The 249058-nt window shown below is 46.8% G+C and overlaps 1 protein-coding gene across 1 annotated transcript; it reads left to right on the top strand.

Moving 5' to 3' along the window:
* Nucleotides 1-19491: 19491 nt before the first annotated feature.
* casd1 (CAS1 domain containing 1) lies at nt 19492-198838 on the top strand. The gene is made up of 19 exons (XM_072509039.1): nt 19492-19620; nt 39768-39947; nt 104955-105051; nt 113892-114012; nt 128873-128917; nt 129660-129722; nt 145913-145957; nt 146051-146174; nt 146278-146492; nt 156990-157406; nt 161745-161834; nt 162022-162141; nt 163521-163677; nt 164347-164426; nt 184513-184614; nt 185419-185559; nt 187479-187556; nt 187660-187752; nt 198018-198838. Exons 1-19 carry the CDS (start codon nt 19566-19568, stop codon nt 198279-198281), a joined length of 2487 nt encoding a protein of 828 aa, XP_072365140.1. The 5' UTR covers nt 19492-19565; the 3' UTR covers nt 198282-198838.
* Nucleotides 198839-249058: the final 50220 nt, after the last annotated feature.

Below are 249058 nucleotides of genomic sequence, written 5' to 3' on the forward strand. Positions count from 1 at the left end.
TCCATGAAGGTTCAGTAAGGGCGCTCGAGAGTTACAAGTTAGCTAGGAAGGACCTAAAGAGAGAGCTAAGAAGAGCCAGGAGGGGACATGAGAAGTCTTTGGCAGGTAGGATCAAGGATAACCCTAAAGCTTTCTATCGATATGTCAGGAATAAAAGAATGATGAGGGTAGGAGTAGGGCCAGTCAAGGACAGTAGTGGGAAGTAATGCTTGGAGTCCGAGGAGATAGGAGAGGTGCTAAATGAATATTTTTCGCCAGTATTCACACAGGAAAAAGACAATGTTGTTGAGGAGAATACTGAGATTCAGGCTACTAGTCTAGAAGGGCTTGAGGTTCATAAGGAGGAGGTGCTAACAATTCTGGAAAGGGTGAAAATAGATAAGTCCCCTGGGCCGGATGGGATTTATCCTAGGATTCTTTGGGAAGCTAGGGAGGAGTTTGCTGAGCCTTTGGCTTTGATCTTTGTCAACAGGAATAGTGCCAGAAGACTGGAGGATAGCAAATGTTGTCCCCTTGTTCAAGAAGGGGAGTAGAGACAACCCCGGTAACTATAGACCAATGAGCCTTACTTCTGTTGTGGGCAAAATCTTGGAAAGGTTTATGAGATAGGGTGTATAATCATCTGGAAAGGAATAATTTGATTAGACATAGTCAACACGGTTTCGTGAAGGGTAGGTTGTGCCTCACAAACCTTATTGAGTTCTTTGAGAAGGTGACCAAACAGGTGGATGAGGGTAAAGCAGTTGATGTGGTGTATATGGATTTCAGTAAAGATTTTGATAAGGTTCCCCACGGTAGACTACTGCAGAAAATACGGAAGCATGGGATTCAGGGAGATTTAGCAGTTTGGATCAGAAATTGGCTAGCTGGAAGAAGACAAAGGGTGGTGGTTGATGGGAAGTGTTCAGACTGGAGTCCAGTTACTAGTGGTGTACCACAAGGATCTGTTTTGGGGCCACTGCTGTTTGTCATTTTTATAAATGACCTGGAGGAGGGCATAGAAGGATGGATGAGTAAATTTGCAGATGACACTAAAGTCGGTGGAGTTGTGGACAGTGCGGAAGGATGTTACAAGTTACAGAGGGACATAGATAAGCTGCAGAGCTGGGCTGAGAGGTGGCAAATGGAGTTTAATGCAGAAAAGTGTGAGTTGATTCATTTTGGAAGGAATAACAGGAAGACAGAGTACTGGGCTAATGGTAAGAGTCTTGGCAGTGTGGATGAGCAGAGAGATCTCGTTGTCCATGAGATCTCGTTGTCCATGTACATAAGAGCCCTGAAAGTTGCCACTCAGGTTGAGAGGGTTGTTAAGTAGGCGTACGGCGTGTTAGCTTTTATTGGTAGAGGGATTGAGTTTCGGAGCCATGAGGTCATGTTGCAGCTGTACAAAACTCTGGTGCGGCCGCATTTGGAGTATTGCGTGCAATTCTAGTCACCGCATTTTCAGAAGGATGTGGAAGCATTGGAAAGGGTGCAGAGGAGATTTACCAGAATGTTGCCTGGTATGGAGGGAAGATCTTATGAGGAAAGACTGAGGGACTTGAGGCTGTTTTCGTTAGAGAGAAGAAGGTTAAGAGGTGACTTAATTGAGGCATACAAGATGATCAGAGGATTGGATAGGGTGGACAGTGAGAGCCTTTTTCTTCGGATGGTGATGTCTAGCACGAGGGGACATAGCTTTAAATTGAGGGGGGATAGATATAGGACAGATGTCAGAGGTAGGTTCTTTACTCAGAGAGTAGTAAGGGTGTGGAATGCCCTGCCTGCAACAGTAGTGGACTCGCCAACACTAAGGGCATTCAAATGGTCATTGGATAGACATATGGACGATAAGGGAATAGTGTAAATGGGCTTTAGAGTGGTTTCACAGGTCGGCGCAACATCGAGGGCCGAAGGGCCTGTACTGCGCTGTAATGTTCTATGTTCTATGAGGGGGCGCATGCGGTCGGGATCGGGCCCCAGAACTCCGTTCTGCACCACATAGCCGAGGATGGCTAGGCGGTTTGTGCGGAACACACACTTCTCCGTGTTATACGTGAGGTTGAGGAGAGTGGCGATGCAGAGAAATTTAGCGAGGTTGGCATTGTGGTCCTGCTGGTCATGGCCGCAGATGGTCACATTGTCTAGGTACGTAAACGTGGCCCCCAAACCGTACCGGTCGCCCATTCGGTCCATCTCCCTTTGGAAGACTGAAACCCCGTTGGTGACGCCGAAGGGGACCCTAAGGAAGTGATATAGCTGGCCGTCTGCTTCGAAGGCGGTGTATGGACGGTCCGATTTACGGATGGGGAACTGGTGGTAAGCGGATTTCAGGTCCACCATTGAGAAGACCCGGTACTGTGCAATCTGGTTAACCATGTCAGATATACGTGGGAGGGGGTACGCGTCAAGCTGTGTGTACATGTTGATGGTCTGGCTGTAGTCCACGACCATTCGGTTTTTCTCCCCAGATTTAACCACTACCACTTGCGCTCTCCAGGGTCTGTTGCTGGCCTTGATGATGCCTTCCCGAAGCAACCGCTGGACCTCGGTTCTGACGAAGGCCTTATCCTGGGTGCTGTACTGTCTGCTCCTGGTGGCGACGGGTTTGCAATCTGGAGTTAGATTGGCAAAGAGGAAAGGAGGATCGACCTATAGGGTCGTGAGGCCGCACACAGTGAGGGGTGGTAAGGGTCCGCCGAGTTTAAGGGTGAGGCTCTGGAGGTTGCACTGGAAGTCCAGGCCGAGGATAAGTGCAGCGCAGAGGTTAGGGAGGACGTAGAGGTGAAAGCCGTGGAACTCTACGCCTTGGACCGTGAGCGTGACCGTGCAGTACCCCCAGATCACTATGCGATGGGATCCGGAGGCCAGGGAGATTTTTTGATTGGTAGGGTGTACTTAAGGGAGCAGCGCCTTACCATATTTGGGTGTACAAAGCTCTCGGTGCTACCGGAATCCAGTAGGCAGGAGGTCACATGGCCGTTGACTTTCACGCTGGTGGATGCGTTGGCCAGGTTATGTGGTCGAGACTGGTCGAGTGCCATGGCGGCGAGCCGTAGTTGATCGTCGGGTAGTGAGGCGGCCATTGAGTTGTGGTCCTGGAACGCTGTTGATGTTCATGTGCTGCGGGGTGGACAAGATGGCGGCGCCCGGAGATTCTGGGGGTTACAAAATGGCGGTGCCCATGGAACGCACGTTGCGGGGGTGGAGCAAGGTGGCGCCGCCCATGAAACACGTGTGTTGTGCGGAGGAGACGATGGCGGCGCCCATTGGTCACACATGGCCTGGGGAGGAGAGGAGGATGGCGGCGCCCATTGTCCGTGACGGGGGGTGGGGGCAACCGCGGCCGCTGAGTGGGCCTGGCACACCGCAGCGAAGTGGCCCTTCTTCCCGCAGGCCTTACAAAGGGTAGCGCGGCCCGGGCAGCGTTGGCGGGGGTGTTTATGCTGGCCGCAAAAATAGCATCGGGGCCCCCCGGGGATCGCTGGCTGGCGCATAGCACAGCCGTATTGGGTGGGTAGCGCCCCCGCTGGGGCGGCTGCGTGTGGGGCCCATGAAGCGTCGGAGGTGTGGGCCACGCGGTTGGGGGCATAGGACTGGACATTGCGCAGAGCGACCGTCATGGAGAGCGCTAGTGTTTTAGTCTCTGCGAAGTCGCGCACCCCCCCTTCTAGGAGCTGCTGCCTGATAATATCGGACCCAATCCCAGTCACAAAAGTGTCCCATATAAGGAGATCTGAGTGCTCCTTAGCTGTAACGTCCTGGTAGTCACAGTCCCGAACTAGTGGGATTAGGGCCCTCCAGAAGTCTTCGATGGACTCACCAGGTAGTTGAGCACGAGTTGTGAGTGCGTGCCTGGTGAAGAGCGTGTTTGTCTTCTGCTCGTAATTGTCCTCGAGTCGAGCCATGGCTTTGGCGTAGTTTGGCGCATCCTGGATCAGTGGGAAGACTTTGGAGCTGAGCCTGGAGTATAAAACCTGGATCTTCTGAGCCTCTGGAACGGGGGTCGGCGCCGCGTTGATATACGCTTCAAAACAAGGTAGCCAGTGCTGGAAGTCCTTTCTGGCGTCGCTTGAGTGTGGGTCCAGCTGCAGGTGATCTGGTTTAATACGGAGATCCATCTTCTGAATCTGATACGAATAAAATGAGGCACTGTCAATTTGACTGGAGACGAAGTTGAATCCAAAGTGAGGCTTTATTAGTATCAGATGTGTGGCCTCCCACAGCAGCTGGCGAAATGGCTGCGAGCTGGAGGCCACGCATATTTATACCCCGCCTCCTGGGCGGAGCTAGCATGCAGGGGCCACAGGTGAACCTGTAGTGCAGGTTCTACCGTACAGCCTCTAATATCAGAACACAGTGGTTTACCACAGGGTGGTCTACCTGAGGAAGCTTAGGGTCACACATAACTCCAGGTACTATACTTTAAGACAGCGGAGGAGGCAGAGGCGTTCGTGAAGGCTGAAGGGCTGGGACTGAATTGACTTTCGACTTTGTTGTTGGGTGCGATCCAATGCCACGCTGCGCCAGCAAAACAACCTGCCACAACACAACATGAACGATGAAAACCGGGAGAGCCTGCTCCCGGGATCTACCCAGCTTGCAACGTTGTAATGTAAATCCCACCCATTGTGGGCGGGATCACGTTTTGGCAAATCTGCATAGAAAGCTAGCCTCACTCCATCCAATGTTCAGATTACCGAGGTACCCGAGGCTTTTGGATTCAACCCCTTTGCCTCAAAGACCTCGGCAAGCTCCGTTCAGCACTGGTACCCACAAACGAGGACCAGACAGAACGGCACTCATGAGGGTGTCCCAGGGGATCAGAGGCCCCAGCTGCATGCCTTTTGGACAGTGTGGTTCCCTGGCATTGCTGGTGCCACCTGGGTACCCTGGTGGTGCCCAGGTGGCATTGCCAGCTGGCATGGGCATTGCCAGGTTGGTGGTGTCAAGCTGGCATTTTCTGCACATGTGCGATTAGGCTGGGAGTGCCCTGGGTGGGTATTAGGGGGCTACGGGGGGGGGACTGGGAACCCTCCCATTCTGTGTTCGGGCTGAGGAGGTCAGGGATCACTTCGTGGTCCTAAAAATGGCATCCCAATCTTTCGCTACAGTGGGGAGTTCCGGTGAGCAGAGATCCCCACTGTACAAAACAGGGCTATGTGTAGCCTCACCGCGTGTTCTCCGTTCAGGCCCCTTATACAATGCAAGTCTTGTTGAATAGTCATAGGTTTCTCGGCACTGTGAGCGCTGGGAAACATGCAGCTGAACGCGATCACTATGGGGCTTTGTTCCCTTTTGGGTGAATCGCGCCCGTTATCTTTTAATCTTTTTTCCTTCTTTTCGGTTGCATTTGGGAGGGGATGGTTTGGGGATTTTGGGGTAATTTCTTGTGATTTGTTTCTTCTTGGTTTGAGGGATTATTATGTTGGGGGTTTGGAAGTTCTGGGTGTGGGGGGCCTTTGTGTTGGTTTTCTTTTTGATATTGGGTGGCATATTCTGGCAGAGGTCACCTCGCTAGCAAACCTAAGGTGGCTAGAGAATGGGATCGAGGTGGGGAGTGAGGCCGCGGTGATTGGAACCTGTAGGGACAGGTTTTGATGGGCCTGGGCCTGATGAATGGTGAGGGGATGGGACGATACTGGGAGAAGTTGTTTTGAGAGGAAGTGGCTGGGCGGCTTCTGGGACGGGGTGAAAGATAGGTGACTAGGGCTAGGGCTGCATCGGGTGGGGCTGGGAGTAGTGTTATGACTGACAGGAGGGTCGGGGGAGGTGACAGACCCCTGGTCCATTTGGTAACGTGGAAGGTGCGAATGCTGGGGGGACTGGTGAAGCGAGCGAGAGTTTTCTCACATTTGAAGAGCATGAAAGCCGACGTGGTGCTGCTGCAAGAGACCCATCTGTGGATGAAGGACCAGGTGAGGCTTCAGAAGGGCTGGGTGAGCTAGGATTGCACAGACAAGTGGCAAATGAAGTTCAACGCAGAGAAGTGTGACGTTATCATTTTAGCAAGAAGAATGGAGAGGGACAGTATAAAGTAAAGGGAGAATTCCTAAGGGGGTGCAGGAACAAAGGGACCTGGGTGCATAGGTACATGAAGGTGGCAGAAAATATTGAGAGGGCAATTAATCCAGCATATAGTATCTCAGGTTTTATTAATAGACACATTTGAGTACAAGAGTAAGGAGGTTGTGTTGAACTTGTATAAAACACGAGTTAGGCCTCATCTGGAGTACTGCATCCAGTTCTAAATGCCATACTTGAGGACGGATGTGAAGGCATTAGAGAGGGTACAAAGGAGATACACAAGGATTATCCCAGGGATAAATAACTGTAGCAATGAGAATAGATTGAAGATGTTGGGACTGTTTTCTTTGAAGAACCAAGGGTGAGAGCAAATTTGATAGAGGTGTTCAAGATCCTGAGGCATATGGACAGGGTAAATAGTGAGCAACTGGTCTTTCTCAGTTATACATCAAGACCTCGAGGGCACAGATTCAAAATAATGGGCAAAAGGAGTAGAAGTGATATGAGGAAATATTTTCATCCAGAGGGTGGTTGGAGTCTGGAACGATCTCCCTGAAAAGGCGATGGAAGCAGATTTTATTGAGGTTTTTGAAAGGGAATTGGATTGCTATATTGAAAAAAAAATGTGCAAGGGATAAGGCGGGGGAGTGGGATTAGGTAAAACTCTCTTTATGAGAGATAATGCAGATTCAATGGGCTGAATGGCCACTCCTGCTCTGTAATGATTCTGTGAAAATGTATTAATTATCAATTATAAGAATCATTCATAATATCATACAATTCCACATCAGGACAGTTAAAGATTTACCATCTAGGTCTGAGATTCATAGATTTAGGTCCCCTCCCAAACAAATTAATTGCCCAGTCCAAAGTATGTTTTAAATGGCACAAATCAAACTAACCACAGGAGCAACTGTAAATTACAGCCACAGCCAACATCCATAGTTTACAATGACTGGTATTTCTGTTTGGAGCAACATTGAGGATTAATAGATGTAAGGGTGCCACGGTGGCACAATGGTTAGCACTGCTGCCTCACAGCTCCAGGGACCCGGGTTCAATTCTGGCCTCATGTGACGACCTGCTTGGAGTTTGCACTTTCTCCCCATGTCTGAGTGGGTTTCCTCCGGGCCCACAGTCCCCCAGTCCAAAGATGTGCAGGTTAGGTGGATTGGCCATGCTAAATTGCCCCATAGTGTCCAAAAAGGTGGGGCTACTGGGTTACAGGGATAGGATGGAGGCGTGGGCTTAATTAGGGTGCTCTTTCCAAAGGCCAGTGCAGACTCGATGGGCCGAATGGCCTGCTTCTGCACTGTAAATTCTATGATTTATAAATGGAAATTAATAGAAAACAAGATATTATATTCTTGTCCTTTGGGTAAGGACTATAACCTGTTGGTTGTCTTGATGTCTTAAGTTTTTATTCATAGATTTCATAGATTTTACAGTGCAGAAGGAGGCCATTCGGCCCATCGAGTCTGCACCAGCTCTTGGAAAGAGCACCCTACCCAAGCCCACACCTCCACCCAATCCCCACAACCCAGTAACCCCACCCAACACGAAGGGCAATTTTGGACACTAAGGGCAATTTGGCATGGCCAATCCACCTAACTTATACTGATATGATTGTCTGGTGGCAGTGTAAACTTATCTTCGTCACCAACCATCAATGTAATATACAACAGTATTGTGGTAAAAATAGCCTGATCAGCCCTGCTTACTTATTTTGCAATGATCCATACGTTAATCTAATCATAACCCAATCACTGAAACGTCTGTGTTTTGAGACGGTCAGAGCTCTTATTTTTTTTCTCTTATTTTTAAAATGTGTCCCCCAAAATTCTGAATTCCCCTGGGGGGGAAAACATCCTCTCAGCAACCACCCTGTCAAGCCCTGTCAGAATATTATGGCTGGGATTCTCCGACCCCGATTCTCCAAGCCCCGATAGGCCGAGTGGCCGTCAGGTTTTGCCCAGTCCCACCGGTGTGAATTACTCACCTCAGACACGGCGGGACCTGGCAGGTAAGTGTGCGGGGGCCATCTTGGCTCTACCAATCTGCTGGCGGGCTGGATCCGTTGTGGCCTTCTTTCCTCCGTGCCGGGCCCCTGTAGGGCTCTGCCATATTGCCCGAGGGCCGACGCAGAGAAGGGAACCCCACGCATGCGCGGAAATACGCCGGCCGTTCTGCGCATGAGCGGAAATACACCTGCCGGTACGTGCATGTGCGAGATCATGCCGGCCGTTCCGCGCATGCGCGAACTCGCGCCGGCCATTCCGTGCCGGCTGGGGCTACGGGAACCACTCTGGCGACAACCTAGCCCCCGAGGAAGTGGAGAATTCCTCACTTTCGGGGGCCGTTGACGCCGGAATGGTTGCCGCCGATTTGCACACCAGCGCGGGGACATAGCCCCATTTTTGCAGAATCCCGCCCTATATGTTCCAATCACTCTTGTTCTTCTGAACTCCAGTTAGTTTAAGTCCAACGTGCTCAACCTTTCCCCATAAGATAATCCATGGAGTCAGTCTAGTGTGTCACGACTCCCTGGGCGAGCGCGCGGTTAGTTCCAGCAGCCCTCGATCCCGGGTCACAAGTTGACTCTATGCAGTGCTTCCCTCCAGAGTCCCCACCCAAAGGGGATGTCTTGGCTTGGTCACGATAGGAAAACAGGTTGAGAAGGCAGAATCTGCGAATAGTTGGCCTGCCTGAAGGAGTGGAGGGTATGAGTGCCACGAGGTAAGTTTCAAGGATGCTGGCGGGGCTGGTGGCGGAGGGGATGCTGGACAAGGTCTCTGAGGCGGACAGAGCGCACAGGTCTCTGAGGCAGAAGTCAAGAGCTGGGGAGCCGCAGGCGGTAACCGTGACATTCCACAAGTTCATGGATAAAGAGAAAATTCTGCAGTGGGTCAAGGAGAAGTGGAACTGTGAATGGGAGGGGAACAAGGTCCGAATATATCAGGACATTGCAGCTGAACTGGCAAAACGGGGGCAGGGTTCAACAGGGCCAAGGTGGTGGTGTATCGATGGCAGATCAGGTTTGGGGTGCTCTGCCCAGCGAAACTATGGGTGAGTTCTGAAGGTCGGGAATACTATTTTGAGACCCCAGAAGCAGCCAATTACGTTATCAAGGAGCAAAACTGGAAGGAGAACTGAACAATTTTGGGACACGGAGATGCTGGCACTCTGGAGTAATGGAGAATACGGGGTGGAGTGTGGGTGGAAGGTAAGGGAGGCTTTTTTCTTTTCTTGCAATGTGGAGGGTTTTCTTTCTTTTTCTTGTTGGGTTGACAAAGGGCAAGACGCCGACAATGGAATAATCCATTGATCTCGGGCGGGATTCTCCAGTCGCCGGACAAACGTGAAATTAAGGGGCGTGGTGCCGAAAGGGGAGGATGACGGATGGTAGAGGGGAATGGAGGTGTAAGTCCCCGGTAAGGCTGATAACATGGAACGTGTGAGGGCACAATGGACACCTCAGGTGTTTAAAGATGAAGGTGGTCTTTCTGCAGGAGACGCACCTTCGCATGAAGGATCAGGTTGGGCTGAGAAAGGGTTGGGTGGGTCAGGTATTCCACTCTGGGTTTGATTCAAAGTTGTGGGGGATGGCCATTCTGATATTTAAGAAAATGGGGTTTGTGAGCGCGAAGGAAGTGAGGGACCCGCGTGGGAGATATGTGATGGTAAGTGGGGTATTAGACGGGACACCGGTGGTACTGGTGAATGTGTATGAACCAAATTGCGAAGATGTAGGTTTTATTGGCAGCAATCCCAGACTTGGCCACGCATCAGTTGATTATGGGAGGAGATTTTAATTGTGTCCTAGAGCCGAAGCTAGATCGATCGAGCCCCAGGTCAAAGAGTAGAATACGAATGGCAAAGGAACTGGGAGGGTTTATGGAAAAGATAGGTATGGTGGACCCGTGGCGTTTGAAGGACCCAGGGAGAAGGAAATATTCCTTTTTCTCACATGATTATAGAGTCAACTTTTTTGTGGTGAGCCGGGAGGTTTTGGTTGGGGTGGAGGGGGCAGAGTACACGGGGATAGTATGTGCCCCATTGGTTGGAGATCGGCTTAGATCGGGACAGGAACAGAGGCCGGGGTGGAGGCTCAATTCGAGGTGGTTGGCAGATAGAGGGTTTTATGATAAAGTGCGGGCTGTGATTAAAGATTATGTGGAATTTTTTTTAAATATAAATGTTTTTCTTGAGTTTTTGTCATACAAAACAAATATAGAACATACAGTGCAGAAGGAGGCTATTTGGCTCACCGACCCACTTAAGCCCTCACTTCCACCCTATCCCCGTAACCCAATAACCCCTCCTAATATTTTTGGACACTAAGGAGAAAATTTATCATGGCCAATCCACCTAACCTGCACATCTTTGGACTGTGGGAGGAAACCGGAGCACCCGGACGAAACCCACGCAGACACAGGGAGAATGTGCAGACTCCGCACAGACAGTGACCCAAGCCGAGAATTCTACCTGGGACCCTAGCGATGTGAAGCCACAGTGTTAACCTCTGTGCTACCGTGCTGCCCTAATAAATGTGAACAAACAGTGGGAGTTAAGGGAATATAAGTAAAACGAAATCTATTTACACTTAGATCGTTTTTTTTTTAAATAAATGTTTTTTATTGGATTTTTGAACGAAGTATATTTACCGTTATGTACACAGGATAAGAAACATATATATATATATATATATATATATAGAAGAGAAAGGCACACCCAAACATACCAAAGAAAAGAAAATAGTAAATAGTAAAAAAATGAAAAATAAAAATAATACAATTTTTAAAAAAATAGGATAACTGGTAGAGCATTGTGCACCAGCTCAACAGCAGCAATTCTGTACAACTGGCAAAATTATTTACAACACATAAGTAGGCGACTGTTTGCGGAGGGAGGGAGGGAGTGGGGGGGGAGACCGGGGAGGTAAATATACATTCGGGTGCCGGAGAGACAATTACAGTGGGCAATACTCGAATGGGTTTGGTGTTGTCGCTTCTCCCGGACGGATCTCGCTGCCGTCTCGTGCTCACCACCACTTCTGCCGTTCCTCCCATCTTTCGTCTTCATTCTCCTCGTTCCCCACTCCTGGACATGCCCTGTTCATTATTATATCCCGTGCCTTACCTCCGGCTCTCATTTCCCTGCCTCCCCCGATTCTCCTCTCTTGTTCCCTGTCTCTTCCCTCGCCCCTCCCCTCGCCCCCCCCCGTGATTCACCTTTCTTTCCTCGTAGGCTTAGCTGTCGCCCCCCACCCTCCCTCCCGGTCCACCATCACACACCCCCCGCCCCATGCCCTGGCTACTCCCCCCTGATTCTTGGCTACCTGGCTATTCTTCCTCTCGTTCATTGGCCACAAACAGGTCCCGGAACAATTGGGTGAATGGCTCCCATGTTCTGTGGAAGCCGTCGTCTGACCCTCGGATGGCGAATTTGGTTTTCTCCATTTGGAGAGATTCCGAGAGGTCGGACAGCCAGTCTGCAGCTCTGGGTGGTGCTGCTGACCACCAGCCGAACAGGATTCTACTGCGGGCAATCAGGGAGGCAAAGGCAAGGGCGTCCGCCCTCCTCCCCAGGAATAGATCTGGCTGGTCCGAAACCCCTAAGACCGTCACTTTCGGGCATGACCCTACCCTCATCCCCACCACTTTGGACATTGCCTCGAAGAAGGCTGTCCAGTACCCTGCAAGTCTGGGGCAAGACCAGAGCATGTGGGCGTGGTTGGCCAGGCCTCCTTGGCACCGTTCACATCTATCCTCCACCTCCGGGAAGAACCTACTCATACGGGTTCTTGTTAAGTGGACTCTATGTACCACTTTTAGTTGCAGCAGGCTGAGCCTTGCACACATGGAGGTGGAGTTGACTCTATGCAGTGCTTCCCTCCAGAGTCCCCACCCTATCTCAATCCCCAGGTCCTCCTCCCATTTCTTTCTTTTTGCGTCCAGTACGGTGTTGTCCCTTTCTATCAGTCGGTCATACATGTCACTACAGTTTCCTTTCTCTAGTATGCTTGCGTCCAGTAGTTCTTCCAGTAGTCTCTGTCGGGGCGGTTGTGGGTACGTCCTTGTCTCCTTTCGTAGCAAGATTTTGAGCTGTAGATACCTTAGCTCATTCCCCCTGGCTAGCTGGAATTTCTCTGTCAGTTCGTCCAGTGTTGCGATCCTGCCATCCGTGTATGGGTCCCTAACTGTCAGTGTCCCTCCGTCCTGCCCCCACCTTTTGAAGGTGGCGTCAGTCAGTGCTGGCGTGAACCTATGGTTATTGCAGATGGGAGCTTTGTCTGACATTTTGAGCAGGCCAAATTGCTGCCATAGTTGGTTCCAGGACTGGAGGATGGCTATCACCACCGGGCTGAAATGTTTTTTGGTTGGGGATGGGAGTGCCACCGTGGCGAGGGCCCGGAGGGAGGTCCCCATGCAGGAGGCCTCTTCCGCGCTCACTCACTCGGCTTCTGGCTCCTTGATCCATCCCCTTATTCGCTTGGCCGTCGCCGCCCAGTGGTAGAATTGTAGGTTTGGGCGGGCTAGCCCCCCACTGGATTTTGTTTTTTGGAGGACCTTCTTTGGGATCCTGGCATTTCCTCCCCCACCTCCATACGAACGCCATGATTAGTTTGTCCAGCGCTTTGAAAAAGGCCTTGGGGATGTAGATAGGAATGGATCTAAGTAGGAAGAGGTACCTGGGCAGTACCTTCATTTTGATCGTCTGGACTCTCCCCGCGAGGGAGAGTGGGAGTGTGTTCCATCTTTGCAGGTCCTTTTTTACATCCTCCGTCAGGCTGGTGAGGTTCCATTTGTGGATCCCTTTCCAGTCATGGACTATTTGGATCCCCAGGTAGCGGAATTTGTGTCGGGCTTGTTTAAACGGCAGTCCCATTAGTGCTGCCCCCCCCTTACTTGTGGGTGTACCGGGAAGATCTCGCTTGTGCTCATGTTGAGTTTGTAGCCCGAGAAGGTGCCAAACTCTTTCAGGAGCGCGATGATTCCGTCCATGCTGCTTTGTGGGTCCGAAATGTAGAGGAGCAGGTCATCTGCATAGAGTGAGACTCTGTGCTCTCTGCCTCCCCTTCGGATCCCCCTCCAGCATTTTGCTGCTCTGAGCGCGATTGCTAGTGGTTCGATCGCTAGAGCGAACAGCAGCGGGGACAGTGGGCATCCTTGTCTGGTGCCCCTGTGCAGCTGGAAGTATCGGGAGTTGGTATTGTTGGTCCGTACGCTCGCCATGGGAGCGTTGTATAGGAGCTTTACCCAGGAGGTGAACCCTGTTCCAAGCCCGAACTGCTCCAGTACCTCTATGAGGTATTTCCATTTGACTCTGTCGAAGGCTTTTTCTGTATCTAGGGAGACGATCACCTCTGGTGTTCTCTCCCCGGAGGGGGTCATTATCACATTCAGCAAGTGCCTGATGTTTGAGGTAAACTGTCCACCTTTGACAAAGCCCGTCTGGTCCTCTGCAGCCACCTCAGGTACACAGTCTTCTAGCCTTTCGGCTAGGATTTTGGCCAGTATTTTGGCATCTGCATTCAGCAGTGAGATGGGTCTGTATGACCCATATGCAGTTGGGTCTTTGTCTTTCTTAGGTATCAGTGAGATTGAGGCCTGTGCTAGCATGGATGGCAGTGTGCCCTAGCTAGCGAGTCTGTGAATATCTCCCGTAGGTGCGGGGCCAGTGCTGTCGCAAATCCTTTGTAGAAGTCAGCCGGGAACCCGTTGGGTCCCGGCGCCTTCCCCACCTGCATGGAGTTAATGCTGTCCATGATCTCTCTCAGTGCTAGTGGTGCTTCCAAGCCCCGTTTCTGCCCTTCCCCACGACTGGAATGTCCAGTCCATCAAGGAACTGTTTCACCCCGGACTCCCCCATTGGGGGCTCTGAGGTGTACAGCCCTTGTAGAAGGCCTTGAAGGTTTTGTTGATTTTTTCTGGTTCTGTTTCTAGCGTGCCTCTGGTATCCCTGATTTGTGCAATTTCTCTGGTGGCTGCCTGCTTCCTCAGCTGGTGTGCCAACAGGCGGCTGGCTTTGTCTCCGTGTTCGTATAGGGTCCCACGTGCCTGGCGGAGTTGGTGCACTGCTTTCCTGGTGGAGAGGTCAAAGTTCCTTTGTAACTCTTTCCTCTCTGCCAGGAACTCTACGGTCGGGGCCTCGGAGTGTTTACGGTCTACCTCCAGTATGGAGTCGACCAGCTGCTGCCTAGCCGCCCTTTCCTCCCTATCTCTTCGCGCTTTGAAAGCGATGATTTCCCCTCTTAGTACAGCCTTTAGCGCCTCCCAGGGCGTGGAGGGTGAGACCTCCCCGTTCTGGTTGTTCTCCATGTACTCTGCTATGACCCGCAATATCTTTTCGTTGAAGGCCTTGTCAGCTAGTAGGGCAACGTCCAACCTCCATGTGGGGCGTTGGGCCCTGCCCGTCTCCAGCCTCACGTCCATGTAGTGTGTAGCATGGTTTGATGTCACAATTGCGGAGTATTCCACTTTGTAAATCCCCGGAAGCACCGTTTTCCCCAACGCAAAGAAGTCAATTCTGGTGTATACGTTGTGTACTGGGGAGAAGAAGGAGAATTCCTTCTCCCCCGGGTGGGCGAACCTCCAGGGGTCCACCGCTCCCATCTGCTCCCATCTGCTCCATAAAGTGACTGAGTCCCCTTGCCATGCTTGAGGTTTTCCCTGTTTTGGAGTTTGATCTGTCCGTCGTTGGATCCTGTACACAGTTGAAGTCCCCCCCCCCCCATGATTAGACAATGCGTCGCTATGTCGGGGATTTCTGCCATAGTCTTCTTGATGAAGCTCGTGTCGTCCCAGTTGGGTGCGTACACATTAACTAGTACAACCGGTGCCCCATCCAGGGCACTGCTGACCATGACGTACCGTCCCCCTGGGTCCATAACCATCCTTGTCGCCCTAAACATCATCCTCTTGCCGATCAATATCACCACCTCCCTGGCCCTCGTCCCATAGCAGGGATGGTAGGTTTGTCCCACCCAGCCCTTTCTTACCCGCAGTCGGTCCTGCTCCCTCAGGTGTGTGTCTTGGAGGAAGACTATGTCGGCCCTCATATTTCTTAGGTAGGTGAGGACTCTGGATCTCTTCACTGGGTCGCTGAATCCCCTTACGTTGCAGGTGACTATCTTGGTGGGGGGCTTCTGCCCCCTCGCTCCTGTGGGATTCACATAGATCGTTTTTGATTATTGACATAGATACATCTCCTTTTTCAAGGAGAGGGTAGAGCTCTCGAGAGGAAGTGAGTTTAGGTACCTGCAGGTAAGGGATTTTGCGGGGAAGGTTTGGAAAGTGTTCCCCAGGTTACCGAGGTACACCCTGTTGGAGCAATTCCTGCTCCCGGACGTGGAAGGGGAGAGGAGGATTTGGGAGATATACGGGTGGCTGGGAGAGCAGGGAGATGAGCAGGTGGTGAAGATTAAGGAGAAGTGGGAAGGGTAGCTGGGAGGGGAGATAAACTGGGGAGTATGGACCCAGGCAAGAATGAGTGGGTTCTTCCAGGGAGTGTAAAAAGTGTGGGCAGGGATCAGCAAATCACGTGCATATGTTCTGGGGCTGTGAAAAGTTGGAGAGATTATGGGCTGGAGTGTTTGCGGTGCTAACAAGGATAGTGGGGGAGGAGGTTGAACCGGACCCATTGGAGGCGATATTTGGGATATCAGAGAAGCCGGAGCTGATGGAGGGGAGGAAGGCTGACGTTGTGGCCTTCGCCTCTCTGATTGCCCAGCTAAGAATATTATTGGAGTGGCGGGGGAAAATGTGTACAAACTATTTGGCTGTGTGTTGGGGGGGGGGGATCTGCCCCCCAAATTGTTTATGATTTGCATCTTTTTATATAAGTTTGGAATAAAATACATTAAAAAAAAAAAACTTTTTTTCAGTGGCAGAAGGGTCAGAATGCAGAGGGCACAGATTTAAGGAGATTGGTAAAAGAATTAGAAGCAAGATGGGGAAATATTTCTTTTAGACAGAATGATCTGAATGCAATGTTTCAAAGGGTGAAGGGACCAGATTCAAAAGTAGATTTCAAAAGTACGTTGGATAAATATTTCAAACAGAATAACTGCAAGGCTATGGGGAAAGATCACGTGAGTGAGACTTTTTGGCTAGCTCTGCCAAGGAGCCGGAAAAGGCCTGATGAGCAGAAAAGTCTCCTTCTGTGCTGTATCATTCTATCACTCCACTCTAACGTTTGGCCATACGTTTACTCTCCTTCACCCTTGCCGTCCCACCTGGAAGGTTATGAGGTAGGGGAGGGGGCAGTTAGCAAAGGGGCATGGTCAGGATTCCCTATGGGATCCCACCTGCCCCAATCTAGACGTGATTTTATGGTGGGCAGATAGGGCCTCAGACAGGGCCTCACCCATATCCCTACTAAGGCCCTTAAGAGGCCACATAAGGACGTTTTCCTGCCCAGCCTCAATTTGTAGGCTGACTGAGGGTGGGAAACTGAAAAAGTTCCTACTCTCGATTTTGGGTGGAAAGTGGGGGGGTGGGGAGACGCCTCAAACAGAAGACACCTTCAGACTGGGGGAACCTTCTCTTCAGGGACCTGGGAGCTCTGGCCCTCCATCCTCCCTTGGCCTACTCCTCAACACTGATATTGCCCCCCTCTCAATCACTCAGGGCATCCTCTCCCATCCCAGGGACCTCTGGTACTGGTGCGGTCCTGGGACTTAGTCTCTGGCACAGCACTGCAGTACCTCTTCAGGCCACTGTAGCGCTGTGCCTGGAGGGGGCTGGGGAGCTGTCAGTCAATCTGATTGGCCGACACCTCTCCAAGGCAGGACTTCCACCCAAGTGTGGTCCAAAGTCCAGCCTGCTGACAATCAACACTCAATGCAGTGTACAATGGCAAGTTTGTCAGAGTCAGCATTCCCCACCGACATGCAAAGGCGGGTGTGGTAAACCACGTTATTGCATGATATTTATGGTACTGTATTGTACATGCCTGGGCTTGTCCAGGCTGGCTCCGCCTGTGGCTCCTCCCCTCAGGCTTCTGTATAAAAGTGGCAAGTCTCCGCCTCCGGACCCAGGGAGATGAGCAGGTGGTGAAGATTAAGGAGAAGTGGGAAGGGTAGCTGGGAGGGGAGATAAACTGGGGAGTATGGACCCAGGCAAGAATGAGAGGCAGGAGGCTTGTTGTTTAGTGTATTAAAGCCTCAGTCATGTTCATCACTCGTCGTGTGTTATTGATGGTGTATCAGCGTGGACCGACTGCTATCCTTAAAATTCAGGCCTTTCAATTGTTATAGGTGCAAACATTAGTATCTTGCAATTTCTCAGCATTATCCATTACTACAGTAACATTTTTAGACAAGTGTCCAAGATCGTCACAGGATGAGCAAGGTTATCTTTATAGTTCAATCTAATTATTCAATGTAATATTTTAAAAATGCAATTAGTCAATTTCACTGTCTCGGTACACGTGACAATAAACAACAAATCCAAATCAATGCACAAATTTCCCATATCTATCTCAACTGTTCTTGATTTGCTAATACCTTTCAAAATTGCATGAATGCCATCATATATTGTGAACGCTAGAGGGCAGATTTTCCTATTGTGCTTGCAAACAAAGGAATGCCGAGATTCAATGCAATGAGTAAAATAATGGAATAGATCATGTTACAATCTGTATGGAGTTTGCACATTCTCCCCGTGTCTGCGTGGGTTTCACCCCCACAACCCAAAGATGTGCAGGTTAGATGGATTGACCATGCTAAATTTGCCCCTTAATTGAGAAAAAAAATAATTGGGTACTCTAAATTTATTTTTAAAAATGATGGAGCCTACCTCATAGAATACTTAAATGTGCCAACTAAGGCAATAAATATCTCCTCCAATTTAAGATGACACAATGTCATGTAAGATTCAGTTTTTTATTTTTGCTTAGCTAGGTTATCAGGAACATAGTGGGCTGGATTCTCCTGATGAGAACTGTTGAAGCTTGTCGAATTGGAAACAGAATTGCAGCTCGCATAAATATCGGGTGATGGTGTGAAACTAGAACCTTGCATCTGATAGGAATATGCCATTTGGCCAGGCTGGGGCGCAGCAAATCCTGGGCTGTAACTAAGGCATCCAGTCTGCAGTGCAGATTGCGCTTGTGGTAGTCCTCCTTCGGTCTTGATTCCATAAGTGGGCAAACCGTAGTGCTGGCCTGTTTGAGAATATGCTGCATAGACTGCTGGCTGCTGCATTCCTGAATACTGGGTTTGTCCAGCATAAGCTGTCATTGACTGCACTGCTGGTGTGGAAAGAATGTGTGGGTATGGCTTGGAAGGATACAGCTGTGGTGAATATTGGTGTATTCCTCTTGGACTGTAGCCACTACTTGTTATTACTGACCCAGTGTAATTGTTAAGTGATCCATCTCCTGTCATTTTGGCATCTGCTGTCACCCTGAGCGTGCCGTCACGGAGTTTGCGGCACTCCCTGTCTGGAGTAAAGTCCGGCTTACGTGAATCAGAGTTGGCGTTTGGTTGCTCTCCACCTGGAGTCTGGTCTGTTTCACCTGAGTCAGTGTTGGTTTGTTGGTGCTCTCCATCCGGAGTCTTAGTCGGTTCACTGGAGTCAGCTGAGATTTCTTGAAGCTGCACGTCTGGAGTCGGAACATGCAGGAATGCATTGACTTGTGGAGAGGTTCGAGCGAATGAGGTTGGAAGTAACGTGGTGTCACCAGTGGTCTCACAGTGATCGTCGAATGCCTCTGTACACACTAGCTGAGGTCTGTCATATTGCACATCTTGCATGGGAAGTCAGTCCAAGTGGAGGGTCCACAGTCCCACCGCACAGTGCTGTCCAGAAAAGAGCACAAACTGATCTGCCCCAACAAAGAGACATTCATGGCAACAGGAGTGATACAATACTATGGCAGCTTGGCTATCTATGCTGCACTCAATTTGAGGTCTCAAGCGAACTGAGGCCTGCCTTGTGCATACATTAATTTTCAAACAGGTTTGAGGCCAACTTAATTTCCTGCTGGTGTGACACAATATTGGAAGGTGTGGGGGGATTCTGGTGAGCAGCTGTTTTAACGAGCATTCATGTTTTCGCCACCAGGCAGCGGGAAGACTGATTCACCGTTAACCATCCCATGGGAGAATTGCAACAGGTTTTTACGTCCCCGGTTTTCAGACTTTTTGGATCCCACAAAGATCCCCGCTCCCAACTGCCACCAAACCTGCCACGGAGGAGATAGGAGAATTCGTCCATTTTTACAATATTTCTGACATTTTGGCCTTTACTAGGTTTCCTACCTCTTTCACAGTGACAGCTTCCATCTTTAAAATTACACTTATTTAACAGCTATTAATAACGCTTATTTTATCTACTACGAAAGATGTGATAGTGCCTCTGCCATGAAAAGCATTAAGTGACACAGTCCCTTTAAGATAACACAGGAAATATCACCGGAGTCATTAAACCCCGCCTGTCTCCGAGGAGATACAGTCATAGAGGGAGTAAAAGAACGCTTCATTCCAGGTTAGTACACCTGTGACTGCACCTGCTGCAATCTATCGCCTGTAGTCTTGTCAGAGACACCGAAAAATGGACAAAACATCCAGCCACCCAACAATAGAGTTGAAATCTCCATCATGTGAAGGTGAGAGTTACTAAATTATCCAGTTAATCTTTGTTTTGCTCACAAGAGTTGTAAAATTAGATTGTTTTGGAATGGTTAATCTTGATAGTGACGACTTGTCATATGATTTTACCTCTAAAATGTAGTAATAAATAGATTACTTATATATCATTCGAGTGTGTCAGTGTTTGGCCCTGTCCTTTTTGGCTGAGTTTGTCATGGATTCTTCTTCCTGTCTGTGGTGCTTTCCTGTGGCTCTAATGACTGGAGAAGTTTCACAGTCATAAAATGATTTACAGCATAGTAGGATATGACCTGCAAGTTCCAGGATGTAACTTTTCTTTCTCTTGTTCCTAGCTGTGTGGCCAACACCCCACCTCTCCGCTCTTTCTTATTGGTCCTGTCATCCCAATCTCTCCCCCTCCTTTGCTGAGGGTCAGACTCCTCTAACCTGTCCTCTCTCTTAATGGTGAGGCTTCTCTTTATCATTAGAAACATCTCCACCTCTACTCTTGACCACCCTGACCCCACTGGTACAGTATTGCCCTACCTCCATATTCTATAAACCCCCCCCCATTGATAGTGTGCCCCTGACTGCACACTCTACCACCCACACCCTTGGTGGTAAATTGTGCCCCTGCCTGCACCCTCTGATGTGTTGGGTGTTCTGGATCACATACAGGTCACCAACACTTGAAGTAGTGCAACACTATTATATTAAAAGGTTAACTATTTAAACATACTTGAACTGTAAGATACCAGCTTTAACTAACAACCTTTGCCTTGTCCTAACCAGTTGATGCACTCAGCACATGGTAAATGTCTGTGTTGCAGGCTGTGAGCTCTGTGCTCCTAGCTAGCTGCTACTCGAATGAGCAGGAACTCTGATGCCCCCTGTCTTTATAGTGCGTGTGCTCTCACTGGTGATTGGCTGCGGTATTGTGTATGTTGACTGGTCCCACTGTGTGTCCATCAGTGTGTGTCTGCACCATGATATGCTGGTGTATATTATGACATCCCCGCTTTTATATAAAAAAATGTGCCTGCGTGACAATAAATAGTGTGTGGTGAATGTTCCTGACGACGTGTGTGCAAAATATTTACAGGACTATGTACATAAAACTAAGCTATTTACATGGGAAGGTGCCTGGTGCAGAAAAACTGTGTGTCACACAAATAACAAGATGAACACTATATACAAACCACTTGAACGATTAAACGGAAGAACAGAACAGACCAGAGAGTCCATTCGTGCAAAGTTCACAAATCAAGTCTCTGAGGTGGGCGACGAATTCTGATTGACCGCCTCAAGGGTGGGTCAGGAGCCACCGGCTGAGGAGCAGGCTGGACTGCTGGATTGGGGGTACAGGGGACTGGATGTCACTGGATGCAGAGTAACCGGAATCTCTGCATATTCCAGGTCAGGGACAACAGGAGGGCATGGCACTGGCGGAGGATCACATAGCGAGTGCAGAACGAGACGAAGGACACGCCGATTACGGCGCAGAATGGAACCATCCGGTAGATGACCCAGGAACGAGCGGGGAGCCACCTGCTGAAGAACCACAGCAGTTGCAGACCAGCCACCATCCGGAAGATGGATTTGGACGTTGTCATCTGGAGCCAGAGCAGGGAAATCAGCTGCACGGGCGTCATGAGCCGCCTTGTGCTGTGCACGAGACAGTTGCATTCGTTGAAGGACCGGAACGTGGTCGAGGTCTGGGACGTGAATGGACGGCACCGTCGTCCTCAAGGTGCCACCCATGAGCAGCTGGGCTGGCAACAGGCCAGTGGGGCGGAGCGATAGGCCAGCAGGGCGAAGTAGAAGTCGGATCCTGCATCGGCAGCCTTGCAGAGGAGCCGTTGACTATGTGAACGCCCTTCTCCGCTTTGCCGTTGGATTGGGGGTACAGGGGACTGGATGTCACATGCACAAAATTGTACCTCCTGGCAAAGTTGGACCATTCCTGGCTTGCGAAGCAGGGGCCATTGTCCGACATCACAATGAGTGGGATGGCGTGACGAGCAAAGATGTCCTTACAGGCACGGATGACTGCAGACGATGTGATGTCGTGCAAAAGTACCACCTCCGGGTAGTTTGAAAAATAAGTCTACAATCAGAACATAGCCCCTGCCCAGCGCCTGGAACAGGTCGATGCCAACCTTGGACCAAGGGGACGTGACCAACTCATGGGGCTGTAGGGTCTCACGTGGTTGGGCCGGATGGAACCGCTGACAGGTGGGGCAGTTGAGCACTGTGTTGGTGATGTCGTCATTGATGCCGGGCCAGTACACTGCCTCTCGGGCTCATCGGCGGCACTTCTCCACGCCAAGATGGCCCTCGTGTAGCTATTCCAAGACGAGCTGGCGCATGCTGTGCGGGATAACAATGCGATCCAGCTTCAGGAGGATACCATCGACTACCGCCAGATCGTCTCGGATGTTGTAGAACTGCGGGCATTGGCCCTTGAGCCACCCATCTGTTAGGTGGCGCATGACACGCTGTAGCCGGGGGTCAGCCGCAGTCTTGCGGCGAATTTGGACAAGGCGTTCATCCGTGGCCGGTAGATTGGAGGCCACGAAGGCCACATGGGTGTCAACTTGCCAGATGAATCCCGCTGGGTCACAGAGTGTTGACTGCCCTGGACAGAGCGTCGTCTATGATCAGGTCTTTGCCCGGGGTGTATACCAGCTGGAAGTCATATCGCCGGAGTTTGAGCAGAATGCGCTGGAGGCGAGGCGTCATGTCGTTCAAGTCTTTTTGTATTATGTTGACCAGCGGGCGATGGTTGGTCTCACCGGTGAATTGGGGAAGGCCGTACACATAATCATGAAATTTGACGACACCAGTCAAAAGGCCCAGGCACTCCTTTTCTATCTGCGCATAGCGCTGTTCCGTGGGGGCCATGGCGCGTGACGCATATGCAACGGGGGCCCATGATGAGGCCTCATTGCGTTGCAGGAGCACTGCCCCAATGCCAGATTGGCTGGCATCGGTCGAAATTTTTGTCTCTTTCGCTGGATCAAAAAAGGCCAATACCGGGGCCGTGGTAAGTTTGGTTTTAAGTTCTCTCCATTCACGCTCGTGGGCAGGAAGCCATTGGAAATCTGTCGTCTTCCTGACCAGGTTCCTGGGAGCTGTGATATGAGAGGCGAGGTTAAGGATGAACTTCCCTAGGAAGTTGACCATGCCCAGAAATCGGAGGACCGCCTTCTTGTCCGCTGGCTTTTTCATGGCTGTGATGGCAGCCACCTTGTCCGCATCCGGCCGCACAGGGAGATGTGGTCCCCTAGGAACTTGAGTTGATCTGGCCGATCCCGTATGCGTTTGAACATGCGCTGGAGGCGACTGATGTGCTCCTGCGGGGTGGTGGACCAAATGATTATGTCATCAACATAGACGTGAACACCTTCAATGCCTTCCATCATTTGTTCCATGATCCTGTGGAATACTTCTGACGCCGATATGATCCCAAACGGCACCCTGTTGTAACAATATCTGCCAAAAGGGGTGTTAAAGGTACACAGTTTCCTGCTGGATCTGTCTAGTTGAATTTGCCAGAATCCTTTTGAGGCGTCAAGTTTGGTGAAGAGCTTGGCCCGAGCCATCTCGCATGTGATCTCTTCGCGCTTGGGGATTGGTTAATGCTCCCTCATTATGTTGCGATTCAGATCCTTTGGATCAATGCAGATTCTGAGCTCGCCGGAAGGCTTCTTTACGCACACCATGGAACTGACCCAGTCGGTTGGTTCCGTAACTCTGGAGATCACTCCTTGGTCTTGGAGGTCCTGCAGCTGCTGCTTGAGGCGGTCCTTGAGGGGTGCTGGGACTCTGCGAGGTGCATGCACCACAGGCGTGGCGTTCTGTTTGAGTATGATCTTGTACGTATATGGGAGCGTGCCCATGCCTTCGAAGGCATCGCGGTGCTGGTCGATGATGGCGTTGCGTTGCGTCCTGAAGTCAGCATCCTGGAAGGCAGACGTGCCATCAGGAGAGAGAGAGTGAACTCTTTGAACGAGGTTTAGCAATTTGCATGCCTGTGCGCCAAGCCGAGAGTCCTTCGAGGAGCCCACGATCTCGAAAGCAAGGATGGCTTTTTGTGACTTGTGAGTCACTTCGAGTTGGCATGAGCCGGTAGCAGGAATGATGTTGCCATTGTAGTCCAATAGCTGGCGGGCCGATGGGAGAATGGTTGGTTTGACACAAAGGCTTTGGAAAGCAGACCACGCCATGAGATTGGCGGAGGCACCAGTGTCCAGGCGGAATCGTATTTGGGACCGGTTGACCATCATGGTGGCACACCACACATCGTCTGGATCGATGCTGTATACCGACAGCGGCTGGTGTCTTTGCTTCTGGGACAGCCTGTGTTTCGTTATGACACCAACGCGAAAAGGCGCGTTCGGGTCCTCGGTGTCACTGCTGTGTGGGAGGTCGGAATCGGACTCGGTGACTGTGGGTTGAATTGCCCGAACATGCCTGCGAGGCTGGCTGAAGTGATATGAATTGGAAGGCTGAGCTGCTCGACAGCAGGCAGCATAGTGGCCAAGTCTTCCACATCGTAGGCATTGCCGAGATTTTGCGGGGCATTGCCGCTTTAAATGGGCGGAGCCACAGTTGCCGCATGTCGTGACGTCAGCACGTTTGCTGCACCACCGCGCATGCGCGGTGAGGTCCTGCGTGCCTGTGCATTACGTTCCTCCACGTCGCCGTCCCCTCGTTTGGTGCGTACAAGCGCGGGAGTCCGCGAAAAGCGCTCGAAATGGCCGCCTTCATCCAGATGAGGCCCTGGAGGTGTTCAATCACTTGGACCCGTTCCGCCTCATGGGGACCTTGCCGCGCCGTTTCAGCCGCTTGTATATGGGAGTACCGACTGGTGGCATTTTCATGTAGGACACAGGTCTCGATGGCGGTCGCTCGGGTGAGTTGCTTTACTTTGAGGAGCTGCTGACGTGGGGGGTCCGACTGAACATCGAAAACGATATGGTCGCGTATCATGGAGTCGGAGGTGGGCCCGTAGCTGCAAGGTTGCGCAAGGATGCGGAGGTGCGTTAAAAAGGATTGGAAAGGTTCATCCTTACCCTGCAAACGCTGCTGGAACACGTAGAGCATTCATAATAAAGCGGACAAACTAATCACGCAAATAGATGTAAATGGGTGTGATATAATCGGGATTCTGGAGACATGGCTGCAGGTTGACCTGTGATAGGAACTGAACAAAGAGGAGTATTCAGCATTTAAGAAGGACAGACAAAAAGGAAAAGGCAATGAAGCTGCTGATGCACGATCAATTGCACAAAGACGAGAGTTGAATACAACTGAGGCTTTATTACACTAAGATGTGTGGCCTCCTACAGCAGCTGGCGAAATGACTGCTGTATGGGGAGCACACATATTTATACTCCGCTACTGGGCGGAGTCAGCAGGCACGGACCACCCCCTTAACCTGTAGTACAGGGCCTTACCACACATCTCCGAATATATACAACAGTGGTGATTACCACATTCACCCCCTGTTAAAATTGAGTCTGGCGGGGGTGGCGGAGAACTATATACAGAACAAGTTTTAATATACAGAGTCAAAAAAAATTTTTGAGTCCCATACATGGTGCTTTAACAGTCCCAAACCAATTACAGGTTTAGCCGGTCCGTGGCCTTGATCTGACGTTGGGAGCGATGCACTAGTGGCGGCGATTCCGGTGCCAGTCTGGTCCTCGGTGACTCCGGGATCGTGCCGAAATCCTCCTCATCCTCGGGCGTGGGCAGGGGAGGATTGATGGTCCCGGGGGGGGGGTGGCTGCTGGGTGCACCGGGTGAGGGGGATGGGGGGTGGAGCCGGGCCGGAGGGGTGTGTGTGTGTGGAACCTGCTGGTTACAGGTCTCTGAGGGAGACAGTATCCTGGCGGCAGTCGGGGTACGTTACATAGGCATACTGGGGGTTAGCGTGGAGTAACTGCACCCTTTCAACCAACGGGTCCGCCTCGTGGAGTCGTACGTGCTTACGGAGGAGTACGGGTCCTGGAGCTGCGAGCCAAGTCTGGAGCGACACCTCGGATGTGGACTTCCTGGGGAAGGCGAAGAGACGTTCATGGGGTGTATCGTTAGTCGCAGTGCATAGGAGCGACCGAATGGAGTGCAGTGCATTGGGGCAGTGGGGAAGGGGGAGTTCCATGAGGGGGCGCATGCGGTCGGGGTCAGGCCCCAGAACTCCGGTCTGGACCACATAGCCAAGGATGGCTAAGCGGTTCGTGCTGAATACGCCCTTCTCCTTGTTCTAGGTGAGGTTTAGGAGAGTGGTGGTGTGGAGAAATGTGGCAAGCTTGGCGTCATGGTCCTGCTGATCGTGGCCGCAGATGGTGACATTGTCTAGGTACGAGAAAGTGGCCCGCAGCCCGTACCGGTCGACCATTCGGTCCATCTCCCTTTGGAAGACCGAGACCCCGTTGGTGACGCCGAAGGGAACCCTAAGAAAATGGTAGAGGTGGCCATCTGCCTCGAAGGCAGTGTATGGGCGGTCCGCCTTACGGATGGGGAGCTGGTAGTAGGCGGATTTTAGGTCTACAGTTGAGAAGACCCGGTACTGTGCAATCTGATTGACCATATAAGATATGCGTGGGAGGGGGTACGCGTCGAGCTGTGTGTACTGATTGATGGTCTGGCTTTAGTCCACGACCATTCGGTGTTTTTCCCCAGTTTTCACCACGACCACTTGGGCTCTCCAGGGGCTGTTGCTGGCCTCGATGATGCCTTCCCGAAGCAGCCGCTGGACCTCGGACCTGATGAAGGTCCTGTCCTGGGTGCTGTACCGTCTGCTCCTGGTGGCGACAGGTTTGCAATCCGGGGTTAGGTTTGCGAATAGGGAAGGTGGGTCGATCTTTAGGGTCGCGAGGCCGCACACAGTAAGGGGTAGTAGGGGCCCGCCGAATTTCAATGTTAGGCTCTGGAGGTTACACTGGAAGTCCAGGCGAGTAGAAGGGCAGCGCAGAGGTTGGGGAGGACGTAGAGGCGGAATTCTACGCCCTGGATCGTGAGCGTGGCTATACAGTACCCCCGGATCGCCACGGAGTGGGACACGGAGGCCAGGGAGATTCTCTGATTGGCGGGGTGTACCGCGAGGGAGCAGCGCCTTACCATATCAGGATGGATGAAGCATTCGGTGCTCCCGGAGTCCAGCAGACAGGAGATCTCGTGCCCATCGATCTTCACGCTTGTCGAGGCGGTGGCTAGATTTGTGCGGGTGTACTGATCAATCGTGACCGAGGCGAGTCGCGGCTGGTCGTAGCTGGTGTCGGACGACGATGTGCCCAGGAGGCACGGGTCCTGGTACGATGGTGGCGCCCATGTGCTGTGGGGGAGACAAGATGGCGGCGCCTGGAGATCCTGAGGTAGACAAGATGGCGGTGCCCACGGGCCACACGTGGCGGTGGTTGAAAAAGAAGGCGGCGCCCATGGGCCACACGTGGTCCGAGGAGGGGAAGATGGCGGCGCCACTGTCCGTACGTGGGGGATGTGGGGTCGGGGCGATTGAGCGGGCCTGGCACACTGCGGCGAAGTGCCCCTTCTTGCCGCAGGCCTTGCAAAGGGCGCTGCGGGCCGGGCATCGTTGGCGGGGGTGTTTTTGCTGCCCACAGAAGTAACATCTGGGGCCCCCGGGGGGGGGGGGGGGTGGCCGTCTGCGGAGTCCACGATGCGTAGAAGGAGTGGGCCGCGCGGCCAGGGGTGTAAGCCTGGATATTGCGCGAGGCGATTGTCATCTGACCCTAGATGTGACCCTCATCAGATGTGGTCTGACCCTATCCCCGTGACGAAAGCGTCGCGCATGAGGAGGTTCGAATGTTCCGTGGCCGTGACAGCCTGACAGTCACAGTCTCTGACCAGGGGAATTAAAGCACGCCATAAATCTTCTACGGGCTCACCAGGGAGCTGACTACAAGTAGAGAGTATGTGTCTGGCGAAGAGCGTGTTCGTCCGCTGGGCGTAGTTCTCTTTCAGTAGGGCCATGGCTTCATCATCGGTCGGCGCGTCCTGGATAAGCGGAAAAATGCTGGAGCTCAGCCACGAGTAGAGGATCTGGATCTTCTGAGCTTCCAGAATTGGGTCTGGTGCAGACTTGATGTAAGCTTCGAAGCTAGCCAATGTTCAAAGTCCTTTTTGGCGTTGCTTGATTGCGGATCCAGCTGCAGGCGATCCGGCTTGATGCGGAGGTCTACCTTCTGAAAACTTTTGTGTAATAAATTGATGCACGATCAATTGCACAAAGACGAGAGTTGAATACAACTGAGGCTTTATTACACTAAGATGTGTGGCCTCCTACAGCAGCTTTATATTTATACTCCGCGTACTGGGCGGAGCCAGCAGGCAGGGACGACCCCCCGTACCTGTAGTACAGGGCCTTGCCACACATCTCCTAATATATACAACAGTGGTGATTACCACAGTTGCACTGCTGGTTAAAGAGAAAATCAACACAATAGTGAGGAAGGATATTAGCTCTGACAATGTGAAATCTCTATAGGTCGAGCTGAGAAACACCAAGGGGCAAAGAACGTTAGTGGGTGTTGTACATAGACCCCCAAACTGTAGTGGGATGTTGGGAATGGTATTAAGCAGGAAATTAGAGATACATGCTGTCATGATATACAGACAGACAGCTAATGAACGCAGAGAACAGGACATGACCAATGAGCAGGCAGGACACTCGGATGGTATCTCACTATAAAAGTGACGAGGCACTCACACTCCGCCTCTTTTCACTGATGAACATCTACAGAGTGAGTCAGGGTGTATGTACAGTATCACATCTCCAGCACGTGGCTAAGAGCTAGTCTGGTTCTGTCAGACAGAGTAACCACACTTAGGTTAGCAGAGAGTCGAATTCATAGAGAACTGTGCTAACTGTGCTACTGGTTCAATAAATCAGATTGAACTAACTTCAAGGTCTGGAGTATCTTTTGGTTAAAGCTGCATCCAGTTGCAGCCTGTGTTATCCCAGAGTACATAACACATCATGGGGATAAAGGAACATCTGTAATTATGGGTGATTTTAATCTGCATATAGATTGGGCAACTCAAATTAATCACAATACAGTAGAGGAAGAATTCCTGAAGTGTATACAGGATGGTTTTCGGGGCCAACTAGAGTAGATGCCATCCTACACTGTGGAATGAGAATGGAATCATTGGCAATCTAGTTGTGCGAGACCTCCTGGGAATGAGCAACCGTAATATGATAGAAATGTTCATTAAGATGGAGAGTGACGTAGTTGATTCTGAGACTAGCGTCTCCATTTTTAAAAAAAATGTTTTTACTGGGTTTTTACATTTTGTATTTCACAGCTCATATTTTATGTGTTACACTTTGCATGACCGTGCCAACCAGAGGAAAAAATACAAACAAAACAAAATAAAAATGAGCAAGAAATAAAAGTGGATAGTCAAGACAAGGTAGTCAAGAAAGCATATAGAATGCTTGCCTTCATTGGACGGAGCATTGAGTATAAAAATTGGCAAGTCATGCTACAGTTGTATAAAACATTGGTAAGGCTACACTTGGAATATTACGCACAATTCTGGTTACCACACTACCAGAAGGATGTGGAGGCTTTGGCAAGGATGCAGAGGAGGATTACATGGATGTTGCCTGGTCTGGAGGGTGTTAGGTATGCGGAGAAGCTGAATAGACTCCGACTATTCAGAAAGAATATGGAATGCTTGCTTTCATTGGACGGGGCATCGAGTATAAAAATTGGCAAGTCATGCTACAGTTGAATAGAACCTTGGTAAGGCCACATTTGGAATATTGAGCACAATTCTGGTTGCCACACTATCAGAAGGATGCGGAGGCTTTGGAGAGGGTGCAGGGGAGGTTTAACAGCATGTTGCCTGGTCTGGAGAGTGTTAGCTATGCAGAGAGGCTGAAAGACTCCGACTGTTTTCATTAGAATGACGGAGGTTGAGGGGTTATCTGATAGAGGTCTACAAGATTATGAGGGCCATGGAGAGGGTGGATGGGCAGGCACTCCTTCCCAGGGTGGAGGGGCCAGTCACCAGGGGGCACAGGTTTAAGGTCCTTGGGACAAAGTTCAGAGGAGATGTGCGAGGCAGGCTTTTTACACACGGGTGGTGAGTGCCTGGAACGCGTTGCCAGGGGAGGTTGTGGAAGCAAGATACATTAACGGCATTCAAAAGGCATCTCGACAAATACATGGATAAGATGGGTATAGAGGGGTACGGCACGAGGAAGTGCTGAGGGCTTTGACCGGTACAGGCATGGAGGGCCAAAGGGCCTGTTTCTGGGCTGTATTGTTCTTTGTTCTAAAAAGACAGGCAGAAGTCAGTACAGATATTTACACACAATTTCCCTCCAGCTATGGCCGTGACCCCCCTTTGAACGGTGTTCCCTTTGTCGCAGTTCCCACTTTGGCCTGGCGCGTTGTCATGTGAGAGTACCTTTAAGAAATGTGTGTTTATTACTGCAGTGATGTCAGAGAGTGGGTGGAGCTGGGCTGTCTGTCAGCTTTTCACTTTCGTTTTTGAGCAGGCTGCAGTGTGTGTTTTAGTTTTGTTTTCAGTGTTGAAGCTGAAGCCAGACCAAGCAGGTGTACTGCTGTTCTCTCTGCCATCAAAAGACTATCTCTTGATTTTTTGGTGAATTCAGAATTATAAATGTTCTCAGTAGTGAACGTAAACCTAATGTGCTTCTGGTAAAAGATGTTTAAGTCGTATGGATGTTAAAAAGAAAGCTTAAAGGATTACTTAGTGTTGGATTCTTTGGGGGTTGTATTTGAATTAATGGTTGCTAAGATGTTCACTGTATGTTTCAAAAAGGTTAACTTGAGTTCATAGAATAAACATTGTTTTGCTTTTAAAAAATACTTTTCCATTTCTGCTGTACCACACCTGTAGAGTGGGCCGTGTACTCCCCATACCACAATCTATTTACAGTTGTGGGTCAGGTGAACTCCATGATACACTTTGGGGTTCTCTAAACCCTGGCCCATAACAAATTGGGGGCTCGAGAGGGATAAAAGTCTTATCTATTGGATTGGCTTAGTGAACTTAAAGACAGTGAGGGGTGAGCATATTGTGTTGCTTTTCAGGAGTGGTATTCTAGTTTAAGTAGGGAGTGTGTTGTGGACAATGGCTCTTTCAGAGGCTCAGAAGTTTTTGGGGGTGGAGATGGTCACACGCAATACCTTACAGACGGAGACTAAAAGCAGACTGTTAGATTTGGCAAAAACATTGCAGTTAACATTACCTGACAAAATGCGAAAAGATGAGATAATTATGGCGGTGGCTAAGCATTTAAAGTTGCCTGAGATTCCAGTACGTAATATTACAGCTAAAAAGATTATGCAGGAATTACTTAAATTCTTTACCAGATATGGACTACCCACAGAAATACAATCGGATCAAGGATCAAATTTTACCTCCAGGTTATTCAAAGAAGTTATGGATAGTTTAGGAATAAAACAACTTAAATCAACTGCGTACCATCCAGAATCGCAGGGAGCGTTAGAAAGGTGGCATCAGACATTAAAGACAATGTTGAGGGAAAAGACAATGTTGAGGGCTTATTGTCACGATTATCCAGAGGATTGGGATAAAGGAATTCCATTCTCACTGTTTGCAATTAGGGATGCACCTACTGAATCAACCAAATTTAGTCCTTTTGAACTAATTTTTGGTCATGAGGTAAGAGGACCACTTAAATTGATCAAGAAAAAATTGGTGAGTGAGAAAACGGAAATTACATTGTGAGAAATTGGAAGTTACATTATTGGATTACGTGTCAAATTTTAGGGAACGATTAAATAGAGCAGGTGAAATGGGTAGTGGACAAGAAATCCAAAGTTCGTAGTTTTGCCAGTGGAGATAAAGTTTTAGTGTTGTTACCAGTGGTAGGTGAACCTTTAAAAGCTAGGTTTTGTGAACCTTATCAGATTGAAAGGAAATTAAGTGAGGTGAATAATGTGGTAAAAACACCAGATAGAAGGAAGACTCACCGAGTGTGTCATGTGAATATGCTTAAAAGGTACTTTGAAAGGAGCCAGGGAGGTGGGATGGAAAGTTTTGGAAATGGGAGAAGGGGATTAAGACGCTAAAAGATTTGTTTCTTAGGGGTCGGTTTGCAGGACTGAAGGAGCTGGAAGCGAAGTATGGGCTGGAGCAGGGGGAAGTGTTTAGATACATGCAGGTTCGAGATTTTGCCAGAAAGGAGATACAGAGCTTCCCGGTGGAACCGGCCTCCACATTGCTGGAGGAGGTGCTGACGACAGGGGGATTGGAGAAGGGGGTAGTGTCAGCGGTTTACGGAGCTATTTTGGAAGAGGAGAAGGCACCACTGGAAGGGATCAAAGCAAAGTGGGAGGAAGAGTTGGGAGAGGTTATGGAGGAGGGGTTCTGGTGTGAGGTGCTCCGGAGAGTAAATGCCTCCACCTCGTGCGCGAGGTTGGGGGTGATACAGCTGAAGGAGGTATACAGAGCACACCTCACGAGGGCGAAGATGAGCCGATTCTTTGAAGCAGTAGAAGATGTGTGTGAGCGTTGCCCCGTTAATCACGTCCATATGTTTTGGTCCACTCCAAAGCTAGAGGATTACTGGAAGGGGTTCTTTAGGGTAATTTCCAAGGTGGTGCACATGAAACTGGACCCGGGTCCCCGGGAGGCCATATTCGCGGTGTCGGACCAGCCAGCGCTGGAATCGGTGCGCAGGCAGATATTGTAGCCTTCACCTCGTTGATCACCCGAAGGCGGATCCTGTTGGGATGGAGAGCAGCCTCTCCACCCTGTGACCTGGCCTGGCAGGGGGACCTGTTGAAATTCTTGACTCTTGAGAAGGTTAAGTTTGAACTGAGGTGAAGGATGGAGGGGTTCTACAATTCATGGGCATTATTCATTATGCACTTTCAAGAACTGGATAACATCGAACATTAGTTGGGGGGGGATGGGTGGGAGGGTTGGGGAGAAGGGGGCTCTGTGTATTAAGGGTGACTATGGGTGATTCCTTTTTGTCATTTGTTTATGTAATGTTTGGGGTTTGGTGGGAGGATGTTTGGCTAATGTTTGGGGTTTGGTGGGAGGATGGGATTGTTGTTAATGATATGGGGATTGACATATCTTGCTGATTATTGTTTATTGTTGGTGGGTGTAAATTTGGGGAAAAATGTCAAAAAGGAGAATAAAAAATATTTTTTTTTAAAAAAAGGTACTTTGAAAGGGAAGGAGAGAAAAAGGAGGACGTTTTAATGATTCTAACTCAAAGTGACGAACCAAATCCAGATGACTGTGAATTTGACATACCTCAAATTAAATTGGAAAATGAGGATGTTCTTAAAAATTGGGATAAATCGTTGAGTTACCTTCTAGAGGAACAACGGACTGACCTGGAAGAGTTATTGATATCACATGGGTAAGTTTGTAGAGATAAATTGGGAAGTACTAAAATGGCTGTACATGATGTAGATGTGGGAAAGGCTGTTCCGATCAAACAACAACCAGACAGACTTAACCCTTTAAAATTGGCACAGGCTAACAAAAAGATTGAGTGTATGCTTAAAAATGGCATAATTGAAATGGGTTGCAGCCAATGGAGCTCACCCATAGTGATGGTACCTAAACCCAATGGTTGTGTGTGGATTATAGAAAGGTTAATGCAGTTACAAGAATGGACTCTTATCCTATTCCACGTTTGGAGGACTGCATTGAAAAAGTGGGACAATCAGCTTTTATTTCTAAACAGGATTTACTTAATGGTTACTGGCAGGTACCTTTATCCGAAAGGGCGAACGAGATTTCAGCTTTTGTGACTCCAGGTGGTATATACCAATTCAAAGTTATGCCATTTGGCATGAAAAATGCCCCAGCCACATTTCAACGGTTAACTAACACAGTCGTTTCAGGATTACCCAATTGTGCAGTATACATCGACAATCTGGTAATTTTCAACCAGACATGGACAGAACATTTGAAACATCTGATGGAGTTATTCGGTCGACTTCAGGAGGCAGGTTTGGTGGTAAACCTAGCCAAAAGTGAATTTGGAAAAGCCCAAGTCACTTTCCTTGGCCATACAATCGGACAGGGTCGAATGGTCACACGGGATGTGAAACAAACAGTTATTGAGAAGTTTCCGATACCCTCGAGACAAAGGGAAATAATGCGATTTCTTGGCATGAGTGGATTTGTTCGAACATTTGTGCAAACGTTTTGAAGCGTGATTGCTCCACTGATGGACTTGCTGAAGAAACGTTGAAAATTTCAATAGACAGCGGACTTTCAACAGGCATTTGACGACCTGAAAGCTGTGATAACCAATGCTCTTGTGTTGGAGAATTACAAGGGACTCTGTGATCAGATTGAACAAAAGTATCTGACTTTAAAGAAAAATGCCGAGGTGTAGAGAAATGGATGGATCGTGCAGAGACCTTCTTGTTCAAAGAGACTGTCAATTGAGAAGGATTTCCAGTTGGAGGAAGCAGAACAAAAATGGACTATATTATTGTACCTGCTTGCGTGTGTTGTTTTTTTTTAAACAAAAAAGTATATTTACTGTGTGCGGATAGTGAAAAGGTGAAAAATGAAACCACCTTGAAGTGTTTTTTTTGGGGGGGGGGGGGGGTTTATAAATGGATGTGTATACAAATATCTGTAGTGAGACTACCTTTAAGAAATGGGTGTTTATTACTGCAGTGATGTCAGAGAGTGGGTGGAGCTGGGCTGTCTGTCAGCTTTTTACTTTCGTTTTTGAGCAGGCTGCAGGGTGTGTTTCAGTTTTGTTTTCAGTGTTGGAGTTGAAGCCAGACCAAGCAGGTGTACTGCTGTTCTCTCTGCCATTAAAAGACTATCTCTTGATTATTTGGTGAATTCAGAATTATAAATGTTCTCAGTAGTGAATGTAAACCTAATGTGCTTCTGGTAAAAGATGTTTTAAGCCGTATGGATGTTAAAAGGAAAGCTTAAAGGATTACTTAGTGTTGGATTCTTTGGGGGTTGTATTTGAATTAATGGTTGCTAAGGTGTTCACTGTATGTTTTTAAAAGGTTAACTTGAGTTCATAGAATAAACATTGTTTTGCTTTTAAAAAATACTTTTCCATTTCTGCTGTACCACACCTGTAGAGTGGGCCTTGTGCTCCCCATACCACAATCTAGTAAAAGTTGTGGGTCAGGTGAACTCCATGATACACTTTGGGGTTCTCTAAACCCTGGCCCATATCAGTGTATTTACTGTTGTCTGTCTACAGTTTTAGTCCCTTGCCCCCTCTCAATCCACCCCCTCCAGCCCTCCTCCTTCCCTCTTCCCCCCTCTCTCTTTGTCCCGTGACTCACTTGTGTCTCCCGCCCCCCTCAATCTCCTTACCCTATTGGCTGCTGGTTACGAACAGATCCTGGAACAAGTTGGTGAATGTCTTCAACAACCTGTGGAAGCCCTCTTCCGACCCTCGGATGGCAAATTTTAATTTCTCCAGTTTGACATTTCCGCCAGCTCAGTCAGCCAGTTTGCAGCCTTGGGTGGTGCTGCCGATTATCATAGAATTTACAGTGCAAAAGGAGGCCATTCGGCCCATCGAGTCTGCCCGTCAGCCGAGCAGGATTCTCTGGCAGGCGATCAGGGAGGAAAGGTTAGGGCGTCGGCCCCCCTCCCCATGAAGAGTTTTGGCTGGTCCGAGACCCCGAACATCCCCACTTTTGGGCATGGCTCTACCCTCACTCCCATAATTCTGGATATTGTCCCAAAGAAGGTGCCTCAGAAAAGGTTTTCCAGTATCTGGCAAATCTGAGGCACGCCCAGAACATATGGGTGTGGCTGGCCGGGCCTCCCTGGCACTGTTCACACTTGTCCTCCACCTCCGGAAAGAATGTACTCATTCGGGTTCTGGTTAGGTTTGCTCTGTGCTCCACCTTTAGCTGCGTTATTCCTTAATCTTAATAATTGAAACTCCGATAATATGAGGGTGAGTTAGCTATGATCAATAGGGAAATGTTTCTTAAATGGATGACAGAGTATATGCATTGGCAAACATTCAAGGAGCGCATGGGGAAACTGCAACAATTGTTTTTCCTGCCTGGTACCAAACTAAAACAGGAAAGGTGACCAAACCATGGCTTGTAAGAGAAATTAGAGATAGTATTAGATCCAAGAAAGAAGCATACATATTGGCTAAGGAAAAAACAGGTCTGAGGATTAGGAACAGTTTACAATTAGCAAAGGGGGACCAATGGATTGATTAAGAAGGGGGAAATTGAGTACGAAAGTAAGCTTGCACGGAACATAAAAACTGACTGTAAAAGTTTCTATAGGTACGTGAAGAAGAAAAGATTGGCGAAGACAAATGTAGGTCCCTTACAGTCAGAAACAGGGGAATTTATAATGGGGAACCAGGAAATGTCTGAGCAACTAAATACATACCTCGGCTCTGTCTTCACAAATGAGGACACAAATAAGTTACCCAACAGAAATGTTGGGGAACACAGTGTTTTGTGAGAAGGCAGAACTGACGGAGATCAATCTTCGTAGAGAAATGGTGTTGGGGAAATTGATGGGATTGAAGGCTGATAAATCCCCAAGGCCTGATAATCTACAGTACTTAGTACTTGAGGAAGTGGCCCTGGAAATAATGGACACATTGGTGATCATCATCCAAGAGTCTATATACTCTGGAACAGTTCCTGCAGATTGGAGGGTAGCTAATGTAACTCCACTATTTAAGAGAGAACGCAGGGAATTATAGACCAGTAAGACTGACATCAGTAGTGGCGAAAATGCTAGAATCCAATATCAAAGATTTTATAGCCGAGCACTTAGAAAACAATGGCAGGATCGAAAAGAGTCACCATGGATTAATGAAGGGAAATCATGCTTGACAAATCTACTGGAATTCCTGGAGTATGTGACTAGTAGAGTTGATGAGAGGGAGTCAGTGAATGTGGTTCATTTGGAAAACGTTCGACAAAGTCCCACATAAGAGATTAGTGTGACAAATTAAAGCGCATAAGATTAAGGGTAGTGATTTGAGATGGTTGGCTGACAGGAAACAAAGAGTAAGAATTAACAGGTCTTTTTCCAAATGGCAGGCAGTGACTTCAAGCACGAAGGGATGGGTCCATGAACCCCAGCTATTCACAATATACATTAATACATAAATGTAATATCTTCAAATTTGCAGATGGCACAAAGTTGGATGGGAGGGTAAGGTGCGGGGAGGATGCAGAGATCCTTCAGTATGAATTGGACAAGTTGAATGAGTGGGTGAATGAATGGCAGATGCTGTAATTATAGAGGGCCTTGTGAGGCTACAACTGGAATATTGTGTGCAGTTTTGGTCTCTTTATCTGGGGAAGGGTGTTCTTGCTCTAGAGAGAGTGGAGCAAATATTTACCAGATTGATTCCCGAGATGTCAGGACGGACATTTGAGGAGAGATTGAGTCGGTTAGCATTATATTCGCTGGAGTTTAGAAAAATGAGGAGGGGGGGTGGGGGATTCTCATACAAACCTATAAAACTCTAACTGGACTAGACAGCGTAGATGCAAGAAGGGAGTTCCTAATGGTAGGTGTTTCCAGAATCAGGGGTCACAGTCTAAGAATATGGGGTAGATCATTTAGGGCAGAGATTGGGAGAAATTTCTTCACCCAGAGAGTGGTGAGCCAGTAGAATTTGTTACCACCGAAAGTACTTGAGGCTAAAACAGTTTTCAAGAAACAGTTAGATCTAGGACTTGGGCCGAACAGGATCAAAGGATATGGGGATGGGGGAAGGCGGGATTAGTTATTGAGTTGGATGATCAGCCACGATCATAATGAGTGGCGGAGCAGGCTCAAAGGGCAGAATGGCCTACTTCTGTTCCTCTTTTCTATATTTTTATCTCACGTACAGTGTGACCTACCTCCTCTCTTTAACACCCCTATCCCCAGCCACACTGTTAGTGTGGTCCGCCCTCCCCTACCAATCCAACTTCACTAGTAAAGTATGTCCCTGTCTCCGCTCTTTAACAGCCTCCCACCCTGGTACAGTGCGGCCTAGCCTGTATCCACACTTTGCAACCTCCATCCCACTGGTGGTGTGACTGCTGCCTCCACTTTCAACCAGTCCCATTCACTTAACTCACAAATCTCTTGTACTCATCCATGCAGATCCCTGCTCTAGCATTGGAAGGTCCCGGTTTCCATTCTTCCTCGCACTGGTGCAGAATCCCTGCTCCCAGCTCCAGCCACTTCTCCTCACATTAGCCTCTTAGTCGACTGAGTAATTTGCTACCTTCTCACGTAGCATGATTGAACCCTTCGGTTATTTTTAGCTCTTGTCCACACTACCTCCAGCCAGCCTCCACTCCTATCTCTACCCATCAATCTTCTACGGCTTGGCCCCGCCTCCATTCTGAGCGCCAGCTCCGCATCTCTGACCAAGAGTGAAGAGCCCGCCCACACCTAGCCTTGCCCCAATTTCTAACTGGAGCCCCGCCTCTCTCTGGCACCGACCATTACGAACCGGAGACTCAACCCCATCCCGCGCGCTGGCCCCGCCCTCCTGTCGTCCCTCCCGACAACCCCACTCCGAATTGGCCCCCCCTCCAATCCCGACTAAGCCCCGCCCCTATCCGCACTCAGCTCCGCCTCCTCTAACCCCGCCCCTATTCGCACTCAGCCCCGCCTCTAACCCCGCCCCTATCACACTCAGCTCCGCCTCCTCTAACCCCGCCCCTATCCGCACTCAGCTCCGCCTCCTCTAACCCCGCCCCTATCCACACTCAGCCCCGCCTCCTCTAACCCCGCCCCTATCCACACTCAGCCCCGCCTCCTCTAACCCCGCCCCTATTCGCACTCAGCCCCGCCTCTAACCGCGCCCCTATCACACTCAGCCCAGCCCAACCGCACTCAGCCCCCGACTCCTCTAACCCCGACTCGTCTAACCCCGCCCCTATCCACACTCAGCTCCGCCTCCTCTAACCACGCCCCTATTCGCACTCAGCCCCGCCTCCTCTAACCCCGCCCCTATTCGCACTCAGCCCCGCCTCCTCTAACCCCGCCCCTATCCGCACTCAGCCCAACCCAACCGCACTCAGCCCCCCACTCCTCTAACCCCGACCCTATCCGCACTCAGCTCCGCCTCCTCTAACCCCGCCCCTATCCGCACTCAGCTCCGCCTCCTCTAACCCCGCCCCTATCCACACTCAGCTCCGCCTCCTCTAACCCCGCCCCTATCTGCATTAAGCCCCGCCTCCTCTAACCCCGCCCCTATCCACACTCAGCCCCGCCTCCTCTAACCCCGCCCCTATCTGCATTAAGCTCCGCCTCCTCTAACCCCGCCCCTATCCGCACTCAGCCCCGCCCCCTCTAACCCCGCCCCTATCCGCACTCAGCCCCGCCCCCTCTAACCCCGCCCCTATCCGCACTCAGCCCCGCCTCCTCTAACCCCGCCCCTACCGCGCTCAGCCCCGCCTACTCTAACCCCGCTCCTTTCTGAACTCAGCCCCGCCTCCTCTAACCCCGCCCCTATCCGCACTCAGCCCAACCCAACCGCACTCAGCCCCCGACTCCTCTAACCCCGCCCCTATCCGCACTCAGCTCCGCCTCCTCTAACCCCGCCCCTATCCACACTCAGCTCCGCCTCCTCTAACCCCGCCCCTGTTCGCACTCAGCCCCGCCTCCTCTAACCCCGCCCCTATCCGCACTCAGCTCCGCCTCCTCTAACCCCGCCCCTATCCACACTCAGCTCCGCCTCCTCTAACCCCGCCCCTATTCGCACTCAGCCCCGCCTCCTCTAACCCCGCCCCTATCCGCACTCAGCCCAGCCCAACCGCACTCAGCCCCCGACTCCTCTAACCCCGCCCCTATCCGCACTCAGCTCCGCCTCCTCTAACCCCGCCGCTATCCACACTCAGCCCCGCCTCCTCTAACCCCGCCCCTATCTGCATTAAGCTCCGCCTCCTCTAACCCCGCCTCTTTCCGCACTCAGCCCCGCCCCCTCTAACCCCGCCCCTATCCACACTTAGCCCCGCCCCCACTAACCCCGCCCCTATCCGCACTAAGCCACGCCTTCTCTAACCCCGCCCCTATCCGCAAAGCCCCGCCTCCTCTTACCCCGCCCTATCCACACGCAGCCCCTCCTCCTCTAACCCCGCCCATATCCGCACTAAGCCCCGCCTCCATATTTCTCTGCTTGCAGGTACTTTGCGCGATCGGTTCTCACTCGGTTGTCATGGGGGAGCCAAGATGGCGGCGCAGGCCTACGCGATGGGCAGACGGGAGATTAATCAACACTTCAACATCAGGAACGCCAAGCTTCTCGCCATCAGCTTCGTGCTCGTCTTAACCGCTGGCCACGGGATCCACAGGAGCTATGGAGGTAAAGCAATAGAAATAAATGGTTCGGGTTAAACGATGTCGAGCTCGGTATCGGTGAGCCGACGGGATGGTGGACAGTAAATTTATTTGACATTCAAGTACGATGTCCGCCGGTTTAGACTTGGCCGGGCCTCGGGTATGGAGAACAGCGGCGAGCGGGGCCGAGGTGGGGTTGGTGGAGGCCTGGACTGGAGCGCGCGGTGGTTTATGTTGAGGGAACCGAGCTGCGACCCAACACAAAGCGGAGTTGGCGGCTCTGCAGTGCCCGGTGAACAGAGTCCGTGCATTCAGCACAGAGCCGGCTATTGGCGTGCAGGCTACAAAATGTCAGCCGTGTTTTGAGTGGCTGCTGCCTTTGTGTTTCAGTCACTGGAAACGAGATGCTGCCTCCCGCAGCCTTTGTTTTGTGGAACAGTCAACCCCACACATCGAGAATTATAGCCGCTGAGATAAGACATAACGTAAACAGGGACTGCGGAGTCATGTTTCAGCATCTAGCACTGGCGCCACTGCGCTGAAAGGCGAAAATTGCGCGCTGCTCCTTTTGATTACCTTTGTCAGAAGCAACTTAATATTAAACAATCCTCTGAATTCAATCAATATAAAGTAATTTAAGTTTTCATGTTTAATGCTGTTTCATTTACTGCCAATGTCTTATTTATTAATTTTTTAAATTTAGAGTACCCAACTAATTTTTTTTTTCCAATAAAAGGACAATTTAGCGTGACCATTCCACCTAACCTGCACATCTGTGGGTTGTGGGGGTGAGATCCACGCAGACAGGGAGAGAATGTGCAAACTCCACACGGACAGTGAGCCTGGATTCAACCCAGGTCATCGGTGCTGTGAGGCAGCATTGCTAACCACTTTGCCACCATGCTGCCCGCTAATGTCTTATGTCATTTAATGAAATCACAAAATAAATGGGTCTGCTGTAAAGGTGAAAAGTCAAGGTCCAAAGTTGAAGAATATTACAAAAATGAAGCAAGACAAGAATCATAGAATTTACAGTGCAGATGGAGGCCATTCGGCCCACTGAGTCTGCACCGGCCCTTGGAAAGAGCACCCCACGCAAGCCCACACCTTCACCCTATCCCCGTAACGCGATAACCCCACCTAACCTTTTTGGGCACTAAGGGCAATTTAGCATGGCCAATCCACCTAACCTGCACATCTTTGGACTGTGGGAGGAAACCGGAGCACCTGGAGGAAACCCATGCAGACACGGGGAGAACTTGCAGACTGCGCACAGACAGTGACCCAAGCCAGGAATCGAACATGGGATCCAGGTGCTGTGAAGCAATGTGCTACCTAGCCACCCATAGATTCTCTGCTCCCTCTTGGTCTTCCTCATATACAGGTTGACTCTTTGCAACAGCATCTACAAACATGTGGTCAGCTCCAACATGTAAACCAATGATGCTCAGTCCTATTTCCTCCACCCTCAATATTATCGAACCGCTTATGCAACGTCTAGCCTTCAGCAGAGCTTAACCTCTGCTGCTGATCACTGAGGAACCTTCATCCTCTACCACAAAATCCACTGCTCTTCACTTGACTATTGGTTTAGGCTGAATCAGACTTTATCCATCTTGGCATCCTGCTTCATGTCAACATAAGTTATAACCCATTGGTTAATGAGAACTGCCACAACCATACTTGTAACATAGTACTGTCGACTAATTTCTGCTGTTCTTGCATTTGGTGTGTCAGTGTAGTAAGGTTCGGACGATGAGCCAAGATTAATTTCTAAGGATTTTTTTGTGGTAGAGTGTAGCATAATCTCCAGTTTTGGAATTAAGCAAACAATGAAAGCTGTGTAGTGTGATATCATCAAAACTCCTTGATTGGCCCTGCATTTTCTAACTACATATAGGATGTTTGATGATTCACACTGAAGACTTGTCAATCCATTCTGTCGAACTGAAGATTCATACTTTGGAACTGATTATTGAAGATGAATGAAATTAGCATTTTCTACAGAAAAAAATCAATCATTACTCTTGCTTACCACGACTGTTCAGACTGAATACTTGTCAGCAAAATTTAGGCCCAACTGGTGCATATACTTTGCAAGTCTCTATACATGTTTAGTGTTCTGCATCTAAAATTACAAATTTTACGTTCTTTTGAATATTGTGTGTGAGATAGGAATGGTAAATTGTTATGATTGTGAGAATGTTGCACAGTTATATGAAAATAAGTATTTCTGTTGAAGAATTGTGTCAACATCAATCCTGTCCCTATTTGTACTCTTATGGCTTCTACTTTGTGTATTTTGAGCTCTTCATTTCAGGTTTCCACATTGTGTGTTTTATGCATACAACTATATGCTAAATGAAAAACGTGACTATTTTCCCAGAAAATAGTCTGCTGTGGGAAAACCCATTGTAAGCTGAAAATTACTTACTTTGGTAACCCAGTGGCAATATCACAATATAAAAGTGCTTTTATTTACAAAATATGCGGCATACATCACTCCAACGAGTGATTATAATCGAACAAAGGATTTGGGGACAAAGGAACACATGAGCAGTGTGCATCATTCGGCCTTCGAACCTGCTGTGTCACTTTAACTAGTCGCCGATCTTCTACCTCAATGCCATCTTCCTGCTTGTATTGCTTGATGTCATTCATATTTAGAAATCTATTGACCCAGGCTTTGAACATACTGCCTGAGCCCCGATGTCCCTGGGGTATAGAATGCCTGCTACTCTACAGTTCCACGATTCTGTACATCCACTAGGTCACCTCAATTATTTTTTATTTAAAAAAAAAAAATTTAGAGTACCCAATTATTTTTTTCCAATTAAGGGACAATTTTCCAATTAAGTGGCCAATCCACCTACCATGCACATCTTTGGGTTGTGGGGGCAAAACCCACGCAAACATGTGGAGAATATGCAAACTCATTTCATTTAATAATCACATTGTCACAAGTAGGCTTCAATGAAGTTCCTGTGAAAAGTCCCTCGTCGCCACATTCCGGCGCCTGTTCGGGGAGGCTGGTACGGGAATTGAACCCGCGCAGCTGCCTTGTTCTGCATTACAAGCCAGCTATTTAGCCCAAATAGTGCCCCACCTCGGCTGTGACGCGTGCCCGGACGCCCCCCCCACAGTGCCCCCTGTTCCGAATAATGCCCCTGCCCGCAGATCGTCCCTCCCCCGACTGTGGTGGTGCTGGACTGAGTCCGCAGCTGCCACATCGAGTTTCTGATGGGTGAGACCATGACAGACCCACCCCGTCGGGAACCCAGCCAGTCGGGGGCGGAGCATCGGGGGGTTGGCCCTCAGGCAATGTCCTGAGGCCGTCGATACTTTGCGCGGTGTACTCTCCGAGTATGCTGCTTTGGAGGGGGCGGAGCTTCACGAAAGCAGCACCGCCCCCAATTTCGGTGGAAAGTTGGAATCTCCAGCCGGTCGCCGACCAGAGAATCCAGCCCAATGTTTCCATATGCACATCCTTGAAAATAATTCTCCCGTGGAAGGACCCTGCTTAGTGTCTAAATAGAAGCAGCACGGTAGGGCAGCACAGTAGCACAAGTGGATAGCACTGTGGCTTCACAACGCCAGGGCCCCAGGTTCGATTCCCCACTGGGTCACTGTCTGTGCGGAATTTGCACGTTCTCCCCGTGTCTGCGTGGGTTTCCTCCGGGTGCTCCGGTTTCCTCCCACAATCCAAAGACGTACAGGTTAGGTGGATTGGCCATGATAAATTGCTCTTGGTGACCAAAAAAGGTTAGTAGGGGTTATTGGGTTACGGAGATAGGGTGGAAGTGTGGGCTTAAATGGGTCGGTGCAGACCCGATGGGCCGAATGGCCTCCTTCTGCACTCTATGTTCTATGTTCATGTTTAGAATTTGCATTTTATCTAATTCAATTTTGAATTCTGAAGTAGAATTAAGACCTTGAGATGCTTTATGAACATGATATTTGATGACATCTAGAAAAGTTTCCTCAAGTTAGAATTAACAAAACTGGTTACCAGTATTGCAGAGTTGTACAAATGACTGGAAAAATCTGAAATTTAAGTAGAATTATTCAATGTGAGTGTCATTCTTGTGGAGTGGAATGGTACAGAAAACAAGTTGCAAATGCTGAAAACACACCACAAAGCAGTTTTAGAAATTAACAACAGGGCTCTCAAAATATGGAAAGATATGGCTAGATTGACAGTTTGTGTAGATTATCCTTTAGATTCACTAAATTTTGTATCTGATGTATTTGTTTTCTTCCTCTAGTGACAGTTCTGATGGCATTTCTTGTGAAGTATGCAAGTTTAATTATTTAGTATCACTTGTAGTGATTCTGAGCGGAGTTTCCATGGACAACCAGGCTTAAGAACATAAGAACTAGAAGCAGGATTAGGCCACATGACCCCTCGAGCCTGCTCTGCCATTCAATAAGATCAAGACTGATCTTTTTGTGGACTCAGCTCCACTTTCCCACCCGCTCACCATAACCCTTAATTCCTTTACTGTTCAAAAATCTATCTATCTTTGCCTTAAAAACATTCAACGAGGTAGCCTCGACTGCTTCACTGAGCAGGGAATTCCGCAGATTTGGGTGAAGAAATTCCTCCTCAACACAATCCTAAATCTGCTCCTCCTTATTTTGAGGCTATACCCCCTAGTTCTAGTTTCACCCGCCAGTGAAAACCCTGCTTCTATATTTCTATAAGATCCCCCCTCTTTCTTAAATCCAATGAGTATCGTCCCGTCTAGTCCGTCTCTCCTCATAAGCCAATCGTCTCAACCCCAGAATCAACCTAGTGAATCTCACCTGCATCCCCTCCAGTGCCAGTACATCCTTTTTCAAGGAGACCAAAACTGTACACAGTACCCCAGGTGTGGCCTCACTAGCACCCTATAAAACTACAAAATAAGCTCCCTGTTTTTAAACTCCATCCCTCTAGCAATGAAGGACAAAATTCCATTTGCCGCCTTAATTACCTGCAAACCAACTTTATGCGATTCATGCACAAGGACACCCAGGTCCCTCTGTACAGCAGCTTGCTGCAATGTTTTACCATTTAAATAATAGTCTATTTTGCTGTTATTCCTACCAAAAGGGATGACCTCACATTTACCAGCATTGTATTCCACCTGCCAGATCCTTTCCCCTCACTTAAACTAAGTTTATCCCTCTGCCGACTTTTCTCTACCATCCATCATAGTGTCACCTGCGAACTTTGACACATTACACTTGGTCCCAACTCCAAATCATCTGTAAATTGTAAACAGTTGCAGTCCCAACACTGATCCCTGAGGCAAACCACTGGCTTCTAATCACCAACCAAAAAAAGACTCATTTGTCCCCACTCTTTGCCTTCTGTTAGTTAACCAATCCTCTATCCATGCTGATACATTTCCTGTAACGGCATGCATCTTTATCGTATGCAGCAGACTTTTGTGCGGCACATTGTCGAATACCTTCTGGAAATCCAGATACACCTCATCTATTGTCCACCGTGCTGGTAATGTCCTCAAAGTGTTCCAGTAAATTAGTTAAACATGACCTGCCTTTCATGAACCCATGCTGCGTCTGCCCAATGGGACAATTTCTTCCTAGATGTCTCACTATTTCTTCCTTGATGATAGATTCAAGCATTTTCCCCACTATAGCAGTTAAGCTAACCAGCATATAGTTACCCACTTTTTGTCTACCTCCTTTTTAAAACCGGGTGTCACATTTGCTGCTTTCCAATCTGCTGGAACTGCCTCAGAATCCCGAGTTTGTTAAATTACCACAGACGCATTTACTGTTTCCCCCGCCATCACTTTTAGTACCCTGGGATGCATTCCATCAGGGCCAGGAGACTTGTCTATTAACCCCATTAACTTGCCCAACACTACCTCCTTAGTGATAATGATCGTTTCTAGGTCCTCACCTGCTATAACCACCTTGCCATCAATTATTGGCATGTAATTTGTGGTCTTCTACTGTGAAGACCGACGCAAAATACCTCTTCAATGCCTCGGCCATTTCCCATTATTAAATCCCCCTTCTCATCCTCTAAAGGATTAATATTTACCATAGCCACTCTTTTTCGTTTTATATATTTGTAAAAACTTGTTTTTATATTTTGAGCTTGTTTACCCTTATAATCTATCTTACTTTTCTTTCTAGCTTTTTTCATGGCTTTCTGTTGACCTAAAGATTTCCCAATCTTCTAGTTTCCCACTAATCTTTGCCACTTTGAATGCATTTTCTTTCAATTTGATACCTTCCTTTATTTCCTTAGATATCCATGGCTGATTATCCCTTTTCCTACAGTCCTTCCTTTTCACTGGTCTATACTTTTGCTGAGCACTGTGGAAAAATTGTTTTGAAAGTCCTCCACTATTCGTCAATTGTCCCACCATAAAGTCTTTGCTCCCAATCTACTCGAGCCAACTCCTCCTTCATCCCATTGTAGTCTCCCTTCATCCCATTGTAGTCTCCTTTGTTTAAGCTCAAGACACTGGTATTGGATTTTACCATCTCACCCTCTACCTGTATTTTAAATTTAACCATACTATGATCGCTCCTCCCAAGAGGATCCCTAACTATGTGATTATTACTTATTCCTGTCTCATTACACAGGACCGGATCTAGGATAGCTTGCTCCCTCGTAAGGTTCATTACATACTGTTCGTGGAAATTATCGCGGATACATTCTATGAACTTCTCAAGGCTGCCTTGACCGACCTTGTTTGACCAATTGACATGTAGATTAAAATCCCCCATGATAATTGCCCGACCATTTTTACATGCATCAGTTATGTCTTTGTTTATTGCCCGTCCCACCGTGATGTTATTATTTGGTAGCCTTTGACTACGCCTATCAGTGACCTTTTCTCCTTGGTATTTCTGTCGAGGGGGGGATAGCCTATCAGGGGAAAACAGCAGCAGCCAGAGCAGTGGCACCACGGCTGGCTCTGATGTTCAGAAGGGAGGGTCAAAGCGCAGAAGAGCAATAGTAATAGGGGACTCTATAGTCAGGGGCACAGATAGGCGCATCTGTGGACGTGAAAGAGACTCCAGGATGGTATGTTGTCTCCCTGGTGCCAGGGTCCAGGATGTCTTCGAACGGGTACAGGGCATCCTGAAGGGGGAGGGCAAACAGGCAGAGGTCGTTGTACATATTGGTACTAACGATATAGGCAGGAAGGGGCATGAGGTCCTGCAGCAGGAGTTCAGGGAGCTAGGCAGAAAGCTAAAAGACAGGACCTCTGGGTTGTAATCTCGGGATTACTCCCTGTGCCACGTACCAGTGACGCTAGAAATAGGAAGATAGAGCAGCTAAACACGTGGCTAAACAGCTGGTGTAGGAGGGAGGGTTTCCGTTATCTGGACCACTGGGAGCTCTTCTGGGGCAGGTGTCACCTATATAAGAAGGACGGGTTGCATCTAAACTGGAGGCGCAGAAATATCCTGGCCGCGAGGTATGCTAGTGTCACACGGGAGGGTTTAAACTAGTATGGCAGGGGGGTGGGCACGGGAGCGATAGGTCAGAAGGTGAGAGCATTGAGGGAGAACTAGGGAATAGGGACAGTGGGGCTCTGAGGTAGAGCAGACAGGGAGAAGTTGCTGAACACAGCGAGTCTGGTGGCCTGAAGTGCATATGTTTTAATGCAAGAAGTATTACGGGTAAGGCAGATGGACTTAGAGCTTGGATTAGTACTTGGAACTATGATGTTGTTGCCATTACAGAGACCTGGTTGAGAGAAGGGCAGGATTGGCAGCTAAACGTTCCAGGATTTAGATGTTTCAGGCGGGATAGAGGGGGATATAAAAGGGGTGGCGGAGTTGCGATACTGGTTAGGGAGAATATCGCAGCTGTACTGCAGGAGGACACCTCAGAGGGCAGTGAGGCTATATGGATAGAGATCAGGAATAAGAAGGGTGCAGTCACAATGTTGGGGGTTTACTACAGGCCTCCCAACAGCCAGCGGGAGATAGAGGAGCAGATAGGTAGACAGATTTTGGAAAAGAGTAAAAACAACAGGGTTGTGTGATGGGAGACTTCAACTTCCCCAATATTGACTGGGACTCACTTAGTGCCAGGGGCTTAGACGGGGCAGAGTTTGTAAGGAGCATCCAGGAGGGCTGCTTAAAACAATATGTAGACAGTCCAACTAGGGAAGGGGTGGTACTGGACCTGGTATTGGGGAATGAGCCCGGCCAGGTGGTAGAAGTTTCAGTAGGGGAGCATTTCGGGAACCGTGACCACAATTCAGTAAGTTTTAAAGTGCTGGTGGACAAGGATAAGAGTGGTCCTAGGATGAATGTGCTAAATTGGGGGAAGGCTAATTATAACAATATTAGGTGGGAACTGAAGAACCTAGATTGGGGGCCGGATGTTTGAGGGCAAATCAACATCTGACATGTGGGAGGCTTTCAAGTGTCAGTTGAAAGGAATTCAGGACCGGCATGTTCCTGTGAGGAAGAAGGATAAATACGTCAATTTTCGGGAACCTTGGATAACGAGAGATATTGTAGGCCTCGTCAAAAAGAAAAAGGAGGCATTTGTCAGGGCTAAAAGGCTGGGAACAGACGAAGCCGGTGTGGAATATAAGGAAAGTAGGAAAGAACTTAAGCGGGGAGTCAGGAGGGCTAGAAGGGGTCACGAAAAGTCATTGGCAAATAGGGTTAAGGAAAATTCCAAGGCTTTGTACACGTACATAAAAAGCAAGAGGGTAGCCAGGGAAAGGGTTGGCCCACTGAAGGATAGGCAAGGGAATCTATGTGTGGAGCCAGAGGAAATGGGCGAGGTACTAAATGAATACTTTGCATCAGTATTCACCAAAGAGAAGAAATTGGTAGATGTTGAGTCTGGAGAAGGGTGTGTAGATAGCCTGGGTCACATTGAGATCCAAAAAGACGAGGTGTTGGGTGTCTTAAAAAATATTAAGGTAGATAAGTCCCCAGGGCCTGATGGGATCTACCCCAGGATACTGAAGGAGGCTGGAGAGGAAATTGCTGAGGCCTTGACAGAAATCTTTGGATCCTCACTGTCTTCAGGTGATGTCCCGGAGGACTGGAGAATAGCCAATGTTGTTCCTCTGTTTAAGAAGGGTAGCAAGGATAATCCAGGGAACTACAGGCCGGTGAGCCTTACGTCAGTGGTAGGGAAATTACTGGAGAGAATTCTTCGAGACAGGATCTACTCCCATTTGGAAGCAAATGGACGTAGTAGTGAGAGGCAGCATGGTTTTGTGAAGGGGAGGTCGTGTCTCACTAACTTGACAGAGTTTTTCAAGGAGGTCACAAAGATGATTGATGCAGATAGGGCAGTGGATGTTGTCTATATGGGCTTCAGTAAGACCTTTGACAAGGTCCCTCATGGCAGACTAGTACAAAAGGTGAAGTCACACGGGATCAGGGGTGAACTGGCAAGGTGGATACAGAACTGGCTAGGTCATAGAAGGCAGAGAGTAGCAATGGAAGGATGCTTTTCTAATTGGAGGGCTGTGACCAGTGGTGTTCCACAGGGATCAGTGCTGAGACCTTTGCTGTTTGTAGTATATATAAATGATTTGGAGGAACATGTAACTGGTCTGATTAGTAAGTTTGCAGACACAAAGGTTGGTGGAATTGCGGATAGCGATGAGGACTGTTGAGGATACAGCAGGATTTAGATTGTTTGGAGACTTGGGCAGAGAGATGGCCGATGGAGTTTAATCCAGACAAATGTGAGGTAATGCATTTTGGAAGGTCTAATGGAGGTAGGGAATATACAGTGAATGGTAGAACCCTCAAGAGTATTGAAAGTCAAAGAGATCTAGGAGTACAGGTCCACAGGTCACTGAAAGGGGCAACACAGGTGGAGAAGGTAGTCAAGAAGGCATATGGCATGCTTGCCTTCATTGGCCGGGGCATTGAGTATAAGAATTGGCAAGTCATGCTGCAGCTGCATAGAGCCCTAGTTAGGCCACACTTGGGAGTATAGTGTTCAATTCTGGTCGCCACACTACCAGAAGGATGTGGAGGCTTTAGAGAGGGTGCAGAAAAGATTTACCAGAATGTTGCCTGGTATGGAGGCCATTAGCTATGTGGAACGGTTGAATAAACTCGGTTTGTTCTCAGTGGAACAAAGGAGGTTGAGGGGCGACCTGATAGAGGTCTACAAAATTATGAGGGGCATAGGCAGAGTGGATAGTCAGAGGCTTTTCCCCGGGGTAGAGGGGTCAATTACTAGAGGGCATATGTTTAAGGTGTGAGGGGCAAGGTTTAGAGTAGATGTACGAGGCAAGTTTTTTTTACACAGAGGGTAGTGGGTGCCTGGAACTCGCTACCGGAGGAGGTGGTGGAAGCAGGGACGATAGTGACATTTAAGATTGTAGTTTAGTCGGGCAGCATGGTCGGCATGGGCTTGGAGGGCCTGTTCCTGTGCTGTACATTTCTTTGTTCTTTGTACATCGTATGAGTAAAGTCGATGTATGTGAGGTTGAGAAAGAAATTTGGATAGTCAGAGGCTTTTCCCCGGGGTAAATTACTAGGGGGCATAAGTTTTCGTACATCTCCTCTAAACCTTGCCCCTCGCACCTTAAACCTATGCCCCCTAGTAATTGACCCCTCTACCCTGGGGAAAAGCCTCTGACTATCCACTCTGTCTGTGCCCCTGACTCACCTGATGAAGGAGCTGTGCTCCGAAAGCTAGTGACTCCAAACAAATCTGTTGGACGTTAACCCTTCTTACTGCTCCCACCCCAGTCCAACGCTGGCATCTCCACATCGTAAATTCTATGATTCTATGATTAAGTTTGAAAGTGATAAAGCTCTGAGTCAATGAGAGGAAGAGGCAGGATAGCCAGCATGACGAACGCTGCTGTTCAAAGATTTTTTCTGAATTTTAGGTTCAGATTATGCACCCCTTTTTTTAAAAACAAAAATAAAAAAGTTGTGCTCCTGGGGTTTAAAAAAAAAAGAGTGATGTAGCTCAATCCAAAACTAGGGTCTTTAACCTAAACAAAGGAAACTACCAAGGTATGAGGAGAACGTTAGCTGTGGTAGATTGAGAAACTACAGTAGATAGCAAATATAACATCTCTCTTTAATAAAGGAGTGAGAGGATGAATAGGGAACTATAGACCCATTAGCCCAACATCAGTAGTTGGGAAATGTAGCGAGTATTTTCACATCTGCATTGAGCAGTGAAATGGATCTGTATGATCCGCATTCCGTTGGATTTTTGTCTTTCTTGGGTTGGGTATCAGAGATATGGTGGCTTGTGTTAGCGTTGGAGGCAAGGTGCCCCTCGCTAGCAAGTTGGTGAATATCTCAAGTGCGGGGCCAGTGTTGTCGCAAATATTTTGTAGAAGTCCGCCAGGAACCCGTCGGTTCCAAGTGCCTTCCCTGCCTGCATGGAGCTGATGTTCTTCATGACCTTTCCCAGTTCTAGCAATGCTTCCAACCCCCTCCTGCTATCATTCCTAACGACTGATATGTCCAGTCCATTGAGGAACCATCTGTCTCCTTCCCTTCCTCCCCAGGGGCTCGGAGGTGTACAGCCCCCAGTAGAAGGCTTCGAACGTTTTGTTGATGTTTTTTAGTTTGCCTACTATTCCGCCTCCACTATCCTTCACCTACGCTATTTCCCTCGTGGCTGCCTGTTTTCTCAGCTGGTGAGCCAGCAGGCGGCTAGCCTTGACTCCATGTTCATAGAAGGTCCCCCATATCTGGCGGAGCTGGTGCACTCTTTTTCTGGTGGATAACATGGTAAAGTCCATTTGTAGTCTTTTTCCTCTCCGCTAGCTCAACAGCCGGGACCTTGGGTATTTTCTGTCGAACTCCAGGATGGAGTTGATCAGTTGTTCCCGAGCCATCCTCTCTTCCCTTTCCGTGCATGCCTTTTGAGGCAATAATTTCTCCTCTGATCACAGCCTTCAGCGCCTTCCAGAACGTGGAGGGTGAGACCTCCCCATTCCTGTTTGTAATGAACTTGCCTATGGTCTGTGACATATTCTGGCAGAAAGCCTTGCCGATCAAGAGGGCCGCATCCAACTTCAATGTGGGGCATTGGGCACGACTCGTCTCCAACCTAGCATCCATGTAGCGTGGAGCGTGGTCAGAGATTAGGATCGCGGAGTACGCTGCTCCCACTATTCCTGGAAGCACCGATTTCCCCACTACAAAGAAGCCGATGCGGGTACAGACCCGGTGTAAAATTGAGAACTCCTTCTCACCCGGGTGCAGGAACCTCCTTGGGTCCACTGGCCCCATTTATGTCCTTAGTTCTCTAGCCATGCCTGCCATTTCCCCCATTTTGGGGTTTGACCTGTCTGTCAGTGGGTTTTGTACCCCGTTACAAGACCCCTCCCATGATTAGTTTGTGGGTGTCTATGTCTGGGATTTCCGCCATGTTTTTCTTTACAAATGTCATCCCAGTTGGGTGTGGACACATTCACCAGGACCACTGGTGCTCTATCCAGAACACCGTTGACCATGACGAACTATCCCCCTGGATCCGTTACCGTCTTCGTTGCAGTAAACACCGTCCTCTTACTTATCAGTATGTCCACCCGCCTAGCTCTCATCCCGTAACATGAATGGTATGCCTGTCCCACCCATCCCTTCCTCACCTGCAGTTGGTCCTTCTCCCTCACGTGCATCTCTTGGAGGAAGACTATGTCAGCTTTCATATTTTCTGGTGGCCAAAGACTCGATCTTTTCAGTGGGCTGTTAAGTTCCCTGACATTTCAGATGACTATTCTGATGGGGGTGGGGGTCTCTGCCCCCCTCTCCACTCCTGTGGGAGCATCCATACTTACCTTGATGATGCACCCCTGCGCTCCTGGGTATTTCTTTGTCCAGGGGTTACGCAACATGGCAGCCAACTGTGCATGCCATGTGGGTGAGCCCCTGCACTTTGGAGTTTCCCTTTGTCCAGAGATACTCCAAAGTGGCTGCTTGTGGTGACATCGTGTTCCATGTTTCCAAGAGTGACCTGCTGAATCCGGTCTGGAGCCCTCCCCCCAGTTTAAAAATTTTTTTTTTACCCACTGTGGATTTTTACCCCTCCTCTTGCTGCCTCCCCCCCCCCCCCCATTGGTGTTGTGCCCACCCACTTTGCCAGCCACTCTCTCCCTGGCAGGAGACTGCGCCGCGTTGTCCCCCCCTTGCTCATATCTCCTGGCGCCAGCTTTCCCGCTAGTGTGGTGCCATCCTCTCCTCCACTCCCGGGGTCGGTCTGACCCCCTCCTATGTCCACCATGTTGGATTTCCCTACGTCCACCATGTTGGATTTCCCTACGTCCACCATGTTGGATTTCCCTACGTCCACCATGTTGGATTTCCCTACGTCCACCATGTTGGATTTCCCTACGTCCACCATGTTGGATTTCCCTACGTCCACCATGTTGGATTTCCCTACGTCCACCATGTTGGATTTCCCTACGTCCACCATGTTGGATTTCCCTACGTCCACCATGTTGGCTTTCCCTACGTCCACCATGTTGGCTTTCCCTACGTCCACCATGTTGGATTTCCCTACGTCCACCATGTTGGATTTCCCTACGTCCACCATGTTGGATTTCCCTACGTCCACCATGTTGGATTTCCCTACGTCCACCATGTTGGATTTCCCTACGTCCACCATGTTGGATTTCCCTACGTCCACCATGTTGGATTTCCCTACGTCCACCATGTTGGATTTCCCTACGTCCACCATGTTGGATTTCCCTACGTCCACCATGTTGGATTTTTGTCCACACTGTTTTTGCAAGGCTAAGTGCAGCAGACCTCACTCCTCCAATTTTATTTTTCATCTTCCTGGCCTGTGTTGCTCCCTCAGGTCCATCTCTCTCACCAATGGCAATCATAGAATCATACAATCCCTACAGTACAGAAGGAGGCCATTCAGCCATTGAGTCTGCAGCAACCCTCTGAAAGAGCACTCTATTCAGGTTTCCTCTCCCTATCCCTGTAACCCCACCTAACCCGCACATCCCTGGACTAAAATACACCCAGTGTTGCGGTTAGGGGATCTTCAGTAGCGGAGGAGAGAAGATTAAGGCGGAAAGGATTGAAATCGATAATAGGCTCCAAATATGAGATTTGAGAAATTGGTCTGTGTTGTAATTTTCTCAGTTTATATTGCAAGAAATTATATCTATAACCAATATGTCAGTTAACTTGGCTTTTCACAGTAACTTCATTGAAGCCTACTTGTGACAAGCGATTATTATTATTATTATTATTATTATTATTATTATTATTATTATTATCTTGAATTTATGTCGGTGGGAAATAAGCATTCAAACTGCTTCGCAAAGAACTGGTTAATCATAAAAGATTACATCAAAGTTTTGTGATGAAGCTATATTACTGTAATTAACCAAGTGACTTCTCAAACTTGCCAGACTGACTTTACTGTTTTGGATTGTGCTGCAGAGCTGCTTCACTACAAAATGTCTGGCATCCTTCTCTTTTGGTGTCCCAACATCAGCTGCTTATTAATAAATTAAATGTGCCTATTCATAAAGTGATGTGCTGAGTATCTATCAGCTGTATTGCAAAAATAGTCTTCAGTACAGTACTTGTCTGTTTTATCTTGTATCGTAGAAAATCTTAAACAAATGAAGCAGTGTTATGATTTGATGAATTGTCAATAATTATATTGTGAATAAAGCAAATGGAAGCCATTCAAACTTGGCTGCGTTCTTTCTGTGAATGACTTAAATTTAATGTAAGGTTTGAACTTGGTCTAATAGTCAGTTACCTTAATCAATGATGGTTGACTGTTGGATCAGACTATTTAAGGTATTAAATACTAAAAATCCTAACTTTTTTCTCTTGATTGGTCTGTGTATTATGTGGAGTCGATTTCTTTTGGAATAAATTTCAAAATATATTCCAATGCATCATTAAATCTGAAAATCTTGTACAAATTGGTGAATTACTTGTGCCTTTTAAGTAAATATTTATAGCAACTAAGCTTTCTTCCTGCATAGTTTGTGGTGCCTTCTAGAAACATCTGAAATAACTTCAAAAAGAACACAAACTCCGTGAAATAAAGACTAAAAATGCTGCAAATACTCAGCAGGTCTGTAGCTCTGGGGAGAAACAGTTAACTTTTCAGGCTGATTACCTTTATTCAGAACTGGGACAATGTAGAAATTAACGTGTTTACCAAATGCTGGAGGGTGAGAACAAATTGAAAAGTTGTGATAGAGTGGAAGACATAAGACAAGAGTTGTGCAGGATCGAAGGAAGTGATAATAGGGCAAAATAAAACATGTGTTGTGAAGGTGCGAAAGGCAGAATAATCAACAGCTGCCATCCGATTGCAAAAACAAGAGAAAATGAGGAAAAACCAAAACCTACAAATAAAAGGAAGCAAAATGGGGATGAGGATTTGTTTAAAAGTGTTAAAACTGAGTTTAGAAGGTTGTAAAGTGCTGAGTTGAAAGAGGGGGTGCTATTCCTCAAGCTTTGGATTTCTTGTCACGTGTACAGGGGTACAGTGAAAAGTATTGTTCTGTGTACAATCCAGACAGATTGTTCCATACATGTAAAACATAGGACACACGATAACTACAATGTAAATACATAGACATCGGGTGGCGCATACGGAGTGTAGTGATACTCAGTGGAGAAGATGCGTGGAGAGATCAGTTCAGTCCTTGAGAGGGTCATTCAGGAGTATGGTAACAGCGGGGAGAAGCAGTTTTTGAATTTGTTAGTGCATGTTCTCAGACTTTTGTATCTCTTGCTCGATGGAAAAGGTTGGAAGAGAGACTAACCTGGGTGGGAGGGGGTCTTTGATTACGTTGCCCGCTTTCCCAAGGCAGCAGGAAGTTTGGACAGAGTCAATGGATGGGAGGCAGGTTTGTGATGTATTGGGCGGCGTTCACAACTCTCTGAAGTTTCTTATGGTCTTGGGCCGAGTAGTGGACATACTAAGCTGTGAAACAGCCAGATAAGATGCTTTCTATGGTGCATGTGTAAACATTGATGAGAGTCAATATGGATATGAGTTGAGCTACATTGGGAAATTGAGAAGAGAGCGGTCAACATGACAATAAGGTGTACAATGAAAATGACAGGTGATCAATAGCTCGAGGTCAAATTGAACACCGGTTGTGATGAATGTAGCAATTTCAGATGAATATTGTATTATGTGTAGCTAGTGCAGTAATGGTTAAAAAACGTTAGTGTGGTTAGTGTATGTATGTGACTGCTGCAGTAATGTTTTTTTAATGTTGTTTAAAAGACAGGTAGGGACAATTAAAGCATTGTAAAAGTAAGATCACAATTCATGTACTGACTCTCTCTTTCACTCTCTCTCAAAACTCCTTCAAAGAGGATTTTGACCTGAGGTGGGCTTTGTTTAATTGGAGATGAAAAGGTAGCAGTTAGAAGTTAAGTGTTATATTTTATTGTTAAGCATTGTTTGACTAGTAATTGTAAGCTTTTTCTGGCATGATATTAAAGTTAGTTTTATCCTATGTTCGTAATAAAGTTTGTCTTAATATACCATGTCCCTATTTGTGTGGAGTCACTCCTGGAGCGAAGTATTCTTACCCCTCAGTCTTACAAATCAAATAAAATATTGGGGTTTCTGTCCGGTATCCTAGCAGCTGTTGGGGGTCTGGTCTGGATCATAATAAGGTGTTCAGCATAGTAATCATACATAATAATCTGCGTTTGATCGCCCCAGTGTAGAATAGATTGCATGTGAATAGCAAATACAGCATACCAAATTGAAAGAAGTACATGTAAATAGAAATTTCAGCTGGAGGAAATGTTTAGGGCCTTGCAAGATGAGGAGGGAGGACATGGAACAGCTGGTATTGCATTTCCATTACATGGAAAAGTGCCATGGGAAGGGATTGAGAAGTGGAGAAGGGTGTTGCAGAGGGAATAGTCCTTTCAGAATGCCGAAAGGGGTGGGGAAGATACCTTTAGTTACAGTGCACTGGAGGTGACAGAAATAGTTGCAAAGGGTCTTGTGACAGTGGAAGGTGAGGACAAGCAAATACCCTACCATGGTTCTGGAAGAAGGGGAAGAGGTGAGAGCAGAAGTGTGTAAAATGGAACAGACACCATTGAGAGCTCTGTCAACCATGGTAGGGGGCAGAGTGCTGTGGAGAATCCTTGATTAAGGGAAAAAGCTGATGGTCCTTCAGTAGTATATAACGAGAATTCCATAGAAAAAGAGACTGAAAATTGCATTTTAAAAAAATGTCGCTTTTGTCTTTCACACATCGGGAGATTTTCAAGAATATCAGTATAAGGGGAAAGCAACAAAATCAGAACCTCCAGTATGATCAGTTGCACCATTGGAAAGGCTGTGACTGAGATGGGAAACTGAGGAATAGAGTAGAGTCCTTATAAGAAGTGGGAATGAAAGATATGGATTGATGTCAAGCTGAAATATAGATAGCAAAGCTGTGTTTTCTCCCCAAATAAAGTACCTTCATCACACCAATTTTGCCATATCTTCACTTTCAATTAAACATTTTTTTAATTAGTACTCAATTCATTTTTTTCCAGTTAAGGGGCAATTTAGCGTGGCCAATCCATCTGACCACACCTTTGGGCTGTGGGGGTGAGACCCACGCGGACACTGGGAGAATGTGCAAACTCTATATGGACTCCGGGGCTAGGATCGACCCCCTGTCCTCGGTGCCGTGAGGCAGCAGTGCGAACCACTGCGCGCAACTGTGCCATCCTTAATTCACTAGCAATATTTATGGTCTCTGTAAATTTGCCTTGTGTAACTATCTGGGACTAGATTTAGATGAGAGACGTGGGTTTTATCCCATTCTCGGCTGGATCCAGGTTGCAGAGATTAATTACTTTAAATGACATGAATTACAATGATTTATATTTAATACCTGCATTCCTCAACTATCTAAATGTTAAGAATATTTGCAATTACCATACCTCACATTATGCAATAAAAAATGGAAATAAATATCATGATGCTGCCTCCGGCTACTAAAAATTTTGAATTCTAAATGCCATCTGCTTAGTAAAACAAAATCTGTAGATTAAAATTGAGAACTTGTGCAGAAATCAAATAAACCGACCTAAAAGTCTGGAAAATTTGTTCAACCCAAAAATGGGCACAAAGTTCATGATGCACATTCTTATGCTGTTTCCGATGCAGGCAATATGCAAACTTGGTACTGCACTAAATGATTGTGGCATGCAGCTGGTGACAAGCAAGCTGTTATATGGTGTAAGCTTGAACAGGAGTTGCAAAACGCTACCATTATTTCAAGATAACCAACATTACTTAACGCCAGCCTATAAAGTGGGACGTGCATTTTAGCAGGATTAAATGTTGGAAGTCAGTGTAAAAGTGAGTTTGACCTGTCAAAGACACCAGCGTGGCGCAACAGCAGGGCAGAGAGTGGGCTCTAAAAATTTGCTGAAACTGCACTGGAGCCTTTGATCAAGGACTTGCAAGGAAGGAGAGATGTTGTTATGATCCCTATGGAGACTAATAACTATTAAAAGAAAGGAATCCCACTATGCCAACGGAAAGAAAACTGATGGGTAAGATTTCACATTTTAAAACTTTTCTGCAATAAACCAACTAAAATAAACATAATTCAAATGTTAACAGTGAACGATATTTCAAATGAAAAAGGAAGTTTCACTTTAAATAGTGAATGCAACAAAGAAACACCTCAGGCAGTTACAAGCACTCATTACTTTCTGCACCACTGGTGCATCACGTGCAATCTCTTATTACTTTCTGCACCCTGGTGCATCACGTGCAATCTCTGTCTTTCCAACTTGCCTTCTGTTATGTAGGATCTCTCCCTTCCCGTTCAATCATTTTGGCCCTTGAGTTGCATTCACTAGCAGCTGCATTCACAGTTAACACCAACACCAGCATGTCTACGAGCCCCCCTCATTTAGGTCACGACTGTGGGCCCTGACAACACTGAAACAGTAGCAGTAGGTCTTTTCCAATTCACAAACCCCTGCTCTTCCTTTCTTCAGCTCTGACCTTTCCAATAGTTTAACATACAGTAGTACAGTCTCTGTTTTATTCTGTGCCCTGCTCCAATATTGTCAACCAGGAAACTAATCCATTCATTGATAGACTTGCTTGTTTCCACTCAACAAGTGTGTTCAACAGATGTGGGTGTGGAAATAGCAGCTTTACCACGGGCTCTGGCGCTACTCTACTTCTAATTCTTTTATGCTGCTTACATGGAAGATACTTGCCTAATCCATGAGTTAATACTCCATAGTATGTCCCTGGAAGGTTTTTGGCTGAGCGTTGGAGAAAAAATGCCTTGGACTCCTAAGAAAGTTGTTGATAAAAGGGAGCAGTCGGATGCAACGGGGGTGGAGCTGAGTTCTCAATATGGCGACTTGATCCTCAAGCAGGCTGTTTACCCAGCACACTCGAGGCCACTGCAGATGACAACTGCGAACATCATTACCTTTAGATAAGACAAACTTGGCTTGCTGCCAAACAATATTAGTGCTCATGAGACCGAGCTGCAGAATGCTAATAAAAGGCTTTTTTTTTAATAAATAGTTTATTGAAAATTTTTGGTCAACCAACACAGTACATTGTGCATTCCTTACACAATATTATAACAACACAAATAACAATGACCTATTTTATAAACAAAAAATGAATAAATAATAAATAACAAAAATGAAAACTAACCCTAATTGGCAACTGCCTTATCACAAGTAACACTCTCCAAAAATATAATTTAACAGTCCAATATATAATTATCTGTCGCAACGACCTATACATATTATACAGTATATATTAACAACCCTGAGAGTGCTTCTGGTTCCTCTGCCCCCCCCCCCCCCCCCCCGATCCTGGGCTGCTGCTGCTGCCTTCTTTTTTCCATTCCATCTATCTTTCTGCGAGGTATTCGACGAACGGTTGCCACCGCCTGGTGAACCCTTGAGCCGACCCCCTTAGAACGAACTTAATCCGCTCTAGCTTTATAAACCCTGCCATGTCATTTATCCAGGTCTCCACCCCCGGGGGCTTGGCTTCTTTCCACATTAACAATATCCTGCGCCGGGCTACGAGGGACGCAAAGGCCAAAACATCGGCCTCTCTCGCCTCCTGCACTCCCGGCTCTTGTGCAACCCCAAATATAGCCAACCCCCAGCTTGGTTCGACCCGGACCCCCACTACTTTTGAAAGCACCTTTGTCACCCCCATCCAAAACCATGTAGTGCCGGGCATGACCAAAACATATGGGTATGATTCACTGGGCTTCTCGAGCACCTCGCACACCTATCCTCCACCCCAAAAAGTTTTCTGAGCCGTGCTCCAGTCATATGTGCCCTGTGTAATACCTTAAACTGAATCAGGCTTAGCCTGGCACACGAGGACGACGAGTTTACCCTGCTTAGGGCATCTGCCCACAGCCCCTCCTCGATCTCCTCCCCCAGCTCTTCTTCCCATTTCCCTTTTAGTTCATCTACCATAGTCTCCCCTTCGTCCCTCATTTCCCTATATATATCTGACACCTTGCCATCCCCCACCCATGTCTTTGAGATCACTCTGTCCTGCACCTCTTGTGTCGGGAGCTGCGGGAATTCCCTCACCTGTTGCCTCGCAAAAGCCCTCAGTTGCATATACCTGAATGCATTCCCTTGGGGCAACCCATATTTCTCGGTCAGCGCTCCCAGACTCGCGAACTTCCCATCCACAAACAGATCTTTCAGTTGCGTTATTCCTGCTCTTTGCCACATTCCATATCCCCCATCCATTCCCCCCGGGGCAAACCTATGGTTGTTTCTTATCGGGGACCCCCCCCAAGGCTCCAGTCTTTCCCCTATGCCGTCTCCACTGTCCCCAAATCTTCAGTGTAGCCACCACCGGGCTTGTGGTGTAGTTCCTCGGTGAGAACGGCAATGGGGCTGTCACCATAGCCTGTAGGCTAGTCCCCCTACAGGATGCCCTCTCTAATCTCTTCCACGCCGCTCCCTCCTCCTCTCCCATCCACTTACTCACCATTGAAATATTAGCGGCCCAATAATACTCACTTAGGCTCGGTAGTGCCAGCCCCCCCCCCCCCTATCCCTGCTACGCTGTAAGAATCCCTTCCTCACTCTCGGGGTCTTCCCAGCCCACACAAAACCCATGATGCTCAATCCTTTTAAAAAAAGCCTTCGTGATCACCACCGGGAGGCACTGAAACACAAAGAGGAATCTCGGGAGGACCACCATCTTAACCGCCTGCACCCTCCCTGCCAGTGACAGGGATACCATATCCCATCTCTTGAAATCCTCCTCCATTTGTTCCACCAACCGCGTTAAATTTAACCTATGCAATGTGCCCCAATTCTTGGCTATCTGGATCCCCAGGTAACAAAAGTCCCTTGTTACCTTCCTCAACGATAGGTCCTCTATTTCTCTACTCTGCTCCCCTGGATGCACCACAAACAACTCACTTTTCCCCATGTTCAATTTATACCCTGAAAAATCCCCAAACTCCCCAAGTATCCGCATTATTTCTGGCATCCCCTCCGCCGGGTCTGCCACGCATAGTAACAAATCGTCCACATACAAAGATACCCGGTGTTCTTCTCCTCCTCTAAGTACTCCCCTCCACTTCTTGGAACCCCTCAACGCTATCGCCAGGGGCTCAATCGCCAGTGCAAACAATAATGGGGACAGAGGGCATCCCTGCCTTGTCCCTCTATGGAGCCGAAAATATGCAGATCCCCGTCCCGTCCGTTCGTGACCACGCTCTCCATCGGGGCCCTATACAACAGCTGCACCCATCTAACATACCCCTCTCCAAAACCAAATCTCCTCAACACCTCCCACAAATAATCCCACTCCACTCTATCAAATGCTTTCTCGGCATCCATCGCCACTACTATCTCCGTTTCCCCCTCTGGTGGGGCCATCAGCATTACCCCTAACAGCCTCCGTATATTCGTGTTCAGCTGTCTCCCCTTCACAAACACAGTTTGGTCCTCGTGGACCACCCCCGGGACACATTCCTCTATTCTCATTGCCGTTACCTTGGCCAGGATCTTGGCATCTACATTTAGGAGGGAAATAGGTCTATAGGACCCGCATTGTAGCGGGTCCTTTTCCTTCTTTAAGAGAAGCGATATCGTTGCTTCAGACATAGTCGGGGGCAGTTGTCCCCTTTCCTTTGCCTCATTAAAGGTCCTCGTCAATACCGGGGCGAGCAAGTCCACATATTTTCTATAGAATTCGACTGGGAATCCATCCGGTCCCAGGGCCTTTCCCGCCTGCATGCTCCTAATTCCTTTCACCACTTCTTCTACCTCGATCTGTGCTCCCAGTCCCACCCTTTCCTGCTCTTCCACCTTGGGAAATTCCAGCCGATCCAAGAAGCCCATCATTCTCTCCCTCCCATCCGGGGGTTGAGCTTCATATAATTTTTTATAAAATGTCTTGAACACTCCATTCACTCTCTCCGCTCCCCGCTCCATCTCTCCTTCCTCATCCCTCACTCCCCCTATTTCCCTCGCTGCTCCCCTTTTCCTCAATTGGTGTGCCAGCAACCTGCTCGCCTTCTCCCAGGCGTACTGTACACCCTGTGCCTTCCACCATTGTGCCTCTGCAGTGCCCGTAGTCAGCAAGTCAAATTCTACATGTAGCCTTTGCCTTTCCCTGTACAGTCCCTCCTCCGGTGCTTCCGCATATTGTCTGTCCACCCTCAAAAGTTCTTGCAGCAACCGCTCCCGTTCCTTACTCTCCTGCTTCCCTTTATGTGCCCTTATTGATATCAGCTCCCCTCTAACCACCGCCTTCAATGCCTCCCAGACCACTCCCACCTGGACCTCCCCATTATCATTGAGTTCTAAGTACTTTTCAATTCACCCTTAGACACACCCCCTCATCTGCCATTAGTCCCATGTCCATTCTCCAGGGTGGGCGCCCTCCTGTTTCCTCCCCTATCTCCAAGTCTACCCAGTGTGGAGCGTGATCCGAAATGGCTATAGCCGTATACTCCGTTCCCCTCACCTTCGGGATCAACGCCCTTCCCAGCACAAAAGTCTATTCGCGAGTAGACTTTATGGACATAGGAGAAAAACGAGAACTCCTTACTCCTAGGTCTGCTAAATCTCCACGGGTCTACACCTCCCATCTGCTCCATAAAATCTTTAAGTACCTTGGCTGCTGCCGGCCTCCTTCCAGTCCTGGACTTCGACCTATCCAGCCCTGGTTCCAACACCGTATTAAAATCTCCCCCCATTATCAGCTTTCCCATCTCTAGGTCCGGAATGCGTCCTAGCATCCGCCTCATAAAATTGGCATCATCCCAGTTCGGGGCATATACGTTTACCAAAACCACCGTCTCCCCCTGTAGTTTGCCACTCACCATCACGTATCTGCCCCCGTTATCCGCCACTATAGTCTTTGCCTCGAACATTACCCGCTTCCCCACTAATATAGCCACCCCCCTGTTTTTCGCATCTAGCCCCGAATGGAACACCTGCCCCACCCATCCCTTGCGTAGCCTAACCTGGTCTATCAGTTTCACATGTGTTTCCTGTAACATAACCACATCTGCCTTAAGTTTCTTAAGGTGTGCGAGTACCCGTGCCCTCTTTATCGGCCCGTTCAGCCCTCTCACGTTCCACGTGATCAGCCGGGTTGGGGGGCTTCCTACCCCCCCCCCCCCCCCCCTTGTCGATTAGCCATCCCCTTTTTCCAGCTCCTCACCCGGTTCCCACGCAGCTGTATCTCCCCCAGGCGGTGCCCCCCCCGCCCATCCCCTCCCATACCAGCTCCCCCCTCTCCCCAGCAGCAGCAACCCAGTAATTCCCCCCTCCCACCCCCCCGCTAGATCCCCCGCTAGCGTAATTACTCCCCCCATGTTGCTCCCAGAAGTCAGCAAACTCTGGCCGACCTCTGCTTCCCCCCGTGACCTTGGCTCGCACCGTGCGACGCCCCCTCCTTCCTGCTTCTCTATTCCCGCCATGATTATCATAGCGCGGGAACCAAGCCCGCGCTTCTCCCTTGGCCCGCCCCCAATGGCCAACGCCCCATCTCCTCCACCTCCCCTCCTCCCCCCATCACCACCTGTGGAAGAGAGAAAAGTTACCACATCGCAGGATTAGTACATAAAACTCCTCTTTTTCCCCCCTTTTTAACCCCCCTCTTCGCCCCCCCACATTCGCCCCACCACTTTGTTCAAACGTTCTTTTTAATAACCCGCTCATTCCAGTTTTTCTTCCACAATAAAAGTCCACGCTTCATCCGCCGTCTCAAAGTAGTGGTGCCTCCCTCGATATGTGACCCACAGTCTTGCCGGTTGTAGCATTCCAAATTTTATCTTCTTTTTATGAAACACCGCCTTGGCCCGATTAAAGCTCGCCCTCCTTCTCGCCACCTCCGCACTCCAGTCTTGATAAACGCGGATCACCGCGTTCTCTCATTTACTGCTCCGAGTTTTCTTTGCCCATCTAAGGACCATTTCTCTATCCTTAAAACGGAGGAATCTCACCACTATGGCTCTGGGAATTTCTCCTGCTCTCGGTCCTCGCGCCATCACTCTGTATGCTCCCTCCACCTCCAATGGACCCGCCGGGGCCTCCGCTCCCATTAACGAGTGCAGCATCATGCTCACATATGCCCCGACGTCCGCTCCCTCCGCACCTTCAGGAAGACCAAGAATCCTCAGGCTGTTCCTCCTTGCGTTGTTCTCCAGTGCCTCCAACCTTTCCACACATCGTTTCTGATGTGCCTCATGCGTCTCCGTCTTCACCACCAGGCCCTGTATGTCGTCCTCGTTCTCGGCTGCCTTTGCCTTCACGACCCGAAGCTCTCGCTCCTGGGTCTTTTGTTCCTCCTTTAGCCCTTCGATCGCCTGTAGTATCAGGGCCAACAGCTCTTTCTTCATTTCCTTTTTGAGCTCTTCCACACAGTTTTTCAAGAACTCTTGTTGTTCAGGGCCCCATGTTAAACTGCCACCTTCTGACTCCATCTTGGTTTTTGCTTGCCTTCCTTGCCGCTGTTCTAAAGGATCCACTGCAATCCGGCCACTTTCTCCTTTTTCCATCCGTATCCAGGGGGGATTCCCTTCTGGTTTACCGCACAGTGTTTTTAGCCGTCAAAATTGCCGTTGGGGCTCCTATCAAGAGCCCAAAAGTCCGTTTCACCGGGAGCTGCCGAAACGTGCGACTCAGCTGGTCATCGCCGCACCCGGAAGTCTCTAATAAAAGGCTTTATGAAACAGAGGAAAGAATCTTGAATGTTTAACATGTTGCTTCCTCAGCTGAGGCCTGCGTTCAATCCTTGGGAAAACCAGCTAAGTAGTACGTCAGAAATCCTGAAGGATCTGGAGAACCAAGGCCAGAGGAAAAATGTCTGGGTCATCGGTTTGCCAGAAGGAGCAGAGGATAAGATCCCTATTAAGTTTTGTTTAGAGTTAGCTACCATGTTTCCTTGAGTTGGATACGAAAGCTTGCAGTATTAAGTTGGAAAGGGTACATTGTATCCTGTCGTTGAGGCCTCGGGACAATCAGCGTCCCTGGCCTGTTATTATTCGCTTTCACAACTTCATGGATCGGCAAAAAGCTTTGGAGGCGACGAGGCATGGTGGGAACTGGCGACATGAGTGGATGAGGGTCTCATTCTTCCAAGATTTCTCAGTGATGGTGCATCAGAAGCATAGAAGCTTTGATTGTCAGAAAACAACTCCAGGCAACTCAAGTGAATTATGCCAAGCTTTATCCTGCAACACTTGAGGGTGATGCCTGACAACTCTGTGTAGATATTTGACAATCCGACTAGTGCCTTGGTTTTTGTGAAGCCCACAGAAGTCAAGAATTTGGAGTAACAGTCTGATGCAGCTCGTTGAATGGGGTGGATGGGTGGCTTTCGTTTTCTTGTTTTTTTTTTCCAGGCAACCAGAGCAGCGTGGGTCATACTGCCTGATATTATTGTTAAATGTGGGTGCCAAGCTATTGGCGAAGATGTTGGCGGTGCGAATAGAGAATTGTGTGCCGGAGTGAGGGGGAGGACCAGACGGAGTTCATGAAAGGGCGGCAGCTATCGGCCAATGTTTTCAGGTTATTGAATGTGATAATGAAGCCCTCAACAGGCCAGGAGATGGAGGTAGTTATGTCTATGAGCACTGGAAGGTGTTAGTGTATGGACCAATAGTGTCAATTTGGAGTATTTAGTTTGTATCAGGGGGACGAGGCGGGGTGCCCGCTCTCCCCTTTGCTCTTTGCCCTTGCAATTGAACCTATGGCAATGGCACTTAGGGTTTCGTGGGGGTGGCAGGGCATCAAGGCGTCAGAGTGTGGCGACTAGGGGATTTTCACGGTAACTACTTTGCAGTGTTAATGTACGCCTACTTGTGACATAGAATTTACAGTGCAGAAGAAGGCCATTCGGCCCATCGTGTCTGCACCGGCTCTTTGAAAGAGCACCCTACCCAAGCCCAAATCTCCACCCTATCCCCATAACCCTAAGGGCACTAAGGGCAATTTATCATGGCCAATCCACCTACCCTGCACATCTTTGGACTGTGGGAGGAAACCCACGCAGACACGGGGAGGACGTGCAGACTCCGCACAGACAGTGACCCAAGCCGGAATCGAACCTGGGACCCTGGAGCTGTGAAGCAATTGTGCTATCCACAATGCTACCGTGCTGCCCTTAAGAACAAATAAATCTACACTATATCATTTTACCGTAATCCATGTACCTATCCAATAGCTGCTTGAAGGTCCCTAATGTTTCCGACTCAACTACTTCCACAGGCAGTGCATTCCATGCCCCCACTACTCTCTGGGTAAAGAACCTACCTCTGATATCCCTCCTATATCTTTCACCTTAAATTTATGTCCCCTTGTAATGGTTTGTTCCACCCGGGGAAAAAGTCTCTGACTGTCTACTCTATCTATTCCCCTGATCATCTTATAAACCTCTATCAAGTCGCCCCTCATCCTTCTCCGTTCTAATGAGAAAAGGCCTAGCACCCTCAACCTTTCCTCGTAAGACCTACTCTCCATTCCAGGTAACATCCTGGTAAATCTTCTTTGCACCTTTTCCAAAGCTTCCACATCCTTCCTAAAATGAGGTGACCAGAACTGTACACAGTACTCCAAATGTGGCCTTACCAAAGTTTTGTACAGCTGCATCATCACCTCACGGCTCTTAAATTCACTCCCTCTGTTAATGAACGCGAGCACACCATAGGCCTTCTTCACAGCTCTATCCACTTGAGTGGCAACTTTGAAAGATGTATGAACGTAGACCCCAAGATCTCTCTGCTCCTCCACATTGCCAAGAACTCTACCGTTAACCCTGTATTCCGCATTCATATTTGTCCTTCCTAAATGGACAACCTCACACTTTTCAGGGTTAAACTCCATCTGCCACTTCTCAGCCCAGCTCTGCATCCTATCTATGTCTCTTTGCAGCCGACAACAGCCCTCCTTGCTATCCACAACTCCACCAATCTTTGTATCGTCTGCAAATTTACTGACCCACCCTTCAACTCCCTCATCCAAGTCATTAATGAAAATCACAAACAGCAGAGGACCCAGAACTGATCCCTGCGGTACGCCACTGGTAACGGATCCAGGCTGAATATTTGCCATCCACCACCACTCTCTGACTTCTATCGGTTAGCCAGTTCGTTATCCAACTGGCCAAATTTCCCACTATCCCATGCCTCCTTACTTTCTGCAGAAGCCTACCATGGGGAACCTTATCAAATGCCTTACTAAAATCCATGTACACTACATCCACTGCTTTACCTTCATCCACATGCTTGGTCACCTCCTCAAAGAATTCAATAAGATTTGTAAGGCAAGACCTACCCCTCACACATCCGTGCTGACTATCCCTAATCAAGCAGTGTCTTTCCAGATGCTCAGAAATCCTATCCTTCAGTACCCTTTCCATTACTTTGCCTACCACCAAAGTAAGACTAACTGGCCTGTAATTCCCAGGGTTATCCCTAGTCCCTTTTTTGAACAGGGGCACGACATTCGCCACTCTCCAATCCCCTGGTACCACCCCTGTTGACAGTGAGGACGAAAAGATCACTGCCAACGGCTCTGCAATTTCATCTCTTGCTTCCCATAGAATCCTTGGATATATCCCGTCAGGCCCGGGGGACTTGTCTATCCTCAAGGTTTTCAAAATGCCCAACACATCTTCCTTCCTAACAAGTATTTCCTCGAGCTTACCAGTCTGTTTCGCACTGTCCTCTCCAACAATATGGCCCCTCTCATTTGTAAATACAGAAGAAAAGTACTCGTTCAAGACCCCTCCTATCTCTTCAGACTCCATACACAATCTCCCGCTACTGTCCTTGATCGGACCTACCCTCGCTCTAGTCATTCTCATATTTCTCACATATGTGTAAAAGGCCTTGGGGTTTTCCTTGATCCTACCCGCCAAAGATTGTTCATGCCCTCTCTTAGCTCTCCTAATCCCTTTCTTCAGTTCCCTCCTGGCTATCTTGTATCCCTCCAATGCCCTGTCTGAACCTTGTTTCCTCAGCCTTACATAAGTCTCCTTTTTCCTCTTAACAAGACATTCAACCTCTCTTGGCAACCATGGTTCCCTCACTTGACCATCTCTTCCCTGCCTGACAGGGACATACATATCAAGGACACGTAGCACCTGTTCCTTGAACAAGTTCCACATTTCCCTGACAGCCTATGTTCCCAATTTATGCACTTCAATTCTTGTCTGACAACATCGTATTTGCCCTTCCCCCAATTGTAAACCTTGCCCTGTTGCACACACCTATCCCTCTCCATTACTAAAGTGAAAGTCACAGAATTGTGGTCACTATCTCCAAAATGCTCCCCCACTAACAAATCTATCACTTGCCCTGGTTCATTACCAAGTACTAAATCCGATATTGCCCCTCCTCTGGTCGGACAATCTACATACTGTGTTAGAAAAGCTTCCTGGACACACTGCACAAACACCACCCCATCCAAACTATTTGATCTAAAGAGTTTCCACTCAATATTTGGGAAGTTAAAGTCACCCATGACTACTACCCTGTGACTTCTGCACCTTTCCAAAATCTGTTTCCCAATCTGTTCCTCCACATCTCTGCTACTATTGGGGGGCCTATAGAAAACTCCTAACGAGGTGACTGCTCCTTTCCTATTTCTGACTTCAACCCAGACTACCTCATTAGGGTGATACTCCTCGAACTGCCTTTCTGCAGCTGTTATACTATCTCTAATTAACAATGCCACCCCCCCCCCCACCTCTTTTACCCCCCTCCCTAATCTTATTGAAACATCTATAACCAGGGACCTCCAACAACTATTTCTGCCCCTCTTCTATCCAAGTTTCCGTGATGGCCACCGCATCGTAGTCCCAAGTACCGATCCATGCCTTAAGTTCACCCACCTTATTCCTGATGCTTCTTGCGTTGAAGTATACACACTTCAAACCATCTCCGTGCCTGCAAGTACTCTCCTTTGTCAGTGTTCCCTTCCCCACTGCCTCATTACACGCTTTGGCGTCCTGAATATCGGCTACCTTAGTTGCTGGACTACAAATCCGGTTCCCATTCCCCTGCCAAATTAGTTTAAACCCTCCCGAAGAGTACTAGAAAACCTCCCTCCCAGGATATTGGTGCCCCTCTGGTTCAGATGCAACCGGTCCTGCTTGTACAGGTCCCACCTTCCCCAGAATGCGCTCCAATTATCCAAATACCTGAAGCCCTCCCTCCTACACCATTCCTGCAGCCACGTGTTCAACTGCACTCTCTCCCTATTCCTAGCCTCGCTATCACGTGGCACCGGCAACAAACCAGAGATGACAACTCTGTCTGTCCTGGCTTTTAACTTCCAGCCTAACCTCCCTAAACTTGTTTATTACTGCCACACCCCTTTTCCTACCTATGTCGTTGGTACCAATGTGCACCACGACTTCTGGCTGCTCGCCCTCCCCCTTAAGGATCCTGAAGACACGATCCGAGACATCCCTGACCCTGGCACCCGGGAGGCAACACGCCTTCCGGGTGTCTCGCCCGCGACCACAGAATCTCCTATCTATTCCCCTAACCATTGAATCTCCTACAACTATTGCTTTTCTATTTCCCCCCCCCCCCTTCCCTTCTGAGCCCCAGAGCCAGACTCAGTGCCAGAGACCTGGCCGCTAGGGCCTTCCCCCGGTAGGTCATCCCCCCCAACAGCATCCAAAACGGTATACTTGTTTTGAAGGGGAATGGCCACGAGGGATCCCTGCACTGTCTGCCTGTTTGTTTTTTTTCCCCCTGACGGCAACCCAGCTATTCTTGTCCTGTACCTTGGGTGTGGTTACCTCCCTGTAACTCTTCTCAATCACCCCCTCTGCCTCCCGGATGATCCGAAGTTCATCCATCTTCAGCTCCAGTTCCCTAACACGGTCTTTGAGGAGCTGAAGTTGGGTGCACTTCCCGCAGGTACAGTCAGCGGGGACACCGGTGGTATCCCTCACCACCCACATCCTACAGGAGGAGCATGCAACTGGCCTAGCCTCCATCCCCTCTTATCTGACAGAATATAGCTGCCCTGTGGACTAACTAGATGTCCGCCCCCCGACTCTGCTCCCAGTCAGCTACACTTTCTGTAAACTCCTGGCTCTCTTCTCACTCTTTGCGTAAATGTCGGAAACAAAATGAAAGGAGCACCTTACTCCCTCCTCACCTAACTCCCTCGGTCACCAAACTCTTACTATAGCACTCAAAATGCACCAAATTCAGCATTCGGTGTCATACTGAACAGAACGGACTACTGCAAAGAAGTGTACCGACAACTCAACAACCAGGAACACTACAGACGGTTACCCGCAGATCTGACCAAGGAACACCCCCTCCAACCCAACAGACTGATCAAGACCTTGGATCCAGATCTTCAGAGCACCCTATGCCCTCTCATCAAGTGTACTCCCCGCGTTGGAGATCTCTACTGCCTCCTGAAAATACACAATGCCAACACAGCAGGCTGTCTTATCGAATCATGCAATGGGACCCTTTTGTGAGAACCTCTCTGGCTACATCGAGGGCATCTTGACTGCTGCCAAGATACTGGTTGACCGACATGTGCACAGGGTATGGTCACATGGCAGTGTCCATTGAGTCAGTGGAATCCTGGACTTCCAGTGGCGGCCATGGTGTGAGTGCCTGCTCGAAGGCGTAGAAAAGAGCTCTTTTTACCCAAAATTGGGTGCAACTTCGACAGAAAAGTGTAGCTGAAGGTCGGAGGAGAAGGTCCCCCCCCCCCCCCCCCCCCCCAGGAGTGGTATATCTGTTGGTTACCAAACCCGGCAGAAGAAGGTGAAAGACCTGGCCAAGGAGTTGGAAGAAACCTGTGATGCAGCAGCCAGTGGAAGGATGGCGGAGATGGAAGGGCCAGTGCAAACTGGAAAGCCCCAGGTGGAACAGTTGATGGCTTTCATCAAGGAAGAGTTCCGTCAGCAGTGGAAGAAGATGCAGGAGGATCGCTCGAAGGCCATTGATGGGGCAGTGGCACCCCTGAAGGGTTGAGAGAAGCAAGAGTTAGCATTTCAGAAGTCGCAAAGTTGTGAAAGGCATTATTTAAATAGAAATCTTTTGAATTCACAGAAAAGAGAAGTATTAAACAGGAAGGCTGATGTCTTGTTCGGACATCGCTCTGGTCTCACTTGTTGGGTATCTTGGGAAATGTTTCTAAATCTCACTTCTTGACCTGAATTTACAATTTTATTTTGGCCTAAGAGTTTTTATGGCTTGTGTTAAATTAGGTGGGAGTGTGATGAATGTAAGAAATAGTCATATTTTATATATATATATATATATATATATATATATATATATATATATATTTTTTGCAGTAATGTTATTAAAACCTAGGTTAAAATGTATACGTTCAGTATATCTGCTGGAGCTGTGATTCAAAGTGAGATAATCAGTGATTTATTTTCAGGGGCAATGTTTTGCTAATGTTAAAAGCCATTTTACCTTTTTGTACATAGATAATGTAGTGTAACTGTTTGAGCCTGGTTAAACAAATCGAGTCACAGCGAGGGACAAGAGACACTAGAATGCTGTGTGCTTTGAGTAGCTAATGGGAGGGGCTACGTCTGTCTGGAAAAGGTAATCTGAGCAGAAGATTTTCAGCTTAGTCCTAAAAAAAATAGATTTCTCTCGCCAAGGACTCTGCACCAAGATAAGCAAGTAAAACCTGGTTGTTAACTTTATACATAAGTGGTATTTGAAATATATGGGTTTGCTTAATTGGAATGTCGAGGCAGGTTTCAGGAAGCAAGTTAAGATGTTTTCCTGTTAACTGTAAAGCTACCTCATTGTTGCTGATGTGCTTAATTCTGTGTTCAACTTAGTTTGTTTTAACGTAAAAGCTGTTTACTGGTCAGTGTTATCACTCGTGCAGTGCAATAACATTTCCTCACAGTTTTACCAAATGCAAATAGCTGGGTTCTAGTCCAGGATCTTAACCAAAATTGGGGATCTGGTCTAAGCCCATAAAAGGGAGTTGAAGCAATTTCGGGAGACACAGAATGGGAACCGCTTAGTAGTAAAGAATAAAGAAAGTTGATCAAATGTGTTGTCAAATGGAGGCTCCGGGGAGGTTTTTAAAGGGGCAGCAAGTGCTAACGTTGTTGGGGAAAGCATTCCAGAATCCAGAACTACTTTCATCTTCCTCTATTGGTGGAAGGGGGCAAGGTACGTATGGAGCTAAATTCTGATTTTTAAAATATTACTATTCATTCAGTGGGTGTGGCCTTTGCTGACTGGGTCAGCATTTATTGTCCATCCCTAATTACCCTTAAGAAGGTGGCTGTGACATGCCTTCTTGAACCATGGCAGTCCCTGTGGCGTAGGCACACCCACAATGTTGTTAAAGAACGATTATATATTTCCAATTCGGGGTGATGAGCTGCTTGGAAGGAAACTTCCAGGTGGTGGTGTTCCCATGAGTCTGCTGCCCTTTGCTTCTAGATGGTAACAGTAGGGGCTTTGGAAGGTGCTGTCTTGGGAACCTGGGTGAGTTCTGTGTATCTTGTAAATGGTACACACTACTGCTATGCATTGGTGGCGGACTTCCAGTGGTGCCCATGCTTTGAGGGGTCCTGCTTGAAGGAGTTTAAAAAAAAAAAGTTATTTTTTACCCGAAATCGGGTCAAACTTCGAGGGAAAAGTGTGACTGAAGGTCGGAGAGAAGGTTCCTCCCCAGGAGTGGTATATCTGCTCGGCAAAGAAGGTGAAAGATTTGGCCAAGGAGTTGGAAGAGACCTGTGGCGCAGCAGCCAGTGGAAAGATGGCAGAGAGGGAAGGTCTTGTGCAAGTCAGAAAGCCCCAGGTGGAACAGTTGATGGTCTTCATCAAGGAAGAGTTCCGCCAGCAGAGGAAGGAGATGCAGGAGAATCACTCAAAGGCACCCCTGAAAGAGTCGATGGAGAGGGTGGAGAAATGCTTGGAGGCACGGGGTCACAGATCCGAGAGATTGAGATGTCAGACCACAGCGATCGGGTGGTGGCATTGGAGGTGGGGCTCTTGGGAGAACTTTGCAAGACATGAGAGAAAAGGTGAAAAATAGGTCAAGAAAGCAGAATCCGGGGATAGTGGGCCTGCCTGAAGGAGTGGAAGGTGCGAGTGCCACGAGGTATGTTTCGAGGATGCTGGCAGGGCTGGTGGCAGAGGAGTGTTGGACAAGGCCCCTGAGGGGGACTGAGCGAACAGGTCTCTGAGGCAGAAGTCTAGAGCAGGGGAGATGCCACGGGCATTGTTCATGAGACTCCACATGTTTGTGGAGAAGGAGAAGATTCTGTGGTGGGCCAGGGAGAAGCACCACCGAATGGGAGGGGAATATACCAGGATTGGACTGAGCTGGCAAAATGGGGTGTGGGATTCAACAGGGCCAAGGCGGTGCTGTATCGACAGCGGATCAGGTTTGAGGTGCTCTAACCGCCAAAACTATGGGTGACCTATGAAGGCTGGGAATACTATTTTGAGACCCCTGAAATGAGTTTATCAAGGAGCATAAACTCGGGGAGAACTAAACTGAACAATTTTGGGAGACACAGATGCTGGCACTTTGAAGTAATTGAGAAGTGGGTGGAGTGGGGGCTGGAGGGAGTTATTTTATTCTTTTCCACCGATGTGTAGGTTTTTTTACTTTTTACTGTCAGGTCGACAAAGGGTAGCAGGGGTGAAAAGTTTGTAAGGGGACGACTGTCCCCACCCCTCTCCTGCTGCCTGTGGCTGTGTTTTTTCTTTTTGATTGTCTTTGGGGAAGGTGACCTGTGGTTCGAGATGAGTGTTTGTTTGGGTGGGGGAGGGGAGGTCAGCCTTCTTCACAGAACAGAGAGGTGAGGGGGTGGGGAGGGTTGGGGGGAACATCAGGAATAGCCTTTGGGTAGGAGTTACCAATCTGGCAGGTAATGCTGGTGAATGGAAGTGGGGTGTGGGAGAAGGCTGAGAGAGGTGGCCGTGACACGAGAAGGTGTGGGGAAGGGAGGATGATGTGATGAGGCGAGGTTGGAGAAGAAATGGGGTCAGCGGCAGAGAAAGGGGCCATCTTGGATGTGCCAGGTACAGGGTGAAATTAGCGGGGCTGGAGCTGGTAGGTGAGGATGGCAGACGGTAGAGGGAAATGGAGACGTAAGCCCCCAGTAAGGCTGATAACATGAAATGTGCAAGGGCTCAATGGACCAGTGAAGAGATCTTGGGTCTTTGCGCACCTAAGTAGTTTAAAAGCGGAGGTGGTCTTCTGCAGAAGGCGCACCTCCACGTGAAGGATCACGTTAGGCTGAGTAAGGGTCAGATTTTCCACTGGGTTTGATTTAAAGTCGCAGGGGGTGGCAATTTGTTTGAGTAAGAAAACGGTTTGTGAGCATGAAGGAAGTGAGGGACCCGGGTGGGAGGTATATGAGCATGAGTGGGGTATTAGAAGGCATGCTGGTGGTGTTGGTAAATGTGTATGCACCAAATTGAGACTATGTAGGTTTTATGAGGGGATTGCTGGCAGCAATCCCGACTTGGCCACGCATCAGATGATTATGGGAGGAGATTTTAATTGTGTACTAGAGCCAAGGATAGATAAGTCGAGTCCAGGATAATGGGTAGAATATGAATGGCAAAGGAGCTGGGTGGGCTTATGGAAAAGATGGGTATGGTAGATCAGTGGCGCTACAAGTACCCAGGGGGAAGTATTCCTTTTTCTCACGTGTATAGGGTGTATTTAAGAATCAACTTTTTTGTGGTGAGCTGGGAGATTTTGGTTGGGGTGGAGGGGGCAGAATATGCGGGGATAATAATCACGGACCATGCGCCCCATTGGCTGGAGATTCAGCTTAGATCGGGACTGGAGCAGAGGCTGGGGTAGAAGCTCGATTCGGGGCTGTTTGCAGATTGAGGGTTGTGACAAAGTGCGGGCTATGATTAAAGATTATGTAAAATTGAACCAAAACGGGGAGGTGTTGGCGGCCACATTTTGGGAAGCGCTTGTTGTAAATATCATGAAAATGTAAAAAAGGAGGAGAATAAAAATATATATATTTTTTTAAAAAGCAGTGGTCCGAGGGGAGATTATCTCATTCAAGGCTGATGCGGATAGGGAAAGGAGGGAGGAATACGAACGAGATAATGGAGGTAGATATGGAGTACTCGAGGGCACCCACCACGGAGGGATTGACGAGGAGGAAAAAACTACAGGGGCTATTTGATAAGTCGCCGACTGGGAGGACGGAAAGACAGCTGCGTACGGTAAGGACGGAAAGACAGCTACGTAGGGCAAAGGAGGTGCAGGACAAATCAGGGGAGACGGTGAATCGAATGTTAGCGCATCAGCTACGGAAGCGGGCCGTGTCCAGGGAAATATTGAAGATATGGACTGGGGCAGGGAATGTGGTGTCGTAGTCTGGGAAGATAAACAAGGTGTTTAGGGATTACTGTAAGGAGCTGTACAGGGCGAACCCGTGAGGGGGTGGGAGTGAAGAGGGGGACATGGGACGGTTCTTAGACGAACTGGAGTTTCCACAGTTGGAGGAAGAGAAGAGGCAGGTGCTAGAGGAGCCCTTCGGGCTGAGTGAGGTAATAGTTAGTATAAAGTGTATGAAGTCGGGGAAGGCCCAGGACCCCGATGGTTACTTGGCGGAATTGTATAAGGAGTTTGCGACGGACCTGGCACCACATCTCATGGGGGTGTTTAATGAGGCATTGGAGAAGGGGGAGCTGCTGGAGATGACGATGCAGGCATGATCACATTAATACCAAAAAGACCCATTGGAATGTGGGTCATATAGTCCCACATCGGTTTTAAATACGGATGTGAAAGTACTGGCTACGTTGGTGGCAGGAGGGATGGAAGGTTGGGTCTGGGGGTGGTTGCTTCATAAAGGGCAGGCAACTTTCTAGTACTATAAGGAGGCTGTTAAACGTGATCATTACCCCGTTGAGAGCCCAGGTGCCGGAAGTAGTGGTGCCAATGAACGTGGAGAAGGCATTCGACCGGGTGGAGTGGCAGTACTCGTTTGAGGTCCTGAGAAAGTTTATGTTGTGGCATGGGTGCATCTGTTTTATGTGGCAAAGATGGCGAGTGTGCAGACCAATGACATGGGTTCACGGAACTTTGAACTGCACAGGGGAGCAAGGCAGGGGTGCCCGCTGTCGCCGCTGCTGTTTGTGCTGGTTATAGGGCCTCTGGCAAGAAGGGAGTCGGCAGAGTGACAAGGGATTACGAGGGGACAAAGGGAGCATTGGTGTCTCTATACATGGACAACCTACTATTGTATGTTTCGGACCCGCTGGTGAGCATGGAGAGGATCATGGGCCTGTTGGGGAAGTTTGGGGCGTTCTCAGGATATAAGTAAATGTAGGGGAAAGCAAAGTGTTCCCAGGGAATGAGTTGGGTCGGCGAGCTAATTTAGGAGGGGGGGGGGGGGATGCCATTTCAGATGGCCAGAGACAGATTTAGATACCTGGGGATTCAGGTAGTGAGGGAATGGGCGATGCTACACAAATGGAATTTAACAAAACTGGTGGAGGAGGTTAGGGAGGCTCTGAAGAGGTGGGACATGCTGCTCTTGACTTTGGCAGGGACGGTCCAAATGGTGAAGATTAATATTCTGCCGAGGTTCCTGTTCATATTCCAGACACTCCCTATCTTTGGACCAAAGGCCTTCTTTCGAAAACTGGATATGATTATTTCAGAATTTATATGGGCAGGGAAGGCGCCACGGGTTAAGAGGACCCTGTTACAGAGGCAGAAGGGAGGGTTGGCGTTACCGATCCTGCTATATTGTTACTGGGCGGCAAATGTGGAGAAGGTGAGATGGTGGTGGGAAAGAGATGAGGTAGAATGGATTAGGATGGAGGAAGAATCCTGTAGGGGGTCCAGCTTGAGGGCTACAGTGACAGCGGCATTGCCCATGGCACGAAGGAAACACTCAGCCCTGTGGTGCAATCCATGGTGAAGGTCTGGAACCAGCTGAGGAGGCACTTGAGGATAGAGTGGATATCGGTGTTAACGCCATTGTGCGAAAACCACGGTTTTGAGCCAGGGGGGTTAGATGCCATGTGCGGCTGGTTAATGTGAGGTACCTTTGAGAAGGATTTGCCAGTATAGAGGAACTGAAGGTAGAGCTCCCGAGAGCAAGTGGGTTTGGTAAGAGACTTTGTGCAGAAGGTTTGGAAAGAGTTCCCCAGGTTGCTGAGGTACACCCTGTTGGAGCAATAGCTGCTTCCCGATGTGGAAGGGGAGGGCAGGATCAGAGATATATACGTGTGGCTGGGCGAGCAGGGAAATGAACAGGTTACAAAGATTAAGGACAAGTGGGAGCGGGAGCTGGGAGGGGAGATCCACTGGGGAATATGGAGTGAGGTGCAACAAAGGGTAAATATGACCTTGTGCACATGGCTGAGCCTGATACAGTTCAAGGTGGTACAAAGGGTGCACATGACTCGGGCAAGAATGAGTGGGTTCTTCCAGGGAATGACAGACCAGTGTGGACGAAGACCAGCGAATCCTGTTATGTTCTGGGGCTGAGAAAAGTTGGGGAAATTTTGGGAGTGCTCACGGTGTTAGCAAGGACAGTAGGGGTGGAATTTAAGCCAGACCCATTGGTGGCGATATTTGGGAGCTGTTGGAGGGGAGGAGGGCCGATGTTGTGGCCTTAGCCTCTCTGGTTGCCTGGCGAAGAATTCTGCTGGAGTGGCGGTCAGAAACAGCATCGGGGTTGGCGGCTTGGCTGGGCGACTTGTATGACCTTTCTTCGGTTGGAAAAGATTATATACGAATTAATTGATTCAGCAGAGAGCTTCGAGGCAAGATGGGGGATGTTTGTAGCCATGCTTGAGGAGTTGTTCGTCACAGGACGGGGGGGGAGGGAAGGAGGAGGGGTTAAAAAGGGGAAAATTTGTACACACTATAGTTGTGGTGTTGGGGAGTTTGTTCCCCGAATTGTTGATATTTTGTAAACTTTTATGCACGTTTGGAGTAAAATATATTAAAAAAACTAAAAATACTATGCATTGGTGGTGAAGAGAGTGAATGTTTGTGGATGGGGTGCCAATCAAATGGACTGCTTTGTCCTGGATGGTGTGGAGCTTCTTGAGTGTTCGGGTGCACTCATTCAGGCATGGGGAAAGTATTCCATCACACTCCCTTGTAGATTGTGGACAGGCTTTGCGGAGTTGGGAGGTGAGTTATTCACTGCAGAATTCGGAGCCTCTGTCCTGCTCTTGTAACCACAATACTTATATGGTTAGAGTTCTGGTCAATGACAACCTCCAGGATGTTGAATATGGGGGTTACAACAATGTAAATGCCATTGAATGTTAAGAGACAATGGTTAGATTCTCCCTAGTTGGAGGTGGACCATTGCCTGGCACTTGTGTGGCGTGAATGTTACTTGCCACTTGTCAGCCCGGGCCTGGATATTGTCCAGGTCTTGCTGCATTTGGACAGGGACTGCTTCGGTATTGGAGTCAAATGGTGCTTAACATTGTGCAATCATCAATGAACATCCCCACTTATGATCATCTGATGGAAGGACGCCATTGATAAAGCACCTGAAGATGGGTGGGCCTAGAACACTACCCTGAGAAGCTCCTGCAATGATGCCCTGGAGCTGAGATTACTAACCTCCAACAGCCAAAGCCGTCTTCCTATATGCCAGGTATGATTCCAACCAGTGCAGAGATTTCCCCTGGCTTCCGTTGACTACAGTTTTGCTAGGGCTCCTTGATGCCACACTTTGTTAAATACTGCCTGGATGCTAATGGTACAAGGAGCCAAGAAAGAAAGAGTTACCTGGACAAACAGCATCAAGGGGTTAGGGGCTAGTTTAGCACAGTGGGCTAAACAGCTGTCTCGTAATGCAGAACAATGCCAGCAGTGCGGGTTCAATTCCCGTACCGGCCTCTCCAAACAGCTAAACAGCTGTCTCGTAATGCAGAACAATGCCAGCAGTGCGGGTTCAATTCCCGTACCGGCCTCTGTGGCGACTAAGGGCTTTTCACAGTAACTTCATTGAAGCCTACTTGTGACAATAAGTTATTATTATTGTTATTATTGAATAGGCAAACACAAGTGAGCTATCAAGAAATATTGAGGACAAATTATATTAGAAGTGACTGGTGCAACATTGCATCAAATCCTTTGCAAGAATAAGGATCTTTAGTGGGGAGGGGGGGAGAAATATATTTAGGAGAGGTGAGTCGGTGGGTCATGGCCAAGGCAAGAAAATTATATTGTCAGTTATGGGGAAGTTAGATTGTCTTGTCGATTGTAGGAGACTGGTAAAGTAAACATTGAAAATGTTGATGAGGTTTTTAAAAGCGGTTGGAAGTAAAGGTAACTGGGTTGTGAGGTAGTTATTGAGATGGATTAAGCATGGGAATTTAGTGCTTGGGGAGTGGGATGGACACCCATGGGAAAGACGTATGAACACCATGGCTTTGCTCGTATGTTGGAGAAAGCTCTTGCTAATCTAGTCGGGCAGGCTGTTTGACATCAAATGGTGATTGTGGATTTCAAGGTCGGATGGAAAGTAGCCGAGTATCATTGGTGTAGATGTGGCAGTTGGCTCATTCAAATGTTAACGAGTGACTATATGTCAGCAAGAAATTCAACAGAATGAAGAATAGGCCTGTAAATAGGGCTTGGATAAGCATGGGGGACAACAGGAGAAACCATGTAAAAGTGTTGAATATATTGGACCAGGCAGGAATGGTGCCTAGCCTGATGAGGGAGGGACTTCGGTTGAGGGACAGCGAGGAGGTCAGTGGTGGGGGTGGCCGGGCCGGAGGAGGTGGGGCGCATGGGCCCAAGAAAGCGGATGGCTGATCGGCAGGGGAGGTGGGGGTGGGGCGGGGGGCACTTTGCCCCCCAACTAGGCTGATCATCTGGAATGTTCGAGGGTTAAATGGGCCGGTTAAGAGGGCACATGTGTTCGCGCACCTGAGGGGTCTGAAGGCGGACGTGGTAATATTGCAGGAGACGCACCTTAGAGTAGTGGACCAGGTTCGATTGAGGAAAGGCAGGGTCAGTCAGGTCTTCCACTCGGGGATGGACACACAGACTTAGAGGGGTTGCGATCTTGATCAATAAGCGGGTGATATTTGAGGTGGGTAGAATAGTTTCTGATGTGGGAGGTCGATATATTGTGGTTAGCGGTAAGCTGGAGGCGGTGAAGACAGTGCTGGTTAATGTGTACGCGCCAAATTGGGATGACGTGAAATTCATAAAGAGGATGTTGGAGAAGATACCGTACCTGGACTCGCACAAGCTGGTATGGAAGGGGACTTCAATACAGTTATTGAGTCCGGCCTGGATCGGTCATGCTCGAAAACGGGTAGGGTGCCAGCAATGGCAAAGGAACTGCAAGGGTTCATGGAGCAGATTGGGGGGAGGGGGGTGGATCCATGGAGATTTAGGCAGCCGAGGGTGAAGGAGTTGTCCTTCTACTCCCACGTGCATAAGGTATACTCTCGGATCGATTTCTTTATTTTAGGTAGGGCCTTGCTTGCAGGGGTGGTGGACACTGGGTACTCGGCAATTACAATCTCAGACCATGCTCCACACTGGGTTGACCTGCAGGTTAGTAAAGATAGCAATCAGCGCCCGCACTGGAGGTTAGAAGTGGGCTGTTGGCGGACGAAGCGATGTACGAGAGGCTGAGGAAATGCATACAAAATTAGCTGCGGGTAAATGATACGGGGGAAGTCTCAGTAGCAGTGGTCTGGGAAGTGCTGAAGGCAGTGGTGAGCGGGGAGCTGATCTCGATCCGAGCTCACAGGGACAGGACGGACAGGGCAGAGACGAACCTCTGGTAAAAGAGATTAGACAAGTTGACAGGAGGTACGCGGAGACTCCAGAGATGGGGCTTTTCAGGGAATGGCAGATGCTACAGGCGGTGTTCGGCTTGTTAACCACAGGGAGGGCAGTGGAACAGCTCAGAAAGGCGAGGGGGGCGATCTACGAGCATGGTGAGAAGGCTAGCAGGATGCTTGCACAGCAGCTCAGAAAGAGGGAGGCAGCTAGAGAAATGGGGAAAGTTTTTGACAGGGATGGGAACTTGTTTGGGGATTTGGCAGGGGTGAGTAAGGCGTTTAGGGATTTCTACAGCAGGCTGTACAGGTCGGAACCCCCTCCGGGACCGGTTGGGATGAGGCACTTCCTGGAGGGGCTGACTTTCCCGAAGGTGGATGGGGAGCTGGTAGAGGGACTGGGGGCCCCGATCGGGTTGGAAGAGATAGTGGAGGGCTTGAGGGCCATGCAGTCGGGTAAGGCCCCGGGACCGGACGGGTACCCAGCGGAGTTCTATGAAAAGTTCTCTGGGATATTGGGACCGGTGCTGATGAAGGTGTTCAATGAGGCAAGGGAAAGGGAAGTTCTGCCCCAGACGATGTCACAGACCACGATTTTGCTTATCCTGAAACGGGACAAGAACCCGGAGCTACGTGGGTCCTACAGGCCGATATCCCTGTTGAATGTAGACTCCAAACTGTTGGCCAAAGTTTTGTCCTCCAGGATTGAGGATTGTGTACCGAATGTTATTGTAGAGGATCAGACTGGGTTTGTTAAGGGCAGGCAGCTGGTGGCCAGTGTAAGAAGGCTGTTAAATGTGATCATGATGCCCCCAGTAGGGAGGTGGAGGTAGTGGCCGCAATGGATGCGGAAAAAACTTTTGACCGGGTTGTATGGAATTATTTATGGGAGGTTCTGGGGCGGTTCGGGTTTGGGAGGGGCTTTATTGACTGGGTCAGGTTGCTGTACCAGGCTCCTGTGGCAAGTGTGCGGACGAACAGGATGACTTCGGACTATTTTAGACATGCACCGGGGGATGAGACAGGGATGCCCCCTCTACCCACTGCTGTTGCGCTGGCGATAGAGCAGCTGGCATTTGCTCTGAGAGCTCCAAGGGGCTGGTGCGGGGGGGGGGGGGTTGGGGTTGGAGCACAGACTCTCGCTTTATGCGGATGACCTGCTCCTGTCTGTTTCAGATCCACTTGAGGGGATGGAAGAAATTATGGGAATGTTAGGGGAATTTGGCCGGTTCTCGGGGTATAAGCTGAATATGGGGCAGAGCGAGACGTTTGCGGTCCAGGTGAGGGGTCAGGGGTGGCGACTGGGGGAGCTGCCGTTTAGATTGGTAGGGGACAGTTTCAGGTACCTAGCAATTCAAGTAGCGTGGGATTGCGGCCGGCTACATAAATTGAACTTGGCCCGGTTGGTGGATCAGATAAAAGATGATTTCCGGAGGTGGGATGCACTCCCGTTGTCTCTAGCTGGGAGAGTCAAAACGATGAAAATGACGGTCCTCCTGAGATTCCTGTTTGTATTCCAATGTCTCCCCATCTTTATTCCACAGTACATTTTTAAGCGGGTCAATAAAGTCTTTGCAGGCAAGTCCCCGCGAGTGAGGAGGGTAATACTTGAGCGGAGTCGGGGAGAGGGCAGGCTGGCGCTGCCGAACTTAAGCAATTATTACTGGGCAGCTAACAGAGCCATGATTAGGAAGTGGCTGGTGGGAGTGGGGTCGGCATGGGTGCGTATGGAGGCGGCTTCATGCAAGGGCACAAGTCTGGGGGCGCTGGTAACTGCGCCTCTGCTGTTCCCGCCGGCGCAGTACTCCACCAGCCCCGTGGTGGTGTCGGCCCTTAGAGTCTGGGGGCAAAGGAGGAGATATGTGGGAGCAATGGGAGCATCGGTCTGGTCCCCAATCTGCGATAATCACCGGTTTGCCCCGGGGAGTATGGATGGAGTGTTCCGAATATGGTGGAGATTGAGAGGATGGGGGACTTGTTTATAGAGGGGAGCTTTCCGAGTATGAGGGCGCTGGAGGAGAAGTTTGCATTGGTGAGGGGAAACAAATTTAGATATCTGCAGGTGTGGGACTTTCTGCATAGACTGGTATCAACCTTCCCGCTCCTACTGCTAAGGGGGTTTCAGGACAGGGTAGTTGCCAGAGAGTGGGTAGGAGAAGGGAGCGTCTCGGACATTTACAAGGAACTTATGGGATCAGAGGAGATGCAGACCGAGGAGCTGAAGCGAAAGTGGGAGGAGGAGCTGGGGTGAGAGATAGAGGAGGGCCTTTGGGCGGACGCGTTGAGTAGAATCAACGTGACCGCAACTTGTGCCAGGCTCAGCCTGATTCAATTCAAGGTCATTCACTGGGCCCACATGACAGTGGCCCGGATGAGCAGATTCTTTGGGATGGAAGACAGGTGTGCAAAATGTGCGGGAGGACCAGCGAACCATGTCCACATGTTCTGGGAATGTCCAAAGTTTAGGGGATTTTGGCTGGGGTTTTGCTGATGTCATGTGCAAGGTATTAAAAACAAGGGTGGCATTGAGTCCAAAGGTGGCGATTTTCAGGGTGTCGCAAGATCCAGGAATCCAGGCGGAGAAAGGCAGATGTTCTGGTCTTTGCTTCCCTGGTAGCCCGGAGACGGATACTATTAGCTTGGAGGGACTCAAAGCCCCCGAAGTCGGAGACCTGGCTATCGGACATGGCCAGCTTTCTCTGTTTGGAGAAAATCAAGTTCGCCTTGAGAGGGTCACTGTTAGGGTTCATCTGGAGGTGGCAACCATTCACCGACTTCTTTGCGGAAAATTAACCGTCGGTGGGGGGGCTAGGTTAGCGTAGATTAGCGGGTTAATTAATGGTAAGACCTGTGGGGGAGGGACGTGGTATTTGCACTATGTTTATATTCTCATGTGCATTGTTTATATTGCTGCTGTTACAATGCCCAAAAAACCCTCAATAAAGTGTTTATTTAAAAAAAGGAATGGTACCTAGCTACAGTAATACCATGGAAGGAGAGAGGGTGGATGAAGCTGAAGTAGTTACCTTTGTTTGGGAGTGTTCCAAGTGTGCATGAAGAGAAACTAGCCTGTGTGTTGCGTGGTAATGACAGCAAAATGGGCAGTGTTCAGCATTATTACACCTGAAACTGACAGCATCTTCTGGATCAACACTTGCCTAGAAACCCAGAGGTTTCACTCCGATTCTACACTTTTCATAGTCCACTCCCCATAGACTGCAATGAGTGGAATTCACTGAACTGACTAAATCTTGCCTTTGTACAACTTTGTCTCACTGTAAACCCCCTTGAAAATGTTGTACCTTGTTGAATGAGACAAATTACATTAAAGTGAAATCGGCAATGTTGAACCGGTATACTTACCATACTTAATTGACATTGACGTTAAGTGAGAACTCCCAAACAAAGTTCATAGTTGCTCGTGAAAATCTTTCCTGCCTTTCCATGTTTGTGAAATGTCAAACTTCTTTAAAAACATATTCACAATTTAAATTTGAAAGGTTTGAAATGCCTGCTTTAAATCCCATACATAGGTACCAATCATTTATTTGACTCTCTGTTTCACCTTCTGTGACATTTAGTTAAAAGTGAAGGATAATGCTACATTTTACATCCTGGTTTGCTATCTGTGAGGAATGCTTCAATGCAGTTTTCTGCTTTCCTCCTGTACTCTTTGGTCTCTTGCACTTTCCTTCCCTTCTTCCCCTATTGAGGGAAGGGCAACTTAGCTTCATATTCTGCAATGCTGTCCCTAACTTTGTTGATGGACACCGTGAGATCCTACCTGGAGAGAGGAATTCCATGTCACAGAAATCACTAGGCCTTTGTGAGCAGCTTTCCAGGTCAGCAATGGGCACAATCACTGCAGCACTGACCATAAAATCTGTGCTAAAATCTCTGAAATTATAGTCACAAAGGAGTCAATCATAATTTTTTTTAAAAGTCCCTGGTAGGTATCATCTCAGAGAGCAAGATGATAACATTGATCACTTTGGCCAAGGCAATTTTTATATTGCGGGCCATGTGGTTTGGGGGTGGGGGATCTGGTGATTGAATCGAAGAGATGTGATTAAAATTATGAGAAAGCTGAATGCACGTAGGCGATGGAAACTTGTTCATGCAGTAATAGTAGCTTTACCCGTGTAATTGTTTCTATAGAATTGGTAGTATACTGTAATATTATTGGACTAGTAATTCAGAGGACTGAACTAATGGTTGGAAATGTGTTCACCATGGCAGCTGGGAGAATTTAAATACCATTACTTAAATCCGAAATAAAAAGCTAATCTCAATAATGGTGACCATGAAGCTTCCAGATTGTCAGAAATAAAACATTGAGTACATTACCTTCCCGCAAGGATTTTAATGTCCCTTCCTTACTTGATCTATTATGGAAGGAAATCTGCCTGGCTTGCCTACAAGTCCAATCCCACGGCAACATGGTTGACTCTTAACTACCCTGAGATATCTTAGCAAGCCACTTAATCAGATAAAACTGCTGCAGAATATTCGAGATGAAATTGGAGATGAGAAAGGCACACCCAGCTCAGTCGGCCTCTCAAAATCCTTGCACTAAAATTAAGAGCGCTGCTCCACAGACTAGTCAGTAACTGCCTGACATGATGGATTTATGGCTCAGTGTACGCCTTACTCTCATTACCATCAAACCAAAAGACCAACCCCAGTTCAATGAGGAATGCAGGAGGAGCAGCATCAGGCACACCTTAAAAATGAGGTGCCCATCCAGTGAAGCTAAACTTAGCACCCCGAATATGCTAAGCGGCAGTTGCAGCATGCTATAGAGACTCTTTTTTTGAAAATATTTTAATTCAGTTTTTAACATTTTATGCATAAAACAAAATAATCCAAAGCAAAAAGAATAACAGAAGAACCCCCCCCCGCCCCACTCTACCAACTAGTACATGTATGACTCAAAAAATAACCCCCCCCCCCCCTTAACAGCTGATGGTGACCAACATTTTAAAGTGAACAATAAATAGACCCCATCTCTTATGGAGCCCTCAATTTCCCCCCCCCCCCACCCCCGACCCCTCAAGGTAAACTTAACCTTCTCAAGATACAGAAACGCGACCAGGTCCCCCAGCCATACTGAGGCACAGGGCGGAGAAGCTGACTTCGCACCTGTCTGCAGCACTGACAGCTCGACACCCCAAAAATGGCTCCCAGTCGACTGAGCTCCAAGCCCAAGTGCAAGATTGCGGACATGGTGCTGAAGAACTAATGGTGCTCCAAAACGAATACAACTTTGGACAGGACCAGCACATATGTACATGGTTGGCTAGGCCCCTCCCACATTGCTCGCAAATGTCCTCCATCCCCTCAAACAACCGGCTCGTCCTTGACCTCATCAGGTGTGCCCCGTGCACCTTTAATTGTTTAACCCTCATCTCACATACGAGATTGAGGCGTTCGCCCTCCGCAGCACCACACACCACCCCCAGCTCCTTGTCCCACTTGGCCTTAAACCCTCTCCAACGACGCCATATTGTGGTGAACCACGTTCCACTGTTACTCACTGTTGTATATATATATATATATATATATATATATATATAATATATATATTCATTGTTATTGTTTGTTCCATTGTTACTTACTGTTGTTGGTGTTGCTTCTGTTGGCTCTGCCTGTGGCTCTGCCCCTCGGGCTTTGTACATAGTTGGCTGATCTGTCGCCCTGCCCCCAGTGAGGGGTCAGCAGCAGGCAGGCACACATCTCAGTGTATTAAAGCCACAATTTAGTTCTATAACTCGCTATGTCTATTATTGATGGTCCATCAATTTAATACACTGAGATATTACAATGGATGCTGCTCTTAAGCCTGACCGACTTGAACTTGACCCGCTGGCAGCCGACACCACTGCGATCTTCGAGCACTGGCTAAGCTGTTTCGAGGCTTACCCTGACTCATCGACCGACGCCATCACCAAGGTGCACAAGCTGCGTCTCCTCAACGCCCGGGTGAGCCCCAAAATTTTTCTGCTGATCGGAGATGCAGCTTCATACGCAGAGGCAATCGCACTGCTAAAAGGACAGGTCGTGAGGGCAGTGAATGAGATGTTCGCTCGACATCTCCTTGTCACGAGGCGTCAGCGCCCTGGTGAATCACTGGCCGAATTCCTGCGTGACCGAGTACTCGCCTGGAATTGTAACTGCCAGGCAGTTACGGCGGTTCAGCACTCTGAGCTCCTAATCAGGGACTCCTATGTGGCTGGGGTCCGGTCTAATTATGTCCGACAACGCTTGCTCGAAGAGGGTACCCTCGACCTCAAGGGCACTGTGCAGCTCTCTAGCTCTTTGGAAGAAGTGTTCCAGAACATGGATGCCTTCACATCCGACCAGGCGACACCCTCGTGGATGTCGGAGGCGTGGCCATCACCCGGCCCGGGCGCGTCACAAGCCTGTGCCTCGCGGCAGCCCGCCAACTCCGGGGGGGCCGTACTGCTACTTCTGCGGCCAGGGCCAGCACCCCAGACAGCATTGTCCTGCTCGGAACACGACCTGTAACGAGTGCGGTAAGAAGGGGCACTTTGCCAAGGTCTGTCAGGCCCGACCTCAAGCTCCCAGACCCACCGTCTGCCAGGCCCGACCTGAAACTCACAGGTCCCGCAGCGTGGCACCTTGCCTGCCAGGACCGCCCCCTTCTGATGCATCATTCGCCTCGTGCGGCCAGTGGGGGCCGCTATTTTGGTCGCCATCTTCGACGACGTCCGCCACGTGCGACCCATGGAGGCTGCCACCTTGGGACCACCCCGCTACCACCGCCCAGACCAGCCATCTTCCGCAGCTCAGCTCCGTCATGCTCAACCAGTCCCGGCCCCATCACCTCAAGAACTCCATGATGGCCATCTGGGCCAACGGGCACGAGACGACCTGTCTGTTCGACTCCGGTAGCACGGATAGCTTCATTCATCCGGATACGGTAAGGCGCTGCTCCCTTCGGATTTTTCCCGCATCCCAGACTATCTCCCTAGTTTCCGGATCACACTCCGTTCAGGTCCGGGGCTACTGTGTCATAAACCTTGCGGTCCAGGGCGTACAGTATGCTAACTTCAAACTCTACATCCTCCCCCATCTCTTCGCTGCCCTGTTACTAGGACTGGACTTCCAATGTAACCTCCGAAGCCTGACTTTGAAGTTCGGTGGACCCCTGCCCCCTCTCACCGTCTGTAGCCTCGCGACCCTTAAGGTCGCCCCTCCCTCGCTCTTCGCTAACCTCACCGCCGACTGTAAGCCCGTCGCCACCAGGAGCAGACGATACAGTGCCCGGGACAAGGTCTTTATCAGGTCGGAGGTCCAGCGACTCCTGCGGGAAGGGATCATTGAGGCTAGTAACTGTCCTGGAGAGCCCAAGTGGTAGTCGTCAGAACCGGGGAGAAACACCGGATGGTCGTCGACTACAGTCAGACGATCAACCGGTACACTCAGCTCGATGCGTACCCTCTTCCCCACATATTTGACATGGTCAACCAGATTGGGCAGTACCGGGCCTTCTCCACAGTAGACTTGAAGTCCGCATACCACCAGCTTCCTATCCGCCCGGAGGACTGCCTTCGAGGAAGATGGCCGCCTCTACCACTTTCTCCGGGTCCCCTTCGGCATCACCAATGGGGTCTCGGTCTTCCAGCGAGTGATGGACCGAATGGTTGACCAGTACGGGCTGCGGGCCAAGTTCCCGTATCTGGATAATGTCATCATCTACGGCCATGACCTGCTGAACCACGACGCTAACCTCCAGAAATCCCTCCACACCGCCCAGCTCCTTAATTTAACCTATAATAAGGAGAAATGTGTTTTCCGCACAATTCACCTAGCTCTCCTTGGCTACGCCATGGAAAACTGAATCCTAGAGCCCGACCACATGCGCCCCTTCTGCAACTTCCCCTCCCCCAAGGCCCTGAAGAGATGCCTGGGGTTTTTCTCCTATTATGCCCAGTGGGTCCCCAATTATGCAGACAAGGCCCGCCCACTTATCAAATCCACCATTTTCCCCCTGACGGCTGAGGCCCGCCTGGCCTTCAACCGTATCAAGGCAGATATTGCCACGGCTACGATGCACGCAGTAGACTAGTCCATCCCGTTCCAGGTGGAGAGCGATGCATCTGACTTTGCCCTGGCCGCTACCCTCAATTAGGCGGCAGGCCCGTGGCTTTCTTCTCCCCTACCCTCCATGCCTCCGAAATTCGGCACTCCTCTGTCAAAAAGGAAGCACAACCATTGTGGAAGCTGTGCGACATTGGGGGCATTACCTGGCCGGCAGGCGATTCTCTCTCCTCACTGACCAACGGCCGGTTGCCTTCATGTTCAATAACACACAGCGGGGCAAGATCAAGAACGACAAGATCTTGAGGTGGAGGATCAAACTCTACACCTATAACTACGACATCTTGTATCGGCCTGGGAAACCCAATGAGTCTCCAGATGCCCTATCCCGCGGTACATGTTCCAGTGCACAAGTAGAGACAATGACCAGGCACTGCCAAGTCTGCGCGGAGTGGAAACCGCACTTCTATCGGCCAGACAGAGCTCACCTGGTGAAGGCCTCCCACCCCTTTGAACGCCTCAGTATCGATTTCAAAGGGCCCCTCCCCTCCACTGACCGTAACGTGTACTTCCTCAACATCGTTGACGAGTACTCCCGTTTTCCCTTTGCCATCCCATGCCCTGACACGACCTCTGCCACCGTCATCAAGGCTCTGCACAGTCTCTTCACCTTGTTCGATTTCCCCACCTATGTCCATTGTGATTAGGGCTCCTCTTTTATGAGTGATGAGCTGCGTCAGTTCCTGCTTAGCAATGGCATCACCTCCAGCAGGATGACCAGCTACAACTCCCGGGGAAACGGACAGGTGGAGAGGGAGAACGTGACGGTCTGTAAGGTCATCCTTCTTGCCCTGCGGTCTAGAAGTCTCCCAGTCTCCCGCTGGCAGAAGGTCCTTCCCGATGCGCTCCACTCCATCCGGTCGCTTCTGTGTACTGCCACTAACGAAACCCCTCATGAACGTTTGTTTGTCTTCCCTAGGAAGTCTACCTCCGGGGTCTTGCTCCCGTCCTGGCTGACAGTCCCAGGGCCCATCCTCCTCCCGAAGCATGCGAAGAGCCATAAGTCCGATCCCCTGGTCGAGAGGGTTCTGTTCCTCCATGCAAACCCACAGTATGCCTACGTGGCACACCATGATGGGCGGCAGGACACAGTCTCCCTCAGGGACTTAGCAGCCGCAGGTTCCCCAGCGACTGTCACCAACACGCCCACCCCTACACAGTCTACCACCATCACCACCACTCGGCTGCCTCGGGACTTGGCACCGGCAGCCTCCCCAGTGATCATTACCCCCGCCCCTACACCGTCTCCCTCTCCGTCGGCTCAGCGGGATGAAGAAGAAGACGACACGCTCCTGGAGTCAAAGGTCTCGACACCCGAACCCACATCACAGCCGGGACTGAGGCGATCACGGTGGAAGATTAAAGCTCCTGTTAAACTCCATCTGTGAGTCCACTTCACCCCCGCTCGACTTCTTTTTAACAGGGGGTGAATGTGATGAACCACGTTCCATTGTTACTTGTTGTTGCTTCTATTGGCTCTGCCTGTGGCTCCGCCCCTCGGGCTTTGTATATAGTTGGCTGATCTGTGGCCCTGCCCCCAGTGAGGGATCAACAGCAGGCAGGCACACATCTGTGTATTAAAGCCACAATTTAGTTCTATAACTCGCTTTGTCTATTATTGATGGTCCATCACATAATCACCTCCAGAATCCTCATAAATCGCTAAGATCATCGACAACACCCCCTCAACAAGAAGGGGGCGGTGTAACCGGAAATGTCAGGAAAACCTTGTTTGCAAAATCCATACCTGCACATACCTAAAGGCCTCCCTCTGTGGAATCCCAAACGTCTCTGCTATCTCCTCCAAGCTAGCATGCTATAGAGTTAAGCAGTCTCACAACCAGATCGCTGTCTTAAGACATTTCAGCGTTGGTGAACTGAGGGGAGTGGAATTGTATAGAACCACCTCGGGCTGTATGATTTACTTGAATGTATACAGTGAATATTGCATATATCACAATTTTACTGAAGCACCTCAGAATGCAATTTGACCTATGCAGACAATTAAAATACCCTTTTCACCATTTGTAATGACCACTTTGAAATTGTTTCTTTGACTGTATTGAAGCACATCAGTGTGCAACATGATGTCTGTAGAAAACCTAAATATTATTGCACTGTGTGAGATGGCCACTTTGAAAAGCTTGTAATGTTCTTCCAGTTATTTTAAGAATGAAGTATATTTTTGAAAAAAAATCTCAGAACCAAAAGATCTGCCATATCTAGTTGTGAATCATAGAATGGAATCCTATTGAAGTTGACTGTTAAGAGTGTCATTTTGAGTACAGATTGTTCTTGTAAGCTTTCTCCTATTTTATTGTTTTACTGGTGACTGTTGAGGGTTCTGATCATGTGCATGCTTGGGTGGGGTTTTTCACTCTACAAGAGGGTGACTTGTGAGCAAGATCTGTTTTATTAGTGCTCCTGTTTTCATAGTTATTACTGTTGCAACATTCTGCTGAGTTAATGCTATTGTTAAACTTTGTTATTTATTTATGTAAAGAAGTTCCTTTTAAACAATGCGTTCGACTACCTACTTTGTGGTTAGTTATCACATCTTTTTGGCAACGAGGAGAAAGCAGCAAGAAAAGAAAATGTTTTTCATTGTTCAGCATGGCAACACGATGTTGCATTCAGTGAGGAGCTAGTTTTTATCGTGGGATTATTTGACGGAATTTCAAGTTAGCAGCACCATATCTGTGTTCGGTTGGGGGGGGTGGTGTCAATGAGTTCAGTGGGAGAAGCAAGGACTGGGCTGAATACATGGGGATTGCAGCATTTCATTTTAGCAAATGGAATAGAAGATTAAGCAAAACAGCGCTTGATTCTCCTTCATGTACGGCGAAGACTTAAGTTCTTGATGAACCTGGCCACACCACAGAAACCAGGAGAGATTTCATTTGCCGATTTAGTTGCTCTGGTCCAGAATCGCCATAACCTGCGTCTCTCGGTGATTATGCAAATTTCATAGCCATTTTTGAAAACCAGATCAATCGGTAGCAAGAATTACACCAGCTTTCAGAATGCTGATTTTGGAGCTGTTATAGAATCATAGAATTTACAGTGCCGAAGGAGGCCATTCGGCCCATCGAGTCTGCGCTGGTCCTTCGAAAGAGCACCCCACTTAAGCCCTCACCTTCACTCTATCCCCAGAAGCCCCATCTAACCTTTTTGGACACTAATGGGCCATTTATCCTGGCCAATCCACCTAACCATATCTTTGGACTGTGGGAGGTAACCGGAGCACCCGCAGGAAACCCACACCGACACAAGGAGCAAGTGCAAACTCCACACAGACGAGTCACCCGAAGCCAGATTTGAACCCAGACCCCTGGTGCTGTGAGGCAGCAGTGCTAACTACTGTGCCACCATGCCGCTTTGTGTGGTACTACTGTGAAGTTGTATGTAGATCCTCAGGCTACTTGCCTTTTCAAGCCTGGGACAGTGCCCTATGCCATGAGAAAGAAAGTGGAGGAGTCGTCAAAAAGGGTTCTAAGGCTTGGAATCATTGAGCGTATTCAGTTTTCTCATTGGGAAGCTCCAGTCATGCCTGTCCTTAAAAATGATAGTGCAGTGCGCATATGTGGTGACTACAAGCTATAGAAGATATGCTCAAGAGACTGGTCTGCAGCATTAATGAGGACATCATTTAGCTTTTAAGAAGGTTCTAGAAATTTTCAGGCCTTGGAAATGGCTGCCAGTAATGCTTAAAATATTCAGAGGGCTAATGTTGATGCCCGGGAGGGGGTGTTGCATGAAATGAAGACTGGTTGCAAGTAAAAAGTGAAAGCAGTGATGTTTTAGTTCTATGCAGATTATTGCAAATTTTTGGATGCTATTTGTCACCGGTAAAACGAGGAGCTTTTAGCAAAGAAATGCAGGGGTGCGAAGAGCAAAGTTAAGGCTGAGCTAGAAAATTTAAATTCAAAGCAGCCTCAATCAACTGTACATCATTTAGACAGCTCAGAGCAGGCAGAGGAGCAAGCTTACAGCATGTTCAAAGTGAATAAGGCATGAGCAGAGCCGATTTTACTACAGTGGTGTTCGATGGTAAGAAAATCAAGATGGACTTGGACACAGTAGCCTCTGTGTCCATAATTAGTGAAGACACTTACAAGTCGACGTGGAACTCTTAACTTTTAGAGCGCCAGCCCTTACCCTGGGAGACATTAATCTTCAGATGTACACCAAGTCCATACCTTTGCTTAGGGCGTTGGAAATACATATTGCGTATAATAGTCAAGGAGCAAAGGCAGGCCTCCTTGTAGTCAAAAGTATGGGGCCGAGTTTGCTAAGGGCGTGACTGGCTCAGCAAAATTCCATTGAACTGGGGCGAGATCAAGCACATGAGAGGGCTTAAAAATGATAGTGCAGTGTGCATATGTGGTGACTACAAGTTCACCATTAACTGGGTTTCCAAGTTAGATACTTATCCATTACTTAGGGTGGGAGATTTGTTTGCAACTCTTGCAGGAGGAAGAAGTTTTCAAAACTAGTCATGAGCCAGGCATATCAACAACTTGCTAGAGGAACATTTGAAGCAGTGTGTGACCATTAACAGACAAAGGGTTGTTCAAGTACAATTGTTTGGTTTTTGGCGTATCCTCCAGTCTAGCCAGGTTGTATGTTTTGTAACTTAATATGGATCTGGATGGGGAACAAGGTGAAATCCTCTTTGGCATGTCAGATAAAGCAGAAGATGGTGCCATCAGCACCACTTCATCCTTGGGGAACTGGCCTGATATCCATGATCCAGACTACATGTGGACTTTGCGGGACCTTTCATGAACCACATGGTTTTGGTTGTCATAGATGCGCATTCAAAATGGTTGGAAGTACATACTATGAGTAATATTACAACTCCTGTGTCAATAGAGAAGCTATGTCAAATTTTTGCAGCTCATGATCTACCAGATTAGCTTGTTTTGGACAATAGCACTACATTTACAATGAAATATTTCAAGAATTCATGCAAAAGAATGGTGTACACCCTGTGTATACTGCGCTGTTTCATCTGGCTTTGAATGGTTTGGAGGAGCGAGCTGTTCAAACTCTGAAGGAGGGATTGAAGAGAATGGCATGTGATATTTTGAATACAAGGCTCTCGAGATTTTATTCCAATCTCGCATCATGCCACAATTCACAACTGGGCTCTCTCCAGCTGAATTGTTGTGAGGTGGAAGGCCGGACGTCTCATCTGGATCTGCTTCATCCAGTTTTCAGAGGAAAAGTGAGCAGGAGATGAGAGAAACAGAGACAGGACTACCGTACCAAAGAGAGGTAGTTCAAACCGGATGATCAGGTTTGCACTAGGAACTTTGATACTAACCGGAGGTTACTGGGAATAATTTTAAACCAAAGTGATCCAGTATCTTGGGGCGTGAGACTGAAACCGAGTTGTTCGCAAATACCAAGACCATATACTTGATTGTTATTTCCACATTCCAATTTAGATACTTTGATTTTCATTTCAATTTTCTATTTACCGTCTAAAAATTGTGTTCAAAGTAACTTCCAAAATGTCGAACATTTTTACTCTATATATCTTGAGCAGTGATTGTGATCAGCAATCATAACCAAGATTAAGGAATTTAATTTACCTTTTCATATTACACTTTTGATTTGGCTCATAGCACTCATTTGATTTTAAACTCCATATTGAAACTACTTTTGCAAAATCATAATTTAGGGAACACAACATATCCACACAAATTCTTTATTAGACACACAAACCCATTCCTTCATGAAAGCTCCCCAAATTCACACATCATCTCATTCAATCTTAACAAGTAAAACTGAAGTGGACTTCCGGTGGCGGCTCTGAAGGAGTAAGTCGCACATTTGGTGGCTCCCGCTCGGGTCAGACTTTTGGACCTTTTCCCCCGATTTCGTACCGGACTTGAACTGTAAAACTGAAGACAGGCAATTGTGTACTGAATTCCCACATCGGTGCATGGAGAGAAGGACTAGAAGTGCTCGTAAAGGCAGAAATAGAAAGACAGAAGGCTTGGCTGAAGCTGCAGTAGCAGACAGCATGGCGGAGGACCGGACCTCCTGGTTTGTCGACCCAGCGGTCAACGGAGCAGCTGTTGCAAGTCATTCAGGAAGGCTTTGCGAAGTAGAAATGGGACTGCGTGGACCCGATAAAAGAGTCGATTGAGCGGCTGGAGCTTAGATTGGACACCCAAGATCGGGCGATCCAGAAGGTGGAGAAGACGCTGGCTGAGCAGGGGGAACATCAAACTGCAGTGGCGTTGGAGGTGGGGATGCTGAGAGACCAGCAGAAGAAGCTCCTGGAGAAGGTGGAGGACCTAGAGAATAGGTCCCGCTGGCAGAACTTGAGAATCGTTGGGCTCCCAGAGGGGTCCGAAGGAGCGGACGATGGGGCTTACATCGCAGATATATTTGAGAAGCTGCTGGGCGATGGGGCATTCTTCCGACTCTTGGAGGTGGGCAGGGCTCACAGAGCACTCGCGAGGAAGCCGCGAACCGGGAAGACCCCCCGAGGGCAATGGTGGTGAGATTCCACAGGTACTCCGATAAGGAGCGCATTCTACAGTGGGCCAAGCAGACACGGAGCTGTAAGTGAGACAATACCAGGACCTGAGTATAGAGGTGGCCTGGAGAAGAGCAGGCTTCAACCAGATTAGGTCGATCGAAAAAGGTGAAGTTCGGACTGTTGTATCCAGCCCGTCTCTGGGTCACGTACGAGGAGCAGCACTTTTATTTCGAGTCACCTGAGGAAGTGCTGGACTTCGTGAAAAGGAAAGGACTGGTGGTGAACTGAGAACTTTTGAACCTTTGCTGCAACGTTCATGGGTTTTTTTTTGTTTTCTTTTTGTTTCTCTGTTCTTTTTTTAAAAAAAAAAAAGTTTCTTGTTTTTTGTTTTGTGGAAGCTGTTTGTAATGCCTTCTGTATTGGTTTGGGACCAGTGGCAGAGCTGAGTGAGTTAAGGCTTCCATTTGCACTGTTGGGGGATGGAGGTGTACTTGTTTAGATTTTGGTGTTTTTCTGTCGGGCAATTGTGTGGGGATTGTTTGATGTTGGAGTATGTTTGTATGAGGGGTGGGGGAGGGAACAATAGGTGGGAGACTATCCGGCCCCAGGGATGGGGGCCACCAAGCTAGCTGGGCAGGCTAGCTCACGGAAGCGCAGTAGGGGGGGGGGGGGGGGGGGGGGTGCATGTGTTCGGTTTATCATAGGGGTTGGGTTACAGAGTGTTGTTACGAGGGGGGGGAAATGTTCTGCTGACGAGGGAGGGGACTTGGCCCAAGGGACAGCGAGGAGGTTGGAGGTGGAGGCTGCCTGGGGACGGGCGGTGGAGGTGCGGCGCATGGGTTGGAGGTGGGCCCAAAAAAGGGGATGGCTGATTGGTGAAGGAGGGGGCAATGAGCCCCCCAACTAGGCTGATCACCTGGAATGTTTGAGGGCTAAATGGGCCGGTCAAGAGGGCACTTGTGTTCGCGCATCTTAGGGGACTGAAGGCGGACGTGGTAATGTTGCAGGAGACGCACCTTCGAGTAATTGACCAGATTAGATTGAGGAAAGGCTGGGTAAGTCAGATATTTCACAAGGGACTGGATTCAAAGACTAGAGGGGTCGCGATCCTGATCAATAAGTGGGTGGTATTTGAGGCGGGTAGAATAGTTTTGGATGTGGGAGGTCGGTACATTATGGTCAGTGGGAAACTGGAGGGGGTGCAGGTGGTATTAGTAAATGTGTATGCGTCAAATTGGGATGATGTGGAGTTTATAAAGAGGATGCTGGGGAAGATACCGGACCTGGACACTCACAGGTTGATCATGGGAGGGGAAGTCAACACCGTTATTGACCCTGGCTTGGACCGGTCGAGCTCGAAAATGGACAGGGTGCCAGCAATGGCAAAGGAGCTAAAAGGGTTCATAGAGCAGATGGGGAGGGTGGATCCATGGAGATTTGGGCAGCCGAGGGTGACTCCTTCTACTCGCACGTGCCTAAGTGTACTCCCGGATCGATTTCATTATTCTGAGCAGGGCCTTACTGACGGGGGTGGTGGTCACTGGGTACTCGGCGATCACAATCTGACCATGCTCTGCACTGGGTTGACCTGCAGGTTAGTAAAGACAGTAACCAGCGCCCGCACTGGAGATTAGATGTGCGACTTTTGGCTGACGAAGGGGTGTGCGAGCGGCTGAGGAAATGTATTCAGAACTACCTGCAGGTCAACGACACGGGGGAAATTTCAGCAGCGATGGTCTGGGAAGCACTGAAGGCGGTGGTCAGAGGGGAGCTGATCTCGATACGGGCCCATAGGGAGAAGGTGGACAGGGCAGAGACGGACCGACTGGTTAAGGAGATACTACAGATCGATAGGAGGTATGCGGAGACCCCAGAGGCAGGGCTTTTAAGGGAACGGCGGAGGCTACAGGTGGAGTTCGGCTTGTTATACGCAGGGAACAGCTGAGAAAGGCGAGGGGGGGGGGGGGGGGGGGATCTATGGGTATGGAGAGAGGCCAGCAGAATGCTTGCACAGCAGCTTAGAAAGAGGGAGGCAGCCAGGAAAATTGGGAAAGTAAAGGATGGGGGCGGGAACCTGGTTGGAGACTCAGCAGGGGTGAATAAGGCGTTTAGGGATTTCTACAGTAGGCTGTATAGGTCGGAACCCTCTACGAGGCGGGAGGGGATGAGACACTTGGGGGGCCTGAATTTGCCAAAGGTGGACGGGGAGCTGGTAGAAGGGCTGGGGGCCCCGATCGGGTTGGAAGAGATAGTGGAGGATCTGAAGGCCATGGAGCGGGTCAAGCCCTGGGGCCGGACGGGTACCCGGTGGAGATTTACAAAACGTTCTCTGGGATATTGGGGCCGGTGTTGTTGAGGATGTTCAATGAGGCAAGGGAAAGAGGGGTGCTGCTCCCTGATGATGTCACAGGCCACGATTTCGCTTATTCTGAAGCGGGACAAGAACCTGGAGCTGTATGGGTCCTACAGGCCGATATCCCTGTTGAATGTGGACACCAAACTGCTGGCCAAAATTTTGTCCTCCAGGATTGAGGATTGCGTTCCGGACGTTATTGGGGAGGACCAGACAGGGTTTGTTAAGGGAAAGCAGTTGGTGGCCAACGTAAGAAGGTTGTTAAATGTGATCATGATGGCCCCGGAAGGTAGGGAGGTGGAGGTAGTGATCGCAATGGATGCAAAAAAAAGGCCTTTGATCGGGTAGAATGGGACTATCTGTGGGAGGTACTGGGACGGTTTGTATTTGGGCGGGGCTTTATTGACTGGGTCAGGTTGCTGTATCAGGCTCCTGTGGCAAGTGTGCGGATGAATAGGACAACATCGGACATTTTTAGACTGCACCGGGGGACGAGACAGGGATGCCCCCTCTCCCCACTGTTGTTCGCGCTAGCTATAGAGGTGTTGGCAATTGCTCTGAGAGCCTTAAGGGGCTGGTCCGGTGGGGGGGTGGAGCACAGAGTCTCGCTCTATGCAGACGACCTGCTTCTGTATGTATCGGACCCATTAGAGGGGATGGAGGAAATCATGAGGATTCTAGGGGAATTTGGCCGGTTTTCAGTGTATAAGCTAAATATGGGGGAAAGTGAGATGTTTGCGGTCCAGGCGAGGGGACAGGAGAGTCGATTGGGGGAGCTGCCATTTAGAATAGTAGGGGAAAGCTTCAAGTACCTCGGCATTCAAGTAGCATGGGAATGGACCAGCTGCATAAATTAAATCTGGCCCGGCTAGTAGACCAAATGAAGGACCATTTTCGGAGATGGGGCGCGCTCCCGTTGTCATTAGCTGGGAGAGTGCAGATGGTGAAGATGACGGTCCTCCCGAGATTCCTGTTCGTGTTTCAATGTCTCCCCATCTTTATTCCGCGCTCCTTTTTTAAACGGGTCAACAAAGTGATCTCTGGCTTTGTTTGGGCGGGCAAGACCCCACGGGTAAGGAAGGTAATGCTTGAGCGGAGTCGGGGAGAGGGTGGGCTGGCGCTGCCAAATTTTAGTAACTATTACTGGGCGGCGAATATAGCCATGATCAACAAGTGGGTGGTGGGGGGGGGTAGTCGGCATGGGAGCGTATGGAGGCGGCTTCATGCAAGGGCACCAGTTTGGGGGCGTTGGTAAATGCGCCTCTGCCATTCCCGCCGGCATGGTACTCCACCAGCCCCGTGGTGGTGGCGGCCCTGAGAGTCTGGGGGCAATGGAGGAGACATATGGGAGCATAGGGAGCATCGGTCTGGCCCCCAATCTGTAATAATCACCGGTTTGCCCCGGGAAGTATGGATGGGAGGTTCCGGATATGGCGGAGAGCAGGTATTGAGAGGATGAGGGATATGAATGAAAATGAAATGAAAATCGCTTATTGTCACAAGTAGGCTTCAATGAAGTTACTGTGAAAAGCCCCTAGTCGCCACATTCCGGCGCCTGTTCGGGGAGGCTGTTACGGGAATTGAACCGTGCTGCTGGCTTGCCTTGGGTCTGCTTTCAAAGCCAGCGATTTAGCCCACATGACAGTGGCCCGGATGAGCAGATTCTTTGGGGTGGAAGACAGGTGTGCAAAATGTGCGGGAGGACTAGCGAACCATGTCCACATGTTTTGGGAATGTCCTAAGCTTAGGGGATTTTGCACAGTAAGAAGTCTTACAACACCAGGTTAAAGTCCAACAGGTTTGTTTCGATGTCACTAGCTTTCGGAGCGCTGCTCCTTCCTCAGGTGAATGAAGAGGTCTGTTCCAGAAACACATATATAGACAAATTCAAAGATGCCAAACAATGCTTGGAATGCGAGCATTAGCAGGTGATTAAATCTTTACAGATCCAGAGATGGGGAAAATTTAAAGTAAATGTAAAGATTTAATCACCTGCTAATGCTCGCATTCCAAGCATTGTTTGGCATCTTTGAATTTGTCTATATATGTGTTTCTGGAACAGACCTCTTCATTCACCTGAGGAAGGAGCAGCGCTCCGAAAGCTAGTGACATCGAAACAAACCTGTTGGACTTTAACCTGGTGTTGTAAGACTTCTTACTGTGCTCACCCCAGTCCAACGCCGGCATCTCCACATTAGGGGATTTTGGCAGAGGTTTGCAGATGTCATGTCCACGGTGTTAAAAACAGGGGTGGCGCTGAGTCCAGAGGTGGCAATTTATGGGATGTCGGAAGAACCGGGAATCCAGGAGGAGAAAGAAGTAGACGTTCTGGCCTTTGCTTCCCTGGTAGCCCGGAGACTGTTACGATTAGCTTGGAGGGACTCAAAGCCCCCGAAGTCGGAGAGCTAGAATATAGAACATAGAACATAGAACAATACAGCGCAGTACAGGCCCTTCGGCCCACGATGTTGCACCGAAACAAAAGCCATCTAACCTACACTATGCCATTATCATCCATATGTTTATCCAATAAACTTTTAAATGCCCTCAATGTTGGCGAGTTCACTACTGTAGCAGGTAGGGCATTCCACGGCCTCACTACTCTTTGCGTAAAGAACCTACCTCTGACCTCTGTCCTATATCTATTACCCCTCAGTTTAAAGTTATGTCCCCTCGTGCCAGCCATATCCATCCGCGGGAGAAGGCTCTCACTGTCCACTCTATCCAAACCCCTGATCATTTTGTATGCCTCTATTAAGTCTCCTCTTAACCTTCTTCTCTCCAACGAAAAAAACCTCAAGTCCATCAGCCTTTCCTCATAAGATTTTCCCTCCATACCAGGGAACATCCTGGTAAATCTCCTCTGCACCCGCTCCAAAGCCTCCACGTCCTTCCTATAATGCGGTGACCAGAACTGTACGCAATACTCCAAATGCGGCCGTACCAGAGTTCTGTACAGCTGCAACATGACCTCCCGACTCCGGAACTCAATCCCTCTACCAATAAAGGCCAACACTCCATAGGCCTTCTTCACAACCCTATCAACCTGGGTGGCAACTTTCAGGGATCTATGTACATGGACACCTAGATCCCTCTGCTCATCCACACTTTCAAGAACTTTACCATTAGCCAAATATTCCGCATTCCTGTTATTCCTACCTATCGGACATGGCTAGCTTTCTCTGTTTGGAGAAAATCAAGTTTGCCTTGAGAGTGTCACTGTTAGGGTTCACCTGGAGGTGGCAACCGTTCGTCAACTTCTTCGCGGAAAATTAATCGTCAGCAGAAAGGCGGGGGGGGGGGAATAGTTTAGCTTGGTGTAGGGGGTTAATAAAGGTGGGACCTGGAAGGGAGGGAGACGGCTTTTGCACTATGTTGTAGTATCATGTACATTGTTTATTGTGTTGTTATACTAAAAAATACCTCTAAAATGTTTATTTAAAAAAAACAATTAAAACTGAAATAAAAATAGAATATTCAAAGGAAATGGTTTAAAACAATAGTTTTCATCTTTCTTGAAAACTGTAATTCAAACTCCAAGAAAAAGGTGCATTCTCAAGAATATATAAAAAATAAGTTTAACACTCTTTCGCAGCCACAGGGGACAGTTGAAGTTAAAACAAAGTGTAAAGCCATTGCACCCGAATCACCTCTGTCCCACCAGAACAAAGCAGTTACTTTAGTAGCTCCTCTATCATTTTATCCTTCTCAACTCCACCTATTTCAAAATACACTTGCATACACACATTCGACAAGCAACTTTAAAACAAGAGACTTGGCTCAATGACATGGACACTAGACACAAACTCACAGACAAGGTAAATGCCACAGACACTGTCACACACAGATAGCAACTTAGTCAAGTTTTCCTTTACAACTCCGCTGCCAGCAGCTCTGAATGATTTGAAGTCTACAAAGTACCTTTTAACCTTGCATTCAATAAAACCAATCATTCATTACCCCATATCGGACATTTTGATTCAAATATGCATTCAGAATACAGTAATTTGAACTTTTCTCGAAATTGTTAATTGGCTTTTCCAAACTCATCTGCCATTTCTCCCCAATCGATATCTCCGTTCTCACCGTCATCTTTATCTGTCTCTTGAACCCCAAAGGTGCACATCATACCCCTTTGGACAGAGATAGAGACCTTAACTTGTCTATCTCCCTCTGACACTTATTTCTGTTAATTCATTCTCACACTGACTTCTTGTAAAACACATTAAGACATGCATATTTCTTTTTCCAGGGTGATTCTCTGACTATTCCAATATCACTTTCTCAGTTTCAACAATCTCTCACATCTCTTACCTCCCTCCTTAACACAAACGGTCCTTCCAGGAGCTTATTGTCACTGGCCATCCTCCACAAGATGGTTTGAATAGCCTTTCCCTACTTCTAGACCTAGACAACGGCACTGGAGGCAAACTCCCATCCGGTAAAGTCATGCACAGGAGAAGCACTGAGCATGCCTCAAGGCTGACTATACAGTTGACTCCTGTCTATTGAAAGTCTTCATCTATTCTTACTTTGATGGGTCCCAGACCTCTGCTTAGGCAATCCCAGAACACCAAACTCAATGTCCAGACCGCACCACGGCTCAGCACGGTCTACGTACCACACTTGGTCAACCCTGTTGAATACAGCCCCTCCCCCTGACCAAGGGACGGCAAATGTTGTACCTCGATCAACTAATGTTTCGGACAAAGCACTCAAGCATTCGAATTATTGTACAACAAATCTTTACTATTGTACTCTACCAAGTTACCACAAAAATATCAAAACTCTATTCTACAGAAGATATCAAATCTCATGGCTTGGACCTAAAATGTACCCGTTAAGAGACAAAGTGATAAGTTTCCCTCTGGTGGTATCTAATGCCCTCTCTGGGTCCCAGACCCAGGGCACTGCTTTTTACGATAGTTATTCCTGCAGGTTATCGCTCCAGAAGCTCCTTTTGTGTCTCTTCCTTATACAGATCTTGCTCATGCTTCCAGTTACATACTCTCAGGACAAGCACTAATCAATCACTGTCCTATCGTCACAATTGCTCGGGAATCTATCTCTCTCGGGTTGTATTTCTCGCAGGAGCACTGTATAGTGGTCTGGTTCAATCACTCTCTGTCCAAGGCATACCAACAGTCACTGTCCACTCAGCTCCTGTTTTCACTCCCTGGCTTCTTTGCTGCAGATCACAGCAATTTATGCTGATGTAGAGTTAGCCTTTTTAACCATCAGGCTTTGGTGGTGCTTTCACGGATACCCTTCAGGCTACAGAACTATATCGCTCTTCTTTCACTGTCCCCAGGCTGAAATCCTGGAACTCCTTTCCTTTTTAAAGAATTAATTTAGAGTACCCAGTTCATTTTTTCTAATTAAGGGGCAATTTAGCGTGGCCAATCCACCTACCCTGCACATTTTTGGGTTGTGGGGACACAACTCTCATAAACACGGGGAGAATGTGCAAACTCCACACAGACGGGGAACTCCTTTCCTAATAGTACTGATAATTGTACCAACATTGACTGAAGCAGTTCAAGAAGGTGGAGCACCACCACCACCTCGAGAGCGAAAAGGAGTGGGCAATAAATGCTGGCCTAGCCAATGACACACTCATCCCATTAACAAAGTTAAAATAAAATGTTGATGCTATTACGTTCCCATACCAGACCCCAACAGTGATTTGGATACTGGATCAAAACCTTAATATTTTTGTCTATTTTGTATGAATGTGCGGAAAGAATACTTTGCTTCAGGACTGATTGTGCAAAGATATGGGAATTGGGTATTTTAAAACACAATTTTCACACAATATCAAACTCTTTAACATCACACCCGAAAATAGCTTCCAATTACCTCTACTACTAAATACAATACCCTTAAATACTACCTCTATTTCCAATTAAACGACAAGAAAGGAAAAACATACAGCTCTCAATCCATCCTACATCCCACTGGCACAGAGTAATATTTGCTTTCCAGAAGTGATTTGGCTCCTGTTAGAACCCCTGCAGACTCAGGCTGGATGTCTTCAAAAAGCTGTTTCAACTGGTTTGTTTCAACTTCCTCTTTGTCCTCTCATAAGTCTGCACAGCTTTAAATACTATTATTCATCTTTGTTTACTATCCTACAGTGAGGTTAAAAGACTTTACTTGTGGTCTAAAGGGTAGCCAGATCAAAACTCAACTCAAAATCGTTCCCAAAATTTCTGAATACTGTAACTCCACCCAGCAATGACCCAAGCTGAAAACAAATTAACTCCCCAGGCTGAAAACACATTAACTCTCCAGAGGCTCCTCCTAGTCAAACAACAGTGCATTAGCCCAGGGTTTTTACTCTGGTCAAATTCACCTCTGGTTCCTAAAAGCTTTCTGGTCTTGCGAAACAAAATAATTTTAAAACCATGGCTACTGCAGTTAAATACACTCTAACCCCTGGCTTTTAACCCTTAAATTGCCAAATGTTTATAATCCAATATATCTAAAATCCTGCATTCGTCACCATGCTGTTTGCATGTTTTGGTCTTTTGCAATTTCCTAATTTAATTTAACCAATATCTACTATCTATTTTTATGGCTACACTTATTTCTGTAAAATGCTACCCATTAAGTAGATGGGCAACATTCAAATGGCGTCAGTTAAGATGCCAAATGATTCTCATTCTCTCTATGGATTCAATTGTTTTGCCATTTTCAATCATGATCTAGATTCCCTTTGTTCACTTCTTGCATCTTTCTTTCTTTCCAGTTGTGGTTAGTGAATGTCTGCTTAACAGATTTCTTGTTATTCTGTGATCATCTCTCTAGGTGGAGATACCTGTGAATGGCTCCTATCTAGTGGTCGGTTCCTTGGTGAAAATGTGTGGCAACCAAATGGCTGCATGATGCATAAATACAAAATCAGGCAAGTATTTTGAAATATTTCCTAAGAGTCACTACGGCGCATAAATGTATGTATTTGTGTGTGGATTGTAGCATTACTGCAAGTAAAGATGATGTAGCATCTTAGTTGTTCAACACGTTAATAGGGTGTGAAAATGATGTGACTTGAGATTCTCCATATTGTCCATTCAATTCTTTCATTCCACTTTTCTTTTTAAAACATTTTTCCAATTAAGGGGCAATTAACGTGGCCAGTCCACCTATCCTGCACCTATTGGGTTGTGGGGGTGAGACCCAAGCAGACACTGGGAGAATATGCAAACTCCACACAGTGACCTGGGGCTGTGATCAAACTCAGGGCCATGAGGCAACGGTGCTAACCACGGAGTGGCCAACTTGCTGCCCTTCATTCCATTTTTCTAATTGCAGAATATTTTAATCACTTTAGATTTATGCAGGAGCAGATATCTTGGACAAAGAGTTAAAGTTCTTTCTGCATAGAAATACTAATTTTAACAACCCCTTTATCTGATCAGATTGAAAGTTTACCTGTTCCTCCACAAGGCTTGCTCTTTCCCTTCTGTGGATTTGTATTTAAATATGTTTTCTGTTTTTGATAGTGGTTAGTTTTAAAAGTTGGGGATATTATAGGCGTGAACATTATTTCTTCACTGCAAACGTTATTTCTTTACTACAAAACCATGGCCTTCATTTCCAAGCTCCCCAGCATCAGATTTGGGTACCCCAAAGATGCACTAGGGAATCCCTTCTGAGGTTCATGTGAGGTTTGTACAGCAATTACCCAGAAATGCAAATTTCCCCTGGGCAATTGCCCTAACTAGGAACCATCCAACACTGCATGGACGCGCTGCCTGGATCTTGCCAGGCTAGAATGAGATGGTTGGGCGAGATAGGATCAAAGAGAAATTGTAATAAGTAATTGGGCACAGAGTGGCAATCTTGACACCGATTGTCACTCCGAGGAAGTTCAGATCCTATGTGTTTTTGTTTCTTCTTTTATCATTTGTAGAACATGCTTAAAAGTAACATACAAATGCAGTGAAGTGTAGCCTGTACTATTTAATTTAGTGGTGTTTTAATGATTTTACTGGTTCATTTATGTTGCTTGTAAAATATGATTCTGCTTCAAACAAATCAAACTGAGTGGTTTTAAGTTGACTTACCTCCAGTGCCCCTTCAGTATATTTGTTTTAAGTATGGCTATACTCTAAGGAAATGCAAACCTTCCCTGTGCAGTAAATTGCACAATGGAAGATTTCTAGTTCCCATTTTGCAAATTTACAAGCAAGTCTCCCAAATGTTACAAAGTGCGATTGACTTCAATGTGATTCCATCTGTGCTGGATGCCCAGTAAGACTCTATTGGACTCACGGTGAGAGCAATATTTGTACGTTCAGGTGTTCTCTGAAAGGCTGATTGGCCTGCAAATAATCAACTTTCTAGGCTTGTGAAGAACAGTCACTTAGGTGAATTATTAAAGGGTGATTGATGCTGGCAGGGCTATAAACCAGGTAATAATTAGTTTCAGAAAAGGAATGAGATAAGTTGGAAGAAAAAAACCTATTGACAGAAAAATAAACAGCATCACCTTATTGGGTCCAAATTTTTCAAGTTAGTCAAGGAAACCTATGTCACGGCAACAAACCCATGTATCAGCAGAAATTTCAATCAGATCATTGATACGTGACCTACCCTTCACAGATTCAGGCAACCAGTCTTTTTTAAGGAAGAAATAAGAGTGAGAAAGGCAGAGATATTTAAGGAAGAAATTCCAGAATTTAAAGCCTAGGCAGCTCGAGGCCCGGCCACAAGTGGTAAGAGTATTACTGAGATATCTTGACCGTTATAAGGGAGGCAGTGGTGTAGTGGCATTATTGCTCTAATAATAATCCACATACCAGAAGCATACTTTGTGGACCAGGGTTCGAATCACACGATGGTAGAGGATGAAATTTGAATTTAATTTTTTTTAAACTTGAATTAAAAGGTGATCATGAAATAGGTTTAAAAAAAAAAAAAAGCTGATTTGCCTACGTTGACATGGTAGCACAGTGGTTAGCACTGTTGCTTCACAGCTCCAGGGTCCCAGGTTCGATTTCCGGCTTGGGTCGCTGTCTGTGCAGAGTCTACATGTTCTACCCGCCTGCGTGGGTTTCCTCCGGGTGCTCCGGTTTCCTCCCACAGTCCAAAGATGTGCATGTTAGGTGAATTGGCCAAGCTAAATTGCCCTTAGTGTCCAAAAAGGTTGGATGGGGCTACTGGGTTATGGGGATAGGGTGGAGATGTGGGCATAAGTGGGGTGCTCTTTCCGATGGCTGGTGCAGACTCGATGGGCTAAATTGCCTCCTCCTGCACTGTAAATTCTATGACACTATCCATGGTTTCATGGCTGGAGGAAAACCGAGAATGTAGGTCTGTAAACACAGGTGATGTGTGAAATGGAATTTGATGGGAGTTCGGAAGCAGGCAGCAGAGTTTTGAGTTACCCCATGTTTATGGAGGTAGAACATGCAAACCTGGTCAGATGTGTGTGGGAATAGTTAAGTCTAGACATAAAGGCATGGATGTAAATTTCAGCTGGAGGTAAGGTGTGGTAGTGGTGGAGTCAGGCTATTTTCTGGAAATGGAATAAGACCTTGCCAGCAATAGTGTGGATTTGTGCTCAGATGCTCAATTCCTTTAAATAATGAAGTGAAATTTGAACTTCTCCAATCTAAAAGCATAATTTGTGAATATGGAGAGCTTTAGAAAATTATGACGAACGTGTCCACAATTTGCTCACCTGATTTCATACCACTGAAAACAATCAAGTCTTCGTTGTCTATCTTAAATCTCATTATTTTCTCCATTACAATTTTTAAATAATATTAAAGCTACTTAGTTTTACCCTTTCAATTAGATTTGGGTTCCCTTTTACAGCTAACATTTCATCCTTTTTCTGTGAAAACAAATACTAAGTTTTCATTTAGCATGTCTGCCCATTTCCTTATTGTCCACCTACATCTGTTTTTTTCTTAGTCCATATTTCTCAGTAGTGTTCGACACCCTGGGCGAGTGCACGGTCAAGTCCAGCCCCACCAATCTCAGAGTCCCAACATAAGTGAATTAACCAATAATTCATATATTTTCCTGAGATCTTTGACCCATGGCTGCTCCAATGACTTACAGATACCAGATTTGTAATTAAAACATTTTATTTATAATGAGAAGAGATAAACATGTAATGGTAATAATAAAACAACGGTCTGCTAATCTAATTACTCACCAACCACCATCCTACCCTCCACCCACACACACAAGACAGATGCACAGTGGGGTAGGGAAGGATCAAAATAATGAGGATTAAAAGGGCGTAAGAGATGAGTATCTTTGCTGCTGAGGATGTGGTCTTTGTAGGCGGCAATCTTGTCAGAACGCAAGGTGTTGAAAACCACTGGTTGGATCATTTGGTATCTGCCTTCAATTAGACCTCATGGGCTGCAGGAATTCCTCTGGAGAGTCACCTTCACTTGTACAGGCCTCCACCAGATTGACTCTCAGTCTCACTGAAATAATATTAGATTTCTCTATCTGAGACTTTACAGCAGGCTCTCCATCCACTATGCCTTTCAAATGCTTGTCTGGTCTTTGTGCAGGGTTTCCGGCTGCGGTATGAAGAGAGAGAGAGAAGAGCCTGGTTTTCAGGACATTTTAGGGTGCTCAGGAGATAGATATCAGACTGGGCTTTTCCCAGCCTTTCAAACAGAGGATTAAACTTTCACAGGCCTGGCTGGAGAGACTGCTTGCAGCATTTCAATCAAAAGCTACTTTGACAGGCTTAGGTGGAGAATGTTTTAATTGCCAGCCTTAACTAACAGAGTGTTTTAAACCTGCTGCTGTCCAGGTCTAAGAATTAAAATGGGGTCTGCGCTTCTTTTTCCCAAAAACCTCTGAAATGCTCTACCAATCAACTGAGAACTGAACCAGTCACGGAATTTCAGAAGCGTTGATTGGCTACTAGCCAAGTCAATCAAAATTGCACCACTGGACTATTTCAAATAGCCCACTGGACTGAGGGAGGTGCTTGGGTCAGTTCAAATAGCACCAGGGGTGTTTCAGTTCAAAACCAAAGTGTGCAGAATTGAAGCAGCTAGCAGAACAGAAATTAAAACGGGAATCAAGGGTCAGACAAAGATTTAAAAGAGGTTCCTTACAGTAGCACTTATGCTAATTTTGATATCCCTTGCAAGTTTTATTTCTCAAACATTCATGACCTCTCTCATTATTTATTTAATCCATTCTATTTATAACTGCACCAGCTTTTTGCTGTCTGTTACCTAATTTGTTGACCATGAGTATTTAACTATACAAATGGAGCCTCTTATCTTTAGGGCAGCACTGAATTTTTGTCATACCAAACACCACATTGAATTGCTCTTGCAGTTTGTAGGTTTCCCCAACAGGTAAAACCAGTTAATGTGTTCAGTTAATTTCTCATTCCTTCCAGTATTGCCTTAAATTTGAAACCTGGTTTGAGACATCCCTATTTGACACCTGTTTCTTTGGCCATCCTTAAATCTAGAAGGCTGACTCACTGTCAGTTCCAAAAGATATGGGCCCAGTTTTTGCTATAGTGGAGCATCTCAGTGCGCCACATTAGTTTTTCCCTCAGCCAGTTTCTAGAAGTAATAAAGTAAGAAATTGCAAGAGCAACAGGCTATCTAATAAATCTTGAACAATGGAAACAAGATTTAAGAATTAAAAAGCAATTAAGGAATTATTGAGAAGGAAATTAGGTTAATTAGTCAAATCTGATAAAGAAAGAGAATGAGGGAAAGAATTATTAAATTGAGAGTGAGAGAAAGTGACAAAGAAAAGTTGAGAAAAACATTGGGGAAAAACGCTATTTCGAGGTATGAGATGCCACTATTTCAGTTCCTGTTTTGAGCTTGAGAGAAATGAAATGAAATGAAAATCGCTTCTTGTCACAAGTAGGCTTCAAATGAATTTACTGTGAAAAGCCCCTAGTCGCCACATTCCGACGCCTGTTCGGGGAGGCTGGTACGAGAATTGAACCCTCACTGCTGACCTTGTTCTGCTTTACAAGCCAGCTGTTTAGCCCACTGTGCTAAACCAGCCCCGGGTGACGTGACATTGTAGACACAAATTTCCTTATTTAAAAAAGGGCTTGTGCTGCCTAACTTTCTGTGCATGCTCGTTTGACAATTAATGTATAAATGCTGTGATTTCTTGAAACTCATAGGGAAATTGAGGCGAGCTGCTATTCTCATAAGGCTAACAGACAAGTGATACTAAAACATCAATCTATTGGTGACAATTCATGGGTCATCTCTTCCTCACCACAAATTGCTGAATGGTTTGCACATTAACAGGACACCAAGCTCATGAAACTTCCCCTTATTCTGGCAGCAAATCTAGGCCGTTGTGAGAGAAAAACATTCAGACTGGGATTCGCTGGCCCGCTGATTCTCGGGCGCCCGCGGGTTCGCCGCCGCACCAGTCGGGGGCCTTTGAAAGCAGCCACCCCCAACGATTCTCCGGGCGTCGACGGGTCGAGTGCCCGCCGAGTTCGACCAAGTTGCCCCCGGCGTGGTCCCACCCGGTGGGACCTCGCAGTTCTGGCAGACTAGTTCCATGGGGGGCCTATGTTCCTCCACGCTGGGCTCCTGTAGGGCTCTGCCATATTGCCCGGCCGCTGGCGTGGGGATGGGAACCCACTCGCATGCGCAGACTTGTGCCGGCCATGGTGCACTGGTTTTCGGGCGCCGGAGCAGCGGACACCACTCCGGCAATGTACTAGCCCCCTAGGAAGGGGTGAATACCTGCCACATGAGGCCCGTTGATGCCGGAGTGGCTCGCGCCGCTTTTCACGCCGGCGTCAGAATTTGGCCACAGGATTGGAGAATCCCGGCCTCAGAATTTTTCCAGAAATTATTTGTCTTTATTACTTGCGTTATTCTTCTCCCAGTCACTCATTCAAAATGTTGTTGAAAAGGTGTAACCTGTGGAGGTACTGGCCATATCTTCCAGTCCTTCTGGAAGATTATAAGAATGATACATTTTCCAAAAAAGAGAAGATACATCTGCCAATTACAATCCAATTAGCCTGACGTCAATGGTGAGAAACGTTTGAGGCATTAATCTGGGACTGAATAATTGGCAGTTGGGATAAATATGGATTGATTTGTTTGGTTAACTTAGTTGATCCACCTTCTTTATCACTTATTAGAACTCAATACTGTAGTATGGTGTGTTTGTGGAATTTAATAATAAACTTTTATTGTCACAAGGATGAAATTACTGTGAAAAGCCCCTAGATGCCACATTCCGGCGCCTGTTCGGGTAAGCTGGTACGGGAATTGAACCCGCGCTGCTGGCCTTGTTCTGCATCACAAATCAGCTATCCAGCCCACTGAGCTAAACCAGCCATAAGGTTTTAATGAAATATCACATAAAAGACTTGCTGGCAAAATTGAAGCTCATGGGATTAAAGTAGCAGTGGTTTAGTAGATACCAAATTGTCTAAGGGGCAGAAATCAAAAGATACAATTCCTGAATTGAGAGCGTTTTGGAAGATTATGGTTAAAGGACATGTAGTTTGCTCATCTTTTAAAATATGGCTGTAAACGCTCAGGCCTTTTGGGCAGGTATTTCTTTTCTAATACTATTGACCTTCAGTGAGCTCAAGTTCTTGACTTATACCTAACTTTTCAAGAAATTTAGAAATATTATCATCCTTCATTGTGAAGACTGACACACCGGCCCAGATTTTACAAAAATAAAACAGTGAGGCTATCAGTATTGATGAAGTGTAAATAATTCAACAACTTCCAGTGTCCATTGGGAAGTTGATACCGTGTTCTCCTGTTGCTCCAGATGTTGTTGTCTATTGGCATTTTGCCGAGAAGCTTCAACATTGAGAGGTTTGGAAACGTGTGAAGTTGGGTACTTATGTGGAACCTACTAAACATGCAGAAATAGTTGGAGGCTTGTTCATTTCTGTGTAAATTGTTATAAGATTTAATTACAGCTAAACAATGTCGCTGACACTGAAAATTAACTTGTATCTAATTCATTCAGATTTTAATTATCGTTTTAGAACTTAAAATTAAATAAAAGCCTTTGTGTTTTTACTTTTTAATTCATCTTTCTCTTAATCCTATCTTTCTTTTCTCCTCTATATTTCATTCTGTAAATAATTTACCATTGAATTAACTATTCTAACTTGCGCATCCTGACTTTGCATGTCTCAGTAATGATTCTTCAATCTATTTTGTCATGGAGATGTCATTTGCCCTGTTTATACAGGACAGAAACCCTGTAGAGGGTGTTGTGCTATTTTGGAATACTGATCACTGCAGGTTGCAATGCAAAAGTCCATTGGAAGTCTGGGCAAAAGAAATGTAATAATCAGTTAGTACCCTTCATTCACTGCTGACCCCAAAATCCAAGCCAAATAAATAACTCAAAAGTTTGTTATTTCCTTGTTTTCATTTGCAACAATGCCCCATCTGCTTTTAAGGGAATACTGCCCTTTTATGTAATTGTCAAAGCTTGTATCTCTGAGATCCCTCTTGCTTTTTGCACTATTACATGCTCTAACTATTTAAGTTTACATTGTGTCTCACCTGTTTGGTCAACCATGGTAGTCTTATTTGGGAAGTAGAACTCTTTCCTGTTATGGGTACATACTGGTCCTGAATTGAGCCAAATTGATTTTTCTGTCACAGTCTCTGCCTCGTTTCTTTAAAGTTAGCCATACCAAAATCTAAGATCTTCGTAACTGTGTTAAGTTTCTCCTTTCCAAATATAACCTTGAATGTGATCTTTGATTTCTGACTCTCTGTTAACTGCTGTTCACTATTATACAGATACATTGGCAGCACTCTTGGTCACCAGGTTTCAGGCTCAAGACCTGCTTCAGAAATTAATTGCAAAAATCAAAACTGACACGAGTTTTGAATTCTCCCCAATGCCTCGGCAAATATCCATCCTCCATCAACGCTACAAAAACAGATTATCTGATCATCACAATGCTATTTGTGGCAGTGTGCTGTGTTCAAACTTGCTGCCATTTCCTTTACATTAACACAGTGACTAAACGTCAAAGGCTTGTGCTTCACTGGTAAATTCTTTTTGGAAATCCATATATAGTAATTTTCCTTATTCTAGCTTCTATTTCTGTTAAGAATTGTAAGGTTAGTCAGACTTTCAGAATCTATACTAAGTAGTCCTGATTAATTGTTCATCAAAGTGTCTAGCAATTTCATACACTTTTTAAAAAAACCAGTAATTGAAGATTTACAGGTCTATAATTCCTTGTTTTATCCCATTTTTTTGAAGAGGGAAAATTTTAATTTGAGCTTCAAAGAGTTCTCCTTCCTTCTGGATCCTCAGATGTAAACCTTCAAGTCAGGGTGTCTTGTCTGTCTTCATTTAGAATAATTTATTGTATACTAATTATTTTCGAATAATAATTCTGACTCTGTTCTTCAGTACTAATCCACAACCTCTGTGGAAACAAGGGAAAATACGATACTTTGCACTGCATTCTATCAATCTCAAACCAAGTTTATCTTCATCGCTTGGCATCTCTATCCTCTCCTTGATTACCTTGCCATTAATGTGCTTATTTAGCCTTTCCAGCTAGTACAGTTTCTCTTCATCTGTGGCTGGAATGTTGGCTGTTCCAAATACTGTTTGCATGGCCATTTAAAACAGAAATGTTACAAAGTTTTAATTAGAACTGTAAATGAACAGGAGATATCGGTGTGTGTTTTTAATTCAACTGAACTAATTTTGATCATTTCCCAGTTAAACTTGTAACATTGTTTCTTTCAGTGAAGTCAAGAGCTGTCTTATGAACAAATACGTAACTTTTGTAGGAGATTCCAGAATACGGCAGTTGTTCTACTCCTTCGTTAAAATTTTAAATTCTGGCGCTAAAGAAGAAGGTAACAAGGTAAAATCTGTTTTTTTACTTTGATTTAGACTGTGTGAATATTAGAGGGCAGGTTTGTCTTAGTTTTCCAAGATGATTCAACTCCGTACAGCTCCAGCATTAAGTAAATACACCAAAACATTTTACTTTTAGAAACCGGCATCAAGATTTTGGACAGTAAGTTAAAGTTGAAATGAGTTCTTATGCTCTCTGTGCACAAAAGCATTTAATTGTATTACGTACAACAGCTAATAAAAAGTCACTTTATATTAATATAGTGCTTTTAGTATGGTAAAATGTCCCAGGGCACTTTGGAATGTTACTAAACAAAATTTGACACTGAACAACAGTGATATTAGAGCAGATGGCTAAAAATGTGGTCAAAGAGCTTTTGGAGGAAAAAGAGGTTGAGAGACAGAGGTGTAAAGAGGGAATTACACCGTTTAAGGCATGGCTGAAGGAACAGTTTCCAGTGGTGGAGTGGTTCAAATCTGCGATGCTGAAGAGACATTAATTAAAAGAGCACAGAGATCTTGGAAAGTTGTAGGGCTGAAGGCCCTGACAGAGAATATAAGGGATAGGCCATGGAGTGATTTGAAACTGAGAATGTGAATTCTAAAATCAAGGTGTTGCTTAACCAGGAGTTAATATAGATCAATGAGCATGGGTAAAGGGTGATTGGTATATGATGTTGCTTAACCAGGAGCTAATATAGATCATTGAGCATGGGTAAAGGGTGATTGCCATATGGTGTTATGGCCAGGGTTTAGAGAACCCCAAAGTGTATCATGGAGTTCACCTGACCCACAACTTTCGTTAGATTGTGGTATGGGGAGCACACGGCCCACTCTACAGGTGTGGTACAGCAGAAATTGAAAAGTATTTTTTAAAGCAAAACAATATTTATTCTATGAACTCAAGAATACCTTTTTAAAACATACAGTGAACATCTTAGCAACCATTAATTCAAATATAACCCCCAAAGAATACAACACTAAGTAATGAATTAAGCTTTCCTTTTAACATCCATAAGAATTAAAAAACCTTCAAAACAGAAAGACACCCGGCTTAACTTCACTACTGAGAATATTTATGATGTGGAGATGCCGGCGTTGGACTGGGGTGAGCACAGTACGAAGTCTTACAACCCCAGGTTAAAGTCCAACAGGTTTGTTTCGATGTCACTAGCTTTCAGAGCGCTGCTCCTTCCTCAGGTGAATCTGAGGAAGGAGCAGCGCTCTGAAAGCTAGTGACATCGAAACAAACCTGTTGGACTTTAACCTGGTGTTGTAAGACTTCGTACTGAGAATATTTATAATTCTGAATTCACCAAATGATCAAGAGATAGTCTTTTGATGGCAGAGAGAACAGCAGTACACCTGCTTGGTCTGGCTTCAGCTCCAACACTGAAAACAAAACTAAAACACACCCTGCAGCCTGCTCAAAAACGAAAGTAAAAGCTGACAGACAGCCCAGCTCCACCCACTCTCTGACATCACTGCAGTAGTAAACACCCATTTCTTAAAAGGTACTCTCACTACAGATATCCATATACACACTCATTTATAAACACCCATTTCTTAAAGGTACTCTCACATGACAATGGTGTGGGTTAAGACATGAGTAGCAGAATTTTGTGTGCTCTCAAGTAAATGAAGGGGAGGATGTGGATACCAGTAGAATTTCATTAGAGCAGTGAAGTCTGCAGGTAACAAGGCATAAGCAGCAGCAGATAAACTGAGGCCCAGGTGGAGTTCGGCGACATTATGGAGATGGAAACTACATATGATTTGCAGAAAGCAAAGAAGTGAGAGAAGAAGTGGGCAGCAATGGAAGACCCTGTGATGTAACAATAGTATTATTAAGTATGAACATTTTATTAAGGAAATATGTTGGCTGTTCTCTACTACTCTTGACTGAGGAAATCACTTAATTTCATGTTTCTAGAGTTCGAAGTTTACCCGTGCTGTGGTTGGTCAACACTCCGACTCGGTGGGCTGGGTTTAATACTCCCCGCTGATGAGTTTGAAGGCATGGGGAATGTTAAATCCAACAGGTGACATGCCTGCCACCTACCTGCCCACCCCTGCTCCCACTGCAATTTTCTAAGCGGTGGGATGGTGTCAGCTGGTCTGTCTGCCAATGGACCAACTGAAGTCCTCGAGTTAAGTGGGTAATAAATTCCCACTTAAAGCCAGCGGTGGTGGGAGGGACCCATGACAAGCGGCCAGCGTGGCAGTTTTCCTTACACAGGCTCCCTCCTTAACAGCCACCACCATCAATCCTCCTTGGGCCTACACTCCCATGCCAACCCTCAAACACATGCAAAGTTCTGATCTGTTGCAACTTATTGTCCTCTGACCAGCAGCTCTGAGGTGTGACTCCTGCTCCAGCTAATGAACGGCCAGTTAGTTGGCCATTAAATATCTATGGCGCAGCTATTATTTCTGTGGCAGGCTCCATCAGGGGGAGGAGAAAGGGATCACAGTGCCCCATATGATGTAGCCCTGTTTGGAAATGGTTCCAGAACAGTTCAGTTTTGAAGTGTTATTAGACAGCACTTTTATTAAATTAGTTTCTGCAGGAAAAGATTTGTTACCTCTCCCTTACGCAAAGAGCTGTTAACTTTGTTTTCTTTAAAGATTAAAAGCAAAATATTGCAGATGCTGGAAATCTGAAATAATAAAAGGAAATGCTGGGCAATTTCAGCAGGTCTGGCAGCATCTGTGGAGAAAGTACCTTCACAATGAGCTGACTTTTCTTCTATTAACACATTTTGTTATCTTAACGTTTATGCTATTATCAGCACTTCCTTGTAGGGAAAAGGACAGATTTGACAAAGATGTCACGGGCACAAGACAAAAGGAGTGTCAGTGGTAGTGTTAAAGACTAAATAAGGTGCTGATAATGGCATAAATGTAAAATGCCAGAATGTGTTAATAATTAGAACAACGGTCAGAGCTCCATAAAGCACTCTCTCCACAGATGTTGCCAGACCTGCTGAGTTTTTCCAGCAATTTTTGTTTTTATTTCTTTAAGGATTATTGAGTAGAGGGAGAGGTCACAACAAGCTGCAGTGAAATTGTAAGTCTTGTGTGACTTGGTTTGAGCTGTTCATCCTAGTTTTATAATATCTGGACTATATTATTATCTTGATAATTAGATGTCAACTATGGTACTCTCTCAAATGTTGTAATGGGTACTTATGACTGAAAGCAATGCATCCTTGGTTGACTCTCAAGCATACACAACAGTGAATTGCAAAAGATCTTATGTGGTGCACTTTTAATGGATTAAATGTGTTTACAAAGCAATTATTGTTTTCGTACCCTTAGCTCAGGTATTTAGTATCTATCCTCCCTAACATTGCTTGTTTTGTTAAGTGGACCAGGGGTTTCTTGACAGCCCCTCCCAACCCCATGACCTCTGCTCCTGAGGAGGCCAAAGGCAGCAGGCACACAAGAAAAACACCTCCAAGTTCTTCAAGTTACACACCACCCTGACTGGGAAATATATTACTGTTTCGCTGTAGTAGGCCAAAATCCTGGAACTTCCTTGTCAACACTACCTTTGTCGCAAGGACTGCAGCAGTTCAAGGTGGAAGCTCACCACCGCCACCTTGGGGGCAAGTAGGAATAGGCAGTAATTGCTGACCTAGCCAGTGATGTCCACACCCGGTAACTAAATTACATTAAAAATAAAGTTTCACAGGGGCGGCAGTGGTTAACACTGCTGCCTCACAGGGCCAGGGATCTGGGTTTAGTTTCAGCCTCGGGTGACTGGGTGGAATTTGCACATTCTCCCCGTGTCTGCGTGGGTTCCTCCGGGTGCTCCGGTTTCATGCCACCAAAGGTGTGCAGGTTAGTTGGATTGGCCATGCTGAATTGCTCCTTACTGTCCAGGGATATATAAGCTAGGTTACGGACATAAGACAGGGGAGTGGACGTGGGTAGGGTGTTCTTTCAGAGGGTGGGTGCAGACTCGATCGGCCAAATGGCCTCCTTCTGCAATGTGGGTCTCTATAATGCTGCAAATTCCAAAGCCATTATAACTCTTTTCCAGATCATTAATATATTACTTTTTAAATTGTGTTTTGTGTTCTTAAGAGATTCCAAGTGTTTTATAGCCAATGAATTAAATTAAATGTAGTCACTATTGTTATGTTAAAGAAACTCACTAGCCAATTTTCTGACAAACAACAAGAGGATGATCATTAATCTGTCTAAAGATGAGTTGATTGAGGGATAAATGTTGTGCCGGAGAACCCTCCCTTCTCCAGATAATGCCATAGGTTACTTTGTGTCCACACGAAAGGGGCAGATGAGTCTCTGCTTATTGTCTCACTTGAAAGATGGCACCTTAGACCATAAGACATAGGAGCGGAAGTAAGGCCATTCGGCCCATCGAGTCCACTGCACCATTCAATCATGGCTGATTTCAACTCCATTTACCCGCTCTCTTTCCATAGCCCTTAATTCCTCGAGACCTCTGACAATATAGAACTCCTTCAGTAACACACTTAAATATGAATCTAGATTATGCTCATGTTCTGAAGTGGGATGTGACATTCAGATTCCAAGGTAAGTGTGGTACCAATGAGGATAAGTGACAATAGTCCATTATCAAAATAAGTAAGGCAGATCAATGCACAGTTTTTTAAAAAAACTTGCATTTATGTAGCATCAAAGAGCTTTACAAAATTAACTCATTTTAGATTCCAATGAATGTTATATATAAAACCAACAGTGAAGAGAGGAAATTTTGCAGTAACAATTTCAGTTGAAAAGAGCCGTAACTGTCTGAACAAGCTCAAAGTATATTTTTAGGTGTACTATCAGATTGCACGAATAAAGAAGCCTCACACAGTTGTAGAAAATTTGATTTTATCTGCTGCAATCAAAATGGTTAAAATAATATTCGTGGAGTCAGAGACAAATAGACTTATAATTGTGCCCTCTCTCGCTGAAGTGAAGACATGAGGCAATTGCAGCTGATCAGGAAACCATGCTGGTGGAGCACATGAAACCCACCTGTGCTTTTGCTCTTCAAACTGATGTGAGCACTGAAGGACGTGATGCACACACTGGCTCATGTGGGCAAATAGTATTCTTGACAATATTCTGTTCTGTCTCTCACTTCTAACCATGGCATGGCACTGGAATAGTCAGTGTGTTACAGGGGTACATGGACAGTGAAAATATTCCCTTGGACAACACAAGTATTCTCTGGAATTGCACAGTTGGATTTTGTATAGATGGTGTTCCAGTGATGGCAAACCACACGTCAGGTGTGCGTGCGTTGTGGTGAAGAGAGTTGCTCCATCTGCTGTTTAGATTCTCTGCAGTATTGGGGGGGAACAACTAAATAGCTGAGCACAGAGCGGGTCATAACCATTGTGAACTACATTAAACCCCACCCGCTTCATGAGCATCGGTTTGTATACCTGTATGAAAACTTGGACCTGCCTGATCATGATGCGTTGTTTCACATTGAGGTGTACTGGTTATTGCAAGGAAGGATGTTTGAACTGAGGACATTTGGCCCATCATGTCTGCACTGACCCTCTGAAAGAGCACCCTACCTCTTCCAGGTGGCTGAAATCCCGTACCAGCCTCCCCGAACAGGCGCCGGAATGTGGCAACTAGGGGCTTTACACAGTAACTTCATTTGAAGCATACTTGTGACATTAAGCGATTTTCATTTCATTTCAAATGGTTAATCATCAGCTGCTTCAATTTGCAAGGGCTCCCAAAAAATAAGTTGGTTGATTTTCTGTGACCAAAACATGATGTGTCCATGCATATGTCATTATTAAGGAAGCTAAATATACTGAATGCAAAAATGCAATGTAAGCATACAAAACAAATTTCTCAATTGAATGATTGACTTTCAGCATTCATTGAAAAAAATTGCGTTTTAGAAAAGTAATATGCTGAAGTTGAGCTATGACTCTTGCCCCCAACTTTTCTAAATTTCTGTCTTGACAATAAAATCAAACAGTGTCTCACTCGTGATGATTAACCATTTCAGCCACCTGGAAGAGCACTTTGCGATAGGGTGGGGGAGTGCCTAGGTAGGGTGCTCTTTCAGAGGGTCAGTGCAGACCTGATGGGCCAAATGTCCTCCTTCGGCACTGTAGGGTTCTATAAAATAATGGAAAAGAGATGCAAAGTTTGATTGGGTCCTTTTCGGTGTCAGCTTGAAGACCTGGATTTGCCCAGAACTGAAATAACTTTATTGAAATTTCATTCAATAATTTTTTTTACAGGAAACACAATCCAGAGTTTATCTGGCAGAATTCTAGTTCAGTGTGAAGACTGACTATTCTGATATCGCATTGCATGCATTGAAAGTGATGATTCCTTTTTGCCAGTATGTGTTTGCGCAAAGCTAGATTTAGCACAAATGTCGGCATAAAATCTCAATATTGATCGACCTTCGATGTCACCTTGGAAATTTCATCCCCAAAACCTTTTCAAGTGGATGAATAAGATTATTTTGGGCTTTGTGTGGGCGAGTAAAACCCCACGAGTGAAGAAAGTGTTGCTGGAGCCGAACTTCTGCAATTAGTCCTGGGCGGCTAATATAGCCATGATTAGGCAGTGGGGGAAGCGCCGGCATGGGAGCGGATGGAGGCGGCGTTATGTAAAGACACCAGTTTGGGAGCACTGGTAACGGCACCTCTGCCGTTCTCGCTGGCCCGATACTCGTAATTGCAGAAGTTCGGCAGCGCCAACCCACCCTCCCCCCGACTGCGCTCCAGCAACACTTTCTTCACTCGTGGGGTTTTACTCGCCCACACAAAGCCCAAAATAATCTTATTCATCTGCTTGAAAAGGCCTTGGGGATGAAGATGGTGAGGCACTGAAAGACAAACAGAAATCTGGGGAGGACTGTCATTTTCACGGTCTGTACCCTCCCCGCCAGTGATAGCGAGAGCATGTTCCATCTCTTAAAGTCCCCTTCCATTTGTTCTACCAACCAGGATAAGTTTCACTTGTGCAGTGCCTCCCATTCCCGGGCCACCTGGATTCCCAGATATCGAAATCTCTTCCCTACCATTCTAAGCGGCAGCTCTCCTAGTCCCTTCTCCTGTCCTCTTGCCTGGATCGCAAACATCTCACTTTTCCCCACGTTCAATTTATACCCCGAAAAATTGCCAAATTCCCCCAAGATTCGCATTACTTCCCCCATCCCCTCCAACGGATCTGAAATGTACAAGAGCAGGTCATCTGCGTAGAGCGAGAGCCGGTGCTCTAACCCCCTCCCCCATCCCCCCGAACCAGCCCTTTCCAGTTCCTAGAGGCTCTTAACACCATGGCCAATGGCTCTATGGCCAGAGCAAACAGTAACGGGGAGAGGGGGCACCCTCGCCTCGTCCCTCGGTGTAGTTTCAAATACCCCGACCTCAGCCAGTTCGTACGCACACTCGCTACTGGTGCCTGATAGAGCAAACGCACCCAGTCATTAAAGCCTCAAAAAAACGTTCCCAGCGCCTCCCACAGATAATTCCACTCCACCCGATCAAAAGCCTTTTCCGCATCCATCATTACCACCATCTCCACCTCCTCCTTCTGAGGGCATCATAATAACATTTAGAAGCCTTCGAACATTGACCATGAGTTGCCTGCCCTTAACAAATCTCGTCTGGTCTTCCCCTATCACCCCTGGGACACAGTCCTCTATCCTTGAGGCCAGTACCTTAGCCAGCCGTTTGGCATCCACATTCAGTAGAGAAATTGGCCTGCATGACTCGCATTGCTCCAGATCCTTCTCCCGTTTCAGGATCAATGAAATCGAGGCCTGTGACATTGTTGGGGGGGTGGAGGGGAGAGGACTCCCTTCTCTCTTGCTTCGTTAAATGTCCTCACCAGCAGTGGGCAAAATATCTCTGAAAACCTCTTATAGAATTCCACCGGGTAGCCGTCAGGCCCCGGGGCCTTGCCCGACTGCATGCCCTCCAGCCCCTTGATTATTTCCTCAATCTCAATTAGTACGGTACCATTGCAGCACGGTGGCATTGTGGTTAGCACAATTGCTTCACAGCTCCAGGGTTCCAGGTTCGATTCCCGGCTTGGGTCACTGTCTGTGCGGAGTCTGTGCGTTTTCCCCGTGTGTGCGTGGGTTTCCTCCGGGTGCTCCGGTTTCCTCCCACAGTCCAAAGATGTGCAGGTTAGGTGGATTGACCATGCTAAATTGCCCTTAGTGTCCAAAATTGCCCTTAGTGTTGGGTGGGGTTACTGGGTGATGGGGATTGGGCGGAAGTGTGGACTTTGGGTAGGGTGCTCTTTCCAAGAGCCGGTGCAGACTCGATGGGCCGAATGGCCTCCTTCTGCACTGTAAATTCTATGATTCTATGAATTGGGGCTCCCAGCCCCTCCACCACGTTCCCTCCACCCCAGCCGGGAGCTCCGACTTATAATTTACTATAAAAGTCCTTATTGTTCACCCCTGCTGGGTCCAGGACAGTATTACCGTCTCTACTCTTCACTTTATCTATCTCTCTGGCCGCCTCTCTTTCCTGAACTGGTGTGCCAATATTCTTCTTGCCTTTTCCCCCTACTCATAGATCGCACCCCCTTGCCTTCTTCAACTGTTCCACTGCTTTCCCTATGGTCAACAGCCCAAACTCCACCTGTAACCTCCGCCGCTCCCTCAGTAGCCCCGCGTCCGAGGCCTCCGAGTATCTCCTGTCCGCCTGGAGTATCTCCTCGACTAACCTGTCCCTCTCAGCCCGTTCCGCCTTTTCTCTGTGGGCCCGTATCAAGATTAATTCCCCTCTGGCTACGGCCTTCAAAGCTTCCCAGACCGTCACTGCAGAGACCTCCCCCGTATCATTTGTTTCCAGGTAGTTCTGGATGGACTAGTTAACCCGCCAACATATCGCTTCGTCCGCTAGCAACCCCACACCCAGTCTCCACAGCGGGCGTTCCCCTCTCTCCACACTAACCTGTAGATCCATCCAATGCGGGGCATGGTCCGACACTGCAATTGCCGAGTACTCAGTATCCACCACCTTCGGTATTAGCGCCCTGCTCAGAACAAAAAAGTTGATGCGTGAGTATACCTTGTGGACATGTGAAAAAAAGGAAAACTCCTTCGTCCTCGGCCGTGCAAACCAACCTCCATGGGTCTAGTCCCCCCATCTGTTCCATAAAACCCTTCAATTCCTTTGCCGCAGCCGGCCTCCTCCCTGTCCTGGATTTTGACCGGTCCAATTCCGGATCAATGACTGTATTGAAGTCCCCTCCCATGATCAGGTTATGTGACTCTAAGTCTGGGATATTACCTAACACCCACTTCATAAATTCCACGCCGTCCCAATTCGGAGCATATATGTTCAGCATTTTTGTTCACAAGTACAACTCGCACCCCTTCCAGCTTCCCACTCACCATTATGTACCTACCCCCCTTGTCTGACACAATTCTCCCTGCCTCGAATGTCACTCGTTTGCTGATCAAGATCGCTACCCCCTTGGTCTTTGAGTCCAGTCCTGAGTGGAATACTTGGTTAACCACCCCTTCTTCAATCTCGTCTGGTCTGTAACCTTTAGCTGTGTCTCTTGTAACAGTGCCACGTCCGCCTTCAGTTCCATCAAATGCGCTAACACGCGAGCCCTCTTGACCCATTTAGTCCTCTCGCGTTCCATGTGATCAGTTTGGACGGGGGGCTTCCAACCCCCCCCCCCCTGCCGACTAGCCATCACCCTTTTTAGGCCAGCCTCAAGCTTGCGCCCTCCGCTTCTTCGAGTCTCCACTCGGGCTGCCGATGTTCCTGACCTCCCATTTGTCCCCTAGTAACAGTTCCTCCCCTGTCAGCAAAGAAGCTCCGCCCCTCCCCCCAGCAACAACACTAGAAACCCAACCCCCAAGTAAAGCTCCAGCTTAACACCTGCTCACCCCCCACTGCGCTTCCGAGAGTCAGCTGATCCATGCTGACTCGGTAGCTCCCACCCCTCGCACCAAGCAGTCTGTCTCCCTATTGTTTTCTCCACTTTTCCCCCCCCCCCACATGAATAAACATTTTAAAAACATCACATCCCCCAGTAAACAAACATCAGAAAAATCAGTGAAGAAACAGTCACTTTAGAAAAATAGTCACCCAAAAAGCAGAACCAAATTCAAAGCACATCCTCCCCCCCCCCCCCCCCCCTCCTCTGAACAAGGTCCCTGCAAGACAAAGCAACCGTTAACCATCCACACAGCCCATTATTTCACATAGAGCTACTTAAATTTATACAATCCAGCACCACAAATCGCTGCCACAGTAAGAATCACAGAATTTACAGTGCAGAAGGAGGCCATTCGGCCCATCGAGTCTGCACCGGCCATTGGGAAAGAGCACCCCACTAAAACCAACACTTCCACCCTATCCCAGTAACCCTACCCCGCCTTTTGGGGCATTAAGGGCAATTTAGCACAGCCAATCCACCTAACCTGGCATATTTGTGGACTGTGGGAGGAAACCAGAGAACCCGGAGGAAACCCACGCAGACATGAGGAGAACATGCAGACTGCTCACAGATTGTGCCACAACATGCATGCCTGTATATTAGTAGGGCCTCTGAGTGCATAAGATAACATGTTCACAAAATAGTTGTTTTAAAAAAAAAAAGGTTTCATGGGTGATCTTTAATAATGAAAAATGGCTATCCTGATTTGTGTTCTGGCAACTGGGGTCATGCTCAGAAACTGAAGGCTGCCAACACACCTCCACTCCCCACTCTATATGCACCCCACCTCTCACACCCTGACCCAAATTTTCACTCTAGGGTTAAATGGTGTCTGAGGTATTAAATTGGGATACAGCAGGAAAAACTCTAGGCATCACAGATTTAATTAGAAGATTATTCTAACTTTTTATTTTTGTTCATGGGATATGAGCACCTCTGACGAGGTGAACATTTGTTGCCCATATCTAATTGCCGACAAACAACTGGTAATTGAACCTCTACAGTCCATAGGTAACATAGGTACTCCCATAGTGTCACAGGTTCACGATTTTGACCTTGTGATAGTGAAGGAACGTCACTTTGGTTCCACATCAGTATAGTGTCAAAGTAGAGGGAAATTATGAGCGAGATCAATTCATTCCAGTTACAAACAAAGCTCTCATTCTGGCTGCCCCATTCCTCACTCTAGCAAAAAGATGTTATTATATGCTTCTGACTTTGTTCCTATCTCTGAGCACTGTAAATTGTACTGAACAAACGTAAGTTCTGGAGAATTTTTAAATATATGTGTAGGATAAATTTCACTCCTGACCGACACGTAGTTTATTAATCACAATGGTAAATGTAACCAAAACTATTTTTATTGTTTCATTAATTTTTGATACAGGTACAATTCATAAATCCGTCTATTATAAAACTGGAGTTGTCTGAAAACCAGACATATTTTTATAAGCTACCATGCATCAATTTGGGGCTGGTTTAACACAGTGGGCTAAATAGCTGGCTTGTAAAGCAGACTAAGTCCAGCAGCGCGGGTTCAATTGCTGTGCCAGCCTCCACGAACAGGCGCTGGAATTGGCGACTAGGGGCTTTTCACAGTAACTTCATTGAAGCCTACTTGTGACAATAAGCGATTTTCTTTTCTTTTCATTTTAATTGTTATTAAATGAATTAAATAACATGGTGCTGTATTGCCGAGATGGCGTACCGGACTAGTTATTGGCTTTGTGCACTGGTCTTTTCCCATGCTCAGAGTGGTCCGAGCAACTCTAGACTCCCACTCAATGTGGAGTTCTCTGGTGGCTTCACGAGTGCACCCGTAACTTAAATTGAGCACAGCCTGCAAAAGACAGCCTTACTTATTTTTTGTTTCAAATGTTCACTATTATATAGTTTTTCAAACTTTAATCAAAATAAGCAGAGTCATTGATTTCCTGTGTCTCCTATTAATTGAACTCTTAATGGACCTGCCACAGCCAGTTGTGAATTATGAGAAAGAGATCCACAAATATTTCCATCTTCAATGAGGGAGCTCAGCTGAAGCATTTGCAACAATCTTCAGCCAGAAATATCAAGTGGATGATCCATCTTTGTCTCCTCCTGAGGTTCCCAGCTTCACAAATGCCTGTCACCAGCCAATACGATTCATTCCACATGATATCAAGAAGAGGCTGAGGTACTGGAAATTGCAAAGGCCATGGGCCCTGACAACGTTCCAGCAATAGTACTTAAGACCTGTGTGCCAGAACTAACTGCATCCTTAGCCAAACTGTTCCAGTAGAGCTACAACACTGGCAGATACTCAGCAGTGTGGAAAACTGCCCAGGTACGACCTGTCCACAAAAATCCGACCTGGATAATTGCAGCTGCAATAGTCTACTCTTGATCATCAGCAGTGCTATTAAGCTGAAATCATTCAGCAATAACCTGCTTGCTGGTGCTCAGCTTGAGTTCCGCCAGGATATTATTCCTGACCTCATTACAGCCTTAGTCCAAAAGTTAACAAAAGAGCTGAACTTGAGAAGCGAGGTGAGAGGGACTGCCCTTGACATCAAGGCAGTATTTGACCAAGAGTGGCCCAGCAAAACTGAAGCCGATGGGAATTGGGGAAAACTCTGTAATTGTTGGAGTCATACCTACACAAAGGAAGATGGTTTTGGGTGTTAACGGTCAATCATCTCAGTCTAAGAATGTCACTGCAGGAGTACCTCATTGTACTACCTTAGGCTGAGCCATCTTCAGCTGCTTCATTAATGACCTCTGTCACAAGGTCAGAAGTGGGGATTTTCGCTCATGATTCCATTATGTTTAGCGTTGTTTGTGACTCCTTGTATATTGAAGCAGTCCGTGCCCGTATACAGCAATATCTGGGCAACATTCCAGCTTGGGCTGGTAAGCAGCAAGCACATTAGTGCTACCCTATGCCTGGTAATAGCCATCTCCAACAGGAGGTAACCAACCACCTCCCCTTGACATTCAATGGCATTACCATTGCGGAATACCCCACTATCAACATCCAGGGAATTACCATTGACCAGAAACTGAACTGGACCAGTTATATAAATACTGTGGCTCACGAGCTTGGCAGAGGCTGGGAATTATGTGAAGAATAACTCAACTCCTGACTCCCCACAGCTGTCCACCATCTACAAGACACAGGTCAGGAGTATGATGTAATACTCTCCAGTTGCCTGGATGAATGTAGCTTCAAAAACACTCAAAAGCTCGACTCCATCCAGGACAAAACAACCCACTTGATTGACACCCCATTCACCATCTTTAACATTCACATTTTCCACCACCTATGCACAGAGCAGCAGTGTGTACCATCTACAAGATGCACTGCAGCAACTTGCCATGGCTTTTCAACAGATCTTTTCAAACCCGTGAGTTCTACCCATTAGAAGAGCAAGGGCAGTAGATGCATGGGAACAAGAGTTATCTGCAAGTTGCCCGCCAAGCCACACACCATCCTGATTGGAACTACGTCGCCTTTCCTTCACTGTTGCTGGGTCAAAATCCTGGAACATCTTCCCGAACAGCACTATGGTGTAGTTACTCCGCAAGGGGTGCAGCAGTTGAAAGTGATGGCTTACCACTCGAGGGCAATTAGGATAGGACATAAATGCTGACCTAGCCAGCAATGCCCACGTTCCATAAAGAAATAAATAAAAAAGAACCACCTCTGCCCCCACAGCCCTCTGATATATCTGCGCTCCTAAATCTGGCCTTTTTGCATCCACAATTTTAATTGCTGAACCTTTGGTGACCCCGTTGTTTTATAACGTCCTGAATTCTCTACCTACACCTCTGTCTCTTTCTTTCCTCCTCTAACACCCTCCTTTCTTGACTTAAGTCTTTGGTCATCTAACCCAATATCTCCTTTTGTGGCTGTGTCATATTGTGCTTTCTAACTCCCTTTAGAAGCACCTTTGGATATTTCATATAGTAAATATAAGTTGTTACTGATCAGCATTACTTAAGACTGTAGCTGTTTTAGAAGACCAACAACCACCTCAGGACAATTAGAAATGAGGATTAAATGTGACCTTGCTAGCATTACCCACATCCCAAGAACAAAAATTAAATAAAACTCATGAGTTAGCTGACAAGATACACTTGGAGGAAAGGAAAGGATTCTAAGATTAAATACATGAGTTTAATAAAATGTTATTCGAGCTATGTTCATAAATTGTAACTGTGTGTCGTTCTCATCTACGTTCTGCTGCAATCATTCTGCTCAAAGATTAAACCAGTGAATGTTTCTGTGTTCTAAATGAGTGGATGTTATATGCTCACCTTGTATTACAAATGTCTACACTTAAAATGTAGTTTATTCACTGCAAAGTACTTTGAATGCCCTGAGGTCATTATATGAATCCCGCTTCATTGTACAGGAAACCCAAAGTTATAAGAACAGCATTAAAACTGGTAATATGCATAAACACAGCTCTGATTTTAAAATTCAAATATTACTAGCTATGTCAATTGAAGCTTCCAAGCAAGCTCCAATCATCTAATTAAATTCTCGACACTACAAGTTGAAATTTATAGTTCAGATTGCGACTAATGTAATTAATTATCTTTTAAAATAAAGGGCTGAGAAACTCTTGGTTATGCTGTAGCTGGAACTGAACACAATTGCCTCTTTTTATATTTGTGATGTGGCCAAACCTAAGCAAGCCCTTACCATGAATAGGATTACCATCAACACATATAGTGAATGATTGTTAAGAATGAGTAAGTCACAGCACGAAGAATGCAATTGGAAAAATAAAAATATTGTAGTGGTTTATGCAGCCACAAGACTGGAGAGTGTTGGAAGGTGTTAAAATGTGTGTGAATGCCAAAAGTTGATAGTCATGCTTTACTGCCTGTCATTATTTAAACTAATTTTAATTTGATTGAATAATGTATTTAATTGGCAGCATGAGAACATTTCATTTGAAGACCGAAGCACTTCGTTGAAAGTTGTAAGTTCCAGCATTGATTAAATATTTTAATGTAGTAAATTTTTCTGAAGCATTTATTATAACGCTTTGGTGATATTTTCATATTTACGTGAACTTAACTGGGGCAGTTTGATAGCACAAGCAGTTTGGAGAATATTCAATTAGAAACCAAATTCAGCGTGAATCATTGTATACGAGAAAGGAAATGCAAAGAGCTCATTGGGGTGCTGGAAATAATAGTCAAAATTGTGCAGCATGTTAAAAGACAGTTGTTTTAATTATGAGCTACAATTCTCTGATTTTTCTTTTGCAGCGTATGAAAAGTTCTAACTGATGGCAATATCTTGTTTTTATTAAATACAGGGAGATTTTGAGGCTCTGCTTCATGCAGGATGTAATAGTGAAGGATGTATTTATTGGGGCTGCATGTGTGCAATTTAAGGTTTGCCCATTCCCCAAGGTGCTAGGTTGCACATGGGAGCTGTAATTTATTTTATTGTTCCTGAACTGGGAGCAGAAAGGAAGCATTTTATTATCTTCAGAGGCAGCATCGTAAAAAATGTGTGGGTGAAGGATAAACACAGGATTAAGCTTGGCTGCGATGATCCTCGGCTTACCAGTTTTTGTCTTTACTGGTGATTTATTAATTTCGATGAGCTGCACTTTTGCTTCTATCTTCATAACTTCTTTGGACAGTTGATGAGGTTAAGAGATTGAAAACCTCTGCTTTTGCTCAGAATTTTCACTTTGTTTCCAACAACAGGATTTTTTGTGGTACCCAGAAGTTAACAACTCCATGAGGAATTGTTTTAAAGCCTGGACTGAGGTTTGTACAAACATCTTTTTTTCCAATATTGGGAACTCGTGATAATTGACAAATTTAAAAATGATTAAAATGGTCAATTAGTATGGGAAATAGGCAGGTAAATTTAAGAAGATTGCTGAAAAGAGAGATATGTCACCAAAGCTTTTGGCTTTCACTCATCAGGACAAATGCAAGAATGCCAAAGTTCAAACAATCACAACAGTTTTAATCACGAGAAAAAGGATGCTGATTGGTTGGCAAGGATTTTATTGGATTTTGGGTCCTGGGTGGTTGGTGGGGGGTGGAAATACTATAATAATCAATTAAAACTTAAAAGCTGGACTGATTTCTCTGCTGAGCCAGACTCAGCTGGGATGGGCAAGGAAAGGGATGGGGGGCGGACCAGATTGGCTTCTACGTCGTTAATCCCGACAGGAAATAAACAAGATGGAACCCAGTAAGCAAAGATCAGCGCCTTGTGGCGCAAATATGTAGCATACCAGAAGTACCTCTTCACAGCCAACACATCACACAAATAAATCTTTTGAATTTAAAAATAAAGGGCGGCATGGTGGCACAGTGGTTAGCACTGCTGCCTCACGGCGCTGAGGACCTGGGTTCGATCACGACCCCGGGTCACTGTCTGTGTGGAGTTTGCACATCCTCCCCCTGTCTGCGTGGGTTTCACCCCCACAACACACAGATGTGCAGGTTAGGCGGATTCGCCTTGCTAAATTGCCCTTGAATTGGAAAAAAATAATTGGGTAATCTAAATTTATGAAAAAAAATGTAATTATAATAGTAAAAGAACAAAAATAATCTCGCTTGGGGACATGGATGGAATCCTATAACTCGACCCTTTGTTAATAAAAGATAGAATGGACAGGAATACCTGATGGAGATTGTACAGTAGCCTCTAGAATGGGAGTGTTGACAGTTGCAAATGTAGCCAGGTTTTGGGTCCTTCTGGATTTGCCAGATAAGGGGTCCAGTATCTGAAATTCAAAAAAAACGCACAAGGTGTAGACCTATTCCTTCTGTTTGCAAAGAACTGGTCCTTGCAAATGAATATATTTTTGTAGGTTTCCACAAGAAACATGTTTTTGATGGAATGAGCCCTATCCTGTGCATATTTGTGTTCCAGGGATGATATGTCCGTAATCTGAACTGGCAGCCTTGTGTAAAGATTTCCTAATGTTCTCCATTCCATGCTTCAATTTGCTTCTGAGGTGGAGTAGTCTCCCTTTCCTCGATGCGCTTGTGGAGAAATCCACTAATGGCTTTTCCACTATTGTCTACCGTGAGCCTACCTTCACCAGTCAACATGCACATTAGGATTCATATAGCTCCACAGATTTTTTGAGATTGATCTTAACAGCAATCTTGTAAATCAGGCCCTAGCCATTTGCTTACCTTGCATGTACTGCTGAAATAGAGCACACCAAAGCTATCCTGCAGGATAATGGCTATCCTGAGCAGATCATTGTTCACTGCATCATGCAAATTCGCCAATGGGACAAAGTTCATCATCCGCAGACCTGAAAATTGCCCAGTGTTTTGTGGAAGTATTTCAAAACTTTGAACAACAGTTAAGTACGCTGTTTCATGCTACTTGTATGGTATTTTCCCATAATAGGATGCTGCCATCAGTCCATAAAGATATTTTACCTACCAAACAAATGAGCAACTTTGTGTATAAATTTCAGTGTCATTGTGATACCGGGTGAATAGGTCACACATTCCAATGATTGGCTAATGGAATCAAGTGACATGTTCCTCTGGCAGTTGATAATAGGTGGGGTGCAAACTGTATTCCACTAGCCCAAGCTGGCAAAACCCAAAATAGAATTGCTACTGTTGAATGTGACTGCAATTCAGCAGTGCTTGCTGAACAATCCTGAGTGTGTTGATAGCTACAGTAACAACCAAATTAAAATATCAGTAGAGTTCATACCTTGGCTCATTTATGCTTACTAGAAGCTATATACATTTGTACGCAAGGACTCCTCCCTGCAAACAAAAAGAACAGGGTGAAGCCTTGTACCTTTTCTGAATTACCCGGGAGCTTGGGGAGCCTACACTTCCCACTGCTTTCTCCATGCCACTCCTCGGCCAATCAGAGTTGACTTGTCAAGCAATCAGCACCACTTTTCTCCTATGGTTGTTGTGATTGTTTGAAATTTGTTTGTCCTGATGAGTTCAAGATGAAAAGCTTCAGCAATACATCTCTTTTTAGTCCAGCAATATTTTAATTCTGTACTACCAATTATCAGATTACAGATTGACTAGCTAATTAGTGTGCTGAATTTAATTTTCTAAAGACAACTTTTAGTTTATTTCATTGCTGCAGTATATGACCTTTGTTGTAAACTGAAAACTGCACATTTACTATGCTAGCATCACAAATGAAATGTATTCACTTATAACTTATTGTATAGCATTAACTTCTCTTTTGATCACAACATTTTCCTGTATCCCTTTACAGTTTACTTCCGTGGCCTCGCATAGCTGTTGCACAATAACATCATCTCCTGAAATGGTTTCTTCTCCCATAGGTGCTCAGTCTCCTGGTTGTGTTACTCCACATCCAATTCTCTTCTGTTCACTAAACCCATGTTATTTGCCAGTTTTATATCTGCAAACATTGGACCATTCTCCACTTTGTCTGCTGACTATGCCTGATTCCGTCACGTTTAACTCCAAAGCTGTTGCTATGTTATTAGATGTCGCCAGATCCAAAATATTTGCAAGTTCAAAGCAATTTGCAATTGTCCTGGCCTGCAGCTAAATACTTATGGTTCGGATTAATTGGTTGCCCAGATACCTGCTTAAGTACAACTCAGTGATTTGCTACCTCAGTATTTTAGTTTGACGTGAAACTGAACTTTCAATCATTTTATCTGATCTTGTAGCAGGGCTGTTGCAGTATCTCAAGGTGGGAACCCCAACCTATGCCCTCTACTACTCAGATGCTAATCCATTCCTTCATTTTAGGGGTTGTTTTCTTAAATGTCCTAATCAACTTTTCTGTATGTCCAGTTTGATCTTAAATTGGGTTAAGTCTTGTCCATAAATCACACGTTTCCACTTTACTGTCCAAATTTCCTGTGACCCAGCAAATAGATTTCAAGATTTTTGTCCACCTTTTCAAATTCCTCCAGCTTTCCAAATTCCTCCAGTACATTGACCCCCTTCATATTTGGGAAACTTTGTCCAGCCCAATGTCTCATCCTGTGCTTCACTGGAAATTACTGGAATCTCCACTCCAAAGTCCTTCACTTCCTATTGTGTGTCTGCCCCTCTCTCTCCTGTAAAACTGAAGTGATTTTTGTGAGAAATTTAGACCATTGAATCCACAGGTGAAATTTTACGGTCCTCCGCCCACTGGTTTGAAGGAGGAGAGGCTCATAAAATGCAGCGCATGGTCAGCACACTGCTTATTTGTCTGCCCAGCCTACCTGAATCCTTTGACAAAGAGTCATGCAGACTCTAAACATTAGCTTCCTTCTCTCTCCAGAGATGCTATCAAACCTGCTGAGATTGTCCAGTATTTATGTTTTTGTTTCCGATTCCAGCATCTGCAGTAAATTGCTGTTACCAACCTGAATCCTATATTACGACAGGGGAAGTGGAGATGTCTGGCAGTCCATCCACCTTTGGGCCTAACGAGACCCTTAATTAACTCTTTCCCCCCCCCCCCCCCCCCACCCCACCATCCCCCACCTCGCTTCTATGTTACCCATGGCAGGGATGCCTAATGCCAGGTAGCTAGCCTGGCAGTTGTTACTGCGCAGGTTGGTCTAGGGCGATGGGACTAAGGGGAGACTTCCTATGGCGATCCCGTGTGCCCTTCAGAAGCAACTCCCAACGAGGCCATAGCCCCACTACCCATAGTCCTCCACTCGACCCCTCATCCCTTCCCTGTAGCCCGATTGACAAGAATGTTAAGAACAAAAGCACACTGATATCATGTGAAAGGCAAAAGAACAAGTTGTGACATGGTGAAATACTTTTTTATAATGCAGTAAGTGGTTCGGAACTGGAGTGCCACACAAACCTAATTCTGTTGGGACTGCAATGGCTGACAGCTCGTGAAGGCAGAAGTCACAACCGTAGGCAGTTAACGCTCAGTAAAGCAGTCCCTGTCCACTGTTCTGAAAGATCCTGCCCATAGAATGCTTACAGCCCTGAAGGAGGCCATTTAACCCATTGTATACATGCTAGCACTCTACTAGAGTAAATCTCGTTCCTGCTCTTTCCCCAAAATCCTGCAGGCGCATTCTCTTCAGGTGCCCATCTAACTCCCATTTGAAATCATAATCCGTACATTCCAATTCCTAACCACTCAATACATTATAAAAAGGTATGACACCACGTGTAAGTATTTGCAGACAGGAACAAACAACTGGCAATTTGATATTTGTGTGGATGGACATGCCTTTGCCTGTGCATGTTGCTCTTCTACAGATACCTGTCATGTATGAGCTTCATTCAAAACCCTCCATTACTCGAACTTGAAAAGCCGTAGATTACCTAGCAGCAAAGAAAGCATCTGGAAACAACAGAACATAAACAGTATATAAATAAAATAAAAGTTTAAAAAAATAAAATAAAACAAAATAAATAAAATATAAAATAAAAATAATAAAAATAAAAGTGCAAGTAATCCAGTGTGGAAAACCCCACCTCCTACCATAATTCCATGAAAACCACCACCTCTGCTGGAGAGAAGGCTCTGTTGCAGAGGATATGCATGACACAACCATCACATTATACAAGAACAAAAGGGATTGCAGCAACTACTAGGGCATCTCACTCCTCAGTGTCACTAGGAAGCTTTTTAAAGAGACTTTAAAAAATTTTTTTAAATGTTTTTAATTCAAATTTTCACAGAATATCAACAACAGAATACAGAAAGAAAAGACCCCCCCATGTACATCAATAATAAATTAACAGCCTTCATCAACACAAAGGCCAAAATACACACCCACTTAAGAAAAACAAACCAACCCCCCACCCCCCGGTTGCTGCTGCTGCTGACCATCTTCTAACGTTCTGCCAGGAAGTCTAAGAACGGTTGCCACCACCTGAAAAACCCTTGCACCAAACCCCTTAAGGCAAATTTCACCCTCTCCAATTTAATAAACCCCGCCATATCGTTGATCGAGGATTCCACGCTTGGGGCCTCACATCCTTCCACTGAAGAAGAATCCTTCGCCGGACGCAAAGGCCAGAATACCAGCCTCTTTCGCCTCCTGCACTCCCGGCTCCTCTGCCACCCCAAATATTGCGAGCCCCCAGCCAGCTTGACCCTACTACCCTTGACACCATCCCCGCTACACGCTTCCAAAAGTCCTCTAGCGCTGGGCAAGCCCAGAACATGTGGGTGTGATTTGCTGGGCTCCCTGAGCACCTAACACACCCGTCCTCGCACCCAAAGAACCAGCTTATCCTTGCCCCGGTCATGTGAGCCCTATGCAGCACCTTGAATTGTATGAGGCTGAGCCTCGCGCAAGAGGAGAAAGAGTTCACCCTCCCCAGGGCATCCGCCCACATCCCCTTGTCAATCTCCTCACCCAACTCCTCCTCCCACTTACCCTTTACCTCCTCCACCGAGGCCTCCTCCTCCTCCTGCATCACCTGATACGTTGCCGAGATCCTTCCCTCTCCAACCCACCCCCCGACAGCACCCTGTCCTGGACCCCGCATGGCGGCAACAGCGGGAACTCCACCACCTGCCGCCGAACAAACGCCCTTACCTGCATATATCTGAAGGTGTTCCCCGGGGGAACCCAAACTTCTCCTCCAGCTCACCCAGGCACGCGAACCTCCCGTCCACAAACCGGGCCCCCATCCTTCTAATACCTACCCTGTGCCAGCTCTGAAACCCTCCGTCCATCCTCCCCGGGACAAACCAGTGGTTCCCCCGAATCGGGGACCACACCGAGGCCCCCACCTCCCCCTGTGACGTCTCCATTGCCCCCAAATTTTGAGGGTAGCTGCTACCACCGGGCTCGTGGTATACCTCGTTGGAGGAAGCGGCAGCGGTGCCGTTACCAGCGCCTCCAGGCTCGTGCCCACACAGGACGCCATCTCCAGGCTATTCCATGCCGCCTCACCCCCCTCCATCGCCCACTTACGCACCATCGCCACGTTGGCGGCCCAATAATACCCACAGAGGTTAGGCAGTGCCAACCCCCCCCCCCCCTCCGCCCATCCCTGCACCGCTCCAGGAACACCCTTCTCACCCTCGGGGTCTTCTGCGCCCACATAAACCCCATAACGCTCCTGTTAACTGGCCTGAAGAAGGCCCTCGGGATCAGGATGGGGAAGCATTGGAACAGAAACAAAAACCTCGGGAGCACCGTCATTTTAACTGACTGCACTCTACCCGCCAGGGAGAGTGGCAGCACGTCCCACCTCTTAACGTTTTCCTCCATCTGCTCCACCAGCCTCTTGAAGTTAAGCTTATGTAGGGCCCCGCAGCTCCTAGCCACCTGGACCCCCAGGTACCTGAAACTCCTCTCGCCCTTTTTAGCGGGAGCTCACCAATCCCCCTCTCCTGGTCCCCCGGGTGCACTACGAACAACTCACTCTTCCCCATATTAAGCTTGTACCCGGAGAAATCTCCAAACTCCCTGAGGATCCTCATCACCTCCGGCATTCCCCCCACCAGGTTACCACATATAGCAGCAAATCATCCGCATAGAGCGACACCCAATGCTCCTCCCCACCCCGCACCAGCCCGCTCCAGTTCCTCGACTCCCTCAACGCCATGGCCAGGGGTTCAATCGCCAGTGCAAAGAGCAGGGGGGACAGGGGATACCCCTGCCTCGTCCCCTGGTGTAGCCGGAAATACTCTGACCTTCTTCTGTTCGTGGCCACACTCGCCACCGGGGCCTCATACAGCAGCCTCACCCACCTGACGAACCCCTCCCCGAACCCGAACCTTTTCAACACCTCCCACAGGTACCCCACTCCACCCTATCAAAGGCCTTCTCCGCATCCATCGCCGCCACTATCTCCGCTTCCCCTTCCATTGCTGGCATCATTATAACATTCAAGAGCCTCCGTACATTAGTATTCAACTGCCTCCCTTTCACGAACCCCGTCTGATCCTCGTGTATGACCTGCGGCACACAGTCCTCTATCCTCATGGCCAAAATCTTTGCCAGCAACTTTGCATCTACATTTAAGAGTGAGATCGGCCTATCTGACCCACACTGTAGGGGATCCTTGTCCCACTTCAAGATCAGAGAAATCAGCGCTCTAGACATCGTCAGGGGCAGGGCCCCCCTTCCCTTGCCTCGTTGAAGGTCCTCACCAACAGCGGGCCCGGCAGGTCCGCATACTTCTATAAAATGCAACCGGGAACCCATCCGGCCCCAGTGCCTTCCCCGCCTGCATGTTCCCTATCCCTTTGACCAACTCCTCCAACCCAACCGGCGCCCCCAACCCAGCCACCTGCCCCTCCTCCATCCTCGGAAACCTCAGCCAGTCCAGGAAGCGACCCATCCCTCCCTCCTCCAGTGGAGGCTCAGACCGGTACTGTTCCTTGTAGAAGTCCCTGAAGACCCCATTGATATCCACCACACTTCGCACCGTGTTCCCTCCTCCATCCCTAACACTCCCGATCTCCCTAGCTGCCTCTCGCTTCCGAAGCTGGTGCGCTGGCATCCGGCTTGCCTTTTCTCTGTATTCATATACTCCACTGCGCCTCCGCCTTCCTGGTGGTCAACAAATCGAAGTCAGCCTGGAGGCTACGCCGCTCCCTGAGCAATCCCTCCTCCGGGGCCTCCGCGTACCTCCTATCCACCCTCACCATCTCCCCCACCAACCTCTCCCTCTCTCTCCTCTCCCCCCTCTCCTTGTGTGCCCTAACGGAGATCAGCTCTCCTCTGACCACCTCCTTCAGCGCCTCCCAGACTACCCCTACTTGCACCTCCCCATTGTCATTAGCCTCCAGGCACCTCTCTATACACTTCCGGACCCGCCCGCTCACCTCCTCGTCCGCCAGCAACCCCACCTCTTGGTGCCACAGGGGCACTGGTCCCTCTCCTCCCCCAACTCGAGGTCCACCCAGTGCGGAGCATGATCAGAAATGGCTATCGCCAAGTACTCCATATCCTCCAACCTTGGAATCAACGCCCTGCTCATGACAAAAAAAGTCAATCCGGGAGTACGCCTTATGGACATGGGAGAAGAATGAAAATTCCCTGGCCCCCGGTCTCGCGAACCCCCATGGATCCACTCCTCCCATCTGGTCCATGAACCCCCTCAGCACCTTGGCCGCCGCCGGCCTCCTGCCTGTCCTCGACCAGGTCCAGCACAGTGTTGAAATCTCCCCCCATTATCAGGCCCCCTGTCTCCAGATCCGGAATCCGGCCCAGCATACGCCGTATGAACCCCGCATCGTCCCAATTCGGGGCATATACATTTACCACCACCACCCGCTCCCGCTGCAGTTGCCATTTACCATCACATACCTACCGCCACTGTCTGCCACAATGCTCGATACCTCGAACGACACTCTCTTTCCCACCAAGATCACCGCCACCCGATTTTTTTGCATCCAAGCCTGAGTGAAACACCTGCCCTACCCACCCCTTTCTCAACCATAACTGGTCCGCCACCCTCTGGTGCGTCTCCTGAAGCATGGCCACATCCGCCTTCAGCCCATTCAGGTGCGCGAACACCTGGGCCCGCTTGACCGGCCCATTCAGTCTCCTTACATTCCAGGTATTCAGCCGGATCAGGGGGCTGCTCACCCCTGTCCCCCGCCGACTAGCCATAGCCCTTCCTAGGCCAGCCATGTGCCCGCGCCCCCCGCACGGCCCGTTCCCCACAGCGGCAGACCCCCGCCACGACCTCCTCTACTAACTCCAGCTCCCCCTTGGCCATTCCAGCAGCAACCCGGTGTCGTCCCGTCTCTTTCCCCCCCCCCCCCCCCCAAGCTAGCTTCCCTCCCCCCACCCCCCTAGCTGCATTGCTCCCCAATTGCACTCCCGCAAGTTAGCTGACTCCTGCTGACCCCGGCCACTCCCGCCGCTCCACTTACCACCCCCCCCACCCTTGTCCACCAGCGGGATCACATCCATTCCACTGCCAGCACGGGAGAAAAAGCCCGCTCTTCCCGGCTCTAGCCCCGCCCCTTCAGCCCTATACGTGGGAAAAACCCCGCGCTTTCTACTCGCCCGGCCCCGCCTCCCTGGCGTAGCTCCTTTTCCAGGCCCGGTCCCACTACCCCCAACACAGGGCTCTTCTCCCCCCCCCCCTTCCCGCGCAGGGCCCCATCTCCCCTACCGACCATCAACCCTCCCAGCAATTTACCCCCCCCCCCTCTCCAACGAGCCGCCCGGCGGACCTAATCAAAACAATGCCCAATCAACCCCCAAAAAACAAAGAACCCCCCTCGAAACACAACCCAACAATCCCCAACCATCCCACCACCGCAGCCCCTCATCCTCGACCCTAGTCTGAGTCCAGTTTTTCGGTCTGAAAAAAGGCCCACGCCTCCTCCGGGGACTCAAAATAGTGGTGTCGATCCTTATAGGTGACCCACAGAAGCGCCGGCTGCAGCATACCGAACTTCACCCCCTTCCTGTGCAGCACTGCCTTCGCCCTCTTCTTCGCCACCTCCGCGCTCCAATCCTGGTAGATCCAGACCTCCGCGTTCTCCCACCTGCTGCATCGCTCCTTCTTGGCCAACCGTAACACACACTCTCGATCAGCAAACCGGTGGAACCGCACCAGCACCGCCTGCGGCGGCTTGCTGGACTTGGGCCTCCTCGCCAGCACTCGGTGGGCCCCCTCCAGCTCCAAGGGCCCTTGAAAGGCTCTCGCCCCCATCAGCGAATTCTGCATGGTGACCATGTAGGCCCCCACGTCCGATCCCTCCAGCCCCTCCAGGAGACCCAGGATCCGCAGGTTTTTCCGCCTCGACCGGTTCTCCATCTCCTCGAACCTCGCCTGCCATTTCTTGTGGAGCGCCTCGTGCGTCTCCACCTTCACCGCCAGGCCCAGGATCTCGTCCTCGTTCTCTGAAACCTTCTGCCGGACCTCCCGGATCGACGCCTCTTGGGCCGCCTGGGTCTCCAGCAGCTTATCGATTGAGGCCTTCATTGGCTCCAGCAGCTCTGCATTCAGTTCCTTAAAACAGCGCTGGAGAACCTCCTGCTGCTCTTGCGCCCTCTCCCTCCACGCTGCCTGGTCTCTGCCCGCCGCCATCTTGGTCCTCCTCCCTCGCACCTTTCTTTGCTTCAATGTCACTTTTTTAATCGCCCCACTCCTGGTCCAATCCATACACTATCGGGGGAATGTTGCTGTCCCCTTCCCACACCGGGAAACGTCGTACAAGCGCCGTTATGGGCCCTAAAAAGAGCCCAAAAGTCCGTTTTTAGCGGGAGCTGCCGAACGTGTGACTTAGCTCCGCATAGCCGCAACTGGAAGTCTTAAAGAGACTCTTTCAACTAACCAACAGAATATACCCAGAAGCACAATCTGGTTTCAGAGCAGGTTGATGCATAATAAACATCATTATCTTTACCTTCAGCTTCAGGCGAATTGCAGAGAACAGCAAATGCCACTCTACCTTGCTTTTGTTGCTTTCACATTTGACACCATGAATAAGATGGGCCTCTATCAGACACTAGGGGATGTATGCTGCCCTCTCAAGCTTTGGAGTCTCATATGTTCCTTCCATAATACGCACGTCGCCATTCAGTTTTATCTCTGCCTCTCACAGTTTGAGGATTAATAACTGGATGAAACAGGCTGCGTTTTAGCCCCTACTCTGTTTTATGTGGCTTTTCTCTGTCCTCCTCGGCGCACTTTCCCCTGCTGACATGAAAAGAGTGTACTTCCATACACTGTTCAAGACTGAAAGCTGAGGTATGTCCTGATCAGAGAGCTTCTGTCTGTTTATGTGCTGCACTGTAGCTCAAACAGAAGACCAGCTCAAAAGGTTCATATTCTTCCTCATTTACAATGTTAAGAAAACTGTGGTTATGGGACAGTGTTGTGCATGCCTGGGATCAGATTCAACAACACCCCACAGGAATCAGTCAGCAAATCCTGCTACCTTGGTGGCAGACAACCTGTCTGTTGAAGAGCTCAGCACACATATTGGAAAGACAGCCACCGACTTTCGCTGACTCACAAAATGAGCCACAAGATCAAAATGCTTATCTACAAGGCCTGTATCCTCAACACATAGCTGCGTGGCAGTGAAGCCTGGACATCTTGCATCCACCAAGAAAAAGGCACAATAATGTCTCCGGTTTCTTTGATGCATTCCCAGCATCACTTGGAAAGACAAAGTTACCAGTGAAGCATGCCTGGCTGGGGAAAACATGGTGAGCATGCTGGTGCTAATCAAGCAAAGGAAGGCTTTGCTTCTTGAGGCATGTGCTCAGGATGGGATATGGTCCCATCCTGTAGCCATCTGGGAAGGCCACGTCCTAGGGACCGTTGGTCTGCTTTGTTTTAGTCTCTTCTGGCGCCGGGGTGTCTGCCTTAACATTGTGTATCTAAATGTTTCCCTTTTGTCCCCGGAGATGGCTCATTAGTATGTAGATTGCTTGGCAGTTTCTGTCCTGTCTGAGAGCTTAAGGTTCTAATCTGTCTGCGGAGTCTGCACATCCTCCCTGTGTGTACGTGGGTTTCCTCTGGGTGCTCCGATTTCCTCCCACAGTCCAAAGATGTGCAGGTTAGGGGATTGGCCATGCTAAATTGCCCTTAGTGTCCAAAATTACCCTTAGCGTTGGGTGGGGTTACTGGGTTATGGGGATAGGGTGGAGGTATTGACCTTGGGTAGGGTGCTCTTTCCAAGAGCCGGTGCAGACTCGATGGGCCGAATGGCCTCCTTCTGCACTGTAAATTCTATGATAATCTGTGATAATCAACAGACAGACCTTGCACCTGCTCATTTCTTAGTCTTGTCCAATTTTCCCTGCATTCTTTGCAAGTGTCCATTTTGTAACCGGGACGTGGTTACAAAATGGACACTTGCAAAGAATGCAGGGAAAATTGGACAATACTAAGAAATGAGCAGGTGCAAGGTCTGTCTGTTGATTATCATAGATTATCATAGAATTTGCAGTGCAGAAGGAGGCCATTCGGCCCATCGAGTCTGCACCGGCTCTTGGAAAGAGCACCCTACCCAAGGTCAACACCTCCACCCTATCCCCATAACCCAGTAACCCCACCCAACACTAAGGGCAATTTTGGACACTAAGGGCAATTTAGCATGGCCAATCCACCTAACCTGCACATCTTTGGACTGTGGGAGGAAATCGGAGCACCCAGAGGAAACCCACGTACACACGGGGAGGATGTGCAGACTCCGCACAGACAGATTAGAACCTTAAGCTCTCAGACAGGACAGAAACTGCCAAGCAATCTACATACTAATGAGCCATCTCCGGGGACAAAAGGGAAACATTTAGATACACAATGTTAAGGCAGACACCCCGGCGCCAGAAGAGACTAAAACAAAGCAGACCAACGGTCCCTAGGACACGCCCAGCGATCAGGGAACCACCCCTCTATTGGAGGAAGATTGGGACAAGACCCAATTAATTGAGGCCAAGTTCAAGGCCCGCCCAAAAGCCCGCGAAGCCCTTTTTAGTATAAAAGGTATTCCCCAAGGGAGAATCTTTCTCCTTTGGCTTTGGCTCTCAGCAAAGAGAGAGACCAGCCTAGCAGCTACACCAGACCAAGTAAGTTCCAAGTCAACGCACGCTATGAGATAGACGCTCCTAGTTGCTATCCTGTAAACAGCTCAACCCAGCAGCCTCAGAACCGAGCAACGGCCATTGTTCCTCTGACTGAGTGGGCACCCGAAGCTAAGTATAGGCTTTAGTAATAGTAGTAGTTTAGTTTGTGGAGTTTATGCATGAGTAGATTTGACTGTGTGTAAATAAATGAGCATTGCTTTTCAACTTACTAACTGGTGTATCGAGTCTTTGATCAGTATTCGGTTCTGAACCTTGTGGCGGTGTCGAAAGATACCTGCCGACTCTTGAGCAAACGTAATTAAACAGAGCTAAATGAAGAAACAGCCAAAGTTAGCAACAACCCCCATTGTTATATACATGGAATTAGCCCATGCCAAGACACCAGTTGGATGCCACAAAGACCTGATTCGTGGATGCTGTCAAGAAACATGAAAGCCCTTAACATGATCACGCCAGGTGGAAAACTCGAGCTGATGATTGAAGCAAGAGATAACACCAGCTGTGGGCTGAAATTCGCCACCATGACCACATGTGGTTTCAGAAGCTCCAGAGTATCTGCCAGCCCTAGCTGTCAGCAGAGATAATCCCGCACTTTCAACAAAGGAGAGACTTTCCAGAATTGGTTTGTTCAGCCATCAAAAAAGTGCAGCAGATGATCTCATCTGTCTGCCAAAATTCTGAGGCTACATTCCCATCATCTCTCGCAGATGGGAGCAACCAATTTATTTCTTCAAGAATTCTCGCTGAATTTCTAACCTACCAGTGTGACTGTTATGTAGTCCAAGTGTAACTTCAATATTCACAGTAAACCCCTTCCTAGTATTGAAATCACCATTCCTGGTCATGCAACATTAATATCAGTGGAATATTTGGGGAGATAATTATTTTGCCTTTAGTTAGATAACTTGATAATGTGTTGTTTGCATGCCTGATAATTTTAAGGGAATCTAAAACTGACCCATTTCAACTGTATGTACACATTTATCAAAATAAGTACATAACTGTGGATGTAATTTTCAGTTTAGAGTCCTCATCAGTGTTCCTAATATATGTACATGTAGCAATGGGCAAGCAAGCCATATGTGTGATCAAGAAAAGTCATAAATTGCGGTGCAGTAGTATATAATTCTTTAAGGACAAAATGGATTGAAATTGGATGATGTATCTTAGGAGTATTTAATACATCGTACCAACCAGAACAAATGGTCATTATGTAAATCTGCTTATTTCTAGCCCACCTCCATGAATTTAAATTTTCAATGTGCCCTTCCAGCCTTTTTTTTTTTTTATCAACTTGTCTTCCTGATTTTAAACAAACCACCAAATACACATTTTTCCTCACATATTATTTTCTGTGGCGTTGTATGTTACTTCACGGAAATCTCCAAGTTTACGGCTAAATATTTCCATTCTAACACTACTTCGAGCTTATTGATTAAAATTTTTATCCTGGTAGACTAAATAAATGAAGCTCCTCAGTTTGACTGATCTGTCTTCCACAGTATTTGTTTATGATGGATTTTATTACTAGAATAGCCACACATTCGGGCATTTAATAATCTGTCCTATGACAAAATATATATTTTCTGAATCAATGCAATAATATTATAGAATTTACAGTGCAGGGAGAGGCCATTCAGCCCATCGAGTCTGCACCGGCCCTTGGAAAGAGCACCCGACTTAAGCCAACACTTCCATCCTATCTCCTTAACCCATTAATTAACCCTACCTAACCTGTTTGGACACTAACGGCGATTTAGCATGGCCAATCCACCTAATCTGCACATCTTTGGACTGTGCATCAATTACTATATTTGTCGCTCATGGTACAAAAGCGTACAAGTTAAGAATATTCCAATGGTCAGCATTATAAGTTCTTCAAGAGTTGGCTTTCAGAGTGGACTTAATAGAAATTGGGTGATTTGATCAAATGGAAAACAAAAAGTAAGAAAAATAGTCAACATGCAACCCTAACCTCCAAATGTATTTTTTCATACAGGCACATATACAAGTGCGCACTAGAAAATGTGACATTTGCAAGATTTTTCTTTCTTTCTGTTTCTTTAAATGCTATTCCTAAATGAAGTTGATTTTATTTTTTATGTATATAGTTTTGTGTGTTTATTTGTCTGTGTATAGATATGTTTATATGAAGCACTGATTTTGGTAAAGGGTGTTTACACATCTTGGAATTGAGAATGGTCTTCTGTTGTGGATAATCTTGAACCTGTATTTAGTTGGTGTGGCTGGGATAGCATAAATGTCTCTGATCTATTTTTCATGGGAGGTGTAGCCTGCATAACATTGTAAACATGCCAACTTTCCCACGACTGATAGATAATGCTGCATCTGGCAGCTCCAGTCTTCCCGCACTGCTCAGTTAAGGAGGGATCTTGGATGTGGTATTGATCAGCTCTTAGAGTATGAAGTACTTCTGGCAATTAATTGGGCTGCTAAATTCATCTTTAATTAGTTTGAAAAGATTTCCAATCACATGGGTTGATGACACAATCTTCAGGAAAGCATTACATCTTCAAAAGGATTTCCAATCACAGGGATTGACTGCATAATCTTTGCATCCTCAGATTACATATGTTGTTCCAATTGTAGCAAACTCTGGCATCCAAAATAACAGAAGCTGATTTCCCTACTTACTTTGTTCCATACTCCAGTAAGTGTCCCGGAACTGTGTAGCAATCTGATCTATCACTAGAGGTAGATCTGAAGCCCCTCTACTCTGAAAGAGTGGTGAGGGAGCATTTAAAAGTACCACTGACAAGCAGCTGAGGCACGAGTCTGGTGAATCAGACAGCAAGACAGCCAGTGATGGTGAGAAGCTCGTGGGTGCTCGTTTTTGGCACTAAATGCTTTAGAATACGGACCGCAATCTTGCTAACGTGGCAGTCGAGGAACACCCGACCACTCGTGCCCAAAATGACACTTGGCAATGTTTCCATTCAATCACACCCTGTATCTCTTTGTTATGCATTGATTTCCTCTTTTCTAAGACTCATTCATTAATCTTTCTGTCTGTGTAGGATATGCAGAACATCGTATACTTCCACATCTCAAATGCATTCAGCTTGTCAATGGACTTTTTACTTGTACTGTCATTTGTTCATGTATTGGTTGTTGAAAACAACAGATTATCTTAAGTTTTCCGATGTGCCCAGAAACCAACAAATGTAGTTCTACCTAGCTGTGCCCAGTTATGTTAATATACAGAAAGGTGAAAAGGATGTTAATCTCTTATTTTCTTCTTTAGTTACCTTCTCCAAGTTAATTTAGCATATTTAAGAAGATTAGATCATGTTTCTTAGTGTTTCCTTTATTGTCATGCTGTTTCCTTGTATAGCTATGTACTAAGAACCTTCTTTTAGGACATAATATCACAGTAATTTTCCTATCTTGTACTGACAATATGAATGTCTGCTTACATGACTACAGAAATGTAACTATTGTTTTTCTTTACAGGCTGCCCAACTAAAACCCCATCTTATTGTGGTGGGAGCTGCTACGGTAATTTAATTTTCTTTAAGTTGGGTTGTAGAATATTTTGCAGATTTCTTAATTTGTTTGCAATGCAACACTGATATGTTTGTTTGCTTACAGTGGTCAATTAAGATACATAATGGGAGTATGGAAGCCCTCACACAGTATAAAATCAATCTTACATCAATTACGCCTCTTCTGGAGAAGTTGGCAGAAACTAATGACATTTATTGGGTTCTTCAAGGTAAATCCTCAATTTCCATATTTTATGCTATAAACTTTGGATGTTCTCTAGGTTATCTTAAATTTTAATTTGACTTGTAAAAGTAACTTTTTATTTTTCTTAGATCCAGTATATGAGGATTTGCTGAGTGAGAACAGAAAGATGATCACGAATCAGAGGATTGGTTTATACAATGATGTGACTTTGAGCATTTTGAACAGCAGTGCCAGAAATATGGCAACCAAGGTCAAGATCCTCAGGGCTTCCAAATTAGTTGCAGAAGAAACCATTGCAGGATCCTTAGATGGCTTGCATTTACCTGAAACCACTAGAGACATTGTAGGTATCTTATAACAATAAGTATAAAAGCATTCAAGTTTCTTTACTACTTGCAATGATGTAAACATACTATATGCATCTAGTGTTGGTTCCTCCTTCATGCACCTGTAGGTGGAAACTCTAATGGGCAAATGCTGAGTAAAATTAAATTTTGAAGAAATAGGTGTGCAATTTTTTTGTATATGACAACACAAAATCTGTTGGCCAGTTTGTCTCAATTTTGTAACTTTAATAAGCACAGGTATAGGCAAAGCAGAATAATAGATATAACGGTTGAGAATTCTTACGCTGGAATAGATATTTAATTGTTCTAAATAAAAAGGAAATTGCCCAAAATATTCTTTTGGAAAAACAAAGGTGGCCAATGACCCAAATGGAAAAGAGACGGGTGAGTGAAGGTGTTCTGTATTCCATCTGGTGTTACTTACTAGGTCTGGTGAATGATCAAATCTGAAATATTACCTGTTTCACACTCCCCAGATGCTGCCATACCTGCTGGCATTTCCAGCATGTTCTGTTTTTAGTTCAGAATAGGAGGCTGCCAGTGGAATAGCCTGTGCTCGAAGGAACTGAAGAGGGAGGGAGGGAAAGATCATGGAGCTGAGGAAGATGGAGAGATTGCATGTCAGGCTGAAGTTTGGGGGATTGAGTAGGACTGCAGATTCGACTGGAAAGCGAGGGAAGAGGTTGTGGCCATTCATGGTAAATTATTCTTGGAACAGGAGAAGCACTCCTGTTTCTCCTGGTCCACAAGCAGCACTGGAAATGCACTTGCCTGAAGGATCCAGAAGTTTTCACCACCCTTCATCTACTAGGATTTCAGTGCCCTGGGAAATGTGGCCTTCAATGACTAAAACTATCTGAAAGACTGATTTGCTTTTTGAGGCAGGATGAGGGGTTGAAGTTATAATCTGATCAGTCGTGATGTTACTGAATTGCATATAATTGTAGAGGGGTGTTTCTGTCATTTAAGAGTTAAATTGGGGTTCTGTGAGTACAGGATGTCAATTGAACAGTGTTTAGACAATGATGCTTATATTTTCTACAAACAGTAAGTCTTAAAACTTGAAATCTTGTTGTCTTTCCAGTCAGCCACTGGTGATTCAAATCTCGTTTTACAAGCTATTGGTCTCTATGCGGATTGTGACATCTATTACTGAGCACTTTATTGAAAGCCTTGCATAAATCCAGATAAATTACACATTGTTTTTCTGGGGTCTACTCTCTCTGTTACCTTATCAAAAAATTCAACACATTTGGTCAAACAAGATTTTTTCCTTTTTGAATCCATACCTATTATTCATTACTGTATTTTTATTTTCTAAATGTTCTGCTATTCTCTCCTTTAGTAGAGATTCCATTATTAATTTTACCTTTGATGTTTACTTTCTATTTCCTTGGTCATGCTTTGTCTACCTTAAATATAGGAATTTAATTAGTTATCCGCCAGCGCTTTCACACTATACCATTTTCTAACAAATTATTAATTAAAAAAAAAAAAAAATTTAGAGTACCAAATTCATTTTTTCCAATTAAGGCGCAATTTAGCATGGCCAACCCACCTAGACTGCACATCTTTTGGTTGTGGGGGCGAAACCCACACAAATACGGGAAGAATATGCAAACTCCACGAGGACAGTGACCCAGAACCAGGACCGAACCTGAAACCTCGGTGCCGTGAGGCAGCAATGCTAATCACTGCGCCACCGTGCTGCCTACAAATTATTAAACACGTGTATTTCTTTGCTGGATTCTTTAAAATAAGTGGATGCAATCCTTCTGGACTGGAGCTTTACCATCTTTGAGTTTATTTACTTTATTTAGTGCATCCCCTTTTTTTATTTTAAGTGCACTTATCTCGCTGTCCATTTTCATCATTCAATGTCCTGTCAACCTGTTATCTCTCTGGTAATTACTAAAGCAAAATAGTGTTTTAAAACATTTCTGCCATCTCTGACATTACCTATGTTACTTTTCTGTTCCTTAAAATGGTCCTATTCCCATTACAGCCTTGCATTTTTATTGATGTGCCTGTAAAATACTTTACTATTTTGATTTACATACCTTGATAACTTATTTTCATAATTCGTCTTCCCCCATCTCAATTATCTTTTGATAATCGTCGAATTTCTTTGCATTCTCTCTTATGCACTCCTCTGCTGTCTGGGTATATGTATGCCTCTTTCTTAATCCTCAACTATTCTCATGTCTTCATTCATCCTTGGAATCCCACAATGTTCAGCTTGTTCTTTTAGCAAAATATATTTCCACTGCATTCTGTTCAACACTGTTTTAAACGTTTCCCATTGTAGTTCTACATCATTGATTGATATTTTAAAAATATTTTGTTACAAACACCCCCCCCCAACCCCCCCCCCCCCCCCCCCGGGGGCAACTAACAGCTTCTCAGACATGGTCACAAATACTCCCCACATTTTCTCAAACCCCTCTGCTGAGCCCCTTAACTCATACTTTATCTTCCCCAGCCGCAGGAAGTCATACGGGTCACCCAACCAAACCGCAACCCCCAGTGGCAATGCCGACCACCACTCCAATGCAATCAGAGAGGCGAAGGTCATGACATCGGCCTTCCTCCCCTCCATGAGCTCCGGCTTCTCTGAAACCCCAAATATTGCCACCGAAGGGTCCGGGTCCACCTCCTCCTCCACTATCCTGGCTAACACTCCCGCCCAGAATCTTTCCAATTTAGCCCCCGCCCCACCTCTCACACTCATCTGCTACCCCCTGAAAGAACCCACTTATTCTCGCCCGAGTCATATGCACCCTGTGTACCACCTTAAACTGTATCAGACTCACCCTTGCACAGGAGGAGGCCCCGTTTACCCTACGCAGTGCCTCACTCCGTACTCCCCAATTGATCTCCCCTCCCAACTCCCCTTCCCATTTCTCCTTGCTCTTCACCACCCGCTCGCTCCCCCAGCCACTTGTATGTAGCCCCAATTCTTCCCTCCCCTTCCACATCCGGAAGCAGCAGTCGCTCCAGCAGGATTTATCCCGCCAGAACTTTCACGCAAAGTTCCTAACCTGCCAATACCTGAACTCACTCCCCCTCGGCAGCTCTACCCTCTCCCTTAACTCCTCCAGACCGGCGAATGCTTCCTCCAAATACAGTTCCCTCACCTTGGCCAGCCCCACTTCCTTCCACCTCCTGTATACAATATCCATCTCCTCTCTCTTCTCTTTTCCCCCCCCCCCCCGGGGCTCACTACATCATTGATTGATGATATAGTTGTACATTTAACTTCCAGGTTCTATTCTCAGCCCCTCAAAGTCAGCTTTCCTCCTGTCTGTTAACTTGATTTCCATCATCGTTATGTCCTCTTTCATGATCTTAAAGCGTATTATTATTGGGTCACTATACCCAATTTTGTTATCTCCTCTGGTTCATTCTCCATTATTAGATCCAATGGTGAATCTCCCCTTGTTGGACTGCTTGTTTGGTCAGAAAGGAGCCTTGTACACAATGAAGGAACTTTGTTGCTTTATCCCCTTTACCCATCTATTCTGTCCGATTAATATCGGTGTTGAATCCCCAATACCTCACGTTTATTCTGTGAATTGGTGAAGGCTAATACTTTGGCACACTTGGCAAATCCGACCGCAAGTCAGTACTCCTACTTCCGGCTTACAAACAGCAACTCAAGCCAGTCAAGGAAACCGTGCAGTACTAGTCCGAGGCATCAGAAGATATCCTTTGTGACTGGACTGGTCCATATTCAAGCTGCGGCAGCTAACCTGGACAGGTATGCAACCACTGTCACAGACTTCATCAGTAAGTATGTCGAGAACTGTGTACCAAAGAAGACAATAACGTGTTCCCCAATCGGAAACCCTGACTTAACCGAAGGGTTCACTCCCTGCTGAAGTCCCAGGCGGAGGGGTTCACGTCTGATGACCCTGACCTATATAAGAAATCTAAGTACGACATACATAAAACCATCAGGGACTCCAAAAGACAATACCAGACCAAATTAGAGACCCAGGCCAATGACACAAATCCACCACATCTATGGCAGGGCTTACACGAGATAACGGGCTACAAAGCAAGGCCAGGCAGAATCTCTGAGGCTGGAGCATCCCTCCCAGATTAACTGAACGGGTTCTATGCCTGCTTTGAACAGTCAGCCAATACATCAGTGCCACCAGCCCCAACAGCCCTGGACACAGCTATACCCACTATTACAGCCTCAGAAGGAAGAGCTGCTTTCTTGACAGTGAATCCGCAGAAAGCAACGGGCCCTGACTGAGTCCCTGGATGAGCACTCAGAGCCTGCGCTGACCAGCTGGCGAGTGTATTCGCAGACATCTTCAACACCTCACTTCTCCGCTCCGAGGTTCCTACCTCCTTCAAGAAGACCACCATAATACCAGTACCAAAGAAGAAGAAGTGAGCCTCAACGACTACCGACCGGTGGCCCTGACATTTGTTATCATGAAATGCTTCAAGCGGCTAGTCATGAGACAGATCAACGCCAGCCTCCCAGACGGTCTCGATCCATTGCAGTTCGCCTATTGCCGCAACCGGTCCACAGCAGATGCTATCTCCCTGGCCCTACAATCGAACACCTCGACAACAAGAACACTACGTCAAACTGCTGTTCATCGACTACAGCCCTGTCTTCAACACCATTATCCCGACAAAACTAATAACCAAACTCTGAAATCTTGGACTTGACCCCTCCCTGTGAAGCTGGATCCTTGACTTCCTCACCAACAGGCTGCAATCTGTCAGGATAGGTTAAAAAAAACACCTCCTCCACAACAGTCCCCAACGCCAGGGCCCCGGAAGGATGAGTGCTCAGTCCTCTACTGTACTCCCTATACACACACGACTGTGTGGCAAGATTTAACTCCAATTCTATCTATAGCTTTGCGGAACATACAACTGTGGTGGATCATATCTCAAACAACGGGTCAAACTTCGGAAGGGAGATAGATCACTTGGTTGCATGGTGTACTGAAAACAACCTCCCTCTAAATGCCAGCAGAACCAAGGAACTGATCATCGACTTCAGGAAGCATCGTATGACACACTCCCCTGTCAACATCAATGGTTCCGAAGTGGAGATGGTCAATAGCTTTAAGTTCCTGGGGGTCACCATTACCAACAGTCTGTCCTGGTGCACTCGCGTTGATACAACAGTTAAGAAAGCCCAACAATGTCTCTACTTCCTATGGAAGCTAAAGAAATTCAGCATGTCTGCATCGACTCTCTCAAACTTCTTCTGATGTGCCATAGAGAGCATCCTATCCAACTGCATCACAGCTTGGTAAGGCAATTGCTCGGCCCAAGATCGCAAGAAACTGCAGAGTGTGGTGAGCTCAGCCCAACGCATCACACAAGCTTGCCACCCTCCCATTGATTCTATCTACACCTCCCATTGCCTCAGGAAGGCAGACAGCATTTTTGGAGACCCCTCACACCCAGGCTTTCCCCTCTTCCAGACCCCTTCCATCAGGTAGAAGATACAGAAGTCTGAAGACCATACATCCAGACTTAGGAACAGTTTCTTCCCCACAGCCACTAGACTCCTCAACAACTCTTCCTCGGACTATTCTGTTCCCTGTAAGACACTCTTCACAACACCCTATGCTGCTCCTGCTCATGTCGTATTTGCTTTGTTTTTGGCCCCTGTTCCGTACTGTAACCAATTACTTATTTGTCGATGTACTGTGTACTTTTTCACATTCACTGTAACTATCTACTATTCTTTTTTGTCTACTGTGTACGTTTCCTTGGCCACAGGAAAATACTTTTCACTGCACTTCGGTACAGGTGACAATGAATCAAATCAATCAATGGGCAGGAAAATCAGCATTAATGCTGTTGATGGCATGTGTGGGGTGGGGGGGGCTGCTTTTCCGACCGTATACTCCAGTTCTTAGAAACAAAAACTTCAAGGACCAAGTCTCACAATATATCGCTTGTGGGGCAGCCTCTGATTCGCCCACCCCACCAGCAACTTAGAAACGCAAGGATTAGGGGCCATTTTTAAAGGCCGTTCCAGCGCACAGCAAGCAAACCAGTTAACCCTGGAAACCAGTTGATGCCAGTGGGTTACCCGGCATGACTATCTTCTCTTTCTCCCCCCTCCCCCAGTACGGCACTCACCTAAACTCTCCTGGGAAGTCTTCTCACCGGCTGTATCCTGTTATGGGCCAGGGTTTAGAGAATCCCAAAGTGTATCATGGAGTTCACCTGACCCACAACTTTTAATAGATTGTGGTATGGGGAGCACACGGCTTACTCTACAGGTATGGTACAGCAGAAAATGGACCAGTGGTTTTTAAAACAAAACTATGTTTATTCTATGAACTCAAGTTAACCTTTTTAAAACAAACAGTGAATATCTTAGCAACCATTAATTCAAATACACCCCCCAAAGAATAAATCTGTATGCTGTTATTTTAACATCCAGACACTTAACAAACCTCTAAACAGGAGTACATTAGTTTTACATTCAATACTGAGACCTTTTTACAATATTTAGTTCACCCAAATGATCCATAGTCTTTGGATGGCATAGATCAACAGCAGTGCAGCTCACAGACACACCCAAGCTTCTCTCCAAACCGAAACTAAAAAAAACAGAAGCCTAGCTCAGTTCCACTCACACTCTGACATCACTGCAGTTACATGAGCAGGTACATTTCTTAAACACCCATTTCTTAAAGGTACTCTCACATGACTATCCTTTCATAGACCAATCGGGCTTCTCGTCACGCTGTCGTGGATAGATTCTTTGACAAGGTGAATGATTCTGCGGTAGGGGCCTGATAATTACACCATAATATATTCAAATGAGTTCTTGACATTGAACATCAGGAAATGCGCGCTGTCACTGACTGTGGAGGGGACAATCGTGTCATGCGTTTATGCCAACGTAAAACACAACTTTGCACGTTTCTTGATATTTTCCACTCCTGTCACCAAACCCACCTGACATGAACGGGCGTAGAAAATCCTGGCCTATGCTTGTATTCAATTCTCAAATCTATTTGCATATTTCTTCTTCCACCTTCCTTCTATTATTAAGTGTTCTATAGATTACACCTATTAGTGTGAATAAGTTTTGAAATTATTTCTTATCTCGATCCTTATAGATTCTGTTTTTGACCGATTAAAGCTGCGTCCTTTTTTTCTGCTGTCATTGTTATCCTGAATGTGAAGTACCCTACAATATTTAATTCTTCATCCTTATTTTTCTGTAGCCTTGGGCTGGGTTTTAAGGACCTCATCCTGCCCTCGGCTACAAAGTCAGGGTGCAGGGTGCCACCGCCAGGCAGGGGGAAGCCTATGCCATGCAAGAAGCTCAGCAACTTTAGTTACAAGTGTTGGTGTCGGGCTAATGGGTGGTCTCCTTTGTGGGCTACCTGAGTCTATCAGAGGCCCCGAAAGGCCATTCCCAAACTCCCTCTCCATTATGGCCCAGACACCTGACTTGTTAGGGTCCTCAGCATGTTGAGACTGCTGGTAGACCCAGCAGTTGCCAACACTCCCACTACAGTTTGCCGACAGCAATCTAAAATGGGACTTCCTCCCGAAAGAGGGATGGTGCCTCACTTTAAAGCAATCAATGCTGCTCCCATTAATGTGCTGCAGGGCAGCTATCAGGATTATGGTGAGATCTTCCACCCTGCACCCTGACTTTGTAGCCGAGGGCAAGGACCACAATACCCTGTAAAATCCAGCCCTATGCTCACCAATCCCGGTCTGGTTCGTTCCAACAAATGATTGTCTCCTCCTCTGCTTTGTTAAGGATGCTGTGCGCATTGCTGCACCAACATTAACTCGTTTTTAATAGGATTTCCCGTTTTATGTTTCCCCATCTTTTCAGTCTCATGTTTTATAACTATTTATTTATTTGCCATCAATGCCCTCCCATTCTTAATTCTTTCCTATGGTCTCCACCATGTTTGTTTACATTTACGTAACTTGCATTTCTTGCAGATCCCTCTCTCACCTTCCCTGTTGCAAGCCTTTTCCACCTCCCTCTTTCTGATAGGACATGAGTCCCAACCCAATTTAGGTGAAGCTCATACCATTGGTGCATCTCCATCCTGCCCTAGAACTGGTACTCTATCTCAAGAAAAGGAACCCCTGTTTCCTACATTAGCCCTTTGCCACGTGTTAATTATAGTGATATGTCTGCACCTATGCCCATCTGCACGTGGCTCAGGAAATATTCCAGAGACTCTGCAGGTCCTGCTTTTTAATTTCATGGACCATGGCAACTGCATTAACCCGCTCCCTTTCTAAATTCATCTCCAGACACTTTGATATGTCCTTTACCCTGCCACTGGGTAGGCAACACACCCTTGAGATTCTTGTTGTTGTCTGCAGAGGATGCTCACTATCACTCTAATTTGGAATCCCATATTACTATCCAATTTCTATTCTGCTCTTCCCCACCCCGCCAGATAACCGTCTAAGGCCACAACACGGTGGTCTGCATTGAGGCTGCCCTCCCTGCAGTCTTTCTGCTTGTCCTGACAGTTAACAAGAACATCATACCTGTTGGACAGCACCAGTGTCTGCAGGAAATCCTCAACCTCCCCTAAATCCCCTGCTACTTGGTTCCCTATCAGCAATTTCTTCCATTTCCTTAACCTGTTTTTTCTCTGAAGTGTGACTGTGTCCTGGGTAAAACTGTCCAGAAACTCCTTGTGTCAGATTTTCTCCAATCTGCACTCCAGTTCAATGTCTCTGAGCTGCAGAGATTAGAGACATCTCCTGCAGACATGTTTGCTTAGGACAGTCTAGCCATCCACAAACTCCCACATTCTGCAGTCCTCCCAACCTGTGCTGCTGTATCTTGAACTAGCCTTCTTTATTTAATTGGTTAGCCTTTATTCGATGATTATTTGTACTTCTATCAAGTAGTTTAACTAGTTAAGCTATTAATTTAATATATTATTTGTGCTTTCCTGATCTAAGTTTAAACTACTGCACTAGTTTAGTGGAAAAAAATAAACTTTAAAACTGACCTACCTACTTATCAAATTTAATGCTCTTTGGACTTCAGTTCTTAACTCTCTCTGACTTCCACTTGTTCTCTTGGGTCATCCTTGTTTTATAAAACACCAGGACAGCACCTGTTCCCTCTCACAAGTTTCCCCAAGTTTGAGTTACTCTGTCAAGCTGGACTTTGTGCTGCTTACTTAGTGTGAAAGCTAAAACTTGCAGTATTTAGACTAGCAGAAAATCCAAAGACCCAAGTCTCTTCCAGCTGACCAGGTAATCGACTCCAACTAGTCACCTGATTAACTGTGCAGCTGCTTAATTACCATTGACAATCACTATGTGACTTGGGCAGAAAGACGTGGTTGGCACGGTAGCTCAGGGGCGGCATGGTAACACAGTGATTAGCACAGTTGCTTCACAGCGCCAGGGTCCTTGGTTCGATTCCCGGCTTGGGTCACTGTCTGTGCGGAGCCTACACGTTCTCCCTATGTCTGCGTGGGTTTCCTCCGGGTGCTTCGGTTTCCTCCCACAAGTCCCGAAAGACGTGCTTGTTAGGTAATTTGGACATTCTGAATTCTCCCTCTGTGTACCCAAACAGGCTCCGGAATGTGGCGACTAGGGTGTTTTTTTTACAGTAACTTCATTGCAGTGTTAATGTAAGCCTACTTGTGACAATAAAGATTATTAAGATTAGGAGCTTGCTGTAGCTTTCCATTCTTCTGTGCTCATGAAGATACAACTAAAAATGTTTCTCTGTAGATTTTTTTCACCCATGTCTATCCAGTTTCAACATATTAGGATAGTTGGCTTTATATTCAGACTTTTGAGGAGAAGTGCAATCAACGTTTAGAATCACATTGAATTTGTGGACTGATATTCACTTTTTAATACTGTTAATGAATCCAATTTGCAATATGCCCAAGTGACATATATGATGTTACCTATGCTGATCTTAACTGAAAATGCTCATGACAATTCAGTGTGCTCATTACAGTACCATGGATTTCTGTTGGTCACTTGTAAAATATAATATCACAATGTTATTTATAACAATCAAGGAATCACTTGCAAGAATGACTTTAGATGTTGGGCATGAGGACACTCCGAACTGTTATAAGTGTAAAGCTGTTATGAAAAAATAAATGTGAATGAGTTGTTGCATTAGGCATTTTAACACATTGCTGTATCACTGCATTATGTTTAATTCATAAACTAACATTTGATATATCATCAGTTGCAGTATTCCGTTCATGCTGTATGGTACAGAGAGATTTTGAATACCAAAGGAATTAAGAGATATGTGGATAGGAGGTGTTTGGGTAGAAGATCCAACTTGAACTTAATGACAGAGCAGGTTTTAAGGGCTGAATGGCCTACTTGTGCTCCTATTCCTCCTTGTGTTTTTTGTGAAATTAGTACTTATTGTGAGTTTTTTTTAAATCTCAATGTATTGAACATTGAAGAATATCCTGTAACATATTGAAAAATTAAACATTTTTTTTCTTCCACAGAATGCTATGATTCTCATGAATTCTTACTGCAACAAGATTGTGAAGCCCATTGATGGTTCATGCTGCCTGCCCCGGCCTCCTCTTTCTTTAATTCAGAAATTGACTGGCTGCTTTTTCATTATTTGTATAATGAGCTGCATAGTTGTCACTTACTTTTGTCATAGTTGGCGGAAGAGTAAATCTGGTACTGATGTCGAGAGTGGAGAAGAGAAAAAGCTTGCTACTGCTTCACTTTCCAATTCTGAAAAGCTACTGTTATCCCTCTCTAAATTAGGCCTGATCATGGGCTATTTCTATCTCTGTGACAGAGCTGATTTGTTCATGAAAGAACAGAAATATTACACACATTCAACATTCTTCATACCACTGGTATATATTATTGTGCTGGGAGTTTTCTACAATGAAAACACAAAAGAGGTATATTTTTCTAATCCACGTATCATTGTCATATTGCACTATACTTACTGAGAGCAATAAAATTTGGTATCTAAACCAAAAATATAACATACTTTTGTAGTTTCTTTTGAAATTAATTACTTCACTTGCACCTGATGCGGCATTTGAACATTGCAGAAGGTATATTGTTTAAAATATCAAAATATATTCTCCGTCCTGAATGGTTACTGTTTGATTTTATAAATGTGATAATAGGTTTAGTTTTGGAATCCATTTCTTTTTGTAAAATAATTGCTTGAATCTGTAATTTTTTTGGAAATGCTTTTTATTGAGTTTTCACATTTTATTTCCAATAAATTATACATTATCAGGAAAAAAATGAGCAAAAACCAACGCACAAGTGAGCATCTTCATAACAACAATTGGCACCTTTAACTGGGATACATATTTTATATTTCCCAATATGGTCGAGAAAGTGTTGCCTCATTTGGTACTACCACTGGGCTCCTCAAGTATTTAGCCCGGGGGGGGGAGTGCTGTTATGACTAGAGTTCGGAGGGATGTCCCTGTGCAGGAACTCTCCTCCATCCTCACCCACTCTGCTCCCGGTTCCTTGACCTATCCCCATACTCTTTCAGCAGTGGCCACCCAGTGGTAGAACTGTAGGTTAAGAAGTGCCAAGCCTCCCACAATTCTCCCCCTTTGCAGGACCTTCTTTTGGATCCTCGTGCACTCTTCCCTCTCTCTCTCTAGGGGCCCCCATACAAACGCCATGATTAGCTTGTTGACTGTGTGGAAAAAAAAGCCTTTGGAATCTAGATCGGGAGGGGTCTGAACAGTAAGAGGAACATGGGCAGCACACTCATTTTGATCGTATGTATCTTCCCCGAGAGGGAGAGTGGAAGTGATGCCCACCTCTATAGGTCCTTTTTAACATCCTCCACCAGACTTGTCGCATTCCGTTTACAGATCCATGACCAGTCGTGGGATATTTGGATCTCCCAGGTAGTGGAATTTGGTCATTTTAGATGGCCATTTTAAACGGCAGTCTCTTCAGCTGTGCCCCTCCCCCCTGTGGGTTCACAGGAAAGGTCTCACTCTTACTCAATTTAAGCTTGTAGCCTGATTAGGCTCCGAACTCCTTTAGGAATTTCATTGTCCCTTCCATGCTGGTCCGGGGGTTCAAGATGCAGAGCAGGTCATCTGCATAGGGTGAGATTCTATGCTCTCTGTCTCCCCTTTGGATACCTCTCCACCCCTTCGCCGATCTGAGGACAATCGCCAGTGCTCGATTGCCGGAGCAAATAAATACCGGGGACAGTAGCCATCCCGGACTCGTGCCTCTGTCTGAAGTATCTAGAGCTGGTGGGGTGTGTGTGTGTGTATGCTTGCCATGGGAGCACTGTACAGCAGTTTCACCCAGGAGGGGATCCTGGCCCAAACCCAACCAGTTCCAATACCTGAGGGACTTCCATTTGACCCTGTATAAGGCCTATTCTGTGTCCAGGGTGAATGATTAGTTATGGTGTTCTGTCCCTGGATGGGGTCATTATCATGTTCAGCAGGTACATGATATTCGATGTCCTGTCCTTGACAAAGCCCGTCTGGTCCTCCGTGACTCCTCTGGCACACAGCTCTCCAGCTGCCTCCAGGCTTGTGGCAGGGTGCCCCTTGCTAGCGAGTCTGCGAACATCACCCCTAGGCGCGGGGCCAGTGCTGATGCGCATATTTTGTATCGGGAATCCCTTTGGTACCCGTGCCTTACCCACCTGCATGCAGTTGATACACCATGACTTTTCCCGTTCTAGTGGTGCTTCCAGAACCCGTCTTCCCCCACGACCGGCATGTGCAGTCCGTCGATGAACTGCTCCATCTCCGAGTCCCTGTTCGGAGGTGTACAGCCCTTGGTTGAAGGTTGCGAAGGCATCGTTGATCTTTACTGGTGCAGATAACATTCCTCCCCTTGGTGTGGGAGATTTCTGCCATAGTTTTCTTTATGAATTCAGTGTCATCCCACTTGGGAGTGTACACATTCATGTGGACCACTGGTGCTCCTTCCAGAGCAGCACTACCCGTGACATACCGTTCTCCTCTCCTCGCTCCCCCCCCCCCCCCCCCCCCCCCCGTCCTTAACCGTCTTTGTTGCCGTGAATGCTGTCCTCTTGTTCAGTAGTATGGCCACCCCCCCCTAGCATTCGTCCTTTAGCACGATTTGTACTTCTGACCCACCTAGCTCTTCCTTACCCGCAGTTGATCCTTCTCCTTCAGGTGTGTCTCCTGGAGGAAGATAACATCGGCCCTCAGACTTTTCAGATGGGCAAAGACTCAGGATATTTTCACTGGATTGTTGTCCCTTGATGTTCCAGGTTACTATCCTGATTTTTGGGGCAGGGGGGAGGGTTCCACGCCTGCCTGCCCCCCCCCCCCCCCCCCCCCTCCTTCCACTGGGATCAACCATCCTCACCTCTTGGTTACACCCCTGCACTCCAGGGGTTCCCTTTGCTTGTGGGCCACCAAAGATGGCTGTCCTTGCCAGTCATTCCATGTGACTGGGCCCCTGCACTTTCAGGGTTTCCCTTTGTTTTGGGGTCCACCAAGATGGCTGTCTTGATGTCACTGTTTCTGCTGCCACCATGTGATACCTGTTGTAGCCAGCACTTCATTCCCCGATTTCCCCTTCTCGGGTCTGTCCTTCCCTCTTGTCCCTCCCTCCCCTGTGCACCCCCCCCCCCCCTCCTGTTTTCTAGCTCTGTCTCTCTCCATCCCTGTCTTTCCCTACTTGTGTCCTTCCCATCTCTGCACCTCCACCTGTTTCTGCACCTCTCTGCTCTCATCCCCTCCTACCTGGTAATTAAAGCTTGGTCGAAAGCACAGCGAGTTCATCGTCACTCTTACCATTGTTGTTGCTGCCTTCCTAGCTTATGTATGTGCACAAACCTATCCGCCTCGGCCGGTGTGGTGAAGTAGAAATCCTTCCCTTGGAAGGTTGCCCACAGCATCCCAAATCGCAGCCCACTTATACAAGAATGCCTTGGCTATATTAAATTCAGCGCAATGCGTGCCAAGGTTTGCCCCAATGTCTTGGTAAACTCCGATTGAATGGCCTTCCCACTGGCAGGACCAAGTGTGCCTTGTTCAGTTCAGGATCTTCACCCGATTGGTGCAGCTTCGCTATGAGGGCTCTTGGCTGCTCCCCACTTTAGGTTTCGGCTGAAGTGACCTGTGGACGCTGTCTATCTCCAGGTTTCGGAAAACTCTGCCTTCGGACCAGGTTACTCTCCCCTCGACGCCCTCCGGTAATAATAATAATAGTCGCTTATTGTCACAAGTAGGCTTCAATTAAGTTACTGTGAAAAGCCCCTAGTCGCCACATTCCGGTGCCTGTTTGGGGAGGCCGGTACGGGAATTGAACCCGCGCTGCTGGCATTGTTCTGCATTACAAGCCAGTTGTTTAGCCCACTGTGCTGAACCAGCCCCTCACCCGCGATATGGAGATTCTGGCAGCGCAACCGGTTCTCCTGGTCCTTGACCTTCCCCTCAGTGCTCCTTGTGTCTCCACCAACCTTGCCACTTCTGTTTACAGGGAGGAGAGTTGGTCACTCTGGTCGGGTGTCACTTTTTCTAGGTCCCTGATTGTTGCCTCCTGTGCTTACAATCAGCGCTCTGTTTTCTCCAACGCCATATTAAAGGGGGCCAGGGCATCTGAAATCATTGCCTTCACTGTCACCATAATTTCCACCTTGAGGGCATCTGTGTTTCTGGAGCCCCTGAGTCAGGAAGTCCATCTACTTGCTTATCGGTGGAGAGTGTGGTGTGGGTCCCGGCGGGCCAGCTCCCTCGGGTATGGCCAGCTCCGACTTGCTCCATGTGCTCTCTATCATCCCGATCCTCTTCTCCAGGCTTTGGCTGACTGTGCCAACCTTTCAGGTCCTGGAGTTATTGCCGATCATTTCTTAGTGGTTGCGGCTATCTTGTGAAAGTGCGTGGGGAGGGGGGGTTCAACGGTTTTGGTGGGCTATTTACACGTTAAAAATTGCTATTTTTCTGAGTTCCCAGAGGAAAGCCACCTTCCCTGTGTCTGCTCAGCACATCCTCCTCACTGGAAAACCAGCTCTGTTGTTTCTAAGCAACAAATGGTTATCTAACAGCCTCTCTCTTTTTGGTTAGAGGAGGAGGGAAGGATGGAAACATTACAGCAATGTAATGTTTGCGGCTTTACTGTTCTTTGACACTGGTGCAGACTCAATGGGCCGAATGGCCTCCTTCTGTACTGAAAGGATTCTACGATGATTAATGACAGATGGGAATTAATTAAAAACACATGTATCATTATGAACAGTTTATTCTTGTTCTTATTAGACCACTGTGCTGAACAGAGAGCAGACAGATGAATGGAAGGGCTGGATGCAGCTAATAATACTGATATATCATATATCCGGAGCAAGTACCGTAAGTGTAAATTCTTATGCATTTTAGTTATGCACTTGAGAGTGTCTTTTTAGAATTAAAGTTTATTCAATTTGTGGTAATTATTAACAGATGTTCCTTATCTTTGCTGTTAAATATCTGTTTGATATTTGGATTCTGTCTAGCTTGAATACAAAAATTATAATCTAGTCAAATTTTCTCTTTTTAGTTTTTACCCGTGTACATGCATGTTCGTGTTCTCGTGGCAGCATACCTGTTCCAAACAGGTTATGGACATTTTTCTTACTTTTGGAAAAGTGGGGAATATGGAATCTCTCGAATTTGTCAGGTATGCAATCATGGTGTATATTTTTTATATATATATATAAATTGGGTTTAAAACTTTTTAAATTATCCTTCTTGGCATTTTGAATGTAATAATAATTGTAATTTTTACTTGATTGTAAAGCTCAAATGCCAGTTTAACTCTGCTTGGAAACCTTTCAAGTTGGAGGGGGAAGTGCATTTCACTTTTGGAGATCTAATCTATATTACAATTTTCAATCAAATTGTAATAATTTCCATCTCTATGAAGGGTTTATTTTTTGAACTGGTGAAGAGAAACTGACCACCTCATCCAATACCTGTAGAGCTAAAATGTTTGAATCCCAAGTGGGGGATCTTAACCTAAAACCCAATGTCTGCATATTGGCATTCACACTTGCGTTTCCTACAAGATGTTTTTGGCAATCTCAACTGGTTCATCTTGCAAGGGGGGGATGCCTTTTCATTACTGCAGGATGTTCATTGTGTTTGTTGATCAAGGGGCAATAGTGATAATATTTATGGAAAAACTGTTGGTGCATGTCTTCTTATCAACTGAGGTTCTGCTTAGAATAAAATGAGACTTCTTGAACCTGAGACTTCTTGATGTTTATTAGTATGTATCAATTTACTTTGTGGAAAAAGTAGTTTCCTTGATTTTAATTTTTTTTAAATGAAGGGGTGATTGTGGAAACTTGCCAGGAAATGTGGGAAATGTTTCCCGAAGAGTAGTTTTGTTGGAAGTCCAAAGCATGCTCTGATATAAATCTAGAACCTGATGTCCAGTGTACTGTATCTGTATGAAAATCATGGCATGCTTTTCACTTGACAGCATCTGTCATTCAGTTTGGGAGCTTCCATAACTTCATGGATAAATGTATTGCTTGCTGTAGTACTGAGCCATGCAAACTCGAATGGCCCAAGTTCAACCCCTGGTGCTCGGCTTAATTGCATAATATAGTTTAAGATGCGACATTGTCCTGGATCCCTGAGCTAAGGAGGGGAAAATCAGCCCCAATAGTTTAAAAAGTAGAAAAGATAAAACTGAAAATATTAAAAACCTTTTTTTTAAAACTAAAGGCCGAAACACCAAAAATGCCCACAAGCCCATTAGCTACTGAAGAGAAAAGACCGGATTAACATTTAATTTGTGAACTTTTAAAAAGAGCAGGGAATAAATATGGATCTGGAGGAGAGATAGAAATTATCGTGAGATATTGTGTATGTGAGTTTTCAAAAGTGGGGCATCGTTGAGATTTGTTTTAGTTATTCCCAACCTCCTCTGCTTTCAAAAGGGATTTTTTAATATTGAAATTGTCTCCAAATGATGATTAATGGCTGCAGCGTGTTAACTTTGACATTGTGCTGGAAACTAATCTCTGATTTACTGATCATATTTTACAGATATTGTTTCGTCTGAATTTCCTGGTGGTGGTGCTGTGCCTCGTGATGGATCGACCATATCAATTCTATTATTTTGTTCCATTAGTAACTTTCTGGTTCATGGTCATCTATGTGACTCTAGGCATTTGGCCTCAAACTGGCAAGAAAGATGAAAATGGTATAGAAATAGTTTATGTTGAAATAAATAAATTGCAATGTTTTTTCCCCGACACATTATATGAAAAAAAAATATTGAACCTATTAGTGGGAAGGGCATGCGAGTAACTATAGGCATAGCAGATACATAACATTGCCTTTTTTCTCGCAGGGAGATTGTGTTATGGAAGCACAAGTCCCAAAATAGTGTAATGTCAATTAACAAACACTTCCTGGTTCACTGGAGATGAAACAATGATCCAAAGACCAGTTATGGTAACTGGCAGATTTGAATTACTAGGAATCAATAAATTAGAATGCTCTGCCCCTGGGGAATACATAATGTCATTCACAGATAATAGCTACAAATTGAAAATGAATATTCTTGAATTCTGAAACGGGCTTGCTACAATAAAATTGGCTCCGGAGATCGTGCAGGTGGCGGTGGAGGAAGGGGAGGGGAAACTATTCAATGATACTTATTCTCTCACAAAATATCTTTAAGTTATATGCAAGGTAAATGCTCAGATTTAATTTCAAGTTAGCCAATTGTACCAATTAAGCGCCACATATTCGTGTCTGCATGGAATTATTTTATAGTTCTGTATCTGCTTTCACAGTCTTTTATAGTTCTACAATAATCTAAATTTATTAGTACACTGATCTAATACAGAATTTCTCTCTATTTCAGGTTCTTGTTCCCCCTACTGGGAGGTGGTGTTCAAACTGCTTGGTTTATTTTTATGTATATGCCTACTTGCAACTTCTCAGGTTAGTGCTTATAGTCTTTAGGGTAAAAATTAGGAAAATGAAGAGTTCATTGTTTTTCTTTCCTGGTAGAATAGAAGGAATTAAGTATATTAGTTTTATAATCAGTGGTGTGTTCTTACTTGATCTATTGCCTCTCTGCATGTACCATTTTTCACATTCTAGTTTTAAAAAACATTGTTGTCCATCAGGCTTCACAAAGTGATTCATTCTAAAATGATCAAATTATTATTTTTTTAAAAACCAGGCAATCAATCTAACTTTGGGATTCCCATTAAGATTTCAATAATGTTCAGGTTGGAACAATAGCAATTCCTTCGAGAACTAGGCTTGTCAAGTGTAATGCAAATGTAATATTTAATTGAATTTAGTTGCAGTTGATTCCAGTTTTGTGACTTTTTATGTCAAATTAGATTTTTCGAGCTGTACTTACAAATCATGGAAATCTTTCCATACAAAGTATCATCTTATTTGGTCATGTTTGCAGATTATTTTAGATTCTGTATTGACAGTGAAGATCCTGGGGATTAAATTGCATAATTCCTGAAAATGGCCTTGGAGGTGGTATACAATTGACCCAGATCCATTTATTGAGTTGCAAGCCGCATGTAAAATTCTTGCTGGCTGCTGTTTTATATTATTGCTAAAGGCAGCACTGCTACCTGCATGATTCATTAGCTACACATACCAGAAGGGAAGTCTTATCATGAGTGGCTATAAGATGTGCTGAGAGTTACTTAAAAACTTGTAATCCTTTGAGGAATGCTGACCATGTGAGAGAGTATGCAGCAATGTTTTCTGGCAATGCAATGGGGGTCTTCATGTGAGATGTGAAGAGAAAGAGAGACATCCTGTATCTGTGGTGGAGTGAGGGGGAGATGGGGGGATTGGTTTTCATACATATGCTCAAGAGGAACTGGCAGCAGAAATAATGCCAAGAATGTAACTCCAAGATCATGAATGCAGTGCAGGAAGAAGCTTAATGATTTGACATGAGTTATCATGGTGAGTAAGTTTACTCAGTTTTAATTACTAAATGGAGAAAGGGGATTAACATTTTTTGTTTATTACGTCTATGTGTTTACATTGTGGCTTGTGGCACCCCCCAAGCCACGTACATGTATTTATCGCATGTCCTATGTTTTTTTTCATGCATGGAACGATCTGCCTGGATTGTACGCAGAACAATATTTTTCACTGTACCTCAGTACACGTGACAATAAATCTAAATCTATTGAAGCTGGGCACATTATGCGCTAACTAGTGGGCTGAGTAACTTATGCCACATGGATAGTAATGGCCTACCAGAGTTGGACGTGGTGTGCTTTGATGTCACCATCAAAATAATACATAATTTGTCTGTTGCTCTCAACTTAAAACAAAGATGTAAAAATTTAATTCACTCTGGTATGTTGTTGCCATGGTCTGTACGAATTGTTGCTACAATGCTAGAAACATTATTCAAGAATAAAGAAATAATTGAGGCTGGAAAATTGATGAAGGTTTTAAAAATCCTTGGGAATGTAATTATTGGAGACAAAAATGAATGACAATGACAATGAAACTACTGGACCCACAATAGCTGACTTGTAAGAAAACCAGAACTAGGCTTCACTGTTTAAAAATAAGGGGTCACTCATTTAAGACCGATGAGAATTTTTTTTCTCTGAAGGTCATGAGTCTTCGGATGGATCCACAAACTAAAGTGGGTCGAGAAGAAAGGAGCTGTTGGAGCAGGCGAGTCTTCGCGGTGCACCACAGGATAAGATGGGGGAGGGCAGAGGGCCTGTTCTGACCGCCCAGTGGTCAACGGAGCAGTTGGTGGAATTTCTGAATGCTAAGTTGAGTCAGCAGAGGAAGGAGGCCCTGGAGGAGCTGGCCAAAGTGGTGGAGTCAGTTAAAGCAGGTATTGAGAGAATGGAGCAGAGGCTGGTGTCCGGGCGATCCAGAAAGTGGAGCAGGCGGTGGGGGAGCACGAGGAGCAGTTGGCCTCGTTGGTGGCTGAGGTGGGGGTGATGCAGGAGACCCAGAAGAGGCTGAAGGAGAAGGTGGAGGATCTGGAGAACCTCTCCGAGGGCAAAATTTGAGGATCGTGTGGATGCTCAGAGGTATCGTAGGTGCGGAAGCTGGCACGTATGTGGCCAAAATGTTGGAACAGCTGATGGGGGAGGGGGCCTATGACTGACCCCTGGAGCTCGACCGAGCGCACAGGGCGCTGATGTGGACTCCGTAAGCGGGCGAGCCACCAAGAGCGATGGTAGTTTGGTTGCACCGCTTTTTAGATAAAGAGAAGATTCTTCAGTGGGTGAGGCAGATGAGGAGGTGCATCTGGGAAGGGAACGAGCTTCGGATGTACCAAGACCTGGGTGCAGAACTGGCGAAGAGGAGGGCCGGGTTTAATCGGGTCAAGGCTGTCCTCTTCAAGAAGGGGGTGAAGTTCGGGGTGCTGTGCCCGGCCTGCCTCTGGGTGAAGTTCCAGAAACGTGAGGATACGGGGTAGACCATTTAGGACTGAGTTAAGGAGAAATTTCTTCACCCAGAGATTGGTGAGCCTGTGGAATTCCCTACCTCAGAAAGCAGTTGAGGCCAAAACATTGTATGTTTTTAAGAAATTAGATATAGCTCTTGGGCTAAAGGGATCAAAGGGGGAAACAGGTTACTGAGTTGGTTGATGAGGCATAAGAACATAAGATGTAGGAGCAGAATTAAATCATTAGGCCCATCGAATCTGCTTCGCCATTCAATCATGGCTCTGAAATGTTTCTTATCCCCATTCTCCTGCCTTCTCCCCTAAACCCGTGATCCCCTTATTCATCACGTCACTATCTTTCTCTGCCTTAAAGGCACTCCGTGACTTGGCTTCCACAGTCTTCTGTGACAAGTTCCACAGATTAACTACCCTCTGGCCGAAGACACTCCTCCTCATTTCAATTTGAAAGGATTGTCCCTTCAGTTTGAGGCTGTGCCTTCAGGTTCTAGTTTCAGCTACGAATGGAAACATCTCCACTTCCACTCTATGCAGGCCTCGCAGTATCCTGTAAATTTCAATTAGATTCCTCCTCATCCTTCTAAACTCCATCGAGTACAGACCCAGAGTCCTCAGCTGCTCCTCATGACACGCCCTTCATTCCAGGGATCATTCTTGTGAACCTCCTCTGGACCATTTCCAAGGCTAGCACATCCTTCCTTAGATACGTGGCCCAAAACTTCTTTACAATATTCCAAATGTGGTCTGACCAGTGTCTTATACAGCCTCAGCAGTACATCCCTGCTCTTGTATTCTAGCCCTCTTGAAATGGAAATTAACATTGCATTTGCCTCTCTCTCTTCCCCACCCCCCCAGTGCCAAACAGTTCCGCAAATAAAGTTATGAACGCACCTTGAAACCCTCTTCGGATCCCCTCAACTTGAACTTGATCTTCTCCAGCCGGAGAAAGCCATACAAGTCCCCCAGCCAGGTCTCCATACCCGGCAGTGTCTCTGACCACGAATTCAACAGGATCCTATGCCGGGCAATTCGAGAGGCGAAGGCCACAACATCACCCCCTTCCGCTCCAGCTGCTCTGAAACTCCAAAGATCGCCACCATAAGGTCTGGCCTGACCTCAACTCCCATTATCCTGGATAACGGCCCAGACACCACCTCCCAAAAGCCCTCCAGCTTCTCGCAACCCCAGAATATGTGAGCTTGTCTTGCCGGCCCCCGCCCACTCTTTTCACCCCCATTGGTCACCCCCTGGAAGAACGCACTCCTCCTCGCCCGAGTCGTGTGTACCCTGTGCACCACCCAGAACTGAATTAAGCTCATCCTTGTGCAGGAGGTGGTTGATTTCACCCAACACATTGCCTCACACCCGAGTCTCCATCCTATTTCCCTCCCTCATTCCTCCTCCCACTTGGGCTTTATCCTCACCACCTGTACCTTGCCCACCTCCCCCAACCACTGGCATATGTCCTCATTCTTACCCTCCCTCAAATCATCAACAGCAGTTGCTTCAACAGTGTATGCTCCAGTAACCAAGGGAATGTCCGCCACAAGTCCCAGACCTGTATGTCCCTAAACAAACCTCTCCCGCAGCTTGTCCAACCCCACAAATTGCCCCTCCGAGAACATATCCCTAACCCGCTCCAGCCCCGCCTTCCTCCACTTCCCAAACATCCCACCCCCAGCTTAAACCAGAGATTCCCACACTGTGGCCTCAGCACCGATATTTCCCCCACAAACCACCACCAATGCCACAACTTCCCCACATTCGTAGCCCAGTAATCATCAGGTTTGGGAGTGCCAACCACCCTTTCTGTCTCTGTAACAGTGCCCTCTTCACCCTTGGTACCTTCCTCGCCCATATAAACTCCAAAATCAGTGCCTCCACCCTCCAGAAGAAGGCCTTCGGGAGAAAGATTGACGAGGTCTAAAAGACAAACGGGAACCATGGCAGCACATTCACCTTTACCACCTGCACCTTCCCTGCCAACCTCAAGTGCAAAGCATCCCACCTCTTGAGATCCCCCTTAACCCCCTCCACTAACGGCATCACATTACACCTGTGCATTATGGCCTACCGGGCGTCACCTGAATCCCCAAATCCCTAAACTGCTCTCTTACCACCTTAAACGATAGTACCCCTAAAAAGGCTTTCTCCGCATCCATAGACACAATAGCCTCCGGTGCCAGCCCCCCTGACAGAGTCATAACTACATTCAACAGCCTCCTAATGTTGGTGGACACTGCCTACCCTTCACAAAAGCCGTTTGGTCCTCAGAGATCACCTCTGGCACACACCCCTGCAACCTACAAGTCAACACCTTCGCCGGTGCTGTCACATCTGTGTTCAACAAAGAGATGGGCCTGTAGGACCCACACTCCAGAGGCTCCTTCCCCTTCTTCAGGTCAGCAAAATCGACACCTGAGACAACGTTACTGGCAGCTCACCCATCTCCACTGCCTCACTAAACATCCCCAACAGGTGGGGGGGCCAACTCTGTTGCAAACTGTTTATAAAACTCCGTCGGAAATCCGTCCAACCCTGGGGCCTTCCCCAACTGCATTCCCCAAATACACCCACAACTCCCTCAGCCCCAACGGTTCCTCCAATGCCTGCTTCTTCCTCTCCTCCAGCTCTGGGAGCCCCAACCCATCCAGAAACCTCACCATATCCTCCATCTCTCTCCCGGCACGGCCTTTTACAACTTCTCATAGTACCCCCTGAGTATATTTATCTTTTCTGACCCGACACCAACTCCCCTTCTCCACCCTTGCATGCAAAATATCCCTAGACGCTGCCTGACACCGCAATTGGTGGGCCAACATATGACTCGCCTTCTCTCCATACTCATACTGAACCTCCCTCAACCTCTGCAGCTGCCCCATTGCCTTGCCCATTGTCAGCCTGTCAAACTGCCCTTGCAACCTCTTCCTCTCTGCCAACAACTCTTCATCTTGAGGCCACCGAATATCTCCTATCCACTTTGACTATCTCATCTAACAGCTGCTCGTGCTCCTCTCGCTACTCCTATCCCTAACTACCTTAAATAAAATAATCTCACCTCGGACCACTACCATAATAATTTCCCAGAACATGGCCACCGACAACTCCCCATTCTGTTTAAGCTTCACATAGTTCCTAATCGCCACTCTCACCTCACAAAATGCCTTGTCCGCCAGAAGTCCCAAATCCAACCACCACCATGGCTTCTGCACCTGCCCCAAACGAAGCCTTACATCCAGTCAATGTGGCACGGGGTCCGAAATCACAGTTCCCGCATATTCCACCCCTATCGGCACCGCCCGACTCGCCACAAAACAATCGATTCCAGAGTACACCTTGTACACATGCGTGAAGAAGGAATACTCCCTCCCTCTGTGATTCCTGAATCTCCACGGATCACCATCCCCTTTCTGTTCATAAACCCTCCCAGCTGTCTCGCCACCCTCGATCTTCCCATCCACTTGGGGATCGACCTGTCCACCCTCAGCTTCATCACAAAATTAAAATCCCCTCCCATGATCAGCTGGTGCAAATCCAAGTCTGGAATCGCCCCTAGTACCCTCTTTGCAAACCCCACGTCGTCCCACCAAGGAGCATGAATATTGACCAATACCACCAGCGTCCCCTCTAACACCCCACTCACTATCACCCCACCTCCCTCCCCAGATCTCATACCTCCTTGGCTCCCACAAATCTGGTTTCTTGCTCTACAGAATGGCCACCCCCCTCTACTTCAAACCCCGAGTGCAATATTTGTCCCACCCATATCTTCCTCAGCCTAACCTGATCCTTCACCCGGAGATGCGATTCCTGCAAGAAAATCATCTCCGCTCTCAAACTCTTCAGATGTGCAAAAACCCGGGACCTCTTGACCGGTCCATTTAACCCATGGACATTCTATGTATGTCACAATTCTTAGTGGAGACTTGCACCTCTTCTCCGCCCCCCTGGACCTGGCCAGCACTCGTGGCCTCCTCCTCCAGCACACTCCCACTTACTAGCATTGCTTGCTAACATGGTGACTCCTGCCCGAAGGCTCAACACCTCGAACCAAATCTGTCGTCAATACAACATTGCTGTGGCCTTGTTGAACCCCACATGCCTCCGCGCCAATGTGCTGGTAAATCTGGACTCGATTACCCTCCCACTCACATACACACTTTGCCTTGGTCCACCTCAAGATCATCTCCTTGTCCAAAAAATGTGTGCATCCGCACAATCACCGCCTGCGGCAACTCGCCTGCTCCGCTTCTGCCTCAAGGATCTCTGGGGCCTTGTCCAACAGCACCTCCTCCACCAACCTGGTCAACATCCTTGACACACACTGCGTGGCGCTCGTTCCCTCCACGCCTTGGCAGCCCCACAATCCGCAAGTTCTGTCGTCTGGACCTGTTCGCCTGCTTCTCCACCTTCAAACGCAGTGATTTGCATAGACCCCCAGGATCCCCACCTTCACAGACACGATATGATCACTCTGGTCGGTCACGACGTTTTCCACTTCATGTATCGTCGACCCTTGCGCTTTGAGGCACTTTTCCACCCAATCCAGCAATCCGCGAAGAGGTGCCACTGCTCTCCCAATCGCCTTTGACCAGTCATTGTACATCTCCTTCCTCTGCTGTTGAAATTCCTCCTCGAAGAAGCTCATCAATTGCTCCATCTGAGGCTTTCCCACTGATGACAACCCTTCCCCCTCCGCCATTCTCACCATTGGTGCTGCGTCACAGGCCTCCTCCAGCACTTTAGCCAGGTCCTTCACTGTCTTCTGCCGGGTCTGATAGCCAGTAAACATGCCATTCCAGGGGAGAACGTCTCCCACACTTTCCACTCCACTTTTCTACTGAAACTACCCAACTAACGGGTAAAAAAAATGCCAACCCCAACAGCTTCAAGCCGGAGCTGCTCTGTGCGCAACCACTCACTCCATGGCCGCCACCAGAAGTCCCTGCATCTGCCTTCCTAACTGCCAACTGAACATGCATATTCACCTGAAGAGACTCCTGAACTAAGTTCCTTTTATGCTTCAGATTTCCAAAGCCTTTTCCCATTTAGAAAATAGTCTAAGCCTATATTCTTCCTCCCAAAGTGCATAACCTCACACTATTCCACATTGTATTCCATCTGCCATTTCTTTGCCCACTCTCCTATCCTGTCTAAGTCCTTCCGCAGCCTCTTTTCTTCCTCAACACTACCTGTCCCTCTACATATCTTTGAATCACCTGCAAACTGAGCAACAATGCCCTCAGTTCCTTCTTCCAGATCATTAAATATTATTATTATAATAGTTGTGGTGCCAACACTGACCCCTGAGGCACACCACTAGTCACTGGCTGCCTTCCTGAAAAATACCTCTTTATCCCCACTCTCTGCCTTCTGCCAGTCAGTCAATCTTGTATCTATGCCAGTACCTTGCCCTAACACCATGTGGATCTTCTTTATTTAGCATCTTATTTATTTATCAAACATCTTATTTAGCAGCCTCTTGTACAGCCCCTTGTGAAAGGCCTTCTGGAAATCCAAACAGATCACGTCCATCGGCTCTCCTTTGTTTAACTTTCTCGTGTCCTCCTCAAAAACTTCTAACAGATTTGTCAGGCATGACCTTCCCTTAACAAAGCCTTGCTGACTCAGCCCTATTTTACCATGCACTTCCAAGTATGCTGCAATCTCATCCTTGATAATGGACTCTAAAATCTCACCATCGGCCGAAGTCAGGCTATAACCGGCTTATAATTTCCTGTCTTCTGCCTCCCTCCCCTCTTAATAGGGATGTTACATTAGCCACTTTCCAGTCCTCCGGGACCCTCCTGCCTCCGGTGATTCCAGAAAAGTCATCATCAGTGCCTCCACTATCTCCTCCACTATCTCCTTCAGGATACTGGGGTGTAGTCCATCTGGCCCAGTTGATCTTTTCCACCTTCAGGCCTTTCAGTTTCCCCAACACTCACCTCTGCCCCCCTTGAAATTCTGGTATGCCACCGGTGTCTTCCACCGTGAAGGCTGATGCAAAGTACCTACTAAGTTCCTCTGTCATTTCTTTGTCCCTATTACTACTTCTCTAGCCTCATTTTCCAGTGGTCCAGTTCTTGCCTCTCACTGAACTTTTATATATCGAAAAAAGCTCTTGCAATCTTTTATATTTTTAGCGAACTTACACCAATTTCATCATCTCCCCCCTTTTCCTTTTTTAGTTGTCCTCAGCTTGTTTTTAAAGGCTTCCCAATCCTCTGACTTCCCACTTATCCTCGTCATCTGGTATGCTTTTTCTTTTGTTTTTTTTTTACTGTCCCTGACTTCCCTTGTCAGCCATGGTTGCCTCGACTTTCTATTGTGCCTCCTGAATAACCTCCAAAAACTCCTCCAGTTGTTCCACTGTCTTCCCTTCTCTGGGCAGCTGGTCCCTCATGTCTTTGCAATTACATGATTAAGTAATCGAAGTTTGGCGGGAAGCAGAAGTACAACCTCGTATAGAGGAGCTGTATTTGGATCTGTAAATACACAAGAATGGTTTTTACAAATTACAGACTAAAGTACCTTTCTTCGGAAAATAGGCAAACCCTAATGAAACACCATCCAGACCCTGAACCCAAGGTGAAACAGCACATTGCAGAATTCTCTTAAGAGTTTGGAAGCATGAGAGATGAAACAAAATACTTAAAGGGATAGAATGGGTAGATGCAGGTAAGAGGTTTCCCCTGGTTGGGGAGTCTAGAACTAGGGGACACTAGGGGACATCAAAACAAGGGGAAGACATTTTCAACAAGCTGAGGAGAAATGTATTTTACTCTGGGTTGTGAATCTTTGGCATTCTCCATCTCGGAGAGCTATGGAAGCTCAGTCATTGGAAAGGATGTTCCAGCCTCTCTCTGGCGGGACCCACCGCAAGTAATGTGGCGAGTTAGCTAAAGGTCCATTGACTTGCGGCAGAAGGGTGATCCCGGAGGCTACAGGGCTGGGAAATCCCAGCCATTGAGTATGTTTAAAGCAAGTGATATACCAAAGACATAAATGGATGTTTGATAATGTGGGAAAAATGTGCTACGTCTGTGAGTCAGGTTATTTTTAAGGAAACATCCCTTTTTGCTGGCTATCTGTGCCTAGTTTTCACCACCTGTATAGAATTCCTGGCACAATGTAAATGCTATGAAGGACAGGATTGAATCCAGCAAGTGTTGGGTTTTCAAACCAAGATGAAGAGAGTTTTCATAAATGCTTTTATCATGAAACCAGTTCAACTTCAAGGACTAAGAAAATTCTGGAAGAATGTGTTTTATAAATGACACTGTCCCTTAAAGGGTTAATGTAAAGACTGGTCACTTCTGTTCCTGGAAAAGTCAGCATTTTATAAGAAAAGATCATTTGTTTTAAAGAGGTTGGAATCCTCTTCATCCAGGCAGACTGTTTAGAAAAGAATCGCATGGTTGTTTATGGCTTTGCAATAAACAGGCATCAAAGTGTTTTGTAAAACTGATGGACTGTTTTTGCTTTGGGGGGAAACGGGAAGGTTCAACTGCTTGGTGAAGAAGAACCTGGGCATTGAGTGATTATTCTGAGATTAATAGGTAAAGAATATTTTTGGCTGTGTAGCTAGCTGGAGAAATCATTTATGTATGTTGTGACCCATGGAGTGTGGAACTATGGATAGACAGTCCACTTCTCCTAAGAGTTTAAAGTATTGTATACCGACAGTAAATTGGACACAAATTATTGTGTAGAAATTTGGTCAGTTTGAAGGAGTTGCCATTAAATATGTTTTGACTTTGTTATTACCACACTTTTCCAATGAGTGGTAATAATATACATATTGCATGATTAAATCTGTTTCAATGCAAGGAGTGTCAGGAATAAGGGAGATGAACTTAGAGCATGTATCAGTACATGGAACTACGATGTTGTGGCCATTACGGAGACATGGATTTCACAGGGGCAGGAATGGTTGTTAGATGTTCCGGGGTTTAGATGTTTTAAGAGGAATAGGGAGGGAGGTAAAAGAGGAGGGGGAGTAGCACTGTTAATTAGGGAGTGCTTCACAGCTGCAGAAAAGGAGGTAGTTGAGGGTTTGTCTACTGAGTCAGTATGGGTGGAAGTCAGGAACAAGAAAGGAGCAGTGACTTTATTGGGAGTTTTCTATAGACACCCCAATAGCAGCAGAGAGATGGAGGAACAGATTGGGCAAAATCTTGGAATGGTGCAGAAGAAACATTGTCATGGGTGACTTCAACTTCCCTAATATTGATTGGAACCTCCTTAGTGCAAATGGTTTAATGGTTTGGATGGAGCAGATTTTGTCAGGTGTGTACAGGAAGGATTCCTGACTCAATATATAGATAGGCAGACCAGGGGGGAGGCCATATTGGATTTGGCGCTTGACAACGAACCAGCCCAGGTGTCAGATGTTTCAGTGGGAGAGCATTTCGGTGACAATGACCACAACTCCTTGACCTTTACCATTGCCATGGAGAGGGATAGGAACAGACAGTATGGGAAGGTATTTAATGGGCAGAAAGGTAATTATACTGCTAATAGACGGGAGCTGAGGAGCATAAAGTGGGAAAAGTTGTTCTTGGGGAAATGCACAACAGTAATGTGGGGGTTGTTTAAGGAGCACTTGCTGCGAGTGCTGGATAGTTTTGTCCCACTGAGACGACGAAGGAATGGTAAGGTGAAGGAGCCCTGGATGACGAGAGAAGTGGAGCGTCTAGTCAAGAGGAAGAAGGAAGCTTACGTGAGGTTGAGGAAGCAAGGCTCTAGAGGGTTACAAGGTAGCCAGGAAGGAACTCAAAAATGGACTTGGGAGAGCTAGAAGGGGGCATGAAAAAGCCCTGGCGAGAAGGATTAGGGAAACCCCAAGGCGTTCTACACTTAAGTGAGAAATAAGAGGATGATCAGAGTGAGAGTAGGGTCGATCAGGGATAGTGGAGGGAACTTGTGCCGAGAGTCTGAGGAGATAGGGGAGGCCCTAAATGAATATTTTGCTTCAATATTCACTAGAGAGAGGGACCTTGATGCTCAGGAGAACAGCGTGAACCAGGTTAATGGACTCGAACAGGTTGATATTAAAAAGGAGGATGTGCTGGAAATTTTGAAAAGCATCAAAATAGATAAGTCTCTGGGGCCTGATGGGATATATCCAAGGTTACTACGGGATGCGAGGGAGGAGATTGTTGCACCGTTGGCGATGATCTTTGCATCCTCACTCTCCACTGGAGTAGTACCGGATGATTGGAGGGAGGCAAATGTTGTTCCCCTGTTCAAGAAAGGGAATAGGGAAATCCCTGGGAATTACAGACCAGTCAGTCTTGACGTCTGTGGTGAGCAAAATATTGGAAAGGATTCTGAGAGATCGGATTTATGATTATTTAGAAAAACATAGTTTGATTAAAGAGAGTCAGCATGGCTTTGTGAGGGGCAGGTCATGCCTCACAAGCCTCATTGAATTCTTTGAGGATGTGATGAGACACATTGCTGAAGGTCAGGCAATGGATGTGGTGTATATAGATTTCAGTAAGGCATTTGATAAGGTTGCCCATTGTAGGCCCATTCAGAAAGTTAGGGGGCATGGGATACAGGGAAATTTGGCTGCCTGGATACCGAATTGGCTGGCCGAAAGAAGACAGTGAGTGGTAGTGGATGGAAATTATTCCGCCTGAAGGTCGGTGAACAGTGGTGTCCCGCAGGGATCTGTTCTGGGACCTTTTGATCTTTGTGGTTTTTATAAATGACTTGGATGGGGAAGTGGAAGGGTGGGTTAGTAAGTTTGCTGATGACACAAAGATTGGTGGAGTTGTAGATAAAGATTGGTGGTGTTGAGGGCTGTTGCAGGTTACAACAGGATATTGACCGGATGCAGAGCTGGGCTGAGATGTGACAGGTGGAGTTCAACCTAGATGAATGCAAAGTGATTCATTTTGGAAGGTCAAATTTGAATGCTGAATACAGGGTTAAAGGCGGGATTCTTGGAAGTGTGGAGGAACAGAGGGATCTTGGGGTCCATGTACATAGATCCCTCAAAGTTGCCACACAGATTGATAAGGTTGTTAAGAAGGCGTAAGGTATATTGGCTTTCATTAACAGGGGCATTGAGTTTAAGAGCCACGAGGTTTTGCTTCAGCTTTATAAAACCCTGGTTAGACCACACTTGGGATATTGTGTCCAGTTCAAGTTGCCTCATTATAGGAAGGATGTGGATGCTTTGGAGAGGGTGCAGAGGAGATTTACCAGAATGCTGCCTGGACTGGAAGGTATGTCTTATGAAGAAAGGTTGAGGGAGCTAGAGCTTTTCTTACTGGAGCAAAGAAGGAAGAGGGGTGACTTCATAAAGGTGTACATGGTGATGAGAGGCATGGATAGAGTGGATAGCCAGAGACTTTTCCCCAGGGCGGAAATGGCTGTCACGAGGGGACATAATTTTACGGTGACTGGAGGAAGGTATGGGGGAGATGCCAGGGGTAGGTTCTTTACTCCGAGAGTGGTGGTGCATGGAATGCACTGCCAGCAGAGGTGGTGGAGTCAGGGTCATTAGGGACATTTAAGCAACTCTTGGTCAGGCACATGGATAACAGTAAATTAAAGGGGTGTAGGTTAGGTTGATCTTAGATTAGGATAAATGGTCGGCACAAAATCGTGGGCCAAAGGGTCTGTACTGTCCTATGTTCTAAATCTCTGGGTTATTTCTTCAAATGCCAATGAAATAATAAATCAGGCCAATTTCAAAGAAAATATTTTAAAATCTCCTCATTTTGGAGAGCCACCCCCCACCATATGTCCTCTCCCCCCACTTGATCGCTTCACTCACTCACAAGACTCCCCCATTTTCAGGATTTTCTTCTTCGACTCAATCACATCTCTGATAGCAGCTTTAACATAATAAAATATCCAAAGGCGCTTCACAGTCACATCTGGAATTATAACGGTAACTGACGAGAAGCTTGGTCATCGATGAGTTTTAAAATCAATGATGCCCAAGAGACCAGAATTTGTGGAATAGGGATTAGAGGAGATTTCAGAGATCGGAAGGTGCAAGGCAGTGGGACCACAGTCCAAAGTTGGGAGAGCTGCATCACAGACTAGTCGAGCAACAGCCTAACATAATCATACTCTGAGAATCATACCTTACAATGTCCCAGGCATCACTATCACCATTCTTGGGTATGTCCTGTCTCACCGGCAGGACAGACCCAGCAGAGGTGGTGGATGATATATACAGTCGAGAGGGAGTTGCCCTGGGAGTCCTCAACATCGACTTGGACCCCATGAAGTCTCATGGTTTCAGGTTAATCAGGGGCAAGGAATCCTCCATGTTGAACACCGCTTAGAGGAAGCATTGAGGGTGGCAAGGGCACAGAACATGCTCTAGGTGGGGGGCTTCAATGCCCATCACCAAGAGTAGCTCAGTAGTACTACCACAGACCGAGCTGGCCAGAGCCTAAAGAACATAGCTGCTAGATTGAAACTGCAGCAGGTGGAGAGGGAACAAACAAGAGGGAAAAACATACTTGAACTCATCTCACCAATCTGCCTGCTATCGATGCATCTGCCCATGACAATATCGGTAGAAGTGGAGTCCTTGTGGAGACAAAGTCCCAACTTCACATTGAGGATACTCTCCATCATGTTGTGTGGCACTACCACTGTGCTAAATGGGATAGACTTGGAACAGATCGAGCAACTCAAGACTGGACATCCATGAGGCGCTGTGGGCAATCAGCAGCAGCAGAATTGTACTCAACCACATTCTACATCCTCATGGCCCGGCATATCCCCCACTCTCTCATTACCACCAAGCCAGGGGATCACCCTGGTTCAATGAAGAGTGCAGGAAAGCATGCCAGGGGCAACACCAGGCATACCTAAAAATGAGGTGTCAACCTGGTGAAGCTACAACACAGGACTACTTGTGTGCCAAACAGCATAAGCAACAAGCAATAGACAGCGCTAAGTGATTCCACAATAAACATATCAGATCTAAGCTCTGCAGTCCTGCCTCATCCAGCCATGAATTGTGGTGGACAATCAAACAACTCACTGGAAGAGGAGGCTCCACAAATATCCCCATCTTCAATGTGCAAAAGACAGGGCTGAGGCATTTGGAACAATCGTCAGCCAGAAGTGCCAAGTGGATGATCCATCTAGGTCTCCTCCGGATGTCACTCTTCAGCCAATGCCTCCGCACTGAGGACAGCAACCCTACTGAGTATGTGGCCCAGATGCTGGGAAAACTGGTTGGAGGGGAAATCTTCCCCAAACCCCCAGAAGCGGTTAGAGCCCACAGGTCACTCTGGCCAAAGCCCGAGACCGGGGAACAGCCACGGGCCATCATTGCAAAACTGCACTGTACCAAGACTGGAAGAAGATCTTAAACTGGGCAAGACATACACATTCCTGTAAATGGGAGGGACACTATTCTGGTGTGCCAGGATATTGAGGCAGACCTGGCCAAACGCTAGATGGAATTTAACAAAGCCAAGGCGTCTCGTTCTAAGAACAATGTGTGGTTTGGGATGTTGTACCTCGGCAAGCTCTGGGTGACTTTCGAGGGCAGTGAGTATTATTTTACCGCACCGTCGGAAGCAGATGAATTCATGCACAAGCATGGACTAAGAAGGCAACGATACCAGCATTGAACCAAACACCACATTGTATCGGTTAACGAAAAATGTAGAGACTATTTGGGTGGGACTGAATCGCGTCATCTTCAAATTTGACATTTATTCTCAGAAAGGAAAGGATGAAAGCAGTAAGACGAAGGAGGCGGTGAGGAGGAAAGCGGGTAAGGGCACTAGGTTGGGGGAGGTATAGATTGATCCCGTGGTGGGGGCGATGCCGCCATCATCACCACAATAGCAGGTGAGCTAACACAAGGAAGTATGAGCATATGGGGGGGGCTGCCGCAGCACATCTACGATGGGGAGAGAGTGAGAGGGCAAATGGAGGGAGAGAGACAGACCCAGTGGGAAAGTCGATGGGCGGGAGGGGGAAGAGCACTAGGCTGGCTACGACCGATTGCACATGGCGGCAAGGACTACAAAGGCACCGCAAACAGCCACTTTGGAGGGCCCTCAAACAAAGGGAGGGGGGAAACCTGAGGATCTAAAAGAAGGTCCTCCAAAGGAAAAGAAACATGGGCGGCCTGGCCCTACCAAACCTACTGTTCTACCACTGGGCAGCCACAGCAGAAAGAGTGAGGGGATGGGTGAAGGAACCGGGAGCAGAATGAGTGAAGATGGAGAAGAGTTCCTGCATAGGAACGTCCCTCCAAGCCCGGTTCACAACCACACTCTCATCCCCTGACCAAGCACTCAAGAAGCCCAGTGGTAATAGCCACGCTCCGGATGTGGTACCAGGTGAGGCAACACTTCGGCCTAACCGAAATGTCCACCATGGCCCATCTGCAACAACCACAGGTTTACTCCTGCAATAATGGACACTGCCTTCAAAAGGTGGAGATGGGCAGAGGGAACACTGACGGTTAGGGACATGTACACAGACGACAGAGTAACGACCCTGGGGAACTCACGGAGAGGTTCCAATTGCCAAATGGAAACGAGCTAAAACACATACAGGTCAAAAACCTCCTCAATAAGGAAACAACAATATATTCGCAGATACCCTTTCAAAGAATTCCTGGACGAAGGCGACGTTGGGAAAGGAAACGGGGGACCTGTACGGGCCACTGCTGGAGCAGGTACGCTCCCCCCTGGACAAGACCAGGGAAAAATGGGAGGAAGAACCAGCCAGCAAACAATAGAGTGGAGGGGGGAGACACAAGCGAGTCATGGGATAAAAATGGTAGGAAAGTGGGGGGGGGAAAGAGGGAAGGAGCGAGTGCGGCAGGGGGGGCAAAGTCACACAAGGAGTTAGAGAGGGACAAGGGACTAAACCTGTAGATAGACACCTGTAAATCTGCGCCCGGGCCAAACTGGGAACTGCAGCAAAGGTGCAGCGTTCAAAGGGAGGACCCAGCCACAGCAGGAGGGGAAGCAACTGTATCTGAATATCGGTACTGACATCTGTCTTTTTTACCTTTTATTTCTTGCTCATTTTTGTTATGTTTTGGGTTTTTTTTGGTCTGGTTGGCGTGGTGATGTACAGTGTAACATACAACATATGAGTTGTGAAACAAAATGTGAAAATCCAACAAAAATACTTCTTAAGGTTTGCATAAGGGAGACAAAGAAAGGTTGTTCCAACTTGCTGGTGGTGCAAGGATTAAGAGATACAGATTTTAAGATTTTGTGCAAGATAAGCAGCGGAATGTGAGGGGAAACTTTTTTAAGCAGCGAGTACCTGGACTACACCCCAGGGTCCTAAAAGAGATAGCTGAGGAAATTGTGGAGGCATTAGTGATGATCTTTCAGGACACACTGGAGGCAGGAAGCATCCCAAAAGACTGGAAAGTGGCTAATGTACCCACTATTTAAGAAGGGAGGGAGGCCCAGGCTTAGCCTGATTCAATTTAAGGTGCTACATAGAGCACACATAACGAGAGCAAGATTGAGCAGGTTCTTTGGAGTGGAGGACAAATGTGGGAGGTGTGGCGGGAGCCCGGCAAACCACGCACATATGTTTTGGGCGTGCCCGGCACTGGAAGGGTATTGGAAGGGAGTGACGGGAGTGATTTCGTGGGTGGTGAAGGCCCGGGTCAAACCAGGCTGGGGGTTCGCTCTATTTGGAGTTGCGGAAGAGCCGGGAGTGCAGGAGGCGAAAGAGGCCGACGTTGTGGCCTTTGTGTCCCTAGTAGCCCGGCGCAGGATCCTACTTGTGTGGAAGGAGGCGAAACCCCCCGGACTGGAGGCCTGGGTAAATGATATGGCGGGGTTCATTAAACTGGAGCAGATAAAGTTTGCCCTGAGAGGATCGGCTCAAGGGTTCACCAGGCGGTGGCAGCCATTTCTCGACTACCTAGGGGAACGTTAGAGGGAAGACAGATGAGCAGCAGCAGCAACCCAGGGGGGGGGGTTAGTTTAGTTTAGGTCAAAGATAAAGGGGTTTTGTTACTTGTGTATTGTTGTTGCGTTTGCTTTGTAAGAGGGGAAAAATTGTTGTTTGGGAAAAAAATTTCAATAAAACATATTTTTTAAAAAAAGAAGGGAGGGAGGCAGAGGACGGGAAATTATAGGCCGGTTAGCCTGACTTTGGTCATTGGTAAGATTTTAGGGTCCATTATTAAAGATGAAATCTAGGCGGCAATATACCAGGAGATGGAAGAAGAGGGGAAAGCGCTGGTAGAGGAGCTGTAGAGTAAATGGGAGGAGGAGATTGAGGAGGGGTTATGGGCTGATGCCCTAGGTAGGGTTAATTCCTCTTGTGTGCCAGGCTCAGCCTGATACAATTTAAGGTGGTTCACAGAGCGCACTTGACGGGGGCGAGGTTGAGTAGGTTCTTTGGCTTAGAGGACAGATGTGGAAGGTGCTCAGGGAGTCCGGCGAACCATGTCCATATGTTTTGGTCATGCCCGGCACTGGAGGGGTTCTGGAGAGGAGTGGCGGGAGCAATATCTCAGGTGGTGAAAGTCCGGGTCAAGCCAAGCTGGGGGCTAGCAATATTTGGAGTAGTGGACGAGCCGGGAGTGCAGGAGGCAAACGAGGCCGGTATTCTGGCCTTTGCGTCCCTAGTAGCCCGGCGAAGGATCTTTCTAATGTGGAAGGGGGTGAAGCCCCCCAGCGTGGAGGCCTGGATAAGCGACATGGCTGGGTTCATAAAGCTGGAGAGGATTAAGTTTGCCTTGAGAGGGTCTGCGCAAGGGTTCTACAGGCGGTGGCAACCGTTCCTAGACTATCTCGCGGAGCGTTAGAGGAAGGTCGGTCAGCAGCAGCAGCAACCTGTAGCGGGTGGGGGGGGGGGGCTGCTATGTGCGATTTCTTGCTATTTTGTTATGAGGGGGGGGGTTATTGTTTGTAAGGGTGAAAAATTGTGTTAAAAAACTTTAATAAATATTTTGTTTTAAAAAGATGAAATCTAGGAGTACTTGGAAGTGCATGGTAAAATAGGACTGAGTTAGCACGGCTTTGCCAAAGGGCGGTCGTGTCTGACAAATCTGTTAGTTTTTTGAGGAGGTAACGAGGTTAGACAAAGGAGAACCAATGGACGTGATTTATTTAGATTTCCAGAAGGCCTTTGACAAGGTGCCGCATTGGAGACTGTTAAATAAAAAGCCCATGGTGTTACAGGTAACATCCTGGCGTGGATAGGGGATTGGCTGACTGGCAGAAGGCGGAGAGTGGGGATAAAGGGGTCTTTTTCAGGATGGCAGCCGGTAACTAGTGGTGTGCCTCAGGGGACTGTGTTGGGACCACATCATTTCACAATGTACATTAATGATCTGGAAGAAGGTACTAAAGGCACTGTTGCTAAGTTTGCAGATGATACAAAGATCTGTAAAGGGCAGGTAATATTGAGGAAGCAAGGGGGCTGCAGAAGGACTTGGACAAGGAGAATGGACAATGAAGTGGCAAATGAAATACAATGTGGAAAAATGTGAGGTTATGCACTTTGGAAGGAGGAATTTAGGCATAGACTATTTTCTAAATGGGGAAATGCTTAGGAAATCAGAAGCACAAAGAGACTTTGGAGTCCTTGTTCACGATTCTCTTAAGGTTAATGTGGAGGTTCAGTCGGCAGTTAAGAAGGCAAATGCAATGTTAGCATTCATGTCAAGAGGAGGATGTACTTCTGAGGCTGTCTAAGGTTCTGGTCAGCCCCCATTTGGAGAATTGTGTGCAGTTTTGGGCCACGTATCTAAGGAAGGATGTGCTGGCCTTGGAAAGGATCCAGAGGAGGTTCACAAGGATGATCCCTGGAATGAAGAACTTGTCATATGAGGAACGTTTGAAGACTCTGGGTCTGTACTCGTTGGAGTTTAGAAGGATGAGAGGGGATCTTATTGAAACTTACAGGATACTGTGAGGCCTGGATAGAGTGGACGTGGAGAAGATGTTTCCACTTGTAGGAAATCTAGAACCAGAGGACACCATTGCAGACTAAAGGGACGATCCTTTAAAACTGGGATGAGAAGGAATTTCCTCAGCCAGAGGGTGGTGAATCTGTGGAACTCTTTACCGTAGAAGGCTGCGGAGGCCAAATCACTGAGTGTCTTTAAGACCGAGATAGGTAGGTTCTTAATTAATAAAGGGATCAGGGGTTATGGGGAGAAGGCAGGAGAATGGGATGAGAAAATATCAGCCATGATTGAATGGCGGAGGAGATTGGATGGGCCGAGTGGACTAATTCTGCTCCTATGTCTTATGGAATAGCAATGACTTGGAACCTGCTGCCTACCAAGGTGGTAGAAGCAGGGACGATTAATCATTTCAAAAAGAGATTGGATGGATACTTAAGGAAATTAAACTTTCAGCGCTCTGAGGATAGAGCAGTGGCATGGGACTGACTGGCTTTCTCTACAGAGAGTCAGCATGAACGCAGTGGGCCAAATGGCCTCCTGTGCTGTAATGACTCTTTATCTTTCAGCCAAACTTTGAGACACAGGATTTGTTCACCCAGCAAAGAGGGAGGTTTACATTAATTCCACCATGTGATTTCTCAGCTTAACCGCATAATACTGTGCTTAATCTCTAATTTATTTTTGTTTTTGTTTATTTTCAGAGTTATTTTGAAAATGCATTTTCAGTATGGCCAATTTCAACGCTATTTGAATGGCAGGGATCCCTTCATGAATGGTGGTTTCGATGGAAGTTAGATCGCTTTGTATGTAACCTTACATCAGTTGTCATATAATAAAACTCTTGTTAATTACTGCTGTGTTGAATGATATGAAAGTTAAAGGTTTAGTTTCTTTCAGCAACAAATTATTTGCATCAGATGCCTTTGTTTTCTCAACAAATAGTTATTACTCATTAGATTGAGTTGCTAAGATTAATGTGCACTTTGTCCTCTTCTGAAACGATCAAGTGCACCTTAAGGGGAGTTGTCATTTAAATAGATTTGATGATGAATAAGGATCAGAAGATTTTATATAAAGAGTTTCTGAATGTCAGATCACTCACTACAAGAGTTAACAGCTAGATACAAAGATCAATTTCCATCCAAAATGTGTCTTTATCTTCCAGAGCATTCTAAAATAATTTTTGCTATAGTCTGTACTTTGATTAAAATAGTTAGTGATATTGTGAAATTGGGCGGCATGGTAGCACAGTGGTTAGCACTGTCGCTTCACAGCTCCAGGGTCCCAGGTTCGATTCCCGGCCTGGGTCACTGTCTGTGTGGAGTCTGCACATTCTCCTCGTGTCTGCATGGATTTCCTCCGGGAGCTCCGGTTTCCTCCCACAATCCAAAGACGTGCAGGTTAGGTGGATTGGCCATGTTAAATTGCCCTTAGTGTCCAAAAGGGCTGGGTGGGGTTACTGGGTTTCGGCTATTGGGTGGGGTGCGGGCTTAAGTGGGGTTCTCTTTCCAAGGGCCGGTGCAGCCTCGATGGGCCAAATGGCCTCCTGCACTGTAAATTCCATGTCTGTGTCTATAACTTTTTAATGTTCTTCTGTTTTCACACAGGCAGTTCTCCATGGTATGGTTTTTGCTTTGCTTTATGGTGCACTAAAGAAGGGTCATCTGCTTTCTGAAGGCAAAGGAGAGACATTGTTTGCACCTAGGTTGTCGTCTTTCTTACTTTTTACATCAGTGGTTGTATTTTTGGTGAGTCTGATAAATTATAATTAATAATAATTAATAATCTTTATTAGTGCCATGTGTAGTCTTACATTAACACTGCAATGAAGTAACTGTGAAAATCCCTTAGTCACAACACTCTGGCGCCTTTCGGGTACACCGAGGGAGAATTCAGAATGTCCAAATCACCTAACGGCACGTCTTTCGGGACTTGTGGGAGGAAACCGGAGCACCCGGAGAAAATTACGCCAACACGGGGAAAACGTGCAGACTCCGCACAGACAGTGACCCAAACCGGGAATCAAACCTGGGTCCCTTGCACTGTGAAGCATCAGTGCTAACCAGTGTGCTGCCGTGCTGCCTCTAATTTGGATAACGAGATAATGAGATTAATTTGGAATGTTTTGTAGATAAAAAATAGACTGCTTTAACTGTGCAGGTTACCACTTTGTGCAGAAAAAACAAAGAAAAGTCTTAATGACCATTTTAACTAGAATAAATATAACTTGCATTTAAACAGTGCCTTTAGATCCAGGATTTGTAATCCCAGTGAAGCAGCAGTACAAATTATATCAAAACTTCTCTCTTTATGGAATTTTAAAGATAGCCTCTTAACTTTTCCATATATCATGAATCATAAGCAACACTCAAGTGTTCGGTCCAGGGGCTACCAATGAGACTGTGACTATGTTTGCATCTTCTCTGAGCATCTCCACTCCTCTCCAACCCTCCCCCCACACTCTTCTATTTTGATTTACTCTTTCATGGGATATGGGTGTTGCTGGCAAAGCCATCATTTTCTGCACATCCTTAATTACCTTTGAACTGAATGGCTTGATCAAGCAATTTCAGAAGGCAGTCAGGAGTCAGCCACATGACTGAATCTGGAGTCACATGTAGGCCAGGCTAGGAAGGATGGCAGATTTCCATCCTTAAGGGACTTAATAATCCTTAAGGTGGTTTTTTGCAATAATCCATGACTGTTATGGTCATCATTACTGAGACAGGTTTTATTAATTGAATTTAAATTCCACCAGCTGCTGTGGTGGGATTTGAATACATGGCTCCAGATCATTAGCCTAGGCCCCTGGATTACTAGTCCAATGACTTTCCCACTATTTTGTAAAGCTGCTCATGATAATTCCAATATTGGTACACACCAGGCAATTACGTTTCTTTCTTGACTTTAGAACTGGGGGTTTGATCGTCATCTGCAAGCAAAGTGGGTAATTATTCTGTGCCATTTGTCACCCATAACTACTAACTAATTGTACTCTTTATAAACCTCTGACTTGCCCAGCACTCCCAGATTTGAAAAATGATATTGACTTTGATGCATCACAGCAGATACTCTGCTGAATTTACACTCCTCCTTAATACAAGATGTGCCTATCACTCCAACTGAATGCCTCCCAAAAATGGAAATTTCATCCTGTTCATTGCAATAACAGACCCAGATGTATTACCGTCAACCTTGCTCCCTCCAGGAGGAAGAAGCCAGGCTTTGGCGGGGTAGGGTAGGGGGTAACTCACTGAAACTAAAATTTCCTCCTAACACGCACAATACTTGTTCACCATAGGAGATGGGATGCAAGCTGTTGGCCTACGAACAGCTCATCTGCCTACTGTTTTTGTCAGTAAATGTGGGCTGCTGAGGGAACATAGAGTGGGTGAAAAGAAAACTTATTTGGAGTTAATATTTGAACCAAATAAATAAGTGACTTTTTTCTCATTTTGCTGGTGTTGCACTTGTTCCAATAAGTAGCAACTTGTGAACTTATTTTCTGAATGTTTATTGCCTTAGAGCAGCAAATTAATAGCCAAATACAGACCGAGATGTACTTCAACTCCGTAGGTTATTAAACTATGTACATAACAATTTGTCCCTTTTTCTGTGTGTGTGTGTGTATTGGCAACAAATAACCCACCTAATCTTGTTTACACAGACCTATTCAATATGGTGTGCCAGCTGTAAAAACAAAACTGAGTGCAATGAGCTTCATCCTTACTTCTCTGTGTTACAGGTATTTTCCTTTATCTCTCATTCATGATTAAATTATGCTACAAATGTATATTTGCTATACATGGTACTTCCTACCAAATTCTTTAAACATTTTTTTTCCCCAGATCTTGTCTTTCATTCTTATTAGGAACATTCCTGGTTATGTTCGTTCTGTGTACAGCTCCTTTTTCGCCTGGTTTGGCAAGATTTCCTTGGAAGTAAGTGACCCTTGCAATGTGTAAATTCACATAAATTCACTTTGAAGGAGTTGAATTCGCAGAATTCAGCTTCTGTGGAATCTTTCATTCAATGACGAGTGGAGTTAGGGTAAAAAAAAATTGTATTTATATAGTTGCTTTTTGCAAACACCAGACATCTCAAAGCACTTTACAGTCAATTAAATATTATTGAATGTGGTCGCTGTTATAATGGCAGCCAATTTGTACACAGCTAGCTCCCACAAATAGCAATCTGATCATGATCAAATAATCTGTTTTTAATTATGCTTATTGAAGGATAATATCCATGGTCTTCAAAATAGTGCCATGGGATCTTTCACATCCACCTGATAAGACAGAAGCACCTCCAACAGTGTCGCGCTCACTCAGTACTGCACTGGGGTTCAGCCTTGATTTTTGTACTTTTGGAAGGCAACTTTAACCATACCTTGTGATTCAGAGGCAGGAGTACGAGCAACTGTGTTACGGGCCAGGGTTTAGAGAACCCCAAAGTGTATCATGGAGTTCACCTGACCCACAACTTTTAATAGAGTCTGGTATGGGGAGCACACGGCCCACTCTACAGGTGTGGTACAGCAGAAATGGAAAAGTATTTTGTAAAGCAAAACAATGTTTATTCTATGAACTCAAGTTAACCTTTTTAAAACATAGTGAACATCTTAGCAACCATTAATTCAAATACAACCCCAAAGAATACAACACTAAGTAATCCTTTAAGCTTTCCTTTTTAACATCCCACACGATTTCAAAACAAAACCTTTATCAGAAGCACTTCAGGTTAAAGTCACTACTGAAAACATTTATAATTCTGAATTCACCAAATGATCAAGAGAGTCTTTTGATGGCAGAGAGAACAGCAGTACACCTGTTTGGTCTGGCTTCAGCTCCAACACTGAAAACAAAACTATGAAACACCCTGCAGCCTGCTCAAAAACAAGTAAAAAGCTGACAGACAGCCCAGCTCCACCCACTCTCTGACATCACTGTAGCAGTAAACATCATTTCTTAAAGGTACTCGCACTACAGATATTTATATACACACCCATATCTTAAAGGTACTCTCACATGACAACTGTGTCACTATTGATGTAGTTATAGTGGGCAAGGTTAACAAACTAGTTAATGGGGCAGTGAGAGATGAGATGGGACACAGGGGACATACAGAGCAGAGCCAATGAATAAAAGAGCAGGGGATGTATTTAAGCACATGCGGTAGGAACTAGATGGGATTGCAGAAGGAGAAGGGAGATGAGCTGAGAAAGGACTGGAGGAATGGAGAGGTAAGGCATGCTTAGCTGGGAGGGTAAAGACATGGAATAGAGATGAATGGCAATGGAAGAGATGGGTTGAGATACAGATGAATTTACCTGAGTGGGTTGGATACCAAGGAGCTAACTATCCTTAAGCAAGATAGAATAGAATCTCTACAGTGCAGAAAGAGGCCATTCAGCCCATCGCATCTATACTGACACTCTGAAAGAGCAGCCTATCTGGCAACCCCACACTATCCCCATAATCCTACCTAGGGTCAATTTATCATGGCCAGTCCACCTGACCTGCACATCTTTGGACTGTGGGAGGAAACCGGAGCACCCGGCGGAAACTCACGCAGACATGAGGAGAAAGTGCAAACTCCGCACACAGTCACCCGAGGTCAGAATCGAACCCGGGTCCCTGCCACTGTGAGGCAGCAGTGCTAACCACCGTGCCGCCATCTAGGCTTTTTCCATCAGGTGCCCCTGTCATTTGACGTTACGTTACTTGACAAGCTCACAGCACCGTCTATTTTTGCAATACTTTTGGAATGTTGAGGCTACTCAGCATTTTTATTACAGATTGTTGATAATTCCATTAAATTGCAGTTATGATTCAAGACATCAAATTCTTTAAGCACACTCCTTAAGCTTTGAAACTGAGATTTTCTGTGTCGATACTTGTGGGTGGTAAGGGGTGGGAGTTGGGTTGCCATGTTGTAAGGTAGGTTTGGAGTGTGGAATGCTCTCAATTTGAGAAACAAGCAGACATCACCAAATGAGGCAAGACTGGAGATCAATCTTTTTATTTTATCTATTGAGAACTGATTGGCCCTTGTTAACCATGGTCTAGCGTGATGTCTTTAGCAATCATAAAGCCAGAAGAATACCTCCTTCCCTTCTCTTTCCTCCTTCCTTTGTAGAAATGCAAAACATCTGACTGTAACAGCACAAGTCTTTCACGTCACAAGACTGCACAAGTCTTTCACGCCATTAACAGAAACCCAATACTATTTCTGATCCAAATATTATTTGCAGCTCATCAAGCTGGTGTAATTTTTCATATGTAGATAACCATTTAGAGTTCACTAATAAGAAAACAAATTGAACAAAAATGTGTTTTTACTTTCCTGATTAATCTCGGCATTTATCACAAAAACAGTCTGTACAATCTTAAAGAAAATTTTGGGAACACTGCTTTAAAGCCAGAACCGAATATATTAAGTTTAATCACTGGGTTTCATAGTAACAAATTAAACTTATTTTAATTGCAATGTTACAAAATACATTAGGGTTATTCTGGTGAACTGATTTTTAAACACTGGATGCACTGTTACACAATTGATTATTTTGGCCACCATGTAGCAAGGGCAATAATACCACCAGAATAGAGTGAAAAATTTGATCTTTAACACCATTTTTTTGAGTTGCTACGAGTGCCTTTAGGTGCATGCATTCTGGTTTGGATTGTTCCAAATGCCATATTTGTGAGGATATTGGCAAACATTGGGTTCCTGCCCAAAGAATGCAGAGTAGGCAGATGTAACATTTAATGCTGATTTAACTTAAACAAGTTGCTAAAATCTACATGGAATGATGTGGCAGGCACTGAATGATGTTGTCCTGACTTCCGCATTTCTGTACGAAGCAGTTGTTGCTTCAAGACATTGGTGTAACATGACTTAGAGAATTGGCAAGGAACATACTGAGCCTGAGGCTTACTTCAGCCAACTGAACTGGACTAGCCATGTAAATACCGTGGCAAGAAGAGCAGGTCAGAGGCTGAGGATTTTGCAGCAAGTAATTCGCCCCCTGTCGCCTCAAAGCCTGTTCACTATCTGTAAGGCACAGGTCAGCATGGTGATGGAATACTCTCCAATTGCCTGTGGTACAGACAGGAGACAGGCAAACTACCTGTTTCCTCTTACCACCTGTCCATAAACTGAATGTCTTTTGAATTACATTTAAAGTATGCAGTTGCCTGATTTCTCAATCTATTGGTTTGCGTGATCCAATTTACAATGATCCACAGCAATCTCACATTATGATTAACTTGGAAGGTTAGTTTATTTCACATTCCAAAAACCCAAGGGACGATTGTCTGAGTCTTCCCTCTCCAAACACACACAGGCACATGCGTGTGTCAAAATCAGAGGATGTTTCCTTTGCGGTGGGGTTCAGTTCATAGGAATTAGGAGCAGAAGTAGGCAATTCATCCCTTCGAGCCTGCTCCGCCATTCAGTAAGATCATGGCTGATATCTTCCTCATCTCAAATCCACCTTCCTGCCTGTTCCCTTTGCCGCATTTTTAAAATCAAAAATATGTATCCTTCTTGAAACCATTTAATGATCCACCGCACCATAGGGCAGTGATTTCCACAAATTCACCACCCTCTGCGAGAAGTAGTTCCTCCTCATCTCAGTTTTAAACCCACCACCTCTCAACCTATATCTGTGACCTCACATTCTAGATTGCCACACAAGAGGGAACATTTGGTCCATGTTTACATTATCAATCCCTTTTAGTATTTTATATACCTCTATCAGATCCACTCTCATTCTTCTAAACTCCAGCGAGTATAACCCAAACTGTTTAATCTCCTCATATGTCAACCCTTTCATCCCCGGAATCAATTTGGTGAACTGCCCCCAATGCCACCACATCCTTCCTCAATTAAGGGGTTCCTTGTATTGTTCTCCAAGATAGCCAAAGATGTAGTGTTGACAAATAACAAAGCTATATGTTTAAATCAAACTTATTTTACACTACATAACTTGGTGCGCAGACTCTACTGAGTAACAGTTAACAAAATAATAGTATTGAATCTGTGATACAGTAATTAATAATCCCTCTAATATATTAACTACACAAACTCAATTTCGCACGATCCTTCTACATTAAGTTCTTCAACAGCTTCTTCTCAGCTTTCTCCTCCGCTTTCTCGCAGAATGCCTAGAGATGCAGCCTTTTATAAGACTACTCAGTGATGCCATCTAGTGTTGATATACATGAACATCATCTTGTTCACCCTTTACTCTCCTTAGATTATACATATCATTACAATAAGACGACCAAAACTGGACACACTACTCCAAATGTGGACTCAACGACACCCTGTACAATTGCAACAACACTTCTCTACTTTTATACTCCAGTCCTTTTGCAATACACACTAAAATTCCATTTGCCTTTTTTATTACATGCTGTTCCTGCATATCAACTTTCTGCAATTCATGAACAAAGGCACCCAGATCCCTCTGCCCAGATGCATCTTGAATTTGCTTCCATTTTGATAATTTGCCTTTCTATTTTTTCGTCCAAAATGGATAACCACACACTTACCGACATTAAACTCCATCTGCCAAATTTCGGCTCATTCTCCTAGCCCGTCTGTAAACTCGTTATTTTAGTATCATCCACAACTTTTACAATGTTACACTCTGTCCTTGCTTATATATAGATTGTAAACAGTTGAGATCCAAGGACTGACCCCTGCAGCATCCCGCTAGTTACAGTTCGCCAGCCTGAAAAGAACCTATTTATCCAGACCCTCTGCTTTCTGTCAGTCAGCCAATCCTCAGTCCAATCTTGTACTCCACCCCCAAACTTCTTTTAGCTCACCTTCTGGATGTCTTTTATGCAGCACCTTGTCAAATGCATTCTAGAAGTCTAGATATACCACATCCACAAGTTCCCCAGTATCTACCTTGCTGGTTACGTCCTGAAAGAACTCAAGCAAGTTTGTCAAGCATGACTTACCCTTTGTAAAACCATGCTGGCAATGGCGGATTGAGCTTTGACTTTCCAAATGTTCAGTCATCTCCTTAAAGATTGATTCCAGCAACTTCCCAACCACAGAGGTCAAGCTAACCGGTCTATAGTTTCCAACTATTTGCCCCTCCCTTTTTTGAATCGGGGTGTCACATTAGCGTGTTTCCAATCCACCATAACCCTTCCAAAATGCAGGGAATTTTGAAATATTATAACTTAATGCATCCACTATCTCTGCTGCCACCTTCTTTAATACCCTAGGGTATAGGCCATCAGGTCACAGAGACTCATCTGACTTTAATCCTATTAATTTATTATTAAATATTAATTTATTTAATACCTCCTCCCAAGTGATAGTTATTGCACCAAATTCCTCTGCACTAACTGCAGTTTTGGGATAATTTTTATTATCCTCTACTGTGAAGACAGAGGCAAAATATTGATCTGCCATCTCTGTGTTCCTCATTATTACCTCACCAGTATGGCCCTCTAAAGGGCCATTATTTACTTTAGCTATTCCCTTTCTCTTTCTATACTTAGAAGTTTGTGGTATCAGTGTTTATGTTTTCTGCTAGTTTCCTTTAATAGTTCATCTTGGCTCTTGATTTTATTTTTTGTCGCCTTTTGCTGAATCTTAAAGTTCTCCCAGTCCTCCAGCTTACCACTAGCTCTTGCAGTATGGAATGCCCTAGTTTTTTGCTCTTATGTCCTCTTTGACTTCCTGGTTTAGCCTTCCTCTCAGGAATATACTTTAATTGAGAGGTATTTAATATCTCCCTGAACATCCGCCATTGTTCCTCAACTGTTCTGCCCTCAATTATTTCTGGCCAGCTACAGTTCCTCAGATTCGGTTCCTGACTATTCCTTTACTCTCAGCCCTGTTGCTTGTTTTTGGAACCGTATTGAGTTCCCCTGAGTTCTTTCCTTCCCTCTCCATATGCTAGTGTAAAGTCCTTGTGACCATTCTATTTATCCTTTCCGCCAGAACACTGGTCCCAGTTCGGTTCAGGTCGATTGGATTGGATTTGTTTATTGTCACAAAGAACAAAGAAATGTACAGCACAGGAACAGGCCCTTCGGCCCTCCAAGCCCGTGCCGACCATGCTGCCCGACTAAACTACAATCTTCTACACTTCCTGGGTCCGTATCCCTCTATTCCCATCCTATTCATGTATTTGTCAAGATGCCCCTTAAATATCACTATCGTCCCTGCTTCCACCACCTCCTCCGGTAGCGAGTTCCAGGCACCCACTACCCTCTTTGTAAAAAAACTTGCCTCGTACATCTACTCTAAATCTTGCCCCTCTCACCTTAAACTTATGCCCCCTAGTAATTTACCCCTCTACCCCGGGGAAAAGCCTCTGACTATCCACTCTGCCTATGCCCCTCATAATTTTGTAGACCTCTATCAGGTCGCCCCTCAACCTCCTTCGTTCCATTGAGAACAAACCAAGTTTATTCAACCGCTCCTCATAGCTAATGCCCTCCATACCAGGCAACATTCTGGTAAATCTCTTCTGCACCCTCTCTAAAGCCTCCACATCCTTCTGGTAGTGTGGGGACCAGAATTGAACACTATACTCCCAAGTGTGGCCTAACTAAGGTTCTATACAGCTGCAACATGACTTACCAATTCTTATACTCAATGCCCCGGCCAATGAAGGCAAGCATGGCGTATGCCTTCTTGACTACCTTCTCCACCGGTGTTGCCCCTTTCAATGACCTGTGGACCTGTACTCCTAGACCTCTTTGACTTTCAATACTCTTGAGGGTTCTACCATTCACTGTATATTCCCTACCTCCATTAGACCTTCCAAAATGCATTACCTCACATTTGTCCGGATTAAACTCCATCTGCCATCTCTCCGCCCAAGTCTCCAAACAATCTAAATCCTGCTGTATCCTCTGACAGTCCTCATCGCTATCCGCAATTCCACCAACCTTTGTGACGGCTGCAAACTTACTAATCAGACCAGTTACATTTTCCTCCAAATCATTTATATATACTACAAACAACAAAGGTCCCAGCACTGATCCCTGTGGAACACCACTGGTCACAGCCCTCCAATTAGAAAAGCATCCTTCCATTGCTACTCTCTGCCTTCTATGACCTCCCCTTCACAAAACCATGCTGCCTCTCACTAATACATCCATTTGCTTCCAAATGGGAGTAGATCCTGTCTCGAAGAATTCTCTCCAGTAATTTCCCTACCACTGAAGTAAGGCTCACCGGCCTGTAGTTCCCTGGATTATCCTTGCTACCCTTCTTAAACAGAGGAACAACGTTGGCTATTCTCCAGTCCTCCGGGACATCACCTGAAGATGGTGAGGATCCAAAGATTTCTGTCAAGGCCTCAGCAATTTCCTCTCCAGCCTCCTTCAGTATTCTGGGGTAGATCCCATCAGGCCCTGGGGACTTATCTACCTTAATATTTTTAAGACACCCAACACCTCGTCTTTTTAGATCTCAATGTGACCTAGGCTATCTACACACCCTTCTCCAGACTCAATATCTACCAATTTCTTCTCTTTGGTGAATACTGATGCAAAGTATTCATTTAGTACCTCGCCAATTTCCTCTGCCTCCACACACAGGTTCCCTTGCCTATCCTTCAGTGGGCCAACCCTTTCCCTGGCTACCCTCTTGCTTTTTATGTACGTGAAATAAGCCTTGGGATTTTCCTTAACCCTATTTGCCAATGACTTTTCGTGACCCCTTCTAGCTCTCCTGACTCCTTGCTTAAGTTCCTTCCTACTTTCCTTCTATTCCACACAGGCTTCATCTGTTCCCAGCCTTTTAGCCCTGACAAATGCCTCCTTTTTCTTTTTGACGAGACCTACAATATCTCTCGTTATCCAAGGTTCCCGAAAATTGCCGCATTTATCCTTCTTCCTCACAGGAACATGCCGGTCCTGAATTCCTTTCAACTGACACTTGAAAGCCTCCCACATGTCAGATGTTGATTTGCCCTCAAACATCCGCCCCCAATCTAGGTTCTTCAGTTCCCGCCTAATATTGTTATAATTAGCCTTCCCCCAATTTAGCACATTCATCCTAGGACCACTCTTATCCTTGTCCACCAGCACTTTAAAACTTACTGAATTGTGGTCACTGTTCCCGAAATTCTCCCCTACTGAAACATCTATCACCTGGCCGGGCTCATTCTCCAATACCAGGTCCAGTACCGCCCCTTCCCTAGTTGGACTGTCCACATATTGTTTTAAGAAGCCCTCCTGGATGCTCCTTACAAACTCCGCCCCGTCTAAGCCCCTGGCACTAAGTGAGTCCCAGTCAATATTGGAGAAGGTGATGTCTCCCATCACCACAACCCTGTTGTTTTTACTCTTTTCCAAAATCTGTCTACCTAGCTGCTCCTGTATCTCCCGCTGGCTGGGAGGCCTGTAGTAAACCCCCAACATTGTGACTGCACCCTTCTTATTCCTGATCTCTACCCATATAGCCTCACTGCCCTCTGAGGTGTCCTCCCGCAGTACAGCTGTGATATTCTCCCTAACCAGTAGCGCAGCTCCGCCACCCCTTTTACATCCCCCTCTATCCCGCCTGAAACATCTAAATCACGTGTACTGAGGTACAGTGAAAAGTATTTTTCTGCGAGCAGCTCAACAGATCATTAAATACAGTAATCTGACCCAGTCAATAAAGCCCCGCCCAAATCTGAACCGTCCCAGTACCTCCCACAGATAGTCCCTTTCTACCTGATCAAAAGCCTTTTCTGCATCCGTTGCGATCACAACCTCTACCTTCCGGGGGCATCATGATCACATTTAACAGCCTTCTTACATTGGCCACCAACTGCCTACTCTTAACAAATTCCATCTGGTCCTCCCCAATAACGTCCGGAACACAATCCTCAATCCTGGGGGACAAGATTTTGGCCAGCAACTTGGCATCCGCATTCAGCAGGGAGATCGGTCTGTATGACCCACACAGCTCCGGGTTTTTGTCCTGCTTAAGAATCAGCGAAATCATTGCCTGTGACATCATCGGGGGCCGCACCCCTCTTTCCCTTGCCTCATTGAACATCCTCATCAACACTGGCCCCAATATCCCCGAGAACTTTTTATGGAACTCTACTGGGTACCCGCCTGCATGGCCTTCAAGCCCTCCACTGCTATCTCTTCCAGCCCAATTGGGGTCCCCAGCCCTTCTACCCGCTCTCCGTCCACCGTTGGGAAATTCAGCCCCTCCAAGAAGCGCCTCATCCCCTCCAGCCCCGCAGGGGCTTCTGACCTGTACAGCCTGCTGTAAAAATCTCTGAACGCCTTATTCACCAGTACCAAATCACCAACCAGGTTCCCCTCACCGTCCTTTACTTTCCCTATCTCCCTAGCTGGCTCCCTCTTCCTAAACCGCTGTGCGAGCATGCTACTGGTCTTCTCCCCATGTTCATAAATCGCCCCCCTCACCTTTCTCAGCTGCTCTACCGCCCTCCCTGTTTAGTCCGCAAACTAAACTCCGCCTGCAACATCCACTATTCCCTTAATAGCCCTGCCTCTGGGGTCTCTGCATACCTCCCATCAATCTGTAGTATCTCCTTTACCAGTCTGTCCATCTCTGCCCTGTCAACCTTCTCCCTAGGAGCCCAGATCGAGATCAGCTCCCCCCTTACCACCGCCTTCAGTACTTCCCAAACCACCATTGCCGAAGTTTCCCCAGTGTCATTGACCTGCAGGTAGTTCTGAATGCATTTCCTCAGCCGCTCGCACACCCCTTCATCTGCCAAAAGTCCCACATCTAACCTCCAGTGCAGGCGCTGATTGGTTTGATGAGTTCTGATGCGTGAGTCTCCTTGTCTTTCACAATTACAGGGGCCTGCGCAATTACTGGGGTCTGCACAATTGTGTGTGAGATTCCAGACGCTGAGAAAATAATTCCTTTGTTCCTGCAACATTTAAGTTCTAGACAAAGAGTCAACCGTGTAATCATGTGACTTGTAACAGCCATCATTATGGGTTCAGCAGTCATTTTTTTTTTTTTAAAGTGGCTGAAGAAGAAAGTTCTGGATTTCTTTTCCTATCAAATAGAACCCAAAGGCCCTTTCGCATTCTGAGGGAAAAAAAATTCTATTTCATATTATTTAAATTTTCTTTAAGTGGTCTTGCAAATTATGGAAAGTTGGTCTTGTTAAAATTTTGAACTGACTGTATTATATCAGCTTGTATTACCTGTCACCATTGAAATCTTTATTGTTTTTCAGCTCTTCATATGCCAATACCACATCTGGCTTGCAGCAGATACCAAAGGAATCCTCGTACTCCTTCCTGGAAACCCAGTGCTCAACATTATTGTCAGCACCTTTATTTTTGTGCTAGTTGCTCATGAAATCTCACAGATCACAAATGATCTTGTACAGATAGCCATTCCCAAAGATAACTACATTGCACTGAAAAGACTGCTGTGTGTAGCTATTTTTTTATTGGGAATTCTTGCATTGTCAACAGTTGAACAATTGAACAAGTAACTGAAACAATGACTGAGCAGGATCAAGTACCTATTTTTTTGACCTTCATATTTAATTTAAAAAAAGATAACCTCAAAGAATTGAGTACTGGGGAAGGAACGAAGGATACATCTGTGTGACACACTGCAATTCATCACTATATAAAATCTGAAAAAAAGGTACCACAAGTAAATAGAAGTGATAAAAATGTTTGGTCATCTAATTGATTTGAAAGCCACTGGCATTATTAATGGAATGACTGCATGGCATCTTTTAAAATGCTATTTCATGTGATTTTCCTTTTTGATGTACAACATTTGGATGGATATAGTGATGTTACTTCCACCTCGAGTTTTCCATTTCCTCTCTGCCCTTTTTTTTAAACTGGTAATTATTCCAGTTTAATGAAGAAAACATTTTAAGGTTATCTGCTGAAGTTAAGTTTGTCCTAAGTATATGCAGATACATATTCCTTCTGATTCAGTATAGCCCTATTTATTGAATATTGTAACTTTTTGATACTGAGGACTTCAAAGTATTTCTTTTCCTTTCCTGCATCGATGTTGGGTGGTTGTGGTGAGGGGGGGGGGGGGGGGGGGGGGGCGGGGGAATGACTCTTTCTTTTCCTCATACTTCATGTATAGGTGCAGTCTAAAGTATGGAGCGCTGGCAAAATGAAAAGACTTAGCGTTTGTTCACTGATATAATCCTCACTTGAAAAAGCTTGTTGGTTGTTACTTTTGACTGTGGTGTTGTATTAGTAGCAAAATAGAGCTGCCAAAACAGTTCAGCCACATCAAGTATTAGCCTAGTGTCATGTTGCTCTTTTTTTTAAATAACTTGTGGAATAAATGGTTAATTGTTGCAAAAGTTAATCTGTTTAAAACTCCTGATATGAAATATTGTCACTTGACTGAAACACTGGTCTAATTAAGGACCCTGGCTTTGTGTACCAGTAAAGTGGGTAATTATTTGTAAATTAAGCGAGCATGATTAGTTCACTGTTAGTTTGAAACCATTTCAACTTATATGATCGGTTCTGTTTTCGGATCATTGAGCTTTAATGGAACTTATTAACAATGTGCTAAAATTTGTTTATTAGCAAAACTAAAAGAAATTAGATGAATACATTTGCTGCTACTATTTAGTTTTTTTAAAAGTTTGATAACGGGTTGGGGGGGCTAAAAGTTTGTATTAAATGTTTATGGATTCACCATAGTTTCTAAATTGGACTTGAACTGCATTTCACAAGTCACCTCTTACTGGTATCTGGGATCCTTTTTATAAAAAGACCATTTTGAATATACATATCTTCATGCATTTTTAAACATTGATATGTTGTCTCACTAACTTCATCAGATTTTAGCCATTCTCAAAACATGATTTGTATTATTTTTTAAATAACATACTGGAAACCATCAGGTGATTTGTAAATGCCAAATTCTTCATTCACCTGTTTTATTTTTTCACTAGCTTTATAAATCAAAATAACTAAAGTGCTTGAAGTAGTCATTATACAAGATGCCATAAATCATTGTTAACAGATATCTTCCAAATCATGGTGACATCTTTAAGTATATATCTGTCTTGATTTAAGTCAGTGTACAGACCCTGCAGTACTTTATTTTCTCTTAATTCTTCTGCACCCAATGGCTTTCGAAGTTCAGCATATCTGCATTTTTCACAGCAAATATTCTGAGTTATTACAACACGTACTTTTCGAACTAGACATGCTGAAAACTGAATGGGCACTTGCCATGTGACTGAAAAAAGTTGTTTCTCAAGGAATTCAGTGTTTAGGTGTCACTTTTGGCCCCAATTTGAAAGAAAAATTAGATACATGTGAGATGAGAATCAGTAGCATGCAAGGTAGTATCCCAGATTCTAATTTAGCAGGATTAAAAATTAGATTTGGTCCTGTATTTAATGAGATTTAATATAATGTTCCCTCCCTTCTCTCCAACGGACAAGTGGGTAGAGGTGCTATAGCATTGAGACAGCCGCCAGGCCAGAAGATCACAGGATTGATTTTGTATATACTTTATTAGCTGGTCTCATTGGGGATACTACAGTTGGCCTTGGCAACGTTAGGCTAAATGCTATTGGGTGCTTTCTGTTAGAAATTGTGCATATGATTGTGCTCTGCTAAAGAGCACTCCACAATTGAAGACTGTACCAGTGGTCAGTTCAAAACCACATGAACCATGGTCTTATCAGCAAGGTACTGTGCCCAACATCCCTGGGAAAAGGAAATTGCATATTCACAGGGGTGTAATTTTTCTATGTGTATCAAAGTGAATGAAGCCAGATATCAACTTGGGAGGTGGGAAAGAAAATTCTCGCAATACAATCCAATTTCTAAAACAGTAGTTAAATTCACACTTGTTTCTGGTTGCCACAATTGCTTGAGTCTTATATATTTTATTATATTGTTAATTCTTCTGAAAATCTAAAATGTCAATGCTCTGAGTAAACCTTTTGCACTAAGAATTTCAGTTTATAACTAATACGTGCATGTCCTTTTGTTTCTAACATACTTTGCTTGTAAATAATACACATAACCTGTATCCATAGTCACCAGTGATTTCTATGATGTAGTTCTTTTTCTCTATTTTAAAACCTAGCTTTGCAATGATGGTTTGGCTGGAGAACTTGCTGAACTTCTTCTGATTTCTGTCTCAAGTAAATCCTGCAGTTACAGAAATTAATATATAAGTACAGTATAATGTAATACCAAATGTTAATATCTTTTATTGACTGTCTTTCTTGCACTGGTGGGGGGGGGGGCACAAGTTTTCAGTATCACCACTTATATTTTAGAGCTCTTGCAGTATTGCAGGTCAAGCATATTTTGTATACAAGTTAATTTTTGAGGTTTTGCACTTATAAATGTTCCAAAATTTCCCTGAAACAGCTTCGTGCTTTTTAAAATTTAAATGTTTGAGTTTTCATTTATGACTTGGTTTCGTTATGATGGATATCCAGGGTAGTACAAGATGTGAAAATTAATGTTGCTGCATTAAAGACAAAATTATATTTTCTTGCACACATTTTAATCATGTGAATTCTTTAAGGTTGTTTTGCAGCTTTCTGAAATTGTTTATGATTTTTAAGTTTTGAAATTGAGAATTTGTGTTGTAGAGTGTAATTCAGTGGTGTTGACACTTGAATTGTATGGAAGAATTTCTCCTGGATTAATGGTTAAAGTCAGTTTCTTTTTACACGTTTTATTTAGTCTGTGGGCCATATGTAAAATAACTGACAAGTTATGCGAATCGTAAATACATTTATTTCTGACTAAAGCAGATTGAGGAATGCATGATTTTTAAACCTTTTCCAAGATGGTTATAGTTTTCATATTCCAATTTTTCTTTTAAATTTGTCTCATTTATTGGATTTAGTGGCTTGCTCGGCCACCACAGTTGATTTAACTGGTATTGAATGCACCAAAGTTAAAATAAGGTTTTCTACGGTCAATTGTTGAAAAAACTGGTATTGGTGAATCAGCAAGTTACCACCAGCTGTATGGAAACCTGCAGGACGATTAAATCATGGAACTAATATAAAGTAGTTTATAAGTAGATGCAGCTTTCTAAACACCATAAATGTGTCCCTCTAATAAACTTATCAGTCCTTAGTTTATCATTATAAGTTGTCTTTCTGTCTGGACAGTTTTGGTATATTCCTTTTGAAGAGTCTTATGGGCCTATGTTAAGTATGTACAAAAGTTAGATTCTTAATTTGTGCAGCATATGACCAACCGAGAATGAAGCTGGGAAAGTAGCATTGACCAGTTTAACGAAGCAGGAAATTCCTACTTTTTTGAGCTTCCGGAGTGGCTCCTATTTTAGGGTGAGATTTAATGTTGGCTGAATAGCAAAGACATGTTTTCTGTTATTTGCTTGTATTGCAGTGAGATCAAGGCAAATCTTTGGTTCATTAGGTGATCCAGAAGTAAGATTCTTCTTCAGTCCCATTTAGAATTGTTCCAAGTGCAATCCTAAACACAATTTGTTAAATGTCTCCTAACCATACAATGTTCACTATTACCAGAATGTTGTACGTTACCTTTTGGTTATATTTCTTAAAGATGAGGCAGATAATGTTGCCGTTCAGCACCATAAGTGCATTTGTTGTATATTCTGTCGCACAAAATGCCAATAAAACAGCATTCCATTCCGGCTATACATTTGCAATTCTATGAATATGTAAACCTTTGAAGAACAGATTAAAACTTGTCTACACGGAATAAGCAAAGGGTTAACTGAAATAGAGCAGTGAAATGAATAGATGATTGTGCAGTAAAGCCAAATTAAGTTAAGCAATAGAAAGACCCCCTTATAGTGAGTTGTGGCTGGGGGGGGCTTTGGGAGTTGCGATGGGCTCAAGAGATTGAGACGCCATATAAAAATGGTGTCCTGATCTCTCCCTGCTCGGAGAAGTTCTGGTGAGCGGAGCTCAGAGAACAGGGCTAAGTGCGGATTTGGCCCCGTGTTCCCCGCTGAGGCCCCTGATCTACCCGGATGGGCATTAGATAGTGGGGTGTTTCTCGCCACTCCCAAGCTCTGGGAGACACCTGGCTAATTGCATGCATACAGGACTCACTCCCTATTTGGGTGGACCCAATGTTTAAAGTTTAAAAAAAATATTTTGGATGAATCAGTCATTTATGTATTTCAACATTTCAGTCAGATTAGCTGGCTATTTCTTTCTCACTACGAATTCCACCAATTACAGCAAGTGATGAGCATTTTAATAAACTTTTTAATATTTGAAATTTCAATCTAGAAATTGGCATGGCCAAATGTATCTTGTAATTTAGATCCTCTGTTGAATGTTTGAAGTTGCATTTTCAGCAACATGAAATGACAGTTCCACAAGAGGGGACAAATGGTTTGGAATGTATAACAGTCCAGCCTTCTGATGTTTCTTACCTACATGCACAGATCTAAAAACAAAACCAGAGAGTCTTGTAGTTTCCAAATAGGTTAAAATACATTAATTTCACCAAATCCTTTGCTGCTTAGAACCTATTTTGATTGTACATCATTCCATTCCATTTGGATCCTTGCAACTTGCTACAGTTAAAAATAATGTAGAAATTGTAATGTAATAGACTCTCAAGTAAACACAGCAATCACTTAATTTAAGGAAAAGTCTGTCGATTAGGGGCACTTCGAAATGTAGTGTAATTACAAAGTACATTTGAGGGGTTTTGATCTTGAAGCTAGTTAAATTCTTTTTGTCCCGAAAATCAGGATCATTGATCAAAAATATTGAACGGGAATTTATTTTGTTCTTTTGAAGAAAACTGTTAGTGCTGCAGTGTCTTAATATGGTATCTGGTTGCAGTATATTGGGTGTCATTGAAATTTCTGATCTATAAGCTTTAAAGTGGTGGCTTTGTGAGAACAATGTAGCATTTCTAAACAACTGGGAAAGATTACAACTTACATAACTGAATAACGTTCATCTAGTGAAAATTTTAACAACCCCTCTCATGGTTGGTACCTTGTTCAACCAAATTTTTCCCTAGCCAGGATATTTATTTTAGAAAAACAGAATTATAATCAATGCCAGCTAGAGCAGGAGAATCTAACGTAGAACCTCCATTGTGCTGACAAAAGCCCTGATTTGATGTGTGTGGTAAGTGACTATTGCGATAAAATTCTGCGTTACTGAATTTGGGCATGAGATTGCGGTGTTGGCTGCACTGTAAAGGCTTTGTCTTCACAACTGTCTCTCGTTGTTCCTCTGACAATGTGGTAACACTTTACTCTGCACTACTGACCTTTTGTGCTGAAGTTGAAGAATTATAGAAAGAAATTGTTTTATGTTGAATCTACATCTTGAATCTCTAGATGTTTACTGTCAATTAAATGGTGATACAGTGAACAATCATATGGAAAAATTATTGCATCCACATAGTATATAGGTATGCCACTGAAAATTTGAGTTTTATAGATGTACATACATTTATTACATTTGTGTATATTGTTTCTTGTCATGTGCTGTTTACTCTACCTGAAATGTAAGATTATTTTTGCTTTATTTTTCAACTGGATGAAAAAATATTCAAATCTAGCCTGTCTCAATTATGGATGATCAATGAAGTTAAATTACTATGTGAGATTTGACCTGATTCCTCCATTATTTGAATCTGACTTTGCATGGAAAAGTAATTATGCCTAAATATATTGTGTACCCAAAATATTTCATTGCAGTTTTTCCTGTTTTGCACTTCATGTTCTGTAATATAATTTAGGCAATGCAGTGTAAAATACTTTGTCATTTTTAGTATATTGTAAAAATTGAAGTATAAAACTCCTATGTAATTAGCAATTTTAGGGTTTGGTTTTTAAAATAAAATTGAATACTTTTACAACATTTGATGTTTATACTTTTACTAATACTCTTATTTAAATATTTTAGTAGTTTCTGCCCAGTGTGTTTTTTTAATACAGAGAGCACTTCCATGTCCTAGATATTGTTTATCTTTACTTTCTCTCTCTTTTCTGGTTCTGCTGCAATGTGATTTCACACATGTCAGCTACCATCCAGTGCCTTGCCCATTCTTAATGAGAGTCCAGTTTTGATTTAGAATTACAGATAATATGACCAGACTGGGAGATTTTGTTCACAGTTCAATAAATATGATTGCATTACCGTCCCTATTCCTCCTCCAGTTCTACCAAACACCAGATTTTTCCCCAGAAGTGCTGCTAGATCCCCAACCTCAAAACCATGCCTCAATACTATGAAAACCAGGATTCTATTCCATTGCTAAATATCTATTCCCCTGTCCCTAGCAGTGCTGCCAGCCTCCAGACCATGATTCGCTACTGCAGAGTCCCACAATTATCTCACTCTGCGATGCTAGCAAATCCAATGCCCTCTACCTGTGATGAATGTAGAATTTTAGATATATTGGATTGTAAGTATTTGGTGAATAACTGGTTAAAAGCTTGTGTTAGTGGTTTGACTGCTGAAGTCATGTTTTTAGAAGAATCTTGGTTTGAAAGACGACAAGGGTTTTACGAGTCAGATGTGAATAACAATTGTAAAAAGCTTGGGTTAATGCAGTGTTGTTTTGATTCGGGGATTTCCTGAGGAGATAATTAGTTGTCAGCTTGGTGAAATGATGTCATTGCTGGGCGGAGCTATGGCATTTTGAGAAAGCATTTTCAGTTGAGTTTTGATTCTGGCTAAATTTGAGACGAAGTAAGGCAGTTGCTCTTGCTGTAGGCTAGTTAAAAGAGATTAACTGTATTTAAAGCAGTGCAGAGTTGTCTGAGGTCAATGGAGAGCTGAAACAAGCCAGTTTAAAAAAGCTGTTGAAGTTATTCAGCCAGAAATTCTGCTGAACTCTGAGTGTGGACCGGAGTCAGATCTGTTCTGTAAAGCAGTGTAAAGACATCTCTTTCTCAAAGAATAAAGCAAGTGTTCTTCTGTGCCATTGGTATTTTAAGATGGATTGAGAGCTGAGATAGTTATTTTCTTATTGTTTAAATGGGAATATAGATACAAGTACGGGTATTCTATTCACTGTTAAGCAAATTTTTGGGAGTGATGTTAAAGATTCTAATAATGTGTCAGTAATAAAGTTTGCTTTAGTATACCATATACATATTTCTCTGTGAAATCGCTCCTGGAGCGAAGTATCTTTCCACACAGTCTTACAAAATTAAAATTAAATATTGGATTTTCAGTCCTCTATCCGAGCCGCTGTTGGAATATCGTAATAAAATTGGGAACTCTTTACCGGGATCTAAACACATTGTGACTGGAGATGGCTCTTTCAGGTGCAAAACTTTTCCTGGGGGTGCTTGAGATTACTCGGGCTAGTTTATAAAGGGCAACTAAAACAAAACTTTTGGGTTTGGCAGAAAAAGGGGTGAGGACGGTAGAGATAAAACAAGCAATAGCTCAGCATTTAAATTTTCCAGACACTCCAAATCATTGGAATTAGCTAGAATTAAATTACAAATGAAACAATTAGAAATGCATGAAAACGATAAACTGAGAAATAGAACTGAAGAAATTGGAAATTAAAGAAGAGAGATTGGCAATGGCAGAAGAAAAGGAAAAAAAAGAATTTGAACTTCAGAAACTGCAACTGCAAAGAGGATATCAACTTAAAATGTTGGAGTTACAGGCAGAAGCTGAGGACGGACAAACAATTCCTAGTCAAAAGCTTAGTGGGATATGTTTAAATATATTCAAGCACTGCCAAGGTTTGATGAGAATCATGTGGAAACCTTGGGCTGGATTCTCCAAAAATGGGGCTATGTCCCGTAAACCCGCTGGCATTTCATTCCAGACTTTGATGAAAAAAAAATACAGCAATTCATTTACCTACAGGGGGCTGGCAGGGACCAGGAGTGATTCACGCAGCTTTGGCTTTGGATACGGGCCCCCGCACGCCTGGTTCCGAGTCCGCGAACGGCGGCGGCCTCCAGCGGCCGCGTGAGATGGAGGACTCGGACCAAGAAACAAGGTCCCACCGATCTGCCTCGCGCCACTTCATCCAACCTGCCCGATCGCTGCCCTGGCCGCCCATAAGGTCCCCCACCCCCTCCCCCACAAGGGCGGCCGCAGACTGAGTCCCGACCGGCCAGACATGGTTAGAACTACGCCATCAGGTACTCGGCAGGTCGGCATCGGAAGTATCGCTGGGAGGGCCTCTGGCAATGGCCCCCCAGCCGCGCGGCGTAATTAACGGGCGAGCCAGGCCTTATTCAGGCGTAAAAGTGATTCTCCGCCCCCACGCCAAACGCAATTTCGGCGTGGGGCTGCAGAGAATCCAACCTCTTATTTATCTCATTTGAAAAAGTGGCTAAGCAATTGAATTGGCCAAAGACCATGTTGATAGTGTTGGTTCAAACAAAGTTGGTAGGTAGAGCTAGTGAAGTGTTTGCATCACTATTAGAGGAAAACCGTATTAAGTGCATATGAACTAATGTCAGAAGCCTACAGACAAAAGTTTTGAAATCTAAGGAAAGAACCGGGTCAGACATGTACAGAATTCTAAAGAATTAAGCAAAATAATTTTGATAGATGGATAAGAGCATTGAAAATAGAACAAACATATTACGTTCTTAGAGAAACTATTATTTTTGAGGAATTTAAAGGTTCACTTCCTGCAGTAATGAGAACATACATAGAAAATAGAAGCAGAAGTTGGACATTTGGCCCTTCAAGCCTGCTCTGTTATTCATTATGATTATGGCTAATCATCAAATTCAATACCCCAATTTCCTTCCCCAATCTGACCCCTTGCCCCCCAAATATCCCTTTAGCCCCAAGAACGATATGCTATATCTAATTACTTCTGGAAATCACACAACATTTTGGCCCCAACTACTTTCTGTAGTAGTGAATTCCACAGATTCACCACTCTGGGTGAAGAAATTTCTCTTCACCTCAGTCTTAAAAGGTTTATCCCTTATTCTCAAACTATAACCCCTAGTTCTGGACTCTCCCACCATCAGGAACATCCTTCCTGAATTTACCCTGTCTAATTCTGTTAGAATTTGTAAGTTTTTATGTGATCCTCTTTCACTCTCTACTCCAATGATTATAATCCAGGGGCCAGTTTAGCACAGTGGGCTTGTAATGCAGAACATTGCCATCAGCACGGATTCAATTCCTGTACCAGCCTCCCCGAACAGGCGCCGGAATGTGGCGACTAGGGGCTTTCCACAGTAACTTTGTTGAAGCCTACTTGTGACAATAAGCGATTATTATTATAATCCTAACCAACTTAATCTTTCCTCGTATGACAGTCCAGCCATTCCGGGAATCAGCCTTGTAAACCTTCATTGCACTCCCTCCATAGTAAGAACATCCTTCCTCAGATAAGGACACCAAAACTGCACACAATACTCCAGATGTGGCCTCACCAGTGCCCTATACAATTGCAGTTAAACATCCCTACTCAAATCCTCTCGCTATGAAGGCCAACCTACCATTTGCCTTCTTTACTGCCTGCTGTACCTCTGCGCTTACTTTCAGCGACTGATGCACAAAGACACCAAGGTCTCGCTGAGTATCCATCTCTCTCAATTTACACCCATTCAAATAATAATCTGCCTTCCTATTTTTGCTACCAAAGAGGATAACCTCAAATTTATCCATATTATACTGCATCTGCTATATATGAGCCCACTCATTCAGCCTGTCCAAATCCCGCTGAAGCATCTCTGTATCCTCACCATTCACCCTCCCACCCAACTTTATATATCATCTACAAATTTGCAGGTAGTACATTTGGTTTCCACCATCCATATCATTAATACATAATGTGAACATTTGGGGTCCTAGCACAGATCCCTGCGGGTACCCCACTAATCACTGCATCCACACAATCTGAGAGAGACCCATTTATTCCAACTTTTTGCTTCTTGTCTGCTAAGCAGCTTTCTATCCATCGCAAGACACTACCTGTAATCCCATGCGCTTTAACTGTATACATTAATCTGCTGTGTGAGACCTTGTCGGAAGCCTTGTGAAAGTCTAAATAAACCACATCCACCAGTTCTCCCTGGACGACTCTACTGGTCTGTCTGAATGTATATGCAAATATTTTACCAGTTTCTTGCCATTAGCAATTAATAAACTCTCTACTTTTAACTCCAAAAAGCCTGATTAAATGGTCCCCTTTTGAAACATAAATATCGGGACTGGGAAATAGAAGCAGAAGGAGGCCATTTGGCCCTTTGAGCCTGCTTCGCCATTCATTATGACCATGGCTGATCATCCAACTCAGTAACCTGTTCCCACTTTCTCCCCCCATAGAGCTGTCTTTTAGCTTCAACAAAGTGTCACCTGGACTCAAAATGTTATCTCTTTTCTCTCCCTACAGATGCTGCCAGACCTGCTGAGATTTTCCAACATTTTCTGTTTGGTTTCTGTTTGATTATTTAATCCCCAAGTTTGATGAAGCAAAGGTGAATCCTTTGTCGAGCACCTATCACAGCAGTTACAGTGGCCAGTCCAAAAGTGGTCCTTATTACTGCAGAGTTGTCTTCGTTAGCAACCACTTTCTAACGAGTGTGATTGTCCACCCAAGAAACTCCGTGTTACAGATCATAGGTTTTGAGAGGTCTTGCATTGCTAATGAGTCCGATCTTGGAGCATCATCTTCGACAGGTGGCGATTCTGTGAGGTGGGATCGGTCCTTTGATTAGATCGCTGGTATTGGTTTCTCAGGCTCCTTTTCTGGGCCTTCTCTCGCCTTTAGGTGTCCTCAAAGAATTAGGGAGGCAGTGGTGTAGTGGTATTGTTGCTAGACTAGTAACCCAAGACCCAGAATCATGCTCTGGGGATCCGGGTTCGAATCCTGCCATGGCAAATGGTGAAATTTGAATTCAGTAAAAATCTGGAATTAAAAGCGTAAAGGTGAAGCCATTGTCGCTTGTCGTAAAAACCCATCTGGTTTCCCTTCCCTGAATATCCTTCAGGGAAGGGAAATCAGTCATCCTTACCTGGTCTGACCTACACGTTACTCCAGAGCCACAGCAATGTGGTTGACGCTTAAATACCCTCGGGGATGGACAATAACTGCCGGTGCAGCCAGCAACACCCACATCCCATGAACACATTTTTTTTAATTGTGTCACTTCAATCAGGAGGTTCCTCCATGTAGCCCTCTTCTGAGCAAGGCATTGACATCTACCTTGTGTTTCTGGAGGTAAACCTTCAGGGTGTCTTTGTCCTCCTCTTGTTCGGGAGCCTTTGTTGTGCTGGGCGAAGAAGATTTGCTTTGCCAGTCGGGACTCTTGGCATCTAACTCATGGCCGGTCCAGTGGAGCTGCTTTCAGATGATCTTGGCCTCAATGCAGATGCTCTTGGCTCCTTCAAGGATGCTGATGGTAGTACGCCTATGCTCCCAGCTAATGCAGAGTATCCGTCTCAGACAGCATTGACGGTACCGTTGGAATACAATGTGGAAAAGTGTGAGGGTATGCACTTTGGAAGGAGGAATGGAGGCATAGACTATTTACTAATTGGGGAAATGCTTAGGAAATCAGAAGCAGAAAGGGACTTGGGAGTCCTTGGTCATGATTCTCTTAAAGACATTCAGTGATTTGGCCTCCACAGCCTTCTGCGGCAAAGAGTTCCACAGATTCACCACCCTCTGGCTGAAGAAATTCCTCCATTTTAAAAGATCATAGAACATTCAATACAGAAGGAGGCCATTCGGCCCATCGAGTCTGCACCAATCCACGTAAACCCTCACTTCCACCCTATCCCCGTAACCCAATAACCCTTCCTAACCATTTTGGACACTAACGGCAATTTAGCATGGCCAATCCACCGAACCTGCACATCTTTGGACTGTGGGAGGAAACCGGAGCACCCAGAGGAAACCCACATAGACACGGGGAGAACGTACAGACTCCGCACAGACAGCCCAGCGAGGAATTGAACCTGGGACCCTGGTGCTGTGAGGCCACTGTGCTACAGTGCTGCCCTAAAGATCATCCCTTTAGTCTGAGATTGTGTCCTCTGCTTCTAATTTTTCCTACAAATGGAAACATCCTCTCCACGTCCACTCTATCCAGGCCACGCAGTATCCTGTAAGTTTCAATAAAACCTCCCTCGTCCTTCTAAACTCCAACGAGTACAGAGCCAGAGTCCTCAACCGTTCCTCATACGACAAGCTGTTCATTCCAGGGATCATTCTTGTGAACCTCCTCTGGATTCTTTCCAAGGCCAGCACATCCTTAGATACAGGACCCAAAACTGCTCACAATACTCCAAATGGGGTCTGACCAGAGCCTTATACAGCCTCAGAAGTACATCCCTGGTCTTGTATTCTGGCCCTCTTGACATGAATGCTAACATTGCATTTGCCTTCCTAACTGTTGACTGAACCGGCACGTTAAGAAAAATTGTGAACAAAGACGCCCAAGTCCCTTTGTGCTTCTGATTTCCTAAGCATCTTCACATTCAGAAAATTGTCTATGCCTCCATTTTTCCTTCCAAAGTGCATAACCTCACACTTTTCCACATTGTATTCCATCTGCCACTTCTTTGCTCACTCTCCCAGCCTGTCCAATTCTTTCTGCAGCCCGCAGCTTCCTCAATACTACCTGCCTCTCTACAGATCATGTGCAAACTTAGCAACAGTGCCTTCAGTACCTTCTTCCAGATCATTGTGAAAAGTTGTGGTCCCAGCACCGACCCCTGAGGTCCACCACTAGTCACCGGCTGCCATCCTGAAAAAGGCACCTTTATCCCCACTTTTTTGCCTTCTGCCAATCCTTTATCCAAGACAGGATCTTACCCTGGGGCTGGTTTAGCACAGTGGGCTAAATAGCTGGCTTGCATTGCAGAATAATGCCAGCAGCGCGGGATCAATTCCCGTACCAGCCTCCCCGAACAGGCGCCAGCATGGCGACTAGGGGCTTTTCGCAGTAACTTCATTGAAGCCTACTTGTGACAATAAGTGATTATTATTACTTAACACCATGGGCTCTTAACTTATTCAACAGTCTCCTATGCGGCACCTTGTCAAAGGCCTTCTGGAAATCTAAATAAATCACGTCCACTGGTTCTCCTTTGTCTAACTTCCTTGTTACTTCCTCAAAGAACTCTAACAGATTTGTCAGACATGACCTCCCCTTGATGAAGCCGTGCTGACTAAGTCCTATTTTATCATGCACTTCCAAGTGCTCCGCAATCTCATCTTTAATAATGGACTCTAAAATCTTACCAATGACCAAAGTCAGGCTAACCGGCCTATAATTTCCTATAATCTGTAAAGACTTAATGACCTGCAAATGCTCGCATTCAAAGCATTGTCTCGCATCTTTGACTTTGTCTATATATATATATATATATATATGCTCCTGGAACAGACCTCTTCATTCACCCGAGGAAGGAGCAGTGCCCCAAAAGCTGGTGATTTGAAACAAACCCGTTGGACTTTAACCTGGTGTTGTAAGACTCCTTACTGTGCTCACCCCAGTCCAACGTTGGCATCTCCCCATCATGGCTACCATCGACACCGCAAATTGCCGGCTCAAAGTGGAGAGGATCTCCAAGAAGATTGCGCATATAGACACTGACATTAAGATTCTACAAAGAAAGCAGACAAGATCCCGAAAGGGATCACAAACCCACTCGAGTCGACCTACAACACCGACTACACTGAGAGACTCTGCTGTTGCACCTCTCTCACACTCCTCAACCATCTTATACACCAGCTCTACAGCAGACGCCGCAACCTGGAAACCAAGATGGAGGCCATATTCTCAACTTGCGCTCAGGACGCAGCAGACCAGCTGCGAAACACCGCCAAAAAGTTGAGACAACAATACAACGCCACCTATATGCACACTAAGAACAGGAAGCTTGAGAAACTCGGCATCACCACCAGCAGCAGAAAATACAGAGGCATGGGATTCAGGGTGATTTAGCAGTTTGGATCAGAAATTGGCTAGCTGGAAGAAGACAAAGGGTGGTGGTTGATGGGAAATGTTCAGACTGGAGTCCAGTTACTAGTGGTGTACCACAAGGATCTGTTTTGGGGCCACTGCTGTTTGTCATTTTTATAAATGACCTGGAGGAGGGCGTAGAAGGATGGGTGAGTAAATTTGCAGATGACACTAAAGTCGGTGGAGTTGTGGACAGTGCGGAAGGATGTTACAAGTTACAGAGGGACATAGATGAGCTGCAGCGCTGGGCTGAGAGGTGGCAAATGGAGTTTAATGCAGAAAAGTGTGAGGTGATTCATTTTGGAAGGAATAACAGGAAGACAGAGTACTGGGCTAATGGTAAGATTCTTGGCAGTGTGGATGAGCAGAGAGATCCGGTGTCCATGTACATAGATCCCTGAAAGTTGCCACCCAAGTTGAGAGGGTTGTTAAGAAGGTGTACGGTGTGTTAGCTTTTATTGGTAGAGGGATTGAGTTTCGGAGCCATGAGGTCATGTTGCAGCTGTACAAAACTCTGGTGCGGCCGTGTTTGGAGTATTGCGTGCAATTCTAGTCGCCGCATTATAGGAAGGACGTGTAAGCATTGGAAAGGGTGCAGAGGAGATTCACCAGAATGTTGCCTGGTTATGGAGGGAAGATCTTTTGAGGAAAGGCTGAGGGACATGAGGCTGTTTTCGTTAGAGAGAAGAAGGTTAAGAGGTGACTTAATTGAGGCATACAAGATGATCAGAGGATTGGATAGGGTGGACAGTGAGAGCCTTTTTCCTCGGATGGTGATGTCTAGCACGAGGGAACATAACTTTAAATTGAGGGGAGATAGATGTAAGACAGATGTCAGAGGTAGGTTCTTTACTCAGAGAGTCGTTCGGGCGTGGAATGCCCTGCCTGCAACAGTAGTGGACTCGCCAACACTAAGGGCATTCAAATGGTCATTGGATAGACATATGGACGATAAGGGAATAGTGTAGATGGGCTTTAGAGTGGTTTCACAGGTCAGCGCAACATCGAGGGCCGAAGGGCCTGTACTGCGCTGTTATGTTCTATGTCCTATGGCACCACAGTAGAAACCAATACAGGGAAATCTATTGTCAACTTGCCGGACTACACCCTTCAACCAGACGAAATCGAAGTCCTCAGCAGAGGGCTCAATTTCTGCACCACCACCAAAATGGACCCCATCAGTCTCGCCGTAGACACTGAGGAATTCATCAGGCGAATGAGATTCCGGGAGTTCTTCCACAGACCACAAGAGGCCGACAGCGAACCCAATGAGTCAACCAATGAACCGGAACAGCAGACGGAGAGATCTGCGGTGCGGCAACCAAAGAGGAAAGAGTCAAATTGGACCCCTCCAGAAGGCCGCTGCCCTAGACTCGACTTGTACGCGTCAATGCCAGATTCATCAGTCGCATTCACAAGACAGCCCCGAACGTCACAACGCAAAACCATCTGTGCTCTCAAGACCAACCGCAACATTGTCCCCAAACCAGCAGACAAAGGAGGGGCCACCATCATACTGAACAGAACGGACTACTGCAAAGAAGTGTACCGACAACTCAACAACCAGGAACACTACAGACAGTTACCTGCAGATCCGACCAAGGAACACACCTGCCAACTCAACAGACTGACAAAGACCTTGGATCCAGACCTTCAGAGCACTCTACGTGCTCTCATCCCACGTACTCCCTGTGTTGGAGATCTCTACTGCCTCCCAAAAATACACAAGGCCAACACACCAGGCTATTGTATCAGGCAATGGGACCTTGTGTGAGAACCTCTCTGGCTACATTGAGGGCATCTTGAAACCCATCTTCCAAGGAACGCCCAGCTTCTGTCGCGATACGACGGACTTCCTACAGAAACTCAGCACGCATGGACCAGTTGAACCAGGATCATTCTTCTTCACAATGGACGTCTCGGCACTCTACACCAGCATCCCCCATGACGACGGCATTGCTGCAACAGCCTCAGTACTCAACACCGACAACTGCCAATCTCCAGACGCAATTCTGCAACTCATCCGCTTCACTCTGGATCACAACGTCTCCACCTTCGATAACAAGTTCTTCATCCAGACACACGGAACAGCCATGGGGACCAAATTCGCACCTCAATATGCCAACATCTTCATGCGCAAGTTTAAACAAGACCTCCTCACTGCACAGGACCTTCAACCGACGTTATACACCAAATACATCGATGACATTTTTTTCCTTTGGACCCACAGCGAAGAATCACTAAAACGACTACACGATGACATCAATAAGTTCCATTTCACCATCAGACTCCGTATGGACTACTCTCCAAAATCGGTTGCATTCTTGGACACACTCATCTCCATCAAGGACGTTCACCTCAGCACTTCGTTTTACCATGGAGCCCATGGAGAACCTCACGATGCTCCACTTCTCCAGCTTCCACCCTAAACACATTAAAGAAGCCGTCCCCTATGGACAGGCACTCTGTATACACAGGATCTGCTCAAACGAGGAGGAGCGTAACAGACATCTACAGACGCTGAAAGATGCCCTCGTACGAATGGGATATGGCGCTCGACTCGTCGATCAACAGTTCCAATGCGCCACAGCAAAAAAACGCACCAACTTCCTCAGAAGACAAACAAGGGACACAACTGAAAGAGTACCATTCGTCGTCCAGTACTTCCCCGGAGCGGAGAAACTACGACATCTTCTTTGCAGCCTTCAACACGTCATCGATGAAGATGAACATCTTGCCAAGGTCATCCCCACACCCCCACTACTTGTCTTCAAACAACCGCGCAACCTCAAACAAACCATTGTTTGCAGCAAACTACCCAGCCTTCAGAACAGTGACCACGACACCACACAACCCTGCCATGGCAATCTCTGCAAGACGTGCCAGGTCATCGACATGGGTAACACCATTACACGTGAGAATACCACCCACCAGATACGCGGTACATACACGTGCGACTCGACCATCGTTGTCCACCTCATACGCTGCAGGAAAGGATGTCATGAAGCGTGGTACGTTGGCGAGACCATGCAGACGCTGCGACAGAGGATGAACTGACATCGCGCGACAATCGCCAGGCAGGAATGTTCCTTCCAGTCGGGGAACACTTCAGCAGTCAAGGGCATTCAGCCTCTGATCTCCAGGTAAGCGTTCTCCAAGGCGGCCATCAGGATGCGCGACAACGCAAAATCATCGAGCAGAAACATATAGCCAAGTTCCGCACACATGAGTAGGGCCTCAACCGGGACCTTGGATTCATGTCGCATTACATTCATCCCCCACCATCAGACCTGGGCTTACGAAATCCTACCAACTGTCCTGGCTTGAGACAATTCACACCCCTTTAACCTGGGGTTACCCCTATCTCTGGGTATATATGTTTCTGGAACCTACCTCTTCATTCACCTGAGGAAGGAGCAGTTCTCCGAAAGCTAGTGATTTGAAACAAACCTGTTGTTCTTTAACCTGGTGTTGTAAGACTTCTTACTGTGCTCACGCCAGTCCAATGCCGGCATCTCCACATTATAATTTCCCCTCTTCTGCCTCCTTCCCTTCTTCAACAGTGATGTTACATTTTCCAGTCCTCTGGGACCCTTCCTGCCTCCAGTGATTCCTGAAAGATCACCACCAATGCCTCCACAATCTCCTGAGCTACATTTTTTAGAACCCTGGGGTGTAGTCCATTCAGTCCAGGTGATTTATACACCTTCAGACCTTTCAGTTTCCCCGTAACCTTCTCCTTAGTAATGGCCACTGCACTCAACTCTGCCCCTGATCCTCCTGGAGCTCTGTCATCCCACTGGTGTCTTCCAGCGTGAAGACAGATACAAAGTAACTATTCAGTTCAATTGCCAATTCCTTGATTCCTATTATTACTTCTCCAGCCACACTTTCCCGTGGTCCAATATCTATTTTTGCCTCTTACCTTTTACATATTGGAAAAAATCTCTTCCTATCTTCCTTTATATTACTAGCTAGCTTGTACTCATACTTCACTTCATCTTCTCCCCCCTTATTGCTTTTTTTGTTTTCCTCTGCTCACTTTTAAAGGCTTCCCAATTCTCTGGCTTCCCACTAATTCTCGCCACTTTGTATGCTTTTTCTTTAGCTTTTATGATGTCCTCGACTTCCCTCATCAGCCATGGCTGCCTTGTCCTCCCCTTAGCATGTTTTCTCCTCCTTGAGGTGAATTTCAGTTGTGCCTCCCGAATAACCCCCAAAAACTCCTGCCATTGCTGTTCCACTGTCTTCCCTGCTAGGCTCCTTTTCCAATCAACTCTGGCCAGTTTCTCCCTCATATCTTTGTAGTTACCCTTATTTAATTGTAATATAGTTACATCTGATTGCAGCTTCTCCCTCTCAAACTGCAGGGTAAATTCTATCATATTGTGGTCACTGCTCCCCAAGCATTCCTTCACCTTAAGTTCCCTAATCAAGTCTGCCTCATTACACATCACCAAATCTAGAATTGCCTGTTCCCTAGTAGGCTCTGTCACAAGCTGCTTCAAAAAAAATCTCTTGGACATTCCACAAAATCCTTTTCTTGGGATCCACTACCAACCTGATTTTCCCAGTCCACCTGCATATTGAAGTCCCCCATGATTATTGTAATGTTGCCTTTTTTTACAAGTCATTTCTATCTCCTGATTTATTTTCTGCCCCCCTCCTGACTACTGCTAGGGGGCCTATACATAACTCCCATCAGGGTCTTTTTACCTTTGCGATTCCTCAACTCTACACAGATTCTATGTTTTCTGATCTTGTATCGCTCCTTGCTATCGATTTAACTTCATTCCTTACTAACCATGCAACCCCGCCCCTTTGCCCATCTGCCTGTCCTTTCGATAGGACATGTATCTTGTATATTTAGATCCCAGCCCTGATCCCCTTGCAGCCACGTCTCTGTGATGCCCACAACATTGTACCGGCCAATTTCAATGCGCAACAAGCTAATTTACCTTGTTCCATATACTGCACGCATTTAGGTACAACACCCTCAATCCTGCATTGACCACCTCCCTTTTCACACTTGTCACTTTTTGCTCTGCCCAGGGTGATGTTCTTTTATTTTGGTTATCTATTTCCCCTTCAGTTATTACACCTTCTAAGCTCACATTCTGGTTCCCACTCCCCTGCCATACTAGTTTAAATCGTCCCGAGTGAATTTAGCCTACCTCCCAGCCAGGATATTGGTGCCCTTCCATTTTAGATGCAACCCGTCCTTCTTGTACAGGTCCCACCTGCCCCGGAAGAGATCCCAATTGTCTAAAAATCTGAAACCCTCCCTCCTACACCACCAGTTTAGCCATGTGTTTAGCTGCACTTTCCTCCTATTTCATAGAATTTACAGTGCAGAAGGAGGCTATTCAGCCCATCGAGTCTGCACCAGCTCTTGGAAAGAGCACCCTACCCAAAGTCAACACCTCCACCCTATCCCCATAACCCAGTAACCCCACCCAACACTAAGGGCAATTTTGGACACTAAGAGCAATTTATCATGGCCAATCCACCTAACCTGCACATCTTTGGACTGTGGGAGGAAACCGGAGCACCCGGAGGAAACCCACGCACACACGGGGAGGACGTGCAGACTCCGCACAGACAGTGACCCAAGCCGGAATCGAACCTGGGACCCTGGAGCTGTGAAGCAATTGTGCTATCCACAAGGCTACCATGCTGCCCACTATTTCTTGCCACACTGGCACGTGGCACAGGGAGTAATCCTGAGATTACCCCAATCCTGGAGGTCCTGCTCTTTAGCTTACTGCCTAACTCCCTGAACTCCTTCTGCAGGACCTCATCACTCTTCCTGCCTATGTCATTAGTACCTATGTGCACTACGACCTCTGGCTGTTCACCCTCCCCCTTCAGGATGTCCTGTGTTCGTCCAGAGACATCCTTGACCCTGGCACCAGGGAGGCAACATACCATCCTGGAGTCTCTTTCACGTCCACAGAAGCGCCTATCTGTGCCCCTTACTATAAAGTCCCCTATAACTATCGCTCTCCTGCACTTTGCCCTCCCCTGCTGAGCAACAGAGCCAGTTGTGGTGCCACTGCTCTGGCTGCTGTCATTTTCCCAATAGGCTATCCCTCTTAAAATTATCCAAAACCGTATACCTGTTAGAGAGGGGGACAGCCACAGATGATTCCTGCACTAACTGCCTACCCTTTCTAGCAGTCACCCATCTGTCTGCCTGCACCTTGGGTGTGACCACATCTCTATAGCGCCTTTCTATGATAGATAGGTTCTTGATTAATATGAGGATCAGGGGTTATGGGGAGAACAGGCGAATGGGAATGAGAAAAATATAAGCCATGATTGAATGGCTGAGCATACTCGATGGGCCGAGTGGCTAATTCTGCTCGTATGTCTTATGGTCTTATAGTCTACCTCTCCAGGGCCTTGGAATCAACATCTGTATGTAGTCGAAGTTCCAGAGCTGTATAGAAGAGTTGTGTGGGTGACCGCCTTGTACACTAGGATCTTGTGTCAACAGGAAGTCATGGTCATCAAAGCCACTCGTCCTAAGGTGTGCAAAGGAGGTGCTCGCATATTGGATATGATGTTGCATCTCTGCATCAATGTCAGCCTTGGATGAAAGGTGGCTGCCCAGGTATGGGAAATGTTGCAAGTTTAGTAGGGTTTCACTGTTAATTTTGATAGAGGGAGTGACTGAATCTTGCCCAGGGGCGGATTGATAAAGGACTGTCTTCTTGAGGCTGACACATTCTCAACTATGGTTGTATAACGAGACCTCTTCTGTGCCACCAAGGCCCAACACTATGTACCCGTACCCAACACCCTAGGCCTCAAACCAGTGCAGATTAAGGACGGAACCCCCGTGAGACATAAGAAAAACATTAGCCTTCGATAGAGAGACCATTTCAAAGTTCTCTTGAAATGGTCTTCCTATTGAAGGCCGATGTTTTCCCTATCTCTCAAGGGGGTTCTGTCCTTACTTTGCATCGGTTTGAGGCCTAGGATGTTGGGCACATAGTGTTAGGCCTTGGTGTCACTGAAGAGGTTCCAGGCGCCATGCTTGTCAGCGAGGAGTTGCAGCTTCTTGGCTTCCTCAGGCCATCATTGGTTCTTGATTTCCCTAGTTCTTCATATTTCTGCTTTGGCTGATGAGCTCCCCTCTTTACCTTGCTGGGTATGTAGTTTTGCCAGGCACGGAGAACTTTACTCTTCTTGATGAGATCTTGGATGGTGTAATTCGCATTGAACCAGTCTTGGTGTTTCCTGGTCTTGTAGCTGATGGTTTCTTTGCAGCTTGGGATGATGACATCACAGAGGGTAGGTCCAGTGCCAGTGGCAAGGGAACCTGGACAACTGGGGATCTCCCTACTGCTGCAGCCTTCACCCACCATCGCAGCCACTAATACCACACAAGTATCTTCCGCCGGATCCATTGTTGAGGTCTTGTTTTGGATTGTGCTTTGTCTTGTCCCTCCCCTCCAACCTTACCATCATGGGTGATCCTGTCAGGACATTGCTCTCAGGATCAATGGATGTTCAAGCCCCTCCAAGGTGGCAATCCAAGGAAAGGTACTGCAGAGTGAATTTTCAGGGAGAACATGTGAGATTTGCTCCCTCTTACCCGAGGAAAGTGCCACTGACTATGAGGCAGTGAAAAAGGGCAATTTTAAGTGTGTATCAGTTAGTGTACTGTCAGAAATTCCATGCGCTCAAGAAATGGCCTGACCAGATTTAACAAATTTGAAAGGCTCATGCAACTTGCTTTTGACCAGTGTGTACCAACACTTAAAACACTTATGAAAACTTCTGTGAAATAAATCTCCTTGAGGAGTTTAAGAACTCTACATATACACTTCACAACAAGAACACACCCGAGGATTATTCATAAATGATTCATAAGCCCTTGTTTTAAATGGACCTTTTTCCTGTCACCTTCAATCAACTAGGAAGGATGGGACGAGGTATGGGGAAGAGTGATAGGAAACTGAGCACCCATGGGAGAGGGGGCAATTTTGGGAGCCCTCCTCAGGTTGGAAAGGGTGGTGTTTAAATGAAAAGTGAGGCCAAGAAGCCTGTGTAGTTTAACTGCTGAAAGGTAGGGCACGTCTGGGTCAACGACTGGAGGCTACAGGAAAAATCTATGAGATTTATCAGGGCCCATATACACTCTGTGCAGAGAATGAGGGAGTCAGTCAGAGACAATAGCATACCAGTTTCTGGCTCTGACAAGGGCACTCCTTAATAATAATCTTTACTGTCACAAGTAGGCTTACATTAACACTGCAATGAAGTTACTGTGAAAAGAGTGTGGATGAGGTTAAACAAATCTAAGTTACTGGGGTTTTACATCCAAAGGAATGGTGGCCACATTTTCCCAGGGTGAGGTGAGTAAGCCTGTAGTAATACTGAGGGATACAGGGGCCAGTTGGACTGCACTGCTGGGAAAAGGCATGACCTTCCAAGTGCTGAGGTAAAGGGAATTGAAGGAGGGTACATGCCCATCCCCCTATACCAGGTGCATCTGAGCGCAACCTTGTATCAGGGCTAGTTACTGTGGGAGTCGCTTGCTCCTTGACAATGACCTAGCCGGATCAAAGGTAATAGCATCTCCAATTGACTCGAGAAGACCAAACAGCTACAGAAGAAAGTGCCTGGCATTTTCCCTGACTGTGGTAACCCGGTCTACAGCCGGACAAGCTCAGTCAAAGGAAACTGAAGTGACATTGCAGACAGAAGGCCCTCCAGTCTGGTTATCTGAAATCTTTTTTGGGAGTCTAAGTCCCTAAGGAGGTAATAAATAAATCATCCTTGGTAGCAGCCTAGACTGGGAGCACAGACGGCTCACACTGAGGCTGAGGCAGAAGCAGTCCCTGAAGGCTACTACATTAAAAATGAGGTGATGAGGAAACTGAGATCGCCTCAGACTTGTAAATGAGGAATGGACAGTGATCCACCAGGTAGTAGTGTTTTTAAAAAAAATTTATTCAAACTAAATTTTTCAGTATTACAAAAAGGTAACCCCAACACAAACAATCCCAACCAACACAATACCAATTCTCCCTTCCCCACCCCCAGGTCTCTGTCCCAACACACCCCCACCCCTACAAAGAAGACCCGAACGAACTAACCCCCTAATAGCTGACCGTAAGCAGCTCCCGAAAAAAAGCAATGAACTGCTGCCACCTTGAGTAGAACAAAGAACAAAGAAATGTACAGCACAGGAACAGGCCCTTCGGCCCTCCAAGCCCGTGCCGACCATGCTGCCCGACTAAACTACAATCTTCTACACTTCCTGGATTCGTATCCCTCCATTCCCATCCTATTCATGTATTTGTCAAGATGCCCCTTAAATGTCACTATCGTCCCTGCTTCCACCACCTCCGGTAGCGAGTTCCAGGCACCCACTACCCTCTGTGTAAAAAAACTTGCCTCGTACATCTACTCTAAACCTTGCCCCTCTCACCTTAAACCTATGCCCCCTAGTAATTGACCCCTCTACCCTGGGAAAAGCCTCTGACTATCCACTCTGTCTATGCCCCTCATAATTTTGTAGACCTCTATCAGGTCGCCCCTCAACCTCCGTCGTTCCAGTGAGAACAAACCGAGTTTATTCAACCGCTCCTCATAGCTAATGCCCTCCATACCAGGCAATATTCTGGTAAATCTCTTCTGCACCCTCTCTAAAGCCTCCACATCCTTCTGGTAGTGTGGCGACCAGAATTGAACACTATACTCCAGGTGTGGCCTAACTAAGGTTCTATACAGCTGCAACATGACTTGCCAATTCTTATACTCAATGCCCCAGCCAATGAAGGCAAGCATGCCGTATGCCTTCTTGACTACCTTCTCCACCTGTGTTGCCCCTTTCAGTGACCTTTGGACCTGTACTCCTAGATCTCTCTGACTTTCAATACTCTTGAGAGTTCTACCATTCACTGTGTAGCACCATCGATCACACACGAGGCGAGACGTAAAGAACTTCAATCGAGGCTTTATTGAGCAGACTCGTTCCCCAGCAGCTCAGTCACAGAATGCAGCTGCGGGGATTAACCCAGGTTCTTATACCCCGCCTATCTGGGTGGAGCCCAGTAGGCGGCGGATCCAATCGGGATCCAGCATCTGTCCTCCAATGGCTCCTCGGCATTCATGGTGTACCATATTATCCTTAATACATACCACCACATTCTCCCCTTGTTAAAAAAGAACCCGGCGGGGTGGTGGGTGGTATGGTGGTAGGGGTTTACAGGATCGGTGCCTTAACCATTGAACTATATACAATCATGCCGCTTTTACTGGGCCACCGAATCATTCACATTTTACCCGATTTGCAGCGTTAACTATTTACAACAATGCCGCTTTACTGGGCCACTGAATTATATACATCTTGAGTCGATTCGATGAGTCGAGATGGTGCTCTGGTCGCCCTTTCCAATCATCTCAGCTCCGGTGGTGGTGGTGGTGCTGGCTCGGGTCCGGTTGACTCTGGGAGCATCGCGCTGTCCCCCTCTGTTTCCTTACCCCTGGATGGGCCTGGGAGGAGAACTGATCCCCCCCGGGAAGATGGTGGCTGTGGGGTGCACCGGCAGGAGTGAGGGGGAGGTGATTTGTGTTGGGGGGGGGAAGCTCCGGCGGGCGCCAGGTCCCGCAGAGAGACCGTGTCCTGTCGGCCGTCTGGGTACGCCACCTAGGCGTACTGCGGGTTTGCGTGGAGTAGGTGTACCTTCTCCACCAGTGGGTCTGATTTGTGCGCCCGCACATGTTTCTGGAGCAGGATGGGTCCCGGGGCCGCCAGCCAGGTCGGAAGTGACGTTCCAGAAGCGGGCCTCCTAGAGAAGACAAGGAGGCGCTCGTGTGGCGTTTGGTTCGTGGTGGTGCACCGCAGGGACCGGATAGAATGAAGGGCATCCGGGAGTACTTCCTGCCAGCGGGAAGTTGGGAGACTCCTAGACCGTAGGGCCAGTAGGACGGTCTCCCAGACCGTTCCGTTCTCCCTCTCTCCCTGCCCGTTCCCCTGGGGGTTGTAGCTGGTCGTCCTGCTCGAGGCTATGCCCTTACTGAGCAGGAATTGACGCAGCTCGTCACTCATGAAGGAGGACCCCCTGTCGCTATGGATGTAGGCGGGGAAACCGAACAGGGTAAATATGGTGCCGAGGGCTTTAATGACCGTGGCCGCGGTCATGTCGGGGCAGGGGATGGCGAAGGGGAAGCGGGAGTATTCGTCAACGACGTTAAGAAAGTACGTGTTGCGATCGGTGGAGTGAAGGGGGCCTTTGAAGTCCAAACTGAGGCGTTCAAAGGGACAGGAAGCCTTTATCAGGTGCACTCTATCTGGCCTGAAAAAATGCGGTTTGCATTCTGCGCAGATTTGGCAGTTCCTGGTGACTGTTCGGACGTCCTCGACGGAGTACGGGAGGTTGCGGGCCTTTATGAAGTGGTAGAAACGAGTGACCCCCAGCTGGCAGAGGTCCTCGTGGAGGGCTTGGAGATGGTCCACTTGTGCGTTGGCACAAGTGCCGCGAGATAGGGCATCGGACGGCTCGTTCAGCCTTCCGGGACGGTACAAGATCTCAATTGTAGGTGGAGAGTTCGATCCTCCACCGCAGGATCTTGTCGTTTTTATTTTGCCCCGCTGTGCACTATCGAACATGAAGGTTACCGATCGTTGGTCAGTGAGGAGAGTGAGTCTCCTACCGGCCAGGTAATGCCTCCAATGTCGCACAGCTTTCACTATGGCTTGGGCCTCCTTTTCTACTGAGGAGTGGCGAATTTCTGAAGCGTGTGGGGTCCGGGAGAAAATGGCCACGGGTCTGCCCGCTTGGGTGAGCGTGGCCGCCAGAGCTATGTCTGACGCGTCACTCTCGACTTGGAAGGGGAGGGACTCGTCGATGGCATGCATTGTGGCCTTTGCAATATCCGCTTTGATGCGGCTGAAGGCCTGGCGGGCCTCTGTCGACAGGGGGAAGGTAGTGGTCTGTATTAACGGGCGGGCCTTGTCTGCGTACTGGGGGACCCACTGGGCGTAATAAGAAAAGAAGCCCAGGCAGCGTTTCAGGGCTTTGGTACAGTGGGGGAGAGGGAACTCCATGAGGGGGCGCATGCGTTCAGGGTCGTGGCCTATCACTCCATTACGCACTACGTAGCCAAGGATGGCTAGACGGTCGGTGCTAAACACGCATTTTTCCTCGTTGTAGGTGAGGTTGAGGGCGTTAGCGGTCTGGAAGAATTTTTGGAGGTTGGCGTCGTGGTCCTGCTGGTCGTGGCCGCAGATGGTGACGTTGTCGAGGTACGGGAACGTGGCCCGTAAACCGTGCTGGTCGACCATTCGGTCCATCTCCCGTTGGAACACCGAGACTCCGTTCGTGACGCCGAATGGAACCCTTAAGAAGTGGTATAGCCGCCCGTGTGCTTCGAAGGCAGTGTACTTGCGGTCACCGGGGCGAATGGGGAGCTGGTGGTAGGCAGACTTAAGGTCCACGGTGGAGAAGACCTTGTACTGTGCAATCCAATTGACCATGTCGGATATGCGGGGAAGAGGGTACGCATCTAGCTGCGTGTACCTGTTGATGGGCTGACTGTAGTCTACGACCATCCTTTGCTTCTCCCCTGTCTTCACTACTACCACCTGGGCTCTCCAGGGACTATTGCTGGCCTGGATTATGCCTTCCTTCAGCAGCCGCTGGACTTCGGACCTGATAAACGTCCGGTCCTGGGTGCTGTACCATCTGCTCCTAGTGGCAACGGGTTTGCAATCCGGGGTGAGGTTCGCAAACAAGGAAGGCGGGTCGACCTTGAGTGTCGCGAGGCCGCAGATAGTCAGTGGGGGTATAGGGCCGCCAAATTTGAATGTTAAGCTCTGGAGGTTGCATTGGAAGTCCAACCCCAGGAGGGTGGGAGCGCAGAGGTGGGGAAGGGCATACAACCGTTAATTTTTGAACTCTCTCCCCTGCACCGTTAGGTTTGCGATGCAGAACCCTTTGATTTCAACGGAGTGGGACCCCGCCGCCAGGAAAATCTTTTGGGTGCTTGGCCGAATTACAAGGGAACAGCGTCTTACCGTATCCGGGTGAATAAAACTCTCCATGCTCCCTGAGTCGATCAAACACGGCGTCTCGTGCCCGTTCACCAGCACCTTTGTCGTTGTCGTCTGGAGCGTCCGGGGCCGCGACTGGTCGAGGGTCACCGATGCCAAACGTGGTTGGTGTATCAGATCGCTGTCTTCAGGCAGTGTGGAGCTGTCCATGCTGGGGTCCTTGCCTGTCAGCCAAGATGGCGGCGTCCATGGATCGCACGTGGTCTGGGGTGGACAAAATGGCCACTACCATGAGTCCCACGCGGCCGGGGGTGGACAAAATGGCCACTCCCATGGATCGCACGCGGCCCGTGGGTAGGAAGATGGCGGCGCCCGTCCCCCCCTCGTGGTGTCCGGGGTCCAAAATGGCGGCGCACGTTGGCCGCCCGTGGGGCGCTGGGGGGGTTGAGCCCGTGGTCGCATTTGTTCCCCGGAGATAGCGGCGACCCCACGGGACTGGAACACCGCTGCGTAGTGCCCCTTTTTACCGCAGCTTTTGCAGGTGGCCGAGCGGGCCGGGCAGCGCTGGCGGGGGTGTTTTGGCTGCCTGCAAAAATAGCAGCGGGGCCCCCCCCCCCGGGTGGTCTGGGATTCTGGCTGTGCACGCTTGCGGAGGGATGGGGGTTGCCGGGGGGTCGGTCGAGGCGGGGGTCCACGAAGCCCAAGGGGCTGCAGCGCGGTCGGGGGCATAGGCGCGGGCGTTTTGGGAGGCCACGTCGAGGGAGGCTGCAAGGGCCCGTACCTCTGAGTCCGAGAGAGTCTTTCTCTAAAAGTCTCTGGAGAATTTGCGACGATGCCAAACCTGCTACGTAAGCGTCTCTGATCAGGAGGTCCGTATGTTCATTCGCCGTAACCGCTGGGCAGTTGCAGTTTCGTCCCAGGATCGTTAGAGCATTGAAGAATTGGTCTAGCGATTCCCCGAGGATTTGTCGTCTCGTCGCGAGCTGGTAGCGTGCGTAGACCTGGTTGACGGGCCTAATGTAGATCTCCTTCAACAAGTTGCTCGCCGCTGGGAATTCTTCCGCCTCCTCGATGAGTGAGTAGATTTCGGGAGTCACCCTGGAATGCAGGACCTGCATCTTCTGGTCTTCTGTTGGTCTGCCGGGGGCCGTTCGGAGGTATCCCTCAAAGCACGCCAGCCAATGCTTAAACGCCGATGTTGCGTTAGCTGCTTGGGGGCCGATTCGCAGGCACTCCGGGGCGATCCGAAGCTCCATATTCCTTTTTAGGTCTGCTCAATAAATTGTAGCACCATCGATCACACACGAGGCGAGACGTAGAGAACTTCAATCGAGGCTTTATTGAGCAGACTTGTTCAGACTCGTTCCCCAGCAGCTCAGTCACAGAATGCAGCTGCGGGGATTAACCCAGGTTCTTATACCCCGCCTATCTGGGTGGAGACCAGTAGGCGGCGGATCCGATCGGGATCCAGCATCTGTCCTCCAATGGCTCCTCGGCATTCATGGTGCACCGTATTACCCTTAATACATACCACCACACACTGTATATTCCCTACCTGCATTAGACCTTCCAAAATGCATTACCTCACATTTGTCCGGATTAGACTCCATCTGCCATCTCTCCGCCCAAGTCTCCAAACAATCTAAATCCTGCTGTATCCTCTGACAGTCCTCATCGCTATCCGCAATTCCACCAACCTTTGTGTCGTCTGCAAACTTACTAATCAGACCAGTTACATTTTCCTCCAAATCATTTTTATATATATATATATATATATATATATATATACTACAAACAGCAAAGGTCCCAGCACTGATCCCTGTGGAACAACAGTGGTCACAGCCCTCCAATTAGAAAAGCATCCTTCCATTGCTACTCTCTGCCTTCTATGACCTAGCCAGTTCTGTATCCACCTTGCCAGCTCACCCCTGATCCCGTATGACTTCACCTTTTGTACTAGTCTACCATGAGGGACCTTGTCAAAGGCCTTACTGAAGTCTTTTTAGACAAAATCCACTGCCCTACCTGCATCAATCATCTTAGTGACCTCCTCGAAAAACTCTATCAAGTTAGTGAGACACGACCTCCCCTTCACAAAACCGTGCTGCCTCTCACTAATACGCCCATTTGCTTCCAAATGGGAGTAGATCCTGTCTCGAAGAATTCTCTCCAGTAATTTCCCTACCACTGAAGTAAGGCTCACCGGCCTGTAGTTCCCTGGATTATCCTTGCTACCCTTCTTAAACAGAGGAACAACATTGGTTATTCTCCAGTCCTCCGGGACATCACCTGAAAATGGTGAGGATCCAAAGATTTCTGTCAAGGCCTCAGCAATTTCCACTCCAGCCTCCTTCAGTATTCTGGGGTAGATCCCATCAGGCCCTGGGGACTTATCTACCTTAATATTTTTTAAGACGCCCAACACCTCGTCTTTTTGGATCTCAATGTGACCCAGGCTATCTACACACCCTTTTCCAGACTCAACATCAACCAATTCCTTCTCTTTGGTGAATACTGATGCAAAGTATTCATTTAGTACCTCGCCCATTTCCTCTGGCTTCACACACACATTCCCTTGCCTATCCTTCAGCGGGCCAACCCTTTCCCTGGTTACCCTCTTGCTTTTTATGTACGTGTAAAAAGCCTTGGGATTTTCCTGAACCCTTTTTGCCAATGACTTTTCGTGACCCCTTCTAGCCCTCCTGACTCCTTGCTTAAGTTCCTTCCTACTTTCCTTATATTCCACACAGGCTTCATCTGTTCCCAGCCTTTTAGCCCTGACAAATGCCTCCTTTTTCTTTTTGACGAGGCCTACAATATTTCTCGTTATCCAAGGTTCATGAAAATTGCCGTATTTATCTTTCTTCCTCACAGGAACATGCCGGTCCTGTATTCCTTTCAACTGACACTTGAAAGCCTCCCACATGTCAGATGTTGATTTGCCCTCAAACATCCGCCCCCAATCTAGGTTCTTCAGTTCCCGCCTAATATTGTTATAATTAGCCTTCCCCCAATTTAGCACATTCATCCTAGGACCACTCTTATCCTTGTCCACCAGCACTTTAAAACTTACTGAATTGTGGTCACTGTTCCCGAAATGCCCCGCTACTGAAACTTCTACCACCTGGCCGGGCTCATTCCCTAATACCAGGTCCAGTACTGCCGCTTCCCTAGTTGGACTGTCTACATATTAGAACATAGAACGATACAGTGCAGTACAGGCCCTTCGGCCCACGATGTTGCACCGAAACAAAAGCCATCTAACCTACACTATGCCATTATCATCCATATGTTTATCCAATCAACTTTTAAATGCCCTCAATGTTGGCGAGTTCACTACTGTTGCAGGTAGGGCATTCCATGGCCTCACTACTCTTTGCGTAAAGAACCTACCTCTGACCTCTGTCCTATATCTATTACCCCTCAGTTTAAAGCTATGTCCCCTCGTGCCAGCCATTTCCATCCGCGGGAGAAGGCTCTCACTGTCCACCCTATCTAACCCCCTGATCATTTTGTATGCCTCTATTAAGTCTCCTCTTAACCTTCTTCTCTCCAACGAAAACAACCTCAAGTCCATCAGCCTTTCCTCATAAGATTTTCCCTCCATACCAGGCAACATCCTGGTAAATCTCCTCTGCACCCGTTCCAAAGCCTCCACGTCCTTCCTATAATGCGGTGACCAGAATTGTACGGAATACTCCAAATGCGGCCGTACCAGAGTTTTGTACAGCTGCAACATGACCTCCTGACTCCGGAACTCAATCCCTCTACCAATAAAGGCCAACACTCCATAGGCCTTCTTCACAACCCGATCAACCTGGGTGGCAACTTTCAGGGATCTATGTACATGGACACCTAGATCCCTCTGCTCATCCACACTTCCAAGAACTTTACCATTAGCCAAATATTCCGCATTCCTGTTATTCCTTCCAAAGTGAATCACCTCACACTTCTCTACATTAAACTCCATTTGTCACCTCAGCCGAGCTCTGCAGCTTATCTATATCCCTCTGTAACCTGCTACATCCTTCCACACTGTCGACAACACCACCGACTTTAGTATCGTCTGCAAATTTACTCACCCACCCTTCTGCGCCCTCCTCTAGGTCATTGATAAAAATGACAAACAGCAACGGCCCCAGAACAGATCCTTGTGGTACGCCACTTGTAACTGAACTCCATTCTGAACATTTCCCATCAACCACCACCCTCTGTCTTCTTTCAGCTAGCCAATTTCTGATCCACATCTCTAAATCTCCCTCAATCCCCAGCCTCCGTATTTTCTGCAATAGCCTACCGTGGGGAACCTTATCAAACGCTTTACTGAAATCCATATACACCACATCAACTGCTCTACCCTCGTCTACCTGTTCAGTCACCTTCTCAAAGAACTCGATAAGGTTTGTGAGGCATGACCTACCCTTCACAAAGCCATGCTGACTATCCCTGATCATATTATTCCTATCTAGATTGTAAATCTTGTCTCTTATAATCCCCTCCAAGACTTTACCCACTACAGACGTGAGGCTCACCGGTCTATAGTTGCCGGGATTGTCTCTGCTCCCCTTTTTGAACAAAGGGACCATATTTGCTATCCTCCAGTCCTCTGGCACTATTCCTGTAGCCAATGATGACATAAAAATCAAAGCCAAAGGTCCAGCAATCTCTTCCCTGGCTTCCCAGAGAATCCTAGGATAAATCCCATCAGGCCCCGGGGACTTATCTATTTTCAGCCTGTCCAGAATTGCCAACACCTCTTCCCTACGTACCTCAATGCCATCTATTCTAATAGCCTGGGTCTCAGCATTCTCCTCCACAATATTATCTTTTTCCTGAGTGAATACTGACGAAAAATATTCATTTAGTATCTCTCCTATCTCTTCAGACTCCACGCGCAACTTCCCATCCCTGTCCTTGACTGGTCCTACTCTTTCCCTAGTCATTTGCTTATTCCTGACATACCTATAGAAAGCTTTTGGGTTTTCCTTGATCTTACCTGCCAAATACTTCTCATGTCCCCTCCTTGCTCGTCTTAGCTCTCTCTTTAGATCCTTCCTCGCTACCTTGTAACTATCCATCGCCCCAACTGAAACTTCACACCTCATCTTCACATAGGCCTCCTTCTTCCTCTTAACAAGAGATTCCACTTCTTTGGTAAACCACGGTTCCCTCGCTCTACGCCTTCCTCCCTGCCTGACCGGTACATACTTAGCAAGAACACGCAGTAGTTGATCCTTGAACAAGCTCCACTTATCCAGTGTGCCCAACACTTGCAGCCTACTTCTCCACCTTATCCCCCCCAAGTCACGTCTAATGGCATTATTATCGCCCTTCCCCCAGCTATAACTCTTGCCCTGCGGTGTATACTTATCCCTTTCCATCATTAACGTAAACGTCACCGAATTGTGGTCACTGTCCCCAAAGTGCTCTCCTACCTCCAAATCCAACACCTGGCCTGGTTCATTACCCAAAACCAAATCCAACATGGCCTCGCCTCTTGTTGGCCTGTCAACATATTGTGTCAGGAAACCCTCCTGCACACACTGTACAAAAAACGACCCATCTAATGTACTCGAACTATATCTTTTCCAGTCAATATTTGGAAAGTTAAAGTCTCCCATAATAACTACCCTGTTACTTTCGCTCTTATCCAGGATCATCCCCGCCATCCTTTCCTCTACATCCCTCAAACTATTTGGAGGCCTATAGAAAACTCCCAACAGGGTGACCTCTCCTTTCCTGTTTCTAACCTCAGCCCATACTACCTCGGAAGATGAGTCCCCATCTAGCATCCTCTCCGCCACCGTAATACTGCTCTTGACTAGCAGCGCCACACCTCCCCCTCTTTTGCCTCCTTCTCTGAGCTTACTAAAACACTTAAACCCCGGAACCTGCAACATCCATTCCTGTCCCTGCTCTATCCATGTCTCCGAAATGGCCACAACATCGAAGTCCCAGGTACCAACCCATGCTGCCAGTTCCCCTACCTTATTTCGTATACTCCTGGCATTGAAATAGACACACTTCAAACCACCTACCTGAACACTGCCCCCCTCCTGCGGCGTCAAATCTGTGCTCCTGACCTCTATACTCTCATTCTCCCTTACCCTAAAACTACAATCCAGGTTCCCATGCCCCTGCTGCATTAGTTTAAACCCCCCCAAAGAGCACTAACAAATCTCCCCCCCAGGATATTTGTGCCCCTCAGGTTCAGATGTAGACCATCCTGTCTGTAGAGGTCCCACCTTCCCCAGAAAGAGCCCCAGTTATCCAGAAATCTGAATCCCTCCCGCCTGCACCATCCCTGTAGCCACGTGTTTAATTGCTCTCTCTCCCTATTCCTCATCTCACTATCACGTGGCACGGGCAACAACCCAGAGATAACAACTCTGTTTGTTCTAGTTCTGAGCTTCCATCCTAGCTCCCTGAAAGCCTGCCTGACATCCTTGTCCCCTTTCCTACCTATTGTTTTAAGAAGCCCTCCTGGATGCTCCTTACAAACTCTGCCCCGTCTAAGCCCCTGGCACTAAGTGAGTCCCAGTCAATATTGGGGAAGTTGAAGTCTCCCATCACCACAACCCTGTTGTTTTTACTCTTTTCCAAAATCTGTCTACCCTTCTGCTCCTCTATCTCCCGCTGGCTGTTGGGAGGCCTGTAGTAAACCCCCAACATTGTGACTGCACCCTTCTTATTCCTGATCTCTATCCATATAGCCTCACTGCCCTCTGAGGTGTCCTCCTGCAGTACAGCTGTGATATTCTCCCTAACCAGTAGCGCAACTCCGCCACCCCTTTTATATCCCCCTCTAGCCTGCCTGAAACATCTCAATCCTGGAACGTTTAGCTGCCAATCCTGCCCTTCCCTCAACCAGGTCTCTGTAATGGCGACAACATCATAGTTCCAAGTACTAATCCAAGCTCTAAGTTCATCTGCCTTACCCGTAATACTACTTGCATTGAAACATATGCACTTCAGGCCACCAGACCCATTGTGTTCAGCAACTTCTCCCTGTCTGCTCTGCCTCAGAGCCACACTGTCCCTATTCCCTATTTCTCCCTCAATGCTCTCACCTTCTGACCTATTGCTCCCGTGCCCACCCCCCTGCCATACTAGTTTAAACCCTCCCGTGTAACACTAGAAAACTCGCGGCCAGGATATTTATGCCTCTCCAGTTCAGATGCAACCCGTCCCTCTTATACAGGTCACACCTGCCCCAGAAGAGCTCCCAGTGGTCCAGATAATGGAAACCCTCCCTCCTACACCAGCTGTTTAGCCACGTGTTTAGCTGCTCTATCTTCCTATTTCTAGCCTCACTGGCACGTGGCACAGGAAGTAATCCCGAGATTACAACCCTGGAGGTCCTGTCTTTTAACTTTCTGCCTAGCTCCCTGAACTCCTGCTGCAGGACCTCATGCCCCTTCCTGCCTATGCGTTAGTACCAATATGTACAACGACCTCTGCCTGTTTGCCCTCCCCCTTCAGGATGCCCTCTACCCATTCGGAGACATCCTGGACCCTGGCACCAGGGAGGCAACATACCATCCTGGAGTCTCTTTCACGTCCACAGAAGCGCCTATCTGTGCCCCTGACTATAGAGTCCCCTATTATTATTGCTCTTCTCTGCTTTGACCCTCCCTTCTGAACATCAGAGCCAGCCGTGGTGCCACTGCTCTGGCTGCTGCTGTTTTCCCCTGATAGGCTATCCCCCCAGACAGTATCCAAAGGGGTATACCTGTTCGAGAGGGGGACAACCACAGGAGATTCCTGCACTGACTGCCTGCCCTTTCTGGTGGTCACCCATTTCTCTGCCTGCACCTTGGGTGTGACCACATTTATATAACTGCGATCTATGACGCTTTCTGCCATCTGCATGCTCCTAGGTGCATCCAATTGCTGCTCCAACCAAACCATGCGGTCTGTGAGGAGCTCCAGTTGGGTGCACCTTCTGCAGATGAAGCCATCCGGGATGCTGGAAGCCTCCCGGACCTGCCACATCTCAGAGTCAGAGCACTGCACCCCTCTAACTGACATTGCGTCAATTAATTAGTAAATTAAAATTAAAAGTTAAACATTTCTTTTTTTAAATTACTGTTAACTATCTGTTTCCTAGCACTAGATTTCTACTATAAATGTGAAAGCTAAATATAGTACTCTCCGATCTCTGGCTTAGATACCCCTCTAAATTATAATTAAGTAATTATGTTTAATTAGTTACCAATGCTTAATTTTTTAAATTTAGTGTAGATTCCCAACCAGCCACTCGGGTCACAGCTTTTCTATGATGTCACTTCAGTTTCTCCCCCCCCCCCCCCCCCCCCCCGCCACACGCACAGAATTTGAAAAGGTAATAAAAGTAAAAATGAGTAAAAATCACTTACTTACCTTCTGAGGGTCTTGGATGTTCTCAGGTTCTCTCCCTGACAGAGACTGCTCCTCCTCCGAACGGCTCCCGAAAGTAGGCCGCAATCTTTTTAAATCTCCGCTCCGACTCGCAGCTCCCGCTCTTTTTAAATCTCCGCTCCGACTCGCAGCTCCCGCTCTTTTTAAATCTCCGCTCCGACTCGCAGCTCCCGCGCTTTTTAAATCTCCACTCCGACTCTCAGCTCCCGCGCTTTTAAATCTCCACTCCGACTCGCAGCTCCCGCGCTTTTTAAATCTCCGCTCCGATTCGCAGCTCCCGCGCTTTTTAAATCTTCGCTCCGACTCGCAGCTCCCGCTCTTTTTAAATCTCCGCTCTGACTCGCAGCTCCCGCGCTTTTAAAATCTCCGCTCCGACGCTTTTTAAATCTCCGCTCCGACTAGCAGCTCCCGCGCTTTTTAAATCTCCGCTCTGATTCGCAGCTCCCGCGCTTTTTAAATCTCCCGGCTGTCTCTCCTCCCGCGCTGTTTTCAATGTCCCGGCTGTCTCTCCTCCCGCGCTGTTTTCACTGTCCCGGCTGTCTCTCCTCCTGCGCTGTTTTCATTGTCCCGGCTGGCTCTCCTCCCGCGCTGTTTTCACTCTCCCGGCTGTCTCTCCTCCTGCGCTGTTTTCACTGTCCCTGCTATCTTTCCTCCTGCGCTGTTTTCATTGTCCCGGCTGTCTCTCCTCCCGCGCTGTTTTCACTCTCCCGGCTGTCTCTCCTCCTGCGCTGTTTTCACTGTCCCGGCTGTCTCTCCTCTCGCGCTGTTTTCACTCTAAACCATCTACTGACCCCTCATCACGTATTTGATCTTTTCCAGGTAAAGAAATTTCATCAGATCCCCGAACCAGGCTGAAGCCTTTGACCATCAAACTTATTTGCCTGGGCGGGGGGGATGATAGAGGTTATGCGAATTTTGAGGGGGTTCGGGGATTTCTCGGGGTATAGGCTAAACATGGGGAAGAGTGAATTATTTGTGATACATCCAGGGGACCAGAGTAGAGAGATAGAAGGCTTGCCTCTAAGGAAAGTGGAAAGAAACTTCCGATACCTGGGGATTCAGATCGCTAGGAGCTGGGGAACCTTGCACAGACTTAATCTGACACGGTTGGTAGAACAAATGGAGGAGGATTTCAAGAGGTGGGACATGCAGCCTCTATCGCTGGCGGGCAGGGTGCAAGCAATTAAGATGATGGTCCTCCCGAGGTTCTTATTTGTATTTCAATGTCTCCCTATACTAATCACCAAGACCTTTTTTAATAAAATAGACAGGAGCATCACGAGCTTCGTGTGGGCAGGGAAAGTTCCGAGAGTAAGGAGGGGGTTCCTTCAGCGTAGTAGGGACAGAGGAGGATTGGCACTACCGAACTTGGGCGATTACTATTGGGCCGCCAATGTGGCAATGATACGTAAATGGATGATGGAGGGTGAGGGAGCGGCGTGGAAAAGACTGGAGAGAAAGTCCTGTGAAGGGACGTGTTTAGAGGCGCTGGTGACGGCGCCGCTACCGATCTCACCTAAAAGGTTTACCACGAACCCGGTGGTGGCGGCAACATTGAATATCTGGGGACAGTGGAGGCGACAGAGAGGGGTGCGGGGAGCCCTGGTGGGGTCCCCAATCAGGAACAACCATAGGTTCACCCCAGGAAGAATGGATGGAGGATTTAAAGCTGGTACCAGTTGGGAATTAGGAGGGTGGGAGATTTATTTATAGATGGGACTTTTGCGAGCTTGGGAGCATTGGAGGAAAAGTATAAGTTGCCCCGGGGAAATTTCTTGAGATATATGCAGGTGAGGGCGTTTACTAGACAACAGGTGAGGGAATTTCCGTTGCTCCCGACACAGGGGATACAGGACAGGTTGCTTTCAGGGGTGTGGGTCGGAGAGGGCAAGGTGTCAGAGATTTACCGAGAGATGAGGGAAGAGGGGGAGGAGTCGGTGGGCGAACTAAAAGGAAAGTGGGAAGAAGAACTAGGGGAGGAGATAGAGGAGGGTATGTGGGCTGATGCCCTAAGCAGGGTAAATTCCTCTTCCTCATGCACCAGGCTTAGCCTGATTCAATTTAAGGTGCTACATAGAGCACACATAACGGGAGCAAGATTGAGCAGGTTCTTTGGAGTGGAGGACAAATGTGGGAGGTGTGGCGGGAGCCCGGCAAACCACGCACATATGTTTTGGGCGTGCCCGGCACTGGAAGGGTATTGGAAGGGAGTGACGGGAGTGATTTCGCGCGTGGTGAAGGCCCGGGTCAAACCAGGCCGGGGGTTAGCTCTATTTGGAGTTGCGGAAGAGCCGGGAGTGCAGGAGGCGAAAGAGGCCGACGTTGTGGCCTTTGCGTCCCTAGTAGCCCGGCGCAGGATCCTACTCATGTGGAAGGAGGCGAAACCCCCCGGACTGGAGGCATGGGTAAATGATATGGCGGGGTTCATTAAACTGGAGCAGATAAAGTTTGCCCTGAGAGGATCGGCTCAAGGGTTCACCAGGCGGTGGCAGCCATTTCTCGACTACCTAGGGGAACGTTAGAGGCAAGACAGATGACCAGCAGCAGCAACCCGGGGGGGGGGGGGGGGGTTTAGTTTAGTTTAGGTCAAAGATAAAGGGGTTTTGTTACTTGTGTATTGTTAAAAATTTCTGTATTGTTATTGTTGCGTTTGCTTTGTAAGAGGGGAAAAATTGTTGTTTGGGAAAAAAATTTCAATAAAACATATTTTTTAAAAAAAACTTATTTGCCTGGGACCTATTTTCACCAATCGGCCAACCTTCAGGACCCGCGCCAACCGACCTTCGTGACCCGCAGAGGTTGACCTGCTCCGACCGGCATTCGCAACACGCACCAGCCGACCTCTGTGACCCGCGCCGGCCGACCTCAGTGACCCGCGCCGGCCGACCTCCGTAACCACCATTTTCTCTTATCTTTAATGCGAGAGGTAAGCCTGGGTTTATATTCTTCAGTCTCGAGTAGCGAAGAATGAGTAATGACCTCATTGAAACAGGCATTATTTTCTCAGAACTCTGCAGAACAGATGCAGAATGTAATTTTTCTTCAGATGGGTGGCTTACAGCCTGGGGGTATAGTCTGAAAATTACAATGCGAAGATTTTAGACATAGATGAGGAGGAATTACTTAACTCTGATGTATTGTGAATCTTTTTAATCTCTAAAATTTACTATCAAAGAGAGTTCTGCAGGCTCAGCCATTGAGCATATTCAAGACGGATGCAGGAGGGCTGAATTGAATTTGTTTTTAAAATTCTTCTCCTGGGTCAGGAGGAGACTGTGTTTCTCTGGGCACGCATGTGCACTGATGAGCGGACACGCATGTGCACTGATGAGCGGACACGCATGTGCACTGATTGGGCACGCATGTGCACTGATGAGCGGGCACGCATGTGCACTGATTGGGCACGCATGTGCACTGATGAGCGGGCATGCATGTGCACTGATTGGGCACGCATGTGCACTGATGAGCAGGCACGCATGTGCACTGATGAGCGGACACGCATGTGCACTGATGAGCGGGCACGCATGTGCACTGATTGGGCACGCATGTGCACTGATGAGCGGGCATGCATGTGCACTGATGAGCGGGCACGCATGTGCACTGATGAGCGGGCACGCATGCACAGCGCACCCGCATTTTCAAAGCCACTCGCAGCCGGCATTTTTAAAAACCGGCTGCTGCGGCGGTTGGGCCTGATTTCATGCAATTAGGAACGCTGCGATGGACGGCTCCGCGACACTCCCGACACCCAGTCGTGACCCCCACTTTGAAAATGCCTGCCTTAGACAGTACAGGAGACCTCCACCCAAGCAGGACGCGCCTCTGGGCTATTAGCAAGGCGAAAGCCAAGACATCTGCCATCGTCCCCATCTGCAGCAGCGGCGAGTCCGACACTCCAAAGTTAGCCACCAACGGGCAAGGCTCCACCCAGAATTCCGAACATTGTTTCAAAGAAGGGGAACCAAAAAGTAAAAAAGGTTGGGGCAGGACCAGAACATGTGCATGCGGTTTGCCGGCCCCCTGAGCACCGCTCACACCGGTCCTCCACCCCCAAGAAGATCTCGCTCAATGTTCACTGGTCAGATGGGGCCTGTGCACCACCTTGCACTGTATCAGACTTAACCTTGTACACAAGGAGGTGTAGTTAACCCTATGAAGTGCCTCACTCCACACTCCACTATCAAAGACTAAACACAGCTCGTTTTGCCACTTTCTCTTTACTTCTTCCAGTGATGCCTGCTTCATCGCCGACAACTGTCCATAAATGTCTGAGGTCCTTCCCTCCCAAGGACAGAACTCTATCCAAACGCGAAAGCGTCGGCACCAGGAGAAATGACGGAAGCTCCTTACATACAAAATCACACACCTGAAAGTATCTGAATACATTCCCTCTTGGGAGCTGGATCTTCTCCATTATCTCATCTGAACCAGCAAATCTGCCTCCAGAAACAAATCCCTCAACCTCACCAACCCCTCCCCCTCCCAAGCCCTGAGTGTTGAGTCTAACCCAGGCAGCACAAACCTATGGGGTGGGATTCTCTGTCGGCCGATGGCAAAACCAGGAAATGCAATTGGGCGGAGAATAGCTTCCAGCGCCAATATCGCGGCAGGCGGCGGTTTGATGCCAAATCGCGATTCTCCCTCACCTCGAAAATGACGTAAATGCGACACGCACCGCACGTATTTTAAACGCCGTTTGCATCTCATTCGTGGACCAACCCGCGATTCTCCGCTTCTGATGGGCCGAGTTCCCAACGGCGTGGTCCACGTGTGCTCTCATAAATTGTGAACCTGGCTTGGTGACTGCTGAGAGAGAGAGAGCGAAGTAGGACACGGAGAGGAGCGACTGCGGGCTGCCGGCCCAGACACTAGCCGTGCTGGCTGGAGTGGAGGGGGGCCCTGCCAGGGCCGGGGGAGGGGAGGAAACAGACCGAGCGGCCGGGGTGTCCTCCACACTGGGCTGGGGGTTGCCTAGGCGCTGGTTGCCATTATGGTGGCCATCTTGTTGGGCACCCACCAACGACCCACAATCGGCCCCTTGCTGGCACTTGGCCCCTGCACAGTGACACCGGCCGTATGCGTGTCCCCCACCCCCGTGCGTCAAGGTGACAGTTGCCCTGAACTTTTACGCAACGGGGTCCTTCCAGGCGCCCAGTGGGGACCAGTCTGGGATCTCACAGACCTCAGTGCACAGATGCATCACCGCTGTCACAGAGGCCCTATATGCCCAGGAGGAACAATACATTAATTTTGATGTGGACCAAGCCCACCACAGGATCCGCACCATCGCCGAGATGCCTGCCTCAGGTCCAGGGGGTGATCGACGGAAGACATGTATGTTGCCTTACGGGCACATGTGGATAACAGGTCGCTCTACACAAACCGAAAGGGGAACCACTCACTGAAATTTCAGCTGATCTCTGACCATCAGATGCGCATCGTACAAGTCTGCGCCCCATACCCAGGCCGTGTGCACAATGCCTTCATCCTAGCACACTCGGTGATTCCTGATATGTTCAAGAGACACCTCTCCTGGCTGAGGGGTTGGCTCCTGGGTGATAGGTGTTACACGCTGTTCCCGTGGCAGTGCTGCCCATGGGCAGCATGATAGCATAGTGGTTAGCACAGTTGCTTCACGGCTCCAGAAAGGCGTGGTGCTGGAGGAGGAAGGGCAGGCCTCATCCGACGATGAGGATGCGGGGCAGGGAGAGGATGGGCAGGACATGGGGACCTGGCAGGCACGGGAGGCCGCATGACGTGTGCCAGGGACAGCATGCACGGGACACTCTGATCGCCTCCAGGTTCACCGACTGGGGGGTGGGGAAGAATGGAGGTGGGGGCCGGGGGGCCGGCCAGGGGCATAGACACCACATCGCAACCCCACACCCCCTCACTTCCCATCTCTGGCCCACCCCAATGTCTGACACCTGCCCACGGTTGTACCGTCCACCTGGGTGATCCCTGCATGCGAGCTGGCCAGTCCATCACACGATCCCACCGAATTCTGGGTGTTGGGGATTGTCAGGGGGCGGGGGGTGGGGAGGGTTGGAGGAGGATGGGGAGCACGGGCTACCTACAGGGCCTGCACCATTTGCCCCGTACCTCCACCTGCTGTACCAGATCAGCTATGAGGTGGGCACCCCAAGAGCCTCTTCACTAAAGGGCCCAGCCAAGGCGAATGTCTCTGGGATGGTGGAGAATGTTGGAGACAGCTGTGACGGGAAATCTGTGTCATCCTCCGACCTGAGCTCCGGGGTGTCCTGAGACTCGGGCGAAGGGTTGGATGCGGGGTCGACCAGATGGACCCACCCCATCTCTGGCAGGTCCTGCAAAACACAAGACGTCATGTATGATTAGACCGCAGGCTGGGTGGGGAGTGGGCGTCTGCGGGAAGGGGGGGGGGGGGGGCATGGGGAGGGCACTGGTGGTGGGCACTGATGGTGAGGGTGGGGTATCGACACGCGTATCATGGGGAACCGCAGCTCTGGGGGGTGTCGGTGTTTCCTACTCACCCTGGCCAGAGTTTTTTGCAGCACTGCATGCCAGTACAGGTGGCGTTGCCCATGGCGCTGACCGCCTCTGCCACCTGCACATAGGCAAAGCAGACAGCGGCACCTGGCAGCCTCCTCCCAGGCCGGAATGCAAGGTCATCTGCCGCTCCTCCACAGCGTCCAGGAGGGTCTCCAGGTCCAAGTCCATGAAGCTGCTCTCCTTGCAGCCGTCTTGTTGGCTGTGATGGTGTGTGGGGGGGGAGAATCGTTTATGTGCGGCAGCGGCTTGTCAGCCTCCTGAGCGTCAATCACGGACCCGGCGAATCTGGCACCATTTTTCATTAGAATCGACTATGTTTCACGTGGTGCCGGTGCTAGCCCCTTAACAGTAGCGGGATCGGTGCAGGTGTGGCATCAATTTTTCTGCCATGAAAGTCCACGGAATCTCCGCTGGTGTCAACACTTAGTCTCAGGAACGGAGAATCCAGCCCATGGTTCCTACAAATCAGCGCCAATAGCGGCATGGAGCTTAGTCGAAAATGCTGCCGAAATTGATTCCAAATGCTCAACGAGGCTATTATCACAGAGCTCGATGAAAATTTCATCCACATGTAGGGAAACCATATGTTCCCCGCCTCCACACTCTATCCTCGTCCAACTGACAACCGACCACAACACAATGACTAGCGGCTCAATCGCCAAGGCAAACAAGAGATAATGGCCACCCTTGCCTTATACCCCCTGTACAGTCGAAAGTACCCCAGCTCAAGGCATTAGTACAGACACTCTCAGTGGGGGCCTAATGCAAAAGCCTAATCCAAAATATAAACTTTGGCCCAAAGCCAAAATGCCATAAAATCTCAAAAAGGTACCCCACTCAACCCTGGCAAATGGTTTCTCCACGTCTATCAAAATAAAGACCTCTGGCTCGGACAACATCATATTCAACAATCTCCTAATATTGACTGACAACTGTCGGCCCGTAACAAATCCTGACTGTTCCTCCTGTTCCACCTCTGGAACGTCAACCCATCCAAAATTTGTAACATTACCAAGTCACAACAGGTGGTAGTGTCGCCGAGGTACTGTGGGGAAATCTTGTGGCTAGCTCACAAACTTTTGATGGTTGGGCATGTCAGTAAACGCAAAACTCAGCCCACATCAGCCAGCATTTCTACTGGGCACAACTCCACAGGGCCGTAGTAAAGTTTTGCCAAACCTGTCACACATGCCAGGACGTGGGAAAACTCCAACCAGCAATACTACCTGCACCTTTGACCGCACGTTTAGTTTTGGGGAACCATTCAGCAAGGTGTTAGTGGTCTGTGTGGGGCCCATACTCAAAACAGAAGGGTTCCACAGGAATATCCTTACCATAATGGATGTGGCTACCCGCTTTCCAGAGGTGATTCCCCCGAGAACCATATGTGCCAAAACAGTGGGGAAGGAATTGATCCAATTCTTTACCAGATATGGTTTGCCCACTGAGATCCAGTCAGATCAGGATTCAACATTCCAGGTAATATCATAGAATTTACAGTGCAGAAGGAGGCCATTCAGCCCATCGAGTCTGCACCGGCTCTTGGAAAGAGCACCCTACCCAAAGTCAACACCTCCACCCTATCCCCATAACCCAGTAACCCCACCCAACACTAAGGGCAATTTTGGACACTAAGGGCAATTTATCATGGCCAATCCACCTAAGCTGCACATCTTTGGACTGTGGGAGGAAACCGGAGCACCCGGAGGAAACCCACACTCACATGGGGAGGATGTGCAGACTCCGCACAGACAGTGACCCAAGCCGGAATCGAACCTGGGACCCTGGAGCTGTGAAGCAATTGTGCTATCCACAATGCTAACGTGCTGTCCACGGTACACGGCCGTGGTTGTACCAATGTTTCAAAAAAGTCAGCATAACTTAATGGCTTTCATACTCCATTTATAATGCCTTTATCAGCATTGCCACCTTCAATGAATTGGGCACATATGCCTCCAGCTCTGTTTCTATATTCCCTTTAGAATCGCATCCTTTATCATATATTCTTCCGATCTATTGTCCACAGCCTAGACTGAGCTCGACTCTCGGGCATTCAGAGTTTCTGCTGTGACCGTATATGGGAACAGGTTGTGTGCAGACCACACCACCAGAGGCGGGCTCAGGTGTCCTGTCAAAAGGTCATCAACCGGACCATTGGGTGGTGAAACTGCCTCCTGACGCCTCATTGGCAGAAAGCCAGAGGAAATGGCAAAAGGGCGCAAAGGAAGATGGAAAAAAATAGGCAGCAGTAAGACTCTAGGCAGAGGCAATCAAGACATCTGAGCAAGAAGGAAAGAAGGGAGAAGCTGCCAGCGAGACTCGCCTTTGTGGCGACGGACCAGAGGAACTCAAGAATTGGACCCACAGTTCAGTCAAGCTGCAGGTAGTATAACCAAATGTAAGGCGTTTCTGGTATTATATATTTGGATTATTTTATGGGTTGAGTGTTTCACAAAGATTGTTGATCAGCTGATGCGAATCCAAATCTGGGAGCAACGACAGCAACCTGTTAATAAAAGTTGTGATGTCTGTCATGTGAGAGTATTTTTAAGAAATGGGTGTTTATCAAATAGCTGCAGTGGATGTACCTTTAAGAAATGGGTGTTTATCAAATAGCTGCAGTGATGTCAGAGTATGGGTGGAGCTGGGCTGTCTGTCTGCTTTTACTTTTGGTTTTGTGCTGACAGCTACAGTGTGTGTTTAGTTTCGTTTTCAGAGTTGGAGCAGCATCCAGCCAAACGAGGTGTAATTTGATCTCTCTCTGCATGAAAAGAATGTCTTCAGATCACTTGCTAATTTTAAAGTGATAACTGCTCTCAGTAGAGAATTTAAACCTGATGTCTTTGTTAAAGAGGGTATTTGTCTTATGGATGTTGCTAGGAAAGATTAAGGGTTACTTAGAGAGGACTGTATTCTTTGGGGGAAGTATTTGAGTGGATAGTTGTTAAGATGTTTACTGTGTGTTTATAAAATGTTAACTGGATTCATATTATAAACATAGTTTTGTTTTAGAAGTACTTTAAATCTCTGTTGCATCACACCGGTAAAGTGGGCCCTTGTGCTCCCCATAACCAAAATCTATTAAAAGTTGTGGGTCAGGTGAACTCCATGATACACTTTGGGGTTCTCTAAACCCTGGCCCGTAATAAATTGGGGCTCGAGGCATAAAAGTCTATCTTTCATGATTGGATTGGCTTAGTGAACTTAAAGACAGTATGTGGACGATGTGTTAATAGCGTCCAAAACAGAAGAAGGGCACAAAGCAGCCCTGTATTCAGTATTAAAAGGATTGGCGAATGCCGGGCTGAGAGTCAGCCCACATAAGGCATAAATTGCAAAACCTCAGGTCCTGGACTTAGGACACCTAATTTCCCAGGGAATTAAAGAAATGCCTGAAGATCGCAAAACCGCGATTAAAAGGATGCCGCGACCAGTTACAGTAAGAGGGGTCCGGAAAGTTTTAGGCCTATTCAATTACAGTAGGAGTTTTATCCCTGACTTCGTAAAAATCGCAGAGCCAATTCAGAGACTAGTAAAGGGAGGAAAGCCAGCCTTAGAAAGTATAAAGTGGGGACAGGAGCAAGAGACCGCGTATGCAGAGTTGAAAGCTAGGTTAGTTTCAGCCCCAGGGCTGGGACTGCCAGATGGAAGCAAGGAGTTCCACGTATTCTGTAATAACCAGGACGGCTTCTATTCGGCCGTGGTGGCACAGACTCATGGGGATAGGAAGAGACCCATAGGGTATTATTCCACAGCTGAGGGACCAGTAGTCACCAGGATGCCCAGGTGCATAGCCACCCTAGATTGTGCAGCATGGGCTGTGAGGATAAGTGAGCCCATTGTCATGACAGGCGATATTGTGTTACACACAAAACATACACTGGTGGAAATGCTAAACAGGGCAAATTCAAAACAGTCTCGAATATAAGAAGGGCAAGGTGGGAGGCCACACTCCTACCACCTAACAAGTCAGTCACCACAATTAGGGATACGGGAGAAAACCCCGCGGAAGGGATTTTAGCTATTGGGGAAGCGCACAGCTGCGGAGAAATTGACAAAGATCGCGAGGAAGAGAAGATTAGGGACGAACACCTCCCAACAGCAGATCAGACCCTCTATGTGGACGGGTCCCGCAAATATGTATCCGGATCACCAAGGACAGGGTGGGCAGTAGTAGACCAGAACCTGAAAACCCTAGAATCGGGACAGATCGACGGGTGTCAGTCCGCTCAGGTAGCAGAATTAGTTGCCCTCACCCAAGCCTTGAGATTAGCAGCAGGGAAGACCGTAAATGTGTACACGGACAGCCAATACGCGTTCGGCGTGGTCCACGACTACACGTCCGCATGGGGAAGAAGGGGGTTCATTACCACAGGAGGTACACCCATTAAACATCAGCAGCGGATAAGGGCACTGCTAGCAGCTAGTGAGCAGCCTAAAGAGGCTGCAGTAATTAAAATAAAAGCCCACCAGCGGGAACCAGGAGGGAACACCCCGGGGTGGATTCATTTCAAAGGGAATCAGGCCGCAGACACAGCGGCACAGCAAGCCTTAGAAAACAGCGACATTAAAAGCCTGCCCTTGCAGCGATAGTTGTAGAACAGGAAGTAATTGATATACAGAAATTACACAGGGACATTCCCCAACAAGAACGAGATAGATGGGAGGAGTTGGGCGCAGTTAAAGGGACAGATGGGGTGTGGAGAAAAGATAACCGGGTATTGGCACCAGGATGCATCCAGACCACATTACTGGAACTACACCACGGACTCCCCCACACAGGCAGGGATGAATGATACGTAGCCTGGGGAGAGAGTGGTGGTGGAAAGGATTGGGACGGGATGTGGCTACATACTGCCGCAGATGCACTGTATATGCACAACACAACCCCGGGAAGCCCATAAAGGTAAAGATGGGACACCAACCCAGACCGAAGGGACCCTGGGAACAGAATCAAATGGATTTCATAGGACCATTGCCTCCCTCTCACAGTAAAACATACTGCCTGGTAATAGTAGACCAAATCACCAGGTGGGTGGAAGCATTCCCCACAACCAATTGTACAGCTCCAACGGTAGCCAGGATCTTGGCAGCAGAAGTCATTCCCCGATGGGGGATGCCAATTCAGGTTGATTCGGACCAGGGAACACACTTCACAGGAAAAGTTATGAAAAATATTTGCCAAGTATTGGGAATAAAACAGAAATTTCACATCCCTACCACCCGCAAAGTTCCGGGATGGTGGAGAGGATGAATCGGACTCTAAAAGTAACCATAGCAAAAGCAATGCAATCCTCAGGTAGAAATTGGACAGAAGTCCTACCTGCAGTTCTGATGAGGCTTAGGGCGACCACAAATCGAACTACCGGTTTGACTCCATACGAGCTGATGACCGGGCGAGCAATGCACTTACCCGAAAGCATTATTACAGGCGGGACAGATGTGGGCCCGATAAAGGATAAGATCCGTCAATACATCCGAGACCTTAGCACCCAATTAAAGGGGATGCGTCGGTCCGTAATTCTAAATCAGGCACAGGTCGACACAAAGGAGGACTCAGAAATATTACCGGAGGTCCCAAAAGCCGGGAGTCGGGTCTTAACAAAAATGCTTCCTGCAAAACCAGGATTTGCCCCGAGATGACACGGACCTTACAAGGTCATTATTAGCGGAGATACCTGTGCCTGTATAGATATAAGGGGACAGGGGATCTGGAAACACTGGACCCAATTGAAGCTGTATGAAGACAAATGAATTAAAGATACTATTTTTCTTTTATATTTAAATTCCACCGGGACCAGGACCAGATCTACTATCAAGACGTCGAAACAAACAACTTTTAATTTAATTACCGGTTTATTTTCTGTATATAACTATAAAAAATATTGTTGTAAAAAAAAAGACATGGGAATAGGGACACATTTGATGATAGCCATGACCATTGTAAATACGCTCCAACACATGAGGGTTAGGGGAGCAGCACCACCAGTTGTGGAAGAAAACCTATTCCTGAAAACACACATTCAGATCTATGGGAATAGGACCGCTTGTTACCATTCAGCGCGATCAGTAAACTCCCTATTCATCGCGACACAAGGGTGACTCCCACAAGAGTAATTCACTATCGACACATCAGGGGCGCCCTGCAAGGAACATAGTGGGTACTTTAAACAAGGGATACAAGGGAGGTGTGTAGAGCTCACTGAGCCGGGAATTCCAGGGGGGGGTGGGACCCCAACAGGTAGACACACATGGGGACTACCCACAATGTTTTAAGGGAAAGGGATGGGGGTGCGTGCATGCCTTTGTCCCTAAAAACGATTCGTGCGTTGAGACACATTGTGCTCTTCAGGAGTGCCGGGTCCGGGAAGGACACTTCACCTGTGACTGCAAGCAACAAAAATGCATTGCAGCCGCCGCGGGTAGGCAGCTAACGTGGGAGGCAAGTGCAACGGCACCCACGTAAGCTCAGCCTCGTGGACATACCCATTCCAGTCTCACCAAGGGGTACAATCGAGTGGGCACTCCCGAGGGAGGGAAGGTTCCACAACATGGAACCATGGGGTCAGGCGACCCAGGGGTAATGCATGTTATCGGGTTAAAGAGGGTTATGTGTTTTTATTTAAAAATATATACATGACGGCCACAGACAGGCCTCCAAGGTTCTTTGCCGTAGGGACAATCAGACCCCTCACGGTTCCATGCCCAAGCGAAGGGCATGTCCAGAAACGCATAGTGACCAGGGCCATCAGCGCAGAATTCTGCGCCGACTGGCAGGCCCCTGTCACATTAGGATCTTCTTTGGGATATGGATTTCTGGGGACACTATCCCTAGGGGGCGGAGCAGGAGTGGTCAGTGCCAAGAATAGGAATCTCTTCATATGCGGACTGACCATCTTAGGGAACAGCACCCTACAAGCACTAGGGGCAATTGACCAAGAACCCGCGGAGCTCAGACTATACACACAGCAAACGAGATATGCAGTAGACTATCAGTTAGCCAGACAAGGAGGGGTATGCACCATCATCAAAGAAAAATGCATTACAGATGTACATGACGAAACATTAAACATAACAGCAGCCATGTCCAGGATACAAAAGCATTTGGATAGCTTTAAACAGGGATTCGCAGGGACTGATGAGTGGTTAGGGTGGTTGTTTAACACAGTTTGGGGAGCACACATCATGAAAGGATTCATTTTAGTAGTAGCCATCCTGTTCACACTCTGCCTGGGCCTAACTTGTATTAAAATGATATGTGCGAATATTGTATCGAGAACGCTACCCACTGTCAGTATCCAGATGCAAGAATTTCACACCATAGAGGAAGAGGAACAACAGCAAGGATGCCATCTGCACAGGTCTCTATACCTCTGAAGATCGTCCATGGGGAATCAGCCATGAATGGGACCCCCTGGACGAGAGGAGGGATTGAAGTAGGCCATTTTCCAAGACCATATTTTTATCTCACCCATTTTCCAAGACCATATTTTTATCTCATCTCATCAAACTTCATTTATAAAACCGTTTTATTGGACTGATTGGCACCGTTTAACATTTATTGGACTGTTTTATTGGACTGATTGGCACCGTTTATAATGTGCCCACAATGCAGAAGGGGACACCCGGATGGACATTCGTTTAAATCCCCTTCACAGCTGGGAGACCTTTAATTCGAAATTGATGGAAGACCCGTGTTCTGCCCAGCAACAGCACGAAGCTGCATCTTGATGATGGAAGACACTTGTTCGGCCCAGCAACAGCACAAAGCTGCATCTTAAAACGGCCCCATGGCCAGGAGATCGGGATATCTGCGAGTCAAGACCCTGGCAGTGGGATATATGGCACAACTGTATTGCAAAGACTTATGAAAGAATGAAATAATATATTAATAAAATGGCCAAGGCAGGCAAAGAAACCAGAATAGAAGGAATAAAAGAAATGTATAGATTAGATTAGCGTCCCCTACACACAGCAGGACAAAGATGACATTAACACCTCATCTAGCACAGAAACAAAAGAATAGCACAGCCACAGACATCGGAGGTCGATTTAGTTAAGGAGACACATCAGGGAGATAATGGAAAACACATTAGAGAAGGGAGGGACACCGGAGCGAGCACAGATAATCTCATCAACACGGACACACACCATACAGATGCAAATTGACAAGGGAGGGACACCGGAGCGAGCACAGATAATTTCATCAACACGGACACACACCATACAGATGCAAATTGACAAAGATGCATATTCTCAGTTTAAACCTGTCTGAGAGATCTAAATCAAAACTACCCTTTAACTATTATGTATGAGCAAATGTACCCGCTCCAATTTGGATTCCTATAAAAATCCAGAGCGAATGTGTAATTGTCGAGATCAATGTGGCCAAGCCACTGTTTCTGAGCTGG

Source organism: Scyliorhinus torazame, chromosome 6 (assembly GCF_047496885.1).
Source record: "Scyliorhinus torazame isolate Kashiwa2021f chromosome 6, sScyTor2.1, whole genome shotgun sequence".
NCBI lineage: Eukaryota > Metazoa > Chordata > Chondrichthyes > Carcharhiniformes > Scyliorhinidae > Scyliorhinus > Scyliorhinus torazame.

Bases quoted from the DNA above. Each gene is read 5' to 3' on its own strand.
- casd1 (XM_072509039.1), top strand. From the start codon at position 19,566: ATGGACAAAACATCCAGCCACCCAACAATAGAGTTGAAATCTCCATCA. The intron at 19,621-39,767 runs GTGAGAGTTACT...CTCTGCTTGCAG, and splicing joins GAAATCTCCATCATGTGAAG to GTACTTTGCGCGATCGGTTC. The intron at 187,557-187,659 runs GTATTTTCCTTT...TTTTTTCCCCAG, and splicing joins CTTACTTCTCTGTGTTACAG to ATCTTGTCTTTCATTCTTAT.